This window comes from Mesocricetus auratus, unplaced genomic scaffold, assembly GCF_017639785.1.
Source record: "Mesocricetus auratus isolate SY011 unplaced genomic scaffold, BCM_Maur_2.0 Super-Scaffold_100011, whole genome shotgun sequence".
Taxonomy (NCBI): domain Eukaryota; kingdom Metazoa; phylum Chordata; class Mammalia; order Rodentia; family Cricetidae; genus Mesocricetus; species Mesocricetus auratus.
Window position 1 is genome coordinate 78,972,342 of NW_024429195.1, and position 265,624 is coordinate 79,237,965.

Genomic DNA, 265,624 nt, shown 5'->3' on the forward strand with positions numbered 1-265,624 from the left:
CCCCCCTCTGTTTACTAGGGAGTGTTAACAGTGTCGCCACCATTATAATAGACCTAGCGATCACTGAACTGTTTATTTCATTGTTATCCCACTGTGTTGGCAATGGACTAGTCATGTTATGCCTGGAGGAAAAAACTGCACTACCATAGTAATGAATACAAAAAATACTAATGACACGTTTTATTTATTTTATGTCATGCTTTTAAAATCTGGTTTAAAATATAGCAGGTGCCCAGGGTGACTGGCCACAGTTGAAGTGTTCAACGCCTGACAGGGAATGTTCTTCTGTGTGTATGTTTGTCTTATCAGTTGATGAACAAATCACTGTTGGCCAATAGGGAAGCAATATAGGTGGGACTAGGAAATTAGGAGGATTCTGGGAAACGTAGGCAGAGGAGTCACCATGTAGGATGCGAGAGGAGTAGCAGGTCCAGACCCTTTCTCCAATAAGAGAAGACCATGTGGAAATACTTAGATTATTAGAATTAGGTTAATAATTTAGACAGGTCTAGCTAATAAGAAGTTCTAGTCACCGGCCAACAGTATTCATAACTAATATAGTGTACGAGTGTTTATTTGGGGCTCTGAGGTGGCTGTGGAACTGGGTGGGAAATCCTGTAACAGAAGCCATCATGGGTTAGTGAGTGCCATGCTGGACAGTACAGGTGTGATCTCTGCAACCAGAAGCCCTACGGGAAATTATACCATTTCTCTGTGCTTCAGGCTTTGTGACTATAAACTAGATCAACCACATTTGCAGCAGTGATGGGATTAAGTGGGTCTGGAGAGCACTGACTGCTGCTGGGTTGGTGTTCATCATCAGCTCTTACTATCATCACCGAAAGGTTACTGCCATCTTTATAACGAGCAAAGCAGCCTTTCCGTTAGGTTCTAATCTGAGCTTTCTGCACAAGGACCACACATCTTAGGACATCATTTTCCACACCAGCTTTCCCAACTCCCTTCGAGCTTACCAGGGAGAGCCCGGGTTTGAGCCTCACTCTTGCAAAACTGGGTGACCTGTATGTAACCTGACAAACTTCTTTACACTATTATATCTGTGAATAGATTCTTTTTTTTTTTTCGAGACAGGGTTTCTCTGTATTGTTTTGGAGGCTGTCCTGGAATCGGCTCTGTAGACCAGGCTGGCCTTGAACTCACAAAGATCCACCTGCCTCTGCCTCCCAAGTGCTGGGATTAAAGGTGTGCGCCACCAACGCCCGGCCTTCTTTTTTTTTTAATATTTTATTTATTTATTGTGTATACAGCCTTCTGCCTGCAGGCCAGCAGAGGGTACCAGATCTTATTCAAGGTGGTTGTGAGCCACCATGTGGTTGCTGGGAATTGAACTCAGGACCTCTGGAAGAACAGTCAGTGCTCTTAACCGCTGAGCCATCTCTCCAGCCCATGCCCGGCCTTCTTATTCTTCTTAATTTTCCAAACAAATGGTATCATAGTTTTGTTATAATATAAAATTAGGTTCAACTATTAATTTTCTTAGATTCCTTTTGGTGATCTCCAAAGAGATTGAAACCATACTTCATTACGGTAAGAAAATAGTATTTGTCTTCAAACAGTGGTTTACAGCCACAAACCCATATTAGCATCACAGGGTCTATTTGATGGCCCAGGAGCTAGGCTATATAAATTGTTCCCCAGGGAACTTGTGCAACAGCTTTTGGACCAAGAATACTCTAACTCATTGTGAGAGTCCACTTAAAATATGTATCTTGGGGGCTGGAGAGATGGATCAGGGTTAAGAATGCTCACTGGCTGCACTTCCAGAGGACCCAGTTTAAGTCCAAGCATCCACATGGTGGCTCACAAAGTCTGTAACTCCAGCTTCAGGAGATTTGATACTCTCTTTGCTTCCACAGGCACCACGTATGCATATGGTACACAGATACACATACAGGCAAAATACTCATACATGTAAAATAAAACCTCAAAAATATTTTCAAATGTATCTTGGAAATTCCCAAATTTCTAATTATTTCATTTATGCATGTAATTACTAACTCATTAAATTATACTGTTTGGGCTGGACAGTTCTGTGGGTAAAGCGCTTGTGTAAGCATAAGAACTCAAGTTCCCATCACAAGCACCCTCATAAAAGGGGCATCTATACCCCAGTGCCAGGGAATGCAGCTAGGCGATCCCAGGAACTTGAGGCCAGTCAGCCTAGCTGAACTGGCAAATGACTCTCATGGAACTGCTCACCAATTTTCTTTCTTCCTCTCATCTTTTAGCCCTCTCTTTTTAAAGTCAGAGTTTCAAAGGGGACAGGAAGAATAAAGGTGTTCTCCCCGCCCCTACTTCCCTCCAGTTTTTTGTTTTTTTCCAGACAGGGTTTCTCTGGAACTTGCTTTACAGACCAGGCTGACCTCAAACTCACAGAGATTCCCCTGTCTCTGCCTCCTAAGTGCTGCATTAAAGGTGTGCACCACCACCGCCTGGCTCCCTCCAGTTTTTTAAAAAAACTGTATTTTCTAGAAGAGTCCTTGAAACGTCTCATTTCACGATAATTTTTAAGTTTTGATATGAAGGAAATAAATGTAAGCCTGTCTTCGTGGGGGGGGGGTGCTGAACATTGTCATAGACTTGAAAGTGACAGATGCTGTTGTCAACAAATTGGATTAGAACGGAACCTGCCCCTTGATGGCAGGGTCACCTCCAAAAAGGGACAGTAGAGATCAGTAATTCAGTAATCTTGTCAGCTGATGTAATGATGAATTGCTTTAAAACCAACTCATTGGGCTGGAGAGAGAGCTCAGCGGTTCAAATCAGTTCATAAAACACTGTGTATTTGACTGCGTGTGGTGGCTTTAAGTCCCAGAACTCCAGGCAGAGCTCTGTAACCTACTCAGCTAGTGCCAGGCTAGCCTGCTCTACAAAGCAAGAGTACCGAGCTAGCCAGAGCTACATAATGAGAACCTATCTAAAAAGACCCAAAATTAAATAAAACATTATACATTCATTTTTTAAACCACATAAAAATAAATAAAGAGCCTTTTAGAAGTGGGAAGGGAGCACTCAGGCTATGAATTAAAACACATTGGGTAGAAAACTGACAGAAATTTTACTCAAATTAGTGAGCAAAATAAATATTTTTGCTGATATAATTCAAAAGCCTATTTGTCCATTTTCTGTTGCTATGAAAGATTACCTGATGCCAGACATTTTAAAGAAGGATTCATTCAGCTCCTGGGTTTGAATGCTCAAACTCCAAAATCAGACAGCTCCACTGTCTAACCTCTGGCAAGAGCCTGCTTGAAAACAGAAAAGGAACTAGCCTGCTGTAGAGGTAATATGTGGTAAGACAGCCAGGTATTGGGGAGAGCCTGTCTTGCTCTCAAGAGAACTGAGGAGGAATTGCATTATCTCCCTCCAAGGGTGGGGCCTATTAGCTTCATGGTTCCATACTGGGGACCACACTTCCATACATTAACCTTTGGGGGAACAAACCACATCGCAGCTACAATAGCATATGCTTATTTATTCAACAATATTTATCACCAACACCTTTGTAATTATGCATGTAGACCTTATTCTAAACACTATCTGTGCATTAACGTATTTACTACCTTAGTTCTCCCCAGCATGTTTTTTCTTTTTCTTTTTAATTTTATTTAAATTAGAAACAAGCTTGGTTCACATGTCAATCCCAGCCCTCTCACCCTCCCCTCCCCCGCACCCTCCACCAGCCCCCCCAACCTCCACTCCCATCCCCCCCTCCACTCCCCAGGGAGGGTGAGGCCCTCCATGGGGAATCTTCAAAGTCTGTCACATCCTCCCGGGCAGGGCCTAGGCCCCCTCCCATGTGTCCAAGCTGAGATTGCATCCTTCCATGTGGAATGGGCTCCCAAAGTCATTTGTACGCCAGGGCTAAATACTGGTCTACTATCCAAGGGCCTGTAGATTGCCGAGGCCTCCTCACTGACACCCATGTCCAGGGGGTCTGGGTCAGTCCCATGCTGGCCTCTCAGTCACGGGCCTTCCATAGCTCAGTCAGTCGAGCGGAGGACTGTAGAGGATGAACAGTGGCAATCCTCCCCAGCGTGTCATTTGAGGACGCTTTATGGGCCCAGAACTCATCTACAGGATGCTGAAAGAACTACACTCCATTTTCTGTGTCTCACTTCAGTCTCTTGAGATGTACTGATGAGACTGGAGAGGCGATCAGCAGCTAAGAGCACTTGCTGCCCCCCTAGAGGACCCAGTTTTGTCCCCAGAGTCCACATGAGACACCCCACAGCCAACTGTAACTCCAGCTCCAAAGGCTCCACCAGCTGCTTCTGGCCTCCGTTTATGTCCCTACACATGTACCATATGCACACAAAATAAACCTTTTATAAAAGGATACACCAGTAAACAAACAGGCCAAACTCCCCACCCTCGTTGACGGGGAGTAAATGACAAATGATAGGTACGTTGAAAGGAAGACTGTTGAGCGTGTTGAAAGGCACCGTGTCATGGATAAGAAGAGGAGGACAGTGGGAAGTGGGGTTCAGAGTAGGGGGCGAATGGGCTGCGCGGTTGAGTATGGCCAGGAAAAGGTTCATTTAGTAAGGGACAGTTGAGAAACGACAAGAAGAAAGCACAGGCTGTGGCTTATGTACAGAAGGATGTAGTAGCTTCTCCCCTTGCCAGTGAATGTGTTAGTGGCTCTGGGCGTGGCTTCAGGTGTGGGCGTGACTGAAAGGTAGAGAAGCTCTGGGCGGGCTCTCTCTTAAAGGAGTCAGGAGCCTCTGCTTGTCTCTTGAGTTCACCCAAGAAAATGCTGTTACCAAGAAGCCATGCTTGGGGCCTGAGGATATGGCTCAGCGGTTAGGAGCACTGACTCTTCTTCCAGAGGCCCTGAGTTCAAGTCCCCACCTCGAATGAGATTTGGTGCCCTACGCTGGCCTCAGGCATAAGACTGTAAACAAAAAAAGTTAGAAAAAAAAATAAGAAGCTGTGCTTGACTTTGTTCTTTTGTTTTTAGAATCCCTTTTAAATTTTTTTCAGGTTTTACGTGGAAATTTGTGCAACCCACATCTGGGGGCCATTTTCTTGCTAAAGTTTTCTTGTCCCACCAGGTATCTTTCTGAGGTCTTCGATGGGGTTGAAGACACATACAGCTATAGTTTTCCTTAGTTATGATAAAAGATAAGTTACATAAAACACTTTAGACTCAGGAAGATAGGGCAGGTGGTAAAATGTTTTCTTTAAATTTTGCCAAATGTTAATGGACTAAATATTAACTATAGTTCTTACTTGGGAACTGTTTTGTTATATATAATTTTACTATGTTAAAGTTAAAACCTTCCTTTTTATTTAGACAGAAAAGAGGAGATGATAGGCGTTGTCCTTCTGTATATATGTTTCTCTTATTGGTTGATGAATAAAACACTGTTTGGCCAATAGAAGCAGGAAGATAGGCCAGACTAGGAGATGAGAATTTTGGGAAAAGTAGGAAGGGAGCCACGGCAAAGGGACACCATGTATCAGCTGAAGGAATAACAGGTCCCAGCATTCTCTGGTAAGCCAAGACCACGGGTAAATACATAGATTAATAGACATGGGTTAATAACTAGGACAAAGCTAGCCAATAAGAAGCCCTGGACATCGGCCAACAGTTTATAAATTAAATAGATGGATACCAGCTCTCAAGCACAATGTCATCACAACTTTCCCTGTTCCTGTCTTGCTTCTGCCATTCCTGTGACGGCTTCATTCTCAGGCAGAGTAGTGGGGTAAGGCGTGCTCAAGCGTTCCTCACTATTGTCCCCATGTAAATAACCAGCCTAGTGTGACTTGAAAGGATCTCAGTCATTCATGTGTTTTTTGACTCTGTATGCACTCACTGTAGGTGTCTCTGTGACCACCACCCTTTATCCCTGTAGTTTGAAATGAGAGTTTAAACATTTATTTTTAATTATGTACATATGATTTTTGTTTGTTTGGCTTTTCTTGTTTTTGTTTTGTTTTGTTTTTCAAGGCAGGGTTTCTCTGTGGCTTTGGAGGCTGTCCTGGAACTTGCTCTGTAGACCAGGATGGTCGAATTCACAGAGATCCGCCTGCCTCTACCTCCCGAGTGCTGGGATTAAAGGCATGCGCCACCACCACTCCACAATTGTGTGTGTGTGTGTGTGGTGTGTGTGTGTGTGTGTGTGTGTGTGTGTGTGTGTGTATGTAGGTGATTTGGGGGCCAAAAGAAGGGGTTGGATCCCTCAGTGCTAGAGTTTCAATTATGAACTGCCTGGTGAGGGTGCTGGGAACCAAACTTAGGTGCTCTGTAAGAGCAGTGTGTGCTCTTAACTAGTGAGCCATCTCTTCAGTTCAGAAGGTGGGAAATAAAATAATAATGGCAGGAGCAGCTTTCCTGTCCTGGCTTTTAAGATCAGAGGCTGTATAGCTTACAAGGGCTAATCTGCAAGCTAGAGAATGAGAAAAACACTAGTCACAACTGAATCCAGGGAAGGGGGACCAGCCCCACAGCTGTGGACTGAGGCTGGAGGCCCACAAGCCCCCTGGAGAGTTGCCCATGCGAGTTTGAGTTCAAAGGCTGAAGATGCAGGAGTCAAATGTCCACCAGGAATGGCAGCAGCGATCAACTGCACCTGCCAAGAAGAGTGGAGTTTCCAGTCCCGGCACGTCTCCTTCTTTGAAATGGGAACTTAAAGACCTAGCTGTTACTTCTAAACCCCTCTAGCTATTGCTACCCCCCTAAATTATCCTGACAGATTGATTTCTATCCCATTGAAGGTGTGAAGAGGACTTGTGTGTGATGTGCAAGCTTTTTGTTTTCTGAGATGGAATCTTACAATGTAGCCCAGGCTGGCCTAGAAGTTGTGATCCCCCTGCCTCAGCCTTCTGCTAGGATAATATATAAATGCCATTATGTTGGACTCATGACTTTGATGCCTTTAAAAGCAGCCTAGGTGGACCCAACTCAGCAAACTAGTTTAAAGAACGCAGATTTGTAGTTTAAAACTGGGTTACAGCTATTGCCTCAATGTGAGATGCCAAGAGGGTCAACACTAGACTGTCATCTACCCACTAGTTTTTGGAGGAGAGGATTGAATGACACTTAGCACACCCTTGGATTGACTGGCTCCAATGTGGAAAGGGGCCCTCGTCAATAACGCTAGACAGAAACTTCCATTGTCTTAGCCGGGCATGAGTTCCCCAGACTGGCTGTACACTTTAGTTTACTTTTCAAAACTGCATTTATGTCCTGGGCTGAGAGAGTAGTTCAGTAGATAGATGCTCACCTAGCATGTATGGGGACATGTGTTTGGTCCCTAGGATCGTAAGTGAGATCATAGAAGCAGCAGTAGCAATACCTTTTTCTCTACACCATGTTGCTTTCCCCTTTTATTTAAACCCTGTCCTTTAATCTCACAACCTTTTCAGTTTGTTTAACAATGCTTTTCAAGTCACTTCTGTTGGATCCTGTCAGACAGAATTCTGAAATATATCTCTATGGTAACTGTTGCAGTTCCTTCTCAAGGTAGAATAATCCTATGCTATTCTGTTCCTTTCCCTTATCTGTCAAAGGATGGGAACCATAGATCTTCCTCCAGAAAGTCATTGTAGGGAATAAGCCAATGTAAGTAAAATAGCCACAATAGTCTCTGTATATAGTAACCATCAAAATCTGTCAGCGACTATTACTGGGTTTAGTGGCACATATCTGTCATCCTAGCACATGGGAGGCAGGTGTAGGAGGATTGTAAACTCAAGATAATAGTAGGGTGAGGCAGTAATGGTTCATGCCCTTAATCCCAGCACTTGGGAGGCAGAGGCATGCTGATCTCTGAGACTTGTTTACAGAGTGAATTCCAGGATAGTCAGGGCTACACAGAGAAACCCTGTCTCAGGGGGAAAAAAGACTAGACTAGGATGTACAACAGGTTCTAGGTCAGCCTAAGCTACACAGTGAGACTTTGTCTCAAAGCAAACAAACAAAAAAATGTTATTGTCTTTATGGCTTCATCTACCAGAGACTCATGAAATCTTAAACTGCCTTCATGATTTCTCTAGACTACAGAGTTAACAAAGAGCCCTTAAGAATTTTGCCACTCATCAATCAAACCTTTCAAGGAGTCCATGAGCATGTAGCATTTGATATCCATTACCACAACACCAAAAGGACAAACTGAAAGGTAGGTTGAATAGTCATGATGGGTAAGGGATCTGGTTGAGATGGCAAATCACAATGACAGAAATGGTCCTACTCGGCATCTATCTATCTATCTATCTATCTATCTATCTATCTATCTATCTGGTTTTTCAAGACAGAGTTTCTCTATGACTGTCCCAGAACTCACTCTATAGATGAGGTTAGCTTCGAACTCAGAAGTCCTGCAGCCTCTGCCTCCCAACTGCCAGGATTAAAGGTATGCACCACCACTGCCCGGCTTGGTTTCTTAGTCAAAGAACATCTTGTCATGTTTTTCCCAGAGATAGCCCGACTTTGTGACACCTCTAGCTCCCTGTCTCTTACCTAGAATGTGACTGATACATGTGCCAAAGCACCCAAGCTAAGACTCTTCCAGCATGCCATTTGAAGGTGGTTCACGGGCACAGAGGTGGCTCATCTCTGCCATGCTTTAAGACCTAAATATTTGCCCAGCAGTGGGCAGAGCACCAAAGGCGGCTCTGAGTTTTTCACTTTGATGGTTGCTTCAAGGTAGGATTTTACAAATCCATTTGCTGCCAGCTTAATCATAGAGACAGACTCATGGGCTTCGGGAAGGCAAGTTAATTCGCAAATTCCTTTTGCCCCTTCCGAATCAATTCTATCTTCCTGCTCCAGGCCCTGACTCCAGGTCTAATCCTTTCTTGTTACTACTCTAAAGTCAGCAGTGACCAGAGGCGGCTCAGAGAAAACTGAAATTAATTTTGAAGTAAGAGATTATCCCAGCTGGATTTGAGGCGGCCCCGGCCCATTCCCTTCAGCAGTTGGTGCTGTTTTTTTCATTTTCACATAAAAGTATTCTGCAGAAATGTCAACCCTACAAATCCGGGGGCAGGACGTAAGGTAGAATTAACCAATCGGGAGATATTTTTCATGCCACCTCAAAGTAAGTGACAGATGCCCGACAGCTGCAGCTGTCCCAGTCCTCATGATGGGATTGCTTCTATGACTCAGAGGTCTGTTTATGCCAGAGAATGCTGCCAGTGCAACCCTACCCCAGAGATGTCCCAGGAGACAACAATTTGGAGGAAAGAGTAGGAAAGAAAGTCCTTGGGCAGATAGAGTCAGATTCAGACCCATAGCTGAGTACAATTGTCAAAAAGGAGGGAAGCACACGGGCTGTGGAGTCAGGCCCAGCCACCACATTGAGTAGTCAGTCACTTAACTCATTCAGTCACTACTTACTGTCAATCTAGTGCTGGCTATGCTAGTCTAGGTATCGTAGAAACACAGACTAATTATCAAGACTGTTGGTGGGACAAGTGGAAAAGGAAAATGCAGGGCCCCCTCTTCAAAATTATTGAGAACGTTAAGATGGTGAAGGCAGAGGACTAGAGGCATGTATCCCTGTGAGATGAACCCTGCCTTGTGCACTCTGTGTTAATGAAGATGGTTTTGCTGTTGACCTCAGATGAGAGGTCTTGTTCTCAGACAGCAGGGTTTCTGGGTAGAAATCACAGACTGTGCCCACTAATCTGGTGTCATGACTATGACAAAGGCCGTGTCAGAGAAGGCAAGCATGGCACTGTAAATGTCTGTGGATGACAAAGAGGAGAGGGATTAGTCAAGGAGACTGGAAATATTGCTCTGCACACACACACACACACACACACACACACACACGCGCGCGCGCGCACGCGAGATGGGTAGGAGAAGTGAGGAAAAAAAAGAAGGGGAGGAGATACTGAGATACTCACCATACACCATTCTGTCTGTTGTTTCAATTCCAAGATACAACAAATCTTTCATGGTCTTCACAGTGCTGTTCCCTCTGCCTGGAACAACGTATGCCAGTCTCTCCAACAAGTGAGGCCTTTTTTTCTTCTCTCTCTCTCTCTCTCTGCTACCTACCCCCATCATTTAGGGGAGGAATGCTTGAAGTGTAAGAGTGTTAATTTGTGGTGCCTACAAGAATATGGGGAACACATATAGCCATGTGCTGTCATTAGGAATGTCAGTTACTGTAAGTTTGGGGAAAACAAATGTCTGAATGCTGGGTGGTGGTGGTGGTGATGGCTGCTTTTAATCCCAGCACTCAGAAGGTAGAGGTAGACAAACCTCTGTGAGTTCAAGGCCAGCCTGGTCCACAGAGTGAGTTTCAGGACAACCAGGGCTGTTACCAGAGAAACCCTGTCTAAAAAAAAAGAAAGAAAGAAAGAAAGAAAGAAAGAAAGAAAGAAAAAAAAATGTTTGGGTATGTATTAAGATTAAAAACACAATGTCCTCTTGCCTACGAATTAGTATCTCTTTGCCCTGGTTTGCTTTCTTTTGCTGTGGTGAAACACTCATCAAAAGCAGATTGGGAAGATAGGGCTTGTTTGTCTTACAGGTTAGTCTGTCATTAAAGGAAGTCAACGCAGAAACTGAAGCCTAGAGCATGGAAGAATGCTTCTTACTGGCTTGCTCTTCATGGCTTACTCAGCCTGCTTTCTTACACAGCCCATGACCACCTGGTCAGGGGTGGATTCACTCACAGTAGTCTGAGCCCTCCCACATCAATCATCAAGCAAGAAAATCTACAAATGTGCCCACAAGGCACCTGAGGGAGGCAATTCCTCAAATGAGAGTACCTCTTTCCAGGTGACTAGTTCGTGCCAAATTGACAAAACAAACAAGCACTTTCCTGAGTTAGTAAAAACAGCAGAATAGAGGATACAGGACGACCATTCTTGGTTGTCAACTTGAATACATCTGGAATTACCTAAAACCCCCAAATAGAGAGCAATCTTATGAGAGATTTTTGCTTAATTTGAAGTGGGAAGATTCACTTCTAATCTGGGTCTTTGAGGTGGGAAGACACATCTTTGTTCCAGATCATTTGAGCTGGTAAAACCTACCTCCAATCTGGGCCACGCCTTCTACCGGAAGCCTCAATAAGGACACTGTAGAAGGAGGTGTTTGCCCTTTACCTGCTTGCTCTTCCTCTTTCAAGGCAAGTCCATTCCTTCACTGGCATTAGAGTCCACTTCTTCAGGATTTCAGTGTATACAGAAGATCAGCTGAGACACCCAGCCTTGTAGATTGAGCAACTACTGGATTCTTGGGCTTACTGTTCATAGGCAGCCATTGTTGGATTAGCTAGACAGCAGTCTTTAATCACACACACACACACACACACACACACACACACACACACAGAGAGAGAGAGAGAGACAGAGAGAGAGAGAGAGAGAGAGAGAGAGAGAGAGAGAGAGAGAGAGAGAGAAACTTCATTCTACAAGCTGGGTTACTCTAGAGAGAGCCCTAATACAAGATATTTATACAAATATGTTGTAGGATATTATTTTAAGATGTGCTACATTTGCTTAAGCTATGGAACATTTGTTTAATGATGCAAAGATGTGTTGCATTCTTTTATGTTGCATTTGTTTAACTCTGTGAAGCTGGGTTACTTGGCCTGTCTAAAATATCTGATTGGTTTAACGAAGAGCTGAACAGCCAATAGCAAGGCAGGAGAAAGGATAGGCAGGGCTGGCAGGTGGAGAGAATAAATAGGAAGAGAAAAAGAGAGAAAGAAGAGACATCAAGATCAAGAAAAGAAACCACACAGCTAGTCACACAGTAAGAGCAAAAGCAAAATTGAAGGAAACAAGAAGAAGAAGAAGAAGAAGAAGAAGAAGAAGAAGAAGAAGAAGAAGAAGAAGAAGAAGAAGAAGAAGAAGAAGAAGAAGCAGCCCAGAGGCAAAAAGTAGATGGGATAATTTAAGTTAAGAAAAGCTCGCTAGATATTTAGAAGTAATAATAAGTCTCCAGGTGTTATTTATTTGAGAGCTGGGTGGGAGACCCCAAAAAAGTAAAGAGTAAAAACAACCAACTACACATATATGTTCATTTTTAATTTTTTACCATTTAGATGACAAGTTTTGTTGGGTATCTTTGCCAGTAGAACAGCTTTAGAGTTAGGAAACTCCTCTCAAACACATGCCAGAGAGTGATAGGAAGATGTAATGGATCATGTTCCTTCAGTGTCCTTCATGGATTTCTCAAAGGCCAATGAAGCCTTTTCCACACATCCTAATTCTCCAGGGCTGGGGGATAATCTCATTATATATAGAAAGAGTTCCAATGGAACCCCCAACCAACCAAATAATCAGCAAGGGTACCGTGAGGAACTTCCAGAGCTAGAGACCGGTTCCTTCAATCAGGGGTTAGCTAACTCTCTAGACCTGCTGCAGTATCTCATGGACTTAGAGTCCCTGCCTCACTATAGTCAGATTCATCAACTATTGCCTGCCCATTTCCCAGTCAGCTCCATCAACTACTGCCTCCCCACACTACAGTCAGATTCCTGACTACTGTCTCCCACACTACAATCACATCCATGACTACTGTCTCTGACACTACAGTCAGATTCCTGACTACTGTCTCCCACACTACAGTCAGATTCCTGACTACTGTCTCCCACACTACAGTCAGATTCCTGACTACTGTCTCCCCACACTACAGTCACATCCATGACTACTGTCTCTGACACTACAGTCAGATTCCTGACTACTGTCTCCCCACACTACAGTCACATCCATGACTACTGTCTCTGACACTACAGTCAGATTCCTGACTACTGTCTCCCACACTACAGTCACATCCATGACAACTGTCTCCCACACTACAGTCACATCCATGACTACTGTCTCCCACACTACAGTCACATCCATGACTACTGTCTCCCACACTACAGTCACATCCATGACTACTGTCTCCCACACTATAGTCACACGCATCAGCTACTACCTTGCCTGGTGTTCTTGAGTCTGGTGAGCTGTCAGCATTTCTCTAGCTGAAGGAGGCTGTGGCTGTGTGAAAGTAAACCTCCCTGTAGCTGAATGCAAGCCAACCAGACTGACAGAAAAGCCCCTTAACTGAGCCCACAATTTCACTGCCACTTGCACCCCAAAATCAAGGCTACTGACAACAAATTGAAAGTCTTGAAAATAAATTGATCCACTTGTCTGGCTTGATTTGGAATTTTGTAACAAATATTTTATTTTAGACTGGAGAACTGAAATAATACGTACCTGTTCTTCATAGTTCTGGAGGCTGGGAAGCCTGAGATCAAGATGCAGGCGGGACTCGTGTCTGCTGAGGCGTTTACACATAGACATCTTCTGGAGCTGTGTCTTCACATGGCAGAGAGCAGGGAGAGAAGCCTCTCACTGTTGGTGAGCCCTAAGGCTCACACACATTCAACCCATTACAACGCTGCTTGGCACTGACCATGCTGACTCTCTCCTCTACTCTGAGCCTTATTTCGATGAAGGGAACATTGTTTCCCTTGAATACCCCCCAAAAGTTTTCCTGATCTTCACCTAAAGATAAAACACCAATATGCAGAGAAGGGCATGGGGTCCCTAAGTGCCTGTTTCTTCATGGAGTTGTATTTAAAGAAGCAAAAGTCAAGCCCCCACCCCAAATTCCCAACACTCGCAAAGGGTTTGCCAGAGAACCCCAAAATAACTGTCTCATCAGCAGTTATTAATACCCCCACTCCCCAACACTCACTTCCCCACCCCGTCCCCACCCTGTTTAACTCACATCCTCTGCAGTCTACACACAGCTGCAAGCTTTTCACAGTGTGTCCACAGGCCACCTCTGTCACCTAGCTTTCCTTCCTGAAGCAAGAAACCTCCCTCTTGAGGGCTTTGAGAGGAGGAAGAATTCCCTTTGGCAGACAAGAGAGGAAAATAAAATTGTAGGCACCCTCACATGCTCCCCCCCCCGCCCCGCCATTATTTTCCTCATCACAAGGGCGTTTGGTGACAGTAGGAAAAAAACGTGTCAGATCAAATGTAAGAGGAGACACCAAGTGAGGAGTGGAGAGACACGTGAAGGCAGGGACAGCAGCAGGTGGGTTTGTCAGAGTGGAGAGAAGGGAGAGAGATGCCACAGCAACCTCACTGGAACTTAAAAATATCATCTCTGCTTGTGTCACTGTTGGAAGCTACTGCCGTGTGAGAATTTGCTCAACTGCTCCGTGGTGTCTCCGGGAGCATAAGAAGATGTAACACTGGAAAAGGTTAAGTGTCATGTGTGACAGCGAATTATTGAAAACCAAACAAGGAATAATTTTATCATCAAATTTTGCCAAAATGAAGCTGTTATTATTGGGAGATTGAAGAGGAGGCCAGAGGCCCAGTCTGTAAATGAGTTTGCATTTTCTCCAGCATTCGGAATGGGTAGAGGCAGGCAATCTGAACTCAGATCGCCACAGCTCACTAGCAAACACCGTGAAGACACTGTTGTTCCTGAGTTTCTATGTGTAAAAGAAAAATTCTCATACACAAGGCTATTATATTTTACAAATTGTTGCAGCAGTAGGAAAAACAAAATACAACAAACAACAACAAAACACACTTGTTACTATAGCAGCCCTGAGACAGAGCCAGATGATTAAAGATTTCTTTCTCAAAGCATTGCTCCTCCTCCTCTTCTTTTTTAAATTACTCTGAAACAGGATCTCACCACATAGCTCTGATGGACCTGGGACTTGTTATCCAGACCAGACTGACCTTGAACTCACACAGCTCTGTTTTCCTCTGCCTCCTAGGGCTGGCATTAAGGGCATGCACCACCAAGCCCAGCTTTCTTCTTTTGCATTAAGTCTCTCAGTGATGAAACTGAAACAGGAATAGAGCAGAGGAAAAAGGAAAGTGGCTGGAGAGACTCCTTACTAGTTCGGATAATGCTACGGCAATAAATTACGTACGAATAGAGAGCTGCTGATTATTGGCCAGCCATTCACTGCTGCCGTTAGCATATCAGGTATCCAAAGCCAAAACTCAACTCTCAAGTGAGACAGTTTGGACCTGTATTTATAACTACTCTGGATGTCTGCAGCTGATGTGAAAGACACTTGGGAACATAGTCAAGCTCATGTAGGGGAAGTAAGGCGGAAGGAAAGACTCCTGTAACTGGTGATAATCTGACATAGGGTTCAGAATCAATGCCTCAATGCACAAGAGCGTATTTTCCACAGTGGCTACTGAGTGATGTTGGATTTGGATGAATCTTACTATTGACCAGCTAACTATGGAATTTGGTCAATCAGCAAACATTCACCCCCTTCTTCCCCTTTTCCTCCTCTTTCTTTGGCAGGATCACTTACACAAAGTAGATCAGGCTGGCCCCCAAGCTCATAGTTCTCCTAAGGTGTAGTCCACTATGCCATATATGTATATATATATGTATATATATATATGTATATATGTATATATAATGATTTGTTTGTTTGCTTTTGGAGACAGGATTTCTTTGTGTAGCTCTGGGCTGTCCTAGACCAGGTTGGTCTTGAACTCACAGATCCACCTGTCTGCCTCCCATGTACTGGAATTAAAGGTGTGCACCACTACTGCTCAGCTTTATTTATGATTTTAAATGCTTTCTTCTGTATTTGCCATTGCAAAGACTCAAAGGCTGCAATTGTCTCAAACTGCTTATGGCAAGGAAAACTGACTTTGGTAATGATATTCCCCTCCCAAATCCAGTTCCTACCAGAAGACCCCAGGACAGCACCATACAGACAGAGCTGGAAAAATTCAGTGTATCTGAGTTATGAGGTTTTTTTGTGTGTGTGCTGTACCTGTCACCAACTAAGTCAGACACCCACTCTGTGTGTGACATCATTCCTTCCGAATGCTCCCCAGGGCCAGGGGAAGTGAGGCTAAGGTGGGTCTAGCTTGGAGTGACTTTTGCGGAATAAGGCTGTGTGTAAGTGTGGACACAGACGGTGCTTGCTAGCCTTTTGGTTGAAGTTTTGCAGTTGCCTCTGAGTCTGGGCACTTGAGCCTCTTTATTCCTGTGTGCAAAAGGATAAGGCAAGAAGTTCCCTGTTCAGGGTTCAAGTGCTCTGGTGACTATCCTAAAATAACCCCAAGCGTGACACAGGAGAGCTTCACCGAGCTAAGTGCACAGGCTTTCAACTTGTCCTTGTCACCCAATCATCACTCTTCCCTTCTCAAACAGGCTGAGCTGATGAACAAAACTTTCCGTCGTCGCTCCGAGTGGCAGAACACTTCAGCTTCTGCACTTCCTGCTCCTCTAGTGTCTCCGTGAGTTACAGAGCAGAGCTCATCGGCCGGGCTTCCCACTGCCCTCTGCCCACTTACACTGCTCTTTACCCGGATTCTAACCCGGACAAGACAACCTTCCCATTTGGCTTCCTTTCACTGAAGAATCTACTTTCGTGATTTGTCGACTTCTTTGACAAGAATTATAATTATTTTCACATAGCCTTGTATTCATTCAGGCTCACCACTTCAGGATGTATGTATTCCGTCAGCCAAGTTCCTATGCCTAGTTGAGCATTAAAGAACCCTGATAGTTTCCTTGGTCTCTATTTTGGAAGATGTGGGAGCCTTTCCCTAGTGACAGCATGCAGCAAGATTGAAATAAGGCTAACAAAGAGGAAGAGCTCTCATTGGAAGGGAAAACTCCAAATGTCTTGTTTTAAATTACACCAAGATGCAGCACGGGCGATGAAAGATTTTCTTCAAAACTGAGTAGATTCTGCGGGAGGAGGGTGATTATGACCCAAATTCCCTGAATTCATGTATGAAATTCTTAAAGAATAAATGCATTTTTGTTTTGCTTTGCTGTTGTTGTTGTTTTGTTTTGTTTTTTGAGACAGGGTTTCTCTGTATTGTTTTGGAGGCTGTCCTGGAACTCACTCTGTAGACCAGGCTGGCCTCAAATTCACAGAGATCCACCTGGCTCTGCCTTCCGAGTGTTGGAATTAAAGGTGTACACCACCAACGCCCAGCTAGAATAAATGAAATTAGATGTGTGACGAGATAAGGCAAAGAGGTTCATTGTTTGGGAACCAAATGTTTTCTTTCTTTTATTTAAAAAAATCATAATTTTATGTGTATGGTTATTTTGCCTGCATGTACACCTGTGCATCACACGAATGCCTGGTTCCTGTGGAGGCCGGAAGCAGGTGTTGGATCCTCTAGAGCTGGAGTTACAGATGGTTTTGAGCCTCTGCGTGGGTGCTGGACATCAAATCCAGGTCCTCTGAAAGAGCAGCCAGCACTTTTAGCTGAGGAGCCATCTCTCCAGCCCTCGGGGCTTTTAAAATAATAAAAAGTGGGTAGTAGCTGGGGAAAAGCTGTACATAAACTATAAGTGTACAGGACACTGGAAATTCTAAAAAGAAAGGAGTACTGGAGTTTGGGATTGTTTGATTTTTTTCTATATTGAATGGAATTTTTAATTTTCTATAGCTTTTCAACATCTGATCTACTGCTACATGGTTTCATGGCCTCTTATCCATCTCTTTCAAGGATCTTTTGTGTAGAATGTTTCTAGAAAAGGAAACACCTGTATAAAGCAAAAGGACTTTGTTTTGTTCTTGTTTTGTTGTCTTTTTTTAGAGTAGAACTTATTTGTTTTTGTTTTGTTTTTTGGTTTTGAGGCTTGTTCTCACTATGTGGTCCACACTGGCTTGCATTTGTTTGTTTGTTTGCTTGCTTGTTTGTTTTGTTCTTGTTTTATTTATTTTGACTTTGTTGTCTTTTTTTAGAGTAGAACTTATTTGGTTTTGGTTTTGGTTTTGAGGCTTGTTCTCACTATGTGGTCCACACTGGCTTGCATTTGTTTGTTTGTTTGCTTGCTTGTTTGTTTTGTTCTTGTTTTGTTGTCTTTTTTTAGAGTAGAACTTATTTGGTTTTTGGTTTTGGTTTTGAGGCTTGTTCTCACTATGTGGTCCACACTGGCTTGCATTTGTTTGTTTGTTTGCTTGCTTGTTTGTTTTGAGACAGTCTCTCTGTATAGACCGGGCTGACCTCAGACCACAGAGTTCCACTTGTCTCTGCCTCCTGAGTGCTGGGATCCAAAGCGAGCCACCATGCTGGCTCCAAACAAGCTTTGAACTCATTATGTAGATCAGGCAGTCCTCAAACTTAAGGTCCAGTTGTTACACCTTCCCCCGATGGCATTACAGGTGTCTATCATCACGCCTGGCTTCATTACCACGTTGAATGTTTCACAGACCACCTGGAACTCCAGCTCCAGGGGCTCTGACACATTAATAAAAATCAATCTTATACAAATTGGTGTTTATTACTTTCTTTTTTAAAAATCCTGGCTGCAAATAATATATGGCATGGAAAATGAGAAGGTACTATAACATAGTTCAGCAGCAAATCTTTCTCTCAACATATGTCAAATACATTGCTCCATATTAATATGCATAACTCTACTTTTTAAAAATTATTTTAAGAGTATGGAGACAAGTCTCACTCTGTAGCCCTGGCTGGTCTGGAATGCCTGTGTGGACAAGGCTGGTCTTGAATTTGGGTAGTTAGTCCTGTTTCTGCTTCGGAGCGGTGGAACTATAGATGTCACTATAACTGACCTATACGTCATTTTTATGGCTTTTATCTTTTTTGCAAGTGACATTTAACTATGTAGGATTTATAAATAATACCTGTTAGCTAATATAAATAATCATTAAACATAAGGATTATTTTCCATTTGTTTTCTTAGTTTACTTATTTGCTTGTCTATTTATTTATTTTTCAGCCAGGGTCTCACTACGTAATCCAAACTGATTTTGACGTTAACTAAATGGGTTAAACTATTTTTCTTGCCTGTGTCTCTTCCTGCAACCTGCTGAGCGCTGACCATGCTTTGTGGTTCATCTCAGTCACCCAGAACAGTGCCCCATCGGTGATGGTCCTTTCCTGGAATCTTCACTGTCTTGCATGTGAAGTTTGGTAGGGCTGACTTTCAGACGTGAGAATCTGAATTCCCTAAGGTAGCGGAGGAATGGGTTAGTCCATCTTGACAAATTACCACGCCCAGGGGATGCTGATCTGAATCCCCCACCACACACTGCTGAAGTCAACACTGTCTGGCAGTCCTGTTGGGACTTCAGAGCTGTGTGACTGGTCCTTTCCTCACGTGGTACTACCGCCCCTTCCTTCACAGCTGACTAGAACCTCGCCCCCCCCCCATCCCACCTCTGTGCTCTGAGTCCGCACCAATAGGGATGAGCACATCACCTACCAATGCTCCCGTCTCCCAGCCTTACCCCATGTTTGTGTTGTTCTGGTTCCAGACTGCTGAGACTTTAAGCCAGAGGCTCTAACTTGAGCAGGGGAGTTTATTTTGGGATGAGGAATCTCCCCCCAGAGACAGGCCTCTCAGCCAGTTTCTCTCCCTCCCCCTTCCTCATCTCCCTCCCTCCACCCCCCTCCCCCTTCCTCATCTTCCTCCCTCCACCCCCTCCACCCTTCCTCATCTCCCTCCCTCCACCCCCTCTCCCTTCCTCATCTCCCTCCCTTCCCCCCTCTTCCTCCCCTCCAGCCTCCCTCCCCCTCAGCAGACTCGATCTGGAGGAGGCTTGGTTTCCCAGCCTGCAGAAGCCTGCTCCTTTCTCTCAGAAAGCGTCAGTGTTCACCTCATAAGAACAGTCAATCGGACAGTGAGGGGTCATGTTGACTGTGATTTTAGTCACTTGTGGAAAGCGCCTCTATAGAGGTGATGTGATAAATACATACACAATATACATTTCATCAGCCCTGTAAACACAGTTGTTCCAGTTGGCTAAGGCAGAAGGCAGGCACGGCAAACCCAACTTTTCAAAAAGTGATGACAGGAGTAGCTGGGGGGTGGGGGCGGGGTGAAAATATGATAGAACTACGACGTATGCATGTATGAAATTCTCACAGAACAAAAAAATTGTCATTTAAAGAAGCGATGACACATCAGTTTATGTTGAAACAATACCCCCTTCATGTGCTCATGTCATTTTACCTTAAAGAAAGAAAGAGTGAGCTCAGAACAAGAGCTTGCTTAATATTTTATTTTCTTCAAAAAATCAGTTTTGTCTGGGCATGACAACTCAAGCTTTGCAATCCCACCTCTCAAAAGGCTGATGCAGGAAAATTGCTGTGAGTACCAGGCCAGTAGCCTGAACTACCCAAAACACTACTCAAAACCTAGAAAAAAATCACTTTTGATCAATAAATGTAATTTTTCTAACAGAAACTGTTAGTATGAGCTTCAGGTGGTTCAGGAAGTAAATGAAGTTGTCCTCAAGCCAAAAAATCCAAGTTCGATGGCAGAAAGACACATAGAAGAGGAGAACTGCAAGGATTGTCCTTGGACCTCCAGGTGGACACAGTGGCACACGTATGTCCCCCTCATACACAATACAAATTAGGTAAATAGAGTAATAAAATCCTTGAGAAAAACTGTACATTTGTGATCAACCTTTTCAATAACACAGAAGTGGCCGGCAGTGCTTGGGGCCCTTCAATGTCTACCTGGGATTTCTCAGCAGAGATAAGACAGGTGAGTTTATTCAAGTTTGGTAGGAAGTCAGGAAAAATGACAATCTGTGACACTCACTGTGCAGTGTTGTGTGGTGAGGGCTGTGTTCTCTGGGATGGGTTTCATTCTGTGACATCTTGGGCTGCCTGTCCTTTTTGTAGCCCAAGAAAAAAGTTCTTAAAATATTGAGATTGTCTTTGTTACTCTCCTTGTCTTCTCAAACCCTGACAGTGAATTTAATATTACCATCTTGTAAGCAGAGTATTTCACAAACACTTAGGTGATATGGGACATAAAACACAAGTGTCTCCCTATGGAATGCCATAATATCAGTAGTAGTGGTAACTTTTTTAAGGTTTATCATGTATGTAGACACATTTCTTTATTTCTTTTCCCTTTATTTCATTTTTTTTTTTTGAGACAAGGTCTCTCCGTGTAGCCCTGACTGTCCTTGAGTTAGCTATGTAACCCAGACTGGCCTCAAACTCACAGAAATACACCGGCATCAGCCTCCAGAGTGCTGCAATGAAAGGCGTGTGCCAACATATCTGGCATGCATCAGAAATTTAAAGGAAAATATATGTAACAACTTTGGTAAGAAATGAGGAGAAGAGCCAGGCAGTGATGTCTGTCACTGTCAGAGCACTGTCCAAGAATGGAGTCCTGTGATGAGATTTCTGAGTATTTATGAGAAAACTCCAAACACAAAACAAACAAATAAACAACAACAACACAAACAAACGAGGCAAGAGCTTGTGAGCTCAGTTTCTCCTAGAACACAGAATTGTTCTTGCATGATGCCTTTGTGGCCCTCCCAGGTGCAGAAGACAGGAGTGAGATAATTCATTACAGCTGGGTATTGTTATTTGTTGACATGCCGCTGCAGGAAGGCATCTTCCGTTTCTGCCACAGGCAGCCTAAGGGCAGCTGGCCCACCATGTTCACCTTGCGCTTGTGATTGGACACTTTACGAGTGTGACTCTTCTTAGCCCTCAGAGTAAAGATTGTCTGCTGCTCTGAATGAAGTTGGCTATTGATTGAAACTTTTGTCTGCCTTATTGGCTTTGTTCTCCCCGGTCCCACCCTCTGGAGCAACAAGCCACCATAAAGAACAGTGTTCTGAAAGGACAACCTTAGGAAGATGACATTCTAATGGAGCCATCCAGAAATGCCTCCATGGTATGAAGTGACCTGTGCCGTCATGTCCGTCACCAGACCCCAAAATCTCTCATCACCTGAGAGACAGACAATGGAGTCCCACTTTGCCTCTTACCAATTCAATAAAAGTGCAGGTTTGGACAAGGTAGTGAAACCCCATAATAGGGAAATTTGTGTAACTCTTAAACTTTGTTTCATAGTCCCTGAGAAACTTCCAAGTAGCTAGATAAAATTTGAATTTTTGCTCCCCTGTTGGGGGAGGACATCTTCATTCACTAAGGTTATTACCATAGTTCCTATGTGGAAGTTTGTAACATGAAAATTAAAACCCAGAGATAGATATTGGGGTTCAAGCTAATGGTCAGATAAGCAGAGCAGCCAAGCCAGTAGCTCTTATCTCTACTCAGGCTGAAGCAATCCTGTCCTCAGTGTGGCTGGAGACTAACTGCTGGAACATGGCTGGAGACCAGAATGCCCCAGACTGAATATCTGCTCCTATTTTATATTCTTCAAGTTCTGGGTTTAAAGGCGTGTTATCCCAAGTGCTGAGATCACCTTTGTATGAGCTATTTTTCTTTTAGACTGCATCAATTTTGTGTAGCTCAATGTGGCCTTGAACTAACAGAGATCTGTCTGCTACGATTAAAGATTTGTGCCGCCATCACCACCTAGCTCTATGGCTAGCTAGTTTGGCAGCTGGAATTAAAGGTATCACCACTGCCTGGTTCTGTGGCTTGTGGTTAGCTTTGCTTTCTGTAACCTCAGGCAAACTTTAATAAATCATAAATAATATGTCACCCCAGAAGGTCACAGAGACAAGTTAATTATAGAATTTGAAGAAACCATTAGAGGAGTAGGTCATGTGCTATCCAAGAATATGAAGGGAATATGTCCTAGGAAAAGGTGATGGCATTAGCAAAAACACCCGGATGTAGCTACAGTCCGACTCTGTGTGTGCACAGTGCACAAGGTCAGGAGCATGAGGGATGGTGACATGATGAGTCAATCTCATCCTGGACAGCAGGCTGGAAGAGAAACGAGAGCAGCCAGTCTGTGTGAGTGATGCTGCCTCACCCGCTGCACAGCCTGTGTCCGAGAATGTGCAGAGGGTGTCAGGATTGACAACACAGAGACCCAGCAGTGGCTTCCAGAAGGCTCCTCAAGAAGGCTCTACTTTATTCCTACCCTGGCTGGTTATATATACCCTGATACCAGAGGCGGTGGAGGGTGGGTCAGAAAGAGGTGGTTAGTCTTTGGAAAGTTCAAGGTCAGGGCATTTCCATGGGCCAGCCCTTATCAGGAACTTATTGCTCTGGGCACTGTATTGTTTTTAGTAAGCATGTTTTTAGTAAACATTGTCTTACAGCTGCCTGCTCCCAGGCTGATGGGGAAATGGGCCTCCGGCCAAGGTCTGTTGTTCCCACAGATGCAATTGTGAATTTTTAAAAAATTGATTTAGCTGGGCATTGGTGGCACATGCCTTTAATCCCAGTACTCAGGAGGCAGAGGCAGGTGTATCTCTGTGAGTTCAAGGCCAGCCTAATCTACAAATCGAGTTCTAGGACAGGCTCCAAAACAATACAGAGAAACCCTGTCTCACAAAAACAAAAACAAAAACAAAAACAAAAAATTAATTTATCAAAGGGGCCACACAGTCTTCAGTTAGGGTGAGAGATCAGATGTGATGTGGTAATGTGTGACTCTATCCTGTATGGTGGACGGGGAGGGAGGATGGGGAGCTCAAAACCAAGTTCTAGGTCAACCAAGGTTAGGTTGTGAGATCTTATCAACAAAATGAGAGGGAGGGAGAGGAAGAGGAGGGAAGGAATAGAGGGGGAAGGAGGGAGGAGAAGAGAGAGGGAGGAGGAGAGGAGAGAGAGGGGAAGGGAAGAGAGGAGGGAGGGAGGAGGGGAGGGGAAGAGAGGAGAGAGGAGGGGAGATGAGAAGAGAAGAGAGGGGAGGCAGGGAAGAGGAGAGGAGAGGAGAAAGGAGGGGAGGGGAGGAGAGGGAAGGAAGAGGAGAGGAGGGAGGGGAGAGGAGGGGAGGGGAGGGGAGAGAGAGGGGAAGGGAGGAGAGGAGGGAGGGCAGAGGGGAGGGGAAGAGAGGAGGGGAGATGAGAAGAGAAGGGAGGGGAGGAAGGGAAGAGGAGAGGAGAGGAGGGGAGGGGAGGGGAGGAGAGGGGGGAGGGGAGAGGGGAGGGGAGATCTCATTTCTGGCTTCTGGATTACTTTCATGGTGTCATCAGTAAATCATGAAAGACCAGCACTGGTGGCTGGGGAGCTTGTCCTCCAGTTGGTCTTAGATGCTCAGCCAGGACTGTAATCATGTGGGTGGTAATGTGATGAGCTGCTGGTGACTTTCTTCCAAGAAAACTGTCCCTGCTTTCAGAGGAACAGTATGACTTTCTCGCTGGGAATACCAGTGAGAGAAATAACGCTAGGTCAGGCCCAGAGAAGGCAAGGTGTAAGTAGATGTTTGAGCAGAATTGAGGGAAGGTCCTGTACAGGACTAACCACGGAGTCTTGCTTAGGTTGGGAAGCTGTCACCGAACTGTGACAAATTAAATGTGCTACCTTTGTTCTCTTTTAAGGTATTTTGTTTTAAGAGTGCTTACATAGCTCTTGTGTGTAAAGCTCATGTGTGCAAGCGTGGCCCATGAAATCAGATGTCACCACAAAGCCACAAGGCTAAACCTCTCAACTGGGTAGTATATCTTAGTAACTTTTAAGACTATTTTACTCTGTGTGTATGAATGTTTTACCTGCACATATGAGGAGAAGAGGCCATCAGAGCTCCTGGAACTGGAATTACAGATGTTGTGAGTAACCCTGTAGGTTCTAAGAACTGAATTCACTGAGCAACCTCTCCAGTCCCAACTGGGTATTTTAAAGTAGAATTACAAAACTCTCCTAAGCAGAGAACTTCTTTTCTATTTTTAGTACTGAGGATTTGTAGCACCAGGGCTTTGCATACTGGACAAATGTTCCACCATTGAACTATACCACTAGCCCACCAAATACTAACGGCAAAAAAAAAAAAATGAATGTATTGACTTTGTTACTCTCAAAACTTTCTACTCTTAGTTCTAAAAAAATGCACACCCCTCTAGCTCAATGACAAAGCTCATGTATACTTAAATGGTATTGCTGCTTCTCAATAAAAATATACTGATGGGAGTGATTTAGGACTAGAGAACAGTTCTTCTCTTGGCCTCATGGAGTCCTGGGCTCCTTTTTAGAACCTCTGTGGTTTGGGCTCTGAAATTAGCAAGTTTGTTCAACTCACATTAACGCTGAAACAGGCTTAGTAGTGTTTGCTTGCCTTTTGAACTTCTTCATCTCATAAGATAGGTTTCTCTCTCATGGACATCAAAGACATAGACTTGACTCCATGTAATGTGCACAGTGGGTTTCCTTTGAAAGACCTTGAGAATGATGAAGTCCTAGGATAGAAAAATTTCTTTCATTTTGCTAGATAGATATCACAGACAATATGACTTTCATAATTTCTATAAGTAATTGTGTATGTGAGTGTGTGTGTGTGTGTGTGTGTGTGTGTGTGTGCTCGCACATGAATGAGTAAACATGTCCATGCCATGGAGAACAGAAAAATTTTGAGTGTAGGTTCTCTTCCACCATGTTGATTTCGATGACTGAACCCTGCTCATCAGGCTCAGCAGTAAGTGTTTTTACCTGCTGGGCCATCTCTTTGACCTTTGGAAACATTTTAAATGATATGTACGATTTTATTTTATGATCCTAAATGGAGAGTCATTCTGTTGATACATCCTTGAAAATTAGGATAGTAAGATTTTTTATTTGTGCAGCTTCCCCTTCAGAACTAATAAACACACAGTTTGAAAATCAACTGGAGAATTTGCTAACTGATCAGTACATTCTCCTCACTTAGCTCAAATATATCCCAGCATCCTTGTAGTTGTATGACAGACAGTCACTATGAAGATCATGTGGGTGAGCTTGGCACTCTGTGTCATCTTAAAGGGGCTTAGTTTAATAACTAAAACCATATATTCTAGAAAACATTTTCAAATACTGGCTCTACCTTTAACGGTGACCTTTGGAGATAGTTGAACTTTTTCGTGCCTCTATTTCCACGTCTCCTCTTTTTTGAGAGGAGTATAACAATGGTAGCCCTCTCATGGTGTTTTTAGGAGGGTGGAATGACATAACCTATGCAAACGCTTAGCAGGCTGCCTTGAACCCTGGAAGTGACTGATGAGGACAACGATTTTCTTTAGGAGACATCTGAGGAAGTCCACCTTCATTCAGTGAGGCAAAGTGCGTGCAGTGACAGCAGCCATGTTCTGGGCAGCTGAGCTGGACTAGGGTCTTTTCAAACAAAGACACATGGCAGAAAATAAATCAGAACCCCAGAATCTCGTCACACAGGCTACAAATAGAAGCTGCAGCTGCAGCCCGAGGCTGGCCTTTACATGTCCAGCGTGCACAGGGGCTCCTGGTGACAAGCTGATCTTTTCTGTCACACCCACACAGACTCAGCAATCATCCACAGAGTCAACTCTGAATATTAAGGAGCCATTTTTAGTGGAGTATAGCAAATTGCCTAGGAATACAGACTGTGTAGAAATAGAACATGGTGAATTTAGTGATTAGATGTCCCTGCATGTACCATAGATGATTGTGGATTATGGAGCTGCCAATAATAACCCTTTCTATCTGTAGAAAAATTAACCATGCCCAGGCAGTGAACCAAGGACATCCAATGTTAGCCTACTTAATCCTCCCACACCTCTGTGGGGCAGATAGGATTATTATCCCAATCTAGATTTCAGGGTGGGGGCGGGGAATGGCCAACAGAAGACAATCTAGAAACAAGGCTCAACCAGATTAAATATGTACCCAATTCACAGAATTCTAAATGTAAAACCAATGCTTATACCCAAGTCCATTTGACTCTAGAGTCTTGTGTCTTATCATTTTCTGGGTGATATCTAGCTCGCACACTATGCTTGTACTTCTTGCTACATGTGATATCCTCTGTGGAGAGGGGTACTGCTGTACTGGCTGGTTTTACAGCTCCAGGCTGAAGGCAGTAGTACAATGAGAAAGACTTGCCTCTTAATGCACACACAGGTTCAGATATCTGCTTGATTTAAAAATTTCATATAGACTTTATCCAGCTATAAGCTATTGTTCACTGCATGAACGATGAAGACAATTGAGGGCCTACCTTTCTCCAAGAGTGCTATTGTCTAGTCTAAATGTTTCAAATTCAAATGGTCTCCTGAGCTCAGCAGCCAATGCATAGGAATATAAACAACTCAAGGAGCAAAAAGCGATATGCCCTCCTGCAGATTGCTTCACGATGGACCTATTGTCACCAAGAGAAACCAAAAGGTCCACTGTCATCAAGAGATAGCAGCTATCATATTTTGTGTGGTTCTCATGTTTTGTACACAAATCAGTGTGCATGGGTCACCTGAAACATTTCTAGAAAGAATTTAGGTCATGGCTTTCCAGGCTGTGATCTCTGGTAAAAATAATAAGGCACACACATAACTAGAGAGTGGTGACTGTACAGTTTATGTAGTTTCTGGAGAAGTCAGTCTGTTTCTAGCAGGAGAATCTGAGATTTTGTGATGGTGTGTGCTTGAGGTGTTTGCTGTTGTTTGTGTTTCATTGTTGTTTTCTTCTTCTATGGTGGACCAGCTTTGGATCCATTCCAACCAGATTAAAAAAAAAAATCTCCTTTGGCTGCATGGAATGGTCGGAGCAGAGACTTGCAGGTGAAAAAATCACAGCCAGCCAAGGTCAGTGGCCTCAGAATTACACTGAGCTTTGAATCTAAGGCTTTGCTTTGTTATGTGTTTCAGCTTCTTATTGCAAATAAATCTGCTCCAAGGCTCGGGGAGCATCATGGCAGAGAATCAGAGTGAATGTCAGAATCAGAGGATGTGGGAGGAGGGTAGAAAACATGTCTTCAGCATGTGACAAAGCCGCCATATTCCTGAACCCACAGCAGCTGCACTTACGTATTTATGACCTGCACAAGACTGGACCCGTCAACATTCCACCCTGGATGGAGGAGGGGCACATGAGGCCACACCCCTCCCTGAAGCACTATTGGCAGTTAAGTTGTTGGGGGAGAGGGTGTCCTTATTTAAATTATCGATTTAAAATTTTCAATTTTTTTCTTTGGTAATGACACACACACACACACACACACACACACACACACTTTAAGAAGGGGACTCCTGATGGGCATTGGTGGCTCACACCTTTAATCCCAGCACTCAGGAGACAGAGGCAGGTGTATCTCTGTGAGTTCGAGACCAGCCTGGTCTACAGAGTGAGTTCCAGGACAGCCTCCAAAGCCACAGAGAAACCCTGTCCCAAAAAGCCAAAAAGAAAAAAAAAATAAAATAAAGGGGAGGATTCCTTAGGAAGAAGGGTTTCAACAAGAATTGAATGAAGGAGATGAAAATTACCAAAATTCAGGCTGGGCATAGTGGCACATGCGTTTAGTCCCAACACTTGGGAGGCAAAAACAGATCTCTGTGAGTTCAAGACCAGCCTGATCTACATAGCAAGTTCCAGACAAACAGAACTGCATAGAGAGACCTTGTCTCAAAAAACAAAGTAAAACAAAACACAAACAAACAAAAGAAAATGGCCAAAATTCATCACAGGAATATGAAACTGTCAAAATGAAAAAGGCAAGTAAATAAATTTATACATCAAACATTAAAAACTGCTGCAATGTATCTCAATTCATCAGATCGGAGACAATGTTTGCATTTTCCGATGAGTACTGTTAGCAAGAAGCTTAAGATGTGGAGGTGAAAACTTGTTAGGGGCTAAAAATTAAAGGAGACTTTAAGGCATGGGAACTGTCACTGCTCGTAGCTCATTTCGTGGCTTGTGGTAGGACACCAAGTTTAAAAGCAGTCTAACTCTTGGAAGGAACCCAGCAAAGATACCAGACTAATTTGGGAGATGAAGGGCATGTCTTCTGAGGAGAGGTTTAGAAGGGCTAACATGCTTCAGTTTTAAAATAAGGCTGGTGAGCAGAGTTCTATTGATAGCCAGCAAGCCATCAGTATGAACTTGGACTTGACACAAAAGAAAACTCGAAGTCACAGTCAGGATTGCAAGAAGGCAGTTCCTTTCTTTTTTATTTCAAACACAACAAGCCCAGAAACACGATAAGCAATAGAGAGGGCATTGGATTTTCTTAAATGAAATCTATTTGTGGAAAGATTTAAGGGAAAATTTCTTCAGTTTTAATATTGTTCACCAAAATGTTAGATTTAAAGAACAACTGCTCATGTTATCAGTTCAAAATGTAGTAGACAGAAATATCACTGTCCTGTAACAGTTCGTCTAGAGCAGTTTCCCACACATGAGTGCATGGAAAAACATAATTTTCTTAGTGATTGTTTTGTGCAACTCTGCTAACATCTGACAAGCTCTTCAAACCTTTGTCACTCATATGATGTGTTCTTTCCTGCTTCACACAGAGTGGGAGATTCCGTGGCAGGGAAAATGGAGAGACAGACTTTGGGTAACAATTTTGTGAAATTGTCCTTCATATTTTGACAGGCTACATCCCCCAGGCTAGCCTCAAAGTTTTGATTCCCCTGTCCCAGTCTCCCAATACAGATGTGCAGAACCATACTTGGCTTCATTTTTCAAGTTTTATCTATTTAAATGAGCTTCCTTTTGAGTATCAGGTAGCCCAGGCTAGCCCCAAGCTTGCTGCATAGATGAGGATGACCTTGAATTTTCCATCCCCCTGTCTCCACCTCCTCAGTGCTGGATTATAGCATGAGCCACCATCTCTATCTTTCTTCATTTTTTTTCTCATTTTCTTTCCTTTGAATTTCATCCTGAATGCTAAAGTTCTGCTTTGCATGACCTGGGTTAAAACTCAAACCCCTTCCAAGTATGCATAGGAAAAACTGGGGGGGGGGAGTGTAACACTTTAGCAGTTACATTATCTCTGATTAAAATTTGAATATTCCAGTTAAAGAAAGTTCCAGTTCCCAAGTAGAGGCTCGGGATTGAGGCTGGAGGTAGGTTGTGGGAGTCCTATACACTCACAGCTGGCAACACGAGAGGGGATTATTACAGGAGAGTCGGCACCCAGGGGCAGGCAGAGGCAGACGTGTTAGACCCCCTGTCTTCATCACGGCCCTCATCTAAACAGAGGTCTCCAATAAATTTGTTCACATTCTTTGCAGCGAAGGCTGAATTGTACCCCTCTGTTTCATGTAGTTGGTGCCTGTAACACCTAACTTGGTGATGGTATTACAGACTTGTGACAATCAAGGTTGGAGAGAGGTCCTGAGGGTGAAGCCCTCACCCAACATTGAAGCCTTTACAAGTAAAGATGCCAGAAAGATTCCTGTGCCTCTCTACCCTGAAAGAGCATAAGGAGAAGGCAGCCGCAAGTCCATCAGGAAAATGGCTTTCATCAGAGTTCAGTTGTGCTGGTGTCCCACCTGAGACGTCTAGATTGCAGAACTGTCAAAAATAAATCTTGGGTCTTTGTTTGGCATTTAGTTGTGGCACTCCAAGTTGACTAATAGCGCCTTTAAATTGCTTTTGCACGATTTGCATGTATTTAAAATTATCCATCATAAGATTAAATGGCTACAAAGACTGTATATAATTGCTATCGTCCTGTAACCATGGCAGAGATACTTTAACTCTGTCTAAGGGAGGAAAGTGCAACGATGATACAGCACCCACCATGGACTGTTACAGATGGTGAATAAGCTCCTTCATGCATCTCGGCTCACGGTTTCAGAGGATTCATTCTACTGCGGTGTGGCAGGCATGGCAGAGCATGGCAGATGACATCATGGCAGCCTAGGAAACAGAAAGAGGAGTGCTGGAGACCGGAAACACTTCAGTCATCAGAAACTGAATGTTGTTTCCATCTCTTCCTGAATAAACATTTTTATTCTACTAGATTGCAGGATTCTACTTTAATATAATATATTCTTAATTATTCAAAGAAGTCTTTTCACCCCAAAATTTTCATATCAAAATATATATAAACTGAAAAAAGAATTGTTGTGAGACAAGGTTTCACTATATAGTGCTGGTTTGCCTGGAACTCAATATATAGATCAGGCAGGTCTCAAACTCACAGAGATCTATCTACCTCTACTCTCAAGTTCTGGCATTACAAGCTTTCTCCACCATGCCTGGAATGATTAAAATTTAAAAAAATGTTCTTCTGTAACCACAAGGTTGATATATATTTTAAAAGTCCATTTGAAATTAAGTTACTATCACTGAATACTATTTATATACAATTGACAACATAAAAGATAATACTGCCGGGTGGTGGTAGCACACACCTTTAATCCAACACTCAGGAGGCAGAGGCAGGAGGATCTCTGCAACTTCGGGACCAGCCTGGTCTACAAGAACTAATTCCAGGACAGCCTCCAAAGCTACAGAGAAACTCTGTCTCGAAAAACCAAAAAAAAAAAAAAAAAGATAATACTAACCATTACCTTATTAAAATGTGAATTAGCATTTCTATTAGGTAGAAATCAGTATTTTTCCCATTAATTTATGGCTAAGTATTATTTATTGTCAGAAAGGAACATAATTCTGTGTCTATATCAGACAAAATAGATTTTATTTCAAGAACAGTTTCAAGACAGAGAACAGTAGATATTAACCAACATATAACAATTGTGAACACAGCGCTGAACACTATAACTCCAGTATATGCAAAGCAAACTCTGACACAATTGAAGGGAGACACAGATAGTTCTGGAATAACCATTAAGACTTTGACACTTTCGCCGGGCGTTGGTGGCTCACGCCTTTAATCCCAGCACTCGGGAGGCAGAGGCAGGCGGATCATTGTGAGTTCGAGACCAGTCTGGTCTACCGAGCGAGTTCCAGGACAGCCTCCAAAGCCACAGGGAAACTCTGTCTCGAAAAACCAAAAAAACAAAAAAACAAACAAACAAACAAAAAAAAAGACTTTGACACTTTCAAAAATCAAAATATCCAGACAGAAGATAAGTCTTTTAGTATTCTATTGCAGTGAAGAGACACCATGACCAAGGCGATTCTTATGAAAGAAAGCATTTAATTGGGGCTGACTTGTAGTTCAGAGGTTATTCCACTATCATCATGGTGGGGGACATGGCGGCATGCAGGCAGATATGATGCTGGAGGAGCTGAGGGTTCTGCATCCAGATCCACAGGCAGCAGGAAGAGAGAGAGAGAGGCACAGTCCTGGCTTGGGCTTTTGAACCCTCAAAGCCCACCCCCTAGTGACACACTTCCTCCAACAAGGCCACACCCCTAATCCTTCTCAAGTGGGACCAATCCCTGATGACTAAGCATTCAACGGTAAGTGGGGAAATAGAAGGCTGAACAACATTGTGTACCAACTGTGAATGCAGGATACTCTATCAACAGCAACGGACACACATTTTTCTCAGTGACACACAGAACTCTTTTCAGAGTGGACCATACTTAAGATGAGAAAACAAATCTATTTTTTGGTAGGGGAGGGATTTGGAAACGGGGTTTCTCTATGTAGCTTTGGAGGCTGTCCTGAAACTTGCTTTGTAGACCAGGCTGCCCTTCAACTCACAGAGATCTGCCTGCCTCTGCCTCCTGAGTTCTGAGACTGAAGGTGTGCACCACCACCAAACAGTGAGAAAACAATTCTTCAGAGTAGTTTTAAATTTTTAATTATGCATAGATTTCTGGCTACAACAAAAAGAAACTGGAAATGAATAAATAAGGAAAACTGCAACAATTATAAATAAGTCAAAAATTAAACAACAGTCTTTGTTTTTTAAACAAATACAAATGGGTTCTCTCCCTCACCCAGTGGGACCCAGGGATCAAATCCAGGCCGTTCGTTAGGTTTGGCAGCAGGTCTTTACACACCGAGCCAGACTGTCAGCTACTCCTTTTCTCTTTTAAAAAGGGTGTCTCTGCTCTGGGGCTTTTCCAATGTATTTTCTTAAGTATTTTAATTTTTTGTTATTACAATTTAAAATGATCCGTCTGGTGTTTATGTTTATATTTATCGTGTAAATGGGAGTCTAAATCTGATTGTTTTTCCTCTGGTTTAAGAGGGAGTCATAACAGTGTTGCTATCTTCCCACAGTGTTGATCGCAGTATTAATTGTGGACAGTACACACTGGCAATAACTGACTGTTCATCACAAGGGATCTGATGAAGGCAGTACGGCACATCCACACCAGGTAGCTTTAAGTGGGGAGAGTTACACAGTAGCAGAAGATCATTGCCAGCTATATTTCAGGCAGGGTTTAATGCCAAAGATACACTGAAATGATCCACTGAGACAGTTACTGACAACAACACTGATTAAGCCAATTACAAGTTTTGAGTCCTGTTTTATTGGCGGCCAGACCAAGCGCAGGCTCATGCCTCAAATAAATCTCTCGGTGCCCAAGTTCAGGGGTAGGGCAATTTTAAAGGCAAAACTCACAGAGACCATAATTTATATCAAAGTTAGGTGAGGGTCAGAGTAACCTTGAATGGCAGAATATTAATTATTTCAGACATGAAATGACAATTTTTATATTTTTTTTAAGACAGAGTTTTTCTGTGTAACTGTCCTGGCTGTCTTGGAACTTCCTTTGTAGACCCAGCTGGCCTTGAACTCACTGAGATGTGCCTACCTCTGCCTCCCAAGTGCTGGAATTAAAGATGTGTGCCAACACTGCCTGACAACAGTTATTTTTTTACTTATATCTTCTTTGGTTAATTTAGTTTACTTTAATTATTTGGATTAATACATATGGATCACAGTCAAGGTCTTGGGAATCTCAAATGTGTTGCCAGGGCAAACCTGATCATTGGGAGGGCTAAGAAATCACTAAGTAATGTAGCAAGCTGTTGTTCATGGTTTTATGGCACTATAACACTTCACACAATCTGGGCGAAGGTCTGAGGATGTAAATGAAGACAAAGACAGTGGCTCATTCTTGCAAGGAGAATGACATTTATTTTTAACAAGAGTGGAGCCTTATATACCAGTCAGGCAGGGTGGAAAGCCACCAAGGTCAGAAGCCTACATTCCCAGGGCCCTTCGGCAAAGGAATTAGTATTTACAGACAACAGGAACTTGCTTGCAGGTCTTACTGGGGGGGAGGGGATAAGAGGTATTTTGCTAGAAGCTCCTAGTCACAAGCTGGGGCAGCAGACTCCCATGGGGGAAAGGGTGCAACAAATCCCCCTTTTTATATAATTAAAAAATGAGCATCTAGCTTAGGCTGCCCAGGACGTTAACATCTATCTTACTCATCATCGAGAAGTCTGTCCAGGCCTCACAGACCCTCTGTCTTAGGTTAATAGATGTCCCCCAAGAATTACCTGTCATTGATTACTCATTTGTCTTGCTGGCTCAACCAGGCCTGCAAGGAATGTATGATCTGCTTTTTATGAAAATGGCACTGGACTTGTGGCCTTTCCATGTGGCAAAGGCAAACGAGGGCTAAAGACTTGTGGCCCAGGGCCATAATCCCAAGGGCTAGTGACCCACTGTTTCTTAAGTAATAGACCTGTCTGCTACAGTCCCGTTAAGAGGGGGTCTCCCAAAAGGGAGGCACCCTGGTCTCAGTTAGAATAGCCAATTAAGCCCATTTGTTAAATAAGATTTAAAGTGCCCAGCTATAATTAACATAATTTTTGGGAACTTAAGGTAGAGGCATCCTCCCCTGGAGGTTTATCCAGCTTGCCCGCCATAGCAACTGGCCAAGAGATATGGAAGCCACAAACTGCAGCCACTGTGATGTCGAAGTCTCTCCCGTGTTGTGTGAGAACAAGGAGGTTCTCTCCTGAGTGTTCCACTGGGATAGGCATGACACCTGGAACACGGACCACTAAGGCTGATTCTCAAGCGGCATTCCTGAAGGAAATAATTAAGCATTTCTCCCAAGGGAGTGTTATTGAATATAGCAAATGTCCAAGCACGTAAATCCATCCTGACGGCTGCCTTTCCTAGGCTATGGTTGAGGCTGGTTATAGCTGGACACACCTGACTCCGAAGACCTTCAGGCATCAGGACAGGCAGGTTCCTCATTAAAGCCTAATGAGTCTATTGGCGGCTGATGAGTATCAGCAGGAACAGAGCGCATACAATGCTCTGGAACCCAAATTGGGGACTCACCATCTTGTGGGAATACACAAACAGACCCTCGGGCCCATACCAAAACTTGATCTGGTCCTTTCCAAAGACCCGAGGTTAGGTCTTTCCATTTAACTTACTTGCTGGCCATCATTTGAATATAATTTTTCAGCAGTTTCCCCTCTTACCCGATCTCGGCGGGACCTCCATCAGTAGCGAGCAGTTATTCGTGGTTTTGCATTGCTACAACACTTCACAAGGGCTGAGGATGTAATGAAGACAAAGACAGTGGCTCATTTTTGCAAGGAGAATGACATTTATTTTTAACAAGAGTGGAGCCTTATATACTAGTCAGGCAGGGTGGAAAGCCACCAAGGTCCGAAGCCTACATTCCCAGGGCCCTCCAGCAAAGGAATTAGTATTTACAGAAAACAGGAACTTGCTTGCAGGTCTTACTGGGGGGAGGGGATAAGAGGTATTTTGCTAGAAGCTCCTAGTCACAAGCTGGGGCAGTAGAATCCCATGGGGGAAGGGTACAACAAGGTAAACCTAAAATGGAGTGGAACAAGACAGTGTTACCCTAATCATTTCAAAATAAAGAATAGAAATTTTCAACACCAGAAAACCCAAAACTTCCAGTCAATAAATGGATAATCAAATTAACAGGTAGTTGTCAAGAAAAGAAATATAAATGGCTAATACTTCTTTTTAAAAGTGTTCAGCATCTTTAGTGCCCATGGAAATGAAAATGAAAATTACTTTCATGTTTAATCTCACCCTATCTAGAAAACAAATGACAGAAAATGCTGGCAAGAGTAAGACTTATTTACTGCTGGTAAGAGGGTAAACTAGTACAGCCACTATGGAGCCGTGATGAAGATGTCTCAAAAACTTAAAACTGGAGCTAGGCAGGGCGATGCACACCTTTCCTCCCAGCACTGGGGAGGCAGAGGCAGGCAAATCTCTGAGTTGCAGGCCAGCCTGGTCTACAAAGTGATTCCAGGACAGCCAGGGCTACATAGAGAAACCCTATCTTGAAAAAATTCAAAATCAAAAAATAAAAAACAAGCAAACAAAAAAGGCAAACAACAAACTTAAAACTGTAATTACCTCATGACCCAGATACAATCACTCCTGGGGAAATACTTAAAGGACTCTGTGTCCTATCAGAGAGATAAGGTCATATATATGTTTATTATTGCTGCAGTATTCTCAATAGCTAGGAAATGGACTCAGCCTAGATGTCCACCAGGCGATGAGTAGATAATGAAACTGTGATACATATATACAACGGATCTTATTTGACTGTAAAGGAAAGTGAAATATTCAGTAAAATGGATCTAGGAAGTACCATATTAAACAGGGTAACCTGGACTCAAAAAGACATATACCACATTCTCTCTCAAATGTGGATCCTAGCCTTTAATGTGGATACATATATACACATGGGTGTTAGTGTGAGTATAGGCTTGTGCTTCTCAACTTTGGGGTGAGAGATCCCAACTCAGCATTTTTAGACCCCTAGCGACTAGCCCATCACAGAGTGACTTGCCCTTCTGCCCTCTCCTGAGAAACCAGAAACCTCAAGATAAACCTATAAGATAATCCTCCCTTATCCAGGAACTAACTCACCACATTCCTGCTCAATGTTTAACTGTACAATGCCTAAAGAATGCTTGCTTGAGATAACCTTCCTGTTAAGACATAAGCTATCATTTAACTTCCTCATCCGTTATGTTTATGATGTTTTCCTAACTCTCCAATTCAGTTTCTCCCCTTTAAACCTGCCCCCCCACTGCAGTTACTAGGGGTCGAAATCCTCTGCCCTTGTGAGGGTCATGAGCTCGGCCCCAGTGCACTGGTTCCCCGAATAAACCTCGTGTGCTTGCAGCAAGAACGGTCTCTCTTGAATTATTGGGGCATCAGTTTATCCCGAGACTTGAGTGAGGGTCTCTCCACTCTGGGGGTCTTTCAGGGGTACAACACTTTCACGGGAATCACATATCAGATATTCTACATATCAGATATTTACATTATGATTCATAACAGTAGCAAAACTACAGTTATAAACCACAATGAAAATAATTTTATGGTTGGAATCACTGCAATATGAAGAACCACTGGGTCACAGCTTTAGTATAGGCTATGAAACTTGAGAGAGGATCGTGTGAGAGGAGAAAGAGGGACTGCAGGAAGGACGAAAGAGCACAGACGACATTAGAGTAGAAGGGAGACTGGATCGGGAGGTCACGAGGGAGCAGAGAACAGAGAAGGAAGGGGAGGAGGGCCAAGAGAAAGACACTGTGTTTGAAGACGACATAATCACAGGCTGAGAAGACCACTCAGTATGGAAAACATCTGCTGTGCCAGTGTGATGACCTGAGTTCGGATTCCCAGAATCCATGTAAAGCTAGACTCAATAGAGGGCTGTGTTCTCAGTGCGTCTACAAGGTGGAAGGCAGAGACCAGAGGATCCCTGGAAAGTCATGGCCTGATACCTTTCTGTATGTTGACAAGGGCCCAAGGATGTCCTCTGAGCTCCATACGTGTGCACATGAGAGAGAGAGAAAAAGAGAGGGAGGGAAGGAGGGAGGGACGGGAGAGAGAGAGAGAGAGAGAGAGAGAGAGAGAGAGAGAGAGAGAGAGAGAGAGAGAGAGAGAGAGAGACTTTGAAATTTCATTTGTGTTTCATTGTGTCTGTGTCTCTGCATGTCTGCACCACAAGCATGCCTGCTGCCTGCAGGGTTCAGAAGAGGGCATCGGACCTTCTGGAAGTGAAGTGACAGGCAGTAGTTAGCTGCCCTGGGGGTTCTGGAAATTGAACCTGGATTCTCTGCAAGATTAGCCAATGCATTTAACTGCTGAGGCATCTCTCCAGCCCCAAACTCAGTGTTTTGCATACTAATTTAAAAAATAATTTTAAGTGGGGATTATGAATTCTTTTTCCTTTCCTCTCTTTCCTTGCCCTAGATGTAAACATGATAGCTGGTATACAGAGCCTTTTTATGTTTTAAATTAAATAATTTAAAATATCTTAACATTTTAGGCTTATTTATTTTATGTTATGTGTATTGAACTTTTTGCCTGGAGATGTTTATATGGACCATGTGTGCACCTGGTGACCATGGAGGTCAGAAGAGGGTGTCAGATCCCCTAGAACCAGAGTTATGGACCACCATGTGGGCACTAGGAATCGAATGTAAGTTTCCAAAAGAGCAACAAGAGCTTCTAACTGCCAAAACAACTCTTGAGACTCCTAAAAAGAGCTAGGAAATAGTTTTCACTATGTTGTCCAAACTGCTCTCAAAGTGATCCCCCTGTCTGTCTCCACATGACTACACGTGCACCAGGTCGTGATGCCTGGGTAAAAGGCATTATTGTTCTTTTGGCATGACATCGCCTGACTTCCTGATGATTCCGAACTATTTGATTTTGGCCATGGAATATGTGGGAAAAAAGTGTTTCTTTCTTGATTAAACTGTTGTGTGTGTGTGTGTTGGTTAGATAACTTCTCCTTCAATAACACACATACACACACACACACACATTCACAAAACATTTAACCAAAGGAGTGGGGAGAGCCCTGTTGACCACTTCCTTCCCTGAGAGTCTGCAAGTACCCATTTATCCTAATTTAAAATTTCACATTAGCCATCTGGTAAACTGTGTGGCTACTTATCTTGGAACTCACCTATCCTTTCAACTCCTCCAATAGCGTTTTATCTTTGTAGTGAAGTCCCTTGTTATCAAAAAGCTCTCCAGGTCATCAAATACTTTCTTCTAGAACTGCAGTATTTCCTGGCATGTGTTTGCTCCAGTAAAATGATCAGTGTATTAAAAGCCGACGGGGCCTCTGCTGGAGCCAGCAATGGCACTGCAGCTCCTTGGTGGCATGTGAGAAATCTGTCCTTCACATAAACATTCCTCTGCAATACAACACTCTGCCCCTCTGTCCATTACACACGAAATGCTCAGTGTGCTGGGAATGCTGGGAAAGGGATTCTGTTTTAGGGCCTTCCACCACACCAACCATCACAACGCTAGAGCCATAGTGGACTTCTGAAATTAGTTTTAAAATCCCTTATTTTACACAAGACAAAACTGAGGCACAGATTGGCCACCAGACTTCCTTATTGTAACTTGGTTGAATTATGCTGGGCCCATAAACAGAACCTCAGGATCTTACTTTAGATCCTGGATGTTTTAACTAGTTTGTTGTGTAACTGACATCCCCATAGTAGACTTGGAAAAGCTCTTTCTTCCTCTTTTTTCTTCAAGCTATGTCTAACTTGGCATTCAGAATAGGTCATTCTGCGGTTGACATTAACAGGTTGTCGTCTAAAAGCAAAGAGTATGTTGTAAAACAAATGGTGTGTCCAGTAGAACTAGAGAGGGCTTTCTTTCCAGACTATATTCACCGAGAGTGCTGTCTAGTCTGCCTCCTCCTCTTCCCACATAGCTAACTCATGATGCCATTGAGTGCTCAGTCGAGCTCCCATCCATATACGAAAATTCAACTTGGCACAGTGTTTGTTAGGACTAAGTCGGACCAGCTGTGTCTGGGCCACAAGGGAGATTAACAGAGACAATGTGGCTGCTTTGGGGCAAATTGTATCAAAAGCACACACCATTAAGGCATGCAGGTGGGTGGCTTTACATATAAGCAGATTTTAGCCCTTGGTCTGAGGTGTCCTGCATATGGACAGGGAAAGCAAGGGGTGCTGTTTAAGGTAGCCCTTTTGATAGGCCACGTCTCTCACTAGATCCTCTAGAGTTTCAGGGGAAAGTGACCAAGTCTGATGCCAACTGAGACCTTCTTGGGTTAGGTTTTCTGTACCCATTTGCCATATTTATTTACTTATTTGTTTTTGTTTTCGAGACAGAGTTTCTGTGTGTACCCTTGGTTATACTGGAACCTGCTCTGTAGACCAGGCTGCTTGAACTTACTGTGATCCACCTGCCTCTGCCTCCTCAGTGCTGGGATTAAGGGCGTGTGCCAACACCTTCCAGCCCATTTGCCATCTTAATAATCATCTTTTTGTTTATTCATGGTGTTCCTGATAATCTGACTTTCTTTACCCAAGACCCACATGTGTAATTCAATATATATATACATATACATATATATACACACACACACACACACACACACACACGCACGAGTGTGCACACACACACACACACATCCCCACAAAACTATGTAAACATTCCCACACTCCAGTTCTGGAACATTTTCATCATTGTCAGAAGGAGTCCTGAATTCATGAGCATTCAGTCCTGGTCTGTGGCAATCACTAAGCTATTTTCCAACACTATGCATTTGTCTATTCTGGATATGTCACAAAAGTGGGATCGAATAACATGATCTTATAGCTGATTTCTTTCATTAGTGTAAGTTCTACCCACGTTACAGCATATCTCCTTGCTTCATTCTTTTATATGCCTGCAATTTTTAAAAGAATATTTCTTGAAAAATGCAAATGCATTGTATCCTTTAATAGACATCTTTGATATTCTTGGTAGAAAAAAATGAAACAAGATAATTAACTTGGAATTCAGTTTGACTGATTAACACTGGTGTAGAAATGCGATACAAAACATGTAATCTCAGTAATTAAGAAAGAAGGAAATGAACAACGCAATATACCTTGTTTTTCTTTCAAGTTTCAGTGAAAATGAAGAGAGAAACCAGGCTTACACAGTATGGTTTTCATTTATTTAATCACCCAGAAAACTCCGTGCACCGCTGAGTCGGCACATGCATCTGTCCCTCGGACAGAAAAGAACAGGGGCGAGCACGAGGCTGCAGCCGAATTTAGAAAGTTAGAGGTCCTTGCATCTGCCACACGAGATGGACAGGAGATTCCTTCCAGCGAGGGAGCAGAGCACAGACAACAGATGTGAGAAAGGTCCCAGAGCTGTCAGGTTTCAGCATCCCTGTGCCGAAGAAGGGAGGCGCCAACATGATTGATGTCCAAGGGCTGTATAAAAGCGCTCGACATCTCGGCAGCTGCTCGTCACACTGACCCCCGCTGTCTCTTCGCTCTTCTTGGGGTTTCTGTCAACTGGTGCTGGAGGGAGAAAAAAACTCTTTGGAGAGTAACCTTTTATTGTGGTCATGCCAGAACCCACTAAGAAAGAGGGTAAGAACATCCATTTCTTGTTAAACTCCTTAATATTTATTTTGGTGCTTATTTTCAAACAGGTACCTAATTTAAAAAAACAGACTATAAAACAGTAGACTTAATGGCATGCGAAGATAAAATTCTTGACTGTGAAAAGACCAGAAGAAAAATGTAAGACTATATAATCAACTGAGAAATATCTGATATAGTTTATAAAGCAATATTGATTCCAATGATTAAATGACAATTCTATTCTTCGATTTTAAGAGGTCCTGAAAATGCTGAAATCAAAGATATTAACTGCTTGTGGGGAGGAGGCTGCATTTTCAAGCTCATTTTCCTACTTTGCTTCTCAAAATTCCCACCTTGTTTGCAGTGTGCAGGGTGGGGGTGGGGGTGGGATGCACTCTCAAACACTTGAAATTCCGTCAAGTCTTCAAATAAGAATGTGTGATATTGTTTGTGGTTTTACTATTTTTCCCCCCCCCAGGAAGGCATTTAAAATATACAGACGGATTTGATTGTCACTTTGGGAGCTCAGCTTTGAAATTCTTGCTTGAAAAGAAAATCTTTCTGATCATGAGTGGTAGATTAAAACCTCTGCTGAGTTTTGTTACATGCAATTTCAAAATACGTAGCCTTAAAAAAAGATTAAGAAGAAAAGAGGAAGCCAGCTAAGGAATAGTCTTCATTAGAAGACCCCTTTCCATTCAAAGATTGGTATTTTAAAATTGCTAGTTAATAATGTAAACAAATCGGTGTCCGTGATTGTGAAAGGTGCATTCATCACACAAATACACTGACTAATTCTTAGTAGAAACATCTTTTATAACTACCACCTCATACTCTGGTTGTTCTTCACATGATATAAATCTTTCACCCTTTACTAACGATTACAGGGGCGTGGAATACATTTGAGTTTCAAGCCAAGTTTTGACGAGCCAAGTTTTTGACAAGCCAAGTTTCTGACGCTTTGCTTCTTTGAGACTAATAGAAAATACAAATATTTAAAACAAATCAGTTTCATCAGGACTTTTTACCCTTTTTTTTCTCCTCTGCAGATATGAACATACTTGCATGCACACACAGATACACGCACACGAGATCAGCAGAGAACATAAAATTCTTTTAGGCCTTTCATTTCATTTTTAATTCTTAAAAGTGCTTGTTACCATTATTTTAAAGAACTTCGTAAAAGATACCAAACGTTGAACATGACGTTGGGATACTAACCAAATGATGAAGAGGCTTTTAAGTATTTTTCTTTATGTAATTAGGTAGTCAGTGCTGACAGGTTGGGTGATCAGTTACAGGTTGGCCCTACTTAGTGGCACAGAGCATTGATGGATGAAATCTTCCTCCCAAAATAACCACACCAAATGCATGCATTAATATGGGAACTTAATCCCAACTGTGGGGAAGTGTGTCTAGCTCCTGCTAAAGTGTCGCATTTGTGATGCAAATGATTTACATGTGCAGTAAATGTCCCTTTTATTCAGTGGTCACTTGACTTGCCTCTTGGAGGCTTACTCGGATGAAATGTCTTTTAGGATTCCTAATTGCAAACAGAAGATTATTTTAATTATTCTGAATTTCCTTTGTTGTTTGATATCCCAACGGCAAATGACAAGCAAGCTGGAAGATTAATACGTAAGGTTGTAGGCTGCAGGGCCGATAAAGAGAATTGAATGGTTCTGCTTGCTGGGTGCAGGGAAGTTTTGTGTTTGGGTTGGCAACTGGATCCAACCTAGTCTACACTTACAGAGAATGAAGTCATAGAGCTAGGGAGAAAACAGTAGGTTTTTCTTTTCATATATTTTATACTGTATATTTTATACATTTGAAAAATAAATCCACATGAATACTAAGGTCTCCATGAGTTTCTTTGGCTATCAAAATCCTTTTGATTTTCTGTGTAGGAGTTCCACCACCCAGGACAGTAATCTTATACCCATAGATGCTTTGCTTAGTTTAAATTTGGATGGTGGGAAGTGGCATCCCAAAAAGTATCAGTGATATATTTAAAACCCATCGAGGAAGTACAGAGATTTCCTCTTTTTAATTCCCTTACCAGCAGAACTGATCATTAAAGTGTCAAGTTTGCCTTTATGAAACTGTTGCTTTTAACAATCACCGTCATTTACAACCCTAGAATGTGGTAATTTCTGTGCTGTTCTTATCTGAGGCAGCTACACCCTGTACATGATTTCATATTAGCTACGATTGTCATTCTTCAATCGAAGCTGCCCTATGAACAGAGAATAAAGTGTGCCTTGCTTCAGAACTGCCTGTAGATACTCCGCCAGCCCTAGGGGATCTTTCTTCTCCTCCCCACCCTTCGAACACCATGCCCATAAGGGTTGGACTATTGCTGTGAGCCTTGACAGGATCTGGCAAAGAGACCGAGTTTTCAGCACCTAAATGCAAAAGACAACTCACTTAGATGCTTCCACCCTGCAGTGGCCTAATTCTGGAACTGTCACATTAGTTCTTCAGGGAGTGGGTCATTCTAAGGAAGAGAAAGACAGGGACAGCTTTGGACCCCAGGGCGGAAGTCTAGTGCAAAGAACTAGTCTGTATGAAGATATTTTGGCTATCTCAAGGACTCCGTTTGGAAACAGAAAGCGTCTGTTCCCTGGGTGGTGCTGAGGGTCAAATCCAGGGTCTCAAGCACGCTGGGTGTGTGGTCTGCTGTGGAGCTGCACCCTTGCCCAGCCAGGAGTAACTGCTTTTCACCGCCTTCCCTCCATCCCATCGGTTGCATTCAGACTACTGCATTACCTATTCCACGGGCCTACCTTATATTCCGTATTCATAGAGATTCTGAGACCACTATGTTTTTCTAATCAGATGGAGAGAAAAGATGCTGAAAGGAAGCTTCGGCCGTTGGGAATCTCCCAGAGTGCCTTGCTAACGGATTAATTTATGTATCAACTATTAACTAAGCACTGGTGTTCTCCATTTCAGAGGGGTATGTAAGGTGACTTCTTCAGGCCTTCAAGGAAAATTGCTGCTCTGGGTCCTAACATGTAAGGAAATAACCTGCTGCTGGTTATTTCCTGTCAAAAAGAAACTGTCAACATAAAATCAACAATTTCAATAATGTTACTTCTTGGGATCGAATCTTTACTAGCTTAGAAATACTATGGGTTGGCGAGGCGGCTCAGCAGGCAGAGGCACTTGCAACCAAGTCTGGCAGCCTTCGCTCCACCCATGAGACCTACACGGTGAGACGAGACAAGCAGCTCATCTCCACATGCTCACAGTGGCACACAGACACACACACGTGCATGCACACCCAGACACACACACACGTGCGTGCACACACCCAGACACACACACGTGCATGCACACACACATACACACACGTGCATGCACACACACAGACACATACACGTGCATGCACACACACACATACACACACGTGCATGCACACACAGACACACACACGTGCATGCACACACACAGACACACACACGTGCATGCACACACAGACACATACACACATGTGCATGCACACACACACAGACACACACACGTGCAAACACACACATGCATGCACACACAGACACACACACATGCATGCATACACAGACACACACACATGCATGCACACACAGACACACACACACACGTGCATGCACACACAGACACACACACTAAATCAAATGTAATAAAATCTATAATAATACAAATGACCCTTAAACACATAAAAAGCTGTTGAACCTCTGTGGCATGTCATGGCAGCCACAAGGCCTGGCTCTTTAGAATCTGCACATGATTGTTCACTGTTGTTAGATTCTCTGCAGTCTTGAAAAATTCTTTTCTCATACATTGAGTTGAGGTCTCAACTTGAATTTCACTTTGGTCATATTACAAATCGAGTGCTATTGTATTTTGCATATGAAACTCGTCCGAAGAAATCAATAGTTCTTTTTGGTCCTGCGTGTAGATCAAAATACCTGTAGGAGTCATTGTAGCTTTCTCCTTTCTCGAACGCTAAAGACACAGGACAAACACGGGATCACTTACAACAGCAACTGCAAAGGCGTATTCTCATAACTCCAGAGTCAAAGCCTGGCTTTTCGGCTGCATCGGCAGTCAATGTAAAGTACCGGCTATGTCTACTTGGGTCTTTTTCTGAGGGGACAGGCAGGAACATGGTCACAGAGACATGTTACAGTCCAGAAGCCCTCCCCGCTTCCTCTACTTTCCTGTGGTAATTAATGTTTTGCGGAATATAAAAACCAGTGTGAAACCGAAGAGCACCCTTCACCTCTTGCCCATTTCTAAGCATGACTCTGGGCTTAGTCATCATCAGAAGGGAAGCACAGGCATGGCGTGCCTCCCTCTCGCATGCACCCGCTGACCTTCAGTCTCCACAGCTACTGACTGGCTTGTCTGAAGTCCCCAAATACATCGGATTTGTGAAACCATATATATACACCTTTCGTTAGGGGGAAGCTAATGATTTATAGGAAACAAGATAGAAGAATAGAGAGAATGGAGGAGGCTTTTCTTTTAAACTGTTTTCCTGCATGACCATGTAGGTCAAATAAAAGACTCGGATGAGGAGTGTGCAAGCTATACTGTGAAGTGTGTTTTGGTGACACAAGCCTACACCCCAACATTCAGGAAGCTGGAATAGGAGAATGCTCTGGGGAAATACACCCTGGAGAGGCTCGATGCTTGGCAGAATTCTCTCTCAGCGTCTGCTTTTATGATCCACGTACTGCACCTGTCAGGAGATAAATAAAGGACAGGGCGATTCTTTCCTCTCAAGCCCTCTAAATAAAACGCTTTAAAAAACTATAGGAGAACAAATTGTGTCCTTGCTTCTCCTCTAGTCAGTCTGAAGAAGTCTCTCTCTTGCTTCCAAGGAATTTCAAATAGCTGAGAAGGCAAGAGTAAGAGATTGGTCAAATGGTCAAATGCTCGCTCTTGTCTGGGAAGCTTGAGGGACAGGAAACCTGTCAACCTGTTGAGGACTGAGATTTTTCTCCGCGGCTTGCTTTATTTCTGGCCCGAGACGTGTCTCTGGTCTTGAAGTGTCTTTGTTTTTGTTTAAGCAGTGTCTTACTATGTAGCTCACACTGGCCTTGAGTTCACCCTCCTCTCCCCCAGTCCCTCCAGTACATGTGCGTCGTCTTGCACAGGTTTCAAATACTTACTTTCAGGGTCCCTGGGAACACACAACTTACAGTGTGTCCTTACTGAGAGCAACTTTAAAGTCCATTCATGTTGGAAGAAGCCACCCAAACTGAAGCCACTTTCAAATCAATAGTGTCTGTGAAAACTCAAATGAAACAATCTTCTGCAATACTCTTGCAAGTACATCCTTTTAAATCTCAGGGATCCATGGGAAGAGGCAGCTGTGAAATTATTGCCATTGCTTTTACAGGCATAGAAAACATGCTCCTTTTCCTTAAATTTCTTATGATCCATTTTATTTATTTGTTTGTTTTTGCTTTTTCGAGACAGGGTTTCTCTTTGTAACAGCCCTGACTGTCCTGGAACTTGTTCTGTAAACCAGGCTGGCCTCGAACTCACTGAGACCCTCTTGCCTATGCCTCCCAAGTGTTGGTGCTAAAGGCGTGAGCCACCACCACCCGGTGGCTAGTTTATTTTAAATAGTCAATTTAGAGTCCTTATGGACCTGTAAAGAAGACTCTCTTATTATGAAACTTTTCTATTTTTACCTAAGCTCCTTCCAAAGTACCACTGTGAAGCCTCCAGTAAGTAACACTAAGTACTCTTGGCCATCAGTGACTTCTGAGTTGATTCTAAAGCTAGTTCACATCTCTCGATATACGTGTGTGTGTGTGTGTGTGTACGTGTGTGTGCGTGCGAGTGCGTGTGTAAGATAGTTACTGAATTGTGTGTTCTCAGTTAAGTAAATTGTGAATCTAGTTTTTATTCAAGAGTCATTTCCTCAAAATTGAGAGACAGTGATTAACAAAGATCAAATGATGAAAAACAACCAAGACTTTGTCATTTCATTTCCCAGAGTTATTCATAAGCAGAGAGAATATGACCCCTGCCCCCGTATGGTTTTTTATCAGACACCCCCCCCCACTTAATCAAAGTGGTGATATTATCTTGTGCCATCAAGGTCTGTTCTGGGAGGACAAAGTCAGCTTTAATTTACAGAGACTGCATTTTCACAGCCACGTAGATAGAAGCCGAATTTTAGGGTGTTGGAATTCATGGGACAGAGCTCTTAAAGTCTCTACATGTGCTTCCAGAGTCAGCTGGAGTGGGCTGACTAATTTGACAGAGAGAGGACAAGGCTGGTTCCCTCCCATGCTTATCTCTCTCTCTAAAATGAGTTCACCAGAAACTGACTGTGTCACTGTGCCTCTCAAGTTTAAGTCCACTTTGATAAGACTTTTGCCCTTTTATGCTCCCCAAGAATCTTTTTGTAGGCAGTTTGACATACAACTGTAATATCTAAAGCTACATTGCATGTCAGGTGTCAGGCCTTACAGTTTGTTTTATTCACTTTTTGACATGTGCTTTTCTATTTAGGCTAAACACCTTCAGTTTTCAAAGCCACCCAAGTCCTCTCCAGACTGTTTCTTGAAACTCCTGAGGAGCTCTCTGCTTACATCTTTGCCTTTTGTAAAATGCCACACAGTAGTCAATGTTCTATCTATATAAAAGGTTTACTTATTTACAGTTTAGTTTGTCATGCTTGTAGTTGGATGCCTTTAAAAGTGTCCTGTATATATCCATCCTTTATGTATGGATATTAGATACTACCCTTATTAAACATTACTGTGTGATACTCATGGAACATTCTAGCTAGCTTAAACTCCTGCTGAACCATGTTCCAAGTTCCATATACTTTCTACGCCTCAGTTCTCCCATGTCTGTAACGTGATAAAAATAACACCCGATTCACACGGTCTTTGTAAAAGTGGGAACAAATCAGGTAAGGTGCCCGGGACAAGGCCCCCCACATAGCAAGGCTGCAAGTGGTGAGCCCACATACTGTGTGAGATACCACCTAACATGTATGTGGTAGACACTTTGAATTTCCAGAGCATAGGCTATGACAATGGTTGCCTCCCTCTAACCTGTGTTAAGATTTACAGCACATGACCAGATAAAGACTGTCTTTTGTTTCTGGTTTAGGTGGAGGTTTTTTGAAACAGGGTCTTGCTATGTAGCTTTAGTTAACCTGGTTCTTTCTGTAAACCCCTGGATGGCCTTGAACTTGGCAGTCCTGTTGTCTTTGTCTCTTGTGATGCGGGTCTATAGGCAGGCGATGTCACATTGTTTGAGAGAAGGAATTATTGTGAATTCCATTGTTGTCACCAGGAGTATGCCCTTATTTTACTCAAAGTGAAACATCTTAGTTTTAACCCAATTCAGATAGGAAAGGCCTACACCCCAGGGTCTCTGTTGTAGTCTCACTGAAAAGTCTGGTGTGGAGGGGTCTCCAGCTGTCAGAAAGAAAAAGACACTGAGCTGTTTCTTTACTGCTCCATTGTGTGTGTTTGGGGGATGGGGGTATGACTTTCTCACTTAGCTGAAAATGCCACCTTGTATAGCTGAACCTATAATTGTATGTCTCCAACAGTTACAAATTGGGTTTGAGGGACATTAGATTTCTCTAAACAGAACTGCCTTCAAAGGTTGATCTTCCTGACTGAATTTCTCTCAGGTAATTGCATAAAGAGATAGACTTCACTGCAAGCGTTTGTGCTGGGTAACAAATTGAGTGCCACTGTGTTTATTGTTCTGGAATCTTGTTTTTATGATCCTATATGTCACCAGGACTCCCTCTCCTCTATTTTTAAAAAGACACCCAAAGTAAGCCTTCTAGGCACTTAGGAAAAGGCCTTACAGGGGTTTATTCCATAACATCTGATTCCATATGGGAGTCAATGAGCCCCAGGGGAAGACACAGTGGGGAGCTAGCTTAAAAAGAAAAATAATGACAATGCAAATTACTTGGGAAATAATCTCCTTCTGATGTGTCCTAGACTATTTCTGTTTCTCAAGTTGAGTCCAGCTCTCCCCAATCTTCAGCTACACAGTGGGTATAATGTCAGCCTGGGCTACACAAGATTCTATCGCAAAAAATAAAATGAGTAAATAGAACACAGTGGATGCAATTTAATTTTACCTTATATTACAGCTACTATAGAACATGCTATCCCAAGAATACAGACTGCTGGCTTTTTTAATCAACACCAAGTAATAATAGCTTTCCTGTTCTTCTGCCCATAACTGAATGGAGCCCCTCCCTCTGCTGTTACGCAGATGGATCTAGCTCCCGCCTTGAGAACAGTTCATCACCCCATGTGCAGGCGTGCAGTACCAGAAAAGAGTGTCAGATTCCCTGGAACTATAGTTACAGTTGTGAGCCACTATCTGTGGGTGCTGGGAATTGAACCTGGGTCCTCGGTAAGGTAGCTTCTGTAAGGGTAGCTTTCACAATTTTATCAATCAAAGCTCCAAATAAGTATATAACATGAATTTATTCACATTAAAAAGACCTTACCCCCAAACCTTTTTATTCTCACTCAGACCCACATTTTACATATATATTCAAATGTATATTTATTTATGTTTGTGGGACAGGACCTTGCTCTGTGACCATCCCTCCTCAACCTCAGAAGTGACAGGGCTGCAAGGGCACCATTCTAGTTATTGAGGGCCAGTTTGTTTGCTTGCTTGGTTGGTTTTTTTGTTTGTTTGTTTGTTTTGTGAGACGGGGTTTCTCTATGTAACAGCTCTGGCTGTCCTGGAACTCACTCTGTAGACTCTGTAGGACTCACAGAAATCCACCTGACTGACCTGTTTTCAATTGCTATTTTCAAATAAATTAAAAATCAAAACATGTTTCAAATGTAAAAATACGGAAGCACGCATTCGATAAGCTGTCGGAACACTGAAGTCATCACATGTCGTGTGAGCCCTTTGGAAAACTTCACTATTTACTTGTGAGAGGATGTGAATGAGAAATGCAAATAATATCTTAAGGCACAGAAATAACTTCGGTATTCTAGACTCTCTAGAGGAGTCTCGGGGACTCAGGAATCCTAGCCCATACTTTGAGAACTATTTACTATGAATCAAATGTCTGTTAATTTTTCAGTGACAGTGATTAATATAGTCAATACTTCCCTAAACAGCAAGGTGAATGTCTAAGTGCAACCCATGTTTTATACTGAGGCTGTTTCCTGTGTGCTGTTATCCAGGCAGATGAGGGTCCAAGTGGAACAGGTACACAGAGTCAGAGTCCACTGTCAACAAATGCTCACTGCCTTTTTAGTGGAAGAAGAAAGAGGATTTGCTATGTTACCATAAGTGGCATTATAGTGTGTTAGAGAAAGTCAACATCATTGATGTTTACAATATACTAAATAGTCACTTCATTTTGCACTCAGAATATCACCTTGAGAATAAGAGATACAGGCCAATAAGGTGGCCCAGCAGGTAAGGATACTTGCCCCAAGCCTGAGTACCTGAATTTAATACCTGGAGCCCACACGGTGGACGAGGGAGAGCCAGCTGCTGTCCGCTGATCTCCAAATGCACACTGTGGTACATAGGCACACACACACACACACACGCACACGCACATGCACACACACACACACACGCACACATTTAGACAGTGTAAATAATAGTTAAGTCTGAACATGGTGGGCCACTCTTGTAATCCCAGCACTCATGAGGTGGGTATGGAGGATTTCAAGTCTAACTTGGTCGACAGAGTGAGACTCTATCACAAAAGTAAACAAATAAGTCATACTGTCTTGTCCTAAAAGTCGTAGTGCCACAGGAGAGCTTTAGAAGACTCATTTTTCCAAAAGTTTGCCCAATAGGTTCAGAATGAAAGTCATAAATGACCTATTGCCACGGCAACGAATGATAACAATTTTTTATGTGTTCTCCCTGCCTTCTCTGCTCCCATGTAATATTCATGTGGTGTAATTAATTATGCCCTCCATAATGTAAAAATTTAAATGAAATTGTATCTAAGCCTCCAGGGAATACTTTTAATGATAATGCATTGTTTAAATATATAACATTATAAAATACAATAATGTAATAAGTTTTATTATGTAAAACTAGCATGATGGCTCAAGTGGAATTATACCTAAGAGTCCAGATAACATTTTTAATGATAATGTACTGTTTAAGTATATGACAATATAAAATACAGTACTATAATAATAGTTTTATTGTGTAAAACTAGTATGACAGTTTTGTTACAGGCAGTGAGCCTATGACAAAGAGAGAACTTGGCTGAGTTAAGTCGCTTTAGTGGACAGACATACATACAGACAGCTTGATAGCACCTAAGAGCTAAGATCCCCCACCTCCCAAGTTACGAAGCACAAACCCTTGGCACTAAAAGTGGAAATGGCTTCTACCAGAGAAAGTCACACCATTTATGGAGTCTCTGCTCCCTGTGTTTCTTTGGCAGCTGAAGGCCATGTATGAGGCTGTCTCATCGCTGGCATCAATTAGAACGCCTGGGCACAAGCTGTGCAAGCATGCCATTGGTGGCATACCTGTGCTTTTTACAGTAGGTGATCATAGGAAAAATCCACCATAAATAGATCAGTCTGTCATGAGTTAGAAAAGATCAAAGACCAGTGGCTCTTTGACGGAAGCTAGCTTCATTGCTGCTGCAGAATCCCACTTTTTTTTAAGGTGTCCACTAAAAATTTGGGCATCCCCAGCTATTTCTTCTTTTCCTCCTCTTCCCCACTCCTTCTTCTTTCTTCCTCCTCTTCTTTGGTGAAGTACATATTCCTGCTTTTGCACACCATCTTGTTGGCATGTTTTCTGGTAACAGATGAGCACCAAGAGAGGGGGCAAAAAGCTGCCTTTATCCAGCTGGTCCACAAAGCTCAGGCTTCGTCTTTGACTTTTAAGTAGACAGAAGTTTAGTGGAGTCTTGCTTAGTCAATATCTATTTGCTTGTTTAAGATTTAGAGTTTACCAAAGAACTTCACTTGGTCATTGCTACACAGGGAGCCAGGTATCAGCACAGCTACCATAGCTGACTAAGGGGTATTTGCCTAGAAATTGGCGGGGCAGGTTCCTTGGTTCTACTGGTCTTTCCAGACTAGATTTTAAAAAGAATAGATTCCTTAGAAAGGAAGGGGTGCGTTGTTCCTGAGAGCCAAAACCCCAGCCATGTTTGCCTCCTGCCCTTGTTAAGAAATGCAAGACATGTGATGACAGTAAGATGAAATCTAAAAGATGGGTTTGGACGGATGCCTGGGAGCCTTGGCCAGCGGGGACAGCAGTGGAAGACATAGTGTTCCCTGTGGGTAATGCAGCCGAAGAAAGCTGCCCACAGAGCACCAGGGGACAGTTCTTGATTTCTTGGCAGGGAGGAGAAGGGGCTTTTGTGCGGGTAGGAACTGCCTGCCAGTCAGCTATATTTATGGAGCACCTGCTGGGTGGGACTTGGAAAGGAAGAGAAGACAGGCCTTGTCCTCAAGAAGCTTGTGACCAAAGAGGGAAGAGAGGTCCCCAGTTACTGTAAATGTTTTAGCATTTCCCAGCGTCTATGAAATGGGAGAGGGGCAGGTGACCTTTAGGGTCTGAGACGCTGGGAGTGTTGACTGCGGACCTGCAGCACCAGCAGTGCCACAAGCCTGCTGGAAATGCAGAAGTTTGAGCGTGGCACTGACCTCTAGTCAGAATCCTGCTTTGACTGGGTCCTGTGCAGCCGGCAGTTTCTGAAGCTCTAGAGCCCATGGAAGCAGGGAGTCCTGAGTGTTGCGGAAGAGCAGAGGGATGAAGGGCGACAAAGCCAATGCTAACAGATAATCGCTTACCTGTGACTTCCTTAAATGTGGGGAGCTCAGCCATGTTTGTAAGCCTTTTGCTTTTATGATGGTTGGGTTCTCCCACCTACTCAGTGGGGTATGTGGGAATGTTGTTATTAATAAATGTTTGCTATAGAAGCAGTCAATGAATTTGGGCAAGATTAGGCATGACAGGGTCCATCTGAGACAAATTGAGAGAGAGACAGAGAGACAGAGAGAGACAGAGAGAGACAGACAGACAGAGAGCATTCTTCATTTTCTGAGTCACGTTCCTGGTTACCTATTACCTCCAAATTACACGAATTCTTTGTGTAAATGCCCCAGAAATGATGGGGAGGTTTTTTTCCCTCCCCCTTCTGTTTCAGCACAATGGATGACTGATCGATGATTGATCTACTTGTCTAACTTGTGCACTGCAATGCTAGCCCTGAATTGTACCCCCATTAGCAGTAGTTCCCACTGCACAGTTAGGGTGGAGGGGGGCTATCACATCTGTCCCATCCCTGGCTGCTTCCTCAGCCCAATTCCAAACACATTTTAGTACTGGGAAGTCCATAGTCCTGAAAACTAGGCAAATCCTTAACAGGTGCTGTATGTAGACATCTGTTTCTTGTTCAGGCGTGGCCAAGTGAAAACAACAGTAATTAAGAAAAACCGGGAAGTGGCGAGGCATAGACAGTGAGTGTGCTAACTCATTCCTTCCTGCCAACCTCCCTGAGGTAGAGGCTCTACTGTTGCTTCCATTTCCTCATGAGGAAACGGCGGCACGTTCCTGCAGGCAGGCCAGCATAAGAGGTCACGTGACCCTGACCGTGATCAGTATGAGGGGAAAGTGAAGTAATGATGTCGAAAAGTCCGTCAGCTCATTTCTTCTGCCTCCTTCAGAGCCTCTGAGAAAGGAAGCTCAGGCCCTGCTCTCGGTTCGCCCGATGGGAGAGGTATGGAGCCTCGCTTCTCTTCATGAACTGTGGGCCTGTAAGAGTTTCGGTTCCCATGTGGAAAGGGGTTACTACAGCTAAAAAGTCGATAGAAGTTAGTCCTAAATGCAACAGGCATCAGCAAGTGGTTGTGTTTCTTTGTTGGCTGCAAAGCAACTGGCTTTCTGTGTTCTTGGGAGGGCACATTTCCTTTCCAAGCAGGCATACAACTTTTGTTTCCACTTCACGCAAATGTCTTAGCGTCAATGTCCTAAGTGTCCCCACAGTTTGGACAATCTGCTACACCCAAGCCCCACTTGAACCCGAAAGAACTCTAGCTGTCCTTAGGAAATGTGCCTTGTGTAGTACGTGATAATCATGCTTGGAATCCCAGCACTTTGAAGGCTGGGGCAGAAGGATTGCAGTGTGGTCTGGACTGACCTGGGTTACAAAGAAAGTCTGAAGCTAGGCAGAGAAAGATCTTGTCTCAATAACAAAACTGAAGGCGCTATCAGCCTGATTCACCTTGTGGCTTGTACACAACTATCCATGAAGCCTTTCTTCATTCTTTTCTTACCAGTTTTTACAGATTTAATGCATTTTCAGCAATACATGGAGCAGCCATGGAGACAAGCATCATCCCTGTCAATATTTAATTGGGGAAGAGGTATACACATAACACTGGGACTGCTGGAAAATAGCTAAGCCATAGTTGATAAGAAGTGTATTATGATGTGGTCACAGACTGCCAGGGGAATGAGGAAGACCAGAGTGCCACATCCCAGAAGGCCTTGAAAGGAACCAGAAAGGTAGACAAAGCCTACGCATGTAAAACAGTAGAACAGGATAGGCCTAGTCAGGATCCCTCCTGGGTCTCGCCCTCCACATAGTCACAGAGGAAAGGCAGAGACCCCGCTGGGGAAAAGAACAAGGCAGTGACCTTCGGTAGCAGGAAAGTCTGAGGACGGACAGAGAATACAGGTCCAGGGTAGAGTGGCAGCTGCAGTAGGACAGAAGAGGAAGAGCAGGAAAATGCAACATTGGCGTTGAGTGCTAACCTGGACAGAGTAGCCCCAAGCCAGTGGGTAAGAGACGGAATAATGGAGGGAATGCTGGAGTACAATAAGCAGCTACTGGATTAACAGACAGGGAGCACTGTCTGTAGAAAGAGCCAGGAAGAGGTCCTGGGGCACGCAGCAGCCATGGTTCAGACCAAAAGATAATGTGTCAGAGAAACTGGCTCCCCACTCTGGTGCTCTGGTAGTCATCCATGTGGCTCAACAGCTCACGCAGAGCCGAGCTGTCAATACTGGGCTTCCATTTCTCCACTCTCATCTGTGAAAATAAAAAGGCGGAGCCTTTCATCTCCCAGTGGAAAGCAGCATTAATGACACTTTTTATGATGTGGTGGAGACACGAAAACATCCTTGTCAGTGGCATCTAAAGGGACATAAGTCTTTTCACTGTACTCGTGAATGACCTCACATCCCGCCACGTTAACTTCTGCTAGCATGTAAGGCTAAATACCTCTTCTCCATTGATATTTATGTAGCTATCCATCTGTCCATCCATCTACCTATGAATCTATCTATCACCTTCTCCTTCGTTAATAAATAGTAAAATACTTATTGCTCACCAGCATATTTGAAAATTTTTTCATACGAGTAAATTAACCAGTTTAAGTTTATGTCAGATAAAAACTATGATGTTTAGAAAAGATATTGTTGCACCCCACATCCCTGCATTTCTCATTTTCTGATTTCTATCATGGCATAATCTATTTGTTTTTTCCTAAGCCCACCCCAGCCTTCATATACTAAAGTCCTGTGCATTCCCACAGCCAAGTCACTGGGAGGCATCCTAGACATGGACATAAAGCTAAGATCCTATTGTCTGCCTAAAATACAACTTTCTCGTCTTTGGGTTTTATTTAATGATTTAGTGGGAAATGCTTTTAAAGGAGATCGTCTCCATCAGCAGCTTCCTCCTGTTCTAGAATGAAAGTATCTGCTAATTCTGGTGCCCATAGGAATCCCACAGGAATATCTTTATGCTCTTTCACCCTGGAATGTGCCTGTGGCTACCTGGAATCAGTGTGTTCTCTAACAGAAGGTCTTTAGCAGACTGCAGGGTCACACTGCTCCATTCTACTGCACATGCAAAGCCAGGTGTAAAACTTCAAACCCTGAGCTTCGGAACGCCTTGGTAAAGGCAGGTGGAAGCCCAGGGTATACAGGCAAAGAAACCGTCGTGGGGGGGGGGTTGATTCCGTTTCTCAGAGACCAGTACTTTGCTCTGTAATGAGATGGGAGCTGCAGAACCAGAGGACTTTGTTGTCACCACCTTGGTCCCTTTTCATTTGCAGCAAGGGAATCTCCTAAAGGGACTTCATCTCAAGCCCCACGGGATACGCTTGCCACCTGCTGGGTCTCGTTCCACCCTCGCAGCAGCCCTCCAATATCAAATCAGATACTGTGGCCATTTTTCCCAGAGTGGGGGAACCAAACTTAGCAGTTGTAATTAAATTCCAGATCTGTACATGGCTTGGATGAGATTTTGCTTGTTTTTACATTTTAAGACAGAATTTTGAATAGCCCTAGTTGTCCTGGAACTTGGTATATAGCCAAAAATGACACTGTACTCCCAATTATCCTGCCCCTGCCTGGAAAATGTGGGATTGGAGGTGGGTACCACCCATCCCAGCCTTGGATGAAGACCTACGTGTCAAGCATAGCCTGGATCCCCATCTCACCTGTGCTCTCTCCCACATCACATTTCGCCACCTGGGAAGGCCACTTAGGTCCTCGGTTTGCACCACACACCGAGAGGTTGTGTGTGCCTTGGGACTCTTGATGCCTCCTCTGATGCTTGGTCAACAGGCACAGGAAGATGCCGCCAGAATGGGACAGACCTTACCTTTGAGAGGTGAGCCTAACACTTCCATTTTCCTTTTCATTTCTAGAAAATGAAGTGTCAGCCCCAGCTCCTCCCCCAGAAGGTAAGTAAAACCATCCCCTCACGTGTTCGAGTGGCAAATTCTGAAGTACGTCCCAGCATGGTTTGGCCTCCATGGATGCTGTGAGCTTGAATCTATTTCTTACAAAGACATTGGATGGTGACACGTGTGATGAGTTGATAACAAAAATAATGTATAGTATATTAACCTAATTTGAACAGCACTTAATATGTATTGTAGAATTATTTCAGGTCCTTCATTTACATACAAGTTGTTGCCAGGCCCACGTTTTGTATTGGTAGAGGCAAAACATTTATGAAGCTTTCCCAGGTTCAGTAAAAGTTTGCATCTTTCTTGTGACAGTGGAAAATGGGTGCCATCTCACCCTGAAGCTCATTAGCTTCTCATCTTTGTCTATGTCACCATCAGTCACCTTCAGAAACTCTTTGGGAATGGTTTTCTGAATGGCTTGGGACCGCCGAGGCACGGCATCCGAGTCCATTTATTGAATCATTAGTGTTCTCTGGCTTTCCAGATTGAGAAAGAGAATAACTAAAACTACCCAGCTAAATTCGTGGTAAGTCTACCTACAGTCAGAAACACAGGAAATTTGGAGTTGGAAGGATTATAAGCAAGTCCAAATGATGGTTAAAAGCTCAATGTGGACCTCAGGAGTCATTTGTGTGTCTGCTCCTGCCAAGACAAAGAAACGGAAATCATGTGTATTGTCATAAAAGCCCTCAACCCAGCCAAAACCAGACCTCTTGTCACCCTCCTTAAAGAGACAACTGGTGAGTCACTGGGCATTTACCACATGCACACCTCTAGGTGGCACCCTAAACCTGGAGAAGGAGACAGGGCTCTCACAAACACTTGATTAGGAGACTGATGCGCTGCCTACTGCGCTAAGGAGGCAAGTTCTTCCAAACACTTGAAAGGTAAAGCTCACACTGTACCAGACACAGCATGTATTCTAAGTAGGAAACGGTTTCCCGTATTATTGGTTTGCAGTCAAACTGAAAATAAAACACAGCCCGCAGAACAATCAAATGAATGCTACTAGACTGACATGCTCACAACGCTGTAGGGAGGCCTTCCAGGGCGGTGTGCAATTATACGCCAGTTATCTGAGTTGGCAGTGCGGTGTGGGGCCAAGGGGTGGGAGGCCCCTGCTGACTCCTTCTGCCCAAGTTCAATCTATAGATAGCACTTCTTCCTTCTTTATGAGAGAATTCTGCAGCTTTTCCACCCTGGAGATAGTGCTTAAGAGGGTAGTTCAGGGACCTGAGTGGTTCACAGAGCCTCTTTGTCTCACTAGGAATATCAACCTCGCCGGAAACCTGAAATAGTAAGGAATACTGCTGATTTCCAAATGAATGAAACAGGCTTGGATCCAGTATTTTGTAGATGTCTATCTTGAAGCCACTGGAGACGTGTGACATTCTTCTTAGGGTCGTCTTCTTCCTCACTGTGGTTTCTTCTCGTATGTAAGGCTTATTTTGGCCATCACTGAGCACACCGAGAGCCTAGACAAGCCTTTCTCTTCTGCCTGCAGGTCAGATGCTGTGCTAGGCCACTACAAACTATGTTTTCCCGAGTCGACCATACCTCATATTTATTATACAATATTGAGCTACTTATGGTTAAAATGCCTACACTCAAAGTTTGCTGAAATAATCTTTAGTTAGCTGAGATCTGGTAGGAATTGTAGGAAGAAGCAGGTGGACAGATAGGAAGAAAGGAGATAGAAGACAGAACTCATGCTTGAAATGATGTTTAATTCTTTTGCTTGAATGAAATAGGGTCTCATGTGTCTCAGGCTGGTCTTGAACTCATGATCATCTTACTTCCATTGGATTACAATGTGTGCCACCACTCTCAGCTATGGGTGAAATACTTTAATGTCTTAAGGTGTATTTGTGTGGGCGTATCTGTGTGAATGTACATTCACATGTGTCAGGTACAGGCAGAGGCCAGAAAAAGGATGGAGTTACAGGCAATGTCAGCCACCTGACATGGATGCTGAGATCCAAACTTAGGTCTTCATGTTTGAACAGCAAGTTCTCTTAACTGCTGAGCCATCTCTCCTACCCCAACAGTTATTACCTTATACATACTCTTCTCATCTCTAAACTAATAAGATTATGAACAGAAAGAGATGCAGGGTAGATGACCTTGATAAAATCTGATCCTGCTGTCCTCATAACACAATTATTCCTACCCAAGCCAATCCAGAAGAGTCATGTGTCCACAAGAACATTTTCAATCTACATGCATCATACAATCATTTTATACCTCCTTGTAACAGCCAGAAACTAAGCTTTCCGTGGGCCAACATTCCTTAAAGTGTTCCTGGCTGAACTCTAAAACAAAGAGACTCACTTAGAATACTCAGTTCTACTAAAGTATGTAATACAACATGGTAGAGTTAAGTGTAGGGTTTTTTTTTCTTTCTTTCGTTCCCCCCCCCCTTTTTTTCTTTTTGGTGGGAGAGTTTGTTTTATTGAGACAGGGTCTCTTGTGTGTAGTCCTGGCTGTCCTGAAGTTAATATATAGAACAGGTCCTTGAACTCCCAGAGACCCTCTGCCTCTGCCTCTTGAGTGCTAGGTTTAAAACAGTATGCTACCATACCCTGCCCTGGGTTAAGTGTATTTTAACAAAATGTATATTGCATGCTTTGATATATTTTTTAAACTATCATACTTATTAACTGCTTAGATTAGAGGTTAAAGTGACTCTAAGCTAGAATTCCCAAATTCCTAATTGATATGCAGCATAATGAATCTGTATCGTCATTAACGTCGCCATTTATTTCCTTCTTCTCACTCTACTCATTGCTCATCACCCAATAAAGTGCCGTGAGACACTTTTAAAAATGTGCTTGTACTTTCCACACAGAACCAAGCAAAGAGAAAGAGGCAGGAACCGCGCCAGCAAAAGGTGAGTTAGAGGGAGGGAGAGGGAGACAGAATCCAACAAGGTCAGAACAGGAAAGGGGTGGGGAGGAGACATTGGTGGTCATGTCACCTGTGACATTTATCTGCATTAGCTTTCATCTGTGTGGTTTCCAGTTCCTCATTTGCATCTTATCTGCAAGAACCAATCAGCATAATCCCAAGTGGTGCCCGCAAGAGACTCTGTGTGTGTGTGTGTGTGTGTGTGTGTGTGTGTGTGTGACACTCATTTCCAAAAGGAGGGAAATCCTTACAAAAATATCAAGAGCACTCAGTAAGAAGCCAGTATCAGTTGGTGAGTTGGCAGTTTTTGAGTCCTACTGAATATGATGATCCTAATTTACTTCATTTGGGAAAATCAGCTGATTTATCCAGAGGTTTCAAAAGTTTTCCAGTTTGTGAGTCTTTGCATGAACTACTTCAGGTTCTGTTGCAATAAGACCAGTCCCTCATGGAACAACACTGAGTACACAGTCCTGTGGATACATGAAGACCAGTCCCTCACTGTACAACATGGAGTACACAGTCCTGTGGATACATGAAGACCAGTCCCTTATGTACAACACAGAGTGCACACTGGATACCTACACTGATTTGTAGACACTGGCATTACACATTAAGCAGACGTCATGCCGCTGCTTACTGAATTGAACACTCACTGATGTAATATTGACACATGTTTTGCCCTTTGGGGAAATACTAGCTTTGAAAAAGAAATAACCATTATTGTGTATTTCTGTGTGTCACCATGGTTCAAGTCATTGCTATCACTGACCATCTCTTTTTAGGCTAAAGAGTAAGATGTTTAGCCTAAAAGAGAAAACTTTTCTTGGAAGTTGACGGACAGTTTTGCTTTGTATGTTTGCATTATCATTTTTACGTTAATGAAGAATGTAGTTTCAATTTCAGAGTAATTATTTTCTAATTACAATAAGATTCTTATCTTTCCTGAGTACAACTCAAAGCATGCTAATTATCTATTTGTTCTTTGTATGTCATATGTCATATCCCAATTCCCTTCTATACATTCATGAAATCTATCTTTCTTCCTTCCTTCCTTCCTTCCTTCCTTCCTTTCCTTCACTATACTTGATTTTCTTCAGATAACTTGGACTTACTCTCTTGTAAATGAACACACAATGTTAGCACATTACACTTTGTCCTGACCTTCAGGAGTGCCCATGGACAGTACCACAGATGCTAATCCTGGCTATGTGGCCACAGTTCAAGGCTATTTTCTTACAGAATGCAGACAGTGCAAACTCCTAGAAATCTTTCCATGATACAGGTTCAAGGAGGTTTGCACATCCTGGCTGCAATTATTGTAACATTATTCTCAACAGGACCAGTGGAGTATACCTCTGCTTCCAAGTTTGGAAAGTGTTGCTTAAGCTGACCTGTGGGGCTGAACCAACGGGACAGGTGATGCAATCCTAGAAGGCAAGCTGTCATGCTTTAAACAAAGCCTGAGCTCGACCCTCAGTCTACAAAAGTCATCATACTCCATTTACATGCTTAAAGAAGTTTTCTATAAACTCAAAGCAACCAGTCACCAATACTTCCTTACAGAAAACACATGTGATGAAATAAGGCCAGATGATGGAATCTCCTAAAATTAGTAGCTGTTTCTTCTCTCTTTGCCCTCCTGCTGAAGATGGAGTTTCTGTCCCGCCTGGTCCCGCAGCCATTCAGTCCCAAATAAACACACAGAGGCTTATATTAATTATAAACTGTTTGACTGATGGCTCAGGCTTCTTATTGGCTAGCTCTCTCTTAATTATTAACCCATTTCTATTCATTTGTGTATCTCCATGTGGTTTTGACTTACCGGAGAATGGCCATTGGCCTATCTGCCCAGTAGCTGCCTTTTTTTTTTCTTTTTTTCTTTTTTTCTTTTTTTTTTTAACTATCTAACTCTGGTTTCAGTCCTTTGACAGCTGGCCTGACCATCTGGCTCACTTCCTCCTTTCCGTCTTCCTTCTAATTTTTCTTGGAACTATTGCCCCTGTCATTCATGGTTGTCTCCACTTAGCCACACATTAGTGGTTGACTCCTTGCTTTTCGATGGTTAGGCACTGTGTCTAAACACCTGTTTGGTCTCCTCATCTCGTTCCCTCCAGGATCTGGCATAGAACCTCACATGACAACCTCCCAGCAAACACTTGCAGGATGAATCAATCAACAATTGAATTTCTATGCTGTCTTGGCTACATAGATACAACAATGGTGATCTGGATAGTTTTATTCCTATATTTTTCTCATTTGCTGGGCCAGGTACAGACTTATAGTTGGTATGTAGAACAGCTTTCCCAAAGCCTCTAAGCATGATCACACCCGCACATGGAAATTAGTTCTAAACTTACCCCGGCATCTTTTATTACTATGCACTCTAGTCCTCTGTCTAGTTAAAGCATTTTCAATAAATAAGCTCTATGGCTGTCACTATTAACAATATTTTGCTCTACTGGAGAAATGGCTCAATGGTTAAGAGCACTGACTGCTCTTCCAAGAGGACCTAGGTTAGACTCCTAGCACTCAGGTGGTCCCTCATAACCATGTGTAATTTGCAGTCCTGGGTACTATGGTGACCTCTCCTGGCCTCTACAGGCACTGCCTGCATGTGCTTTAGGCACAACATCCATGCATATAAAATTAAAAACAACAATACGTTTTTGAAAAAGAATACTTTTAACTAAATTTACTCTGGTATGACCTAGAAATTTTCTGGAAAAAAAAACCTCATTTTTGTAGCCAAGGAGAGTTACTTGGTTCACATATTGCCCTTGTAATTAAGGTGTTGGTTATATCCGCCAACTTCTTCAAACACATTAGGAGCTTCTGAGTCATTCATAGTAACTCACACCTATAATCCTTGCATCTGAGGGTGGAGGCAGTAAGACTGAGTTTTGAAGCCAGCCAGGGTTACAAAGTAAGACCCTACTCCAAAAAATTTCTTTTTTCTTTTTCTTTCTTTCTTTTTTTTTTTTTTGAGACAGAGTTTCTCTGTGTTGCTTTGGAACCTGTCTTAGAACTCACTGCCTCTGCCTCTGCCTCTGCCTCTGCCTCTGCCTCTGCCTCTGCCTCTGCCTCTGCCTCTGCCTCTGCCTCCCAAGTGCTAGGATTAAAGGTGTGCACCACCACATCCAGCTAAAAAAATTCTTTTTTAGTATTGTATTAGTTCAGAGTCTTGTTTACATATGTGTATGTGTGTGTGTGTGTGCGCATGCATGTGCGCATATATGATAGGCTTAGTTAAAGAATTACTGTGGCTTTTGTTTTACTTCCAGGAAAATAATTGCTTTTTGTAGTTGCTGCAAGGAAAAATAAAAACTTGCTTACTTTCCCCAGTCTCCCCTGAAACCCTTCGAAACCCACACTTGTCAAGTCCCTCACATAACCTAAGCTGGAGCCTCTTCCTCCTGACCCAGTGTGGCTGGGAGAAGAGGAAGTAAACCAGAAGGCCTTTGAACCTGTGCCTTGCTGGAGGATGCAATTTCTCTAAGGAATCTTTCATTCATTTTCTCCTCTTAGGTTCCTTTATACCTGCAGCATCAGTGTCCTGGGGCTTTTTACTCATGTGCTGAACTGTGCTTGAGCAATTTACCTGTTGACGTCCATCAATTAATCCCTCTCTGAAAGACCTCATACAGGTTTCCTTTTCTTTTGCTGTGTAGTCTAGTATCATTGCTTTAGAGTAATGAATCTGTTAAAAATTCACATCGTTGTGTTTCTCGTTGCTGAGGCAGGCATTAGAAGATATAGCATCCATATCATAGGTCTGGAGGAGAGGAAAAAACTCATTAAATATACATATTTATAATAAGATGAACATTTGATTTTTATAAACATCAAAATGTGGAGGCATGTGTCATTTTAAAAAGTATAATTTAATAAGATGACTCAAAAATGATGAATTAATGCTAGCTATTGTTGCTGTCTTTCAATATTTTGTCCTTGCTGTTATGATTTTGGCAATGTATAGTATTATTTCTATATATGATTGCCCTGCTTGAGGTATTCATGAATTTGCCTAAATCAGACAAGATACCAGTATTCAACCTGTGTTTGTTATGAATCATGCATATTTCATATGCATTTACTCTTCATTTGTCTGAAGTTTACATTGCTTAAATTATTTTTTGCATTAACAGGCAATTTAAAATCAACTATGGGAAAGCCAATCACAGTGGCACTTGTCTTTAATCCCCGTACTTGGGAGGCAGAGGCAGGTGGATGATCACTTTGAGTTCAAAGCCAGCCAGGTAGAGATAATTGCAGAACCCAACAGAGCCTGGAAGACTGAAAACACACCCTTCAGGTTCTGGGGTGGCTGGGATTGCACAGCAGGGCCCACACACAACCCAGAGGACTCGTGGACCTCACTGAGATCCTAGGCTTTGAGTGTGGCTGTGTTCTCTCTCTCCTCTGACTTCTGCACTGGAAATGCCATTTTTCAGCCATCATTTTCATGGCCCCATGATTTCTATTTTCCCATGACCTGGAAATAAACAAGATCTGCTGTTGTTTTTATCTAAGTTGTTCTATTACCAAGAAAGACTTGGGAGTCAGATATTGGGGTGAAAACCTGATAGATCAAAGAAGCATCAGAGCAGGAACCAGCTGACCTTCCTTTTTTTTTTTTTTTTTTAACCAGAGCCCACAAGAGCATCTCTCCACATGTCCCAAGCCAAAACAGACAGCGAATCTCTAAGTCCCTCCCTACTCCTTCCTGTGAGGGTCTTTATCCATCCTCTCTATAGCTAAATTCCTGTCCACGAGTTGCTGACTCCACCCCCTGCCCCATGGTTGATTTTATTAACAGAGTCTCGGAGTTTCACAGCGTGATCAGGTGCAGCTAGGGCGCACAGCCTGCTGCCTGCAGACTCCGTCTTCAAATGTGTTGTATTCTAGTAAGCCCAAAAGGAAAAGTTAGAATTTTCGCCAGCGTTGTAGTCACTTTGAAGTAGAGAATGGGGTTGCGGGACTTCCATACTACACTATTTCTTTTTTTGTTTTTGTTTTTTGAGATTCTGGTGTTGAGTGCATGCCACAGCACCTAAAAGGTTCACATAGCCTGCCCCCATCCTCCGCAACAGAATCTGCCTTTAGTGGTTGATAAGAAATATTAAACTTTTCTTCTTCACCCAACTCAATTGAATTCAACCAGGCCAGCATTGGAGAGTTTAATTCAGATTTTCAACATCCAAGGTTCATCACAGAGATGAACACTGGTAATCCCAACTCTGAAGAGGCCAAGGCAGGGGGATTTCAAGGTTGAGGTTCATGAGTTCCAGGCTAGCTGTGTCCTTTTCTTTTTTTTTTCCAGAAGCAGATGTACAATGAGTTTAAGAAGGATATCACCTCAAGTCCACTAGCAGATGAGCTCACCAAGGGCGTTGACACGTGTGCCAGTGAATATGCATAAACACCACAATAAAATACAAATGTTCACTGGAGCTATCACTAAAAGTTTCCACTGAACAATCCCAATTTTCATAACCTGGTGAATCTCCTCCTGGGTTTTGAAATAATAACACTGGGGGACGTCTCCGTGTTGCAATATTTTGTTTGGAGAAGTGGTAAGATACATTCCTGGTTGAGAGTGATGGAAAGCCACTAAAATAGTATTTGTTGTAAATTTTCCAATAGATCCTACAAAAGCCTACCATCTCTGTAAATGTTAAACTACTTTTAGTAAATATTCTATGCACACAGATCTTCTGTATCGTATGCATGAGGTCATATAAGGCCCCATTATGGTAAGTGTAAAATGTGAATTATTTATTCGGACGCTAGCCCGCATGCTTTGGGAAGAAGGGTCAGTGTTTCCAGTACCACCGACTGCATCTTTACATATGCAAAGCATGCATGTTGTTCCACAGGTGTGTCAGCAAGGGGGTTCAGTGCCTCTGAGCATAAGTGCTGCACAATGTATTTCGGAATTCATAACTTTGCATGAGTAAATTTTAAATTATGCAGCACTAGAAGTACCAATACAATCTTGGGGAAATGGCTGCAAAGTTCTGAAGATGAATATCACTAAACTTAATAAAAAACAGATTAATTTATATTCATTAACTTGAGTTTTGGCTTCTTAAATACAGAAGGGAAATGCTAGGGTTTACTGGGTGGAAACAAGTTCTCAAACAGTCTCTAAAAGCTCATGTGTCAGTGTCTAAATGAGTGATATATGCATAACATCTGACATTGGTTTCAGCTATGAAAGAAAAACTTGGAAACCCCCTCCATCATTTCCCACTGACACAGAAGCTCTGGCATAGCTCCATTTTTTAAATCTAGGTTTTCATTTGAATTATCCAACACTCACACCCTTTTTTGTATTCTCCTTCTGTTCGGTTTAGGGTTTTGTCCGTGCTCTTAAAGTTTACCCGCAGGTTCAAGGTCTCCCAGGGCTCACTCAACGGCTGAAAATGCTGTGTAGCCTCTCTCTTTTTTTTTTTTTTCCAGACTCCTCTTCCCCAGGTTACCTGGATGAAGTTCTCTCTTCCTTGACTTTTTCCTCCTGTTTCTTGTTTCAGAGGAAGATGAGGTCTCTCCGCCGAGTGCCCTGCCTCCAGGTTAGGATGACTCCCGGGCCCAACTTTTAACTCATTAATTCCTTGTCCCGCTGTAGAAGCAAAGATTCAGGGAAGTAAGAGGGGGAAATCATTGGCTTTAATGATGATTTCCAAGAGAAACTTCTGAACAGGAAGATTCCCTAGCCAAGTGTGGTGATACACACCCATAATCTCAGTACCGGGAAGGTTTTCAAGGTCGGCCTGAGTTACATGGTGAGACATTGTCTTAAAAAAGAAAAGAAAAATCTTGGATATAGATGAGTTTAGGGATGAAAATGGTTATCATTCATTTTCATCTATATATCCTGCCACCTCCCATCCTTATTTGTATTTTCAAATTGTATTTTTTGTTCTTTTTTTTGTTTGTTTTTTTGTTTTTACGAGACAGGGTTTCTCTGTATTGTTTAGGAGGTTGTCGGTCCAGCCTGGCCTCTGCCTCCCGAGTGCTAGGCTTAAAGGTGTGCGCCACCACCGCCCGGCTTGTATTTTTGTTCTTAAAGAAGACAGACTTGTAACAGAGTCCTTCATGGTTGGGAATCAAGGCCACGTTCAGTTTTCTTCCTCTATAACAAAAAGAGATGGAGCCTAGGGGTACCCCAGGGATGCTGTAGTTAGCCCACTTCCTACTACCTAGCCCCTCTTGCATCCTCCAAATGATGCTTTCCTTTCAGGTTTGGGTAGTCGGGCCCTGGAGAGAAAAGACTCAGGTGAGCAAATGCATCGGGACACGGCATCCAGACAGGCTTACACAAGCACTAATGAGTGTTTCCTGAAGCTGTGCTCACTCTAATCCTTGGTTTATTCAGTCTGTAGCTCTTATAGCATCCTTCTGTGACATTTCCCAGTACATGGAAACTAATGGATTGAGAAACAATTAATTTTGCATGATACAAATACACACATTCAAGAATCCGGCCACATATGCCACCAACTTACTTACTATATAACAATATCACCTTTTTTTTTAACACTTAGAGAAACAGAGATCAGTCTCCACTCCTGGGATGTGCCAAAGTTATAATTCACATCTGTGTATAATTGCAAATATAATTGCTAGAAACATTTTCAAACATGTCCTATCAGCTGCAGCTACAATTCTGAAGTTACTTGGTCATTCATTCATTCATTCAGTCATTCAACAACTTTGTGCTGTGGGCCTAGCCTGGTCCCATCCCTGACCACTTCAGGGCCAGTCAGTGGCACAGGCACTGCAGGCGTAGAAGTGAACACAATAGTGAAAATTCGTGTCCCCATATCCTTTACACAAGTGACCAGCACTCGCTACGGCTGTTAGCAGGGACACAACACGTTCCTTTCACAGTAGCATGGGAATTGAGAATGTGTATTCCAGCAACTACTTGGCTTAACTTCATCGTGGGTAGAATTCTAAGCACTGAGCATGACTGACCCGTGAAAACTAAAATGATTAAATGTGCACTTTCCTTTTTTTCCTGAAACATTAACAAACATAGTTGTTGAACCACGCATTTCCACCCAGTTATCAAGTGCTGACAACCGCACTTGGCTCAGTGAGGGCTGGACTATAGCCCCCCTTTACCGCCCCCAACTCCCTCACTGGAGTTAATTGCTAATCACTGGTAACTCTGCACCTCCTTTCAGGCTAGGAAATACAAGATAAGCTTCCTTTTCAGCTTGTCTCTCTTTGTGGGAAAGCTGTGACCAGTCTTCGCTCTGTTTTTGTTTTTGCTTTTGTTTTTCTCTTCCTTGCAGGACAATCCAACTATTCTTTAAATTTGTCCCTGCAGGTCATGACCCTGTTACTTAACCTCTACGTAGAATTTTCCACTGAGCACAACAAGGAACCTAAAAGATCAAGGCCAGGCTTGGCTGTCTGACCCAAGCTGAGCAGTTTATTCTCCAAGTGACCACCCACCTTTTTAGTTTCTCCAGATCCTGTTGTATGGATTTGGACCAGAGAGACACGAAGACTGCTGTGAGGATCTCTCACTGCCGCTGTGTAGATAATGGGAAACAGGCGGAACACCAAAGATATCTAACAACTCACCCGACAAGCTTCACTATTCCAGGAATTAGGCAATGGCCCTTGGTCTGACCGGTGAAGAGCTAACACCGTAGGGATGGAAATCTGACCCTCCCTCCTGATGGTTGGTGGGGCAAGACAAGGCTGTCTTTTTGATCTAGGTTTTTAAGCTAGAGCAAGAATCTGGATGAGGAGAACAGAAGCACAGGTAAGCCATCCTGAGGAGAAGCTGGCCCTGAAATGATCCCTGTCCTCCTTTCCGCTTCCAGAATGGTCTCTCGGTGAGTCACCTGCTGGCGGAGAGGAGCAGGACAAACAGAACGCCAACTCTCAGCTGTCCACCCTCTTGATTGAAAAACCTCAAACAGGATCAGTGAAAGTTGGTGAGTATTAGCCCGAATCCTTCCCCTCTGCACATATCACAAAGTAAATCATTTTAAAATGAGATTTTTCAGTAGCCACGAGAACATTTGTCATGCCATTCCATCTTGTATCCCATTTTTCCACCTCCCTGCTTCCCTGTTCCCTAACCTTTGTTGACATTTATTTTAGTAGTTGTTAGCACATAGGAATTCAGTGTCAGGACCTAAGAGCCAGTTTGTTTGACGTGCATTGGTGTTTTGCCTTCATGTGTGTCCATGTGAGGGAGTCAGATCTTGGAGTTAGAGGCAGTTGTGAGCTGCCATGTGGGTCCTGAGACTTGAACCCAGGTCCTTTGGAAGAACAGTGTTCTTAACCACTGAGCTATCTCCCTAGCCCCAGTGAGAGCCAGTTTGATTGGACCTAAAACGTTGGTTCTTGCTAGTAGGACAGATGATTTTTCATCATTCCACCTCAGTTTCTTCCTGTGTAAAATGAGAATAAATAATGATGCCTGTCTATGAAGTACGCTCAACCAGCTGTCACTCTGGCAGGAATGGCCCCATCAGGTGCTTAGAATGCCCACAAGTCTGTACATGTGCTAGTGTACAGACACACACGCAGTGTGTCTCAAGGGCAGATGGTACAGATTTGGAAATATTTATTCAGAAATATTCATTACAGGCTCTCTGGTTGCCCTGGATATGGTGTGCCATATGAAATCTACATAAATTATAAAGACAGTAACAGACAAGAAAAGTTAGCCAAACTGATAACCACAAAAGTTACATGCCATGAAGGGAATAAACATAGAGCTGAGAGAGACAACTTAGGACCTCATGGGTTTTAATTTAGCAAATTCTTATGATCAGGATCAGACTTGGGTATTGACCAGATGTTATGCAAATGAGCAAATAATTAACTATATCCCAGACTTTCTTCTGTTAGGTCTAGCATACAAGTAGAAATGTTGGCTTCTGGTGTTCCCGGGGCCTAATCAGTGACTACATAGTCACTTCAAAGAGATTGGGTTAACTTACTCATAACCCTGTGATTACAGACATCCGTCATCTTGAATAATAAAGAGATGTATTTCTTTTGTGATTTTTAATTCCACATAAATGTAAATACACATATGAATATTTCTTTCCACCAATATCTTCATTGCTTCTTTTCTGATTCAAAATTTCCAAACGAGCCGGGGATGTGGCTCAGTGGCAGAACACTTTTTTAGCATGCACAGGATCCCAGGGCTCAATTCTCAGATGTATATATATACATACATACGTGTGTGTATGTGTGAGTATCTGAATATATATTATATGTGTGTATATATAACCTGAGTATATATATTACACTATTGTATATAATATATAAATATGATATGTATATATATATATTTGATATTTAATTTTTCAAGACAGGGTTTCTCTGTAGCTTTGGAGGCTGCCCTGGAACTAGCTCTTGTAGACCAGGCTGGTCTCAAACTCACAGAGATCTGCCTGCCTCTGCCTCCCGAGTGCTGGGATTAAAGGTGTGCACCACCACTGCCCGGTAAATATGATATATATTACTCAGTAAAAATATATAGAGATTCATACACACACACACACACACACACACACACACACACACACAAACTTCCAAAGCATATCACATGAACTTTCCTAAGGATACTTATCACAAAACAGGACTGACCCATTGTGCCGCTGTGAAAACAGAAGCCATGCTCCATACCGTGCAGACTTGCGTCAACTCCCTTCTGCTGAAAGCAAGACAAATGACAGTTCCTAAATCTCAGATTAAATCCTTTGTACTTTTTCTAGGTGAAAACATCACCTTTATAGCCAAAGTCAAGGCTGAAGATCTTCTTAGGAAACCTACTATCAAATGGTTCAAAGGGAAATGGATGGATCTGGCCAGCAAAGCCGGGAAACACCTACAACTAAAGGAGACCTTTGAGAGGCACACTCGGGTACGGTCCTGACCCGTCGGGTAGAAAGCTGTTTCGACTGCTGCATGGCTTTTCCCTGGGGGGTATATTTCTATTCACCCAGATAACTGTGACAGTGATCTCAAAGAAAAGCTCCCATCCGAGGCCAGCTTGGTGAACCAAGGGGTTATCTCTAGGAGCATGCGTAAGGTGTTACCTACAGCAGCGTGAGAAAACCAGGGGCTACATCATGAAAAGCCTCACCCCGGCAAGGGTGATCGTTTATGAGAGCTGCATCACCCATCTTTGGTACAACTTCACTGATAGCTAGGCACTGCAGGTTATCTCCTCTGTAGTTCTTTGCTGTCGATGGAACACAGGGAGGGGCGTGGCGAGGCTCCACCTTCTCTCCAGGAGGGAATGTTAAAAAGGCTTAAATCTTGTGATTGTCTCATTCTGGTGATTCAAAGCTACTCTGATTCAAAATGGTAATGATTAGCTCCAACCCAGAGGAAATAGCTACACGACGAAAGTTCAGTTTTGAGTGATTCTGGTCCCCCTGGGTTATCATCCCCGTGTCTGCACTCTGCTGCAATTGTCGCTGTTTCTAGAAACTGTAGGGCACATTCTCCTTCTAGACCGAGACATACTAGATGCAGGTGCTGTCTTATCTTTACACAAACACTGAGAAATTTGTTAAGTAATTGAAAGGAAAACACTTGGTATGTCTGGATGCTTTTCGTTGCAGATATACACATTCGAGATGCAGATCATCAAAGCCAAAGAGAACTATGCAGGAAATTACAGGTGTGAGGTCACCTACAAGGATAAATTTGACAGCTGTTCATTCGATCTTGAAGTGCATGGTAAGAGAACCTTCTCGCCTGGATAAATGTGACTTTTTACAGAATGGAAAAAAGATGGAGAAGATATTTATGCAATGCTATCAGATTTGGATGATTTAATTTGCATTTTGTTTTGCTTTCAAGACAGGGTTTTCTCTGTGTAGTTCTGACTATAGAACTCACTCTGTAGACTAGGCTGGCCTCAAACTCAGAGATACCCCTGCCTCTGCCTCCCTAGAGCTGGGACTAAAGGCCTGCAATACCACCATCTTAATTTTCATTTAAGATTGCATTTTTTCTGATTATGGAGGATTAAGTAAGTTTGATGAACCAGTATTATCTCCTGTTACCAGCAATCCACCAGTCTCCCAGAGAAGGATAATACTGTTTTTCTAATAATGTTATCTGTTGCATGAGACCACTTTTCCACGGAGTTTTGGGAATAAGACTGCAAGGATGCCAGGACAAAAGGAAGATGTTCTCCTATAGTGACTAATGTCACACAGTGGAAATTTCCACCTATGTGTTTGATGCACTGTCCAGAAAAAACTCAATATGGATAAATCTTAGGGTACATTGAGAATAGATGAAATTTCCACTTTTGTAAGTATGAAGGTAGAAAATCAGCTTACTAACAATAATCATGAACTTAAGATGAGTTAATCTAGGTGTGATGTAGCCAAAAATAAAAAATAAAAAAGCCAGTATTGTTTTAAATGGAATTCTTTACATGGACTGGAATTGAGTTTTAGGAAACAAAGCCTTTCTCTGCAACCTACTACTTGTTCCACATTTGGAGTAATGTCATTGGTCACGTGTACTGTACCTCAGCTTCCATCCCTCCAGAGCAGGGTAACTGAGATCACAAAGACTCCAGAAACTACACCCTTGTCCTACTTGAGTATATGTGGATGAAGGGAGTCAGCCATGTCTTAAAGTACAAACAAGGGCAGCCACACAGAAGGGAAATGCCCTTTCCTGTGCTCAAGCAGGGTTAGGCAGATTGGAGAGTCTGGGGAGGCGAACTTTGTCCTCACATTAGGATGAACTCTGCCAGGAAGCTATGTAGACAAGCTAGGTGTGGCACATGCCTCGACCACTCAGGAGACAGAGACAGCAAGACAACTGGACTTGAGGCCCGCCTGGTTTACAGAGTGAGTTTCAGACCAGATAGAGCTACATAATAAAACTGTCTCTAAAAAAAGTGAAAATAAAAGAAAGGAGAGAAACAGAAAGGAAGGAAGGAAGAAGGAAAGAAAGAGAAGGGAGGGAAGAAGGAAAGGGAAGGGGAAGAAGAGGAGGGGAGGGGGAGAAAAGGAGAGAGGGGAGAGGGGAGGGAAACTATGTTGACAACCTGGAAAGGACATGAAGTTCTTATTCTGAGAGATGTCAAGCTGACACAGAATGATCATGGGTCCCTTCACTGTAAGGACTTCTAGTACCCACAGAGCTGCATTGCTCTGGCCAGGCATGTCTAACAGTTTCCTGGGAAACCTTTACAGAATTGTGATTGTTGGATTTCCCTCCATGATCTCATAGATCAAAATCTCTATCAGAAAATATGAAGTTAGTGCATTTTAAAAGTTCTTTGTGAACCAGTGGACAGGCAGGTGGGGTGACTATTTGCCTCCCAAGTCTTTCTGTTGGTTCTTCATTTAGAGGCTGAGAGATGAGGATGCCTCAGGAGCCCAGTCACCCAGGAGAACAGCCATGTCCCTTCATCTAATGCTTTTCCATCTGGGGAAAGCTCCACAGTCCACGTGAGAACTGAATACAAAACCACCTTCTTAATTGTCATTCATGGTATTATTTTCTTTCTTTTCAAAGAATCTACTGGGACTACTCCAAACATTGACATCAGATCTGCCTTCAAGAGAAGGTAATTTCAAAGTGGGAATCCAGATAGCTTTCATATAACATGGAGGTAGAAGGATTTCCTTCCATACTCCATATTCCCAAAAGGCTCAGCCCATTTCACTGAAGCCAAACATATGTAAAAGTTGCCTTTCTAGAAAAGCCATGAGCTTTAATACCCAACCAACCTTATGCTGACAACTTCTTGGAGTATTCTTGTTAGAGAATGGAGCCTCCGTTTTTTGCAGGTCTCACGATGCCTTAGATTATCCAGATTGAGGAGTGGCTTCATCCTTAATTGCATTGTTTTCCTCCAAATGCCCACAAGAGAAAAAGAAAGAATATACCTCATACAGCACCAGCATAGTCATAGCTGAAAACTCTCATTTCTATTTCTTTTCATTGTGTATGGAGCTACTAAGCCACATGCCCTACCCAAAACACAATTATTAAAGTTAACACCACATACTGTGGGATTGTCCTAGATGAATAACCACGAATCTGCTGGCCTTGAGGGCACTGTAGAAAGTAACAACTTAGACTGACCCCACACACCACTCGGGAAAGCTGCCCTAGAGTATAAAATATGCGATCCCTTTATTATAAAGCAATGGTTTATCTGATTACAAAGATACAATTTCCTGTCTAATTTATCAAGAAATATAATGTTTAGTGACTTTTGAAAAATATTAGAAATTATTCAATGAGTTAGTGATAATTTTTACCTTGAAACCAACCCTCAAACTGTCAAATCCTGTTACTGTCACCCCGCCCCCATCTCATACTCAGCAATAAACTGACCTAAATGTACTCAAGGCACACACAGGTGTATCTTAAGACAGGGAGACACAAGCTACTGTTTTGTGCTTTGAAAGAATAGAAATGTATGTGTTTACTTTTAAAGGCCCTCAGCCACCTGCTAACAGAAAATGTGAGAACACATTACTTGGGTTTAATTTCTTATGACTTACATCTTAGACTTACATCTTAAACCCACATACTCTTTTCTTAGAAACTACAGCTAACATCTATAAAGAGCAGAAAACAAAACCTCCATTAAAATTAGACATGTAAGTAAATCCGTAGTGCTGTTTACACAGCAGCACCACAGCTCCTACTTAGAGTTAATGAAAAATCAAGGGAGCGGCTGCATGACTGCCTTAAGATGCATTTCTCTATAGGGAGACTCCTTAAAAGGTCACTAAGAAAGAGTTAATCGGCAACTCAAGAGAGAACATTTTGAGAACCACACTTTTAAAAGGTGCTAACAAGAAAACCAAATGACTATACCACAAAGAGAGTAGTTTCTTTAAAACAGAAAGAAATGCATCTTCTAGAAAGCTCTACAGTGAGTAGCTCCGTTTTTAATGCCCTGTTGGCGTCACTTATTGGATTCATCTACCCATGGGCATAGAGGTTAGCTTTGGATATAAGGCCATGTGTGCACTTACATGCCTGACAGGCTACGCTTTGTCCTTCAAGCCAATCTCTGTCTTCCATGAATAACAGAGATCAGCAAAAGTCCTTTGCTTTTTACACAGGTTTCTTTCCAGAGTCCCCAACTTGCAAAAACAAAGTACTTTGTGTTGCTTGGCTTAAGTGCATTTGTGTTATCTGGTTTTAACACAAATCCAAACAGTTTCATATATGCAATCTACACCGTGTCTTCTGCAGCCACCCAGTGACACAAGCTCCTTCTGTCTACTTTTCCACAAGTACATGCTCCAAAAACTTCCAATGTCACTTGTGTGAAAAGAAACCGTTTGTGTTGACTTAGTCCTTGTGTGCCAGTACAAAATTGCATATACATTCTGTGCAGAGTGTTTGTTCAGGGAAACTCATCTATGTGTCTGCATTAAACCCAGATTTGCTTTTCTTTTGTTAATGACAGTGGAGAAGGTCAAGAGGACGCAGGGGAACTTGACTTTAGTGGTCTCCTGAAACGTAGGTGAGAACCAAGTGATGCCGTGAGGCACCGTGGCCTGGATCTTTTAGACCCACCCAGAGAAGTCAAGTTTAAGCTGAATGTTTTTCAAAGAATTGTCGTTTTGTAATATGTGTTTTGCTCATAGAACATAACAATCAACTAAGTGAGAGAGAAAGCAGCGACTACACACTAATCTGTTGAAGGCAGTAGCTGATGCTTCCTAAGCTTTCTACTTACGTGTTTTATGAGTTTTCGTGTATTTCCTTAGTTGAAGGTGAGGAAATCTGATAACTGAGACATAAGACTTGCATGCCGGGAAACAGTCAAGACTACATAAGACTCTCTTCTGTGACTGGGAAAATACAGCTTTTGTTCTACCTTTGATTTGTGACACGTGACTGAAAATGTCAATTTCACATTTTTGGTAGTGGTCTTTGCAGTAGGCAGAGTCACTCTGATATTTTATTTATGACTCAAATTTAAGACTATTGATTTGAAGACATGCTAATATTTCATAAAACACTAATGATGAAAGATTTTTTCTAGATATTTTATTTAGTGCTGATTATACGATACATACTTATTCCAGAGATGTTTAAAATGCCATTCCCATGTTGAATATTTTAGAAATAATGAAACACAGTTGTAAACAGAAATAAATATTTATCGTTCACACTTCCTTGACAATGTTGTCTCATGTAATAGAACGTATAGGACAGCCTTATGGATATTCAGTCAGAATTGAACTATGATATAGAATTTCTGTCCATATATATAAAATTATAAAATAATATAATAGACTATATTATATAAGTGTTAGTTGCACCTACATACACATTTTCCATAGCAGAAAATCAACAAAAAGAGAGTGTTATTTTCTGGGACTATAGTTTATCTAACAAGTGTGTGAATAAACAGTAAACCTATTAGTCTTAATAATTTATAATTTTGGCATCAGTTTTCATTTAGCATCTCAGATTCATTTTAAAAACAATTTAAGTCCTATTTGTGATATTAAAGGAACATTTGTACAAATGCTCCTCAAAAACTGTAAGTTCTTGAAAGAAACCAGAATTGTGTTTGTAGTCTGTTTGGATGAGAATACAAACTAATGAGAATACAAAAAAAGATGTGCCGATGCTCCAAATGACGCTGTAACGATAAACAGCACACTTACTGAAAGTAAAACTAAGTATTTATTGTAGAAATTACTCACAAGATACCAAACAAGTAATCCAGATGAGCCCAGTAGTTTTCCACTGCCGAACTGGAAGCCGAAATCCAGAAAAAGAGACCAAGACTTCCTGTGTGCTGTCTTTTATGCCTTCCCCCGTAACGCCCCCAGCCATGCCCAAAAGTGGGCCTGGCTAGTAATAGTTCACCGCCTACGTACGTATACATCTTTACGTCCGTCCGTATATATGTCTTTAGTCATGTTTAAAGTGGGTGTGGTTAGTGGTGTGGTAAACCGCTCTTTTATTACCTCATCTGTATGTGCCTCTAGTAAGTCACATGGTTAATGGCGGCATACAGGCTTCCTCCTACAGATGGCTTTTTTCAAGTTAATGGAATGAAGATTTCAATCAGAGCCCTCAACATTAAGGCTAAAAACAGAAATATTAATAGGTGTGATTTATTAATTAGTGATAAATATTCATCATGAAGGTGGTAATACCAAACACATATTTTGATATATCAATCATTAGTTTAAATAGTATTAATTATTTCTCAAAGTTTATTTAATTGTATGAAGTGCCATTAAGTGAACCTCATTGTCTGGTGAGAATCCAAGGTCCTGAGACACTGAGTCACTTACACAGAGTCATACCAGAACAGGTAGGGCAGAAACCTGAATCCAAATTTCTCTGTTTTTCTCTCTGGGTCAAGGCTATCCCTTTGACTCCATGCTAGAAAAAGAACTCCAAGTCTGCCCTAGAAGCTGGCATTGCCATTTACAATGTACACGGCACACCGTAGACAACAAGGGTGTTTTCTTCCTTCTGCACATGTCACTCAACTGGAAAATACCAACCACTTTCTCTGTAGAAAATAAAGCTAGATAGTGTCTAGACAAATAAAGCAGGGTCTTCTCCATAGAAAAGGATGAAAAAATATTTGTATGATAGTGAGACAGACATCAATCTCAACACCAAGAAGTAATATAAGGTAGTAAAATGAAAATAAATGTTTAGTATTAATGATCACACTTTCTTGACAGCGTAGAATTTCATTGTGTGACTTTGGTCAAAATCCATGTCCTCTCTATAGTGTGTTTTCCACATATGTACATGCAAAAAATAAAAACTAATAAAATTATAAAAATTAAATTAAACATAAAAGATGGTAGGTAGAAGAAACCATCCCTTCCTCTAGAAAAATGGAATGTTTTCTTTCAATGTGTTTGTCTTCATACAAAGAACACACACACACGCACACGCACACGCGCATACACACACGCACGCACACGCACACACACACGCACGCGCATACACACACTCACATAATCAGGATGTGGTACAGTAAATTTAGTGCCATGCTCCAATTTAAAAATGAAAGGGAAAGGAAAGAAAAAAAAACAATCTGTTTTTACAAACAGTTTGCAGGGGAAGAAAGAGGAACCTACTTCTATAGCCCAAATGACAAGAGAAAACAAATCTTAGGAAAAGGGCAGTGACTATGTCTCCAGTTCTCGTTTCCTTCACATCCTTTAATTAAGGCTAAGATTCATGGATTGTTCACAAAAGACTGCGTTCATTTAATATATGGTACTAACCCATCATTATTACTGTGGAAGGCGTGTGTTTCTTACTAACCTGTGGGTTGCATGTGTTTTCATTGTGGTAATGACACATGGTTACCCCTTCTACTTCTCCAGAAGTGTGTGGCAAAATCTCAATTGGATAAATACTAGAGCCAGTGTCTCTGTACAGGAAATTCTCCCTTTGCATATTAAATCCAGCTTATTTCAATAAACACTAGATGAATCAAGGCTAATCTTTGGGGCAGTATTTCATTGTGGGATTAGACCTTTATAAATATTTACAAGTCTTATTTCTACATAAAATTTCTATAAATGATTTATGGCTCACTGGGACCATCAATTTATAGGAATTTTTGCTGTAGATAAAAGTGCATTGGGCACTGCACAGGTCTATGCCAATGATGCAACAAACCCTAAAAGTCTAGATTTTTCTCCTCACTGTACTTCAGCTGACCACACAGACAGTGACCTGAGTAGCCACCACGGGGTGTAAAGATGGGTTCTAGGGGAGCTGACTGCTACAGAACAGAGCTTTGACCTCACATCCCCATACAAAATAAAAGCTTCTGTTTAAACTCGAGGCTACACTAAAGTGGTGGGAAAAGAGGGGAAGACCGCGGTGATGTCCTCACACAATTTGATAAGGAACACGCTGGGAAGGCCTATAGCCTCGTACATCAGTGAAAGATTCTGGGGATGGTTGGCGGTGAGTCTAGGGAACGGTGAACACTTTCACTGGCCTCCTCTGTAAACCTCATGAACCAAGTATGCCTCTTTTTTTTCTTGTCTCTCTTGTAGCTATTTAAATTGTAGTAAATGGTGTGTGTGTAGCTCTGTTGGTAGAACATTTATTTACCTGGTGTGTACAAAGCCATGGGTTCGATTAGCAGCACTGCATTGGGCATGGAGGTACACATCTTTAATCTCAGCACTCAAGAGGTAGGTGCAAGAGGACCAGAAGTTTAAAGTCATCCTCGGCTATATGGTAAAGTCAGGGTCAGCCTGGGCTACATGAGCCATCGTAAAAGCAAACAGAAAGTCTATAAACATATAGACTTTCATATCTTTAAATATGTCCACCAAATATAATATGAAATATATAAATTGAAATATGTATAACATAACTTTTCTTAATTAAAATACCAAATTTAAAATATACACATGTGTACTTATATATACATTTTAACTAAAATTCTCCAAATTTAAAATATACACATGTGTACTTAAATATATTTTAAACTACAATTCTCCAAATTTAAAATAGTTAAAAATTTGGTTTTATTACCTTTAATTATGTGTATCTGTGTCTGTGTGAGGAGTGTCCAGTATGTGTGGGTGACCATGGAAGCCAGGGTATCAGGCCCTTCAATCTGGAGTTACAAGCTGCTATGGCTACTCAACATGGGTGCTGAGAGCTGAACTCAGATCCTCTGGAAGAGCAGCAAGCAGTCTAATGACTGCGCCATCTCTACAGGCCCCAATGTAAAATACTTTAGAAGATGGATTTAAGAGGAAGACCGCTTTCAATCTACAGGGTTAGTGAGCCTGAAATTATTAGCCTTGTTCCAATTTAAGGATAATTTCAATCTGTATGTGAATACAAAGCATGTTTTCACTTTTAGGAGATGAAAAGGATGTTTCTTGTTCTTGTTTGGTTTTTGAGACATGGTCTCAGTGTGTAGCCCTGGGTGACCTGAAGTTTGCTATGTAGACCAATCTGCTATCAAAATTCAGAGATCTACCTGCCTCCCCTTCCCGAAGTGCTGGGATTAAAGGTGTGTGTCATCATACCCAAATGGGTCGTGAGGTTTTTTTGTTTTTTGTTTTTTGTTTTTTCGAGACAGGGTTTCTCTGTGGCTTTGGAGCCTGTCCTGGAACTAGCTCTTGTGGTCTCGAACTCACAGAGATCTGCCTTCCTCTGCCTCCTGAGTGCTGGGATTAAAGGATGCGTCACCACCGACCAAGCGGGTCAAGAATTTTTTTAAAGATGCATTATTTTTTTCCTTTAAAATTTTTTTAAAGAAGTGTGTGTGTGTGTGTGTGTGTGTGTGTGTGTGTGTGTGTGTGTGTGTGTGTGTGTGTGTGAGTATGGCTGCTTGCAGAAGCCTTAAGAGGATATTGGACTCCTTGGAGATGGACAACAGGCAGTTGGTACTTTTTTTAGTGTGTGCCCTGGGAACCAGATTTAGCTCTTACGAAAGAGCGGTACATGCTCTTAACTGCAGAGCCATCTCGCCAGCCCCTACACATATTTCCTTAATGGGACTGGCTAGACATTGCCATTAAGATGGTGGACCAAAGACCTCTTGTGTCCTTCCACCCTCTAGCTTACACATGACAGTGTAAGCAGATCATTAGACATCATCCTCGCCTAGGCTCTCCTAAGCTCCGTGTTGCAATTGTATTTCCTTCTCGGGGAACATAAGAACTTAAAGAAGAAATTCCGAGATAGGTTTATGTCATGGTTCATTTAGACTAAACTCCCTCACTAAAAAAATTTATGTGTGTCGGCCTCATTTTGTGGGTTTGAAATAGGGGCAGGACGAGCATTGTGTTTTTAAGCAGGAAAGTAAAGTTCAAAGTGTACATATTTAATCTTCTACTCTCTGGAGGCTTCCCAAGAGATCAAGTGGACTCTAGGCAGAACCCTTAGTGTCACCGAATGGGATCACACCACACAGTGTGGTCTTTCCGGGGCAGGGCAGTTTCCAACCTAAGCGACCCCTCTTCCGGGCTAGGGAGGTGAAGCAGCAGGAGGAGGAGCCCGAGATAGACGTGTGGGAGCTGCTGAAGAATGCCAACCCCAACGAGTACGAGAAGATCGCTTTCCAGTATGGCATCACCGACCTGCGTGGCATGCTGAAGCGGCTCAAGCGCATGCGCAGGGTGGAGAAGAAGAGCGCAGGTGAGCATGCCCAGGGACGTGGCGGAGGCTGGTCTGTCGCCTAGAGCTATGTGTCCAGTCTCATCCTGTTTCTCATCCATGAAGCAAGGCTCGGGGACCTGCAGGGGTTCATGGTTCCCCAGTTCACTTTGGCTTCAGGGGGAGTAGTGCTCTGCTGGTAGGGGCGTGGCCCAGGGTCCACCTTTATAGAGCCACGCATGCCACACAAGGAAGCAGAGGGCATCCTGTGGCCTCTGGGAACCTCTCGGAGCTCTCCATTTATTAGGCTCATATCTCCCTCACTGTGTGTCTCTGGATTCTTCCTCAGAGTTTGCCCCTCACACCCAATAAGGTTTCCGGGTCGGTTCACTTGGTTTGAAACACAAAGGTGGGGGGGGGGTTAGAATGGTGTGAGTTTCAAGTTGGCCTCCTGCGCTCCCAGCGTTTCTGCCCTGGATCGTTGTCGCAGTTCAGTTGTCTAATATGTCAGGGTGACATCTAACCTATGGTTGTTTCCCTTTATGTTCAGATGGGATTTGAATACTCTTATTGTGGCTTTTTGTAAATCTGGTCCTCACTTCTAAATGTCACCCTGAATTGGTTGAGAACCAGCCCCTGGGGAGTCTAGCGGCCCTGCCTGACATTTTCTTTGCACGGCTGAGCCATTCCCACTCTCGCAACCCTGCATCACGATTCCAGAAGCGACCGCTGAGGTGGAGAGCCAGCCGAGCAGCCCTTAGAAAGGCCGGCTGGCCTTTCTGAACAGAGTTCTGAATCCATGTGCTAGGTAACTGGTTGGGAATCTAACGTTCAGGTTTGCCTCTTTAAAATGAGAGGAGGTGAGAACAGACTCCCCAAAGTGTATTCAGACACCAGCTCCCCACATGCATGCAGGCACATACAAGATAAAGAAATGTAATTGAAAATTAGTATAGTGCTATCATTTCTCTTAAGCTTCCTTTAAAAACGCACAGCTTCTTTCACTTTTAAATCATCTTACTGCAAGCATGTCAACATAACCCTGAAATATAAGAGGTAACCTTCCATCTTTTCTCTTCCCCAAGACTCTTTTTTTAAAACTTGTTCTTAGATTTTTTTCATGCACACATTAGCTGTTTAAATTGGTTGCCTGTGTGTATACACATGGTCATATTTTTGTTTCTATTTACAGCCTTTGCAAAAATTCTCGATCCTGCGTATCAGATTGATAAAGGGGGCAGAGTGAGATTTGTTGTGGAGTTGGCAGATCCAAAGCTGGAGGTGAAATGGTTTAAAAATGGTCAAGAAATTCGGCCCAGCACAAAGTAAGTGGGTTTCGAAGGGTCCAGATGAACAGTAGTTTGACTTCCCTTTTAGGGACTAAAAGAACTTTTTTCAATACCTCTTCATAATATAAAACTGTATGGAAGGAAAAGAAAGGCTGAAGTCACTTTTCGTGTAGTTTGGAATTCTGAAAGTCACTGAAGTGCTGTGTAAAACTCATGTTTTCTGAGGCTATTTCAAGTGAGACACAGTTATTTTGTGTCACTATACATTATGTCACCTAAACTTCTCTCTATTCAAAATAATAAGACTTAGAAGCACTTGAAACACACATTTCTATGCCTGATGAAAATTGCATCTCATAATTAGAAGGTCTGGGGTTTTGTATTTGTTTTGGGGTCGACACACACACACACACACACACACACACACACACACAATAACATGAGTATTTGGTAGTGTTTGGACATCTTCTACTTGACACGGTTGGGAGTACACAGAGTATTGCATCTAAACAGAACTGCTTGATGTTAAGATAATGAAATTCGGGCCTAAGCCTGCGTTTTATTATGTCTTGTCCCTCTTCCAAAGGAAGGAGTCTGTTGTGTTACATGTGTTTTACTCTCTTGGTTTTTTGAGGGGCCCACTACTCAGCTCCCAAATAGATACATGAAGGCTTAAGCTTAGTTTGAATGCCCAGCCATAGCTTGGCCTGTTTCTAGCCAGCTTTTCTTATTTTTAAATTAACCCATCTACCTTTTCCCTCTGGGCTTTTGTCTTTTGTTCTTCTGCGTTTCTTTCTTCCCTTCTAACTCCGTGTCTTACTGTGTAGCTGGGTGGCTGATTCCTGACATCCTCCTTTTCCTCTTGCTGCTGCTTCTCCCTCGTTTCTCCTGTTTCTCCTCTCTGCCTGCCAGCCACACCTATCCTAGCTCCTGCCTCGATGTTGGCCATTCAGCTCTTTATTAGACCATCAGGTGTTTTAGGCAGGCACAGTAACACAGCTTCACACAGTTAAACAAATATAACATAAACAAAAGCCACACCCCTTGAAATAATGTTCTACCACAGAAATCAAACCGATCTCTGATGTTCCGTGGTTTTGTTAGTCTGTTGTAAAACTACTTCATAGAGATCTCCCAAAGCCTGGGAGATCTCCAGCCCTAACGTCCTGTTTTAAGTTAATACGTGTCACCTGTACACTAACCCAGACTTTAATTCCAGAAACCCTTTACTTTTAGAGTACAGTGAAGTGTTTCCAGCTTTCCCATGGGCTCAACCCTAACAGGATGACTTTCAGACGTAAATATTTATATGTGGTGCAAAAGTCTCTCGAAAACAGCCTGAATTCACTCAAACATGGTTTTTCCTAGGGTGGCTCTACTAGAAAATGGTGATTTGTTTTGCTCTTGAGTCTTCAATTTGAGATATTTCCCAACTTTTTTTTTGTCAGCTATAAAATACTCCATGTGCTTCTCCATACTCCACACATATAATTAGAATATTTTCTCTTCCTAACTTCTAGCTTTCTGTTTCTAAACTATTTTTTAAATGGATTTGATTTGATGTGCATTGGCGTTTTGCCTCATATGTATACCTGTGTACTATTTGTAGTTATGGAGGCCAGAAGTTGAGTTACAGAATATTGTGAGCTGCCACATGAGTGCTGGGAATTGAACCCAGGTCCTCAGGAAGAGCAGCCAGTGCTCTTAACTGCTGAGTCATCTCTCCAGCCTGGCATGTGATTTCTTAATAGAGAGTAACTGTGATACAATAGGCCCAGTGCTTACACTCATTTGAGAAACATATTTGCTGCTGATCTTATCAATCAAGGACAGTTATTGCTTAAATTGCACAATCATTTCTTCATCCAATAAAAATATCCTGTGTCCATGAGCTAAATGATAAAGGGATATGTGTAAGCAAGTATGATAAAGTGCCTGCCACTTTTGTAACATATGTAATTAATACATAATCATTTGAAGAATGTACAGAGTTAAAAATCTAACCCACTCAACCAACTCTATCTTCCAAAAGCAGGTTAAAAATTAACTATATGAGAATTTTTATATATATTTGTAATAAAGACTTATGTAAAAGAAAAGATTAACAAATTAAATAGTATATATAAATGAACATACTTGCAATGTATCATAAAAATAAAAATGAGCTTTGGTATGACATTAATTGAGCATATCAAATGTGCCACACAAATGGAAGTTCATAGGTTTATCCTTGATTCTCAAGTATGAACAAATTATAAGCCAAATCTGCTAATAAAGTAAAGAAAATGGAGACCACAAACTCTGCCTCCCTCCTGTTTAAACAGATACATCTTTGAACACAAAGGAAACGAGAGGATCATGTTTATTAATAACTGTGCACTGACAGATGATTCGGAATATTATGTGACAGCTGGAGATGAGAAATGTTCTACCGAGCTCTTCGTGAGAGGTAAGAAGAAATCTCCTCTTGCGCTATCGAGGGGCAAGGGATCTCCTCCCAGGGACACTGATCCAAAGGAGAGGCAAGGTAGCCACATCAGCCCGGAGCAGAAGCTTGCGGGTTAGGATGTCTCCATATTGAGGCTCCACTGTGTCAGCAAGTATCCTGAATCCTAGTTAGTCTTCTGATTTGTTGAAGAATAGAGCAGCTGAGGGGAGAGAAAAGCTGCTGCATGAAACTGCCTAGCGCTTTTTTGCTTAAGCCAAGCGCTACTTATTCTTCAAGATGGACATTTCAGTTATAGCCTCTGAAACCCAACAGGTTTTAATGGGTAGCCTGCATTTTGGCCACTTAGCTGAATACATGAAAACAGTTTCATCAGGAGGAGGTGCATCGTTCGCTGGAGTCAAAAGAGCAGCATTTACTAACCAGATGAAAAGCTGGGGGAGTCAGAAAATGCCAGGCTGACCTTGCTTCTCTATGAAGCCCTCTGGTTACAGATAACTCTATCCCTGACTTTGGTCAAGAGGGAAAATAGAAACCTTCAAGCATCGCGCGTTCTCCTCCATCCGCAGTGTCTACCCCCTGCTACCTTGCTTGATGAAGGCAGGATACTTGGCACACATTTTATGTGCTCTCCAGAACAACATTTGGTTTGAATACTTTTGAAACAATTGGCGGGAACTGATCCAGCACTGACAGCTGTTTGTTTTGCAGTGGACAAGCAGAGATTCTCACCTCCAATTCCCACCCCAGATTGATTATTCTTTCCCATTGCTGGATTTTCCTCTGTGAACAAACGGGTTCAAGACACAGGCTTCGGATGTTTAATGATTTTGGTTTCCCCTTTGCCAACTAGAGCCTCCAATTATGGTGACGAAGCAACTGGAAGACATGAACGCTTACTGCGGGGAGCGAGTGGAGCTGGAAGTTGAGGTGTCAGAAGACGATGCCAATGTAAAATGGTAAAGTGTTTTGTTGATGCTGTGTCTAATAGACAAAGAAAGCTTCTTCATAACCAATAGAGTGCAACATGGTTGTGTCTTCTAAGCATGAAAATGATCTCAACCCCTTTTGTATTAGCAGAGCTGATAATCAAAACCATACCATGATCTGAAAAGCCAGGTCTTGGAGATCTGTCTGGGCAGAGATGTAGGGAGGCAGGTACTTACTAGTAAATGGATCACACAGGTCACCCAAGAATTTTGACTGGAAATACCATGGGTATTCTTAAACTTTGTAGCAGTCCTTACTAGTAATATACATGGAAAATATCATGTATCTATTTTCCATTTAAATCCTCACTGGGGCGGTAACCCAGTGGGACAGCACTGCCTAGGATGTGCGAGGCCCAGACACCAGCCCTACCGCCTAAGCTTTCAACTTTCACCACTGCATTTTTTCAGTTCCCTAGAAAAATATGATTAGCTAAAAATCACAAACTCTTTTCAATTAAACAGAGCCAGGAGATGTGGCTTAGTGGTGATGCATAGTTACCTTGTTCAACACACGCACACACACACACACACACACACACGCATGCACGCATGCAAGAACGCGTGCATGTGAACAAAAATCTGAGGTGATGGGAAGTAAAGAGTCTTTTATTGTTTGCTTCCCAAGAGTTAGCTCAAAGTTAAAAACTAGAAGATTTAAGATTGTGAAATGAATTGTGATATTGAGAGGAATATGGCCAAGTACACAACAGTAGTTATTAGTGTGGAAAAGATTGTTAGTACTAATCTAGAATATGGATAACTTTAAAATGTGTTATGAGTTTGGAAGTGAGGCCAAGTTTATAATATATATTATATAAATTCATATTTATGCATATATATGATTTAGTTTGTTCCTCCCTTATTCCCTTCTTCCCACTGAACATCTTCCTCCTTCCTTCCTATCAATGCTAACTCAGGTTTAAGAATGGTGAAGAGATTGTACCAGGTCCAAAGTCAAGATACAAAATTAAAGTTGAGGGCAAGAAGCACATTTTGATCATAGAAGGTGCGACAAAGGCTGACAGTGCCGAGTACTCAGTCATGACAACCGGGGGACAATCATCGGCTAAACTAAGCGTCGACTGTAAGTCAGACACCTTTGATGTCTTCTAAACTGACAAATGAGATTGTGCTCATGAACTCAGTTGTAGGAAAGTCTCAATCTGCTAGATCTTTTACCCATGGCATTTTAAAATATGCAGAATTGGACCACACTCTAGCCAAGTATCATATCAAAGTCTCTTAGAAAGAAATCAATGCCAGGTAGTGGTAGTGCAGGATGCAGAGGCAGACAGATCTCTGTGAGTTCGAGGCCAGCCTGGTCTACAGAGTGAGTTCCAGGACAGCCTCCAAAGTAATTCAGAGAAACACTGTCTCAAAAAAAATTAAAATTAAATACAGAGCAGACATCTTTCTTCTTTACTCCTTTGTTGGTCCAGAAGAAACAATTTCAACATTCTCCATATGTTGATATCAAAATGGGTGTGGACCACAGGCAGATTTTTATCATTCAAAGTAATTATAGTCAGTTTTGCCTTCATGTGTGTATCTATTTCTAAAAAATCATTGTTATGCAAATTCATGTGATAATAACTACAGGACTTATGGAATAGATAAGATTCGGGCCTTTACACTGAAGAACCTCTGCTAGGCACCATCAAAAAGGAAAGGGTGGAGAAATGGCTCTGTGGTCTAAAGCATGTGTGGCTCTTGCGGAGGGTCCAGTGTCTGTTCTCAGCACCCACATAGTGGCTCTCGGTCATCTGTAGCTCCAGTTCCAAGGGGTTCAACGCCTTCTCTGGCCTCAAGGCATACGCAAGGTGTATTTGCATAGATGCAAGTAAATACTCATAAAAATAAGTCTTTAAAAAAATTTTTAAAACCCAATGACTTCACTCAGAAGAACAAAACATTGTCACAGTTTCTCTCATGTTAAATTGTTGGTAAACACAGTACTTTCCCTTGGAAGGGGCCTGAGATTTGCTTGTGGGTGTGGCGCTGGGATGCATCATGAAGCAGCATGAGGAGTGTTTGATATCAGATGAGCAGTCGTAACCTTAGACGTGAGTGGATGTGGCTCGTGCCTTATGGGTGAACGAGACAGATATTCGAGGTGATGGAACTTGTGTTCCGCTTAGTTCTGCTCGGTTACATCATCTGCGCTGGGAAAAGCGCCACCTTCGAAGCATGTGTCACGGAAGAACTGACAGGACACTGAAGAGCCACCATGTTAGCTTGTCTGGAGTTGGTCTGCGGGTCCCTAACGCTCTCTATCTCTGTAGTGAGGCCTCTTAAGATCACAACACCTCTGACCGATCAGACTGTAAAACTTGGAAAAGAAGTGTGTTTGAAGTGTGAAATCTCTGAAAATGTGCCAGGAAAATGGACAAAAAATGGGCTCCCTGTTCAGGAGAGTGACCGTTTGAAGGTTGTTCACAAAGGAAGGTAAGCAAGCCGGGTGGGCCGTTCGTAAGGAATTAGCCGCATTCACTTTCCCTACTCCCTAAATTGCACATCCTACTTGAGATCCTCTTACACCTCCTGCTATGGTGCACCATCCAAGACCTGTCAACGGCACCATCTGAACATGTGGGTAGAGGAATTACTGAATTCTAGTTGAGGACCTGACCAATTATCAGCTAGCCCTAGTGTTCACCGATGTAGGAGACCATTGGTTTGGACTGAATTCCTGCACCGGGCCCAGCAAACCAAATAAACATGGAAGTACCCACGCTACAGTTTCACCCTGCCTTGCTCAAACCAAGGTGCTCATGTGAGTTTGCAGAAACTGAGATAGGGAGGACTAATACCAGACCTTGAACGGGACATGTTGAGCTGACGTGATGAGGGAGTTCCCTCTGCTTGGGAAGAACCTACATTGTGCTGTCTGGTGCTGCTTCCCCCACCCTGTGTCTTTAATACCAACCTCCTCTGTCCAGTTTCTAGGAGCACTCATTCTATTTTATGGCATTTGTTGCCTGGTTCCAGAATGCAAATACATGTCAGTTAAGATCCTTATACCCTGTGGCAGGAGAGGTTCAGTGGTTAAAAGCACTGGCTGCCCTTTTAGAGGTCCGGAGTTCAATTCTCAGCATCCACATGGTAGCTCACAACTGTCTTAATTCTAGTATCAAAGGCTCTGATGCCCTCTTCTGGCCTTCACAGGCACTGCATGGACACCGTACACAAACATACATGCAAACAAAACACCCGTACGCATACAATAAAATAAATTTTTTGAAACATGGTTTCTCTGTGTAGCACTGGTTGTCCTGGATCTCTCTCTGTAGATCAGACTGGCTTTAGACTCACATAGATTTACCTGCTTCTGCCTCCTGAGTGCTGGGATTAAAGGCATGTGCCACCACCACCAAGATAATAAATAAATCTTAAAATAAAAAACTTTGCACAATAGTTATTGTCAGCCTTTAATAATAATAACTATTACATAACTTTCCTTCTATTTTTGTTTTCTTGTGGGAGGCATAATTGCCTAGAATCTAGTAAAGATTTAAGGCAAAAAACATTGAACCTTGACTCAAGAACTCTCGCCAGATCACATGTAGATTTATGGAACTTAAAAAGTTCTCTAAAATTTTATATATATACAAAAATACACATATCCATAACATCGTAGAATGTCCTTCGTGTGTTACTAGATGTGTGTCTGTATTAGCACATCTGTGTGAGTGCTGAGGAATGAATCCAGGCCTTCACACATGCTAGGCTGATGCTCTACCACTAAGTTACACCCCTAGACCCCAAATGTACACTCTGCTCAGTGAGAAGATCCATAGACTCCATCCAGTCTTCACTGACTCACGACCTGCTAACCTAGGAACTATTCCTCTTTGATACATAAAGCCACAGTGAGTGTTTTCCTTTGTAATTTCTTGAATGTTTAAGTGTCACATATATTAAGCTGCTATGTTTTGTTATCTTTCAAGTTGAGACAAGAGAATAGTAGAGACTTGCATACATAATAAGCAGATACAATTGCAGAGATATTTTCATATACTCCAAAACAGATCTTATTTGGTCAATAAATAGAATAACCCTCATCTCTCCACGTCCCCTATTTCTCTCTCTCCTATATGAAGTGAGTGCCTTCAATAAAGGACAGGTCTCTTCAGTTTGGGTCATGTACACTCTACGCCCTTGCAAAGTGCTAGAAATCTGTTTTTCCTATTTCTTCAGAATCCACAAATTAGTCATAGCCAATGCTCTCACTGAAGATGAAGGTGAATACGTGTTTACACCAGATGCCTACAATGTTCCTATGTCTGCCAAAGTTCATGTCATTGGTGAGTAGATCAGAGAAATTATCATATAGCTGTTCACTTGCTTGCTTACCTTGAACTGTAATGTATCAAAAGCTATATGAGCTAAAAGATTCATTATAAGTAGCCAATTTAAGAATCTAACAAGAAGCAGTTTATAAGGTGCCAAACACCAACTGCTGGGATGACTCGCATATATACTTTTATCCAGGTTAAAAGTGATTGTTACCAATGTTATCAGTAACCAACCACTAGCCAAAACATCACATGGAAATGACTGTGTGATGACAAAAGCTATGCTGTATATTCCAGATCCTCCCAAGATCATCCTGGATGGCCTCGATGCTGACAACACCGTGACAGTGATTGCTGGAAGCAAGCTTCGTCTTGAGATCCCTGTCACAGGGGAACCGCCTCCCAAAGCCATCTGGAGCCGAGCAGACAAGGTCTCTCTCTCTCTCTCTCTCTCTCTCTCTCTCTCTCTCTCTCTCTCTCTCTCTCTCTCTCTCTCTCTCTCTCTCTCTCTCTCTCACACACACACACACACACACACACACACAAACAGCTCAACTCCTTGTCCCTTGGCCCCACGATTCAGGTGAAGGGAAAAGGTGTAAGTCAACATGTCTATCTGAACACTGGAGACAGAGGCAGGCAGATTTCTGTGAGTTTGAAGCTAGCCTGGTCTACATAATGAGTTCCAGGACAGCTACAAAGTGAGACCCTGTCTCACACCCCCACACACACACACAAAAACTCCCCTTCTTCACATAAAAGAGTACATTATGGGTATAATTCTTTCAAAAGGAAATGTGGCATGTGGCCTGGTTTTCAGGTAAATCTATTAATCACTTATTTTCGTATTTGGCCAGCATGACTTTGTGAATTATGGACATGGTCCCACCTCATATCCCATGGGTGTCCTGGGGCGAGAAGAAGAGAGTAGAGAAGTAGTAAATACGTAAATAAATTAAGGGACATAATCACTTTGTATGGTAAGAAGTGCTATGAAATAATAAGAGGATATGCTAAGCTGGGTATGTGTCATACACCATAGCAATTACACTGAGCAGGGCAGGAGCACTCAAGATCAGCCAAGGGTACCTAAAAAGACCCATCTCCAAAAATCCTAATAATAGCTGGGCGGTGGTGGCGCACGCTTTTAATCCCAGCACTTGGGAGGCAGAAGCAGGCGGATCTCTGTAAATTCGAGGCCAGCCTGGTCTACAGAGTGAATTCCAGGACAGCCTCCAAAACAATACAGAGAAACCCTGTCTCAAAAAACAAAAGAAAACCCTAATAATAATCAGTGTAATAATAATATATAACAAGGAAAAGACCAAACGCATTCTGTGATAGCAGGTGGCTGTATAGGCGCCGTGGCCGGAGTTGCTGACGCAAAGAACTCTGAAGGGAAGAGATTGCCTGGTGAAGGCCATGCCAAGGTCAAGGACAGAGAATGAATTCCATGTGTGGGAGGCCTAGAAAGCCAGGGCTGCTGGGACACATAGGCCAGGAGGAGAAAAACAGAAGAGGTGGGCAAGGAACCTCAGATTGAGCCACCCCTGGCTTCCTGCCACCAAAAAAATTACATTTAAAAACAGGAGAGGTGGGCAAGTAATCTCAGATTGAGCTACCCCTGGCTTCCTGCCACCAAAAAAAATTACATTTAAAAACAGGAGACTTCCTGCCAAAATGGAACAGGAACCTGATTTATATTCTCACGTAGGTAATCCCCAAACTGACAAAATTGTGGGAACACTTATTTTCCGGACATTGGAGTCAAGTTATGAAAGATAACGACTCCGAATCTGCCCTCTGAGTGAGGATGGTCTATATCTGCCTTGCTTAGAGAGTTCTCCTGGGATGGGGAATGTGCTTAGGGGTTGAGCAGCATGTGTTCCTAGCAGAGGAGAGAAGGAGGAGAGGAGATACTTCAGTTTCACATAACGTGCAAGGAGGAGACACCCAGACAGAACCCAAAGACTGTTTAGGAATTTTTATTCCAGGAGCCCAAGCTCGTCAGACATGTGCCAGAGTAGAAAGCTGCACCAATCAAGCCCTGGGGCTCTCTGGCCAGTGCGGTGGCCTCTAATCCCAGCACTCTGGAGGCAGAGGCAGGCAGATGTCTGTGAGTTCAAGGCCAGCCTGGTCTACAGGCCAGTCAGGGCTATAGAGTGAGACCCCGGCTCAATAGATCAGAGTTTGGGGTTGCAGCTGAGTGATTTAAGATTTTAAAATATAAGTAGAAGAGTACAATAGAAAGCTCAGCTTTTCTCTGCCAATTGGAAATTAGTCCTTCTTCCATGCCCTTATCTGAAGTGGAAACTTGGGGCTGGAGAGACGGTGCAGTGGTTAGGAGCACTGACTGCTCTTGCAGAGGACCCAGGTGTCAGTTCCCAGCACCCACGTAACAGCTCACAACCACCTATAATTCCAGATGCAGGAGATCTGGTGCCCTCTTCTGACTGTTAGGGGCACTGCATGTACATGGTGAAGAGACATCTGCAGGCAAAACAACCATGCTTATAAAATAAAAACGAATAACTCTGGAGGGAAAAGAAATAGGAACTTAATGTTAACTGGAGTGGAAGATTATTCCTGCACCATTCTTCAGCACCATCCACCCTCCTCCATGCTTTTTGTGGGTCTTTTCTTTGTTTATAAGACAAGACCTCATTATATATGTAGCTCTGGCTGGCCTCAAACTTGTTAAGTAGACCAGGCTGACCTTGAACTCACAGAGACCCACTTCCAGAGCTCTGAGACTAAAGATGGATGCCACCACTCTCAGCCTTCTCAATGTTTTCAAGCTCTCAAGACATCCATATAAATCAAACTCATGAGTCTCTGATACGAGTTAGTGGGATTTTATACATAAAGAGGCTTGCTCCCTAAAAGGACACCTTCCACACTTGTGTTTTTCTGCCTTCCAGCTTTCTCTGGGTAAAGTGTGTGGTTAATGGGCTTTCAAATGGAGATCCACCTCTCTCCCTCCCAACCATGAGGGCTTTGAGCATGTGAAATCTGGGTTTCCACATGTGTAAATGGGTTAACTGGAGTAGGTGAAGACTGACCCTATAATGCGTAGGTTAGGCTCTCCGTCCCGCCTGCCCAGGGTCCTCGGGTCTGCCTGCCTGGGGTCCTCCGGTGCTCTGCAGCGGCTCCTGTCAGTCCATCATGCCATGTTTGCCTCTTCCTTGTCAGGCTATTATGGAGGGCAGTGGCCGGATCAGGGCGGAATCCTACCCTGACAGCAGCACGCTGGTCATTGATGTGGCAGAGAGAGATGACTCTGGTGTGTACAACATAAATCTGAAAAACGAAGCTGGAGAAGCGCATGCAAGCATCAAGATTAAAGTTGTGGGTAAGCTCTCCAGGGAACCGGCCTCCAGCATTGGGCAGGCAGGAGGAAACCGGCATCTCTTTGTGCTACGTCTATTATTTGTCTCTTTGCGTTACCTTCCTCCCTCTTATTTTTCTTATATAGTGAGCTTCTAACTGGAGGAACTGAATAGTTAGGGGCATTTGGGACTATTGGTCATTAGTTCTTCAAAGTCATCATCTCTTTGGGAACCCTCTAAAATTAATGTTTTTACAATGAAGATATAATTACATTGTTTTACCCCTCTCTTTTCCTCCACCCAGCTCCCCCTTTTCCCCCCAACACCCTCTCAAATTCATGGTCTCTTTCAATTCTTACACACACACACACACACACACACACACACACACACGCACGCACGCATGCACAGACGCACGCACTCACGCACACACTCACCAAATACGTGTGTAGAAACACAGCCTGCTCAGTCCATTCAGTGTTATTTGCATGTGTATGGTCTCTGGACTTACCTCTTAGTATTGGATAACCAATTGGGGGCTCATCCATGGGAAGACTGTTTCTCACCATTCCTTAGTTGCCTTGGCAGCTCTTTGTATATGGGGAGAAGCCCCGTGAGCACTCGCCTTCCACATTAGCCTGTCTATTGGTGCTATGCTTAGAGTGGACCATGTCTTCTCATGTGACAGTTTTCAAGGATTTTAGACATTGTTATATTTATTTTCACTAAGCTCTTTTCCCTTTACCCTGTATTGACATATTGTCCAGGATAATTTTTAAATGCATTTCAGATAAGAAAAGACAAATAAACAAACAAAACCACATTTACTATCAACACTTTTCTGTTTTGTCTACAACAGACATCCCAGATCCTCCAGTAGCACCAAATGTGACAGAGGTGGGAGATGACTGGTGTATCATGAACTGGGAGCCTCCTGTCTACGATGGAGGGTCACCAATCCTGGGTAACTATAGACTGGGAGCCTCCTGTCTACGATGGAGGGGCACCAATCCTGGGTAACTATAGACTGGGAGCCTCCTGTCTACGATGGAGGGGCACCAATCCTGGGTAACCATAGACCGAGCAGCCCGTGTGCAGCTGCCATTCTCTCAATGCATATTAGAACAGAATGCGTTCTGGAAATTGAGTCTAGGAAAAAACCTGTTGAGTTGGTAGTGTCCTGGCCTAGCCTACAGGAGGCTCTGAATTCAGTTCTTAGTAAGAGGAGGAGACAGTGCTTGTTATAATACATACTGTGACTTCAAATACCTGTTGAAATTGAAGTATCTATTGTGAAGTTCCACGATTCCTTGGGATTTGAGCGGCTCTGATGCATGCCCTCTGACCTCCTGCTCTCTTGCTTGCTCTTTTCACTCAGCAACTACTTCTGAGGCAGCTCCCAGTCTAATTCCCATTGTTTTGCTAGTGAACACCATAACACTGTGTTTTAGTTACTGGCCTATTGCTCTGAAGAGACACCATGACCAAGGAAACTCTTATAAAAGAAAGCATTTCTCTGGGGGCCATCTTAAAGTTTTAGAAGGCTAGTCTCTGATCATCATGGTGGGAGGCAGACAGGCATGGTACCAGAACTTTATATCACTCAGAACTTTATATCCTGATCAGCAGCCAGCAGGCAGGGAGTTGGGTCTGATGTGAGCTTTGCGGGGGTTGGGGAGAGATATTGTCATTCAAACCACCACAGATTGTGTCATGGAATTTGCCTCCTCGATGGAGAAACAATTTTTCCTATGGTGGTAATAAAATTCACAAAACTGATCTGTTTTCCTTTATTTCCATGGCTGCAACCTTCTGGGTTCTTGACTGTAGATTGCACCACCACAGTGACTATGTTGCTGGGAACTACATGTCTCTGATTCATTTTTTTTCTTTTTCTAGTACAACTGTATTTTTTCTAGTCCCATTTTTTTTTTGGTTTTTGTTTTTGTTTTTGTTTTTTTGGTTTTACAAGACAGGGTTTCTCTGTATTGTTTTGAAGGCTGTCGGTCCAGCCTGGCCTCGAACTCACAGAGATCCTCCTGCCTCTGCCTCCCGAGTGCTGGGATTAAAGGCATGTGCCACCACCGCCCAGCTCCCATTATTTTTTTTAATCTGTATTTTACAAAGTTCACATTTGTGTTATCTGATCTCTAATAACTGATGGAATAAGGTGCAGTAAAATATAAATGCATTTGTCTACTTCACTCAGTCTGATTAGAACGTATAAAATGTTTAATAAAGTTTAATTTTGGAGACAAGATAAAAAACCCGAGTCTCTACTTTGTACACTGCAGGGTACTTTATTGAGAGGAAAAAGAAACAAAGCTCTAGGTGGATGCGTCTGAATTTTGATCTCTGCAAAGAAACAACTTTTGAGCCCAAGAAGATGATTGAAGGTGTGGCCTACGAGGTCCGCATCTTTGCGGTCAATGCCATTGGCATCTCCAAGCCCAGCATGCCATCCAAGCCCTTTGTTCCTTTGGGTGAGTCAAGGGAATTGTCTCTGTTGTGGAAACCACTGCCCCCAGATTATTATTACTGCTTCCCTTCTGACTTCCAAATGGGGATGGCCTGGAACTTCTTAGAGAGGCGGGTGGGGAATAGCCAGACATGGTTAAGGGTGATACTGTAAGAAATCCCAAACAGACGTTGGAGAAGTTCAACATCTTCAGAATGTAGGGCCTGGAATTCATTTGAAGAACTACAGTGAGAATGGTGGGTGGCCCACTGCCATTCTTGACTGCAAACATGAAGCTGAGTCTATGTGATCACTCTCCAATGTCCTTCCTAACGTGTCACAGGCCAAGCAAGCTACACTGGCCAGTGAGCCTCTGTCTTACCTTCACCTTCGTTTATGACTGCATCTTAAATTTACCTATGAAGCATCAACAAAAAGTCCAGCGAAGGCAAATGAGAGATAAGCTGTCTCCATGTTTCATTGTATTTAATTATTCCTTAGGAAATAGAAAATTCAGTACAAGAGTGTTTAAAATGGCAAGTCTTAGGGCTGCAGAGATGGTTCAGTGACTAAGAGTAGGCATTGCTCTTACAGAGGGCCTGAGCCCCACCCAGCATCCACATGGGCCAACCTCATAGCTATCTCTAATTCCAGCTCTGGAGAATCCGACAACTCTCTCTCCTGAGTGCTGAGCACCTGCATGTATGGGCAGATAGCCCCCTCCCACATATATACACATAATTAAATTAAAAATATTTAATGTTATAGGGCTATGGGAACTTTGGATTGTTAGATTGCTTTCTCTAACTCCCTTTAGCTGCTTAGCGTTTCACACAAACTTTCCAAGCTGGAGAAGGAGCGTGGCAGTCTTTCCGGGATTGTCTCATCAGTCTGGCTTGCACATGACCATGCTCAGGGAGTTCTCACTGGATGTTAGCACAGTTGCATTGCCGTCTGTCTTACTGCAGGCGCTCTGCCGTGGCTCCACACTCATGGTTTTCTTCTTTTTCTCGCTTTTGTGTTCTTAGCGGTGACCAGCCCTCCTACTCTCCTGGCTGTTGACTCTGTCACTGACTCATCCGTGACAATGAAGTGGAGGCCGCCAGACCAGATTGGCGCAGCAGGTTTAGATGGCTATGTGCTAGAGTATTGCTTTGAAGGAAGTAAGTACACCTAGAGGTTACAGTGAATACCGTCAGCGCTAGGTGAGATATGCCTTGCTTTCTTTTGTCTTTCTTGGGAAACCATCGCTTTCTTACTGAAAAATGATACCAAGCCAAAGGTCATCTTTCTGAGATGCAACGGATGTAGAATTCCTCTGGTATTTAATGCTGTATGTTTAGATGCTAAAAATGGCTGTAAGGTGGGTATCCCCACTGGGCTGGCGTAGGAGGATGGCCTTTTGACAAAGATATGGGGCATCCGTTTCCAGGCTCAGTGCAGCTGCTGTGTGCCGCTGCTGAGTACTGAATGGCCAAGCACAGGGGGATAGACTATGTGACCATCCAGTGAGCACGTCCTTCCTTCTTAAAGAGGGGAAGAATCAAAAGCAACTCTTGATTTTAAGGGGCTAGGACTAGATCCCAGAGAGCATGAACAATGCATTCAGAATATGGCAATGACTATCTTAAGACTTGAACAAATTAAAATTAAATTTTGGAGGGGAAAGGAAAGAATCCAAAGAGCCCCTCTGATTAAAGTAAAAAAGAGAGAGAAGTAAAATGTCACAGGAAACCAAAACTGAAAGGGTGTGATATTCACTCATGGCCTAGTGGTTTAATTTCCTGCTTGCCGTGGCCAGAAGAAAATGACATTTGAAAATGGATTGGAGGTGTAGCTCACTGGTAGAGTAATTGTCTAGAGTGTGGTAAGTCCAAATAGGAAAAAGAAAGGGAAAGGGAAGGAAGGAAGGAAGAAGAAAGGAAGAAAGGAAGGAAGAAAGAAGAAAGGAAGAAAGGAAAGGGGAAGGAAGGAAGGAAGAAAAGAAGGAAGAAGGAAGGAAGGAAGGAAGAAGAAAGGAAGGTAGGAAAGGAATAACAGGCAACGGGTGAACGAGACAGACAGAAAGAGCCCTGGCTGTAGACCCTGGCTCCTCTGTGGCTGACAGCAGGCAGATGGTCTCCCATGGAAGCTTACTGAGATCTCACTAAACAAAGACCAAGAATTAACCTCTAAGGTCACTCTTTGGACCCCAAACTTTAAGACTGAAGCTCCCCAAGAAGGAAAGAAGCATCAATGCCTTTGGGAATCAAGAGTGTAAACACTAATGGGTGTCCCAGGAGGAGACTCACTGGGGAGAAGAAACTTCATGAAGAGCAACTGTTGAAGTCCCAGCCTGCAGTGGGGCCCCGGCAGAAAGGACAGCTGCGACTCAGGAAGAAGTGGAGATGGGGATGCAGCACCCGCCTCTGAATTTCTTTTACCCGGCCTCATTCTACTTACCACAGTCTTCGAGCTTCAGAAGGATCCAAAACCAGTGGGGGGATCTTACAGGAACAAGGCCCAGGGTTAGCACGGTGAAGGATGTGGGTATTGTGACAAACTCAACAAGGAAAGCCTGCAGCATTTCCGAGTATGGTTTGTTTCCATTCTGTTGTCCCGAGCTTTCCATATCACCCACCCTGCAGAATTCCCTAAGGTTTATGTGCTGGGGCTTCTGAGCAAGCCCCTTCTGTATGTGTATGAAACAGAGCAAATTCTTTACTCTTTTCTTTCTGATAGGTTTAAAAAGTAAGAAGATACAGCAAAATGATAGATGCCTGTCATTTTGATGTTACCCACCTTAGATAAAATACAACGAAGTGTATTTTACATAATCTCGTGTGTGGTCTGTGTAGATACATATGTATATGAGGATATACATATGTATATGTACACGGTCATTGATGTATATATTCTGCCACATAACATGTCGGTATTAGCTTTCTATGGACTCTCTTTCATAACGTGTATCTCTCTCCTCGTAGTCTTTCCTGGTTTTCTTAATGTGGCTGCCTGGTTCTTCATTCTCTTTTAATGGCTGCTCTTCTTCGAACTAATTTCTCAAGTGTTTGATGCTTTTGGATGTCAGGTTTAGTCTGTGAAAGTCTTTCTTATGTAAGGTTGTGTGCATTTATTATTATTATTCTGCATTTTCTGTTTTATTTTTAATGCCTGAAGCATTTTATTCTTGTCGCCTTCATTCTAGTTCATTCTTTTCTTAAAATAGACCTCATGCGATAAACAATTTGCACAGTTCCTCCGCCACCCCACAGGCATCCTTTTCTTTCTCTTCCCCTCAGGTAGCTTGGACATGAAGAGATGGGCTATTTTTGTTCCCCTTCCATTTTTTCATCTTTTCTCTTTTATCTGTTCTTTGTTCCTTTGTGTTTTTTCTTGTCTCTTGTTTTCACTTTCCCATCCACTGAGTCTTGCCTACGAAACTGGCACAAAAACTATCAAGGAGAGCACTTGTTGAAAGATGTATCTTTTTTCAAAGTCATAAGCGGTTTTTATCATCCAATGCCCTCTCAGCTGTCAAGATAGCAAACTTCCCTGATAGTCCCGATAAGGCTGGGAAAAGAGGGAGGGAGACTAAGGTTCCTGGGGGTAGCCACTCTGGACTCCTTGCCCCAGCTAATCTCCTGGGTACCAAAAATAAGGTATACCATTCCAAACCACTGGGATAAGCCTCAGAGCATCCTGTGAGCCCTTCCCATGGAATATAGGGACACAGGAATATCCCGTTTTGTCTTCTTGATGCAGAGTTCGTTGTCATGGTAACCAGGGTTACTCCCTGAGCTGCTGGGCCTGACTCCATTTCTATGTGTTAAGGCCCTGCTGAGTCCTGGCAAGATGGTACTAATGTGTCCTCCTAGACCCTGGGGAGAGAACCCCACCGTGGAGGCATCATGTTTCCTGGGGGACTGGAGAAGAACAGGCTGCTCCCTCAGGACTCCGGAAGTGACTCTTCCTTTTTCTTCATGGTCTTGTTTTGCTCGATAGCTCTTCTTCCCACCTGTGAAGGTGTCCCAGCCTCTCTCCTCTTCTTTTCTTCTGTGGGCCAGGGGCCTGCAGACAAAACCCACAGGCTGTGCAGAGGAAGGCGTGCCTCCCCTTAACATGTCTGGTCTCTTGCGTCACTACTCTGGACAGGCCTCTTTGTCTACTTTGCACACTTTACTAACAGAGAATGCTGTCTGCTGATGCGATATTCTTCTGATGTGGAAGTGGGTGTCTTTAATTAATGTATTGACGGATTCTCAAAGGTACATCAGCCAAACAGCCTAATGAGAATGGGGAGGCTGCGTATGATCTACCAGGTAAAGTATCTGCGAAGCTCTCAGACTTCCCTACTCTTTGACCCCTATCTGGAATGTTCCATGACCTTACATGAAGGACCTTCCCACCACCTCCACACAGAAGTCCATAGAGTTGGGGGGAAATAGGGAACTTTCTCATTGGGGTCCAAGACTTCTCTTTTCCCAGTGGTCATTTCTGACTTAGAAACTGAAATACTTGTATGTCACGGATGCTAGGATTAAAGTCTTTTGATGTTACAGAATGTGGACGAAGCTACCTATTGCTGCAAAAGAAAATTCAATTTTTGATTGAAGGAAAGGGTTGTGCCAACTCATGAAATATCAGGTCATGAGCCTCCTTTCCTCTTTATAGTAGAATTGGCTTTTCTTCATGAATGCAAATGATCAGATTCTTTATGTTCACATTAATGCTTCATGATAATAAGTCAGCTGAGATAGAACAGAGACCACGTGGCAAGAATAGTACCTTTCCTTCATGAGATGGGCAAATTCCTGTCTTTCTGAATTTTAAAGTTTGTCAAGGCCTAAATATCAAGATTATGTCAAGCAGTGTGGAACCAAGTTGGAGTAAAGCTTCTACAAAATTATTGGGAACACATACTATATTATTCAAGGCACTTTATTGCTAAGTAAGATTTTTTTTAGAAATAACAGTCTAATTTAACTCTTCCTGTTGTTTATGCTAGCCATCTGGGGGCATTTTTTTCAGTCGAGCCCAAATCATATTCTTTCTGAAGGGTTTGAGTATGAATGAAATGCTAAGTTGGAGTTGGCTGTGGGTAGCCTGGGATGGCTTCTCTCACTAACCACTGCCCCTGCTTCTTTTCTTTTTCTTTTACTGGCCTTAGCTGAGAACTGGATAGTTGCAAATACAGACCTGATCGACAAGACAAAGTTCACCATCAATGGTCTGCCCACGGATGCAAAGATCTTCGTACGTGTGAAGGCCATTAACGCAGCTGGGGCAAGTGAGCCCAAATACTATTCCCAGCCCATTCTTGTGAAGGAGGTCATAGGTGGGTCATTTTTTTTAACTAACCTTAATTTTTTTTATTTATTACATTCCAATCCCAGTTTCCCCTCCCTCCTCTCCTCATGCTCTCCCCTTCTTCCCCCCATCCCACCTCCCATCCCTTCCTCAGAGAGGGTAAGGCCTACCCTAGGATATCAGCTAAGTCTGTCCCATCACCTCTTTGAGACAGAACCAAGGCACCCCTCCCCACGTCTAGGCTGAGCAAGGTGTCTCTTCATAGAGAATGGCTCCTGAAAGTCAGTTTATGCATTAGAGTTAGACGTTGGTCCCACTGCCATTGGCCTCATATACTGCCCAAGCCACCCCATGGCCACCTGTATTCATAGTTCAGTCCTATGCTGGCTCCCCAGTTGACAGTGCAGTTAGTGATCTCTCACTAGCTCAGGCCAGCTGCTTCTGTGGGTTTCCCCATCGTGGTCCTGACTCCTTTGTTCATATTATCACTCCTCCCTCACTCCCTCTTTGGGAAGTTTGGCCCAATGTAGTTATAGATCTGCACATGTGCTTCCATCTGTTTCTGGAAGAAGGTTCTAGTTTCTCTTGGGTTGTGGATTGTAGGCTGGTTATACTTTGCTTTATGTCTGGTATCCACTTATGAGTGAGTCCAAAGGAGGCATACTCACGCCACAAGCACATTTGCTCAACTATATTCATAGCAACATTATTCGTAATAGCTAGATCTTGGAAATATCCTCGATGCCCTTCAACCAAAGAATGATAAGGAAAATGTGGTACATTTACACAATGGAGTACTGCTCATCGATAAGAAACAATGACATCTTTACATTTTCAAGCAAATGGACAGAACTATAAAAAAAAAAAAACAACAGATCCAGAAAGAGAAATACAGCTCTACTTTTTCCATTTTTGCTTTTACCTTTTAAAATCTCTTTACTGTGTGGGGGAGATGGATCAGCCAGTAATACCCTCCTGCAAGCATGAGGACTTGAGTTGGATCACCAGAGCCCACATAAGAAAGCCAGTCATGACTGGGTGGTGGTGGTGGCGGCGGCGCACGCCTGTAATCCCAGCACTCGGGAGGCAGAGGCAGCCGGATCTCTGTGAGTTCGAGGCTGGGCTGGACCGACAGCCTCCAAAACAATCAGAGAAACCCTGTCTCATAAAAAAAAATGAACAAAACAGTGCTTTTTAGGCAGTTTAGGAGGTCAGCTCTGAGTTTTTATAATTTAGTACTCAGAAGACCAGTTAAATGACTTGACCAGATTCTCTGAACCAACTGCAGTGGGACTGTACCTACACTCTCGCTAGTGGGACTGCAAAGTCACAATCACTTTCATGATGACAGATGCATCCGGGCCCTTTTCAACATGCTTGCATCTGCCCTGACAGTGTAAATGAAGCCCCTGGCAGTGTAAATGAAGCCCCTGGCAGTGTAAATGAAGCCCCTGACAGTGTAAATGAAGCCCCTGACAGTGTAAATGAAGCCCCTGGCAGTGTAAATGAAGCCCCTGGTGTCTTTGCATGAGTCCAGCAGTGGCACAGAGCTGTGACAGCGCCCACCCCACCCCGCCAAGTACTCGCGTTAAAGAGAAGGCTAGGTTTTTGCCTTAGCGTGTTGTTGATCAAACATAAAAAAATGTTAATTATGTTCATCTTGGTCCGTGAATCCATAACTTTTTTTCTGGACTGGAAAGTAACTCAAAATTTGGTTTTCTCTTTGTACTGTGTGGGTTTCAGGGTTGAACTCAGATCATCAGGCTTGTACACTTGCATCGATAGCTTTTCAACACTTAAAACTATTGATTGATACAGTGGTCCTACAACAGATAAAAATTTTTAAATATTATACATTAAAACATCAGCATTCAGAAGATCTGCACGATTCTATATAGTAGCTATTGCCAAATGACCAATGCATATAAAAAAATCAAGTATGGAAGGTGGTCGTAGCGTTATATGCACTTAGTCTCAGCTGCTTGAAAGACTGAGGTGGGGGATTGCTTGCCCTCAAGTTATCTAAGTACTCAAATACTTTCTTTTTTATCATTTTACTTTCTCTTATGTTTATGAGTGTTTTGCCTGCTTGTACGCCAGGATGCCATGTTTGTGCCTGGTGTCTCCTATATTGGAGTTATAGTTGTGAGTTACTGCATGAGTCCTGGGAATCAAACAGGAGCCACCAGAAGAACAGCCAGTGCTCCTAAATGCTAAACCATCTCTCTAACCCCATAAAAACACATCTTAAAAATAAATAGCTACACAGAGAAATCCTGTCTCAAAAATGAAAAAAACGCAAATAAATAGATAAATAGATATCTGTACTTCAAGAAAACGGTTTGGACCAAATTCGCTAAGTGTACTGTTAGTGAAGCATCTAAAACTGCGTGAAGAGATGTGATCCCAAGGACGGGTCATGAGCAACCTGCCATCCCACCTATGCGAGGCCGTTTCCAGGATGCTGCACTGATGTACAACTGTGCTTTCCCACCCTTTCCCAGAGGCACCAAAGATTCGCATCCCAAGGCACCTGAAGCAGACTTACATCCGCAGAGTTGGAGAGGCTGTCAATCTGGTTATCCCCTTCCAGGTAAGAAGTGGGAAGCTCTCACGTGCCTTCCCAGGGCGGGAGTGTTTAAAAGGTACAGCGAGGTGGTCTAGCCTTTAAGTTCATCATGATTCAGAATTCCCTCAGAAAGACTGGGTCAATAATAGAAAATGCCACGAACCTGTCAGCTTTGAGTTCTTCAGGACACAGAGATCTTGTCCTGCCTGAAGACTGGGTGGGTGGGGCAGAGATATGTGAGAGGAGATGAAGAATCGCTCGAAGAAGCTCTGCGGCCCAGCCATCTGTGACACTGACTGTCCGCTCTCAGGTTCTCACAGCCAACAAAACAGTCTAAGCAAACAAACTTGTGCTTTGAGATCTTGATGTCACTTACTGAAATACAAGCCCATTGTGTAAAATAATCATTCCAGCAAACGAGAAAAGAGTCTGCTGTCTATAAGATTAGCCTGGCTTTTTAAAACAACAATAATCAGCTTAGGTCTTTCTCTCTTTCCCACACAAAAGCACACACACACATGATCGTCCACCTCTCTCTCTCTCTCTCTCTCTCTCTCTCTCTCTCTCTCTCTCTCTCTGTCTCTGTCTCTCTGTCTCTCTCTCTCTGTCTCTCTGTCTCTCTGTCTCTCTGTCTCTCTCTTTCTGCTCATGCCTATACTTCCAGCACTCAGAAGGCTGAGGCAGAGGGACTGCTGTAAGTTTAAGGCAAATAACAAGACAGCTGGCCCATATAACAAAAATGAACAGATGTGGTGGTGCATGCCTGTAATCTTAGTACTCAGGAGATAAAAGTGGGGGGGGGGAGTCCAGGAGTTCAAGGCTATCCCTAGGGTACTCAGGGAGCTTGAAGCTATCCTGAGCTACATGAGACCCTGTAGCCCCACCTCAAAAAAAAAAAAAAGAAAAAAGAAAAAGAAAAGAAACTGAAACTTGTGCCTATGGATAAGACTGTAATTGTATAATTTCTTAATTGTGTCAGCAGCTAGAGAAACTGTAGACAAGTCTGAGACAGGAACATAGTACAGTGGAAAATCATTAGCCTTTAGCCGATACTGCTAAACACTTATGGTGTCTGCAGAAGACTTCGGTCTTTATAACCACTCTGTGAAGGACACTATTCCCTGTCCTACAGATCTAGAAACTGAGGCACATCGAGTTTATTCTTTTCCCAGGATCACACCATTATTAAGTGGTCATTAGTCCACCATAGGCTCCAGGGACCCAGGGGGCAAGCCCTTAAGTACCATCCTGCTGGCGTCTGGCACATCTGCCTTTGAGAACGAGTTCTAGAAGTTCCTTTACTTCAGGCTTTGGGCAAATGGCTGAGCCTCTTTCCAAATCAGTGAGGGTAACGATGTTCATCCATCCATGCATAGATTGAGGCAAACAATAAGTGTCATGCACCTGACACTCAGAAGGCGATCAGCCAGAAGTGGCCTTGCTTCCCTAGTGTCACCCACCACCAGGTCAGGGAGTGGCATTTTCCATCCTTGCCTACAGCAGGTTAGGCCAATCTTGTGATGTTAAAGGAAAAAAATTCTCGAGACAATGTTATTTCTCCCCTTCAACTTTTCTGTCTTTCATTTTAGGGCAAACCAAGACCAGAACTGACCTGGAAGAAGGATGGTCAGGAAATCGATAAGAATCAAATAAACATTCGCAACTCAGAGACCGACACCATCATATTCATCAGGAAGGCAGAGAGGAGCCACTCTGGCAAGTATGACCTGCGGGTCAAAGTGGACAAGTACGAGGAAAGCGCCTCCATCGACATTCAGATCGTAGGTGGGTTCTGTCAGAGCATTCTGTCAGAGGAGGATGGAGACCAACGTCTTGTCATTTGGGGGAGATAGGAGTGTTGGGCTTGTTCTACACAAGCATAGTTTTAAGATTTAAAAAGAATTGTCAGGTGGTGGCGTCCTCTGTGGGTTCTAGGCCAGCCTGGTCTATAGGACAGGTTCCAGGACAGCGAGTGTTATGTACAGAGACCCTGTATCTAAAAAAAAAAAGGCAAAAACATACATATAGACAAAAAGAAGAAAGAAAAGAATGATTAAAAAAGGAATAAGCAGTAAGAACAGTAAGACTTATTAGCATTTCAGAATAACTTCCACTGACTAAGTGTACGAATCATGGGAGACACGGGGACATGTGTGCAAGAGGGTTAGTGGACACTGCTGGTGAGCCCACCTGCATTGCACGGGGATATGTGTGCAAGAGGGTTGGCAGACACTGCTGGTGAGCCCGCCTGCATTGTTTTTTATGCAACCTCTCTTGCCCTCAACTTCTGATTCCCTTATCATAAAGTATGCTTTATGCTGAAAAAAGCATGGTAGCTTCTAGACAGTTTAAAATGTTTCTTTCCACACCCAAGACTCACCAATTGTAAAGTTTGAGTAGAATGAAGATTTTTTTCCCAATGTAAAGAAATGACGACAAAGCCCAACAGTTAAACACAGGAGTTGTACTCAAAGAAAGTCAATAAACAGGTTAATTCTATTTTTGTTCAGAATTAGGGAAGCGGCACGGGGACCCTCATACACAGAACCTGTCCCCAACTGCTTAAACTAGTCTGTATTTTTGCAATGTCAGTAAGTAAATTTAGGAGGCTTCTGAGATTGCTTAGGCAAAGAGCCTTTGCTACACAAGCATAAGGACCTGGGATTGGACCCCAGCACCCAGATAGAAAGCCAAATGTGGTCCCACATGGCCCATAATCCCAACACTGAGGTGAAAGGGGGTCCCAGGATTCATTGCTACCTGCTTGCTATGGCTTGCTAGCTGCTTGTCTAGCTAAAAATCAATAGTTCTGGGTTCAGGAACTACTCAAAGAAGTAGGGTGGAGAGAGAGAGCACATGGCACCCTCCTGTGGATTCCATATGTGTTCCTCTCCACCCCTTACATGTGCACACACCCACACACGTGCCACTCACACACATACACAGAAGAGTGGTGCCTGCCTGTAACCTCACACATAGAAGGCTAAGGCAGAAGGATGCTGAGTTTTACATCTAAAAGACCAAATAAGAAAAATCACTTCTCAGGGCTGAGAAACCTTGTTTCCAATCTTTTTTTTTTTTTTCTAATTTGTGGAGATTTGAGTTCTCTAACTAAAGCAGTGGTTCTCAACCTTCCTAATGCTGTGACCCTTTGGTACAGTTCCTCGGGTTGTGGTGACCCCCCCTCCCAACCATAAATATGTTACGTTGCTACTTCATAACTGTAATTTTGCTGTTATGAACCATGATGCAAATATATGATTTGCAAGATTTCTGATATGTGACCCCTGTGAAAGGGTCGTTTGGTCCCCCAAGGGGTTGCAACCCATAAGCTAAGAACTGCTGAACTTCCCCTAGGAAGCTGAGGCTTGCACTTCAAACCAAGCAGTTTTTCTCTCACCAAACCTCAAGGGGTTTTCTAAGCTAAGAGGCGTATGAGACCCTTGGGCCTATCTGGGATGAAGGAAGCACAGACCCCGTGGCTGAGACTGGAAGAGTGTGGCCTCCTACAACAGGAAAAAGCACATATTAAGATAGCCCTGTGCATGTGAACTCACAATGGCGGCGTGATTCCATCCTGCAGACCGCCCGGGCCCGCCCCAAGCTGTGACTATTGAAGACGTGTGGGGAGAGAATGTTGCTCTGACATGGACACCACCCAAGGACGATGGCAATGCGGCCATCACCGGGTACACCATCCAGAAGGCCGACAAGAAGAGCATGGTAAGTCTGTCTGGCTTCCGACTCAGCATCAAGAGCAAAGCCACGTCCGTCAGAGGTGATAGGAATGTCGTGAGGAGCCTCTGGGGAGCGTGGAAGAGAGATGTGACTGAGCCAGCATGGTGGGCTCTGAATTCATCCCCAGTGCTGCCACTTAAGTCGCATGTGCAGGATGAGTCCCTCAACCTCCTTGACCCCGTTTCCTTGTCTATAAAATGAAGGAGCAGATGCTTGTCTTGCTTGGTGATTTGGAGCTAAGATAGTCTAAAGTAGGGTGAAATGCAAACAGGATTCATTCTTCATTCAATAAATACTCACCATGCAATGCTTTCTCCTTGTGTAATAAACGTTCAACGGTATGGGCTTAAAACCAAAAATTTAAAAATGGATAAACACTAGCAAGAAAAGGAAAAGGAATTGTGAAAGTTACATCATGTTCTAAGTTTCTGAGAAGGAAACCAGCCTAATGTGCTCAAGATTCAAGCCCGTGGGAATCATGGCTTGTTATCTTTTATAGATGGGGAATTGGGCTCTTAAAGAATCGATGACTAGATGAGGACCAGAATTTTGTGCTAAATGCTAAATAAGAATCCATATGCTATACTTTCCTACTGGGCTACCTGTAAGAGACTGACTGAATGAAAGAATGTTAGGACACACATTGGAGTAGAATATTTTTCATTCTCATAGTAAAACAACATGGTGAGTAGTATAAAGTCTTTATGAATTACACATTTGGAGCTCAGCAAGAACTTAGGTCATGAACTCCATAGAAGGGGCCGAAGTGGAAAAGACAATCAAATTTCAAACTACTTCTTTCATAAACTGTTTTAGCATGGCCTTTTTCCTAAGTGTTACATGACAAAATAAGATTTGGCTTTTCAAGTGACATTTTTCATCTAAATTGAACAGCCAGAGAGGTAGGTAGGCCGATGGGCAGATAACCTTGCAAGAAGGACCTGAATGGCTCAGACTTCCTTTGCAATGAGGAGTTTTCTTGAGCCTTGGTCCTGATACTGTCAGAGAACCCAGAAGCATCAGAGTACCTATGGAGGGCCCCCTCTACAGCCTGTATATTATCTCAGACCATCATACATGTACAGAATTTTATTCTTAAGAGATCCAGACAAGTTCAACTGGACTAGGACTTCCTGCCAGTCCATGTGACTGAGACTGCCTGGTGACCCCTTACCTACCCCTGTGTCTCTATTGAATTTCAGCAGCAACAGAAACAGGGACTAGAAGGTGTTTATTCTACCAGTTCTTCAAGGGGACAAGCTCACCTGTCTCCTCATGCCTGCAGACTCTAGTCTTCACCAAATCCCCATAGCCTCCCACCTTTGCTGTTTCTATCATGTGGGCCCAAACACTCACTTTTTGTCCTCTTACTGTCTGTTAAGCACTGTTGTATCAGCTAAATAAAAAGAAAGTAAGAAAGATAACTGCTATTTTGGGATACTCATCATCAAGGCAAGATGAAAGACATAAAACCGAATGATAAGCCAATATTAAAAAGTTAGGACAAAGGCTTGCATAAAGTTTTTGGATTAAATGAACACAACTATGTTTCTTCTGGTATTAAATTACCCAAATGTACAGAAATGATGGACTTGAAAATTCTAAGGAAAATGCTTTTCCTTTAGAAAGTATGATTTTATTAGCCAATGTATTTTTTTGTTAGTAGTACAAAATATGTGTTGAATAGTGGGGTCTTCTACTGGCAACAAGGCAAGCTTTGAAATTATATGGGGAGGACAGAAATTTTAAAGGTGTCTCAACTCATCCATACACTTATCCATTAAATATTTAATACCTACTATGTGTATTGAATCTACTAGGTGCCGGGTAGTGTCACAGGCTCTGTGAGGTGGGAAGAGAGAGCAGACTTTATGTTAATGGTGCATCCACTGCAGCTGAGAGAAAAAACAAGGAAAGCGTGTGTGTGTGCACGCACGTGTGTGTTAGTTTAACAAGGATTACGGTCATAAGGTTAAGATTAAGGTCATAAAGCATGTCCAAAATGGTACAAATAGTACAGCAGGAGAAACAAGCAGAGACAAGGTGATAGCTAGAATAACCTAAATTAATAATCTAGACAAATTATTGGATACTATTTTCTCTAGTTATCTAGCTTTATCTATTATTTTTAACAATAAATTATCACTTGCATTCTATAATTATATTTTGTCCCACAAAGGACTAATAGATCAACAGATGAATAGATGCCAGGCATGATGCAGTTATGAAAAATATCAAGATGGTAGTAGTAGATGATATGAATCTAACATGTAAATGAAGACTAAATTGCAGACAACTATGGATAAGTTACATAGTGTTAAATATGTATTGTTATTGCTCTCAACATAAAAATTAGTGCTATTTTTTTCATTAACAACACATGTTTTTTATTCCAATCAGTAGGCGATTTTCATAAAATAATAACTATTTTCCCCCTCAGGAATGGTTCACTGTCATCGAGCATTACCACCGAACCAATGCCACCATTACTGAGCTGGTCATAGGGAACGAGTATTACTTCCGGGTCTTTGCTGAAAACATGTGTGGCCTCAGCGAGGATGCGACGATGACTAAGGAGAGCGCTGTGATTGCTAAGGATGGTGAGTTGGAGAAGGACTAACATTTGGAAACCTTGGTTGATTCAGTGGAAAAGAATGAAAGAGGAGATATGGAGAAAGGGAGTAAGAGAGAGCATGTGCTGGGAAATTATGGTAACAACATTCAAGTAAAAGTTCAATTCTAAAGGTAACTTTTCTCTAGAAGAATTACACTATTATTATAGATTTTACACATTCAAGCCATTCCAGTTTCTGGTCACTGGGTCTATACATGATGGATGTCATGCAGATAGGAAAATTTTCTTGGTTTTCTGTTTATTACATGAGACTTGCTCTAAAGAAATGAGGAGCTAAATTCTATCTTTTCATCCAGCTACTTTCTCTCAAGTCCTTCATTGTAACAGTTATATCAGGACACACTTCTGATCAAGAAACTCAGACAGCTACATTCATTCAGTACTAGATTTAGTGTCTCATAACCACGTTGGCTTCCATTTCAGATGTGACTGGCTATACATATGTCCCCATTAGACTAAATGCCATGTGGTATTTGCTTCTGATTGTCTGAGTTGAAGGAAGTTTTACTCAGAGTAAAGGATGCCATGAATAATACATCTCAAGCCAACTTCTATTTTTTAAACATCTTTTAATACTCATTTTTAAGGTAAAATCTACAAAAATCCAGTATATGAAGACTTTGACTTCACAGAGGCCCCCATGTTTACTCAGCCTTTGGTTAACACCTACGCCATCGCTGGTTACAATGCCACCCTGAACTGCAGCGTCCGAGGAAATCCTAAGGTACTGTGTTTTACCATAGGATTACTTAAAATAAGAATAGACTCCAAAACCTCTCTTTCAATTTGCCATGCTACAATGGCAAGGGAAAGGATAAACCAGCCTTCCAACTTCTATTTGTGTCTTTCTGGGGTGAGAGGAGTGAAGGAAGGCAGGATTTGTAGATAAATACAGTATATAAACTAGTAGGAACAAACGTGGTATATGGCTTTATTGACTACTGGATAGCTGCTAAATAAACAAAACCATGGGAAAAGAAGCAAGAGGTGAGATGGGATAGTTTTACCTGGACAAATTAGGTGGTAATGCTGATTCATCAAGAGATCTCTAACACACTTAACAGTCACATGGCAATTCAGGTGTTGTTTTTAACAAAATCTCAGACGTTCAATTTCATCAAAAGACCAAGGAATCAGATGCTCGGATGAAAGCCTGCCAGCTCAGAGAGGCTGAGAAAATACCCAGCCAGCCTTCCTCTTCAACCAACATCCCAGAAAACTCCTTCCTCTGCTGTTGTCTCAAAACTACTCTCTTCAAACTCCATGTCCTCCTGACTCCCCCTACCCTGTTTTTTTTCTTACTCATCCTATATTCACTTCCTGTCAGCTGCTTCTTTGCTCACCCCTTGACTAAGGGGAGCGCTGTGATTGACTAATCCTCTTTACAATATTCAAGCAGAAAGCTCCTCGGTTAAAGGTGTGTGCTAGGGCTGAGGCACACCACAACTAGAAACAGGTTTTTCCAGTAAACAACACAATCTCGGGGTTCCCAGTGCGATCAAATATCTGAAACTTTCAGGGCAGAATATAAAATGTGCTCTGCTAAGGGTGCAGAATGCTAAAACTGGGTGATCACACTCAATAGAGGAAACTTGGAATGTTCTCAAGCTTCAAGTTGGTAGTGTCTAAAGGTAACAATTAACAAATGCTGCCCATATGGTCTCTATCATTGAGTGACAGCAAGGAAAGTACCGTCAAAGTTTGAAAACTCTGATGGAATGAAACACAGTAACAGTGGCATGTGTCTTGGGCAGAATGGGGGAAGTCAAGAGCATGGAGGAAGGTGCTGACTTAAGCAGATGTGATGTGGGTACCTCTACTTGGGATAAGGAAATGTGAGCCCTGAGTTTAGAAGGAAGGCTCAGGCTGCTGCTGTCATCTGGGGAGTGTCAGCATGGAGGTGCTACACCCCAGCCTTCAGAGCTCAAGTTCTGGAAAGGGACAGCATTGAGGAAGGAAGGCAGTAAAAAGCCAAGGACCCAGATGTGAGCCTTGGGGGAATGTTCTCATTTGAAGGGTGGAAGGAGGGAGAGGACTAGGTAAAAGGGATAGCAAATGCTCTGACTCTGGGATCTGAGGCAAACAAAGCAATAAATGCAGAGTAGGAGAGAGCATGCCAAGGGTGAGCATGTTTACTGAGGGAAGGAGGAAGTAGGAAGTGGGGGAGTAGACCAAGGGTCAAGGAGCACAGAGCCACCTTCCTGGGTGACTTTGCTGATCTTGTATTATGCAGTTAGAGCAGATCTCCTACCACTAGATGAGTACCGCTGTGATATGGTGTGACAGCATATGTTTGCAGCCTCCAAAGAACTAGAAACTCTGGGGGAACGAGGAGATCATGGCACCATTGGGAATTCTCAGAAAAGTACCCAGTGTATACACTCTCTGCTATGAATTTATATCACAAACCTGTAGATCAATTTTTAAGATCTGGAAATAACTGATGAAGAACATGTATAGTCAAGTCACACAATGTGATTTGATGTACATACTGTGTAATGATTCTCACAATCAAACTGGCACATCCACAACCACACAGGCAAGACGTCAGAGGCTTAGAACTCATTTGTCTTACAATTGAACATTTTGTGCCCAACTAGATTTATCTGGAATGGGACTTAACCCATCTGGGAAGATTGTCCTTGAGCTATCCTCTGCACAGATCCAGCTTCCTTCTTTAGAACTTCCCCATTTGCTTTCTCGATGATGGGATAGAATTTAATTTGAGACAGACAAAACCAAGTAGCTGCCTACATTTCTTAAATGCCCTTTCTTTCTAATCCATGCTTTAAAATCCCATTACTGGGTCAGAGGGACTCTCAATATGCTACACACAAACACACTTTGACTTGAGTTTCTTCAATCTGGACCAGCCCAAAATCACCTGGATGAAAAACAAAGTAGCTATTGTGGATGACCCAAGATACAGGATGTTGAGCAACCAAGGAGTCTGTACCCTGGAGATCCGCAAGCCCAGTCCCTATGATGGAGGCACTTACTGCTGCAAAGCAGTCAACGACCTGGGGACAGTGGAGATTGAATGCAAACTGGAGGTGAAAGGTACGTCACCCAAGAGCTCATCTGTAGGCTTACTTTAAGGATGTGGCTTAAAGAAGCTCTCAATGCAAAATCCCAATTACGTGGCAGGGTGTTGTGACTAGGCAGAATCAATGGGGAAGGGGCATTCATGATGTTTGTTAAGATACTTGAATGTTTAGGTTAGCTTGTTTTAGTACTTTTTAAAATTCTTGTTAATTAAAGGTATATTAATTTCAGAGAGATGTGGGTGGACAGCATGGTGAGAATGAAGGAAGTAGAAACAGTGTTGCTTCGGTGACATAGTCCATTTATAATGGAAGCCTTAGTGTAAGAGCTTATCTACTGAACCTGCAGTTAAGCACATCACTGTTTTTAGTAATCTGTGAAGCTCATACATGCGAATATGTGTGTATATTCATACGTATGCATGTAGTGTTATTTAGTGTTTGACACGTGTAGGATACAGCACATTATAACATTATGAAAGAACTTTTCTTTATAGGCTTATATTCCATTTAAGAAATGTCAAAACTAATATAAACCAAGAAAAACACATACGGATTCATATAGAAGAAAAATCTTAGCATAAATTGTCATCTTAAAGACATTCTTACTAATTGACAATGGTTTATTCTAAAGTTTTTCTTAGCAACCAAAACCTACTTTGAGATACCATACAACATGACCCTAACAAATTTCTCTCATTATTTTATTTCTATCCTCTGATAACCAAAATGTTTTATTTTCCCTACCTGTCTATGATGAAACAATTAGAACCAAAGAGTAAAACTGTTGGCTTTGTAAATATGCATTTTATAGTCATGATAAATGTCTAAGGTATTTTTTTAAAAACTTTTTCTCCTAAGTTTACTATAGAGTATAAGAAACTTCTTGCACAATAACATGTTCTTACAACTTTTCTTTCTCTTATGATTTTTGTCAGTCCTCAGGTATATGGTAATTTAGAATGGAGTGATAAGAGAAATATTTCTATGTCATAAACATATATTTATAATATTCACAAAAATTCTACAAGTTACTTGTAAACCTTACAGGTTTAATCACTATACTTAACTTTAAGTGATGATTTAGGCCACACTTAAAACTCATCAGGTTTCTAACCTTACTGTTCCAAGGTATTATTGATAAATTTATAACATCATCCAAAAAGCAAAATTAAAAATATGTCATATAGTCATGCCTTAAAAATAACGAAATGTTAAGGGCATAAAATGATAATTTCATATATGGTTCAATATTTGGAGCCTTCTACACAAACAAGTGATATTATGCATGTAAATATTATAGTTTTGGGTAATTTTATAGTAAATTGAATAAAAACTGAATTTAATAATGAGGAAATGCATTCTTTTGCAAATAAATCATGATAAGGTATGAACTGTGATTTCTCTCGATACAAGGTGTTGGTTCTAAAAAATAAAGCTGAGACTTGATCATCAGATTGTTATTGGATAAGGGTTACTTGAATGAGCTAAGCTATTTATTAAAAGGTAAGACTGTCAACTGAGAATAAATAAATACAGTACAAATATTCTAATTCTGCAGTGATATATCAAGGAGTAAATACCCCTGGACAGCCAGTCTCCCTGGAGGGGCAGCAACAGGTTCAAAAAGTTCATATCCCACTGGATATTTCGATTTTCCGTTCCATTCCTCTTACATGAAAACGCATTTTGCATGTAAAGCTTGAGTTTTTTTTGGTTTGCTTTTCATTGTATTTTTTAGAAGCTCATGGCATACAATGTTTATGCCATGAACGAGGAAGGCAAATTATCCAAGGACATTAATTAATTAATGTAGAACCAATACCTTTCACCAGGCCAGCTGTCCCCATAAACAAAGTCAGAAAGTGGCACCTTCATTTTACATATGGCTATCTAAAAACAGGGGCATTTACCTAATGTCTTCATCTTTCAAGTGTGTAAAGATAGGTTGGCCCTTGAAGACAGTTTCCAGCATAGGGAATTCATATTTGTGGTGGAATCCAGAAACTGATCACTTCCTACTTGCTAAATTGTAAAGAGGACAATGTTCCCTGCACTTTTAATGGAAGACAACAAAGGCAGGTGTAACATTCAGAAACTCTCATATATAACATTTTCTCATTGTAAGTCCACTGGCACAATATCTAACCTACTGGACAGTTTGGATATCTTTGTGGTATCCAAATTATTTCATATGCTTATGAACTTAAGAGGAAGGAAAAGTCTAGGATCTTATGAAAAACTGAATTATATATAAAAAGTCCTTTTGTATGGGTATGACCCGGTCTCACTTGGAAGAGCTAATTAAGAGTTCTTTGGGGCTAGATTAAACAACCTGAATTAAACTCTGATGTAGATCTATGCTGAGTTTTCAGTATCTGCTTTCTGAATTTAGAGGTAATGCCAGCACGAAAGAGAAAATAAAATACCAGAATTCTTCCTTTGAAGTGTTGTAGGTTATAGCACAGTCTCTGCAGCTTGAGTTTAAGATTTTAAGACCAGTTACATATAATCAATCCCAACAGAATATTATAAAATGTACTAGCTTAATATTTACACTTGATAATTTTGCCTTTTGGAATTTCAACATATATATATGAACACTAACATTTTTCAATATTGTCTATGTTTTTCTTTTGTTGAAAAACACGATATATATATGTTGTAGGGTATTTTTTTAAGCTAACAGTTTGGAAGCTCTTACCATATTCACTAGTCAGATTAGCTTTGCCACCTCCTCTAGCAAAGTGGTTATGCATATTATTAATTTTTATGTATTAATGATCCTCTTGAAGTGACACCCTTCACTCTATTTTTCCTTTGCCATTCACCCGACTAAGGATTAATGAAATCACCTCATCATAATCGTGACTATAATTTCACCTCCAACATATACGCAACTTTGATGTTACACTTTATTAATGCTTACCACTTCTTTTTCTTTCTCTCTCTCCTCCTTAGTTGTAGCACAGTAAGGATTTTTGAATGTATATTGTCACCTAAGGTAAGCTTTCATATGGCTTTAGCATATGAAGCTTATGAATGTCATAAGCCATACCAAGCCTGTGGAGTATGGCATGATTTTCATTACATAATCCAATGAAAATAGAACCCACTAACTCTGTAGTTCTAATGTGTATTTCTGGATCTTGAAATTAACGTCTAATACTGGTCCTTCACAACCATTTCTTCTTGACATGCAGCAAGTTGTTGGATGGGGTAGAAGCATGAATCAAGGATTTGATGTAGATGAAATGAATGGCAGCCATGCATTCTGAATTCTTTGCATCAAGGAATGGACATGTATATAAGTGGCATCATTTCTACCAATATGTGACGTGGTTGGTTGTTTTCTTTTTTGTTAAGAAGAATGAGTTTCTCAAATTTGCATTAAAGAAGTTTTAAGATTGCTCCAACAGCATGCTGGTTTTGTTTGGTCATGAATTTTTTAGCAAGAAGTGAAGCATTCACTGAAGGGTAGTACAGGCTTCTGGTTTTGTGGGTTTTCTCGTGAATGATATTTTGTTGTTTTTTTAATATAATGGAAATTCAGAAGGTAGGTATGAAATATTAGTTGGCATTTCTCTCAGTTGCAGAAGGTATTAGCTCTAGTTTTTGTACAGTTTATAAATGGTCAGTTTCAAAGCCAATATTTTTCTTCTCCAATGTGCTTGAATCAGACTATTCTGTGCTTAATTAAAAAAAAACATTAAGGAATTGGGAAGTGGCTCTCCTGATGACCCACAGCTGTTCAGTCAGAAGCGTTACATCATTTGGGGACCTCTCTAAGAGCAGTGCATTTTCAAACCACTAGGAATTCAAATCAAGACTGAGCAATGGTAGGGGGATAAATTACTATGGCTCTGCCAGGAACTTGATTTTTTTTCCAGTCAGGATGCGAACACTTTAATTACTAAACTATGAGAACCAGGAGAAGATTTCAAGTAGGGACTGAGTGAGTCTTTACAGCTAATAAGAACAAAATCGACCCCTTTGCAGGCAGCTAGCCCAGGAGTGTTCTCTCGTGGTTTCGTGTGTTTTTAACTGCCCCTTTCCATCTTGTCCTCTCTAGGTGGGCTGTCTTTCTGCAGGCTCCTCCTGCAAGGTGTGCCTCCAAACATAATTGATTCATATTTGCGAGACTTACAATCAAGCAATCCTGAGGAATACTGAGGGCTGGGCACTGCCTCTAGAAACAACACTGCTTTGAAATTTGATTGAAAAAAGAAAGCACTTTCTGGTTTTTCTCCCAGGCCCCCAAGCGTGGTCATTTTCTCTCTTCCTTACCTTGAAGAAAAAAATTGTTTGCACAGATTGCTTAATTAAAAATAGCGAACAAAATCTCTTTTGCAGTCATACTTTGTTCACTATATCCTTGCTTGGTTTGCTGTACTTTCCTAAAAAGTCAACTGTAGAAGAAGGGAAAGCCATTATCTCGGTTTATCTTACTATCTTGAAATGCTTTTCTTTCCCAGGGTAAAAATCACAACCTAACACACTATCGTAGAATCCTGAACCCCATCTTTCTTGCCTGACTTTTCATGGGGCTCAGACTGATGGCAAGCCTCCTGCCACCACCCCTGAGTACTGAGGTCACAGGTGTGAAACACCAAACTTGGCTTTAATAAATTTTTCTAAATCTAGTTTTCTAAATCAAACTTGTTTGGTTCACACAGGCCAACTTGACACAAGGATCTATGGCCTCATTTTTAATAAAAGGTATCTTAACTTTACCTTTCAGACATCTTTTCCTATAAAAAAGAAAGAAAATGTATCTAGTAAGTGGCACAATTGCATTACAATTACATTACGAAAATCAATTTGAAATGACACAGTATTTATACTGGGGAGTTGTATTCTCTGATAGAGTCAAAAGGCAAAAGACTTGGGGTCAGGATGCTACCAAACTTGGGTCTGATTCCCTTAATGCCCCAGGAGGACCTCCTAGGCCTGTCCCCCATATTTCCTCAAACAGCCCGTCCTAGTTAATCATTTTAAGGAACCTAGCTGTTGATAAATGCTTATATAGCAATTCCCGAATCTTGTTAGTCTTCTTCACTCTTCCTGAGTTTCAGTGAAAGGAGCAGAAGTGCACCGTCCCACACCTTCATTGTTTGGTCTCCCAACACCTCCCCACACACCTGTTTTTTGTCCCCACAAAGGCTGAGTAAATTGTTGCTTGCGGATGTCACCACAGCATCCTGTAATGACATTTTAAAGCGTTCCCTCCTGTCCCTTCCACATTGCAGTGGGAAGAGTGAGCGTTGTCACCTGCGCTCACCACGGCAAGGATGAATGGTCTAGGGGGCTGCAGTGCACCTGGACACTTCAAGAGAAAACTGTTTTATGGTCAGACTGTGATGGTTCCCTCTTTCTGTTCTGATTGCTTGGTGATGTTGCCTTCCTGGGTATTAATGTTTGTTACGAGTCTTGCTCCTATACCCCCAATCACTCCAAAATAATAATTGTCTCTCAGTCCCATAGGCTCCATAGGGTGTTTCTGGACTCCTTGTGGGTACCAAAATTTGCAGGTGTTCAAGTTTTCTATATTCAAAATGCCATAGTATTCACATTAATCCACATGCTTCTCCCTGTATACTTCAAATTACCTCTGGATTTCTACAACATGAAATAAGCAAAAATATTGTGCAAATGGCAAGTAAATAGTTGCTACACTATTGTGTAGGGAATTACGTCAAGGGGAAAAAAGCCCCCCGCCCCGCAATGTTCAACACAAACACAATTTTCCTCTAAACATTTTCACCATTCTGGCATTTGAATCAGGGACATGAAGAGATGACTATCATAATGTACAGTCCTTATGCGAGCATCTGTGTTAATTAGTGCCATGCGTCTGGGGTCATTCAGAGATGCACCAGTCTGACCATGAACACATTTTAAAGAAGCAGAGGCTTTTGTTTATGTACAGCTCTACATCCAGTGCCCAGCCCCCTCAGCCAGGCGCTTTTTAAGGCAAAGAACAAAGTTACATTCTTCTTGTGCAAAGCAAGCCTTCCTTCACAGAAGCAGAAACAGCAGTTTGTTAAAGTTGTACAAGACCGGTCAACGACAAAAATCAACCCTTAGCAGCCCTTAACATCTGGAAGTCCAATTTTGCTGTGTAGTTGTCTTAAGCACAGAAACCTTAAACCTATAATCATAAAGCTAGCCATCAACATAATGTTTGCCACCACATTCTGCTACCCTGGGCCAAATCCTTGACTCCGTGGTGGGCACCTGTTCATCTAGCTTAGCAATACGTTTTACTTTCCTGATAGAGGCAGATCTCGGGTTATTCAGAGTCCTGGGTTTCTGAAGTTAATGTCAGTCATTACTGTACCAGTGGTACCTAGAGTGGCCCCTGCTGTCCCTAACCCAAGCATTATATGAGGGTTATGAGGGGACAGATTGTGCAATTCCCCTTCACATGGAAGCTAGAAGGGCCTGGGTACATGCATACCTGTTTTTTCTCCCTACTGGACTGTTATAAACATGCATCCAGGAGAATAGGGTTAACAAGATACAGAATCCTGGAACTCACGCATCTTCCAAATAGGCAAGCAAGGGTGCAACCTGCCAGTACACGCAAATCAAACAGTTTCAACTGGGAAGTACAGGAAAGAGCGTCCACCCGATGAAGTGGGAGCTGGGAGACATTCATGGCAAGTTTGAGTTGATCTTCGGGGGAACTAGACATATATCCTATGAAAGTATGGGGCGGGGGATAGCCAGATAAAGCAACCCTATTAGTCTACAACCCATATTAGCCATGTCTTTAGTGGATCATCGCAAGCCTCGGTGATAGTTCATTTTTCTGCAGCCGGGTTGTTGCTCCAGGATGCGCCTGACCTGGGAGTGATGTGGACGCCATCTGCCTTGACAGCGGTGGGGGTGGTCAGGGTAATAAGGTGCAGTCCTTTCCAGTGCGGTCCCAGCTTCCTTGAGACGTAACATTCTCTTCCGTAACTGCTCCTCACCTGAGATTAGCGTCTGCTCCAGGCCTGTGGAGGCTGGAATGCTCGTCAATGGCAAGGAGGGAGCTAGGCAGTGGAAGCATCTGGTTAGCTAACCCAGCTGAAGAGACAAGGAGCAACCGCATCACCTAGGTTTACGTCAGCTGTCAGCAAGTTTACAAAAAGAGATAAGAGTTTTAGATATATTAGCATTACCACTGTTTGCTATCTGTACATAAATCCAAATTGCCAAAAAAAAAACAAAAAAAGCAGTAGACCCACACCTTTGAGTCATAGTGAAAGCGCTGGAACCCAAAAAATGACACTTTCCTCTGTCCAGAGGGCTGGATATATAGACTGGACAAAAACATTTTTAGCACAATGAGAAGCACCTTTTAGTCTATACCTAGAAAACAACCAAAGGAAGTTTTAAAATTTAGCTTGTGACTGTAGTAGTCCTTTACCAGAGCCAGATTAATAGATTATCAGAACGCTATCGATTAATATGTTAACACTCTGAACCTTTGAAGTCTTAACATCATGTATCGTCTCTAGGTTTTATTATTTTTTAATTGTTTTCTCATGCCCTTACGACTTGTATACATCTCAAGCCTTTTCCATTCAGTCATTTACTGTGAGACACGAGTGGCGGAATGCTGAGAACAGCCAGTGCCAAGCAAGTTCTTTTCACTAGAGGAGTGGTAAAAAGTTCCATTGAAACCTGTTTTGTAAGTTTGCCTTTCTCACCTGGAGACCTAGTAGCTCCAGCAAAAGCAAGTCAAATAGGAAATGCAGGCAGCTGTTGCTAAACTGACAAAGCTACAGTTAGCCATCAACACCATCAGAAATCTGAGAAGGAAAATTTGAGCAGGAAGTATAAGCCCAATGGTCTCTCTATCAATGAATGACAGAGACTTTCCAGCTACCTGGATGGTTACCCTATTACCCCAGTCTCCTTCTGGTCAATCTCAGTAATATCAATGAAGACAGAATGACTTCTGCCCCCCGTGGTCTTACAGGACAGCATTAACTCTTTGACTGCCACACAGTGCAGCATCAGCCTTTGGCTAGCAGACCCAAAAGATCCAAGACACTTCACTGTGGGTGAGGAGCCTGAGAGATTGGCCTGCTTGGTAAGGCAGAGACGGGCAGTCGATTCTTGGTGTCCCACTCGTCCACAGCCTCGGCAGGGTCCTGGAGGTGGGTGAGCATGGGGCAGTTTTTCCCTGGGGTTGCTGTTACCACAATCCAGGCAGAGTGGTCTTCTTTGGAGGACCTTAGGGCTGCCACTACAAACAGGCACTTTGTCTACCATGGGGAGCCTTTTTCATTAAACACCATATTCAGAAGATCTCTGGACAGTCTTTGAGGGTCATCTATTAAATTTGTCTGACTTTAAATAAACTTCACTTGTTTTAGGCATAACCTTGAAAACATAGATAGAAGGTTAAGTAAAGCTTTCTCCTGACTACAAACCACATTTGTTCTAGGCATGACTATAAGCATAGTTCTGAGCATATTAAAGGATTTGATCATTTGTAATGTGACTGTTAAAATGCATGTCCTGACTATAACCTTAAAAATTGCAAGTCTTGAATTGAAGCTCTTTTAGTACCAAAATAAAACTTTAAATCGTAAATGCAGCCCATAGAGAGACTGAGAATTTTATAAAACCACACATATAGTCCCAGAGAGATTGGGGTCTTAACTTTCATAGTGCACATTACAGAATATCACAGTTTCTTGTATGTCTGAGTTTATCTACATAGCTAAAGCTTAACAAAGTTAGATACATTTTCAAGCCAGTTTCTAGTAGCCTGAATAGAGCTTAGGTATGGACAGATATTCCCACAGGCTCTTTGCCAAACTGAGTAGGCCCCTGTCTTGCTACATCATAAAATAGGAAATATCAAATCTTGATGCTCTAACTCTTTAGCTTCTTATCTCCTTCCCCATATTTAAAATTTGTCTTCTATCCCTTTCCATTCAGCTTCACCTTGTTGCTCGAACTTCTGTCACTTTTTATCTAGAACAATACAGATCTCTGCCATCTCAGTCTGTCCAAACCATGACAGACCATGACACCAAACCCCTGTTGGTCTTAAAAGTTTTATTTTTAGTCAGAAGACCCACTAGGGATGGCAGACCCTGATAGTGCCTGTCAGGTTGGTATCAAAATGTGACCAGAGTCAAGCAGCCCTGCAGCAGGAGGTGGCCCGGGCTGTTTCCTGTTTTGTTTTGTTGAGGCAGCTTCCTTTCCAGAGCTCTCCTACTTGGTTCTGTTTCTGCAGCATTTTCTGTCTTAACCCTTTTAAACAGACTTCTCAGACCCACTCTCCTCAGGGTCCTGAGCTCGTGCATTTCTAGCTTTCCCATTAGTGCCACAAACTCGTACTACAGAAAAACTAGATCCTTACCTATACCTCAGGAGGCTTTCTGATGCCTCTTTTCCCACAATCTAAGCAATGGTAACCTGCTGGCAGCTCCTTCCAAACACTGGCCCTGTCCGATTTCTCCACTTCCAATACTCTAGGGAGTCAAGGCTGGGGAGAAAAAAGGTGGATTGGGTTGAATGCCTAAAACTCTCACAAACCCCCAAATGTATGTCTGTCAGAGATTCACCATTGCGACCATGATTTTTGTTGTTTTGGTTTTTCTAGAAAAGGTTTCTTGGCATAGCCCTTGCTGGCCTGGCACTCACACTTTGACCAGGCTGGCCTCAGACTCCGAGATCCACCTGCCTCTGCTTTCCAGGTGCTGGGATTAACAGGCCGGCACCAACGCCATGAATAAATTTAACAAAGAAGGTTTTTATACAGACACCCGGTCTGTATAACCTTGGGATTCCAGAATCCAGTGCCCAGCCTCCTCAGTCAGGGCCTTTTCAAGCAAAGAACACAAAGTTACATTCTGTCTACCACAAGCAGGTCATCTTGTGCAAAGCATGCTATTGCTCACAGAAGCAGAACAGCAGTTTAGTTAAAGTTGTACAAGACCGCCCGCCCGCGTGATTACAAAAATCAACCCTTAACAGCCCTTAGCATTTTGGAAATCCAATTTTGCTAAAGCACAGAAATTTTAAACTTTTAATCATACAGCTAACCATCAATATAACGTTAGCCCTCACTTTAGGAAAGCTGTCTCAACATCAATGACTAAAATAGTTTGCGCAAAGGAAGTCTAGCTCATTTATAAACACATGAAGACTAGAATGCACCAAATAGGTGACAGTGTAGCAAAGCCCAGCAGCGTCTCTGGTGCCGGCTCACCACAGTAGCTGAGCTGGCTGCTTCCTGCTAACACTGGCTGACAAATTTTGCTGAGTCACCCACGGTCAAGTCTGTGCACAGTTTAGAAGTGACTGCAAAACTTTCTGCCAGAGTTTCCTTCCCCGCTCATGACCTAGCCTTCTTAATTATGTCTTATACTCAATAATGTTATTCTCTATATATGATATTCCCTCACACAAACAGACTTACACACTGCAAAGTTTCACACAAGAAAAAGGCTACTTTGAAACTCTGAAGAGAAAAACAAAAAAACAACAAAAAACGTCAGAAACTGCCATCAGTTTTTCTATAACGTCATTGTAATTAAATGTCACTCCATTAGAGAAAATTGTGTGTCACAGGTGAAAGGTTCAGGCATCATGCTGGCCTGCCCCTGTTACCTGGCAGAATGCACTCAGGCAGTCCTCTGGCCAGCCCAGAGTTCCTGCTCGCAGGTAAAAGGACCCCTCTAAAATACAGACCCCTGCCCACTTCCGCTCTCTTACCTCACTCTTCTCTCTTGCTCGTCTCTCTTTTCTCTCTTCTCTCTCACTTCTCTTACCTCTCTCCCTTCATCTCTCTTCTCGCCCCTCGCACTCCCCGCCCTATAATAAACTCTATGGTTAATGTATTTCTTGGTCATCTTGCACCTTCTAACTTAAACAAAATAACAGGAATTTACCAAATTTGGGGGTGGGGTGGGGAAATTCATTTAAAAATTTGAAAGATCCATTAGTAAGTACGCCAGGGATAAATACTGATCTACCACCGGAGGCCCCAAAGATTGACGAGGCCTCCTCGCTGACACCCACATTCAGGGGGTCTGGATCAGTCCCATGCTGGCCTCTCGGCCATCAGTCTGGGGTCCAATGAACGTCCCCTTGCTCAGGTCAGCTGTTTCTGTGGGTTTCTCCAGCCCGGGCTTGACCCCTTTGCTCATCATTCCTCCTTCTATGCAACTGGGTTCCAGGAGTTCAGTTCAGACTTTGGGAGCCCATTCCACATGGAGGGATGCTCTCTCAGCCTGGACACATGGGGGAGGGCCTAGGTCCTGACCTGGATCACATGACAGACTTTGTAGATTCCTCATGGAGGGCCCCACCCTCCCTGGGGAGCAGAGGGGAATGGGATGGTGGGGTTGACAGGTGAAGCAAGCTTCTTTCTAACTTAAATAAATAAAATCGAAAGACCACACTTATTTATTTTAAAAGAAAGCCTAATAAATGTCGTCTAAATTAATATGGAAGTAGCAAAATGCCCATTAGATCTAAGGAATGTTGAGATAAGATACCATGTTCTTATTCATGTTGAACTCGGAAACAATGCTAGTTCAACAAATGACTTATTGAGTGCCTGTCTGCTCTGTGCGATGATAAAAATTCAGCTCGGAACTCAGGAACTTACGTTCATATAAGCAGGAAAGGTATGGAGTGAATGCATGGATTCAAAGTCAGATAATGCAATTTAATATTCATTAGAATCCCTGTACAGGACAGGATATATTACTTTATTTTTCTATATCAAATGTGATCCTGAGCTCCCTAGCAACTAGGGAGCCTGAAAAACCTTCTGCCCTGTGTGGAGATTGTAATAATAAAGCATTGGAAAAGGAACTTTTGGCCAAGGTGAGCTGCAAAGGGGTCACGCCAGGTGTGACAGGCCTAAGCAAGAGGGTGATTGGGAGAGGGAGGAGAGAGTGGAAGGGTGTCTCAGAGAAGGGACTCGCAAGTGGCAGACAGACAGACTGGGAGACAGAAAACGAAGAAAGGGATGGAACAAGACAGAGACACTGAGAGACAGAAAAGGAACAGTCAGAGAGGACAGGAGATAGAGCAAGACTGAGACAGAGATCCCTGTGGCCTGGACCTTAACCGGGGCCACATGTCGCTACCAACTCTATGCAAATGTGCAGCACCAGGGGTGGCTGGTGAAGCAGCTGTGGCTGCAGGTTGGGGGTGGAGAGCCAAATTTTCAACAGAGATAAAGCCAAGGGTTCCCTGGTCAACTGTGCTCTTTCCCGGTTGCTGGGAAAGAGTGAAGGAAAGGCCGCTGGCCTTCAGGGTACACTGGTGAGTGCATGCTTTATTCAAAAACAGATGATTCTAACACGTGTGGGACTCAGCTATTTGACTTCCAAGGCTAAAGTTTACCTGGTGTATTAGGATGCCCAGAGAAACAGAACCAATATGAGGCAGATGATTAGATCAATTAGATAGATTAGTGATTGAATTCTAGGAAAGAGTGAGTCTAAAGGTATTGGTCATGAAATATGGAGACTGGGCACCCATTGTATTCTGTTCAGAAGGTAAACATGGGGAAAAGTCGATAGTATAGTTGAAAGCCTAAGAATCAGAACTCTGATGTTATAAATTGCATCCTGGGTTGGAAAGCTTGAGAGCTAGGAGTGCCTAGAGCTCTAAGTTTACTGGATAATCGAGAAGGCTTACTGCTTTGTTCAGCTCATCCATTCAAATACTAAGACTTTTAAAAACATTATTTTTAGTTTTTTAAGAAAGGGTTTCTCTCTGTAGCCTTGGCTGTTTGTAGAGCAAGCTGGCCTTGAACTCACAGAAATCTGCATACCTCTGCCTTCTGAGTGCTGGGATTAAAGGTGTGCACCACCACTGCCTGACTCTAAGAGCTTTTAAAACCACTAGAAGTGTTGTCTAAGCATCTATGTGGCATTCTGCTGCCAATCCCATTACTACATAAAATTTAACTGCCACAGAATTTCACATGCTAAGTTTTTGTGTTCTTTGTGAAAGCTTTCCACAGTTCTACTGCTCAAATTTGGCAGAATTTGGCAGAAAGGACCTCAGTATTTCCTAGCATTTCACTCTGGGATTCTCAGATCATAGCTTCCTCCACAAGTCAAGGAGCCCTCGGATTCATGCAGACATTTCTGCTTGCTGCATTCCTCCTGCCCCTATCCCCACTTCCTACACACTGTCTCCAGGTCTATAAAAATCTATCTCTGGGGTCTTTTTTCTGGATCCAGATTCCCACAGAAGTACCTCATAGCCAATACATGCACATCAAGGCCAAAGGCCTGATCTACAGTCACCTGTGTGCCCGGAAGTCCGGGAAACAGATGTGACTAGAGTTTGGCCACGAGGCTAGGGTTCCTAGGACCCCAATGAGTGTGCCTACTTCTATTAGTTGTCTGAAAGAAACTACCCTTATTTTTGTGGACCCAATTAATCACTATTCTTGCATCAGAGATTTAGGTTACTGCTACATGGACTTATGAAGTCCTTTGTAATTAAATGTTGAAAAAGCTTAGACGGGAGAAACAAATCCATTAGTGAGACAACCTGTTATCCTGATTCTATAGCTTGGCATTGCTCTCTTAAAGTCACTTGGTGATCTCCCTGTGTTCCCAGGTGCGCTGGCCTCAGCAATGTCTGAAGGAGGTTACAAGGGGAAAACACCAGGACAGAAGTAGAATGAGGATTCAAAGGTGGCCTGGAGCATTGGATGACTCAAATATGTCACTAAGGGGACAGTCTCCCACTCCTATGGCACATTCGGCATATCTACTTTTTCTAAGTAATAGGGATCTTACCTCTGATAGGACCTGTTACCTCCCCAAGACAAAGTGTTCACTCCTATTTTTCTTGTTCCTTCAACTCATTCCAATTTTGGGGCCCAGGAAACATTAAAAGACATTACATACTAAATTATACATGCTGGCTTAAAATTTTAAAGTTTAAAATTTGTTTATTCAGTTTAATTTTTTTAAGAATCAGCAGAATTCATCCACAGGACTGTGAAAAGGGAAGGAGCCACCATTCCTAAATTGTAAGGCAATCTTCTTCAAGAATTATGACAAAGGGTCATTGGAACGGAGCCGTGTTTCAAAATAAAACATCATGTGGCCATCTGGAAGATTCCAGGGAGGAAGGAGCCAAGAAAGTGTCCCCTGCAGGCTACAGGATGAAGTGCCTTGTGCCTTTTCCAGCCTGTTACCTGGATGTCCACCGGGGCCACTCAGAATTCAGCTCCTATTCCTGCACTGGGAGGAGCCATTGGAAGAAGACAGTTGGGGTGACAGTGGGCTGCTATGAGGAGAACCTGATAGTGGGGGGCTGTTTTCAAGCTCTTCCTAGCAGCTGGTACCCAGAGTGCCACAAACGTCCCCTCATCAGACAGGGTCCATGGGTCACATGAGCTTTCCTGAGGCTTTCAGGTCCTCCTAGTGACAGACAGACACCAACTGTGGCCAAAGTCAGCCCTTAATAATCACTCCTTTAAGGATTTAAGCACCAAGAGGTAGACCAGGAGCATGTGACATGAGGGGACTCAATGCCAGCCAAGACCTAGGAGCCGTGTTCATTCAGCAGGAGGAGGAGGGGCGGACAGATTGACACTGTTGTTTGTACAGAGGGAAGGGCAGTCAAGAGCTGCCAGAGGAGTGTAGCCAGGAATAATGTTAGCAGGCTAGGAGTGAAAGGAGGAAGCCAGGGCTGCAAAGAAAGGGCCCCTTGTTGACTGGCCTGGTGAGCATTAGCCCAGCCTGGCTGCTTAACCCTTTCCTGCCGGGCCTCCTTTGCCGAAGAAAGAAAACCCAAAGCTGAGGGATGAAATGTCCCTGTGAAGCCCTGTCCTCACCCTTTCTGGCTTAGTCAGAACAAATTAATTAATATTAAGACATTTCCCTTCACAGACATTTAAACAGATGCTGGTTTCTTCAGGCACTGAGAGGCATAGCGTTATCTCAGGGAAGTCTCAGATACCACCATAACCTAGGTCTCAGCAGTAGGCAGCCATTGCTCTACAAGTAGATTTCATAATTGGTACAAAATATGTCTTTTAAATATACATAAAATAAAAACTATAGAATAAAATACACAATTTTAAATATCTATCTTCAATCTAGACCCTCTGTGTCTTAAAAACATCAGTGTTGCAGAAAAAGGAGTGTTAAGTTGTTCTTTTTTATCTTTTAATTACTCTAGTCTTTTCTCTTTTAATCCACTTCCAGATGGACCTAAAGGAGTCTCTCAGAGTGGGGTCTGTATTTCAGCCTTCTAAGGCTATGTGCTTAGACACCATATTACTCAAAGGGTGATTTGATGATCCACCTGGCCACCTGGGAGCTTCTAAGAAATGAGCATTCTCAGTTTCATCCCCAGACTTACAAATTTGCAAATCTGCATTTCCGTGAGATTCCCCAATGCTATCTGTGCACATTCATGGGGTGGGGTGGGGATGGGGCCTCCAACTCTCTAATTCCTTGTATGACCATTTATGTGGGACCACTCTCTCTCAGCTGCCCCAAAGGAAAAATACGCTATTTCTCTTGTGTCTAAAATTTTCAGTTAGTGTATAGTACAAAATAAAGGATTTCATTAGGACATTTTCATACATGAATGTCACATACTCTGGTTATACTCACATCATCAGAATTAACCCTTTGCCCCTTCTGATCTCCCTTTCTAAAGATTTCTCTCTGTCTCTCTCTCTCTCTGTCTCTCTCTGTCTCTGTCTCTGTCTCTGTCTCTCTCTCTCTCTCTCTCTCTCTCTCTCTCTGTGTGTGTGTGTGTGTGTGTGTGTGTAGGTGTCCACCAAGGCCAGAAGAGAGTGTCTCAGGTCCACTGGCTAGAATTCCAAGTGGCTATGAGCTGCCCTATGTGGGTGCTGGGAACTACATTCTGGATCTCTGGAAGAGCAGCAAGGCTTCTCAACAGTTGATCCATCTCTCCAGCATCCAGTCCCGTTCTTAAAGGAAAGATTCTGATAAAATGTACGCCCTTGTATTGTTGTTGTTAATTATGGAAACCAGGACTGGCGCGATGGACGGAGCACAAGCCATGGAGAGCATATTAACCATAGTTTATTATAGTGAGACCGAAAGGGGGAGACAGACATGACAGAGAGGGAGGAAGATGAGAGAGAAGAGATGATGAGAGAGGATGGAAGACGAGAGAGTAAGAGAGAGACGAGAAAGTAAGAGAGACGAGAGAGTGAGAGAGGATGAGATAGAGAGAGGATGAGAGAGAGCTGAAGACTGGAGAGCATAAGTGGGCAGGGGTCTGTCCTTTAAAGGGGTCCTTTGCACCTGCGTGTAGACTGGTTCTCGTGGGAATCCTGGGCTGGCCAGAGAACTGCCTGAGTGAATCCTGCCAGGTAACAGGGCAGGCCAGTGTAATGCCTGAACCTTTCAGTTCCTTTTCAAATCACTGTGACAAGATACACGATGGAATCAACCTAAGGGAAAGGGAGGGTTTCTTCAGGCTCCTGGTTCCATGGTGGGAAAGGCTTGCCCCCCTCATGATGGTGATCTCTGCTGATGGGGGCCCCTTAGATCTCTGCTGATGGGAAAACTGTGTATTCTAGCTGGCACAGAAAGTGCATATAGCTTTCAAAGCCCAACTCCAAGGACCGGTTCCTGTTAGGTAGGCCACACAGCTGCGCAAAGGTTATACAGCCTCCCAAGACAGTACCATCATCAAGTGCCCCATACTAAGTCTTTCGGCTCAGTGCAGATTCCAACCACAACACCCCTCCAGACAGTGGCCCAACTCAGCTCCCAATGTGGCTTAACCCTTTCTTCCTAAGACCCCAAGTCGCAGGCAGGGTTTTAGGCAAAGCTGTCTAAAGACTTCTTGAGGAAGATGCTTCCCTTTAGGGTCCCTCAAATCATACCATGGAAAAGATTTTAACAGCACAATGTGGACTCAGGAAAGGACCATTAAGAATGATTAAGGGTAGAAACAAGATTGAGGGCAGATAACTGGGTCCCAGGGAGAACAGTTTCTTTAACCCTCAATTGCTTTTGCAATTTAAGATAAAAAGCAGTTACCACATCTCAGGGATTCTGTTGTGAAACTCTGTTTTGTTTTCTCTGATCTTGAGTGGACACTAAACACGTCTAGAGACCAGAGCAAAGGTCTTAGCTGATTTATTATTAAACACTGAATAGCTACATATTTTGTTAGATACCATAGTTACATAAAATGTGAACTTTAGTATCTCAAAGTACAAAAGCATTAAGACCGATCAAAGTAAATCTAATAAAAACAAGTGTTTATGGAGCTAGGGAGATGTCTCAATGGTTAAGACTACTTACTGTTCTTTTAGAAGATCTGGGTTCATTTCCCAGCACTCACATGGCAGCTTACAGACATCTGTAATCCAATACCAGGAGATCCAACACCATCATCTGATCTCCTGGGGCATCAGGCATGTGCTTGGTACACATACATGTATGCAAGCAAATACTCAAATGAATAAAGGAAAAATAAAATCTTAAAAAAACAAGTGTTTTCAAAACAGGACCCTGCAATTATAATAATCAAATCGAACTGTAAACATGCATAATTTGCAAGTCTTGTCAAGTGACTCTTTTTAAAAAATCATTATTTTAATTGTATGTATTTACTGGATATGGTGTAAATTTTGATACACATACTGTACCATGATCAAATTGGGGTCCAAGTGATTTGTTGATTAGAACCTGGGTCTTTTGTTCAAACCAGTGAAAACTGAGGTTTGAAGTAGTTATTTCCTACCTACCATGGCTGCATGAAACTATAACATTTTGGGAAATTTGGCTTAAACTTGAAAGATGTTGAAGGAAATTTGAAATGCAAGTGTAAGTTATACAAAAGAACCAAGAGCAAAACCCTGCTTCCCTTTGGGAAAAGACACTATGAACTCCAGAGCTCATTGTTCTTCACCATATTCTGTTTCTCCTTACCTAGGAAAAGAATTCTTTGTGGAATCTTCAAAATTAATTATAACGGCACAAAGCTACATGATACATAGAAGCTGGACTCTTCAATACTGGCAAAAGTAAATCCCCACCTAAGGCCTTTTTTGTTTGTTTGTTTGTTTTACATGTTCACTATTTCATATCTAAGTGTTTCAAGTTTTGATATTTTTCAGATTTCAGATTATGTGTATATGCATAAAGTGAGAAATCTTGGGTCTAGGAACTGAGTGTTAACATTTGTTTCATACCTGCTTCATAAACTGTGTGAAGGCAGTCTCATACAATTCTCTTTTTGACTGACATGTCTTATGATATCAGCTGTGGAATATTCCACTTGCAGCAAGCATCATATCACTGCTCCAAAAGTTTTGGGCTCTGGAGCATTTCAGATTTCTAAATCACTAATGCTTAATTTGTTCTTAATCATGTCATGGATTAGGTAGCACTTTGCAGACTGGGATTAAAGGCTCTGGAATAAGAATGCATAAGCTCAGATCCAAGCTCAACACTGTACTGGTTGTATGTGTAATTGTGGATAAGAGCTTGAACCTCATCATGCCCATCTGTAAAATGGGGGTAAAGGGAGTCATCAACCATTTTATCAAGTTTTGAGCTACAATAATGACCAGCACTGTAATATATGCCCATCGGTGTAATAATGGCACAAATATTATGGAGGTAACCCATCACTTCCTGATTGAATTTAAGGCCTACTCCACAGGAGGAAACACATGCCTGGCACTATAAATTTGACTAAGAACCCATGGGGGTGGAGCTAATAGGCCCCTGAAGTAAGCCTACTACTATTATTTTGCTAAAGGGGCACAGCCCTTTAAACTCATAGACTAGTGCAGGTCTCAGGTCTCCAGAGTTTCTCCAATGGATGGTGGTTAGCACAGAAACTCACAACTGGTCAAACTGCAGAAAGTGAGTATCGGAGAAGTACTCAGCCACAAGCAGGACTCCTGTGTCAGACCTTTCTCCCAGACAGAAGAGAGGGCAGGAAGACGGTCAGAGCCAGAGGACAGGGAGGACTGGATGGAAGCAATGTTCTGTGAACATGACAGGATCACAGTAACTCATGACTCACAGAAGCTGTGATGGCCGTCATAGGACCTGCACAGAATTAAGTCAGTCAGCATTCTAGAGTGTGGAGGAAGGGGTTCTCTGCTCCCCACCCCTGAGGCACCACTGACAGCTGAGAGGAAGACTCAGCCCTCTTTGTAAGGACGAGGCCTCTGGTAGGCTGACGATGCTTCGTGGGATGCTTCCACACACAGGAGTGTATGGACAGCATTAATTCATGGGATGCTTCCACACACAGGAGTGAGTGTATGGACAGCATTAATTCATGGGATGATCTGTTCCACACACAGGAGTGAGTGTATGGACAGCATTAATTCATGGGATGCTTCCACACACAGGAGTGTATGGAGGCATTAATTGGACTTGATGGCTTACAAAAACCAGTACTAATAAAGAGGACATGAAGTTTTGAGGTTAGGGATTAGAGGTGGGTTTTGGAGGAGTTAGGAAGAGGAATAAGGGGTTACTATGATCAAAACATATTACATGGAATTCTTAAGAATTTATAAAATATTTCTTAAAAAGTGCATAAAAATAAAAAATCAAGCCTGTGGTTGAAGCAGACAGATTGCTTTCCAGCATGTTCTCTTACACTTTTCAATAGCAGTAGAAATTAGCTATACAAATAGCTGGCCAGCTAAAGACTACACTTGTAGTTCTTCTCCCAAATAGGAGCTACACTCACACGGAGGGCTCTGTCAGAAACGAGGAATAAAGCTTTGAATCATAGCCTTCAAAGCAAGAGAGTTCCCTTCCCCTCCTTCCAATTGGTTGGGAATTGTGGTCACCTGTTTTTGACCAGGACAAAGACAGTGAAATGGAATCAAACAGTGTCTCTCACACATTGAGCTCTAGCAGGAACCCTCGATTACATACCCAGACCTTATGTTTGGGACAAATGGCTTTCTGTCTCATTCGAGCCATAGTAGCTTACCTAGTGCCGTCTAAAGCGATCGACAATACCTTCTGAGCTTGTCTGTGCCCCTTTACAATCACGTTTCATTAGAAGAGGCCAGGTGTGGCACTTGCTTGTAATCCCAGCTACTCAGGAGGCTGAGGCAGGAGGATCACAAGTTCAAGACCAGTCTATGTTACATAGCAAGATCCCATCTCAAAATAAAAAGCAAACAAGGGACTGAAGATAAAACTCAGCAACAGAGAGCAAGGCCGGAAGCTCAAAGTCTGGGAGCAAAATAAACAAAATGCTGGGACTACATAATGCAAGTGTTGCCGTTTTCCCCCACACGTGCCTCTGCCTCCTGAGTGCTGGGATTAAAGGCGTGCTCCACTATTGCCTGCGTGCCAAATCTGTTTTGTAAAAGGCCAGGTAGTAAATATTCAAGACTTTGTAAGCCATCCTATTTCACAACTCCTCACCTCTGTTGGAACAAATGCGGCTATATTTGCAGAACTGAAATGTAAATTTCATAAATTCCAGCATCACATTGTTCTTCTTTTGTTTTTCTCCAATAATTTAAAAACGTAGAGTGCACACTTCTGTAGTGGGCTGTGGGAAATGAGAAGATTGGGTTGGCCTTCAGGCCCAACCCTTCGTCAAAATACAGAATGCATCTATCTGCTGTTCCATGTTGCTCAATCCAAGAATCTGGAACATGGTTTCCAGCTTGTCTTATGCCTTAGAAAAAATGCATACAGATCAGACCCAGGACGTGAAGAGCAATAGTGGCTGCCCTACGTCTGGTTAGGCAATAGAACATGTTTATGACCGGATGTTCCCAGTCCAAATGGGTGCATTGTGAGGTAAGGGATCGGTGACCTTCCATTATGTGGCAATCAGCCTTCTCAACTATTCTGTGAAACTTAGGTTTTTCTCTACTCCAATAAGGGCGTGTCTAAAAATAGCCACCCTATGAATGGCAAGTGGGCTGAAAAACAGGCTTTTGGGTTTCAAACATTAAGTTCCCCTTTGACAATATTCCTCAGGTCCTGGTTTTGTCTGTTTGCTTGTTTTTCTTTATTTTAAAACTTCACTGTCTGATCCCGCAGTGAGGGTTAACTAAATTAATTCGCGGAGGGGCGGAGGGACCACATCCCTCCAGGGTGCTTGAGTGTTTTCTGATCGGTACACGCACCTTCCTGATTAATGAAAGGCTGGAGCGAACAGAGTTGCACCTACCACTCAGTAGACAAGCCAGCTCTGCCACGGTCCAGGCTAGCGAGACGTCGCCACGGAAACGTGAGCAGAGGCTGAAGAGGAAGGCCAGCTCTGGACCCCTCCCCCCCAAAAAAGAAAGTCCCAGGGGCGGACTCAGGACCAGAACCTGAAAGCACAGCAGGCAGCGAGCGACCTCCGCTCCAGGGCGCCCCGAGCTTAGCTCGCTGAGGCCACGCCCCCAGCCCCGTCTCCGCCCGCGAGCTCGACCCCGCCCCTGCCCCGCCCCGCCGCAGCCCGCGAGCTCGCCGAGGCCCCGCCCCCGCCCCGCCCCGCCCCGCCCCGCCCCCGCGGCCCGCCGCTACGTGAGTCCCACCGGCGGAGCTGGCCCGGGCGCTGTGCCCTCGCTCGGCTCTCTCCGCCTCCCGCGCGGGCCGCGGGCTGCGCTGGGTCGCGGCGGGCCCCGCAGGCGGCCATGGCGGTGGGCGCCGGGGCCAGGCCGGCGCCGCGCTGGGTGAAGGCGCTGGGTGAGCCGCTCAGCGCCGCGCAGCTGCGGCGGCTGGAGGAGCACCGCTACACCGCCGTGGGAGAGTCGCTGTTCGAGCCGCCGCTGCAGCTTTACTGGACCTGGCTGCTCCAATGGATTCCGCTCTGGATGGCCCCCAACACCATCACCCTCATCGGCCTCGCCATCAACCTGGTCACCACTCTAGTGCTCATCTTCTACTGCCCCACGGTCACAGAGGAGGTAGGGCTGGCCGCCCACCGGTGGTGTTCCCTCGGAACCCACGGGCCTCCTTCCCAGCCGGCCCCGCGATAGGCGTCGGGGATGAGGGGAGACCCTTTTGTTGGCGAGCATCCTCCGGGTCTCGGAGGGAGGTGCCGACGCGAACGGACCGCTGTCCCAGGGCGGTGTTCATTTTCAGCCTCCGCGGGGCTCCTAGACACTGTCAGGCCACTACCCCGGTCCCGTGGCCATGCTGCGCTTCCCTCGAGGGGGCTGTCAAGGTCACTGCTCCAGCCCTGTGTCTGCCCACTTCGTCCATAGGCCATAGGCCGACTGGAAGGTTGACTGTAGGGACCGCCAGCCTGCACTTTGCACACTGGGGATTAAACACCCGCATCTCCATTCTGTCAGGACCTGGGTGGGTTGAGTAAGCCCAGGATGCCCTTTGGCACTTCATAATCTTGTTTCTCAAAGGTGGTGCCCGGTGATCCTGAAATTACTGGTAGCATAACTGATCAAAGATAAGTTACTTCTGGATGGTAACTTCCTCTTTGGTTCTTTGACTTTTTCATGAAAAACAAACAGGATATAGGTGACAGCCCTCTAGCTATCCAGACTTACAGATTATAAAAGCCAACACATTTTATTAGTTGTAATTATACCTAACCCATGTCTAAAGTATGAATAATAAGTAATGTGGGCTTTGGACAATGGTGATAAGAAGTGGTTCCTTGGGTTGAGTATAGAGGGAATAATAGCACAGCAGAAAAAAAAAAGCGCCTTGGTACACTATATAGGGTACATATTGCATGCAGATTCTGTGACATTACTTTCTTTAATCTCCCTCCATTCGTACCCAAAAGTGAGAGTTGAAGTTGAGTCCAATAACAGTAACAGGAGTTGAACAGAAATAGTTCATGCTCTGCATCCATGCAAACACTTTTTAAAATGGACTTAGTGGAGTTTAAAACGTCTCCCCCGTTAATGGCTATGGTCATCGTGCGTTCTTCAGACATTGTATTGTTATTTGCTTCCATGTAATTTGGAAACACTAAGCTGTTTGGGGTTTGGGATTTTGCTGTTTCCAGAACCCCTGGAAGCACTGTATCAAGACGAAAGGATGACAGGCCTGCAGTTGCAGGTCTTGGCTCCTCATCAGCCTCCGCCAAGGCAGACCGACCAGATCTGTTTTCCCATGTTGAAAATAGAAATGATGCCTGCTGGGCCAGTTTTACAAGGCAGCAGATAAATGTAGGGCACTGCACTTCACTCAACAAATCAAAACAATCCCTCAACACATTAAAAACACAGTTGAGAAAAACCCAGCACACTGTTGGTAAATACTGTTGTGAAGCGTGTGCTGTAAAGTTTAGCTTTCAATTGGGCTTAGACGTGGCTGATAGTCTTTGGATGTTTCTGGCATCAGTCAGCTAAGCCATGAACTTTGATGTTATTTGCTGAGCACTTAGAAGAATGGACAGACGAGTCCCAGCTACTACCCTGTGGACTTGTTTCTTGCTTCTGAGTCAAATCAGCTGCTTAGTCGTCTCAACTCTTGCAATGATGAGAGCGGTAGCAAGCGTGCCTGCCTGCTTACTGCACACCAGGCACCGTTCTAGATGCTTTTGTCCTGCTCTCTCCTATCAGCACTGTCGCATGAAGAAGATACAGTTGATACCCCCCACTTGATAGATTTGGAAAGCAAAGGGAAATTGTCTCCTAGGATTATAAAGCTGTGCGTGGGAACTAGGATTCCAAACTAGACAGCTGTGCTGCTACTGCTGCAGGGTCTCTGGCTCCATTGGAAAGTCTCCATCTCCTTGTGTTGTTAAATGGATCCTAGTACAGAGCCTGTCAGATTGCAGCTCCTAACAGTGTGTTGTCACAGAGTTTGGTAAATGAATGAAACGACAGTGTCGTCTTGAGGGGCGTTCTTCAACTCTCATCGTTTTAGCTCTTTCTGTTCTTCGCTCTGAGAGGAAGCAGATGTTAAGGGAAATGGGTAGAGCCCCTCCCCTCCCCTTGACGAAGCATTTACCACTCTTGAGTATATAGTCGGTGGGCCCCAGTCCTTGGCTTTCTCTTCCTAAAATAGAATCACCGTTTCTTAGAGCATAGAAAGGGCCCGGAGCCTACTTATTAATGCACTTCCTAAATGTGTATGTCTGATGCTTGGTGATTCAGAGCTCAGTCTAGCTCAGCCTTCTAGGCTCCCTGGAATCAAACATCCTCGCTGGCCGCTGACAGGCCAGAATTCAGGAGAACGAGCATTGGTAGACAGCTCTCCCTGAAGGAGCTGGTTCTTTGACCCTCTTGAAGCCCTATTTTCCTCTTTGGAGAATTTCCATGCTGGAGAAGGCAGCAGTGAGGCTGGGCTCGGCAGTCAAGGCTAGCCAGGGCGTGTTCTCCAGGGCTTTGCAGTGGACTTGCACCTTCTCTGTGAGTAGCTACTCAGTGCTGTAAAAGCCGTCTGGGTTCTGGAGATCTGAAGAGATATCAGTTAGCATACAGATGGGCCTTCCTTTTAGCCTGAGGTTCACAGAGGTGTGAAAGGGCAAAGTCAGCTGGGAGTCCCATCTACAGTAGCTTTCTCTACTACAAAATGCTTCCATGCTTTTGTTTGCTTTTGCTGATACAAGCTGTGGCATAATTCTCTTTTTGCTGCGATGTTTTCTCCCCACCTGTTAGTGTCTCCTTCAAGGGCACACTTACAGCAGACTGGGACCAGACTGAAGGCATCGACTAGTACATTTCTCTCACCTATGATGTGGAAGCGTGACTCAGCCTGAGAGAACCATAAGAAGTGGTTTCTACCTGGTTTTAAATAACCGGGATTATAGCTACCTTTGCTCAGTAGAGAATGATTGGTTGGGGGAATGATAGAAAGGAGAGGCTATACGCTTCATACGGATTTCCACTCAGATTTTTAAAGTAAGTGCAGTTCTTTGAGATCTGATTTCCTTTTAGTCACCTTTTTTAACCAGCTAAATACTTTGTCAAGTGTCATTATTGAAGCAGGAGTCTTATAATGGTGTGGCCTCTCTTACTAAAAGAAAATATTAACTCCCATTTGCCAGTAGGTGAAAGTTCGAGAAGCAGGGAAGAGACTGGGGGAAGGCATGCTATGGCCTCAGAATTTAGGGAGGCACTTTCTGGCCTCGTAAATCCTGCAGCTGAGGTACCTGCTTGCCTCCTCCTCCCCCCAGATGTACCTAGAAGAAGCTTTTCAGGACACACCTTCCCTTGTGCCTGTGGCTTGGGTAACTGCACTCTAGTTAATTTCTAAGAAATAAACTTCTTCGCCTGGAAAAGTCAAATATCCATAAAACATGAAATTATTGTGGGTGGTGTGGCAAATGCCTTTAATCCCAGCACTCAGGAGGCAGCGGCAGGAGGATCTCATAGAGTTGGAGGCCAGCCTGGTTTACAAAGTGAGTTCTAAGACAGCCAGGACTATTACACAGAGAAATCTTGTCTCAAAAAAACAAACCAAACATGGAATTGTGACATATGTGAAGAATTATAAATCCTCTCTTGTTTCGTTAGACTGGGGTATTAGTCTCCGACCCCTTTCATTGTAAGTTAAAGAAAGCAGGTTATTGGGGCATCTAATACATTTGATCCTAATGATGGATTCGGGATGGGAGTTGACTTCATATTCTCCTCTCTTCGGTTATCCTTAGCATCTCAACAAGAGCTCTACTAAGTGCCGAAGGGAAAGTAATCTAGAACTGTCCAAAACTAAGAGAAAAAGAAAGGTCACCTTTCTGAGGACTTCTCAGACCACATGAACACTCTTTGGTCCTGGAGTGCTGGGCTGAGTGCTTTGCCCTGCTTAAAGCTGCCATATTTCCTAGAAATGAGTGTGCTTTCCTCACTACCCGTATGTAAACTGAGCTGAAGCCAGGAGTCCAGGATGAAACCGGTGAGCCCCTATAGCCATCCTACTTGGCTTCACCAAGGATGTTCTCTTTCTCCTGACCATTCATCTGCCCTGGAGGAAACCTGCTTCTGAGAATAATGAAGTGTCCTGCTTGTCACAGGCTCCCAAAAAATGTGTGTGTGCGCGAGTGTGCGTGCATGCGTGTGTGTGTGTGTGTGTGTGTGTGTGTGTGTGTGTACATGCATACGTCTGGAGATGGAAGTCAACCCTCAGTGGTATTCCTTAGGAGCCCCCCATCCTCCTCACCCCCTACCTCTGCCATCTTGTCTCTCACTGGATCTTGGGGCTCACCAATTAGCCTAACAAGCCCCAGGGATTTGCCTGTCTCTGCTTCCCCACATGTTACAACTGGGATTATAAATGTGCCACCACACCCGTCTTTTTCCGTGGGTACAGAGGACTGAACAGGTCTAATTCAACCATCAGTTTACTGATGGAGCTATCTCCACAACACACAGCAAACTGGTTTTTTATTATGTTTTGTTTTGATTTGGTTTTTCAAGACAGGGTTTCTCTATGCAGCCCTAGATGTTCTAGAACTCACTCTAGACCAGGCTAGCCTTGAACTCATAGAGATCTGCATGCCTCTCCCTCCCAGGTGCTGGGAATAAAGGCATGCACCACCACTGCCCATCGCAAGGAGATATTTTTTAAGTATAAAATTTGAGTAAAAAATGGAAAAACATGTAGTTCTAGTATTTCCTAAACTTCTGTTTCAGAAGGCTTTTGGGGTTTTGGTAGCATGATTGTTAATCTAACTTGTGAACAGGATGTAGGATTGCCATTGGAACCACACCTGTGTTTGTCTGAGAATGTCTCCATTAGGGTTAGTGGAGGAGTGAAGACTTTTGAATGTGGGTGACCGACTAGAGAAGGCAAAGGGAGCACCGACGTGCCTGACTGTGCGACACAGTGGCTGCTGCGTCTTCCTGCCACAGTGGATCACAACACCACCTAACCCATGAGCCAAAGCAAATCCTTCTTCCCCAAATCTTGTCACGTGTCCCGCTACACCAAGAAAATTAACAAATGCGGAAAATCAGTACCAGGGGGTGGGCTGTTTGTGTGACTCACAGGCCTTTGGGACTGGCTTATGGGAAGGTTGTGGAAGAGTTTGGAATTGTGGGCTAGAGAAGAAGGCCCAGGTTGATGATGTGAACAGTGCAACAGGCCATTCTGGGCATGGGGGGTTTGTAAGAGCAAGAGAAATGGGGGCAGCGTGACTCTGGAGGTTTCTGAGGGACATCTGACTGCATCCTAAAACTTAGGAAGCTAAATTGAAAAGAAGTGGACTGAGTTGTTTGGTGTGACAAATTTAAAGGCAGCATGACATCCTGGCGGTGACAACTTTACTGTCCTGGGATGATAGCTCTGAGGTGAGAGAGCAGGAAGATGCTAGAAAATGTTTGGCTTGCCTGAAACAGGAATGGGAGTTTAAAGGCAGACAGGATGGGAGCAGAGAGTAGCTGCTGTTATGACAGGGACTACTGCCATTAAAGAGAGCTCACACGCTCCCCATGGACAATAGAAAGGTACAAGGGCAAACCTTATCAATAAAGCCCCCAGCTTGTGAAAATACATCCTCATTTAGAAAGGAGATCCTGAATTGAGAGTCAACTGCTTTTCACTACCTTATCTTTAGCCATCAGACTCAAAAGCAAAGAGACATTCTAAGCCTTAGCATGTGTAAGATCTTAGGTGTGCTGCACTAGCTACTTTTTTTTAATAGATGTTTTAGTTAGTTTGTTTATTTATTTATTTATTATGTATTCACACACCAGAAGAGGGCACAAGATCTCATGATAGATGATTGTGAGCCGCCATGTGGTTGCTGGGAATTGAACCCAGGACCTCTGGAAGAGCAGGCAGTGCTCTTAACCCCTGAGCCATCTCTCCAGCCCACTAGCTACTTTTTTTTTTAAAAAGACATGAAATAGTTCATAGCCATTTTGACACAAATATTGCCTATGAGTTACCTAACATTATATACAAGAGTAATAGGATAGCAGTAACACCAACGGAACTCCTTTCATAGTCTAGGTACTTTCATAAGCAATTCTCACGAAGCAGTGATTATTCCTTTTCTCTCCTTCCTTCCTTCCTTCTTTCCTTCCTTCCTTCCTTCCTTCCTTCCTTCCTTCCTTCCTTCCTTCCTTCCTTAATTCCTTCTTTTTTCTGTGTTTTGAGACTGAATCACCAAGAAGTAATTTTTCTAACTCTCTTCACCCATAAGTGGCACAGCAAAGATCTGGGTACAGATAGAATCCGGAAGAAAGCCTGGGGTACATTCTCTCCTTGGAAAGGATTGCTGCAAACTGTTCCTGGATGGGATGTGTTAAAGCATCGCTCCTTTTTCATCATCTGGGTGTTAGCTCCTGTGTTGTGTATAGCAGATTTCAGAAACTCAACGCATGATTCTGCTACGTAAATCTAGAGTGGAAACATGTCTTGGAGTTGACCTAATCCACCACTTTCATTTAGAGGATGGCAAAGACTGTTGTCCAGAAAGCCCAGGGTTGCAAATCTGAATCACAAATAAGGTTGTTAGAGCAGGTGTAGATGGTCTTCCCTCCTGTTCCTCACACACTTAAGATGTCCACCATTAGTTACTGATCTTTCTCTCTGCTCAGGGTTAATTTTTTAAAATTTTAAAAAGATTTATTTATTTACTTATTATGTATACAACATGTTGCCTCCAAGCCAGAAGAGGGCACCAGATCTCATTATAGATGGTTGCTGGGAATCAGACTCAGAACCTCTGGAAGAACAGAAAGTGCTCTTAACCTCTGAGCCATCTCTGCAGCCCAACTCAGGGTTAATTTTAACAAAGGCAGTTGACACATGCTGGCCCTCATATTTCTGGGTGTTTAACTTTCCTCCACAGGACTTGGACTGAGATAAATGTTGTTTTGTAATGTAGATTTAGGTTTATGATAAGGGTGTTTGTTTAGGCAAGAAGCTGCCTTCTTGGGATCCTGGAGTCTTCTATCTCCATATGTTAGTCTGTGGCATATCTTACATCCTGGAAGCTTCTGGAACCTCCTGTTTGGGCATTCACTGCTGGCATCTCTCAGCCCAGTTGGTACCATGCTTAACCATGGTAGCAATCATCCAGTTACTCAGCAACTAAGGTTTTCTGGCCCTGATTCTTAGGAAATCCCTTTGGCTTCCCGCAGTTCCTGTTTCTGTCTTGTTTCTCCAACTGAATGCTATTAAAGAGAAAGCTGTGCCTCAACCCAGAGAGAGGCTCTGTGTCCTTTTACAGCCTGTCAGCATTCCCCACCTGGCCAGCTGACCACCCCAGCAACTAAATAGGTGGACCACCTCCCTTCCCCACCCTCCCTCCCTCCCCCTGTGCTCCCTCCTTCCCTCTGTGTGTTTGTGTGTGCATGTGTGTGTGTGTGTGTGTGTCATAACCTTCACTGTGCACTGATGTGAGGTGGTATGCCCTTAAGTCAAATCACTTAAGCCGTTAGGAATTGATTTCCTCTGTGTGGAAGTGTCACAGAGGGGCCCATTCCTTCAGGAAGTGAGGGCAAGCCTGTGTCTTTTGCTCTGGCTCTTTAATGACTTCCTCTTTGTCAGCGCCATGAACAGGATTTCAGGTGCGTGCCTCAAACACAGAAGAGGTCAGAGTGCTTGTAGTAGTTCACCAATCTGGTCTTGATGTTTTCCCAGAACTTAAAAGGCACATGGTTATAGGATTGTTGGCATTTCAAGCACAAGCATTTGAGGAACTATGTTTGTGATTTTGTCACAATATACTCTCTTCATGGGACAGTTTTCTTGTGATTCACAGTTAGGAGCAGTAAGTTAAAACAACACATGTCTGGATTCCTCTAGTTAATGGAGATTGAATTGAATCAAGGGAAAGAATATATAAGTCATTCAGCTTATCATTTCTTCAAATAAAATAGTTGACATCTTAATTTTTTATTTCTAGTCATGTGTGAGTATGCTTTTCTGGGTGTATTCTGCATATGTCTACACGTCTGTGAATGCCAGAAGTGTCCACTCCCCTGGAGCTGGAGTTACTGGTGGTTGTGAGCCGCCTCATAGTCGGTGCTGGGAATCCTCTGGAAGAGAAATACAAACCAAGCCATCCTGTAGAAGGTATATTTTGAAGTGGAGTGGAGTGACAAGTGGCGGCTAATCATATGTGGTATGTCCCTGTTCTGGGGGTAAGGAATGTAGACGTGTGCCTCAAAGTCAGTCTGGCCGTCACTCAGTTTATTTACTATGGTAAATTCAGACCAGCAAGATTTGTGCGAGACAGAAAGGGCTGGGGAGACATTTGGAGCTCTGGTCTGCAGAGCTTTGATTAGAGAGGAAACCCAAGGAGCACGTGGAAGTGGGTAGGCAAGAAGAAGCTGCCTGCCTGCCTGCGTGTGTGCGTGCGTGCTTGCGTGCGTGCGCAGAAACAGCCTCCCCACTCCCTTGCCCTGAGCCCTGCCCCTCCCCCAGCTCCCTTTTTTCTGTAATACAGAAGTGAAGATTTTTTCGTGAATGGGACTGCTCACTCCGAGACATGTTTTGGGGAAAAAAAAATCGTGGATGATAATTACATTAAAGCCTATTAGACTTTTCCCAGTGAAGCTTTGTGCCCGGAGAATAAGGACTTGAGCGCATGTCTTCCAGGCTGGGCAGTGGCTTCATTGGTTTGTGTGTACATAAGCTCATTAGTGTCTTACTTCTGCAGAACTCAGGAGAGCACTGAGAAAGCTTGAAAAGCATAATCTAGTGGCTAAAAGTCGTGAAAATTCCCAAATGCCCACTTTTATCTAGGGCCTCTTCAATGCTGGACCCCTAAGATAGAATTTATTGCCAGAAGCCTGTCATTTTTGGGAAAGAGTAAATCACTGAGGAAAATAGAAAGCAATAAGAAAAATGTTGTTTTCATCTTAGAAGTTTTAATGTCAACTTCCAGTTTTGGTGCATTTGACATGCAACTTGAAGAGGTGCGGCTTCTTTCTTTTTAGTGGAGAGCTAACCGGAACTGATTAGCTCTTGTTCTTTGTGAAGCCTCCTCAGAGGTTTTTTGTTTTGTTTTGTTTTGTTTCATTCCAGCAGGGTTTTGTTTCTCATTTTTATGCCATTAGGATGATTTCTCAGTTGTTTTTTCCTCCTCTTGCCTGCCTCATGACTTGGCAGCACACTGATCAGAACCCTGTGTGACAGCTCAGTGTGCATATTTATCACTTACCAGGGTTGCTGTGCTTTTAAAATACTCACTTCCACTGCTTTTCTCTTAAGCAAAAGTGACTTAGAACCCTTTCACATAATTCTCAGTGTAGCACATTCAACATCAGCTTGTGCATACCCAGGCCAGTCAGGAATGTAGAGACACCCAATCTTGAAAACAAACAACCCCTGAGAACATAAAGACAAAACACGAGCAGTGTTCTCATTAGTGTTGGGAATCTAATATTAACAAATTATGAATGTTTAAATCAAGTTTATCCAAAGCGAAGTTCTGTTTCCTTAGGAAGATTGAGAAGTAGATTTTTGGGTTGATTGGGTATTTATAGAATCACCATAAATATGCTCAGGTTGATATTTTAAAAATATATTTGCCACAAGAAAATAGGCAAATAATTATTGGAGAGGGAGTTTCTGTCCCACCTGGTCCTGTGATCGTTCAGTCCCAAATAAACATACAGAGGCTTATATTAATTATATAATTAGCTCAGGCTTATTGGCTAGATCTCTTAATTATTAACCCATTTCTATTAAACCGTGTATTGCCACAAGGCTATGGCTTACCTGTAATGCTCTGGCATGTTACTCCTTCAGTGGCTACATGGCATCTTCCTGGCAGCTCCCTCTCTCTCTTCCTGTTCCCAGCATTCCTAGTCTGGTAGTCCTGCCTATACTTCCTGCCTGGCTACTGACCACTCAGCATATATTTACCAATCAATAAGAGAAACATATATTCCCAGCATACAGAAGGACATCCCCTATCAAATGATACTGCTAACTACTTTATTAATGCTCACAGTGTGCCTGGGTGTGCATAAAGAGCAATGTAACAGTTTTTTCATCAGATAAAATTTTATTATTTACCTGTTTTTGTAAAACAACATTATTTTAGGGGTACACACCTGCTGTCCTAGCACTTGGAGGTAGAGGTGGGATGATCACTAGTGAGTTCAAGGCTAGCCTGGGCTACACAGTGAGCCCTTATCTCAAAAAGAAAATCAGATGTTAAATGACTTGCCCAAGGTCACATGGTTATTATGTAGCAGAGCCAAAAAATGAAAAACACATCTAACTTTCAGATCACTGTTCTTTAACAATTTTGCTTTCTTGCTTCTTCTAGGCTGCCTAGATATGATATGAATCTAAAACTTCCCCTGAAGGCTGGAGAGGGCCTGGTGGTTGGTTTAGTGGGCTTTCCAGAAGTGATTGGATCCCGAGGTCTAATTTAATGATGCATTAATCCATTGGTGACTCCTGGCTCAGTGGAGTGCTGCAGAGTAAGCCTAATTGGAAGAAGTAGGCCAGTGGGTATGAAGGTGACATTCTGTCTCAGAACACTTCCTCTCTAGCTGCCTCCTGCTGGACAGAAGGTCAACTGGTTTGATCCACCTCGTGCTCCCTGCTTGTGGTGTTCTGTGCCTCCCCCACACAATTAAGCCCAGAAACAATGGAATCAAGTAACCATGGACTGACGCCTCCAAAACCACCAACCAATATAATCCCGCCTTCCATTCATCTGAAGGGATGAACTCACCATAGTCACGGTCTCTGAGAAAGGGTTACATTTATGAAGTGCAGAAGAGTGATTATTGTGAAATCTCATGTCTAATATTTGACCTGACATTTTCTATTGCTCCAGCTTCAAATTGATGATTCTTTCTCTGCCACGTGTTATGTGCCACTGTGTGCAATGTGTCTTTTTCTTGGGCTTTTAAAATGATTTTTGTCATTGTGCTTTAGGATGATGATAATGATTATATGCCTTGGTGGAGTGTGTGTGTGGGGGGGGAGTGAAATAGAATCTTGCTAGATAGCCTAGGCTAGCCTAGAGCTTGCTATGAACCTTGAACTCATGACCCTCCTGTCTCAGCATCTTGAGTGCTGAGATTTCAGGCATGCACCCCCAACCCAACCCTTGGTTGGTTTTAAAACTATTTATTACATTGGGCTTCTCAGATATGTAGGTTTATAAATTTCATAGAATCTGTAAGTATTTTAGTTATTGTTTCCTGTTGTTTTTATGACTCTCCTGTCTTTGTTCTTTCTGAAACATGCACTGTGCTTCTGTGTTGCCCTTGTGGATTTGTATTTGGGGTGCTAGGCTTTTCCCCCTGAGGGGGGAATGATGGTTGCAGAAAGTCTACCTGTCAGGTCTGTTAGGGATGTCTGGGAAATCCCTGGTCCAGGGCTAATTTTGATTGCTTCAGAGTAGTACACATCTAAGAACTGTTCTGTGTCCCATGTCACAAAGTCTGCCTGCTGCACCTGACGGGAACATGGCTTCTCCCCAACTCTGGGTTCTTTTCATGGCCTCGCTAATAACCCTCTCCCATTCAGGCACAGATCAGTTCTTAGCCAGCAATGCAGAAGTAGCCTTTCCCAGCCCCTGTCCTCCGCACAGCTGCCTCCTCTGTCACTCTGCTGAACACATACTTGCTGCCTGACCTTCCCCAACTCTGCGCTTGTCAACATGTGCTGGCTCCCTTCAGGTCCCCATTCTGTGCTGTGGCCTGCAGACTACGGTCAGCTGGAGCAGCCAGGGGTTTGCCTCTCTGTTTCCTTCTCAAGGATCTCTGTAACAGGCTTTCTTTGGGCCACCAACCAGCTTCCAAATGATGACATGGAGACTTAGTATTAGTTACGAATGCTCAGCCTTGGGTTATGTTTGTCCCACTACCTCTTATAACAAATTAATCTGTCCTCTTCATCCAGGTTTTGCCTTGGGGCTTTTTACCTTTCTTTCATTGTGTGTCCTATTCCGTGTCTTGCTGGCTAGCCCCAGGTGTGTGTGTGTGTGTGTGTGTCTGTCCATCTGTCTGTCCGTCTGTCTGTCTCTGTCTGTCTGTCTGTCTGTCTGTCTGTCTCTCTCTCTCTCTGTCTCTCTGTCTCTCTCTCCCAGATTCCTCCTCCTACTTATTCTCTCTGCCCACTAGCCCTGCCCATCCCTCTATTGCCCACCTATTGGCCGTTCAGCTTTTTATTAGACCAATTAGGTGCCTTAGGCAGGCAAGATGAACAGCAATACATCTTTACATAATTGAACAAACGCAGCATAAACAAATGTAACACACCATTACATAATTAAAATAATATTCCCCAGCATAAAGAAATGTAACACATCTTTGCCTAAAGTACTATTCCACAGCAGATCTCAGGTTGCTTGCCATGGATGGGAGAGTAAATCTAGTCTCTGATCTCAAAGGTCATACTTACAGCAAAGATTTCCTGAAAAATGTCAGACACGTGCAGCTTATGAGTCGGGGGATATGAGAAAAGCCATGGACTAGGGATGTAGGTCACAGTCTGAAGTGCTTAGCTACTTAACGTCATGGTTTCCTAAAGTATTCTTGTTTGTATTCCCTTGTAGGCACCATACTGGACATACTTTTTATGTGCCTTGGGACTTTTTGTCTACCAGTCACTGGATGCCGTCGATGGGAAGCAAGCCAGAAGGACAAACTCTTGTTCTCCTTTAGGAGAGCTGTTTGATCATGGCTGTGACTCTCTTTCCACAGGTACATTAGCAGAGTTTTCTTTTTCTTTCTGTGATTTGCTTTTCAATTACAACATGAAAACCTCAGTGATCTGAGCTATTTGAGATGTCGGCGCTTTCCTGGGGTTTCTGTTTGGGAACAGTTTTGCCCAGTGTGTTTTAAAAGGATGTTCAGAAGTTCATTTTGTGCTAAGATGATCTTGTGAGGTTTCCAGCTCACCTGGGTCAGATGGCTAAAATCCTTTCTCTCAGTATACAGGAGACAGCCCACTGTCAGCTGGGAGTGGTTACTGAGAATGGTTTTTGTCCCTTTTCAACCTCTTAAAGTTAAAAAGACAAATGAAGTGATCTGTATGGGCAAGGAGCGTAGAGGCAATTTATAGCATGAGTGATAAAACCCAGAAACAGACATTGGGGTTAAAGCTGAAGATCAGAGAAGCAAAGCAGCCAGCTTCTAGCTCTTATCTCTACCTCAGACCAAAATGAGAAACCCTGTCTCTACAAATCCTCAGACTGCCCTGAGACTGCACTGCTACTACCTTATATTCCTCTCTATTGCTGGAATTAAAGGCTTGCCATCCCAAATACTAGGATCAAAGGTGTAAGCTCTGTTTCTCTTTTAGACTGATTCACTCTCATGTAACCCAGGGTGGGCTTGAACTACCAGAGATCCATCTGCCTCTGTCTCCTGAGTGCTGGGATTAAAGGTGTGTGGTCACCACTGCCTGTCCTCTATGGCTAACTAGTGGTTTAGCTCTTAACTAGGTGTGGCTTAACTCTGCCTTCTCATCTTCATGTAAGCTTTGTTAGATTACAAACAAAATATAACTACAGCAATTGCATGGTATCTTCACAGTGACTGATACAACCCCAGAGCTCCTCCCTCCAACCCAACTAGGACTAAGATGACTCCTAAATGCCCTTGCTTCAGTGTAATTCTATCTCCATATAAGTAGTCTTGCAAAATTGCCTGTTTCTGTCATTAATCTGATGCTATGACACATCCTGAAAATGCCATAGAAAGACATGAAAGGTAAGGAACCCTTGACTGGGAAAATCCCAGCCCATTCCTGGATTTCCCTCTTTTTTGTCCTCCTTAGTCAGAAATAATTCTCTCCTTCATAAAAGTTTGCCTATAAAGTGAACTATCAAGATCCCAGAAATGCAACTTCCTCACATAAGCACCTACCCTTGGGTGTGTTTTACGTTGTTGACACTGAGGGTTGAAACTGGGGTCCCCTGCTTGCTAGAGAAGTGATCTACATCCTCCAGTCCTTTTTACTTTTTGTTTTGACACAGGATCTCTCACTAGTTTATGCTAGTCTTGAACTACTGTCCTTTGCTTAAGCAGTTCTCTGTCTCCCCTATGTAAATCTACAAAAACAAATAAACAAAGCTCAACTTTGCATCATAAAAATATAATTTGTTGTTTTAACTATATTTTAATGCCAGAATTATGTCCCTTAAAAATGTATTTCCAAACAGGGTAACTTGATACTTGGTGTCTTCGTTCTATTGTTGTGAAGAGACACTGTGACCATGGCAACTCCTTATAAAGGCCAGCTTACAATTTCAGAGGTTTAGTTCAGTGTCATGCAGGCTGGCAATGTACTGGAGAAGGAGCTACATCTTGATCCCAAAGGCTACAGGAAGTGGTCTGAAACACTGGGTGTGGCTTGAGCATATATGAGACCTGAAGCCTGTCTGAATAGTGACACTGTCTCCAATAAGGCCACACCTACTCCAACAAAGCCACACCCTCTAATAGTGCCACTCCTTTTGCAAGCCATTTTCTTTCAAACCACCACACTTGGTTTTCTTTATTTTGGTTTCTCAAGACACGGTTTCTCTGTGTGTAGCCCTGACTGTCCTGGACTCGTTCTGTAGACCAGGCAGCCTTGAACTCAGAAAGATTCGCCTGCCTCTGCCTGTCAAGTGCTGAGATTAAAGGTGTGTACCACCACTGCCTGACTTGGTTTTATTCCTAACTTTTCATAAACTGTGTTTTTCAGTATTTATGGCCATTGGCGCTGCAATTGCTGTTCGCCTAGGAACACATCCTGATCTCTTGTTCTTCTGCTCCTTTGTTGGGATGTTCATGTTTTACTGTGCTCACTGGCAGACCTACGTCTCAGGGGTATTGAGATTTGGAAGGTAAGCATTTTCTTAAATTCTACATTTTAAAATGAAACCAAATTCATTTTTATAATCTCTAATGGCACCTACCCATCTTAACAAAGACAAGCTCTGTTCAGTAATTAAGACTTTAATTTATTGGAATGTCCATCAGTGCTACCCCTAGAGCTGTTCTGGTACCTGCATGTTATAGTTATATTATTTGACATTTTTTCCTTCTTTCTCAGATTTACTAGTTCAAGGTCAGGATAGAATAAAATAAGTACCCAAATAATATATAGTACCTAAACACTGTTTGACTCATACAATAATGTTATGTTGAATTTAAGGAATTTAAAATAAAACAGAAAAATTATTTAGATAGGGTTTTATGTGTAACCCTGACTGGCCAGGAATTCACCATGTAGACCAGGCTGGCCTCACACTTATGGAGATCCGGTTGCCTCTACTAAGTGCTGGGATTAAAAGATGAGCAGGCATACCCAGATACAGATTTTTTTTGTCAAATTATCATGATCTGGATATAAAACTCACAGCTACCTGTCCAATACCATGTCTACCTGCATGCTGCCATGTCCTGCCACTGTGATAATGGACTAAACTTCTGAACCTGTTAGTCAGCCCGAATTAAATGTTTTACTTTGTAATGCTTGCCATGCTCATGGTATCTCTTCACAGTAGTAGAACATTAGCTAATTCAGAAGTTGATACCAGGAGTAAGGGATTGATGTAACAGGCTTGAACATACTGCTTGTTGATGGAATGTGAACTTTGGGACTTTGGATCATTAAGAAAGTAGTTGAGTGGGCTGGAGAGATGACTCAGCTGTTAAGAGCACTGACTATTCTTCCAAAGGACCTGGGTTCAGTTCCCAGCACTCGTATGTAACTTCAGTTCTAGGGGACCTGACATCCTCATACAGATATTCATGCAAGCAAAACACCAATGCACATGTAGCAAAATAAAATAATTTTTAAAAAAACAGTTAATGCTTTAAGTGGGGCATAGTGGGCTATACTAGTAGAAGGGAAAACCATGGTGCTAAGAGTAATGTAGATTATAATGGCCTGGCTAACAAGGTTTCGGAGAGGAATATTAGTAAGTGGCCTAGAGATCATTCTTGTCATGTTTTGGTGAAGAATATAGCTTCTTTTTGCCTGTGCCTGAAAAGTTTGCTTGAGACCAAATGAAAAGTTTTGGATTAATGGCATTGGCAGAGGAAATTTCAAAACAGCCTGGTATTGACTGTGTTGCTTGGTTATTAGTGACCAGTCTTATGAAAATCTATAGCAAAAAGGAGCAAGCTGAGCAAGGAAAAATATAAAATGCACAATTCGAGGAGAAAAGATTCACCAGGAAGTACAATAGAGCTAAATGCAGTGCTCAAGGAGATAAAAAGTATGAAGAAGAGTGATGCTAACTGAAATAAAGGGAGTGGTGACTCAAGAGCAAGACCTCACCCAGATAAGTTTCCAACTTGTGAAAAGAAATAAAAGAAATGCTTAAGGCCAGGCATGGTGGCACAAGCCTTAATCCCAGCACTGGGGAGACAGAGACAGGTGGATCTCTGAGTTCAAGGCCAGCTTGGTCCACAGATCCAGTTTCAGGACAGCTAAACTTAGGCAGTGAAGGAAACCATTGAAAGAGAAAGTTGATAAAGATGTGATTGAATGAGGGGCCATGTTCCAGCCCCAGCAAGCAGGAGGACATGGCAGCTTCAGCAACATGGTTCTGGCTTTAGAATTAAGGATTTCTAGAAAGAGGTTGTAGAATTTCCCTCCATGACTAAGAATAGCTGCTGAGAACCAGGTATGTGGCAAGGGTGTGTCTGCATAGAGACATTTTGTGAATCTGTGATGGTAAAGCCTGGATTGTATTGGAAACCCCAAGATGTTGAAGATGCCGGAGTTGTCTGGATACTTACCAAGGAGAGCTGCTAACAGGGTGTGGAACCACCCAAGAGAGAGAAATAGGTTTCAGTCAACAAAGCTTAAAGGAGTTAGAATCTGGAGAGCATTTTGACATCAGCCATGGTCTTGCTTTGGCTCAGCATTTCTGCATTATGTTCCCTTTGTGGAATGGTAATGTGCATTCTGTGCCTTTGTATGTTGGAAGTATGTGATCTGCTTTTTGATTTTAATTTTACAGAGGATTACAGTTAAGAGATTGTCATGAATCTGATGAGACTTTGGACTTTTAAACAGTGTTGAGACTGTTGTAGACTATGGGGACTTTTGAAGTTGAACTGAATGTATTTTTTGCATTGTGACAGCTACAAGCCTATGGCAGTCAGGGGGTAGACTATGGTGGTTTGTATAAGAATGGCCCCCATAGGCTTATAGATTTGAGTGCTTGGTCACCGGGGAGTGGCACTGTTTGAAGGGATTAGAAGGTGTGGCCTTGTCGGGGTAGAAGCGCCTTCGTTGGAGGAAGTGTGTGTCACTGGGGTGGGCTTTGAGGTTTCAAGCCAGGCCCAGTGTTTGTCTCTGCCAGTCTGGATATAGAACTCTCAACTGCCTCCCTCTCCAGTACTGGGTCTGCCAACACACCCACCATGCTTCTTGCTATGACAATAATGGACTAAACCTCTGAAACTGTAAGGCAGCCCCAATTACATGTTTTCCTTTATAAGATTTGCTATGACATGGTGCCTCTTTACAGCAATAGAAAATTGACTAAGACAACTGAAAATTCTTTCATAATCCTAAGCCAAGCTTCCTCTAAAGCCCTTTTGAGAAACTCAAGTCAGCAACTCAGACAGACATGTTTAAAGGCATACATTCCAACACAACACAGTCATTGATTTGATCCTTACATACCGAGGAATGATTAGAACAAACTATTGTCTGTTTTTCATAATTGAACTGTTTCTATAAAAGCAGAAAATGCGAGTTCCAGGACAGCCTCCAAAGCCACAGAGAAACCCTGTCTCGAAAAACCAAAAAAAAAAAAAAAAAAGCAGAAAATGTCCTACATGCAATAAAAAATACTACAACTTACAGTGTACAGGGGTCTTTAGTCTGAAACAGGGCATTCAGACAGTGTCTGTTAGCATCGTGTGGCATGTGCAGTGCCTTGTGGGCATGTTGGTGTTCAGAACTAAGGCTTTAGTGAAGTCATGTGAGACAGCCTGGGTGAGCACAGCAGAAATACTCCAGTCATCACTTGTTGACTTTGAATTATTTGTGCTGAACTTTGAGAAGTTATTGCTGATTTTTTTCAACAGCCTCATATTCAGTGACCCCATGGTTTGCAACCACCATTGAGAAGCTGAATTCTAGAAAGGAGCTTGAGAAGAGTCCTAGCAAAATGTCACAGTCAAACACAATCAGAATCTAGCAAAGTGGTGCAAAAAGGAGAGAATGATTCTCATCTTAAACATTGTAAACAGGTTATGCAAGATAATTGCTAACATTGAATTGCTGACTAATTTAAAGTCACTTGGGGATATAACTCGATGCTTAGCATGTGTAAGGACCTGGATTCAGTCCCCCACACTCTGAAAAAAAAGAAGCCATTTGTTTAAACAGTTTCAGGAGAATAATGGGGCCAAAGGCTAGACTACAGCAAGTTAAACTGCACATCTGAAGAGAGGGAGAGATTATACATGTGAACTGAGTTTTCAGGCCGTGAACAACTTCTTGAGAACAGTGAGTTTTACAGTTTGGAGGATACACTAGAGGGACTCTTGTTTGGTTAGTGCCTTTGCTTGAGAGAAATTTAAACATGTCTGTATATGAGGCAAAAATATGTGTGTAGAAACCAAAAAGCTATAGCATTGGTAACTTAATAGGAAAGCTGTTAGAATTCTCTCTATTTCTTAAATGAAATTAACTTAAATGCTTAAGAATTAAGCCTAGAGGAGACTGGAAAAATGGTTTAGCAGTTAAGAGCACTGGCTGCTCTTCTAGAGGACTCAGGTTTGGTTTCCAGCACCCACGTGGCAGTTCAGAATCATTTGTAACTCTAGTTCCAAGAGATCTGACACCCTCTTCTGGCCTTCATGGGCACCAGACAAACATATGGTGCATATTACATACATGAAGGTGAAACACCCATATACATAAAATAAAAAGTTAAAAAGATAGGATGGGCAAGATGGCTCAGTGTATAAAGGTACTTGCTGCCAACCCTGATGATCTGGGTTTGATTTCTGGGACATGCATGGTAGTCAGCCGTGGCGTGCACACAGGCATGAGGACGAGTTCAAATCCCCAGGTCCTACATAAAGCCAGGTGCGGCAGCAATCGTCTGTAATGGCAGTACTTCCATGGCTAGGGAAGTGAAGACAGGAGAACCCCAGAAACTTCCAGGCTGGCTAGCCCGGCATGTGCAGCAGCTAATGATAAAGAGACTGGTTTCAAACAAGATGCAAGGTGAGGCCCAATGGCTAAGGTTCTCTTATGACCTCCACATGCACCCGCATTCACGTATAATACCAATAGTAATAATAATAATTTTCCCTAAGTCACATGAATATTTAGGTATTATTATGAGTGTTTTGTGACTTTTAAGAATAACACTTCTTTTGAAAATTCAAACCACACAAATACATCAAATAGAAAATAAGTATCTTGTTCTGTAGTTTCAGTAACTTCTTGCAATCTGATACATGTTATACAGCAATTTTTCTGTATCTATACTGGTATTTACCTGTGTTCGAATAAATATTCTTTTCTACCTAGCAGTTAGCCAATACAGAATTCAATGATAGGCATAAAAGTTAAAAATCAACCAGGTCTATGTGATTTATTTGCATCTGTGCCATAGAGTATGTGATAACTCACCTTTATGTTCAAGAACTTTGTTTACAAACACTTACTGCTCTTTGTTCTTCTTCTGTAGAGTGGATGTAACTGAGATTCAGGTAGCTTTAATGATCGTCTTTATATTGTCTACATTTGGAGGCGCAACAATGTGGGACTATACGGTAAATCTACATAATTAAATTTATATTTCAGTGCTTTTTATGTACATAGGAAGATATTAGATTGTTGCCTGTCTTGAGAAATCCTTGGAGTTAAAGTTAATTCTCTTTTGTAAGCTTTTTCTTTCATTTAATAATATTAATATTCTGTATGCTCTATTTACATGGCATTTTCTTCCATAATGAATGTTTTATTCCATAGAAACTGTCCCTATTTTCCTAATACAAAAGAGGAAAAAAATCCATTGAAATTACCTTTTCCAGGGAAAAATTTATTACATAAAACAAATATTTTTTAGAAGAATTAGTGAAATATATTTGAAATTAGTCCCTAAAATATCCTCTGCCCCCATGCACATACATCATACACACACACACACACACACACACACACACACACACTTTAAAAAATCAAACCTTACTTAAAAACAATGACAAGTTTGCTTGTGGCACTTCTATTTCAAATCCTCAGTTATTTCATACCTGTAAGCTCAGACACAGACTGAGCGTACTCTCAAGTCATCATTCTTTCCCCAAAACATTCCAAATCCTGAATCAAAGATATGCTACTATTGACCTGAATTCATTGGATGCTGAATGTGGACCAAGAAGCAGTTGGGCAGTTCCAGTTATTAAATCAGGTGTCGTTGTCTTCAATTTGCAACTGAATCTTGTTTCATTCAGGGTTTTTGGTAATAGCATAGGGAGAAAAACATACTTTATTCTCACAAACTATGATACTTACAGTTTTCTACCTTTAGTTGTTAGTCTATAGTTTCCATAAATTTTGGTATCATCTCTCGAAGTCTATTTTCAAAATATACTAGCTATAGCACCCAGCAATTCATTGTTACTGTTTTTAAATCCTTTGCTGCCTTTGGAAGTTGTCTTGAGCAACAGTTGACACAGGTAAATATACTACTGGAGGTTTAACCCTGAATCTTAACGGCACAGGTTTTTGCATGCACACATGTGGTATTCATCACATGTAGAGTGCAGATTGCGGTGTCTGCCTTTTCTGTGATGCTGCCTTTTAGAAGCTGTGAATTCCAGTGAACTATCCTTTTTTATGTTTAAGTCAGATAAAGGCTTGTAAAATTCACTGTTCAATTATGATCCTATACACGAACTGAACTAATTTGATGGACTCATTTTACAGTTACTAAAGCAATCCTAGAAAAGTTCCTGTATTGCCAAAGCTGAGGGCTGATTTTGTGAAAAAGGATAGCCTATTGTACATAACCATGTCCTGTTTCCATTTAGGAGGGAGAGAAACTCAATTTTCTTATTGTTTGTTTCCTCTACCCCTAAAGATACCTATTCTAGAAATAAAACTGAAGATCTTTCCAGTTCTTGGAGTAGTAGGTGGAGCAATATTTTCCTGTTCAAATTATTTCCATGTGATCCTCCATGGTGGTGTTGGCAAGAATGGATCTACTATTGCAGTAAGACATTATTTTCATCATCTTTCAATATTACTATATAATAAATTGTCATTATAAAAAGATATCCAAATACCCCAAAACTTAAGAATGGAGAAAGAAGCCAGTTATCTTGAAGAATTTGTTTTAGACACATAAAACAAAAGCGTTTTAAAAAGTTTAGACTTAAAGCATTTTTATTTCTTTTAGTGTTTTATTATTGCACATAATAAACATAGGCATTGTCAGTGCTGTTCATTTGCTTTCACTTTGTGCCTGGATCAAATCAGCAGCAAGGGGAACGGGCCATGGGATCTTGATTGAATGATAACAAAGATGCCAAAGGTCAAAGGTTTCACAGATGGGAGAATATTATAAATTTTACTGAAATTTACTTAGAGGAACTACTCTGATGATTTAGAATTAAAATTTAACCTCATTTCTTGAATATGTATGCCTGTCCTTTTGTGTTTTATACTTTGCTTATGCTATTGTAATTTGTAGATTTATATTTGTTTTAAAAAGTCAGTACTTTTAAGGAAAAGGAAAACAGAATTTCTGACACTTTTAAATAAATGTGATATCTATATTTTTAAAAAGTCTAATAATATCTTCGAGATAGTTGACTATAAGAAGGTAGTACTTAATGTCATTTTATAGCAAAACTATTAGAATGGCTCTTAAGAATTACTTTAAACTAAATTTTATGACTCAAAATTTCTGTCTTTAAAGGGTATATTGATTTAGAAGAAGGTTTGATTTTTTGTTTTGTTTTGTTTTCTCAAGGCGGAGTCTCTCTATGTAACCCTGGAACCCTGAAACTTGTCATATAGACCTCACACTCAACTACACCCAGCTAGAACAAGATTTAATTACTAAGAATAATAAACAGGAGATAAAGTATTTTTAGTTACAAGAATTTTCATTTTCCCAAATCACTTGTAAATTGGCTCTCAAGGCAGTTTCAAAAGTCTCCTATAATTAATAGAGTCTCAAATTTTAAATGTTATCATTTATAATTCAAAAATTCATTTAGATGTACTTGTTCTGATCTGCTTGTAAAAACTGTTATTTTTCTGAGGTGTTTTCTTTCCTGACCTTAGTGTTATACTGTGCTTTAGGTACTTGGGAATAAGTGTTGCTTGACCATGGGTTCTAAAGTAGAACACTGTCAGGAACATAAATGCCAATAAAGAAAATTAGATTTAGTAAGACTCAATATCCACATAGAGAATATCTTACCAAGAAATAATTACTAAATGTTTGAAGGGTGAATTAAGTGAAACTCAAGGTTGGTAGTAATTTCTAACTGAAAAGGGTTTTCAATTAGAAAACAAACTAGGATCAAACAAACAAAAATTATATATACAAATAAAATAATATATACATATACACACATACATATATACAGCTCAAACGTGTCTCACTCATCCATGCCTGACCCTCCCAAACATTGGAATTGTTGCATATCTCAGCACTCCACAGGTTTTCTGGTTTAGCAGATTTTTAAAATTGAATTAAACATAAGAGCATAATATATAAAACATATAAAGTACTATTACCTAATAAATAACATTTAGAACAAGGTTTAATTTTTTTTTTTGAGGCAGGGACTCTCTGTGTGATCCTGGCTATAATGTATAGTCAGTTTTAGCTTAAAACATGCAAACTTAAAAAATTAGGCTATTTTAATGAAAACATTGGTGGTTATAGATTCAGTAAGCCTTAGTACTAAATGGATTTTAACATTTTGTTTAGGATAAGGGTGTTGGTTCACACTGAAGGAAATTTAATGACCTAGAATATATAATTTTATACAAAGAAATCAAGGTTAAATTAAGTCCTTCCTAATCAATGATTCTGGTATTTTGTAGCTAACAGGCTAAGTTTTAACATTTTTACAAAAATTCTTTGGCAGTCTTAAGTATTAATGAATTCCTTTGACTTAGTAAAGGTTGATATAGAAAATCTGATTGCCAATTTTGTTTGTTGTTAAAGCACACACACGCACACACATATAGAGAGATGTGGATATATTTGAATCAGTATCTGTTGTGCCTTATCATTGTATAACTCAAGGGTTTTGAGTAAGTTTGAATTAATCCATATGCTACACTCTACTCTTTAGTTCTTTGCGTGAAATAGATCTTGAAAGCCGGACCTGGTAGCACATGCTTATAATACAGCACTTGAGAGGTAGCAGCAGGAGAATCAAGGTCATCCTCAGCTACATATGAATTTGAGCCTAATCTGGGCTACATGAGACCCTGTCTCAAAAAAAAAAAAAACTGAAAAATGTTTGCAATATTCTTTCTCCTGCTGACTCTCTGAAAGAGGATGACATTGTTAAACTTTCTGTAAATCTATAAATCTTGCTATCAGTCATCTGAGGATAGCCTCTCCTCCCCAGGGCATAGGAAGTAAGGTCATTGGTCAGTGAATAACTGCAGAAATGACCCTTTTTGATTGAAGCCCTCTCCTTCTCCTCTTCAGGCATATCTTGTAGGCTGAAGGACCTTGCTTCCTGCAGCTACACAGTGTCCTTGCTGGGCTAGGTTCTGCATACCCAGAAATAGTCACAGATGCCTAGCCTATAATAATCCATCAGACCAGAAGTTACTATTACACAAAGAACACTTGAGAAAATAGTTATTTTGTGTGCAAAGTTAATATTCTGCCAGACATTGGTGGTACACACCTTTAATCCCAGCACTCAGGAGGCAGAGGCAGGTGGATCTCAGTGAGTTCGAGGCCAGCCTGATCTACAGAGCAAGTACCAAGACAGGCTCCAAAGTCACAGAGAAACCCTGTCTTGAAAAACCAAAGAAAAAAGAAAAGTTAATATTCTGTGTATCAGTAAGCTTTGTGTAAAAATGGCAGTTAAAATATTATAAAGTATCTAAATTGTTTTAAAGAGTCTTGTGGATCTTTGATACTGTATTACAGTAACTTTCAAGTAGTTGTTTGGCATATAGCAGTGGCAGCTCTTGTATCCAAGACTGAGTTTGACTATACCCCAAAAAGGTACATACAGTCTGGAGTTACTTTCAGCTGCTGGGGCTTGAACAATTTAATAGTTCTTAACCCTGATTTCAGCAAGGTGTACTTCCGATTGACTAGTCACAGCATTCAGTGTTGATGCTTTATGTCCCTCTTTTAATCCAGGTGAGCTGAATTTAGACTCCTGTACCAGGGCTGGAACAGATACATGGGCATTCATTTGCTAGAAAGAATTTTCAAAGTTGATAGGTTTCTTTAGTTATGAATCACTTGGGTCTTGCCCATCATTATCCTGGCTCTCTTCCAAGCTCTTATGACCCTTATCATGACCTTGTAGGGTCATTGTCTCTAGAATGGACTGCTTCCTCCACTTCACAAAGAACATATATATATATATATATATCTCATGCTTTGTCTTTACTAAAAATCACATTTAAATGCCTTAGTTGAAATGTAAAGAATGTGAAAGTACGTTCTGATAATTTAGTGGTGCTTTTCAAAATGTTTTTCATGAAACATGGTATACTGTTATATATCCTTTTTCTGTATTTACAGGTCTTATACATTTACTGTCAGTCATATTTTATACTTTAATCTTTTGATCACAAATTAATTTTCAGTTCTGAGAAAATTAAGAACAAAGTTTCAAAAAAATTCTTAGTTTAGAATCCTCATAATTAAAACAGAAAATAAAAACATTGCCATGTGATATATGCAGTGTTAAAGTGTGGTGATTAAGTATTTTGCTTTTATCCCGTAGGGTACCAGTGTTTTGTCACCTGGGCTCCACATAGGATTAATTATTATATTGGCAATAATGATCTATAAAAAGTCTGCAACAAATGTGTTTGAAAGACACCCTTGCCTTTATACCTTAATGTTCGGATGTGTCTTTGCTAAAGTTGCACAAAAATTGGTGGTAAGAAATTCTTTTATGATTCATGATATATAAATATTATAGTCTTCCACATTTTCTTATAAATCTTATAGATCCTATAAAATGTTGACTTTTCTTTACAACAAATAGCTGTTTGTGTTCCATGTAAAACTATGAGTTAATAGTACAGTCTATTCCCTTTTTTCTCAATAATAGTCATTTTTAACTTTCTGATATCAAGGAACTTAAATTTTAGGACTTCTAATAAGCTATCTGCTCATGAACTTGTGGTGTACATTCAGTATTTCTTTATCAAATATGAAGTGAAATGGACTTGTCTTAATAGTGAATTAATGTCATGTGTCCTGAAAACTACAGCAAAACATTTAAAACTTAATAGTGAAATTATTTTATTTGCTTCTTTTATAGATAGCTCACATGACAAAAAGTGAACTATATCTTCAAGATACTGTGTTTGTTGGTCCAGGTCTTTTGTTTTTAGACCAGTACTTTAATAATTTTATAGATGAATATGTTGTTCTATGGATAGCAATGGTAAGTACTTTCGAGCTTTTACTTTTTAACATGTCAGCTCACAATGTAAGAACCATTTCAGTGAGATCATAAATGTATAGTCTATATAAGTATTTCTGCACATTTAAATTTAATTTACTTTTGATCCATGAATCATTTTATGTTATGTATAGAATGATAGGCTTATCTGAGGGGGTCAGGCTTTCGACAACCTAGATCATAGACAGCTGTGTACCTAAAGATAACTCTTTTCCTTCCCCCAAATCAGAACAGATTTTTAAAAAATTCCACTTTGCACAAGACTTTCCAGCTTTACTTAAGTTTATTAAAGTTATCCCAGCTTGTATCAGGTAACAAGCCAAGTAGATGGGGCACTTATTCCACCCAAACTATCACTTAACAAACAGAACAGATAGTACTCCTTGTCTCAGGGTAAGATTTGAAAAGCAGATTATGTTTGAGCTAAGCAACCTTGAATACAACCCTTGGTAAAAATATATTTTATTAATGACTTGGTCATCAAGCAGAGGTTAAATTCTTATTGATTATATCCTGATTAAGAAAGGAATGTACAGGACTGGAGCAGTGATTCAGCAGTTAAGAGCACTGGTTACTATTCCAGAGGACCTGAATTCAATCCCTAACACCCACAGGGTAGATTAAAATCATCTGTGATTCCAGTCCTATTCTGGCCTCCACTTATGGCATTGCACCCCTGTGGTGCACAGATATACATGCAGGCAAAACCACCCATATGCACAAAATAACAAAATTTTGTTTAAAAGGAATATGTATATATTTCTTATAAGAGATACTAGATTTCTGAGGAAAAGTCATTACTGATAACACTTCAATCTTACCAAATTAAATAAATGGACCATTAAAATTTTGTAATATTGAGATCTACCTTTATGATTGACACTAAACTTTATGGTGGCTAAGACAGTTTTATTGTATTTTTCTCACCTATGGCCCTCACTGGCTTTTATCAAACTGCTAGTAATATATGGATGTTTTACTAATTCACATAATCATCACAACTGTTATCTGTTTTGTGCACAGGCACTAGGATACATTTAATGACCCTCCAATAGGTTACACAACATTAAACTTACTGGACTAAATTAATATCTTACTATTAATTGATATTCCATTCTGTCTTCCATTATTTGCAGTAGTAATATTCATTTTTAAAAACTTTCTGGTGAATAATGAATGTTTTTAAGCAATATTCTGAAAAGTCTTTCATAACTAATTTCCTTTTAATTTGCTCTGTTTTTATGCCTCAAAAACCCCAAATTATGAAACATCAAATTTGTGGTTGTAAAACAACCCAAATAGGAAATTATTATTCAAAATACCTTGAAAACTTGATGCAAGGATTTTTAAAAATACCTTTTGAGAATTTCATACATGCATATGAAGTATTTTGATTATATTCACCAATACCCTTTCCCCCAACTCTTCCCAGGTCTATCATCTCCCACTTCACACCCCTCTTAATTTCATGCCCCTTTTAAAAATAATCCAATAAGCTCAATTTGTACTGCTCATATACTCTTGGTTATGGGGGCTAAACTCTTAAGTGGGCTTTCCCTCTCCTACCTACCAACTGTCATTTGTCAGTAACTCCTCAGAGAGGGGTGGAGGTTTCTCCTCTTCATGCTGAAATGATTGACTGGCTTCATCATATATTGACAACCACATAACTGCTGTGAGCTCATGATCCTGTCACATCCAAAAGATACTGTTTTGCCCAAGTTCTCCTCAGCCTTTTGGTCTTTCAGTTTTTCTAGCCACCCCCACAGGGTCCTCAGGAAAGGGGTTATAATATAGATGTGGCTGAGTACTCCACAATGTTAGACTTTGAAACTCAGAAGCTTCTAGAGGAAAGAGTAGGAATATCAGATCAGGTAATATAAGCTTTGTGTATATGTGTGTGTGTGAGAGAGAGATCTTGAGATCAAGGGGGAGGGATCAAGCACCAATTTTTTGTTTTGTTTTGTTTTGTTTTTGGAGGCAATGTTTCTCTGTAGCACTGGCTGTTCTAGAACTCACTCTGTAGACCAGACTGGCCTCAAACTGCCTTTGCCTCCTGAGTGCTGGGATCAAAAGTGTGCACCACCACCATCTGGCTAAAGCACCTATTTTGTAATAGTAATTGGTCTGATTTACACCAATGATAGAACAGTCTGGAACTGAGAATGTTATTTTTTTCCTTTAAAAATACGATGTAAAAGACAATTCAGACACACAAAATATGGGTAAAGCTTTCAGAGATATAAAGAACGTGACAGAATTTTCCAAGTAAATAAAAAGGAGCTTTTCCTGTGGGTGAGAATTCTATTCCTAAAAGCTTTTTCTGGGCTTTATTTTCTAAAGGAAAGTATTTGACTCTAATCTCTTTTTCTTTAGTTTTGAATACAGTGCAACTTGATGTATGCTACTCTCAACTAGTCTCTTTTCTAGGCCTTTTGTGTTCTTAAATGTGTAAGGATTAAAAATACATGAACAGACTCTTCTACTAGGCAATCTGTGGCTTCCTTGAGGTTCTTCTGCTTTTGAGCATTTGTACGTTAGTTTTTTTTTTTTTTTACCTCTATGTTTCAATTTCTATAAAATACCCAGAATATCTGGACATCGTGGCACTTGGGAAGCTGAGGCAAGAGGGGTGACATGAGTTAAATGCCAGTCTGGGCTACATAATGACTAAAAGGCCAACCAGGATTACATGGCAAGACCCTGTTTAAAAAAAACAAACAAAAGAACACTAAGGCTATAAGATTTAAGTATGAAAAGTATTCTAAAATATAGTATTTTCAGTCATCAATTTTAAGGACATTTGAGGTGGGAGTTGGAGCTGATAGGAAAATAATTGTATTTTTAGAAAAGATGAACCATAACCCATTTTCTATTCTTGCTTTTTTTTTGCTTCCAAAGGTCATTTCTTCATTTGATATGATGATATACTTTAGTTCTTTGTGCCTGCAAATTTCAAGACACCTTCATCTAAGTATCTTCAAGACTTCATGTCAACAAGCACCTGAACAGGTTCACAAGCATATTGACTGACTAGTAGCCCCAAGAAAAGAGGAGAAGCAGTTAGGGGAACCTATGTGTGAAGGAAATCCCCTTATGCAGGAGGCTAGTATATTATCTATAAGGTTATGTTTAAATGTAAAACATAAATATAGTAGCTTCCATTATGTCTATGTCAGTAATTATCACATACATCAGTACAATGTAATGTATGGATTAGAAGCAAAAGCAAAAAATAAATTTGAATACTAAGAACAATAAGAAATTGAACCCCAATGATTCTAAATGGCACTGTGTCTACAAAATACCTATCAGACTCAGGGTATTGATTGCCAAAGGATTACACAAATATTCAGAACTTAAAAAGAATATCTAGCCTTCTTGGCAGTGATGCTTGGTTGATGAAACTTGAAAAGTGATCTCAAAATACTAAGTATATAATCATAATGCTATAATTGAGTCAAGTGATACACCAAGAAATATTTTTATATAATAGCCATTGTTCAAAAGATGTCTGCTAATTATAGAAAGATATACTTTAGTGTACTATCTAGAATTTAAAGCAATGGTTATGGAAATTTTGTTATAATTTATATTTAGTAAAAGGAATCTGTTGTACCAATTCAGCATAATGTGAATCTTTCTTAGTCCAACTAAAAATGTACTTCCATGAAGAAATATGGACCTTAAGTCTCCAAAGGAAGACAAAAAGTAGCGAAAGGAAATTAGTAACTTTGAAAAAATGGCCAAAAAAGGTGGAAAAAACAAGTGTCAGTTATTCAACACTAAGTATATTGGGTACTCATCGTCTTTTCTATTTTCAGTTGAAAATACTTAAGATTTCTCTTTGTAAGTACTAGAATTATCTTAACACTTAACACTCTTTAGTGTTATCTTATGCCCCGTGTGACCTTATTTCTAATTTCATGCAGAAGTCCCACAGGCTATATGAAATAATCAAAAAACATGTACTTTTAAGTATTCCAAGCAATAAAGGGCTTTTTTAAAAGTATATATTTCTCAAAAGGTAAAAATATGTGAATACAGAGAAAACACTCTGAAGTACTTACTTTGCCTCTCTTAACTCTGGGTAAACTCAAAGTCTTAAAAGTCTGAATGATACTTAAGGTTTATATCCCATGCTGCAGACATAGCTAAGTGGAAGAGTGAATTCTTAGTATGGTTAAGGCCCTGGCTTGATCTACCACCAACACCTCCCCCTAAAAGGAATTATAAAAGTATAGCATTGTCCCTTTAGTGCCAAAGCTAATGGTAGAAGGGTGATTGCTCCCTAAGATCTGGATGGGATATACAACAAAATTAGTTCCTTCAAATGAGTATGTTTTGTTGTTCTGAATGATTCATTGAAGGGTATTTCAGAAAAACTAGTAAATGTAACTGACTTCAAAGGAATGTTGAAGCAATTCAACATGTATGTAATTGAGTTTAAGTTTCTGTGTATAAATGCCTATTTTAAAAATTGAAAACAGTTCAAGTTTGGAAATGAATGAGCTGAATGTGAAATCAAGCTTTCAGTACTGAATGAGGATAGGAAATACTCAAACTATAAATAACTTTAGCTGTGTTTGTGATAATACTCTTAATCATTACTAAGGGCATGTGTCAATTAAGTACAGACTAGACCAATTAAATGGTATCTTGTTGACCTTGCATAAATCTGTGTATTAGAACCAATACTTATATTTCCAGGTATATTATTTATAATTTATTCCAAGGCACACTAAAGTTATATTATACAGTTTATTAACTGTATAAAGATTCTAATTTTAGAATTGGTGATCTATTGTTTTAGTAAGGTTTATTTTTTTTTCCTTAAAGGAGAACAGTGTAAGCCAGTAGTAGTGTCATGCACTTGTTCCTGCTACTTGGGAGGCTTAGGATCACTCCCAAAAGTTTGAGACTAATTTGGGCAAGAGGGTTACACCCTATCTTAAAAACAAAACAACCATTCATACTTGGAACTTTGTACCTTTGGGACTGTTAAGAGATACACTGAAAACTTAAATTTAAATCATTTTTATTGACACAATAGTAGCAAACAATTCACTATTATAAGAGTTGAAAGCTTGATACACTGAAATAGCTGCTACTTATACAGCTGTTAAGTTTTATTTAAAAGTTAACAGGAACAGAAGTCTTCCACTTAAACAAGCTATGGTTATGAATGTTATAGTTCAAAGTATACTTTCTATAGGCATGCCTCATAGATAATGTTTTAACTGTATCATATATTACATAGGTTCAAGTTCTTTCTTCAAAGACTCATCAGAATAACATGGATTGAAGAGACTTTCGAACATTTGCCATCTCTTGCTGCTGCTGTTTCATGAAAGGAGATATGAAACATGTTTAATTTTTAGTTAAATGTTATAAAATTTTCAGCAAATAAAACATTTCAGTGCCTCCATTAATCCTTATTTTTACAATTTAAAATAGAACTTACAGTTTCCATCATAACTTTTTTTTGCAACATTGCCATTTCTTTTTTAAGTTCACTTTGTGTGCCAGTAAATAGATTATCATTATTTTTCTCCACATCCTCCAAATTCTGAAATACAAAAAGGCAACTCTGGTTATAAACTGTAACTTTTAATTACAGGTTCTAAACTGTAAAATTTTCAAAAGTAAGAATCTTTTAATTAGGGGTTGGAGAGATGGCTCAGTGGTTAAGAGCACTGTTTGCTCTTCCAGAGGTCCTGAGTTCAACTCCCAGCAAGTACATGATGGCTCACAATAATTTGTAATACAATATGGAGCCCTCTTCTGGCATGCTGGTATACATGCAAACAGAACATTATATATAACTGCTTATTTACCCCTATCATTCTAAGCTACTCACAGAGAGCAAATTTCTCATTATAAGCAAGTAAATTATATCACACATTAATCAAATGCAAATAGCATCTTTGCCCAAAACAATAGTTTAATGTCAAGATGATAAAAGGAAAAACAGGGAAAGGAGCTACACCAAGACTGGAGAATTGAGAATTTGAGGCTAGTCTGGGCAACATAGGATCCTGTCTCAAAAGAAAATAAAATTCAGAAATAGAAACTGTAGAAGGTCCATCAGTAAATACAATTTTGAAAATTTCTAGTAAGCTTCTTGAGACATCTGGGTATAAGATAAGAGTCAATGTCACTTTAACTCACGAAAGAGAATAAAGTATCTGTAGTTATTTCTCAAGTTATAAAAATTGTTAGATTAATTAAAAGTATTAGATTAATATTCTCAAATTTGTTCATTACGCATTTCCATTCATTTAGTGTATGTGTGTGTGGCTCACATGTAGAGGACAATTGTGGGTATTGGGATCTCCGCTTCTGTCATGTGGGTTCTGGAAACTGAACTCTGCCTTAATGTTTTTCTAGACAGGATCTCATTATATAGTCAAGGCTCACCTCAAACTCACTAATCCTGTGCCTCAGGCTCACCTCTACTGGAATCAGAGAAATATGCCATAACACCTAGCTTAAAAGTTTTAAAATTTTTAATATTCATTCAACAAATAGTTATTCTATTGCCTATGTAAAAAGTACTGTTCTTCTGTGGAGAAACTAAAAAAATAGTAATACATGTTTGTTTCAATCAGAATTTTTTGTAAACAAAAATAACATAACTTTATAACAAGAATGGAAATGCAACTCCTGTAGCTATACAGTGAAATGCATGAATATTTCTGCTTAATCGACAAAATGTACATTTTCATTAATTAAAAGGGAACTTAAAATATTCTAGAGGAATAGTATAATAAGCATGGAAATACATAAGTCTGTTAATTCAGACAAAGTAATTATGTACAGTTTGGAGTAATGGACATGTATAGTTTGTGAAGCTTAAAAAGAATCATGTCAAGTGGAATCCTAACTAGAAATTCAGAATGGGACTCTATAGACACATTTTCAGGAAGGAGGTTTTAGAAAGATAATAACCCAGACTCAAAAGTGTTTGTGGAATGAAGGAAAAGAGAAATGAGTTAATAGTTTTAATAGGAGAAAGGGTGATGAGAAAGTGATAGTACAAGTAGAGAATGAACAAATGTAATAGCAGAAATTAAAGACATGATGCACCACTGCAAAGGTAAGAATTCTAAAACAATATAATAGTAACAATATAAAAAGGATATGGAGAGTAGAGCTTAGTGGTGCACTCCTTTAATCCCAGCACGTGGAGGAAAGGCAAGAGAACTCTCTGTGAGTTTGAAGACATCCTAGTCTACATACATAGCAAGTTCCAGGCCAACCAGGCTATATAGTAAGCCCCACCTCAAACAAACACAAAAACAAACACATACAACAAAGCAAAAACATATTACCATGTATAACTCTTACCTTTATGAACTGCTCATGTAGCTGTTTGATTGCTTTCAGTCTCTGGCTCTGAACAATTCTAGACTGCTGAAAAATCTTCTGTTGTTGTCGAAAAAGATTCTGTAAACATAAAAAAAAGCCTGTAATAATGATTTGGTCAAACTGTTTTTGCTGTTGTGGGTTTCATACATACTAGGCAGACAGACACCTAGCTCTGAGCTCTGTCCCAACCCTTATTTTTAAATTTAGCAAAAAATAATTACATATTAAACTTAAAGGCACAGTTTAAAGTTAATACCTTTAGTAATTTACCAACTATTAAGTCTAGGTTTAAGTATTTTTTTTACCACTAATCGTATCAGTCAATGAGTATAAATATTTCTAACAATATTTTGTGTGCCTGAGTATGAATGGATATTGAATCCCCAGACACTGGAACTGCTGTCTGAGTGCAGAGAATGAAACCTGGTTGTCTTCAAGAGCAGTAATAAGAACTCTTTACCCTCTGAGCCCTTGGCTCTAGACCCAAATATTTCTTTTTTGAGACCAGGTTTCACTATGTTGCACAGCCTGATCTAGAACTTGTGACTCCATTACCTCAGCTTCCTAAGTAGCTGGGATTATAGGCATATAGCACCATAAAAGATTGAATAGGAAATTGCAGTGTTCAAGGTTTTGAGACAGGATCTAAGCTGGCCTCAAATTTACTATATAGTCAGAAATGGTCTTGAACTGCTGGGTCCCTCTGCCTCTATCTCTCAAATGCTGGGATTATAAGCATGTTTTATTTAGTGAGTGAGGTTATCAGAGAGTAGAAAGTGAAAACCACACCTGGTTTATGAAGTGCTGGGGATCAAACCCAAGGCTTTGTGCATGCTAGAGTCTACTAACTGATACACATCCCTAGCCCCAAGACTATCTTATTTTTAGTAATTTCAATGCCTTATACAGATGGTATCTGAAAGTTGAACTTGTAGTTCCTTAATCTATTCTCCACCAATGACTCTGTCTTCTAGCCTCCTTAATCCATTCACTTACATTCTTATATTCTAGATTTTGCCATTATAAATGGAATAACCTCTCTATAGTATTGTAATGACAAAATATATTAACTGTTTATTAATATATTAACTATTTTGAGGCCCTTGAGTGTCTATATATATATGTACATATGTTACAATATACATATATAAACACATACATGAACTCAATCCTCCACAACTATTTGGCATAGGTGTCATCAGTTACATCCAAAGATGAGGAAACTGAAATGTAACAGTACATTGTTTGACAGCTAGCTATTGTTCAAGCAGAATTTGGTCCCAAATAGGTTTCTATAATCCAGGCTCTAATCATTGTACATATATATGGTTTCTCCAGGATATTGTATATTCAACCTGCCTACTGCTCTGGCTTAGAACTTCTTAGTTCTATAGTTCATTCTTTGTTCAGGACTAAAATTGCATTCTTCCTTCTACTGTAATTCCCAGATTAAATTGTATAATATTCCTTTGCACATATATCTTATCACCTTCTTAGATTTACTTGGCTAAATCCCTATCTTGTAAAATTCAACTCTAATTATTCTAACACGGTATTACTTTTCACTATCTAATGACCTTACTAAATAAAACAGAATCCAAAGAGAACAGATTTTCATCACCATGTATATCTATCATCACCCATCTATATCTACTTACATTTACATACTATGTCCTCTTGTTTCTAAGGATAACTAAATTCCATCCACCTTCATGTCTTTGCCATTCTTAGCAATTTATCTCTTCTGTAGCCAGCTCTAGTGATGCAAGCCTATATCCCTAGCTTCTTTCAAGGCCAAGGCAGGACATCACAAGTCAAAGTCCTACATAAGCTATAGTATACAAAAGTAGTCTGGGTACCTTGGTGAGACTTGTCTCAAAATGATAGGTAAAAAAGAGGGCTGAGAATATATAGTGTAGTGGTAGAACAGTTGAGGGCCTAGGCTCAATCTGCAGTGCCAGAAATAAATACATTTATTCCTCTGGAGTCAGTACATAAACATGCTGTCTCAATTTTAAAAAATGAAACAGATAGTCATGGTTGTACACACATTTTTAATCCCAGTATTTGAGAGGCAGAGGCAAGCAGAGCTCTCTGAGTTAAAGGCCAATCAGGACTACAAAGTGAGACCCTGTTTCAAAACACCAAACACAACAAAAAAGAATGAGTGAGGTTGACTTTCATCACCAGAGGAGATAGAGGAAATAATACAATTTGGATATTCATAAACCATATTCTTACATGGGGGATCATTGATAGCATGTTTTTGTAGTATCCAGATTCAGTCCCCAGCACTCATGGGATGGAGTGGTGGGAAGGGCGGACAAGTAACCAGTGACTGGTTAGGAATAAGCAAGTGATCCAAACTAAATTAATGATGTTCCACCACATGAATTTTCTGCCAAAGATATTCAGAAAGATTGTCTCAGTCTATGTAGTCACTAAATTTGTACATTAAAAGTTCATAGAAACCTAGCAGCAGAGCCCAGATGACACTATAATAAGCAACCCTTCAACTGTATTGTCTAAAGCTAACTTACCCCCCAAAACCCTGTAATTCTCCTTTTATCCATTGACAAGTTTCTTTTTTTTCTTTTGGTTTTTTGAGGCAGGGTTCCTCTGTGGCTTTGGAGCCTGTCCTAGAACTAGCTCTTGTAGACCTGGCTGGTCTCGAACTCAAGAGACCCACCTGCCTCTGTCCCAAGTGCTGGGATTAAAGGTGTGCACCACCACTGCCCAGCAACAAGTTTTTTTTATTTATGCAAGGATACCAATATTAAGAAGACAAGTGCTTTTAGGAATATTGTATGTGCCTATTCAGTGGTTTATGATCTAGCAATACTAAAACATGTAGCCAACAATGGGTAATAATACTTGTCTTAGTTCTGTGAACATAATATATGACTAGTAGGGTCCCTATTTCTACTTGATGTTTAGTTATAATAGATTATAAAATCAGTTATAATACTAACAGTTAGTTTTTCTCCTTGTTCCTCAAATTTCTGCATATCCAGTTCCCACTGCTGCAACACACTCATAAATTGCTGAGAATATTCACTGTTAAGCTTCTGTCTGTAAAAAACAATGAATCCCATCAAATTTTATACCAGTGTGAAAATACCATTCAAAGCAAATTCAATTCACATATTTTATGCTTTAGAAAGGAAACAATAGATTAGATATTTTGGTAGAAAAATTAAAAGTAAAATTTGTGCTGGTTTCAATATTTTTTTCTGAAAAGATGTCTTCTCACATGCTTTAGCTCTTGAAAACTAAGGAAGTTTTGTTTTCCAGAAAAAATGTACTTTTAATCTCCAAGGAATTTTTCCTACTGAATATAATTCTGATAAATAAATTATTTCACCTGGGTTGCTCCCCACCCTAATTTTGGCATGGCAAAGATTTAGTACAAAGGAATAGTCAAGTTGGTTAAAATGTGTAATTATTTACAATGTAAAACTGAATTTTTCACATATAGTTATCAAACAATAGTTTCTATGACACCTTCATATCCACAGTGGAGTTTAATAACCTCTCAGTTATTTAAAAAGAGAAATTAAAAAGTAATCCTGACTTCTAAGAAACTTCAAATACACTTCAATTCTATGAAGACATGAGGTTGTGGGACTACTTGATTAGAAAATAAAAGCCAAACACTTCACTAAATAAACAGATGATGGTATTTTCTGTATTTGCACCAGGACATACTAAGAAATGATAAAGATGTAGCTCTTTGAAAAAAACCTTACATTTCTTCTTGTTGTGTTTTCCAAATTTGCTCAATTTTCTGGTTACTGGCTTTGAAAGAAGCTTTGGTATACATTTCAATTCTTTTTCTCTTGGCAAGAAGAGCTTTGTTAATGTCAGCTATATTGAAAATAAACATTGAAAAAAAACATTGAAATTTAATGTTGAAGAAAATGATTTTTCCATATAATCAAGTAAATAACAGTGTGAGTTCATTCAACAATATCAAGGACATTTAAAATTAAATTTAGGAACCATGGAGAAGGTTCAGCAGAAAACAAAAACAAAAAACTGCCTGCCCTGGGCATGGTTGCACATGCCTTTAATCCCAACACTTGGAAGGCAGAGCTCTGCAGGTGGATCTCTGTGGACTGTAGGCCAACCTGGTCTACATGGTGAGTTCTAGAGGGCAGCAAGGAAACAGAGACCCCTACCTCAACCTAAGTTTGATTCCAGGAATCCACAGTAGGAAGGGCAAACCAACCCCTTAGAAATGTCATCTCCCACAGTGGAAGAGCAACTCCCAAAATTGCCCTCTGACCTGCACATGTGTACAATTGCACATTTATACCACACATACACAAACAATCATAAAATTTAAATTAAAACAATTTTAAAAACAGCACCAACATTCACTTTTGAAAAACATGTGAATACTTAGGATTGTGGATTTTCAGACTAGGGAAGCTCACCCAGTAAAGTCTGGGCAGTTATTATGAAACCCCAAAATGGCTGACTTCTCAAACCTTTTTGTCTTATATTTTGGAGTAAGAACTATATAAAGTATCCAACCTTTTCTCAATTCTGACTTTTATAACTGAAGATAAAATTTAAATTTAAGGATAATAAAAAATGAATAAGACAAAGGGACAAGACCATATTTTACTTATGAATAAATACTAATAAAGGCTAAATATTTCTAAATGTATAGTATATCCTCCATTTGATAGGCCATACTTGGTACAACTGTTAAACTCAATCAGAAATGCTAAATTAAAAAAGCAAAAATTTGTAAAATAAGCAATAGCATTAAACATTTTTTATAAAAGAAATCTTAGTGTGCTAGATTCGAAGGATCATGTCTGCGAGTCAGGATTCTCGATCCAGAGACAATGGCCCCGACGGAATGGAGCCTGAAGGCGTCATCGAGAATAATTGGAATGAGATTGTGGATAGCTTTGATGACATGAATCTCTCAGAGTCCCTCCTCCGTGGTATTTATGCCTATGGTTTTGAGAAGCCCTCTGCCATCCAGCAGCGAGCCATTCTTCCTTGTATCAAGGGTTATGATGTGATTGCTCAAGCCCAGTCTGGGACTGGGAAAACAGCTACATTCGTGATATCCATTTTGCAGCAGATTGAGTTAGATCTGAAGGCCACTCAGGCTTTGGTTCTGGCACCCACTCTCGAGTTGGCTCAGCAGATACAAAAGGTGGTCATGGAGATATGGACCAAAAGGAACCAGATGTGATCATGAGGGAGTTCCGGTCTGGTTCTAGCAGAGTATTAATTACCACTGACCTGTTGGCCAGAGGCATTGATGTACAGCAAGTCTCCTTAGTCATCAATTATGACCTTCCCACCAACAGGGAAAACTACATCCACAGAATTGGTCATGGTGGTCGCTTTGGCCGTAAAGGTGTGGCTATTAATATGGTGACAGAAGAAGACAAGAGGACTCTTCGAGACATTGAGACATTCTATAACACCTCCATTGAAGAAATGCCCCTCAATGTAGCTGACCTCATCTGAGGGGCTGTCCTGCTACCTGGCCCTAGCCAGGGTTCAGTCCTGGGGGGCTGAGGAACAGCTGGAGGGAGGAGGGAAGGGAGCCAAGGGATGGACATCTTGTTTTTGTTTTGTTTTTTTTTCTCTCTCTCTCTTTGAATAAATGTCACTTTTTGAGGCAAAAAAAAAGAAATCTTAGTGTAATATCTAGATAATGTATCTCTGACTACTTTATGATACTTCAATGGAAGATTTGTTTTTGTGCATTGATTTGTTTTGTTGAGATGGGGTTTTTCATGGCATAGCCCTGACTGTAGACCACTCAGGCATTGAATTCAGAGACCCGCCTGCCTCTGCTTTCCAAGAGCTGGGTGTGTGCCGCCAACCCCAGTTCACAGTGGTTTTTATAGAGCGTTTTTATAACTAATAAGTATGGCAGTTCACAAAACATTTAATACCTCAAATAATATTTGCTATGCATCTATCTTATTGCCATAAAAGTTACCTTTTGGTGACTATGGTGTAACTATAATGTATTTGTATTTCCAGCATTTATAGTATGCTAGGTGGTGGTGCACACCTTTAACCCTAGCACTCAGGAGGCAGAGGCAGGAGGATCTCACTGAGTTTGAGGTCAGCCTGGTCTACTCAGTGAGTCCCAAAATGGACAGGGCTACATAGAAAGACCTTGTCTCGAAAAACCAAATAAGCATTTGTTACTACCAAATAGAGCAATCCTTAAATATAAAAAATAGACTTAACAATAAGAATAATCCTTATAGGAAACAAATTATTTTTAAAAAGAGTATTTTGGGGCTGGTGAGATGGTTCAACAAAGTACTTGCAGCCAAGTTTGACAACTTGAGTATGATCCCAGGATCCATCCATATGGTAGGAGGTAAATGACTCCAGCAAGTTGTCATCTGCCTTCCATACATCCATCATGACATGCTGCCCACCTCTCCCCGAAATGTTAAAAAAATAGTGTATTCTCTTAAACTGGGCAAGGTAATTGATGCCTGTTATCCCAGCACCCACAAGGCTGAAGAGACTTAGTTTAAGGCCAACCTGAACTAACTAGCAAGCTCCAGCCAGCCTGACTCCTGTCTCAAAGAGAAGCAAAGAAGCAAATAAGCAGAGTGCTATCTCCTAATTAAACTCAAATAAAAACATATTTAAAACTTAAGGATTTTTGGCTTTGATTATAAATCTCTTACTGACTGGAAAAGTTACCACTTACTTTCAATTTATTACTATAAAAATGCTAACAGTTCTTTTGTGGTGCTTTAATTTATATCCTCCTCCACAAGAGTCCTAGAAAATAGGTGAATGAAAAACTGACATACCTTGTAAATATAAAGTAGAAAAAACTTTTCCCTTCTATTTTTCTAAAATTCTTAAAAGTACCATGTTAACTTTTAGTATCATGAAAAAGGGTTAAGAAAGAAAAATTTATGATGCTATATAACAAATATTTATGCAAAACCCTATATGAGAACACGGCATTAAACAATATTCACATAGTGAACTGATCCAACATTTCCTATTATACAATTACTATATAATTTTAAACAATGGTCTTTAAATTATCTCCCAAGTACATACCTCCAAATTTTTCCAGCATATTCTGTACTTCACCTCTGTGAAAAATATTTTAAAAATTAAGACCAGGAATGTAATTCAGCAAGAGAACATTTTCCCAATATGCAATAAGGACCTAGGTTTGATCTTTAGCACAATCAAAAATAAAACAATCTTTTAATTAGAAATTCACAATACCACATACCAAGTATTTTATATCACTACCTGCTAGATAAAGTAATTTATTGAACAAAGAAAGCATCTTTGGGGCTTGGGAAATAGATCAGTTAAATGCTTGCTCTGCAAGCATGAATACCTGACATACAGACAAGACAGACAAGACAGACAGACAGACACACACACACACACACACACACACACACACGTGCATGCACACCTTCAAATTATTTTAACATCTTACCCCACATCTTCAACTAGTCCCCCAGATCTTTTCTTTCCATGTTTATCAATTACTGGAGTCTTTTCTGTATTGACAAAATAAAAATCGAAATTAAGTATGCTATTTTGGTAAATTTTAATTAAGTCTATATTTAGTTCTTTCAGGATTTTGTAACAAAATTTAAAAGCAGATAAGCAAACAGTATTTTCTCTGAAAAATGAAATCACATTACAATTCATGACACATAGAAGCAAATTTTCAAGTCTGGTCAGAGCAAGTCATATACTATACTTAAAAAGTTAAAGATAAGGAATACTCTTTGAAGTGAGAGCTTATGAGAAGTATGTGAATATGCTTTATTCAGTTTTATGTGTATAGGGTTCAAAACAAATAAGCTTTAGAAATTGTTACTACCCAGCATTAGAGATATTTACCATCAGCAACATCCTCCTCTGAACCACTCAGTTCTTTATCTTCTTTCTCAAAGTCAAAGGCTGTTTTAGCCTGATCCACCAGTGGTGGCTTCCCAGATTTCCCAGAGTGCTTTCTTCCACCAGGCACCATCTTTAGAGTTTCCTTGTTTAAAAAGCAAAAAACAAACAAAAAACAGCAAAATCCCCACATCTCTTAAACTATTTGAATCCAAAGACATCATTTAAGTTAACATGTTTATTATTATCTATTTTGGGGGAGGAACACATGTGGAGGACAAAGGTCAACTAGAAGGAGTCAATTCTCTTTTACCAATTTTTCTCAGGATCAGACTCAAGTTAGGCTTGAGAGAAAACACCTCTACTAACTGAGCCATCTTGCCAGCCTGATTTCCTTTTTTATTGTACCAAAAGTTAACAGTTTATCATTTATCAATTTTAAAAGAAGAAAACACCAAAATGATAGCTTGAACACTTGACTCCAAAAACATTTCCTTGTAGACACTAGATCTCAATTTTGCCAGATACTTGATAAGTTTTAGTTAAGTTTGCATCTCAGAAAGTAAAATCATGGTTACCATCAGGTTAAGTTACAAGCATTCCAAAAATTTGTTGTAGCAATATAAATCTAGACTATATAGATCTACAGGACTGGGGATGTAACTCAGTTATACCATGCCTATACAGGAGGCCTTGAGTTCCATCCTCAGCACTGCATAATACATGCATAAGGTGCACAGGGGTTAGTTATATTAGGAGTTTCAGGGTGACTGGGCTACAGCACCAAGACCCTTGTCTAAACAAAAACCAAAGTACAAGTGGCCCACACCAGGCATTCCAGTACTTTAGAGGTTAATGTAGATGATTATATAGGATAAGCCTGCCCTTAAAAAAAAAATCTTCTAGCCAGGCGGTGGTGGCGCACGCGTTTAATCCCAGTACTCGGGAGGCAGAGGCAGGTGGATCTCTGTGAGTTCGAGGCCAGGCTGGACCGACAGCCTCCAAAACAATACAGAGAAACCCTGTCTCGTAAAACCAAAAAAAAAAAAATCTTCTAGACCTTGGGAAAGTAATATACCTATAAACTTCCATTAAGTATGCATATTAAAGGAAAAGGGTCTTCTTGTAGGGTGGGCAGAATAAGCACAATGAACACCCACAGGTCCCAGCCCCACTTCTCTGTTCCCCCTCAGTCATAAGTGCTTTAATTCCCTTAAATTCCCTCTGGTCCACCAACTCCCCAATAGTTATGTTTTCATGCTCCCAGTCTTATTCTTTCAGCCCCCATTCTCTATTCCTTTAAGTACTCCACACCCCGTCCATTACTTCCTAATCCTTCATTCCTTTCACGCCCTCATTCCAGAGATTTGCAGTCTCACTAGCCCCTCAGTCAGTCTACCATTACCTCTGTCTCATTCCTTAAGTCACTACCCAAACCTCTAGCCCCTCAGTTCCTAGTACCTGTCTCCTAACCCCCAAGGCCATCATTCCCTCAGGCCCTAAGACCTTCGTTTCATCAGCCTTATAGATTTCCCACAGCCCCTCAGCCCTCTATTCTCAACCCCACAAACACCCAAGCCTCAGTACTTCAGCTCCCATTACCCCAGCTCCAACCAAGTCTTTCTCTCATACTACATTCCCTCATCTACTTAACCCTGATTCCCTCTCAACCTTTTACTGAACTCCCCAGCTCCCATTCCCAAACCTCTCCGGTGTCTTTAGTCCCAAGTCCCTTAACCAGAACTCCATTTCCTCAAGCCTAATCCCTAGTACCCCGAAAGACACATTCTCTCAGCCACCAACTAACTCCTAATTCCCTCATCCCACACAACACCTAATTTTCTTGGCCCCCAACTCCCTAGTTGGCCTCACCCACAAGCCCTAACTCCCTCATCCCAAACACTAATTCTCTTATTTATAGCACCTAAATTTCACAACCCCTAAATCCCTCAGTCCCCAAACTCCACTTCCCTTAACTACTCCTAATTGCCACATTACCAACCTTTAATTCCCTCAATCCACTGCTTCAGTCAACTCAATTTTAATTCTCTCAAACTCAACAATCCTTAATCCTGTCACTAACAATTCCTAATTAAATTGGCTCCCACCCCTAATTCCCTCAGGGCCAACCACTAATTCTCTAACCCAGTCTAGCCCTGAACACCTTATTTGAGCTCTAACACCTATTCCCTTACCTCTACACCTAATCCTCTAGGCCCTAACTTCTACCCTAACCCTTCATTCCCTCATCCTCTCACCCAATTTCTCTCAGCTCCTCACTGATTCCCACACTATTCCTCTAAGGAATCCCCTATTCCCTCACCCCAATGCCAAATACCCTCAGTCCCAGCATACTTAACTCATCACCCAAATTCCCTCAGCACCCAAACCATCAGGCAAAATCCTCACTTTTAGTCCCAATTCCCTCACCTCATCTCAAAACTGCCTCAGCACCAACCCAAGATTTCCTTTGTACCCAACTTTTTAGGCCTTCAGTCCTGATCTAATTTCTTCGGTGCCCAATCCCTAGATCCTAGCCCATAATTCCATACACAAACCCCTAATTTTCTCAGTTCCTCACCCCTATGTACCTAAATTTCCTATTAGATTTCTCCACCCCAATCCCAAATCCCCTGTCTCCTAATTTACTTACCTCCTTACCCCAAAATCCCTAGGCCCCTCCTCCTAATCCAATAGGACTCAGGTCATAGTCCCCTAGGTCCTGCCCCTACTTCCCTAGAGAGCAGCACCCCTAATCCCCTAGGCCCTGTTCCTACCTCCCTAGACAGCACCCCTAATCACGGAGGCCCCGCCCCTGTTTCCCTAGCCAGCTGCACTCCTAATTCCCTAGGCTCTGCCCCTACTTCCCCAGTCAGCAGCACTCCCTAATTTCCTAGACCCTGCCCCTACCTCCCTAGACAGCAGCACCCCTTAATTCCCTAGGCCCCGCCCCTACTTCCCTAGACAGCAGCACCCCTTAATTCCCTAGACCCTGCCCCTACCTCCCTAGACAGCAGCACCCCTTAATTCCCTAGGCCCCGCCCCTACTTCCCTAGACAGCAGCACCCCTAGTCCCCTAGGTCCCCACTACTAATTCAACTCTGACATCCTTACCAGGACCCCTAACTCCCTAGGCCCCGCCCCCTGACCGCCTTAGTCATTGACTCCTAATTCCCTAGCCTGGGCCCTGAATTCCCTCAACTCCTCAATCCTTATTTCCTAGGCCCCGCCTCCTGAGTCCTGGGCTCCAATCCCTAATCCCATTCCCAAGGTTCCACCCTCAGATTTCCTTAACCCTTGTTTGTAATTCCCTGGAGCCCCCCTTTGCTTAGCTCTTCACTCCCTTCGGCCCTAGGCCCCACACACCTCCCTCGGCCCCGCCCACACCGCTCGGCCCCGCCCACATCCCCTCGGCCGACCTTTAATTCCAGGTCCCGGCCACTACTTTCCTAACTCCCGAGGTCGGGACCACTAATCCCCAGCCCTGACCCCAGCGCCCTTACCATGACCCCTGGCTCCCCAGGCCCCGCCTCCCGCCCACCTCGGGCCCCTGGCTCCTAATTCCCTAGGAATTCCCAACCCCATAGGCCCTGCAGACTAACTCCCGGCCTGACCCCGCCCCACCCGGCTCCCCAGTCCTCCCGACCCCCGCTCCTCAGTCCTGACCCCGGCTCCCCAGTCCTCCCGACCCCCGCTCCTCAGTCCTGACCCCGGCTCCCCAGTCCTCCCGACCCCCGCTCCTCAGTCCCCACCCCGGCTCCTCAGTCCTGACCCCGGCTCCCCAGTCCTCCCGACCCCGGCTCCTCAGTCCTCCCGACCCCGGCTCCTCAGTCCTGACCCCGGCTCCTCAGTCCTCCCGACCCCCGCTCCTCAGTCCTCCCGACCCCGGCTCCCCAGTCCTCCCGACCCCCGCTCCTCAGTCCTGACCCCGGCTCCCCAGTCCTCCCGACCCCGGCTCCTCAGTCCTCCCGACCCCGGCTCCCCAGTCCTCCCGACCCCGGCTCCTCAGTCCTCCCGACCCCGGCTCCTCAGTCCTCCCGACCCCGGCTCCTCAGTCCTCCCGACCCCGGCTCCTCAGTCCTCCCGACCCCGGCTCCTCAGTCCTCCCGACCCCGGCTCCTCAGTCCTCCCGACCCCGGCTCCTCAGTCCTCCCGACCCCGGCTCCTCAGTCCTCCCGACCCCGGCTCCTCAGTCCTCCCGACCCCGGCTCCTCAGTCCTCCCGACCCCGGCTCCTCAGTCCTCCCGACCCCGGCTCCTCAGTCCTCCCGACCCCGGCTCCTCAGTCCCCACCCCGGCTCCTCAGTCCTCCCGACCCCGGCTCCTCAGTCCTCCCGACCCCGGCTCCTCAGTCCTCCCGACCCCGGCTCCTCAGTCCTCCCGACCCCGGCTCCTCAGTCCTCCCGACCCCGGCTCCTCAGTCCTCCCGACCCCGGCTCCTCAGTCCTCCCGACCCCGGCTTCCTCAGTCCTCCCGACCCCGGCTCCTCAGTCCTCCCGACCCCGGCTCCTCAGTCCTCCCGACCCCGGCTCCTCAGTCCTCCCGACCCCGGCTCCTCAGTCCCGACCCCGGCTCCTCAGTCCTCCCGACCCCGGCTCCCTGGACCCCGCGGCCCCGCCCGTCCGAGCTGACCAGGCTCAGGCCTGCCCGCCCCACCGGCCGCGGCTGGCGAACCCTCCGCCCTCGGGGACGCTCGCCGCGCCCATCGTGCCCGCTTGGCTGTGGCGTCTGCCTGACGCGGCCCCGAGCCAGGCCAGGCCAGGCACCGCCGCGGGCTCGAAGGCCGGCGCCACCGCGCCATGGCCTTACTTCAGCGGCCCGGGACGGAGGTCGACGCCTCAGCTCCCTCGACGCTTCTGAGCCGGCTGCGCCTTTGCGCGGGAGAAAACCCGGCGTGGCCCCGACCAAGCTTTCCGCTGATTGGCTGGACGCCACACGGGCCCGCCCACCGACGTCCTAGCCCCGCCCGGCGGAGGTGAGCTCACGCTCCAGCCCTCCAGGGACATGCGCGTTCACACTCTGGAGCCAACCGCAGGGACCGGGGGCGGGGCACTTCCAGGACCCTCTACCCGGCGACGCTGCGCTTTCCCGCTGCTCCTTCACCGCGCTGCTGTTGAAGTCCGACACCCGGTCTCCATCATCCCGCCTGACCCGACCATCTTTGCCCGCGGTTCCTCGCTCGGAGGTTTATGGAAACTGTTCTGAGTTTGTGTAAATTATCTATCTCCCGATTTCTCATGTTTTTGTTCGATTTTTTGTTGTTTTGTGATACAGCATCCCACTCTAACCCAGGCTGGCTTCAAACGCATGGTAATCTTTCTGCCTAAATGCTGGGATTATAGGAGTAAACCAACGACCGATTTACATTTTCTGAGTTTTTATAACGCATAGACATGGTCTTTAACACTGCAATAACAAAAAAGTACAACACTATAAATAATATCTACAACTCAATTTTTTTTAAGTTTTTTGAGACAGGTTTCTTGTAGCTTCGGAGCCTACCTGTCTTGCCTCTGTCCTCACTCTGTAGATGAATGAGGCTGGCCTAGAACTCTCAGAGATCTGCCTTCTCTGCCTCCCAAGTCATGGGTCACCACCGCCCAGCTTACTACTCACTTTTTATTTATTGATGCGATTTAAAGCACTGTTAGTATAGATAGCCAGAACTATGAGGCAAACTCAGGACGTTCGCGGAGCAAGTTCTGCAGCTGAGTCTACAAGGTCTTTTATGCTAACTTTTCGTCTCTATAACTTTTTCTGGGTTCGTTTTCTTGTTTTAAATTTATCATTACTTTGAATTCTAAAAACCATTTCTTTACAAGTTCTACTATAAGTTTTTTTTTTAATTTTGGTTTTGTTTACCTGTAGTTTTGTACCTCATATCAAACACGTACCCTATTACTTCTTCTTAGGGAAACTGATGTCTCAGTATGATTTATCAAGAAGTGTGCGCTCTCCCTTTACAACTCTGTCATATATCATCTCCTTGTTAGCTTTATGTCAAAGATTTTGCTAGAACAGCTGTACATATCTATGGGGTGTAGTGTGATAATTTGACATGTATGCAGTATGTAATGATCAAATCATAGTAAAAGTTTCCCAAAATTCTTGAGTTTACTGTTCCTGATTGTTCCACTGGCAATTTCTCTTCCAACCCACAATTTTCACCACCCCAACCTTAGCAAACTTCAGTACCCAATAGAACAAGTTTCATGTCCTGTTTTCCCTCATAAATATACTGCTGGTTCTTGAACTTTCACTTTCCACATGATTTTAGGTGGGTTTTCCTAGATTCATTAAAAACAAACAAAACCAACCTTGTTTTCTTTTACATGGGAAGGGTGCCACTGATCTATAGACCACATTAGAGAGAATTCAGTCTTACTAGTCTCTGTGTGTGTGTGTGTGTGTGTGTGTGTTATGCATTCACGTGCTCACATTAGTGTGCATGGGTTTTCCAGTGTGTGTGTTCATGTAGTGTGAAAACCAGAAGTCAATCTTGGGTGTCATTTCCTAGGTTCCTTGTAGTTTTGACACAGCCTGTCATGGGTACCTGTAGCTCACCAAGTTGCAGGCTCGGTCCCACAGATCTTCCTGCCCCTGCTTCCTCCAGCTGTCCAGCACTGGAGGGAGTCACTCGGTGGGAAACACTAATGACACGTATCCACTGTGGTGTGTCCGTGTATGTAGTATGAGTCAGCTGCTCTCAGCTGGAGTCACTCGGTGGGAAACACTAATGGCACGTATCCACTGTGGTGTGTCCGTGTATGTAGTATGAGTCAGCTGCTCTCAGCTGGAGTCACTCGGTGGGAAACACTAATGGCACGTATCCACTGTGGTGTGTCCGTGTATGTAGTAAGAGACAGCTGCTCTCAACCTTTCCCTAACCAGTTCTCAACCTGTGGGTCACGGCCCCACAGGAGTCACACATCAGACAGCCCGTATGTCAGACATTTACATTATGACTCATAACAGTAGCAACGAAATAATTTTATGGTTGGGGTCACCATAACATGAGGAACTGTATTAAAGAGTTGGAGCATTAGGAAGGGTGAGAACCACTGCAACAAAAACATGGGCTAAATGTGAGCATCTAGCTGTGAGATTGCCCCACAGGGTAAAGTAGAGGTGGGAAATCACTCGGGTGTGTCCAGTCACTTTTTAAAAAGTCGGAGGCATGTCTTTCTGGAAGTGGCTTTGGGACAGAGTTGTTTAGGCTGCCTCTGGTACTCAGGAGTGACACTGCCCGTGTTCTGTATGTGAGAGGGCTGATCAGGAAGGCCTTCAGCCAGATGGGGCCTTAGGAGGAGACGTCTTTTTAACATCTCATCATTGTGTATGCATGTACTCTTCCTCCCTCTGTATGTGTATATGTGTGTATTTGACAATGCTGAGTAATTTTTGACAATATCTCTCAGATGCTCTGAGGTGTCTGACATATAGATAGTAGTAAAGTAATACATAATGGAAATACATTTTGTTCAAATTCACATGAAGTACTGTTTGGTGAGGGATAGCCAAACCCTTCCTGAGCTGGCCACATTGTGACAGCGTATGATATAGAATTCACAGAAAAGATCACTTTTGAACATAGGATTGTTTTGTCACCTCTGGACACTGAGAGTCAAGACGTGTCTATACAGTGGCAGAGGCGGGGGTGGGGGAGGCCTAGAGGCAGCAGTGTAGCCCTGGTGTCTTAGGATTGACGTTTGGCCGGGAGCCTCTGCTGCAGGTGCTGGCTGCTTCTCATTTTAATTGTAACTTCACCCGTGCTGCTAAGAGGACTGCTGCCAATTTTGTCTTCTGTCTTAGTTAGAGTCACCACTGCTGTGGGGAAACACCATGACCACACGTGAGCTGAGAAGGAAAGCGTTATTTGGTTTATACACCTTCACATCCGTAGTCCTTCACTGAAGGAAGTCAGGGCAGGAACTCAAACAGGGAGGGGACCTGGAGGCAGGAGCTGATGCAGGGGCCTTGGAGGATGCTGCTTACCAGCTCATTCCACATAGCTTGCTCAGCCTGCTTTCTTCTCCTCTTTTTTGCGGGAGGAGTGGTGGTGATTGTGTTTTGTCTTTTTTCTTTTCGAGATAGCTTCTCTGGGTAGCCTGGCTGTCCTGGAACTTGCTCTGTAGACCAACCACGTTGCAACCCTAGTGCTGGGATTAAAGGTGTGTGCCTGGTTTAACCTGCTTTCTTATAGAACCCAGGACCACTTGCCTGAGGTTGGCATCACCACAATGGGCTGGGCCCTCCCCCATCAATCACTAAAAATGCTCTACAGGCTTGCCCACAGCCTGATCTTATGGAGTCGTTTTCTCAATTGGGGTTCCCTCCTCTCAGATGACTCCAGCCTGTACCCAGTTGGTAAAAAGTATCCATCTGGAAAGACAGGATCACAGTTGTATTTGACAGACTGAGATGGTATGGTACAGTCTTGGTTATCAAAGTACTCAGGTGTTTTTAGTGCATGGTCACAGTGTGTGGGAAAACATGATGTTGTAATGTATATATTAAAAAAATAAAAATTTCTTTTAAAAAGCATCTTGTGCTGCTTTGAATTTAGGTTTCTTGTTTCCATGGATTTTTAGTGGTTTTATAGCTGGCAATCGGAGCTTTATTCTAACTCATAGTTGGTTTTGTTTGCTTTTTTAAGCTGTCTAGTTTATGGGCTATCAAAGTATATGAAGGTCTGCGAGGTCAACATCACCCTTCTGTGCTCTGGGACATTTGTCATACTCCTGGATTGATCTTTCCTTTGCTGAGCCTCATGTCAAAGCAAACATCTGTAGTCTTCATATACTTCACTGCAAACTCCAGCATGTCTAGAGGCCGTATTCTGTATGTACTGAGAAATGATGTCTTTTGGGTGCTCATTGGCTGATGGCAGGACATCTCTTCATTTCCACTTACATTGTGGAAGATGTAGGGCCATAGCTGGGCTTCAGCTTTTGGGATATTTCTTTTTCATGTTGCTTTCATAGCCTGTTATCATGCAAAATTCTTTTCATGTTTGTCTAAGTTTGTTAAAGAGTGCTCCAAGTTTATTTTCTCAAGATTGTGTGTGTGTGTGTGTGTGTGTGTGTGTGAGAGAGAGAGAGAGAGAGAGAGAGAGAGAGAGAGAGAGAGAGAGAGAGAGAGAGAGAGAGAGAGAGAGAGAGACCTACTATGGAGGTCAGAAGACAACTTTGCAGGAGTTGGTTCTCTCATTGCACCACGTGGGCTCCTGGTATCAAACTCAGACCCTCTGACTTGGCAGCAGGCATCTCTTACGTTATCTCCCTGTCCTTCAGGTGCATTCTGAGGTTATTAAAAGGCAATTTTATATTTTTCTAATTCTCTTGTCTCTTTTCCCTGTGCTAAATCTCATTGGCTAAATCATTCAACGCAATGCTAAGCAATAGTGGAGGGGATGGACTTTTGTTCTTTGAGTCCATGTCTCTCTCACTGACTTGCAGCAATCCCCCTGCTTCAGCCAACAAAATACAGGCATGTGCCACCACACCCAGCTTTTATAAAACTAACTACAGTTACAGACAGGTGTCAGCCTTTCTTGTGTGTGCTGGAAATTTGCTGGGAAACATTCCTCTACCAGAACATCACACATTCTTTTTTCTTTGTTTTCCAAGACAGGGTTTCTCTGTGTAGCTTTGGAGCCTGTCCTGGCACTCGCTCTGTGGCCCAGGCTGGCCTTGAACTCACAGAGATCTGCCTGCCCTGCCTCCTGAGTGCTGGAAATAAAGGTGTGTGCCACCTTTAAGAAGTACACATTCTTAACCACTGAATCATCTTTCCAGCCCTATGTGACCACTTAAGATGTAGAGTCCATGTATGAGAAAAACATGTACTGTCTTTATGTGTGTGTTTAGAAGAAAATGTCCCCCATAGGGAGGCACTATTAGGAGATACAGGTTTTTTTGGAGTAGACATGGCCTTGTTGGAGGAAGTGTGTCACTCTGGGGTGGGCTTTAAGGTCTCTTATGCTCAAGCTATGCCCAGTGTGGAACACAGTTGAATTCCTGTTGCTTGTGGACCAAGATGTAGAACTTTCATTCGTAATAGCCAGAACCTGGAAACAACCTAGATGCCCCTCAACCAAAGAAAGGATAAAGAAAATGTGGTATATTTACACAATGGAGTATTATTCAACTGTTAAGAAAAGTGACAACAGGAAGTTTGAATGCAAATGGATGGAACTATAAAACATCATCCTGAGTGAGATAACCCAGACCCAGAAAGACAAATGTGGTAGATACTTACTTATAACTGGATGTTAGCTGTAAAGGGTAACCATGCTACAATCCACAGCCCCAGAGAGACTAGATAACAAGGAGGGACCAAAGGGGGACACATGGATTTCCCTAGGAAGGAGAAAAAGAAGAGATCTCCTGGGTAGACAACATGGGGGGGAGCATGAGGAATTGGGTTGGTGGGGTTAGATGGAGGGACGAGTACTGAAAGATGTCTTGATAAGAGGGGTCAGGGAGACACCTGCTGCAAGGGAAACTCCCATGAATCTACAAGAATGACCCCAGCTAAGACTCCTAGCAACAATGGTCAGGTAGCTTGAATGGGTCATTTCCTGTAATCAGTCAGATTGGTGACCACCCTAATTGTCATCACAGAGCCTTCATCCAGTAACTGATGGAAACAGATGCAGAGACCCATAGCCAAGCACTGGACTAAGCTTGGGGAATCCTGTTGAAGAGAAGAAGGGAGGATTATACAAGCCAAGGGGTGGGGCAAGGTCACAACAAGGGAACCCACAGAAACAACTAACCTGGACTCACTCATAGGCGCTCACAGAGTCTGTACCAGCAGCTAGGGAGGCTGCATGGGACTGACATGTGTGACAGTTGCGTAGGTTGGTCTGCTTGTGAGATTCCTAGCAGTGGGAGCAGGGACTGTCCCTAACACTTTAGATGGCTTTTGGGAACCTACTCCTCATACTTAGTTGTCTTGCTCAGCCTTAATACAAGAGGAGGACCTGCAAGTACTGCAGCAACTTGATACGTCATATTTTGTTAACACTCATGGGGGCCTGCCCCTTTCTGAACAGAAACAGAGGAGGAGTGGATGCGGAGGCAGAGAGAGGGTGTGGGGGGATGGGAAGAAAGGAAGGAGGAGAAACTATGATTGGGATGTAAAATAAGTGAATAAATTAATAAAAAACAAAAAAGACATAGCACTCTCAGCGCCTTCTCCAGCACCATGTCTGCCTGCATGCCACCCGCCATGACCACAATGGACTAAACCTCTGAAACTGTAAGCCACCCAATTAAATGTTTTCCTATATAAGAGTTGCCGTGGTCATGGTGTCTCTTCACAGCAACAGAAACCCTAACTGAGACAATATGGCATATTTCACTCAACATAATCTCTAGCTCCTTCCATCTTAATGTAATATTATAACTTCATTCTCCATTGCAGTTAATAAGATTCCATGATATATATATATGTGTGTGTGTGTGTGTGTGTGTGTGTGTGTGTGTGTATATATATATATATATATATATGTATATATGGACCACAATTTTTTTATCCATTCAGCTGCTGATGAGCATCTAGGCCAGTTCACATAAGAACAAATTTCATTTAGGATTCAAATGAAATTATGTGAGCATTCTTTCCACTCTCCTTTTCAGTTTCTATGAGTGTCTATCACTATGTAGTAGGCCGCTCTAAAGCTTAGTGGCTTGAAGGAAATACCATTGCATTTGTTCACAGCTCTATGATTCATCATTTGTGACTGATCTCCCTCGTAACTTGTGGCACCATGCCTCTGGTGGAGTCACAGGGAATGGGTAATCTAATGTCTTCGTTTACCTGGCTGGAAGTATGCAATCTCTTGGCTGAGATGCTCCAACAGGGCTCTCCAGGAGGCTACCTCTGGCTTATTCACTTCAAGGTCTTAGGGGTCCAGCTGAAGCAATAAGAGGACAGACCCTGCCGGGTGGAGCATGCCCCTAATCCCAGCACTTGGGAGGTGGAGGCAGGTGAGTTTATGGCCACTATGGTCTACAAAACAATTCCTGTACAGTCAGGGCTGCTACACAGCAAAACAGTGTCTCAAAAAAAAGAGGACAAATTCATAAAGCCCTTTTCAAACCTGTGTATGTGTCTCATTTGCCAAAAACATCCAAACAGCCACAGCAAACTTCAAACGGTGGAGCAGTCGGTTCTTCTTAATGAGAGGAGTACCACAGTCTCATTGCAAGTCTTTGGGCACTGAAACCCCGGCACTGTCTTCACATAACCACAGACCTGCCTCCATACTCTGTTACCTCTTCGTCTTACTGAATCATAGAAATTTTCTTTATGTCTGCCAGATCATGGTTTGACCCTTCCGCTCATCCCCCAAGTCTGCTTTTAACTCACACATTTCTAGTCCTTGCTTGGCGTAGCTGCAACCAACACCGTCAACCACCCAGATTTTTCTCTTTCGTTTCTAACCCTGGCTTACACAGCCCCTGACATCCCCCTTAGACTGCCCACTGCCCTCCCCCGGTGCTTTCTCAGGGTTCTTGGAACAACTCCTCCGCGGGCCATGTTACAAATCCCGTCCCGTCCTCAGTTTACTTCCTCACAATACCAGACTTTCTACAACTGTGGTTCAAGGAACATCCTGAATCAGGGGGCATGGAGTGAAGATGAGGCAGGCTGGCAAAGACGTGTTAAACTGCTCTCTCGTTCAACCGAAAAGTCACGAGATGAGCAGTCTATTAAATGTCTCAGTAGGGCCAGTGAGATGACTCAGCAGATGGGCACTCGCTGCAGAAGGATGGTGACCCGAATTCCATCCCTGGAACCTGGAAAAAAAGTGGAAGGAGCGAATTGACTCCACAAAATTGTCTTCCAGCCTCCCACACATGTATTGTGGCACAGTCCTCTCTCCTCTACAATAACAATAATTTGAAAATGCCTTGGTATCTATGGGCTATTTTTCTTTTCTGTCAGTTTGGCAGAAGCCAAGGACTCATCTGAGAGGAAGGAATGACAGTTAGAAAATACCTCCAAAAGATCAGCCTGTAGGTGAGCCATGAGCGTGTGGGGACAGTTTCTTGCTGATGATTGATGTGGATGAGCCCAGCCCACGGCAAACAGTGCCACCTCCTGGACAGCTGGTCCTGAGTTGTCTAAGAAAGCAATCTGAACAAGCCATGGGGAGCAAACCATTAAGCAACATCTCTCCACGGCTTTTGATTCAATCCCTATCTCCAGGTTCCTGCCTTTGAATTCCTGTCCTGACTTTCCTAATGATTGGCTGTGATACGGAAGTGTAGGATGAAATAAATGCCACCCCCTCCCACTCTGTCCCTCCCCTGCCCTCGATTTCCTTTCAGTCATGGTGTTTTATCACAGCCATAGAAACCCTGAGACAGTAGGCAAATGGCTACAGATAGACCATGAGGCGTGAACCGGGTATTAACGGATAAGGAGAAGACAAACGAGGCAGTAAGAACCGGTTCTCTCCAGTCACAGGGCAACCTAGAAATGCACAGCAGGTTTGTGGAAATACAATGTTGCTGGCACAGGGAAAGGTCCAAGGTGAAGTTGACAGGAGAGGGGATGGAGAAGGAGGGACCGGTTATGAATTAGACAGCTACATTTAAAATTAATTTTCAGTGTTTTTTTCTGTGCCGGGTCTGTAAACCAAGACCGTGTGCATGTGGGAAGCCCTCTAGCACTGAGCTCCAGATTAGCCACATTTACAGAGTCCTTGCTGTCCTTACAAACACTTATCCTTTCAGTAAGGAAACATTTTTAAGTTGGTTGCATTTTAATCACCAGATTTGAATTTTGCAATGATTTCAAGGATAGCAGCTTGCCTTCAACTTGGGCAGTCTAGGGACTTGGTCTTACACACACACACACACACACACACACACACACACACACACACACAGAGCTTCACAGGAGGGCAGTGCTCTTGTGGGCTTCACAAGCCTCCTCTGGGCAAAAGGTTCCGTTTCTCAGCCCAGAAGTAGACAGAGCCTAGAATAAACTAATCACTGTATTCTCAATCAGGATTTTCCATGCTAGATGGAGTTTCTGGACTCTCAGAAGGGTGAGTTAGGAGACATGCCTTCTTTCTGGGGATAGAACTGGCATAGAAAGGGAGGCAGGGATGGACAGAGCTGAGCAACAGTCCTGGCAGGGGCCTCTGGAGGACTGTCACTGATGGAATGCATATATAATAAAGAGGGCCTTGTTAGACTGGTTCACACCACCTGCTCTGGGCAGTCCAACAACACTGTCTACACAGTGGCTGCTCAGTGCATGAGGCTGGGTGCCTCGGCGGTTCCAATGTGGCACTGCAGGCCCTGGGGATGCCCTGGAGAGCCAATGACCTGCAGTCTGTGTTGGAAGGCTGAAGAAGCTGTGCTCAGGTGTTAGCAAAGGATGGTGGCAGCAGCAGCAGCAGCAGCGTCACTGAAGGAGCAGCTGTAGGGTGAGCAAGCTGTCAACATGGTAGACATACTTACCAGCAGAGGCAACTGCAAACTGGCAAAACTAAGAGCTCCCCCTCAGACTTCCTCACATCTGGACTGCACAGAGGCGCTTCCCACATATAGGATGGGTCTCCCCACTACTCTTTACCTAACCTTGATGATACCTTACAGGTGTGCCCAGTAGCTTGCCTCTTGGAAGATTCTAGATCTTGTCAGACAGTACTGACCATCACATAGGCTGTCTCTGGTTTGCTTTTTAAAAGAGGTTTAAGGTACATCTGTCCCCTGCAACCCAAGCACATTTCAGTGCCTCCAATGAATTTTGTGGAGACTTGAGTAGAAAAACTGACTGCCATCTAGTAGAATTTCAAGATGGGTCTGGAGCTAGAATAAATGGGAAGAGCACTTAGATTAACAAGAAGTCCCCTTCATCACTAGATCTGGATGTTCTCACACTCTTCCTCCCTCCCCTCGGCTAAGTAGTTTGGGTAGACCTTGCTAACTTCCAGTCTTGTTCTTCGGGATTCTGGAATGATAGATGTGTGCCACCACCATGCCAGTCTGGAAAAAACACACTACCAGCAGCGGTGGTGACATTGCTCAGCATGTAAAAGTACATGCTGCCAAGTCTGATGGCCTGAGTGTGTTTCCCAGGACCCATGTTGCAGGAACAACCGATAAGTTGCTCTCTGACCCGTAAAGGTATGCTGTGGTGTGTATATGCCTCCTCCGCCCACACACAAAATAAACACATAAGGTGGTCATGGTGCCACACACTTTAATCCCAGCACTCAGGAGGTAGGGGGATTTCTGTGAAACTATCACCCCTGTATTGGTGCTAAGAGGGAGTGATTAACTCACAAGGGCAGAACCTTGGTGACCAAGATTAGCTGTGCTTATATAGGTTTGAGGAAAGAATCTGCCCCTGTTGACTTTTGGCCATCTGCCTTGTCGGCACAAGGCGTTATTCACTTGTGAGGGGCCCAGCATTCGAGGGAGCACCCTGAAAGCAGAGCAGTGCTCAGCAAACAACTGAGCCTGCCTGACTCTGGGCCTCTCAACCCTGAACTACTAGGAAATACACCCTTATTCTTCACGCTTGCCTATTACAACTTGTGGTGTTGGTTTTGTGACAAGGTCTCTTTATTGCATAGGCAACCTGGAACTATGTATCCGAAGGCCAGGCTTGAACTCACGCAAACTTCCTATCAATTTCCTGAATGCAGAGATTACAAGCATATTATGCTTCATTTTTGTACCACAAGTGGGCTTAAGACACATTCTAAAGTTTTTATAGAATTTCACTCGAATGAATGGATCTAAGGTTTATAATTTCTGGCCACTGACTGTTCATCGAATTCTGTCCCTCTGAATCATTTGGTAAATGATTCTATGAATGTTTGCATTTTATTATCCACTGTTACAAAACTTCTCATTAGGTGAAGTATATGCTCATCTAACTGCAGAAGTCTATATTACATCCAAAGTAAATTCTCAGCTTTTAAATAATACCCAGATACCCACAAGACAGGGTTTCGCTGTGTAGCCCTAGCTGTCCTGGAACTCGCTTTGTAGACCAGGCTGGACTCGAACTCACAGAGATCCTCCTACCTCTGCCTCCCAAGTGCTGGGATTAAAGGCATGCACCACCACCCCTTGATCTTTTTTTGGACAAATTCCATTTTTCCATTTAGAATCTCCCCCCACAAGTCCTACAAAGCAACATTCTCTAGTATGTCATAATATACCCTTTCCTTACTTACATCACACTTTATAGTGTTAACTGCAGAGCCTGAGAGCCAAACATACCACACAGACCACCATTCAAAACTGCTGAATCTGGACAGTAGTAATACCAATCTTCAAAGGCTCAAAGCTCAAAGCATAGGGCTGGAGAGACGGCTCAGTGGCTGAGACTATTAGCTGCTCTCATAGAGGATCTGGGTTCAATCCCCAGTGCCAACATGGCGGCTTACAACTGTAACTCCAGTTCCAGGGGATCTGAAGCCCTCTTCTGAGTTCTACATATGATGAACAGACAGGCGTGCAGACAAAACACTCAGGCACAATAAATAATAATAAAGACCCTCAAGTCAATAAATGTGATCTTTTTTTTATGAGACTTCAGTTTTTGAAATACACAAAATTTACAGCACAAACACAGTATTTACATTTCAAGTTATCTTTACAAAAATGTGTGCCATTTGGGAAGAATACTATTGAGATCATGATCAAAGATATCTGTCAGAATTCAAAACGGACTCATGGAATCAGGTCTCCACAAAACCACTGTATAATGATATAACAGAGCATGGCTGATGTCAGGGTTTGTTTATCCATACCTAAAAATGAGGCTGGTTCTCCGGTCTGCCAACAATAGTCTTGAGTCAAATCTGGCTGGGGCTAGTTTCATAGCTGCAACCTAAAACTGGTTGTCATCTTTTTATTGGGTTGTTGAAAAAAAACAAAAACCGCAAACAAAAATAGTAAGCAAAGAAGCCTGTCTGTCTAAGACAGATGTGTCTCATTATTTATTCTCTATTTCTTTACAGAAAAAGTTGGCTGAGAGTGTGCTAGTGAGCTGTTGGAAGATACAGTGGATTTTCACCTGGACACCACAGTCCTGTGCTGGTGCCCCAGAACTCCTCATTTCTGAAGTGAGGCACTTTTGTTTGCGTATGTACATTTCCAAGACATAATTACATCTGGTGATTAGCATTGGTACTTGATACTTAGCCCTTTGCAATTAGGCCTGCTGACAAAAATTACAGTACCCTAGGGACTAAGTCAAACAGAGTACTGTAGCAACAGTCCCCGAGCTCTTCAGTAGCTATTAGTAATTCAAGACCACTTGAATGTTAATAAAGTCAATAATTTAGATGTGCTAAAAGGAAGTGATACTTCTACATTATTTAAATAAGATCTACACAAACATGTTTGGACATCCTGATTCGTTATTTTCAGAAGAGAGAATAACTAGCTTAGTAGCTACTTATTTTAAAAAATGAGCAATGGATAAAAGGAAGAGGAAAATGAAAAGTTACACTGATAGACTTTGGCATGCAAAGCCTGGTGTCCCTCAGCACTTGCTCCCAGGCTGGCCTGGCTTCTTGGGCTGCAGCGAGTATGGGGGGAAACCTGCAGCCAATCAGCGAGGGTTCATCAAAGCTGACAGGTCCTTCCGCAAATCCTTTAAAAGTACAAGTTGTACAGCTGTCAGCACAGCTTCCCGGCGTGCTCACTAATTCCAGGGCAGGAGGCTCTTCATGCTGCAGAAGAACACGTCTGCACGCTGTCCCTTCTTCCGAGCAGGCTGTCTGTCACATCACGGGGACATCCTGTGTCTGTGTATTACATCATGGAGACACCCCCGTGTCTGTATGTCACATCATGGGGACACCCTGTGTCTGTGCGTCACATCATGGGGACATCCCGTGTCTGTGCGTCGGATCATGGGGACACCCTGTGTCTGTGCGTCACATCATGGGGACACCCCTGTGATGGCCAAGTGTGAGATGTTCAGAAGACGCTGAGGTAGGTGATTTTCAAATGAAGGTCTTCTACACCCTGATTCGATCTGGACTAGCTTCCTTGTGTATCCTCCTCCGGGGAAATATCTTCCGCTTAAGGGCAATTATCTACATGATGAGGACAGAAAGTATTAGTTGGCCACACTGAAGAAGGACCGTAGGTGAAGCCGGCATCTCTTCCGTGACCCACACCTTTCTGATTCAAGTTCCCTCACACTTCCCCCAAACAAAAGCAATCGCTAGCTAGCCTAGTGTCACAGTCAGTATGCTCACGCAGGTGCCCCAGAGATGCAAGCCTAAAATGATGTTGGCCATGGCTCATTTTTCGAAGATCTGTATGTAATGTGAGACTTATACAGCCATTGCTAAAGACATTTATTTTTCAAGACCTTTGGCCAGTTTCATTTGATTTTTTAATTGAAAGGAACTGCTGCTGTTTAATCATTAGAACACTAATTCTGGGTTTGAATAGACTTTTTCATAAGACAGTTTTTAAAAAAAAAGCTACATTAGGGGCTGGAGAGATGACTCTCAGTGGTTAAGAGCATTGGCTGCTCTTCCAGAGGACCTAGTTCAATTCCCAGCATCCACATGGCAGCTCACAACTGTCTGTAACTTCAGTTCCAGGGGATGATACCTGTATACCAATGCACATAAAGTTAAATTATTAAGAAAAAAACTACATTAAAATCCTGTCATTTTTTTCTATACTTATTAACAATAAAGACAATGGTTATGAATGGGTTACAATGCAGAGTTAATTTCTAGGTGCTAGAAAGACGGCTCAGCATTTAAGAGCCTGGTTATTCTTACAGAGGAAAGGGTCTGATTTCCAGCACCCATCTGGTGGTTCACCACTGTCTGCAACTCTAGTTCTGGGGAATCCAGCGCCCTCTTCTGGCCTTCGCTGGCACTTGCATGCACATGGGGCATAGCACCTTGAGCATGCAAAACACCCACACACATAAAAATAAGCAAAAAATTATTGTGAAGTTCATTTTTTTTTCAAGGCAGGGTTTCTCTGTAGCTTTGGGGGCTGTTCTGGAACTTGCTCAGTAGACCAGGCTGGCCTCAAACTCACAGAGCTCCATCTGCCTGTCTCTTGTCTGCTGAGGCTAAATGTGTGTGCCACCGCCACCTGGCCTTTTGAAGTTCATTTCTAAACATGTCACTTAGAATGTGACCTTAGTCACATATTTATTTTCTCTGCTGGGGGAGGGCAGTGTTTGCTGTTTGTCTTAGGGTGGGTGGTACGGGTGAGGACAGGCAGAAGGATTGTGACCGGAGTCGGCAGAGCAGGGTGCTGGAGAATCTTCCTTTGCCTTCTCTCCCCCTCCATCTTTCTAGCTCCTGTCCTTTCTAGTACAAGTGACAGGAGGAAGCTTGGTCTTCGTTTCCTACAACAATCCGTGTGGCTCACCTCTTCCCTCTCCTTCAACTTAAAACACCTGCGAGCACACTGCTGAGATCCTCGGGGGGGGACCACGTCTTTTAAGCAGGGACGTTGTGTTTCTCCCCCTACAAGAACATGGCAACACGGACCAAGAAAGGCCTAGCTACTTGGAAGGCGGGTGACAATGGCTGCCACACTGTCCTGCTCAGTCGCTCCTTTTGCGACTTCTCCTAAGGCTCTCGGTGCCCACACTCTTCCTGCTCAGTGTGCACTTCCTGTGAGTGACAAGCTTAGCAGCAGCTCCACTCCGCACTCCCTCCCTCGAGACTGAGGCCTCTGGGCTTGCACCAGGGAGAGGGGCCCACTTCCCACTTCTCCCCTTCAGGCGTTCTTTTCACAGTATTCCACACTACAGCTCAGTGAGGATTCTTTCACCGTTTTAGAATCAGCCCTTATATCCATCTTCCTGTTTCTGGACCCTCATCAAGGGTTGGATGTATGCCCAGGTGGGCAGAAGTGAGCCCAGATGCACAAGGGCGCGACAGAGGAGGAAGGGCGATCTGGCAATTCAGAGGTGTAAGCAAGAGGACTGCTGGTGTGTGTACAGGGACACGCAGGGCCATGACGTCTGAGAGGGGACTGCTGGTGTGTATACAGTGACACGCAGGGCCATGTCATCTGAGAGGGGACTGCTGGTGTGTGCAGGGACACTCAGGATCATGGGTAATGACTCTAGGCGAAGTTGGGACTAGAAATAGAACTTTTCAGTTATAGTGTGGGTTCCACAGTTAACCCACTGAGTTTGTAAGTAAAAAGGAAGACAAGAAATAAATGCAAGGTCTCTAGGCTGGCTGAAGAGGACATGACTTTACACGCTGGACACATGGACAGCGATGAGCTAAGGGAAAATGCTCTGTTTGTGAAACTGCTTTGCCTTCCCTTTCCTGCTTTTTTTTTGGGGGGCGGTGTTCAGATTTTCAACACAACTTCTAAGTAGCCCAGGCTATCCTCAAATTTGTGATTCAGCCTCCCAATTTCTAGCATTCTGCACCTGACTGTGGGTGTGAATTTATAATATTTTCTAAAAGGTACACTGATACAGTCCACTGAGAAATAGTACTTAAGATCTATGTAAAATATAGAAAACTTACCTGTTCAGCAAAGAATGAGAATATAGTAAATATAATCAATGTTGCTAGGACGCAATGGGTCCAAAACTTCAACTTGTCTCGATATGCCCTCCTGTTCAGAGACAAAAGAATCCTTCACTGACTTTTACAAAAACATACTGTACATATTGTAAGGCAAAGGATACTATCCATAGTCAACCCTAAAAATTAATAAAATATACATTTCTGGGTTTTTTGTTGCTGTTGTTGCTGCTGTTTTTTTTTTTTTTTTTTTTTTCCTTTGAGACAGGGTTTCTCTGTATTGTTTTGGAGGCTGTCCTGGAACTCGCTTTGTAGACCAGGCTGGCCTCGCACTCACACAGAGATCCGCCTGCCTCTGCCTCCCGAGTGCTGGGATTAAAGACATGCGCCACCACAGCCAGCTAAAATATACATTTCTAACACAAGCTCAGATCTTTTATTTTATAATAAATACTGTAAATGGTTCCTCGGCTTCCAAAGAACAGTATTTGTAGACCTTAAAATAACATTTTAAAATTTATTCATTCACATTCATTTACTTTGGAAAAAATTTCTGGGTACGGAAGAATAAACAAGATTAAGTTTCTTCTTGAAACTGTTTAGAAACTTGGAGAGTCACTGACATGGCTAGAAACATGTGTAATCAAAATTAAAGTTTTATAGACACCCCAGACAGATGGGGCCAGCTGCGCCAATAAGGCACCATTTTCCCTTAGCTTTGAGGGAGAAGGAACGTGTCTGGCTGAAAAGGGGAAAGTAACAGTGGCAGGGGGGCACAGTCACCCAGAGTCCCACAGAAGCCATGAGCACAGTCCGCGGAGCTCAGAGTCCCACAGAAGCCATGAGCAGAGTCCATAGGAACTCAGAGTCCGCGGAGCTCAGAGCCCCACAGAAGCTATGTTGCGGAGCTCTGGGACACGGAAAGCAGCTATCAGGGACTGAGGCGACTCTGGAAATGAAGTTCACCTGTAAACCTCAGGAAAGTGGGTGAAATGTGGGGGTACGGGCGTGTCATACAATCAGGGTAGAAATGGAGGCTGTGCAAAGGACAGACGGACAAAAAGCACACAGTCCAGATTTAGCCGAGACACGCAAGAGTGAGGGCTGTATTAGGGCGGTGAGAAGAACAAGGAACAGAGCAAAAGTGAGGGTAGAATGAAGGGGACATAGAAATGACAAGAGCTGGGGGCAGAGAGAGGGAGCGCAACAGTTTCTCATCTACACTTTGGAAACAATGAACGGTTAGGAACATTCAATACAAAATGCTTAAAACATAAGCCAGTACCTACTACACTGGGGCTTTTGCCTCAGTCTTTGAGAATAGAAGTCTCTCTAGTTTAAGTCCTATTCTTCCACACGTGCTTCTTTCTCTCCCATAACCAGACACAGCCAGTTCAGTGGACTCTGGTGAGTGTGGGCTCACCACCCCAGCTGTGCACCACTGGACACAGCCAGTTCAGTGGACTCTAGTGAGTGTGGGCTCACCACCCAGCTGTGCACCACTGGACTATTCACAGTTGCATCTTAGATGTCTGTCAACAGGTGAAGGAAAAAGAAAATATGATCCACATACACAGTGGGATTTATTGAGCCATAAAGAAAAAGGAAATCATACATTAGCAGGGAAATGGATGTAACTGGAAATTCTCAAGTTAAGAGAAAAAGCCAGACTCAAAAAGACAAATACTACATATTTTCTTTCATATGTGGATCCTAGATTTTAATCTGTATATTAAGATATTAAGTGAGAAGCTGTGTATGTAAGATGAATCCACAATCTCTCACAGCTTCTCCTTATACAAATGAAAATGAGCAGAGAGCATACAGTTTCATGTGTGTACCTAGCTTATGAAGCTAAAAAGCTTCATGGGGAGTGGAGAAAAACTCCTACCTGGCAGGGGGGAGGGGAGATAGGAGCTAAAAGAATAGATATATCATGAGGGATAGGGGCACTAATGAAGGAAAGAAGGGGACCCACAAGAGGACAGGGAGACAGGGATGGAGAGTGAGGGGACAGAACAAATAACGGACTGTACAATGTTAAAATACATAACAAAACACATTATTATGTACATGCTAACAAAAACATATAATATAAATTAGAAAAAAACTAACTTAAAAAATTAGCCGAAACTGTATTCTGCACTCAAGAGCCTGAGGCAGGCAGGCAGCTGCCTCGTTTTTCTTAGTGTGTTGTTTCTTCAGAGCAAAAACCAGCATTTACGTTGTAGGACTCATGCAGTAACAAGGCACCGACTCTTGGGTGCTCTGGTCTGGGCTTCTTCTTTGTTTAAGGGCTTTCTGACAACATATTGGCAGATATCATCATCTTCAGAGAAACCGAAAAGCTTTTGGATCCTATGAGGTCTTTTAGGGCCCGACCTAGAGGCACAGTAGTGTCCCTCAGTCTAGGAACATCCTTCTCTCCTTCTCCCTTTGTTTCTTTTTCTTTTTGCAATAACCAAGATAAGAACACCCAGACTGGCATCCATGGTGCCCCCTGAACAGATTGGCACTTCCTCTCTCTCTGGTTCTCCTTGGTCTATAACAAGAACTCAACAGCAAGCACACTCTGCCATGGGTCAAGACAGCTTGCTTTATGAGAAAACCTTGTTTGTCATTGTCATTTTCCCATCTCTGATTTGGACCACATATAACCTATCCACTGTTCACCTAGAACATCAGTATGTACATTTCACAGAAAGTACAAAACTTGTGTTCATTGTCCAGGCCAATGAGTTTCTGATAGCTGGTGTCTGGGAAGGAGATATTCAGCTTCATCTTGACATAGCCAACTACCTAGGAGGCACCACCAGAAAAAAAAAAAAAAAAAAAGCTTAACCTCCCTTTGAGTCCACCACTTGCTCAGCTGCTGCGCTGAGATAATCACTGGACTGGGGGAATTAACGCTCAAGCATGTCAAGAGCTCTCTTTGCAGCTCCCGAAAACTGAACACAGTGAGAAGCTGTGTATGTAAGAGGAATCCACAATCTCTCACAGCTTCTCCTCATACAAATGAAAATGAGCAGAGAGAAGCAGAGAGCACACAGTTTCATTTACGCACCTGCACCCACCAGGCTCTTTCCAGTGTCTGCCAAAGACCTGCCAATTTCCCAACAGTCCCTTGGACTCCATCCACTGCTCTTCATCCTACCCGCCCCCCTCCCCCCACGTCAACAGACAGCATCAAGGTCTACAGCAGACATTTCTCAGCTTGGTCTTAATCCACCAATCTAATATTTCCACCAGATATTTGGGAATTGCCTTTATTTATGACTTTCTTTGTTCTATTATTATAAAAACTTCATCTAACTATTACCACATTGGAACATGGAATTAGAGGTAACTTAATTCTGTGTTCCCAGGGCATGGCCACTCTTATTTGGCTCCAGAATAAACTTACCTACCTTGACATGAGAGTTGTATTTTTGCAGACAGCTGTTAACCTACCTAATGTTTCTAACCAGTATATCTCTAAAGTTCTTTTACTTATGACTTTCTTTTGTTTTATAACTACAGAAACTTCTCTCCCTTTGGGGTGAGAGCCATGTTTCATAAGGACAAAATAAAGTCCAAATGCTATCTTTCCCCAAAAGGATCAGTGTTCCGTTCCCAGGATACCAATATCATGACAAACCTTGATGCTACCGCCAATATATCCTATCTGGTGCCCATCACCCTGGGTAGGCATTACATATCCTTCATCTTTGGGTTCCAGCATCTGCCATAGTGAGGCAGTCAAAGGGTTAAAAGTCTTGATAAATTCGAAGATTAAGCTTCCTGACTTCATGGCAGTAAGTGAAACACGAAGGAAGCGCATGAAGCAGCTACAGAACATATGAGAATGTGTGAACTTGAGAATCAGGCTTGATCTCTTACTTGCCAGTTACTTGAGTGTGAGCAAATTACCCCAGCACTCATTAGCTGAGCCAAGGTTCAGATCGCAAGTTGCAGACCAGCTTGGGCTGCAAGGGGAATTCCAGACCAGCATGGGAGACCCTGTCTTAAAAAGCAAAGGCTCAGGGTGTATCTTGGCTGTAAAGCACTTGCCTAGCACACACAAGGTCTTGGGATTGACCCTTATCACTGAAGAAAACCATTCCCATAAGTAGTGTCAGACATACAAGGTCACACAGCACATGCCCTTACGTATCCAGCATGGTCAGTGACACACAGCACGCGTCCTTACATATTCAGTCCTTACATATCCAGCACAGTCAGTGACACATAGCACACATCCTTACGTATCCAGCACGGGCAGTGAGAAGAAGGCAAATGAACGGTCACCGGGGCTAAGGGTGAAGTGATCTGGAAACGACTGGCCTAGGGCTCTGGGATACTTCTTCAGCGATGAAAGGGTCTTTAAACTTGAGCAATGCTGCTCAAGTTTATGCACCATGAATATGCTCGAAAATAGTAAGGTGTATTCTATGACCTCCATTTCAATTTTTGTCATCTTCTCCTGTCTTCATCCTTCCCAGCTACAGCAGACAACTTCTAAACAGTGCTTTACCAGACGTCACTCAGACACTAGCTACGGAGTTTCCATTAGCTCCAAAAGCTTGCTTGACAGTCTGGTCAGCCCATGCTCATTTCATGCGCCTCTCAATATGCCCAACACAGTAAGGTCTTCCAAATCAGTGATGCTGTTCACTTAGGCATCCATCAATAACAACTGAATGAATAAGCTTTCATTCAGTAAAACTGTAAAAACCCAGCCACATATTTTTTCAAATCTCTAGAATGCCAGAAAATGTCTTTCAAATGTTTAATAAAACTGTAACTGTATTTTCCCAAATAAATTACACAGCAGGAAAAATATTAAGGAAATGTCAGCAACCTAAAATCCAGATATAAATGTATATGTAGCTACACGGGCACACATGCATATATGCAAAACCAGAATTTACCATTCCTGCAGCTCATGCATGTGAAGAAAGCGGTTCCGATACTCTCTCGGCAGCTCAAACTGGGAAGGTATGGGAAACATGGATTCATAGAAGTCTCTGAGCACGGCCTTGACTGTCTGGGCGTCTTTATGATTGTGGTCAATGTTGTCATTCAGACAGACAAACTTCCTGAAACAGAGAGCTAACATCACTGATCATCACACGCATGAGTCTGATCCAATAAAGTAAGAGATCTGGGGCGCTGGCACCCTAAGTTGGTGCATTTGCTGATAAAGTTCCCTATCAGGAAATATCAGGAGGAAGAGTGTTTTCTAAAGTTTCCTTGCAAATTCCTTACCAAGAGAGCTAGGGCAGATAATTCTGAAAGAGTCATGTAACTATGGGAACAAATAAATGACTTCCATTTAGTGCAGCCAGATGTATGTGTTCAGGAAATGTATTTGACTGGCTGCAGTATTTTGTTAGTGGCTAGGAGAAAATTAGAAAGCACCTGAAACAGGTCCTTTGAGCTGTCGGACCATGCTCCTGTGGTGTTTGGCAGAGAGTTGGTCCTACAGTGCAGACCCTTTGAGTTTTGAATTAATGTATCTCCAACTAAGCTGAGAGGCTAGAGCTCAGCAAAACCAGGTTAGGATGGTATGTCCCTTCTTGCTTCAAGTTTTCTTTTTTTGGGGGGGAGGTGGGCATGTCAAGGCAGGGTTTCTCTGTGGCTTTGGAGCCTGTCCTGGAACTTGCTCTTGTAGACCAGGCTGGTCTTGAACTCACAGAGATCCACCTGCCTCTGCCTCCTGAGTGCTAGGATTAAAGGTGTGTGCCACCAACGCCCATTGTTTCAAGTTTTCTCTAGGGCAAATAATCACAAAACCAAGGTGCCACTAAGGGTATGTTAAGATGTGACAACACTTTTGAAAACAACAAAAATTTTTTAAAAATCTAATTTTACAAAACCTTCAGACCCCTTGGAAAAACAGAGAGGATGTGGGAACATGTTAAGAATCTGCATAAGGAACGAAAAAGGGAAAGAGTTTTTTAAAGACAATTAGCTGAGCCTGGTGGCTGGTGCCTGTATCTCAGGACTCAGGAGGTTGATCTCTGTAAATTTCAGCCAGGTTGGCATGTGAGAACCTGTCTCAAAAGTAAGACAAACAAAACAACAAACAGCCAGGGAGTTGTCCCAGCAGTTAGAGAGTCCACTCCGCGACCCCTCCTGTGTGCTAGGACATTAGGGACTCAGTCTGACTGCCTGGACAATTGCTCAGGACAAACCTTATTAGAAAAACCGAGTGCCAGCTGCCTGCAAGCCCAGCCCTTCCCTTCCAGTCTGCTCTGGACCTCACTGAATGGCCGGTGCCCCCACCACTTAGCAAGCCCTCCATGGGAACTTAGTCTTCAGTCACGGCTCCTGCCTCTTTGGTGAAACCAGCTGAAATAACAGAGTCCTTTTACGTTGGAACTTCTCTGTCCACTCCAAACAAACAGCCACTCCCTTCTCTCTACTCCTGCTCGTTCCCTTCCTAGTCAAGTTTACTTTTAGAATTAAAAAGCAAAACAAAACATATTTTTATAATCAATCAGAAAAAAAAAAGGTACCTGGGGTTTTTTCTTATGTCATCCAGCTGGCCAACCACATGAGAAACATTGGTACGAATCATTTTGAAAGCGATTTCTTCTTCTCCCATTATTTCAAACCTAATTATCAAACATATTTAAAGAGTATTTGGAAATGAAAAACAAAATTTCAATAGGAAAAGCATTCTTAAAAACTTTAGGGAAGCCGGGCGTTGGTGGCGCACGCCTTTAATCCCAGCATTTGGGAGGCAGAGGCAGGTGAATCTCTGTGAGTTCGAGACCAGCCTGGACTACCAAGCGAGTTCCAGGACAGCCTCCAAAGCCACAGAGAAACCCTGTCTCGAAAAACCAAAAAAAAAAAAAAAAAAAAAAAAACTTTAGGGAAGCCGGGCGTTGGTGGCATATGCCTTCAATCCCAGTTCTTGGAAGGCAGAGGCAGGTGGATCTCTGTGAGTTTGAGGCCAGCCTGGTCTACAGAGTGAGTTCCAGAACAGTCAGGACTACACATAGATATACACAGAGAATCCCTGTCTCGGGGGGAAAAAAAACCCAAAACAACCCCCCCCCAAAAAAAGCCAAAAAACTTTGAGTGGACCCAACATGCACAGAAATGACCAAATCTTTTAAGACGACTACAAGGAGCCTCACATGGTCCTTGAATGAATGCACAATTACTACGACACTGTAAAGGTGCAAACATGCCAGATCTTCAGAACCGTCCGCACGCGGGACAGAGATGCATTTATACTCACCTATATTTGTTCTTGTCTTTATATGCTTTGTGGATCTTGTCAGTTACTGGGTTACAGTTGGTGACAAGACTTTTAGTGACTGGTGGCTGCAAGAGAATACAAGTGGGTCAGACAGTCTACCAAGGCATGACGGGAAGAGCAGGTGAGGCACTGGCCTTGGTGCTGAATGTGAGGGCCACCAAGAGTGTATGTGACTAAGGACGTCTAGAGGGGACAGGGCTCAGGAGCCCAGCACAAGCTACAGCCTGGCTGTGGGGTACACATAAAGATATCCGAGGAGACAAGTGACGAGCTGGCAACCGAGAGTGCCTGCTTTCTCTCTTGAGGAGAAAAGGGCGTGTTCAAGTCCTTGATAACTAATAGCAATTTCGTTACCTTGACACACACGGGAATGACAAACCCATCCTTGACCTGATTAAGTAGTTTCTCAGACAGTCTCTTCCTCTGAAACCCTGGCTGACCTGGGCTTACTGAGGAGACCCAGGCTGATTTTAAACTTGTGATTCTGACACTTCTGCCCTGCATGTGGTGGATTACAGGCCATGTGTTACTAAGCCTGGCTTACACAGAATTAAAAACAAACAAAACACAGCAGGTGACTAACCTGCAGATGCCTCTGACTATAATAGCTTTCACAGACTTGGTATAACTAAATGTAGGGAAACTTTCAAAAAAGAATTATTATTTTAAAACTCTGCTAAGAATTTCTTTAGCCTGCAAAAGTTAACTTCCATGTTTTAAAAATGGTGTTATCCTCTCCAGAGGCAGAAAATGACTACTGATTACACACATACCCTTTCACTGATTATGGACATCTGTGAATCAACTGTGTTACAGGAGCTACTGATGGCTGTAAACCACCATGTAGGTACTGAACCCTGGTCCTCCATAAGAACAAAAAGTGCTCCTAACCACCGAGCCACCTCTCTCCTCCAGAAAAATTTTAATAGAATTTTACTCTGATTATGAAAGCAAAAGATACTCATTGTACAAAATATGGAAACACAAGTAGACAATACTAAAGAAACTATTGGTGCTTTAATGTCTTTTGAGGTGTGTATATTCTGCTATCCGAGTAGGAGTGGATAATATTAGGGAATTTTTGATAATTCAAGCAGTGTATGCTTCCCACTCCCCCTCCTCATCCAATTGATTTTCTAAGCTTTTCCCATATATCATATGGACAACTTACAAAAACAAGTTAAACAGCGTATGGTGTAAGCCCTTTCATCAATTCTGAGGTGCACACATTTGCATATCCATCTCTTATAGGTAACAATTGGTTAAGAAGTGCCGTTGCCACAGATGTGTGGAGCTCATCCGCCATCCCCCACAAAGCCGGGGGTGGGGGGGGGGGGAGGGAAGGGACAGCAGCACCCTGTCTGACATATCTCTGTGGAGCGCTCTTTCCAAGAGAGTTCTCGGGTCACTAGAGTGCCTGTTTATGGAATCCAACCAATTGGAAGAGGAACTTAGGTATTCACAGAGTGGGGAGGGATTCTCAAGCAAAATGTAAGTGACTGTGTATTATTTGTGCTGCCATGTTGCCTCTGGTTTGGCTGTGCTACATAGAATGGTGGAATTGCACCTGATAAGGGTTACCATGAAACTTACCAGATTGGGATCGTAGTATGCTTCCTGAGTTGTTGGGATACTGCTCAGTTGAGTGACATTAGCAGGAAGTGTTTTAGAGCAGTTTATCAACATGTGTTCCAAACCTGTCAAATCCTAATGAAAGTAAAATATGTATCTGTCATACATAGTATACATAAAAAACTGGTTTAAAAATAAGAAGTATGTGCAAACAAGTAACATATAGACTGGGTAGGTTGTATTTATGTACATACATACATATATATGTATACATATATATATACATACATGTATCTAACAACAATTAGTAGGGAGGAAGGTACATGGAAGGACCTGGAAGGTAGAAAGGGAAGGGGGAAATGACGTAATTATATTATAATCTCAAAAAATAAAAGGGGAAAACAAAATAAAAAGTATGTCAAATGGGTCAGGCGGTGGTGGCACACGCCTTTAATCCCAGCACTAGGGAGGTAGAGGCAGGTGGATCTCTGTGAGTTCAAGGCCAACCCAGTCTACAAGAGCTAGTTCCAGGACAGGCTCCAAAGCCACAGAGAAACCCTGCATCGAAAACAAACAAACAAACAAACAAACAAAAAAAGTATGTTAAATGGCTCAAAAGCAATAGCATTCTGAAGTATAAAAAAGAAACATTTCAAAAGAGCAAAATAAGACAACACAACAACAATACTGCATCCTTATCTGAACCAGAACGTGAGTGAAGTTGGTGAGACACCCATTTTTACAAGGTGGTCCAGGCTCACAGGAAGGATGCAGTGCAACTCAACTCATTTTAGCATCTCCATACTTGAGTTTTGCATTTCTAGGGACCACAGGAGGACTTGGTTGAGTCTCAGGTCAGCCGTACCCTATGCCTGAATGAACTTGTCACGAGGGGCATGTGCAGTATCTACCGCCTGGCTCTCTCCTCAGATAACACATGATTACCCCAATGCAAGGCCACAAAACACAAGTTTCAAATATTTTAGTTGTGGCACTAATAAATGGATGAGTTGCTAGCCTATACGTTACAATATTCAGAATTATCTTTACTTGAAATACAGCAGAAAAAGAGGTGCTATCAGAATTATTTTCCACTTAGTATGTTACAAGCTTAAGGTTGGAACGATACATTACCTGCAAGCTTAAAGGCAGATCATGAATTCTGGTAGCCAGCGTTCGGATTTCTCTATCAGACAAGACACCGGATTGGTCTGTATCTACTTCATCAAATACTTGAGAAATATTCAGGGGCTGAACTGCACTCATGAGATAATAGAAATATGAGAAGGCAAACTGCATGTCCTCAGAGTGGCGCACCTTGTGAAATGACGTCTTGTCAAACTCTTCGGGGAACCTGTCCAAACATAACATGTAAAGAGCTTCGGATGTTCTGGGAACATACAGTATTGGGTGTTTATGAAACACAAGTCTGTCTTCACGTCTTATTGATACGGCATCTTTGACTCATCAGGTATGACGGGCATGGCCCATTAGGGAAATATGCAAATGTCAAGCACACAGAAAGGCACAACTGAGACTCACATGTCTTGTAGTTCTTGCATAACAATTCTGTTAATCATGTGGGGCATATGCGCGGGGACTTTCCTGGATGTGAATCCAAACTTGCTGTTTAGGATCTTATTGACGTATCGGAGTGAGTCTGCAAACGTATCTTTTAGTTGCCGCCCTGTATGCTTGCTGTCAGTAAAGTATGCCAGCTGTGTCTTCAATGACTCTTCCTCCTAAAACGGGAATACCATGTAACAAAATTGTGCCACGCACTGTGTTACAGAGTGTGGTAACTGCTCACTAACAGTCCTCACGGTGAATGGGTTCCATGCTGTAGGCTCACTTGAAGGATCTTAAGGGAAACACTGGCTTGAGAATAACAGTGACATAACAGGCCTATTGGGTGTGCCTTAAAAACTAGTTAGAGAACACTAGCCAATTCAATACAACATTTAGAAAAATCATTTACATACAGATTACATAGTGCTGGTAACAAAGGAGCGTGTATTTGAGTTCTGAATATGACTAAAAGAAACAAAGTCAGTTAGGCAGAACTGCAGGCAAAGAACACTGGCAACGAATGTGAACAAACTTTAACAGAAGTTTTTTGCATCACCAACTGAAGATAATGTAGAGGAATGACACTAGCTAGTGCTAGTTAGCATACGAAGGAGCAAGCATTCCTGGGTGCCGTGGGCGTATGAAGTAGTGCCACATTTTAGGACTGAAAGTTTACGAGGATGAAATGCAGCAATTCTACCGATGCAAATAGAAAGCTGCGCATAAGACAATGTGGAAAGAACTCGTTGAAGTGCTGCGGTTGTAAAACACTGGAAAGGTCCGGCTACTAGAGGAGCAAAGGCGCTGCCAAGGGCCGCTTTCTCACAGGCACTGGATTGGAGGTCACCACAGGGAACGTGTAGGTGGCGTGCACTCACCGTTGCAGGACAAAAACTGCAAGGTGGCATGTTCACACGCCTCGAGAAAAGACTGGAAGGGCAACCATTTATCAAATCTCAAGGAAGAAGATTCAACAACATCTTCCCTTTTTATGGCAGATCTCTGTAGTGCTTGAAAATCGCACTAGTCTACAGTCATGAAGACACACACACGGGCTTCTACAGTCATGAAGACACACACACGGGCTTCTACAGTCATGAAGACACACACGGGCTTCTACAGTCATGAAGACACACACGGGCTTCTACAGTCATGAAGACACACACACACACACACACACACACACACACACACACGGGCTTCTACAGTCATGAAGACACACACGGGCTTCTACAGTCATGAAGACACACACACACACACACACACACACACACACACACACACACACGGGCTTCTACAGTCATGAAGACACACACGGGCTTCTACAGTCATGAAGATACACACACGGGCTTCTACAGTCATGAAGACACACACACGGGCTTCTACAGTCATGAAGACACACACACGGGCTTCTACAGTCATGAAGACACACACGGGCTTCTACAGTCATGAAGACACACACACACACACACACACACACACACACACACACACGGGCTTCTACAGTCATGAAGACACACACACACACACACACATGGGCTTCTACAGTCATGAAGACACACACACGGGCTTCTACAGTCATGAAGACACACACACACACACACACACACACACGGGCTTCTACAGTCATGAAGACACACACGGGCTTCTACAGTCATGAAGACACACACACACACACACACACACACACACATGGGCTTCTACAGTCATGAAGACACACACGGGCTTCTACAGTCATGAAGATACACACACGGGCTTCTACAGTCATGAAGACACACACACACACACACACACACACATGGGCTTCTACAGTCATGAAGACACACACGGGCTTCTACAGTCATGAAGATACACACACGGGCTTCTACAGTCATGAAGACACACACACACACACACACACACACACATGGGCTTCTACAGTCATGAAGACACACACGGGCTTCTACAGTCATGAAGACACACACACACACACACACACACACACACACGGGCTTCTACAGTCATGAAGACACACACGGGCTTCTACAGTCATGAAGACACACACACACACACACACACACACACATGGGCTTCTACAGTCATGAAGACACACACGGGCTTCTACAGTCATGAAGATACACACACGGGCTTCTACAGTCATGAAGATACACACACGGGCTTCTACAGTCATGAAGACACACACGGGCTTCTACAGTCATGAAGACGCACAAGGGCTTCTACAATCATGAAGACACACAAGGGCTTCTACAGTCATGAAGACACATGGGCGAGGGCTGCCGCCTTCCACTCAATAGCAAGTGCCCAGTGTGCGAGGCAAAAGGACGCCTCCCAAGGGCTGAGAGGAAGAAGACACGCCCCACTTCACCTTCTTCACTGTCCGTCCCTGACAGTCTGCCAACTCCGGCCCACCTGGGGGCAGCTCACAGGGTGTGTTTCCCGAGGCTAGTTCCCCTGGGACTCAACAAAGACACCACATGGCCACAACTATCAGCTTTATTTCAACTTGTCCTCCTCAGTGGCCTCTAGTCTTCCTGAGAAGTGACTGTGTCTGTATTCTCCAGTGTTCACCACTGTGGCAGCAACTTCAGGCAAAATGACACCATGGCATAGTACAGGCCGGCCACGTGTGACACAAGGGACAAGAGCCCCGCTTCTGGGGTTTGGTTTACAGGGCTGGTTGTGCTGATGGTGGAAATGCCACTGGACTTATCTGAACCTCAGGTTTCTCAGCAGTAAAGCTGGAATAGAACCAAAGCTACAAGCTAAGGGGACAGGCTGTCACTGCTGTCCCCTTCATGTCCCCAGCCTCTGCCCCAGCTAAAACACTTACTCGAGGAAGGACCATTACCTAGACTGCAAAAGTATGTGGCATGTTTATAATTCGGGTTATTGAGGAAATGAAATGAAACCAGTCAAGAAAAGCACTTACTTCGGTTGTGGTCACAGGAAAGTGCTTGACAAATGGTAGTTATTATATTACACTTACAAAGTTAGTTGAGTTCCTGGGCATGAGAGAGAAGAAGGCTGAATCTGACTTACATCAAGAAGGTCTTGGAAATACTTCTTTTTCTCCCAAGGCAAGAAGCCCGGGTAGCTCTCTGTGTAGTGCCGCAGCCTCCTCCCAGGCACTACCTCGTTTACGGTCACGTGGCTGTCAGCGGTGCCCTCCACTCTGCCTCTCTCCTCTCCTTTCCCCGTGAGCTCTTCTTTGGGTGCACTCGCCCCTACTGCATGTTGAGTCTGAGTTTCCAACTTAAGTCTTGCATGGGCCTCCAAGACTGGAGGTGGATTTAAATCGTGGTCACCGCCATTCATGCTCACTGTCCCCACTGGGGACGTCCATGTCTCTGATCTCTGACGAGCAACAAAGCCACCTGGGCTTCCGTGAGAGGGCTTTTCCTGTGGGACCTCCAAATTGTCATTTGTATGGTCAGTCCTTCTGGCTGGAGGTTTTACTTTAGTATCTAGTGAGTTCCCCAGGAAAGACTTCAGCAGGGCTGACTTGGATAAATTATATCCTTTCAGAGTGATGTCTCCAAGTTCCAGCTGCAGATCCAACTTGGTCAGTCTCACCTGGGCCTCTTTCGGAAGGAGTGAAATATTGACCACGGGGATTTTTACCTCCTCTTGGAATCTCCCTGTTGTGTTTACATCATGTCTCCTGACCTTGGGGAAGCGTTTCCCTTTGGGAACATCTTCAAAAGGGATTTCAGCCTGGGGAAAAGGTGTCACTGGGCTAACCACATTTTCATAGGCCTTCTGGGTTGTAGTATTGAGCTTTGGTACCTCCCTCGTGTCCACCTCTACCGTTATCTGGAATTTGAATTCCTGATCATTTGCGTTTTGGAGTGTGAGATTAAACTGTATCACGGTGGCATTCATTCCGCTGTGCAGTATGAGGTGTATGGTTTTCCACTTGTTTGCAATGGATGCATGTCGGATTATTGGATTGTCACTGTAGGCGCCTTCGATTCCTCTTTTGGCTATTTTTGCAAAGCTGAAATAAGACAGGTGTTCACCTTTGGGGATAACATAGTGAGTCTGGTTTGGGAGAAGAGTTACTTTATACAATTCATGAAAATGATCTAGAGGAAAAAACACAAACATGGTTTCTTAGACATTTTTACTGTCTTTCCTTAATTCTCTGGGTTCAAGTTCTTATTCTCTAAGGGTGACTTTAAATTTATTTAAAAATGCTCACAGATTGTAATACAAGGTTTGGGGCTAAGGCTCATCTTATCATTTGAACTGATCACAGCAGTTTACATGGAACATTAACCCTGATTCACTATAGACATGTGGCATGATTTTTAATGATACATTTCAATGACTACTTTCCAACTTTTCACCCATTTGAGGATACTTTAGGTAGTGACAACCATTGAGTGTTTCTCTTTTTGTGGGGTTCACCCTTTGTTTCTCATGTTTTCATGGCAATCCACATACCTTGTCCACAGTCACCAGCATCAAATCCACAGGACAAGACGTTGCAGGCCTGGTCACAGAATTTGTCTGCGAGCCAGGAATTCGCACACCCTTGGTTACAGTAAGAGACACTATTTATTCCTCCACCAAATTGCCAGGGCTGTCCGACTCCAATATTCCCGGTACCCCCACCTCCTGCGGCATAGCGACTCCCTCCACTGTTACCTGCAGAGGGAGAAGGAAGGTAGAGTCCTTTACTGGACTTACAAATGTTTGCAGGACTGAGACATGGATTGCCACTACAGAGGCTCATCCCCTTCCTTAGCATGAAGACTCCCTGTATCTAAGAACGGGAGCTCACCTGGAAGGGTACAGGCAGTGGTGGTTAAGACAGGTACAGCAAAGCTGGGGGAGGGAAAAGAATTATTCCGAGGACCATGACTCAGAATTCCCAAAACCAAGTCCAGACACCGGTAGTAACATCGTCAATTGCTGATCCTTTGCTAGGTCTGCTTACACTGCTGTGTTCTCTCCCTGCTGATGCCTATATTTTACAACAAGGCACCTGACAGAGGGCTAAAACAGCCTTGACTTTGTTTCCTCTAATATTCCACACATTTCCAAGCCCATTTCCTCATCTAGACCACCAGGATGATAACATCTGTGCATACTCTTTCTCAGAGCCCCCCCAAAAAAAAAATCAAAAGGGTTATAATGTTCTAGGCCGGGCACTTGGGAGGCAGAAGCAGGCGGATCTCTGTGATAGCCTGGTTTATAGAGTGAGTTCTAGGACAGGCTCCACAGCTACAGAGAAATCCTGTCTCAAACAAATAAATAAAGTTCTAGAATCTAGTGCTTTATGAACGGGAAGGTAATAAGTAAACACATTTTCTAAAGTGCCAACATCAAGTCCAAAGGTGAACAGGGGAGGTGCTGAGTAGATAAGAGACATTTATTCTGCAACTCTGATTATTTCTCGGCCTACTGCAGTTTCCCCCCGAAAGTTACTGCCATGGATTCCTACAGAACCAGTTGGAATGGTCCTTGGGTTAACACAATTAAGAGTATTCTAGAAACTTTAAGCAATAACAAAAGATATTTCAAATGTAGAGCCTACATCAGAAAAATGCATTCAGCAATGGATGCTGTGAATCAAGTGAGTCACACGGCAACACTGATCTCTGCTATGATGATTTAGGAAGTCAGCAGCACGTATTCTTAGGATTAAGGATGCAAAAATGAACACGTCACATTCAAACATCCTTACCCGAGCAATCACCACCATCCCAGTCACAGGCTGAATTATTACAGGCCTTGTCACAATAGCCATCTTTAATCCAGGAGCCCGGGCAGCCCTCGGCACAATTGGGCACAGGCCATGTCAAATAAACCTGTGATAAAATCAAAGAGAAAATACAGCGATTTCTGACACTTTTTGCTCTTTAATTAAAATACCTTTAGATAAAAATTGAACTTCCAAACTTTCCCAAAGACTGGTACTGATATTCCCCATTGCTTTTGGCTGGCCAATGCCCACTGTAGAGTTAAACCTGCTGAGCATGGCTCTTCTTTCCCAGTTGCTTCAGAGAACAAGGATTGGCTCACGGGTTAGTTTTACTAACATGCTCTTATAATCTACTTCTAAATAAAATAGGCATGTGTCAGCCTGACATGTGAGTATGAAGGCATGGCAGGGTAGGAAGGGGCCATGACACTCACTAGTCACCTGAGCTGTTCTGCACAATCTCCTAAGGCTCAGGGAAGGAGAAGGGGAGTGCCAGGAGCCGCTGTCTCCAGACTAAGGCTGTGCTTAGGCAAATTAATTCCTACAACATTCTGAGCTCCCAAAGTGAGTTATGTGGCGCATGGTTACTCTATAAATTAAACCTACTAATGATAAACATGCCCCTCCCTTTAAAGTCATAGCTCCTTTGCACACTGCACTTATTCAGAATGTATTTTCTAAATCTAAACTGGAACTAGAGACTGTCAGTGGCTAGCGTTCGGCTCTATGGTACAGTAAGTAGTTTGTTTGGCTCTATTGTAGAGTAAGTGCTTTTCTAGCATACATGAGTTCCTGGGGCACAGCAAACACACACACAAATCCAGTTCAATTCAGAGAGGTTTCCCCATCCCAACTGATTTACACCTTTAGTGTTCCGCCCTTCCCCCTAGCACAGCCTGAGCCAGACAGCCCACCTTACTGAAACTCCGTCCACCCCCCCGCTTCTCTAAGCTAACTGTACGTTGCTCATTTTGCTGTCACTCACTCTAGTTGCAGTTTTGTTGCAAAGTGGGTTTGCTACAGTGGAAAACAAAGGTTCGCGGGAGGCTGCAGGAAAGCAGTGTCACACTGCGGTTTTCTCACTCTTAACCCAGACTCTCCTGAGCTAGGGGGTCACAAGTGCACACTGTTAATACTCGTGTACAGAAGTGGATACAGGGATTCATGAGGAAACGCATTTCCTCATCTACTACAGATTTCCCAGCCAGGCGCCCGCCCGTCTTGGCCTTACCTTTTGACCTTTGGAGTGACTGTAGAAGTCGTCTGGCCAAACGTCCTTGCCAAACATGACGTCATCATTCAGATAAATGAACCTCTGTGACAGCCCCTCGATGCGATGGATGTGGCTCTCAATAGCAGGTGAACTGAATGTGGGCAAGTGGCTCAGGTTTCGGAAAATGTCCTTTAACAGAGAGCACACGTGCATCAGGTAAGTGGAGCCGTTCTGACCCGGCTGGGCATTTAGGAGTGGGGAAGGGAGGAGACTGTGGTAATTCAAAGGAGTCTGAGGGTGATGCACCGCACTGAAGGCGCAGAAGGGAAGCCATAGCCAGGAAGCCACAGCCGGGAAGCCGCAGCCTTGGGCTGTTTGCCAAGTCACGCACCTGGTGAGTTACTATTGTCACTCGAGGGTTGTCAAGGTTCAGCCAGGAAGGAATCTGCCCGTTGGTGACAATGAAAACATTCCGAACCCATGGCGCATGTCTTTCGATCGATCGCAACGAGTATCTCAGCTCTTCGTTATCTTCAAAGCGGCTGGCAGACACGTCTTCATCCTGCTTGGACTGGGAGAGATGTTGGGCACACACAGACATGAAGGAGGGACCTGCATGAAACCCCAGCTCCTCCTTGTCTTTCCTCTCTGTCTGCCCTGTTCTAAGGGGAAATGTGCCCCTGTCAACCTGACACAGGCTGGAGTCACCAGAGAGGAGGGACCCTCAACTGAGACAATGCCTCAGGCTGCAGGCAAGTCTGTCAGGGTTTCTTAGTGAGTGATAGGTGAGGAAGGGCCCAGCCCATTGTGAGCGGTGCCGTCCCTGGGCTTGGTGGTCCTGACTCTGTGAGAAAGCAGGCTGAGCAAGCCACGGGAGGCAAGACAGTAAGCAGCATCCCTCTACAGCCTCTGTATCAGTCCCTGCCCTGCTTGAGTTTCAGCCCTGACTTCCTTCAATGAAAACGGTGCTGTGGAAGTTTAAGCCGAATAAACCCTCTCCTCCCCAAGTTGCTTTGGTCATGGTATTTCATCACAGCATAAGAAACCCTAACTAAGATAGGGGCTCTGGCTAGCCTTTAAAATTCAAGTGTGTGTGTGAGAGAGAGAGACAGAGAGAGACAGAGAGAGAGAGAGAGAGAGAGAGAGAGAGAGAGAGAGAGAGAGAGAGAGAGAGAGAGAGAGAGAGAGAGAGAGAATATGCCATCCTCTTTATCATACTTTACACAAAGGGTCTTAGATCCAATTAGTCTTGCAGGCCTGGAGCTCACTATCTAGACCAGCCTGGCCTCTCTGCCTTTGGAGTGCTGGAATTAAAGGCATGTGCCATCTAGCCTGACCAAAGTTTTATTTTATTAGACACTTATGAGTGAGTAAATGTGAATGCATATATACGTGGGAGCCCTTGGAGGTCAGAAGGTGTGACAGCCCTTGAAGCAGGAGTTATAGAAGGTTATAAGCAATGTGAATGCATATATACGTGGGAGCCCTTGGAGGTCAGAAGGTGTGACAGCCCTTGAAGCAGGAGTTATAGAAGGTTATAAGCAATGTGAATGCATATATACGTGGGAGCCCTTGGAGGTCAGAAGGTGTGACAGCCCTTGAAGCAGGAGTTATAGAAGGTTATAAGCCATCCAACGTGGGTGCTGAAACCAAACTTGGATCCTCTGGAAGAGCAGCAAGTGCTCTTAACAGCTGGGCCATTTCTCCAGGCTTGTTCTTTTCAGTAAGTATCAAAACAATGGTAGAAAATGGAAGTTTGGAAAAATCCTAATGCAGTCACTTCTCAGTAAACCCTCTTCGTTCTCCTACTAAATTGATGTATTGATATTTAACATTCTAATTCTTCAGTCCATTGCTCTTCCAGCTGAGCTATTCTGGCAGTGGCAAACACTCTGAATTTCTGACCTGAGTTGTACAGGTCTACACCCTTCCCTGAGCTGTAGAGGTCAGGTCTATACCCATTCCCTGAGCTGTAGAGGTCTACACCCATTCCCTAAGCTGCAGAGGTCTACACCCTTCCCTGAGCTGTAGAGGTCTACACCCCTTCCCTGAGCTGTAGAGGTCTACACCCCTTCCCTGAGCTGTAGAGGTCTACACCCCTTCCCTGAGCTGTAGAGGTCAGGTCTATACCCATTCCCTGAGCTGTAGAGGTCTACACCCCTTACCTGGCTGATGGCACTCAGGTCCCACAACAGATACGCAGGGCTGATGGTCAGCTCTTTCCCATTGATGGTCATGTTCTTCTTGGTTTGCTTGTTTAGCTCTTGGAAACCTTTGGGGTTATTCAGTTTAAGAAGAGCGACACTGGCCTCCGAATACAACTGCAACTGACAGATAACAAAGATACACATGGGCGCACTGGACCTCGGGGAATAAACACAGATCACATGGGCGTACTGGACCTCGGGGAATAAACACAGATCACAAGGGCGCACTGGACCTCGGGGAATAAACACAGATCACATGCACGAACTGGACCTCAGGGAATAAACACAGATCACATGGGCGTACTGGACCTCGGGGAATAAACACAGATCACATGGGCGCAATGGACCTCGGGGAATAAACACAGATCACATGGGCGTACTGGACCTCGGGGAATAAACACAGATCACATGGGCGCAATGGACCTCGGGGAATAAACACAGATCACATGCACGAACTGGACCTCGAGGAATAAACACAGATTTTCTTTTTTTTTTTTGAAGCAGTTTCAGAATCTAGGATGACATTAAACTCATGGCAATCCTTCTGCCTCAACTTTCCAAGTGCTGAGATTACAGGTGTGAGCTATCATGCCCAACTTTTTAACTTTTAGTCTTGAAATGTAAAGACAGTATTACGGGTCAAAAGTTTCAGTCAGATGAATGTGATCAGAACATCTGTTAACAGGAAGGAGTAGGGGAATGGAGTGACCAGGGCACCTTGGTTGTTTGACAGCTGTAGCCACTCCTCAAGAAGTCCTGAGACATCAGACTCTTATGAAATCCCCCCAACATTTAGAGTAAGCTTAAGTGTTTTGTTTATAGCTCTTCATTTAAATACACATATACATACATACATACATACATACATATTTGGTATGGTGGCACATGTCTTTAATTCCAGCACTCAAGAGGCAGAGACAGGCAGATCTCTGTGAGTTCGAGGCCAGCCTGGTCTACAGAGCGAGTTGCAGGACAGCCAGGGCTATGTGGAGAGATCCTGTCTCAAGAAAAAAGAAAAAGCCAATGGTTTCTGACTTTGTTCTAGACTATGACCAAGATGACCATTCTAGGGGAAGCCTGCAGTGTAGCGCTGCTGGATCAGGTGACTTTGTGCTGTAACCGGCACCTTAGCAGCTTCCTGCCTTACTCCTGGAGTGTCTTGGGCCTCGTCTCGAGGTGCCTCTAGAGGAATGTAACTTTTAAGGGCAAAGCTTTGGAGCAACCATAGATCTAAGAGCAAGCAACGTGAACAGCAGCAAGTTTTACACACTGGCTTCTCCGACCTCTCAGCGCCCACGGCACCTCCATCTGTGTTTGTTTTAGACTCTGGGTCAAGATTTCCTAGGAAAGGAGGTTTTCAACCAGAAGCTAAGGAGAAGGGCAGAAATCACCCCACTGGAGAGAGTAAATCCTTCTGCCATGATGGCCACTCTGACAAGACTGCCATTTTCTTCCTCAGTCTTTAAGACAGAAACAAACACAGATGCTTACAGTGTCATCTGGGTACTGTATTTGCTATTAGACTGTCTCAACTCCTTTTCTAAACAGCTTCCTGAGTTTCTAGAGGTCTCCCCAAGCCAGAAGAGAGTGGTGGAACTTATGTCTGTCTTGCCCCTTCTCACCAGTGCGTGCTATTAACTCTTGACCAACAACGTGCATACCGTCTTCTGTTGTGTTCCTGTCCTGGCATGCTTCAAGAGCTCCAGGACTCAGCTCCCATGCTGTCAACCCTGCCTGCGTGTGCAGTGGAAGGGAGACAGCACTCTAGGTACATCCCCACCTATTCCTACAACTCTCTGATCCTTTCTTCCCATTCACTGGTCCCCATTGTTCTAGAATAAAACCATTGTTCTAGAATAAACAAATAGTGATTTAGTATTATAATTTAATTTTAAACTTAATGAGAAAATGTCTGCATCCTAATCTCTTGTATAAAAATTGTTCTTACCTTGGAGATTATTTAAGCCTTATAGACATTTTTAAAGTTTACAGATTTTTAAGACACGTTAGGGTCGGGCGTTGGTGGTGCACACCTTTAATCCCAGCACTTGGGAGGCAGAGGCAGGCAGATCTCTGTGAGTTCGAGGCCAGCCTGGTCTACAAAGTGACTTCCAGGACAGCCTCCAAAGCCACAGAGAAACCCTGTCTCGAAAAACCAAAAAAAAAAAAAAAAAAAAAAAGACACGTTAGGATAAGTTTAAATTCCAGTTAAAGATCTGAGGCTAATGCATCCCTGGCATGTACCAGCATATCCAAATGCGATACTTAATTTCTAACTCACAGTGAGTATGTGCCATTAGTGATGTGTTTATGCTAGCATTGTTTTTCCTTTTGCCTAGGTACTATCTATCAGGGAAAGCTAAGTGCGCAGACTCTGTGACTAAGGAAGATGCTACAAATACCCCATGTTAAAAAACCAACAAAGCCCAACTGTCTTAGCATGTTTACACGTGCATGTTGTCTTCATGTTGGCACTGAGGAATGACCCCAGAGCCGCACGTGTGCTAGGGAAGTGCTCTGCCACTGTTACACGTCCGGCCCTGCTTTTTCAGACAGGATCTCACTGAGGTACCCGGACAGGCCTTTAATTTGCGATTCTCTTACCCAGCCTTCTGAGGTAGATTGCACGTCTATGTTATATTTTAGCTTGCTAATTATAGCATTTTCACTACAATTTCCACCAGTGACTGGGCACATACTGTGTACCAGACCCTGCCCTGGGCAATTATTATGCCAGGGTTAAAGTGTAAATTCTGATCTGCACTGCTCTAAGTCTGTGTCATTCATTTAGGCTTGCACTGCTATGCTGGCCTGTGAGACGCAGGGATAATGACGGCTGGCTCAGCAGACACCTGTACCTCAAGTGGAGGCTTGGACAGAGATGCCTGCTGAGCTGAGCTCCAAGTAGTCAGAACGGAAGTGACATTCTCTGCTCAGCTCTGCTCACTCCAGGAAGTAGCCCAGGGATCATCAGCCAGTGGTGAGGCAAGAAAACCACCCAGCCTGGCTGCGGAGCAAAGCAGGAGCCAGGCTGTCACCAGGTCCGGGTGATGGTCACTGCGCAGCTCCACAGAGTCCCAAGCCACCACAGTGAGAGGGTGTGGGCTTCCATTTGAGGCAAACAAAACCCCATCTTTCTTTTTCTCACCGTTAACCAGTAAGTACAATGGGCTGTTGCTGTGTCACTGACAAGAGAAGAAACTGGGGTGAGGGTGTGTATAGTCTTGGTAGAGTGCTTGACCCTCATCGTGAGGTTCTGGCTTCCAACCCAGCACCATGGATTTACAAGAAAAGATGTTTCAGAAGTTCTTAAGACAGCTTGGGGATTCTAATAAAGGAGCCAAAGATTCGCAGCATTATTTAAAATGTCTAATTTTATTTCATAATTTGTACGGCCCTTTATTTGGAAGAAGCGCACCAAGAAAATTATTAAGTTAGGCAATTTTCAAATTTTTATTTTATATATGCCTTTTGAGGGAGGGAGGGAGGGAGGGGGAAGAGGGAGGGAGAGAGGGAAAGAGAGAGGGAGGGGAGGGAGGGGAGGGAGGGAGAGAGAGAGAGGGGCATGTACACCACAGTGCAGGTGATGTCAGAGGACAACTGGCAGGGGTCTGTCCTGTCCCTCTAACTCGTGGGACAATAGGACTGAAGTTAGTGAGAAGATGTGGCAGCAGACACCTTTGCCACTAAGCCATCTCACCAGGCCATACTAGCAGTTGCCCAGGACTAGCTTCTAACTACATCATCAAAATCAGAAATAGGCTCTCTCACGATAACCACACAATACTTGAAAGAGATAGAATGCAAGGAACTTTAAAGGTCAGGTTTTTCTGCCTCTATAAGGAGCATGAAGTATCCTCTGTTGTCCACTAGGTGGCAACCCAACCCTGCAACTCTATTACTTGTATTTGGTGTCTTGTGGAAAAGGAATTTGGGGTGGGGGGGGGTTAGCAAATGTCATTTATTGCTGGAGGTTGATTTCTGGTAAGGTTCAGGAGCTGTGGCTTCTGCTGAAGGATGGAGTTCTTAGCTAGAACCCCTGCTCTTTTTGCCACCAGTTCTGCAGAGCTGGGACTCCAGGCCATTCTGGTACACTTTGCTGGCATCCAACCCACTGAGCTATATTTGAAGCTTCAAAAATTACTGAAACACCTCTAAATGTGTTTCTACCAGAAAATAGAATTCTTAGCACTGATGACAAAGAAAAAAAAATCAACTTATTCTCAAGTATCAACTATGGCCAGAATATAATTATTTACAACCACCTCAATAATATGAGGTTTGCTTTCATCTTTGATAAATGGTAAATTTACATGTATACCAAAGAATTATTTGAAAATAAATTCCCTTGGCTGGTAGGATGTCTCAAGTGATAATGGCACCTGCTCCAAGCACCCATGATATCACAAGTTTGACTCTCAGGACCACATGGTGAACAGAACTGACTCCTGAAAGTTGTCCTGTGACTTCCACACATGTACACTGTGGCATTTACACACACACACCACACTAAATGTAAGTAACAAAAATTTCCTTATAATTTATTATCAGTAAATGTATATCTATATCCTATACCTATATACCTAGAGTCACATAAAACTTTCACAAGTCACAGGGATTGTGGTGGGAAGGTTAAGGAGGCTCTGATTCAGAGAACAGAGGCCCGGGTACTGCTAAGTCTCGTACGAGCACATGTCCTGAGGTAAGACCGTCAGAACATGGGCAGACAAACCTGCTCTAGGAGAATGGCTAACCCCAAAGAACAGCAGGGCTCTCCTGTAAAACACCCACCCCCAACAACAGTTTAAAGGACTCAAAAACTAAGAGGACAGAAGTTGGTTTTAAGTTAGGGTTGATTTGATTTTTATGGTATTAAAAAGAGTCTGGGAAAAAAACAGCTAACCGGAAACAAACCAACATCTTTTAGGGATTTGGTAAGTCAGGGCTGCTAGGTTTAAAATGTCCTGGTGGTTGTTCCAGAACTAAAGTTAGTTCTATAATTGTTGCTTTATCTGCTGACTATTTTAGAAAAAGCAAAAAGGAAGCTCATGCATTAAAAGCCAAGTGAGTAAGATATTTTCACAGAAGCCATTAAAGGTGTGTTAGTAATAATATTGTATGGCCAAGTATCCTTTATCTAAATGCTTGGGAGCAGAAGGGTTTTGCTGTTAAGAGTTGTTTTTTATTGTTTATTCATTTGTTTTTTTTTTTTTTTTGAGACAGAGTCTTACTGTGTAGCGTTGGCTTGGCCTGGAACTTGCTATGGAGACCAGGCTGGCCTTGAACTCACAGCCCTCTGCCTGCCTCAGCCTCCTGAGTCCTGGGATGAAGGAAGTGCTCCATTGTGTCACTGTTCCTATTTTGCTTCAGGCCTGGCATGGTTGCACACACATTTAGTCCTAGCACTCAAGAAGCAGAGGCAGGTGAATCTTAAGTTTGTGGCTTAGCCTGGTCTAGATAGTGAGTTCTAGGTTAGCTAGGGCTACATAGTGAGACTATATCTTAAAAAAAAAAAAAAAAAAAAAAGCTCCAAATATTTACATATACATGTGATGAATTCTTTGTGGGATGAAACACAATTCTAAACATGAAATTCATGTTTCATATATACCTTATATACATAGCCTGAAGATAGCACATTTTAAGTAATTTTGTACATAAAACAAAGTTTCACAAGGATATATAGTTAATTTTACACTTGTGGTATCCTGTGAGGCTCAGAAACTTTTGGATTTTGGAGCATTTTAGAGTTTGCATTTTCAGATTAGAAATGTCTAACTGGCAGCATAAGTTTTGGTGACTTTAAACAGGCCCTGAATAGAACCCTGAGGGGACAGAATGCAGTCACTAAACTGTCACTCCCTAGCCTCTCCCACCCTTCCTAGCTAAGCAATGAAGTCATCTAGCCTTGCTTGAAATTAGTACGACAGTCTGCAAACTCCCTGGTGTTACAGAACAACACAGACCCTTCTATTTCCATGCGTGCATTGGGTATGTTTTTTGTCACTGTAAGTTACAGGAGGGAGGATTTACTTTGGCTGGCCATTTGAAGGAAGCGACCTATCCATCATGTAGGAAAGAATGATGGCAGAGGAGAGACTACCTGGTCATATCACAGCAGGAGGCAGGGCTGGCCTAACCCAAGGCCTGTTGCCAGTGACCCATTCCATCTAGCTAGGACCCATCCATCTCCTAAAAGTTCCACAAGCACTCAAAACTGCATCACCAGCAGGAACTTTCGAGTTCAAACACAGGAACCTTTGGGTACCCTTCTATCCAAATCCTAACAGAACAACTTTGTATCAGTCTACCCAATTACTCATGCACTCTCCAAATACTTTGTAACTCCTCTGCTTCAAAACACAATTTAAATACTTGACTGCACACCCACTCAGCAGCTGCCATCACTGAATTACACTCACTGCAGGCATTTCCTTGTGAACTCTGGGACGATTTTCCACCTGTTCCTCACATGTTATAGAACAGAACAGAATCAAAACCCAAACTCAATGGAAAAGCCCTACTATGAATGAAAGCACCTAAAAACATAAAGGTTTAGAGTGAACTGTAGATAGACAATGAGTAATTCATCCAGAGAGATTCTGTATGTGTCACATCTAGAAATTTTACTGATAAATTCCTAAGTACTTGATCAGATTATAAGATAACTTACCTCAAGGTTTCTCAAAACAGAAAACCTGAGACAGGGTTGTTTGCTGTACAGGACAAGCACGGACAGAAACGCTTGTGGGAATTTAAATCCATTCTTACAAATATGGCACTTTCTAGTCCCTCCTCCTCCCTTTAGACAAACAAAGCACACAAAGGTGTCTTCACAGCACTGGCAAGCTTTCTGCTCTTCCCAAGGCCTGCGTACAGTGAGTGCCCTTCCAGGGCAGTGCTCAAGCCTCCGTGTGGGGTACAGAGGTGAAGAGAACGATATCCTGAGATGCCCGGAGCCGGGGACACCTGCTGTCTGACTCCAGGACCACGGGCTCAGCGAGGACCTCCCGGAGGAGCGCAGGAGCATGACAAGGTCGAGCTGCTCAGGTCCCGAAAGTCAGTGTCCTCCCTCTCGTGTGCTGCCCATGCCTGGACTGCATCACTCAAACTGGACTCCACCAAGTTCAGTGTGACTGGCACCATCCCTTCCGCTGCACTGCACACACCCACCCCTTCTGCCTTCCTCCCCCCACAGCTTGCTGAGTGTCTCTAGGATGCTTCTGGAACTCTTCCCATCACTGGCATCCCATAGCCAGAGGCTCCTAAACAGCACTGAACTAGATTTCTCGTCTCAGTTTTCTTTCTATCTAACATCTACCACACTGTCCCTACTCTATGCCTTAGATATAGACCAGATTGTCTTCTTCCGGTCACAGTCTTCCCTGCCTCCAGGATAAGGTCCAGCTATCCCCTTACCTATCTCTCCAGCTTTCGTCCCTACCCAGATGGTGGCAATCTGGCTCTCGAACTCCCCACTGTCTACTCCCAATATTCCCAAGCCTCCAGCCCTCTGTTCAGGCTGTTCCGGCTGCACTCCCTGCCCTGCCCAGGAACAGCGACTCCCTGTAGGGCCCAGCAAGCCGCAAAGCCTGTCTTAGCTCCCGATGCCTGTAAAGCCTAGGCATTCTTGGACATGTTATACTACTATTTGGAAATGTTCATGTCCCAAGTACATGCTTTGATTACTTTGATTACTTTGGTTCCTCCTATCATACTCCCTGGAATACAGGAGGTATCTGATAAAAATAATCGATGGACTGGAGCTGAGAAAGGAAACTGCGTTCTCAGAAGATCCATATAGAAGCAGAGAGCAGGGCCTAAGGGAATAGCTGAAGCCCTGGGGGCTGGGAATGGCACCAACACAGCACAAAGATCTGAGGTCAGATCCCCAGAACTCATGTTCCAGAGTGGCCTTGCCTGTAATTCTAGCACTTAGTAGGGGGAGTTCCCTGGAGTTCATTGGTCAGGCAGCCTGGCCAACTGGTGAGGCTAAAGACTCAATGAAACTCTCGCTCAAAAAAATCAGCGAGAAGCCGGGCGTTGGTGGCGCACGCCTTTAATCCCAGCACTCAGAGGCAGGCGGATCTCTGTAAGTTCGAGACCAGCATGGACTACCAAGCGAGTTCCAGGACAGCCTCCAAAGCCACAAAGAAACCCTGTCTCGAAAAACCAAAAAAAAAAAAAAAAAAAATCAGGGAGAGTAAGCAAGGAGGACACCTGACCAACCTCTGGCCTCCATGTGCACACACACACACACACACACACACACACACACACACACACACACACACACACACACTCGTGCACACGTACACATTCACACACATGCACATACGCATATTCACATATATGTACACCCCTGTACACAAACATATATGCACACACCTCTACATAGACAGCCACATCTGTACACACACACACCTGTGTGCACACACACACACACCCTCCCCCTCCACACCCATGCGTATATATCCACACCCACTCACATACACACTCAACACACATATGTACACCCCGTACACAGATACACATGTACCCACCATTACACATACACACACTCACACACACCTGTGCAATCAATACACACTCATACACACAGTCATGAACACACACATTCACACATGCAAACCAAACCTGTACACACACACTCTCTGTCTCTCTCTCTCTGTGTCTCTGTGTCTGTCTCCCCCCCCCTCTCTCACACACACACACACACACACACACACACACACAGGAACACACATTATGCCCCTCAATACACACAGCTCTGAAGAACTGAACTGAAACGCTGCCACATCTTCTCTTCCTGGTTGTCAGTCTCTGGCCACTCAGGTCACCACCACCCTTTCCCTCCACCTCCAGTCACCGCACACCAGGCCACCCAAGAGCAGTCTGCAGAGAGAGGCCTGCCATGTCTGGGGTCGTCATCTTTGTCAATAGCCGCCTATCACCAGTAGGCACATCAAATGCAGTCAGCTGACGAGCAGCTGCAGCAGAGCAGGATGGGAAATAGTCGCACAAAAGCAGAAGCTGGAGAAGCAGAATGAATTGCATTTTTTTTCATTTTGATTAATGTGGACTTACAGAAATAGAATCAGAAAAGTCACTCTTCCCATATAAGGGAGATGAGCCCATAGTGGAAGGCACAAGCGTGCACGTGACTGTAATTCTGGGACTAGCGACTAAAAAGTCAAGAATAAACTGTGGCTGAAACAAAAGCTAATCTATGGTTTTAACTGCTCAGATCAGTACTGAAAGCACCTCAGGGGAAGGAGGCAACGTGGGGTCTACTTCAGAGCGACTTCAGGTCACCCGAGTCATCGTCTCATAAATATACCGCAAAGCACGAAGACCGTACGGCCGGGTGAAAGAGGAAAAAGGAACCTGGGGACGGGGTGACTAAACAGGAACACAGTAACAACTCGCTTACTCCCTTCCCAGGACCCCCACCTTCTCCACCCCCACAAACTATTAACTGGCAAAATAAGAGGAAGTGGGAGTCAAGCAAGCCAAACCTAGGGCAGAATTTCACAAATTCAAGAAACAGATCCCTGCAGTCCTGGAGGCAAGGACTCTACTCTAGCTGCCCAGAGAGAGACAGAGGGAGAGGGGGAGAGAGAGACAGAGAGAGAGACAGAGGGAGAGAGAGAGAGAGAGAGAGAGAGAGAGAGAGAGAGAGAGAGAGAGAGAGAGAGAGAGAGAGAGAGAGAGAGAGAGAGAGAGAGAGAGAGAGAGAGAGAGAGAGGGAGGGAGAGAGAGGGAGGGAGAGCGGGAGAGACACAGAGAGAGAGAGAGAGACAGAGAGACACAGAGAGGGAGAGGGGAGAGAGAGACACAGAGAGGGAGAGGGGAGAGAGAAACAGAGACAGAGAGACAGAGAGACACACCCGACTTTTCCATCTGGGATATTTGACAACAGCATGGCGTAAGGACGGTCAACTAGAAAACTACATTACAAAAGTAGCAGTTTCAGAGCTGGGTTTGGAGGTGCAAATCTGTCATACTAGCACTTCAGAGGCTGAGGCAGGAGGACTGCTACAATTTCAAAACCAATCTGGCCATAGACTAAGAGCTAGTCTCGAAAAAGAGTAAGGAATGAGGGTCTTCTGCGCAGATTTACCTTTCTGACAGTGGACTGTGACAAGGCAGAGTCCACCTTTGCCTGCAACTCTTGGCTATACTTTGGACAGAATGCAAACTGGGTCAGGAGAGAAGGGCCATACATGGAATGAGATGAGCCACGCCCGTGGCCCCTTTTCTGTTCTTACCAGTTTTATTTTAGAAGAAAGAGTCTCCGGCAGCTTTGTCTTCAGCTGACTCGTCTCCTTGAATGTCGGTGGGAATCCACTCAGGAAAACCAAGTCCTGCATCAGCACTAAGCCAGGGACTTCTTTGTCTGTTGTCTGAAATAAAAGGAAAAGACTCAGCTCGTTTTCCATGTCTCGAAGCTGGTGAAAACTTGAAGCGGGAAAGCTGGTGTCCTTCCACTGTGCTCTCTGGGTTTCACACTAAACACCGCCACAGCAGGACACTCACTAGTACCAGGAAGCTACTGTCAGACAAAAGGCTCTTAGGGAGTAAAGCGTGACGGCACAGAACTGCAATCCCAGCATTCCCGAGGGGCAGGCAGAAAGACCGCAAGTTCAAGGCCAGATGGGACTACACAGCAAGACCTAAGGAAAACACCTTTATTGCTCATCCTTTTATTCTAGTCTAATGGAAAAGCACAATTAGATTTAAAATGACATACCAGGTAGGCTCTCCAAACTGTCTGCTTGCTGCTTCCCTTAAATAGTCCAGTATGGGCCTCTTCAACTACAAGAAACAATGCAAGAAACAAACACGTTTAACAAATACTTATCGAACTCTCTGGCATAACACTATACAGAGCACAGGAGTTATTAAAATAGCATAATGCATGACTTCAGACAAAAGCAGAGATTCAACAAAGAAAGCATGCTGTAAAGCAGTGTATAACTGAACATTAAACTCTGCACTGCCAAGAGATTTATCAGGCAGCAGAAGCATGGAGTGCTTAGTGAGAACAAACCTAAGCTGGGATGAAGGAAAAGATAATGGGACACAGGAAACTCACAGACGTAACAGCAAACCTGGATGAAAACCAAAAACTCCACATTGTCTGACTATGTTACAACCTCTCGGAATGTCACCACTACAAATAAGAGAAGCCAGACGAGGGGAGGGAGGGATGAAAGCAAGCGGCTGCCTTACAGCCACGACTCCCTGAAGAGGCAACTTTCTCGGAGTTGGGGGTGTAGGGCACACACTGCAAGGGAAGTATGACGCAAAGGGGACAAGTGACATATCCAAGGACAAGCAGACATCCAGAATGGAAGACAACAGGAAACTCTCAGGCTGTGGGTGTTGTGCAGTATTATTTTTAAGCTATGTTACTTTTGTTTATGCTCTGGAGCATTTGTTTAATGATGCAAAGATGTGTTTGATCAGATAAAATTCACCTGCAATCAGGAGGTTGGGTCAGCAACTAGCTGACAGGAAGTGGTAGGGAGGAGCCAGGTGGCCAGGGTTTATAAGGAGACAAGCAGGGCTTCTGGGGGAGAGCATCTAGGAGAGCTGCTTGCTATTCAGCCTCTCTGAACTCAGATTGCCACCTCAACCTTGAATCTCGAGTTGTTTAGAGGGACAGAGATTGAGATAAGTTCCCTTTGTAGCTGTCAAAAGAGTCAGTGCTGGAAGGAATTCCCTCAGGCTGCGGCTCTTACAGCCTAACTGCTGCTGGGCTGGGGTTGCATTTGCTGATTCCGACAGTCCTGGAGGCAGAAACAATTTAAAAAGAGGACAACATAGGGCTCCGAGTCGGAACTTCCTCCAGAGGGACAAATGAGGCAGGCCCTACAAATTACAGTCTGGGAAGTTGGACAGCAACCCCAGGCAAGAGTCTCAAGCCCATACCAATAGGGTGGGGGCTGGAGTTGGGGCTGGGGCTGGGGGCGGGGGCTGAGTGGGGCAGTACCTGCTTAGGGTGCTTAGGGTGCACAAGGCCCTGGGAAGGCTGCAGAAAAGGAAGTCTTGAAACAATCTTAAAAAAGACAGGAATGGTAGTTCACTCTTACAATCTCAACGCTCACGAGGTTGATGCAAGAGGACAGCCATGATTCAAGCCTAGTCTGTGCAGAGTGAATGCCAGGCCAGTCTGGGATATACATAGCATCCTGTCTCAAAATACCACGACCACCAGCAATAACGAGTCCACCCCTAAAAGCAGCAGCATGGGCATTAGAAGTGACCGTGTCTTCCAAATGCATTGATTTATCAGGTAACCCTGTCTCCACAAATATAGAGGGCGATATGCTGGTAAACTGGATAATTCTAACAGGTCTGATATGTGATATAACATGCATGCAATCTCATCAAAGTCTTCATGACATTCTCACGCCACCTTCATGCTTATGAGACAGAGACCGAATACTCAATGGGGGAGATTATGACCTAACCCATTCTGACCGAAGGGTGGATTACACAGCCAGAGCCAACCCAAAGAACACTTGAGAGGTCTGCCACATGGCTCCACAATGAACCCCACACCACAGTTTTGAAAGAAACAGGAAGCATGTTTGTGAAACGCAGACAAAGCTGACAGCGATGTGCTATCCTAGTTAACAGGCTAAGGATTCCCCAAGCTTTGGGTCACTCAGAGCAGTACAGTAAATATAGCAAAATACCATCTTCTACAAACAGGCAAAATCTGTAACCGGGCACCACAAGCCAATTCTACAACCAACTATCACAAAAGGTATTCACCCAGAAACCAAGGCGGGCTGACCTCCCAACAGGCAGAGCCCACCCACTTCTGCTCTGAGCCACGCTCACTCTTGCCTGGATTGTGACAATGCTTGCACTCTCGCTACACACACAAACTGACTTGTGTGGAGTTCAAGTCAGACAGTCACTCCAACGATTTCCCCATCGCACTGTGGGTTAAAGATTCTGGGTTCGATGTGGCTGCCATGATCTCCTCCCTCCCAATTCGCCTTCTTTCTCTCGCTCTCTCTCTTCCACTCACTCTGGCCTCCGGCCCCGATGCAGGTCTCTGCACTAGCTGTTCTAACTCCTGATAGCTCTTTCTTCACTCACGCTACTGGCACCCTGGCCGCCTTCACATCCCATTAAGAAAATCCCCACCACGCAGTTGAGAAGGTTCACCCCCGCTCCTGACTGCCGTTTCCTTTTCCACACCCCCATTCAGTTTTCCTCTATAGCATTCTTCTCTACTTATTTGTTAATCATTTGCCAATTCGGGACAGAGTGTTTGGCCACCTGTCCCTCTATCACCGAGGGCAGTATGGCATGCTGTTAAGTGGTTAGGCCTGCTTTTCCCCAGGCTATGAGAAGTACACGGGTTGTGTCCAGCTGACACGTTTCAATTCCTTCTTAATGCTGAGGCTCATGTAACACAGGGTGCATGCTAGACAAGGACTCTACCCCCAGCCCGCACCCACAGCGTATGAACCCACTGCAAAAGTGCCCTGGGAACAACCTAGAACGAAGAGCTCCAGGGTGAAAGGAACAGGTGGGGAAGGGATTCCATGCCCTCTGTGTCCACTGGAAACACACCTGTGTACAAAAACTCAACAAAGCCATTTGCAGTCTTTTCTAAAGGCCACTTTAGTTGGGACGGATGTAACGTGAACCGCCCTACAAAGGTATCATTTCTTGTAAATCAAAGGGTGTAAGCACGACTAGAAAAGCCACTTTGCTTTGGAGTCCTGGGACCAGGCAGCAGGGCTGGGCTGGGTGACGGCTAACCACACCTCTCACCTGAAGGGAAGAGGCTTGTATTCAGAAAGCTCACAATTTCCTTCCACCTAAAAATAATGTCATGACTGGGAGCAGCATATGACATTTTTTCATAATATGAACTGGCATGTGGCAGTTTTGTCTCAGTAAGTTACACAGGACACCATAAATTCCTACGCAACTGAAAAGAAATTGTGAGTTGTATTACAAATACCATGGAGCTAGGAAAGCATAGGTAAAAGCATTCCGAATGCCCTAGTCCTCCCATGGAAGAGATGGGCGGGGAAGAAGAGGCGTGGCATTAGCCATGGCCCACCGCCTGAGCACTGGCCGCTGGCAGCTGAAGTATGATGAAGATGTACAGGGAAGAGAGCTAACGACACAGCCCAACAGAACTTGCAATACCAGAAGCAGGAAGGAGCTGACACCCGTATGAAAAGCAAATATGCATTGCTGAAGCACAGTCTTCTAAGAGGCAGTGAGCCAATGAGATCAGGATGTTCAGAGTTATTTGCCAGTCGGGCAAGGTAGAGAGCTTCAGACAGACAGAGCAGCTTGGAGTCTGTTACAGGAGTCTGTGAGGGGAATGGATGGGGGAAGAACCTAAGAACTGTTGGCAAAATAAAAGTGGCAGGATGGGGTTAGTTATTAGTTCCTGAGGAAAGAAATAAGAAGGAAAGATGTTGTCAAAAAGTGGGGCAGGCACCGGGCGTTGGTGGCACACGCCTTTAATCCCAGCACTCGGGAGGCAGAGGCAGGCGGATCTCTGTGAGTTCGAGACCAGCCTGGACTACAGAGCAAGTTCCAGGACAGCTTCCAAAACAATACAGAGAAACCCTGTCTCGAAAAACCAAAAAAAAAAAAAAAAAAACAACCAATCCTGGAGGCTGCAAGGGTAAGAGCAGGGTCCAGCACAGTTGGTTCTCGGGGTCTCTCTTCCCAAGTGCAGTCAGAGTCAAGTTCCCAGGGGAAGGCTGGAGTCTGGGGTATTATAAAAGGATGCTAACTCTACTCATGAAGGCCTAGCCTTCACACCCTGATCATCTCCTTGGGATTTTGCATTTCACTGTGTGAAGTAAAAGGAATACAAGCCATTTCTGAATGCTCTGGTATGTCCTGTCCAAACTGCAGAACACAATCTCATTGAGTTATATGGTAAAAATAAAACAATAACAGCAAACAGCCTGACTTTGAGCGGGAGAAGGAGGCACCTTTGTGTGCTAGACTGAAGGTCCTCTAGAGTATTCAGAACATGGCTATGATGTGTCTGTAGCCCTTTCCCGAGATGAGATGGCTTACAATGAAATACAATAATGACTCTTGGGCTTTTCTCAGGACATTTGTAGCTTATAGGGCAGTTCTTTAAAAAAAAAAAAAACACTTGTTGCATTCAGAATTCTGTTATTCTGAATATCAGTGACACCATGGTTTAAATACACACCCAGGCAGCTGGGTATGGTAGCACACTTTTGATTTCATCACTCAGGAGGCAGAGACAGGCGGTTCTCTGTGAGTTTGAGGCCAGCCTGGTCTGCAGAGTGAGTTCCAGGACAGTCAGGGCTACATAACAGAGACCCTGTTCCCACAATGAAACCTCCAATAAAAATAATAATAAAATACACACAGGGGCTGGAGAGATAACTCAGCAGTCAAGAACACTTGCTCTACCAGAGGGCCTGGGTTCAATTCCTAGGACCCACATGGCAGTTCACAACTCTCTAGAGCTCCAGTTCCCAGGGATCCAACATGTTCTTCTGGCCTCCAGACACAAACAAGGGATACAGACATACATGCAGACAAAACACTCATACACACAGAATAATAAAAAAACCATAGGGAAAAAATCTTACCATCCTTAGTGCTGCCAAAAACAACAACTGACACATTGGTAGAAGGATTTTTTGGCTTTGCAACGTTGAACATGTCGCTGGCAGCATGAAAAGACGGATAAAGAGACGGCAGGTCTTTCAGGGTGCTGTTGGCTGGCAAGGGTGGGTCCAGAACAAGCATGGGCACCTTGATGCAGTGCGTCAGCAGACACTCCAGCTGCTTCTCACTGCAGAGACAGACAACGTTACCAAGGACAGCTGCGGCCATTGCTAAAGGGGAGGGGTTAAAAGCCCTATAACCTAGATAGAATTGTCATGGCTTAGTAAGTTAATCTCTAGAATGCTAACATTTTTGTTAGTAACTATGGAATAAAAATAACAAGACACATTTTAAGGATACAGTTTTCAAACTTCTATTAACTATAAGAGTAGCAGTCATACTTAAAGGATGAGGTAAGAGGATCAATTATGAATTCTAGGTCCAGGAAAACATGTTTGGGGGGAGGGGATTAAGTAAGTGTGCTACCAAAATTTGCTAGTATAAAAATTCCTAAGAAATTAAGTACTTCAGTGCTACCATTTATATATATATATATGTATATGTGTATATGTGTGTGTGTGTGTGTGTGTGTGTGTGTGTGTGTGTGTGTGTGTGTGTAAGTCCACTGAAGCACCTTGTTAGCATATTTGGAAAGATTTTAGCTAACAGTATTGTGTTACTGAATACAATTTACCCACCCCCTATTAGAACAATATGAACTATATTGGACATCACACTGATACAAAAACTGCAAGCATAGCATGGTTCTAATGTGAACATGTACGAGATTTTGTATGTGAATAAAAGAAATCCCTTTGAAAGTTACCAGAATAAAAAAAATAAGACACATAACACAGCTAGAAAGCTCACAAGGGGCAGCCACAACTAGTACAATGATGTGTAAAACTGTTCAACCATCTTAGCTGATAATCAAAGAAATGCAAAAGAAAGCAATTGTTACCCTGTTTGATCAATTAGTGCCCCTCAAAAATGGTGACTTAGCATTAATCAAAGCACTGAAGTCTGTCCCTCTCAAACATATCTGGCCTCATAGTTCTTTAGGGACACAACATGGTGCTATACACACACTATATACTTATAACACATATACATACGCTTACAACATGCCTGTCCAATATACTGAGAGGTATGAAGCATGAAAATAATGCATTGATATAGTAATTAAAAAGCAGGACATCTTAGGCCATAAACTATGACAGTTGTGAGCTGAGTATAGTCATACACTCCTATGATCCCAGCACTTCTAGGAAAAGGCAGGAGATCAAGGTTATTCTCAGCTATGCAGTGAGTGTGAAGGCTAGCCTGGGCTATATGAAAGGTCTTTAAAAAAAATAAAACCAATCGAAAAGACTGTTGAGGAATGAGGGTCAGGGTCATCTCTACAAACAACCCCTTTACTCCAAGTGGGAAAGAAGCAGTTACGAAGCTTCTGTTTGTCAGTGGGAGCTGCTTTAAAGGCTCATCAGAGCCAAGCATGACTGAAACCACTATACCTAGCAAGACAGATGTATCTGGTTCTTGTCACTGGGCTAACCCTTCCTGGTCCTTGGTCCTTAAGTATATACAACCTGACAGCTTCCAAAGATAAGGAGAGATTATAAATGGACAAATAAATGATGGGCATAAATTTTATGGTCAAAACACAGGGTATAATTAGTTTGAAGAGGCCAAGAGAACAATGCATCAAGACAGATAAATGAGTACTCCAAGCTTGCCAAAAACAAGCAGGATCTGATTGGCTAGAACAGAAACACCTGAGCGCTCAGTCAGTCATGCTATTTAGCACTGCGAATTCTGTCTGGTGGATGCACTTAATTGAGGTGTGAAAAATAGCAGGGGTGGGGCTGAATACCAGCAGTAGCTTAGGCATGAAACCAACAGTATGTGCCCACAATGGTGACCTTGGTACTTCAGTTCAGTCCTTCAAGCTTCATTCCTGAGAAGAAACCAAACCGCTTACCTCTTCTTTGTTGGTTCTGTTGTGTTCTTCCCAAGGATTTCCCTAATAAAAGCAAACACAGCTTGTTACATATGCATCAGCCAGTGATAGCCCTAAATGGGAACAAGGGAGAGTTTACAATGTTGCCTTTCCTGGTAACTTTACCTGTACTAACTTGCCAATGGGAAGTATTGCGATGCTTATGGCATTAAAAGTGTAAACAAACCATGTTCTAATGAAATGCTATCAGTGATCCTGAACCTCAAACGCAACCAATAAAATTCGCTTAAAATACCGTCTTGTTATTTTCCTTACAAAACATGGAATGCGGTGGCTGCCAGTCGTTTTAAGCAGTCTTATACCCCACGACAGAGAAGCTGTGTGTGGTACAAATGACTGCAACTGGAGCCCACTGGTGACATTTATAAGGAAATGACTGGGGAACTCTTAGCAAATCTTCCAGATGAGAGAGCGGAAACAGAGAGGCAGCTCTGAGCGAGCGAGCACTTTGCCTGTTTCTGACTTATAACCACACCTGGGCTTCTTTTAAATGGATTTACCTCATAGCTTTCTGCTCATCCTCCATTTGCTCGCGGACCTGTTGTAGCTCCTTTAGCAGTTCAAGGTCTGTGCCATTCACCCAGGTGTAAACCACATCGATTGGCATGGGCAGACAAAGCCTAGGGCAAACCCAAGTTCTCCAGCTTAATTGTGGGTTTTCCAGGAAAAGATTATAGCAAAACTTATATTTAAGAATCTAGACTTAAGCCAAGTGGTGGTGGTGCATGCCTTTAATCCCAGCACTGAGGAGGCAGAGGCAGGCGGATCTCTGTGAGTTAGAGGCCAGCCTGGTCTACAAGAGCTAGTTCCAGGACAGGCTCCAAAAGCCACAGAGAAACCTTGTCTCGCAAACCAAAACAAACAAACAAACAAACAAAAAAAAGAATTTAGACTTAAACCAAGTGGTGGTGCCACACCCCTTTAATCCCAACACTTGGGAGGCAGAGGCTGGTGGATCTCTAAATTCAAGACCAGTATGGTTTACAAAACAAGATCCAGTATAGCCATGCCCACATAGAGAAACTCTGGCTAGAAAAAGCAAAACAAAATCAAAACAAACAATGATGAGTTTAAATTTAGACGTTACCAGAGAAAATAAAAGAAAATGCCATGGAACTGTGGCATACACATTTAACAGAACGGTGTATTTTCCTGGGGGCACTGTTGGGGGAGTGGTGTCTGTCAAATGCCATCTCTATGAATTGCATTATGTTAGAAACTTCATGAAATTTCTATCATTTGAACCTCACAACTACCCTGTAAAGAGGTTGATATCTTTCCTTTTTAAAGATTACTTGAGGGACTATCTAGGTGGCTCAGTGAATTCAAAGTGCTTGCTGCACAAACCCAAGACCCGAGTGTGATCCCTGGGAGGTAAAGAGAAACTAACTCCTGGAGTTATCCCCTGACTTCCACACATGCACCACGCATGCCACCCCCACCATCATATACACACACAACAGCAACAACAGCAAGTGAAAGGTTAATGGAGGAGAATCAAGAGACAAAAGTAGCTCCTTAGAGGCCTTAGAGTTCCAGTGGAGCAGGGAGAGCCTGATCATCGGACATGGGGTTTCTGTCTGTGTGATGAAAGCTCTGGAACTAGATGGGGATGACAGTCACCCGACATCATGAATGCATTTGGTGCTACTCTCAACCATACACTTTAAAAACAATTAATATGCTAATTTCTGTGCTATGGTCTGTTTTTGCTACAACCAGAAAATGTCAAGCAGAGTGAGAATAATGATTATCTGGGAGTAGAGGGCGTAGTCTTAGAACTCAGTTTAGATTAAGTAATCTATCACTCACATATTCCACAAATGCAGGATCAGAAGGATCAAGTGTGGCCCAGTCTAGAGCGGTAACCACAGGGAGTGATGTTGTCGGAGTCCAGAGGGAGATCTGGCCCAACACCACCTCCGACTTCTGTCTCAGAAGGATGCTGAAGTCCAGCCCTCTTCTTTTCTTTGGTCCAGAGCCCTTGACATCTTTCTAATACAGCAAATGACTAGCCTGCTGTCTCTCCTATGAGTTACAATGGCCTTCCTGTGAAGGCATCCACCAAGAAGGCAGGAGGCCTCCTCGATGTGCATCCTGAAGCTTCTGAGGTAGTGTAGCACCCAGCACAGAGGGGCCAGTCTAGGAAAAAGGCCAACAGTGTAGGTGGGGCACAAGGACGTGCTTTTCCCCAACATGGTCTTGTGTTTTAATCCTCCTCAAAAGTCCAGCCCTAGCTGGGTGGTGGCGCACACCTTTAATCTCAGCACTTGGGAGGCAGAGGCTAGCCTGGGCTACAAGGGCGAGTTCCAGGACAGCCTCCAAAGTCACAGAGAAACCTGTCTCCAAAAACAAAAAAAAAAAAAAAAAAAAAAGAAAAGAAAAGAAAGAAAAGTCCGGCTCAGCCTTAGTGTTTCTGTTCAGGTTTTGGCACACCAAAAGAATGTTCTTATTTAGCTCAATGACTTACCAAAAAGAAAAAAAAAAAACCCACAACTATGACCTGATACAGGCTTCATATCTATTTGGGTGTTGACATTCTAGATGGTTCTTTCCATTTTCCAAATTAACAGACAATTTTTCTTTGTTGTATGGTCTACTTCCAAAGCTTGCCCTTTGCAATAGTTAATTTTGATTATCAACTTGATTAGATTAAGAGGCATCCAGGGCATGAGGGAGCCCCAGGCTTGAGTGCGCCTATGAAGGCCTTCAGGGGAGGATTAACTGGGGGAGGGCACCCTGGCTGTGGCAGCTGCTCATCCCCAGTGGCTGGGGTGTCAGACAATAGAAGGGGAAGGGGAAACCAGCAGAGCACTGCTTCCTCCTCTGCTTCTTCTTCCACCTGCCTCTGGCAACTGCCATCCGTGAAGCCGTCCATGCAGCATGCCTCCCCCACGATGGATCAAGAGCCAAGGCAAGCCCCCCCCCCCTTCCTCAAGTTGCCTTTTGTAAGGTGTTTGGCCACAGCAACGAGGAAATACACTGTCCCTTTTCCTTCTTACAGCCTGGGTACAGGATTAGGCAAGTTCCAGGACAGCCAAGGTAACACAGAGATTTTTAACTAGGCAAAGATGTGTTACATTTGTTTATGCTGCAAAATATTACTTTAGCTGTGTAAGGGTGTGTTACTTTCGTGCTACATTTGTTAATTATATGAAGATGTGTTGTATTCGTTTCACCTTCCCTGCCTAAAGCACCTGATTGGTCTAATAAAGAGCTAAATGGCCAATAGCGAGGAAGGAGACAGGATAGACACAACTGGCATGAGAGAGAATAAAAAGGAACAGAAATCTAGGAAATCTAGGCTCAAGAGAAGGAGAGAACAGGGACACACCCCGGGGCAAGAAGCTAGCCAGACAGATGCAGTGAAAGTAAGATATATAGAAGGGAAGAAGAGTAAAAAAGCCCGAGGCAAAAGGTAGATAAAGAGAAGCAGGTTAATTTAGCTAAAAGAGCTAGCCAAAAAAAAAAAAAAAAATGAGCCTAGGGTAGACCAAGCATCCCTAGTTCATTAAGTCTCTGTGTGGGAGAGTCATACTGTGAGTCCTTTTCCAAGAGAAAGGACTGGAGAGGAAAAGAGGATGGGAGGAGGAAGTGGCTGAAGGCAGGACTAAAGAAGGTGACAGCATCCTGCAAGCTCTTAACTCTGTGGTGAGGGAAGCGAGCAGGATGCCCCAGGAACGAGGGACTGTGAGGCCTGGATGAACTGGGCAGGAGGTGACACTTCACCCCCAGCTGACGCATGCATCCTCGTTTTCCTGACAAGCCGTGGGACCCTTGTAACTCTCTCTGATCTCATTTCTAGTTAGGTTCTTCCGCTTGCTTGGTCTCCTAGTTTCTTGGGAAAGCCAGATGTGTGCCTCACACAGAGTGCCTTTCCTGGTGTGTTTCTTCCTCCATTTCCAAGCCGGCCCATCTCCACACTTTACTCTTTTTACTGCTGTGTCATATTCTCAGCCCCTTCCCCCAGCGCTGCATCTGGAACCATAGGCCTCATGCATAGTAAGAAAACACTCTACCACTGGGGTACATCCATCCCCAAAACGAACTTCTCAATAAGGCTGTTTCTGGTATCTACGTAAAAATAGTCCTACTAGACATACTGTCTAACCCCTTTGTCTGCTTATTTTCTCTGTGACATGCCTTTCAATGGTTCTCAAACTGTAGCTGGCAGCTACATGGAGGACTTTTAAACGGAGTTTCTAAATGTATGGGTCTGAAGTGGGACCTCAGAATGCTCTCTTCTAAGAAGTTCTCAGCTAATGCTGACACTGCCAATCTTGGAGGCTACACTTGGAGAACAGCTGGCTTCTGTAGCTTCCCCCATTGCAATTTTTAAAAAGTGGCTCAAGAGAGAAAGATGCCATGTGACAGAGTTCAAGTGGAGGGGAGGAGTTTTTATTAGACAAAGGGATAATAAAAAGGAGGAAGGGGAGGGGGGAGACCAGCCTCTAGGGACAAGGGCAGTGGGAGAGAGAAAAGAGAGGGAGAGAGGAAGAGGAAGAGAGAGAGGGGGAAGAGGGAGAAAGAGAAACTGGGGGTGGTATGGAGGTGGGCAGGGCCCTTTTAAAAGGGAACGTAGCGAATGTGCACAGATTGCTCTTAGTGGCTGCAGCTGAGGGCGTACCCTATCAGGACCCCAAGGGCAGGCCAGTACAGATGCCTGAATACTAACACTCCTACTACACTGCCAGTCCTACATGTAAGATTAATGAACATTAATTAATTGAGTAATGTTCACCATTATTTGCCTAGGTCCAGAATAGTGCCTTGTATGAGTGGGTTAGATAAATAATTTGATTAAAATTATTACTATTAATATTATTTTGTGTATGTGTGTTTTGCCTGTATGTTTGTCTATGCACCCTCTATGTGCCTGGTGCCTGCAGAGGTCAGAAAAGAGTGTTGGATCCTGTGAAACTGAAGTTATAGACAATTGTGTGTTGACATATGGGTGCTTCTGGAAGAGCAATCAGTGCTCTTAACCACTGAGCCACCTCTCCAGCCCCAATAACTACAGTGTCGTCAGCACATATTTGTGTTTCCCATGAAGATCTGACTCAGTATACCCACATGCAAATTATTCAAAGTCACTGTAACTCCCAACCTCCCAAATGGTCTTTATTCAGACTAAAATTATTTGTGTGTGTGTGTGTGTGTGTGTGTGTGTGTGTGTGTGTGTGTGTGTGTGTGTGTGTATTGCATGGATGCTTGTTTCTCTGTAGCAGTGAGGGTACATGACCATGTGTGGAGGACAGAGGAGTCAGTTTTCACTGACTCACTGAGTTTAAGACAAGATCTGACTCGCTGTGACTGTGTACCCCAGGTTAGCTGGGCCACAAGTCTGATTCTCCTGTCTCTGGCCTCCCATTTCCTCTTAGTGGTGTAATGGGATTCAGAATCATACTGTATATAACTCTTACATGGATTCTGAGCAGCTAAACTCAAGTCATCAGGCTTGTGTAACAAGCATTTGTACCCTAACAATGAAAATAAAAATAAGAAACCTGCTTGATTCTATATATTTTTCAAAGAAAAGATGGGAGGGGATGGAAGACTGGATGTATACTCTAAAATTTTCATTCTTAGGGGGTTTTAATATAACCAGGAGATCTAGGCAAATATTCAGCCGAGGAAAACAACTCAAGTTAGTAAGTGACTTACACATTGGCTCCTCAAATGAGCCTGTTATCATATGCCCAGCTCAACTCATGGATTAAATTAAAAGACCTGAAAGAGATCATATGACCAGCTCATGGTCATGAGTCAGTTGTCTTTCTATGAGGCATGGTAGTGATGAGTCTGAGCCCTTAGTTCTAACCACTCGACCACGATCTTGGTTTCCAGATAAAAAGGAAGCCTGGACTCAGAACAGAAGTGATGTTGACAAAAATGTAATACAAATTGTATTCAAACCACTATTTAAAGTAACTTTTAAAGTCATTGAGCGGAACCTTAGTTCTACAGTGAGAGGTGGGGAGACAAAACCACAGAACTAAAATAGGATTTACAAACAATGTGGCACCCATGTTTTACCCATGAATGGCTGCCTGGAACTCGGCAGCAGCAGATGGTCTGCATATCTGCTTCATACTAACATGGAACCTGGGATTACCTTTCCATTCAGAGCAAAGGACACTAGTAAAAACTGTACAGAAACTGTCAGAATGATGGAAGCTTTCAATAAACATTATATTACTTACTGCAACCTAAAAATAGTAGGAACATCAGTCACAAGGATTTTAGGCTGCAATCCCGTCACTTGGGAGGCTGAGGCGGGATTCTGAACACAAGACCAGACTGAGCTACATAGTGAGACCTGTTTTTTTTTTTTTGTTTGTTTGTTTGTTTGTTTTGTGAAACCTGTTTTAACAATTAAAAAAAAAACTCTTTAGAGAGCTGGGTGTAGTGGTGCACATCTTTAATCCAAGCACTCAGGAGGTAGAGGCAGGCAGATCTCTTTGTGTTTGAGGCTAGCCTGGTCTACATAGCAAGTTCCAGGCCAGCCAGAGCGACATGTGCTTATCCCTGCCTCCCCAGCACTGGGATTCACAGGTGTGAGCCTGATTACTTGACCCAAAGCTGCAGGATTTCCACAACACAGGGCAACAGCAGGATATTCAAGAGAAGTCCCAGTGAGGGCCCAGCATCCATAGCGTAGCAGAAACCAGAGGCCTCAAACCAGACCAAAGACCTCGCAATGACTTCTGCAAGTGAAGATGGCTGGATAAAGGGGCTTACTGTGTAACGCACTGTGTCACGCGACAGCTTCCATTGACGAGATTGATTTTTTTCCTCCCCCCCTTTTCTCTGAAACTTCATTTTATTTTAAGGGGGGGCGTTGCAAGGGCTGAGTGTGGATACGAAGGAACGGGGAAGTGAGTGGGATGGAAGATAGACTAAAGAGGAGGGAAAGCTGAACTTGTGACTCAATGCCCAACAGCTTTTACTTCATATAAGATTATCTAGGACGGTGGTTCCCAACCTTCCTGATGCTGTGACCCTTTAACACAGTCCCTCACATTGTCGTGACCCCAGCCATAAAATTACTTTCGTTGCTACTTCATAGCCTTGCTACTGTCATGAATTGCAATGTAATTATCTGATAGGCAGGCTGTCTGATATGTGACCCCCCCAAAGAGGTCATGACCCACAGGATGAGAAACACTGATCTGGGGTATTAAAAAAAAATATATATATATATTCAAGGATCAACATAATAAGTTAACAACTGTCACTGCTTCATCTGGAGCATTTGTAAACAGAACATCCTGTTTTGTTCCCTTTACACAATGCAGGGATAAAATATTAGTGTGTGAGCAATTCCACACACTATTTTTTAATACCATCCACTAATGTATAGCTTTTAAAAAGTAAATAAGAACCCTGTCTCAAAAAAACAAAAAAAAAAAGTAAATAAGATCAAGCATTTGTTGTTTCACTGAACCACTTAGGTCTTGGGGAGCCTGTGTCTGAAAACGACTGCTTTTAAGACCCCAAGGATGGCCGTCCCTCCCTTACTTTGATTACAAGCTGTCCCCCTACTCGCTGTTAACACAGATCTCATATCTCCATGTCTACAACAGGGTAAATTGGAAAGCCAATCTTTGTGAAATGTCACTAACAATTAGTGAGCACTGCAGACCAAAGCAAAAAGTGAAAGCTTGGCCTACAGCAGTGACAGCTCAGTCATGAGGAGCTGAGTTCAGAGTCCCAGCACCTATGTAAATGCCTAGCTGCAGCAACATACATGTGTGTTGCTGGGGGTAGAGACAGGAGAGTCACTGCCGGTGTGTAACCTTGGCAATCACCTGCCAGCCAGCCAGGCCAAATCTGCAAGTTCCAAAAAATAAAACACACACACAGACACACACAGACACACACAGACACACACAGACACACACAGACACACACAGACACACACACACACACACACACACACACACACACACACACACTGCTGGCCTGACTCTTTTCCAACACAGACATGCATTGTGGTTATATGATGTTTGGGCTGGAGAATTGGTTCAGCAGTAATCTGGCAGAAGAACTGGGTTTGGTTCCTAGCGCCCACCCACTTCAGGCAGCTCACAGCCTCCTGATACTCCAATTTGGGAGAATCTGACGCCTTCTTCTGGCCTCCATGGGCACTCACATACAATTGCACATAGCCACATACAAACGCATAATTAAAAATAAAATAAATACTTTAAATAATAGTTTTCAAGACAAAAAAAAGGACCTATGTGATTCATTTTGTCTGTAAGATATTGGGAGAGAGGAAATTACTTCTATTCTGAGGCCTGGCTTATGAAGGAGAAAATCTCTAAGAGTAAGAACAAAGACACCAGCTGGGCAGTGGTGGTGTTTGCCTTTAATCCCAGCTGATGGAAGAAGAGGCAGGAGGATCTCTGTGAGTTCGAGGCCAGCCTGGTCTACAGAGCGAGTTCCAGGACAGCCAGGACTGTTACACAGAGAAACTCTGTCTTGAAAAACCAAAAATAAACAAATAAACATATAAATAGACAAGCAGGTAAACAAACAAGCAAACAAATAAATGCGGCATTTTAGAAAGCTTCACCTACACAGAAGAAATCTACACAGAGGCCACAGGATAATGACCAAAAGTGCCCAGCCCAGCCCTGTGGCCCTGCCTTTGGTGGACAGAGTGCTGTTAGGCTGGCCAGCGCTCATACATGTAGTGGCCACCTGGTTTCCTGTGGTACATGAACGTTTCTGTACCTCACAGAACTAGAGAGAGAAAACAAATCCTTGCAGCTCAGTCTATTCAACCCTGTAAGGCAAGATTACTTCTTGGAGATCAAGAATTTTCACCTACAAAATAGGATGAACTAGATGCTTTCTTCGGGTGGGTGTATACATGCTGAAATATATGAAGCCATTTCTGTGTGAACTGAGGTTCCCAGAACAAGGTCACTCCTGCATTAAAGTATCTACAAGGATAATGGCTGCTTAGAACCATCTGAGAGAGTTAGAACGTTGCAGATTCTAAGTCTTTTTTTTTTTTTTCCTGGCTTTTCCAGACAGGGTTTCTCTGTGTAACAGTTCTAACTATCCTGGAACTACCTCTTGTAGACTAGGCTGGCCTTGAACTCACAGAGACCCACCTGCCTCTGCCTCCCGGGTGCTGGAATTAAAGGCATGTGCCACCCCCGCCCAGCCTCTTGGGCTATTTTTTTTTTTTTCGAGACAGGGTTTCTCTGTGGCTTTGGAGGCTGTCCTGGAACTCGCTTGGTAGTCCAGGCTGGTCTCAAACTCACAGAAATCCGCCTGCCTCTGCCTCCTGAGTGCTGGGATTAAAGGCGTGCACCACCACCGCCCGGCTTCTTGGGCTATTTTTAATATCCTCAATAGCCATTCAGTGCTCACCTCTGTGTCTGAGATAAGATCCTTGTCACCATCAAGTGAGAGACACTGAAAATGTATTAACAGGCAACTAGCTTCCACCAATCCAAAAGCTAGGAATGCCATCATCTGAACCTATAGCAGAAATCCCCCCAATTTGCTGTAACCCACTTTCCAGAAGTTGCCATCAATGTGTTTAGAAAACACATTTATGACTTTCTTTTGCTGCATAACTATAAAAACTTCATGAACCCATTTCCACATAGGAACATATTACTTGGCACAATTCAAATCCATGCTCCTGGCCACATATATTTGACTCAAAAGTAAATTATTTCTTATTCCCTTGGAGGTGAGAGACATGTTTTATGTTGACATAAGCAGCCTGAACAGATCTACCATATTTAAAACATGAAGGAATTCATGGCTTATTCTTTAAACTCAAATAACAGAGACATTACAAAATAACTCTCACCGATTCTGAAAGGATTTCCCAGCGATATTGTCCCTGTAGGAATCAAACAAAACATGGTATTGATCCCTGCTCCATTCCAGAACCACCTAGAAAAAGAAAAAGAAAAATACCAATACTTTCTGTACACCAAAGACTAGCAGTCCAATACGAAAGTCATTTCAGTTCGTAAGCAGCCGCTAAAGAAGCCGAGTTAGAAGACTTCCTCGGGGAAGTCTAACCCTCTCCGAGGGGCAGGTTGGGGGGAGCAGGAGGAGAGGAGGAAGGAGGAACTAGGATTATGATGTAAAAGATAAATTAGTAAAATAAACAAAAGCAGATTGTTGAGCGGTCCAAAGTGCCCACCCACCCCATACTGTCCCACACCATACGCCCCACTCAAGCCAGTAAATGAGCTACAACTGTGGCTTAGACACCTGAGAGGACTTAGGATCTCACTGGCCTTGGGAACAGAAAACATTTAAAGGGAAGGGATGTTTGAATGGGGCCTTGAGGGAAGATGAGAAACGGACAATGTCAGCTAACTGGAAGAGTGCATTTGGGGCAGGTTGTTTGAGGGCAACTGTGCAGTTGACTTTTTCAGGAGACCATGGATAGATGCCAGGAGAGAATAGAAGCTAGGCTCGGAAGCAGGGCCCTAACTATGACTTGCCTGCCATGGATGGGTAAAAACACCAACTGATTGGAGGATGGATGGATGGCCTTCCCCCGATGGCCCGGTGCAAACACACCACACACAGACCGTTCTTCCTCCATGTCCTCAACGCTGAGCAACCCTGTGCCTTTTCCTCTGCGTATCTGCTCTAGGCCTCATCAACTCTCCTCTCATGGCCTTCCTCCTCTTTTCCCTTCAGTAGGATTTTGCCTACTGGTGCACAAACACATCCTAGAGTCTCTGAAAAGCCTTCCCTTTACAATCTATATCAAATCCTCTCTATCTGTCCTCCCCATTCTTCTAGAACCCTCAGCCCTCTCCTATACCACTTCGGCCTCCCCTGTTTCAGGGGCCTATCAAGGCTCTGTGCCGTCAAGTCAAATGACGATTGCCGGCTCTCTACCTTGATAGCCGACCACTTCCTCTTTCTAGAAGCCTTCCTTCTCCCTCTGTCACTCTGGTGGCTTGTCATCTTCTATCCAGTTCCTAAATGTGCCTTCCCATTCTGTCCTTCATTCTAGAATGGTCTCCTTCCTGCCACACACCCTCTAGCTTCATGCTCCTTCTCTACCTACGTATGATGGCTAGTCATGGATTCGAGACTGTAGGATTCCCAGTCTTTCTATTCATTCCAGCCAGCAAGGAAAGAAGCAAACAACATGCTTCTTCAAAGAGACTTCTTTGAAAATGCACTCCCCCTTGGGGTTTTCCTTGGCTTCATTCCGTCACTACAGCTGGCTACCGAGAGGGTTGTGTGTGTCCCATGACCCATGGTCATTTATTTTCATGATCTTTGGGTACTTCAAGATCTGGTCTTTGCCTGCCTTTACAGCCTCCTTCATTCAGACCCCTTACAAGTACCACAAATAATGTTCTCATTTAATGCACTTATTTACAAACATTTACTGAGGGCATGGTACATAACTGGAGGTTTGCAAAAAATAAGCTAAGATCCCCAACTTCAAGGAACTATGTATGGTTGGTTGATTTCCATGGCTTCATAAATGTGTATGTAGTGTAAGGCATATACTATGCCTTAATATATGCATATATATGTATATATATTGTGAATAAATCAAACTAAGCGATATGTCTACCATTTCACATATTTTTGAGAAGAGAACATTCAGGATGTACTCTCTGAACATTTTATTAGTTTAAAATTTTGTGCATAGCAAGTTTGTGGATCAGAGGACAGACTGAGGGAATCAGTACTCTCCTACCATGTGGGTCCCCAAATCAAACTCAGGTCACCAGGCTTAGCAGCAAGGCCCTCTAGCTGCCGAGCCATCTCACCAGCCCACATCACGGCACCTGTTCCTCCTGTCACCAAATGGCCAGAAACCTAACAATCTCCAGGAACTGTCTTCTTCACTCCTCCATCCGATCTAGCATCAGAACCCTCTGACATGCCCTTTGCTCTCTGACTGTGCTTCAAAAAGACTCCACTCATTGACACTGCAAACTTGGCTTCCTCAGGGAAGCCTTTCTTGGTGTTTTTTTCCAAGGAGGGGTTGGCGTTCTGTCCTCGGTGCAGTTGGCATTTCAGTCAACTTCAATTGGTTGTAAAGAAATACTGCCTGAGCCGATTGTTGGTGCGCACGCCTTTAACCCCAGCACTCGGGAGGCAGAGGCAGGAGGATCTCTGTAAGCTTGAGGCCAGCCTGGACTACAGAGAGAGTTCCAGGACAGCCTCCAAAACAATACAGAGAAACCCTGTCTCAAAAAACAAAAAAACAAACAAACAAAAAAAGAAATGTTGCCTGAAGGGCACAGAGTTCTGCAAGGAGGGGTGAATTCTGAGACTTATGGTATAGGCTTGTGACTATGATTAAGAGTAATATATTTGATACTCAGAAATGAAGTTTAACACGCACAAAACTGCCCTCCATCTCTGATATCACACAGAACCCAATGCGTAGCTATAAAGTATCTGCATTGCAAAAATACAGGTGTGTTGATTTTCAACAGTATAGACTGTATGAATATCAATTTATTGAGTACAAACATAGCCATCATTCTCCATCAATATCTCTGTGTAGCCTGCCATGGAACAACACTAGTCATTTTTGAAAAATAAGTCACACACACACACAAATTAAGCTGGGAAGGTTGTTCTTGGCTAGGGGGTTGCCCAGAAGATGCAGCAGGCAGAAGGGAGGGTTTATAGCCTCACAAAGGAAGGCCAGGTTCAGCAAATACACTGTGTCCTCTCCACCTGCTGGCTCACACCAGAAAAACCAACGTCAGAGGGCTCTGACGGATCAGTAAAACAATTCCTTATTCCTCAGTTCAATCCAAATGCTCCCCTCTCTGCTCCAAGTAATTTGTATCCTGACTGATGACTTGGAAATTGGCACCCACTGTCTGTAGTAGTACTCCATGCCTGACTGTTAGCTTTGTCGTTTTTATCTTTAAAATCATTTATTCATTCTGCCTGCATGTATGTGTGAACACCACATGCAGGTAGCGCCTGTGAAGGCCAGAAAAAGGGCATCAGATCCCTTGGGCCTATTGTCACAGACACTTGTCAGCTGCCACATGGGTGCTGGACATCAGACGTAGGTCCTCTGGAAGAGCAGCCAGCGCTCTTAAATGCTGAGCCACATCTACAGCCCAGCTTTATTGTCCTTGTTTACCTGTCTCCTGCACTAGCAGGCATGTTAGATATCTCATTAAACAGAGCATAGCTTCCGGAACCTTCATTATCGTAATAGCAAGGTACTTACAGCGCTATATGCACCAATGCAAATCAAAAATTTATATGCAGGGGCTGGAGACATGACTTAGCGGCTAAAAGCACTGAATTTTCTTCCAGAGGGCCCAGGTTCAACTCCCAGCACCCACATGGCAGCTCACAGCTGTCTGTAATTCCAGTTCCAAGGGATCCAACACCCTCATGCAAACAAAACACCAATTCACATAACAGAAAACTAAATAAAATCTTAAAAAAAATCACTTGGATCTGTCCTAAACAAATTTATATGGAAATTAATGTCACTGTTTACAGATGAAATGCTAGATTTGTCACTTAAAGCTTTTCCTCCAGACACCACTGTCCAAACCAGCGGTTCTCAACCTGTGGGTTGCCACCCCTTTGGGGTCACATATCAGATATCCTACGTATCAGATATTTACATTACAATTTTATAACAATAGCAAAATTATAGCTATGAAGTAGCAACAAAAGAGTTTTATGGTTGGGAGTCACCACAGCATGAGGAACTGTATTAAAGGGTTGCAGCATTGGGAAGGTTGAGAACCACTGCTCTAAACCAGTTTCAGAATATTTATTTTTCTCTGCCATTGGGGTGATTTGTTGGTAAAATCTGAGATTAGATGAACTACCATACCATATATAAAAGTGATCTCTGACACACCATACAATGTTACTAGTTTTTAAAGTATATAGGAGACTGGTTATATCAGGTTAAAATGTGTGTGTGTGCGTGCACACCTGTGTGAGAGTGTGTGCACACCTGTGTGAGTGTATGTGCACACCTGTGTGAGTGTATGTGCACATCTGTGTGAGTGTGTGCGTGCACACCTGTGTGAGTGTGTGTGGAGGTATATCAACATGGGATATCTCCCTCAGTTGCTCTCTTTCTTAACTCTTTGAGGCAGAGTCTCTCATTAAGCTCACCGATTCTGCTAGATGGAGAACCATGCTTCTGCACTCATTTTTAATGTGGGTGCTAATGACAAGAACTCGGGTTCTCAGGCTTGCAGAGTGGGTACCTCACTGACTGAGCCATCTCCCTACCTCTCAAGTTTCCTGCTTCTAGGAGTCTATTTTAATAATCCTGGCATTCACAATCAGTTGCTGGCCAGTTTTTACAAAATGGCAGTCAAAGTCAGTCTGCACCTTACTGAATCCCTGTAGCAGGAAGGCAACTGTGAGGCAGATGCCACAGACCACCCACCCCCCTTCTTGGCCATAGGGCTGAGCTTGTGTCACCTGGCTCTGGCGTTGCCCAGGCTACTCCCTCACTTACCGGCAGTTGGCTTGTAAAATACACACTTATGAATGCAACCATTCACCAGTTCTGAAACTGGTGTTTACCTAACACACCGGGCATCCAGTGGCCCAGAACTATTTCCCTGAGATAGCCATAAATGGCCACAATTAAATAAAAAGTGTGTGTTTTTATCCTGTCCGTACAGTGGCTAAAAGATTCTCAGATGAAGTAGGGAACTGACTCCTGCAAGTTGTCCTCCGATCTCCACACATGTGCATGCACACATAAAACACACATACAACAAAAATGTAATTTAAAATTTAATGAGAAAGCCGGGCATTGGTGGTACACACCTTTAATCCCAGCAGAGGAAGGTGGATCTCTGTGAGTCCGAGGTCAGCCTAGTTTAGAGTTTCAGGACAACCTCCAAAGCAAAACAGAGAAACCCTGTCTCGAAAAAACAAAAAAACAAAAACAAAAATAAAAAAACCACACAAAAAATTAATGAGAAAATGAGGGTACAGTTCTTCATCAAAGGAAGTCAAGACAGGAACTCAAGCAGGGCAGGAACCTGGAGACAGGAGCTGATGCAGGGACCATGGAGGGGTGTTGTTTATTGGCTTACTCCTCATGGCTTCTCAACCCGATTTCTATCTTTTTTTTTTCTTTTTGGTTTTAAATCATATGGCTTTCCATCTGATCACAGCATGCAGAGACAGTCTGTAGGATGCCTCTAAGATCCTTTCTTCCTGTTTAATGTGCTGCATGCATGAATCACCCACAAGCTGACAAATCACCTGCTAAAGATACTGTCATCTGCACCACAAGATTGGAACAAACTGTCCCAAGACTGGAGAAACTTAAAAAGGCATTCTGTGAACACACATCCACCATTACAAACACTGGGTTGTTACACGCCAGAAGGAAACAGAGATGTCTACATAGCAATTATAAAAGTGCAGGACCCTGTGCCGTCCCATTAACAGAGCACAGCACACCGGGCAATCCTTGTGAGCTTTTCTGCTGTCAATGGGGACAGCTGACGAGCATCAGCTGAGAGGGCTGGTCTCTCACTTCTGCCTACATGAGCATCACAGCTAGACGAGCTCCCCAAAGGGGACACATGCACTTAATTAGTATTTATTGGATGCTTTCCACGGAGGAGTACTTTGTAAGGTGCCTCGTAAACATCTGACACCTCACTAAACCCACCTGTCCTCACAGGCGTGGTCACAATCAGTGTCTTGGTTAGGGTTTCTATTACTGTGATGGAAACCATGTCCAAAGTAAGTCAGAGAGCAAAGCGTTTATTTGGCTTACACTCCACACCACGGTTATTCATTGAAGGAAGGCAAGACAGGGACTGAGGCAGAGCTGATGCGGAGGCCATGGAGGGTGCTGCTTGCTGGCCTGCTCCCCATGGCTTGCTCCCCCTGCCTTCTTACAGAACCCAGGGCCAGCACCATATGGCCAGATCTTATGGAGGCATTTTCTAAATTGAGGTGCCCTCCTCTCAGATGACTCTAGCTTGTGTCGAGTTGACATAAAACCAGCCAGCACACGTAGTGAACGAAAATAAGTTTTGAGGCTCACAGTAGTCTTTCATCAGGATGCTCAGGGAGCACCTGCTATGAGGGACTGGGAGCACCCCGTGACTGTTTTACCTACTTTTGTTGATGAAGATGGTAGTGGAGTGGCTGGCAAACATGATGAACAGATGAATGATGAACAGATGACTGGAACAGATAAGTGTTCCCATTTACCCACTTCTCTGTGCTCTCCCACCACCTAATCCAAGATCCTGCAAAATACCCTACCCACACCACTCTCCTAACCCAAAATCCTGCAAAATACCCTACCCACACCGCTCTCCTAACCCAAAATCCTGCAAAATACCCTACCCACACCGCTCTCCTCACCCAAAATCCTGCAAAATACCCTACCCACACCGCTCTCCTCACCCAAAATCCTGCAAAATACCCTACCCACACCGCTCTCCTAACCCAAAATCCTGCAAAATACCCTACCCACACCACTCTCCTAACCCAAGATCCTGCAAAATACCCTACCCACACCGCTCTCACTCTCTTATTCAGGGTTTCTCGATTATCGTACCGCCGACAAGGCACCCTGGCAGTGTTTTGTTAGAAGGTTATCATCATTTAGCAGTGTTGCTGGGCCTCAATTGCTAAAAGCCAGTACATAACAGCCTTCAATGGTACCCGGTGCAGGAGGAAGGTCACCACAGCTACACCAATTGCCCCTATATCAGCTCGTCTCTGGCCCCAAGGGCCTTTATTTATTTAGTGTATGACAGGGGCATGTAGATCCCAGCGCGGATATAGAGGGCAGAGGACAACTTGCAGGAATCTAGGGATCTGTTCTCTCCTTTCACCACATGGGGTCTGGGACTCAAACTCAGGTCACCAGACTCGGTGACAGGCACCTTTATTCACGTTTGATTGTTCTCCTGATGCCAAGGCCTTTACTCTGCTTCTTTGGTTGAGAAATGGTAGTTTCTCAATACCAGCACCACTGTCATTGGACCTGGGTGATTCTTTGCTATTGGGGCTTGTCCTATACATTAACAGCATTCCTTGGCTTCTGCACATCAAAGCCCACAGCACTATTTCATTCCATGCCCAGCTCTGACAATCTAAATGTTCCCCGGGGGAAGTATCACCACCAGCTGAAAGTGGATGCAGGAAACAGCCCTGGCCTCCTCGCTCCTCCGCCTGAGTACTCCTGCTGAGCTTACACAGCATCAAGAAGCCACCTTGACCCAGGCCACTGGACAAATCTACCCTCACTGCTGACCTCTCCTACCACACCCTGACACCTCTGCAGCACTGCTCACAATTGTGATGAAGTAGCATGTAATGCCTCATTGCACAAGCTCCTTGTCAGCAGCAGCCATGTCTTCCTGACAGCTGTGCCCCTAGGGGCCTGGTTAAGTATTTGCTAACAGAATGGATGAGCCAGGCCTTCTGTGGGGACAGTTTTAAGGTTACAGAGATGCCATCTCTGACCTCAGGTTACTGAGTGCACAATGGGAGATTAAGTTTTATCCCCTGAGCAAGCCAGTTGCCCTGAGAAGCTGCTGTGCATATTTTCTTCTGAAGAGCCAAATATAAGAAACCACATCCCAGTGCCAAATGAGCAATGGACCCAAACACCATGCTCCCCACACAGTGGGTTTGGGCTGAAGCTGGTATCTTGGACATCTGTTGCTCTGGCCAGGCTTTGATAACAGCGTGGTGACTGGTAACTGTTCTCAGGGATGGCCTTCTCTGATCACAAGGTCCAGCTGTGGCTCCCAGGCCTGCCCAACCCCAAGGCTCTGAGGTGACTCAGGTGGCTGGCACAGGTATAACACCCCAGGGCAAAGCAGGCAGTGCTGAGTATGGCCGGCCCCACTAAGGAAGGCTCTGCAGGGACTAGCAGGAGCAGCAAAGAAGGTGGGGACCTTATCCACTTGGGGTAGGCTGCCTGAGAGAGCTGAAGAACAGGACAAGGAGGGATTCCTGACATCATTCGAGCACCCTGGCCCAACCTGCCAGAGGTTTAGCCTGGGAGCTAGTTCCAGGACAGGTTCCAAAGACACAGAGGAACCCTGTCTCAAAAAACCAAAAAACAAACAAACAGACAGACAAATAAATAAATAAAAACCAGGTCTGAGTTGGAATCTGTCACTTGCAACCCAGTACCACTGATGACAACCAGCAGCCATTTCCAGTGACCAGGGATTGAAAATGCAAAGGGATCACACTTTTCTTTTATTCTTTCTTTCTTTCTTTTTTTGTTTTTGTTTTTGTTTTCTTTTTTTGGTTTTTCGAGACAGGGTTTCTCTGTGGCTTTGGAGGCTGTCCTGGAACTAGCTCTTATAGACCAGGTTGGTCTCGAACTCACAGCCTCCAAAGCCACAGAGAAACCCTGTCTCGAAAAACAAAACAAACAAATAAAAAAATGAATTTCAGAACATGAAAACGGACAAGTTACAGTCACATTAATCATGTTTGAAAATATAAAGTAAGCACACACTGATCAGAGTAGACTACCTTCACTGAAAATGAGGTTAAAAGGATGCTAGTTAAAAATCACCCTTTGCCAGGCATTGGTGGCGCACGCCTTTAATCCCAGCACTCGGGAGGCAGAGACAGGTGGATCTCTGTAAGTTCTAGGCCAGCCTGGAGCCTGGTCTACAGAGTGAGTTCCAGGACAGCCTCCAAAACAATACAGAGGAACCCTGCCTCGAAAAACAAAACAAAACAACAAAAATCACCCTTCATCCATCCACCCATCCATCCATCCAACCATCCATGCTCCAGACTTTACTTGCCTCTGTCTCCCCAGTGCTGGTATGAAAGGCATACACCACCATTCCTAGTAAGACAATTACTTTTTAATAAAACCTCTGCTGCCAAAAATAAATCATAAAGCTATGAGGGGCAGCCCCCACCCACAGGATCAGCTGGGAGTTAATCGATTTGGACATGGCTAAGAATTAGTTTGTACAGGCCAGGGACTGCGCCCTCAGACAGGTCTCTTTCTGCTCATGCCCCCCCTTTTTTTTTTGTCTCTGACCAAGAACACACTAAAACCCTAACATTTTAAGCAGGAAACCAATCAAAATTAAACATGGTAACTCACTTCTTTCCAGAAATTAGACAAGTTAAGAAAACTAGTTGAAAAGGTTAACTTGAGCTGGACCTGGTTTTTAATCCTCTTTATGGTGGAAAAGGAATGCTTCATAAATCAAAAAGCCATGACCATAAACAGACAAGGGGGGAGCAGGGGGTAAAGGGGAAATTCTCAAACAGTAGGAGCAGGCTTTAACCGACCCTACCGACTTTCCTATGTGACTTGATTTTGTTTCCTCACTTAGTTTACTGAAGGAAGCGATATATTCCCAAGTAAGACAAGGCTCACATACAAACGCCCATGTACCCGTGATCTACAACTCTCCATTCACAATCCTAAAATCCAAGAAGCTGCCTCTGTGCCTAACCTGGCAGCATACTTGACCTGCCTTGAACTCATTTGGAGGTAAACCCTGACCCAACTGACATTAGACTATTTATAGTCAGCATTTTCCTCATGGCGTATAAATATTCATGAACTTCACCAGAGAGTGCAGGTATTTGATGATGAGATAATGCAGCAGTCTTGGAAGTTTCAGGAAAGGGTGTGTAGATTTGTTTATCAATGATGATGGGCCGGAAATACATTCTTATCAATAGTAGGGCTTACCACACATAACAGCAACTATAACAAGACAGAACAGACACTAATGCTAAAGCCAGAAGTTTCCTTTTTCCTTGGAGTCAAAGTCTCACTGTGCAGTCCAGGCTAACCTCTAATGCTCAGATCTCCTACCTGTCTCCTGGGTACTAATGTTATACTCATGTTGTACCCTACAAAGCAGAACCAAACATTTCTGAATTGAGGGCACAGTTGATCTAGATTGCTTAAATAAAGGACTCTTAAGGACACAGTCTAGTGCTCTGACTTATAAGGAACTCAGACTTACAACAAACAAGCTACTACCCTCACCTGCTGCTGTGACCTGTCATCCTAAGGAGACTGGGGACAAATGGCTAACTGTGGTGCTTATTAGCATACTAACGTGTGTGCTGACCCCAGGTTCTCTCAGCAGCACAAGCACCAGTTAGAGTCCATGCTGGCATCCTGGCTCCCCCAGTTCTTCTCTCCCCCCCTAAACTTCTCCAGCTCAGGGGCTTCCCCTCTGAGCTCCTCGGTCCTATAAAACCCTGCCTGCGTTCAGCACGCATTAGCTCCCCCTGCTCTCTACTCTCTTCTCCTCTCCCTTCCCCCTCCCCTCTGTCTCCTGCTCCTCTCTCAAACCTCCTCTCATGAGCAGTCCAATCTACTGGCCATGTTTGGTCTACTCCTTTCTCTCCCTGCTCTGGACTTCTGCCAGTGCCTCTGGAAGCGCTCTTCCTCACATCTACAATAAAAGCCTCCTCTCGCACCTTGGAGGCATCATGTCATTTCATTCAGGCCAGGGTGTCCACTATGAGGGCTCGGCTCATCCTCTAGATCATCATCTATGGGTCCAGCCATGTTTCTATTTACCCCAAGGGAATTCCCAAGAATTCCCAAGGGTTCTCCAGAGAGTACCTGGCCCCACTTCTAGGGAAAAACAAGTTACTTAGTAGATCTCTCCCTTGATTATATTTTTCCTCAAAATTTGGACCAATGTTCAAAAGACTTACTAAAATGCAACAACCCAGGGTTGGGGAGATAGTTTAATTAATACAGTGTTTGCCTATCATGCATAAGGCCCTGGAGGCCCTGGGTTAGATCCCGTACTGGGCACAGTGTTGCACAACTATAATCCCAGCACTAAGGAGGTCGAAGCAGGAGACTCGGAAAGGAGTTCAAGGTCATTCTTGGGTACCTATGGAGCTGGAGGCTAGCCTGGGGTACAAATGACCTTGTCTCAAACACACAGGATGGGGGCACTCTAGCAGAGTCTGGAGAGCTGGCTCAGCAGTCTTCCAGCAGACTGGAGTTTGAACCCAGCACCCATCCTGAGCTGCTCACATTATAACAATAACATTACCTGTCACTCAGGTCCAGGGGATCGTCACACACACACACACACACACACACACACACACACACACACACACACACACACACAAATACACAGATTACCTCTAACACTAAGAGGGGGAAATTAATGAACTTGAAATTTAACAATGATTTTTTTAACCCTTATATGCATTATAACTAGTTAACAAGTTGGTGCTACATACATAAAGTATGGTTTCAAGAAAGTATTTCAAAGTAAAGACGGAGACAAAATAACTGATGGTAACACTGAGTGGGGCATTAGCTAGGACGGTTCAACAGTGCTATCAACAGAATGAAGTGTTTCACACAGGCAATCCCCATATTGACTCTGGCAAGAAGATACCCTTGCCTTTATTTTCAAGAGGAGGCTGAGAGGGGTTAGATTTCTTTTCCCAGATCAGATAAGTGTGAGCTGCTTGAGAAACCATTGAGAGCTTGGGGGAGAAGTTCAAGGGTAAAGCTCTTGCCTTGGATGCAGAAGGTCATAGCTTCAGTCCCCAGCAGAGGAAGGAAGGGAGGCAGCGGTAATGAGTGAGCTTAGGGGATAAAAGCTGCCAAACCCCAGGCTGAGTTTGATCTCTAGGAACCACGAGGCAGAGAGAACCACACGCACAATGTACACATGTGTACCCACACACACAACATAAATAAATTAATGAGAATTTTTTTAAAACAGAGACTAAAAAGAAGTGTTATTATGATGATAGCATCAGAGTCAACTGTCTAAGTTGGATGCAAATGTCTGCCAAGAACTAGCTGTGTTAAATTATGCAAATACCTCAGTTGCATAACCTGTAAGGTGGGTAAAATAATCTTGTCTACATTAGATGATACTGTGAAGGCTAAATTAGTATGTAAGGCAGTCAAGAGAACGCCTAGAAAGGTATGTTTGCTATTATCACGGTTATTAACTGGAGCCAACAGACAAATCCAGATTCCATCTACCTGGGTCTGCAGCTCCTCTTCTCCACGGCTCTGTAAGCACTGCAGACCAGCTGCCACGCCTCTCATGCTGCCTTTCAACATTCTTTTCTCTCGTTTCTCTAATTGGCTTGTTGTTTGGTAGGACTTTCAGTGCTGGGGACTGAACGCAGGACCTTGTACATGCCAGGCAAGTGCTCTACCAATGAGCTACACAGCCCCTCATTTCTCTAACAATCTAAACTTTAAGATCTTTGCCCACAAGCCAGGCATTGTGACATACACCTTCAATCGCAGCATTTTGGATGCAGAGGCAGGTGGATCTCTGTGAGTACAAGGCCAGCCAGGTCAACATAGGGAGTTATAGGCCAGTCATGGGCTACATGACTGTCTCAAAGTGAAACAAAAATCTGTGGGCACTTCAAGGCTGTAATAAATGTATTTTACACTGTGGCTAATCAACTGCTCACTTAAAATTAACCAGGTCAAAAACATAACCCAGTGGCCTCAGCGTTTGGGAGGGCTGCCACAAGAAGACTGCAAACTTCTGGCTGGCTGGGGCAATTTAGTTGAGACATTTTAAAGACAAAGTCACCCAAAAGCAGTACTAACTATACACAATCGCATCAAGTTATAACCCATGAAACAAAGACAAGCTAGGAGGCACTGTAATATTAAGAAAATATCCCACTCTTACAAGCCTGGGGTGTTCTCATTCCAACTTGTGAGACTATTTTTTTCTAGTCCCTGGAACCACTAAAAACAAACCAAGACACATGTCATATAATTCAGCCAGTCACTAAACACACGCTTAGTCTCATACAGTGGTGGTTCCTGGCACTGAGCTTGGACTAGAGTTACTTCCTTTAAAAACCTCCTCTACAATGCATGTGTATTGTAGCATTTTATAATAAAATCATTCAGTTCATCTTAAAAACCTTTTAAACCTCTTGCTAAAATACAAACAAATAAAATTGGGAGACAAATTTCAAGCCATTTGAAAGCACAACGTTTCTTCCTGTTTCCAGAAGTAGTGTTTTGTTGACTCACACCCCCGTGCCCATCCATCGCCCTTTGCACTTAAGGTAGTGCTGTTTCAGACTGCCAAGAATCAAATAACTATGAAATTTAAAACAAAGAGTAATTTCGGTCCAAAAACGTCCAACGTTCGTCTCCAAAGGAACACAAAACCCATTTCACCTGGTGCTTCCCACCTCCCAAACCGGTTGCCTGTGTCCCTTGAAAAGTTTACAATGTAACCAAACTGCTTTATTGCACATGAATTAAGCGTAGGTCTCTGTCAAAGAAGGACCAGTGCCTTCTCTAAAAAGTACTAGCATACCCCATGACGCAAGGGTCTGTGCTGGCTCCCAAGACGTCCCGGGCTGGAGTCCAAGGTCGGCAGGCAGTCCTAGTCACCTGACGCGGACCCTACTCTCAGCTTATCTAGGACAAGCACTTGGTGCCTTCCAACCACAAGAGCATTCTCACCACCGAGGCCACCTACCCGCTCACATACAGCTGTTCAACACAGCACAGCAAGAGTGAAGGGGGGGGTTAAGGAAAAAAAAACCTTCCCTATGCAAATTCACGTGCAAAACTGCACGTGCCTCGTAGATAAAGTCTGAAACCGGATTAAGAAGATAAGGTGTTTGGTCAGAGGTGAAAGATTAGTAGGGTGGCACCGGAGACCAGGCTCTGAAGGAGGGCCAAGGAATGGAGGATCACTATAGAAAGGAAAAAATAAAAATAAAAAAACCAACTGCATGCCCGAGAAGGGAGTTTCACCGGCGCAAGGCCTGAGAGCAAAAGTCAAATGACTGGAGGGCTCTTGGGGACGGCCCGAGGGAGGAAGGGAACCCGCACACGGGAGCACGCGAGGCCGGGACGTCCGGTCCAGGTGCCGCAGCCGAGCCGCGGAGAAGGATGCGCGCTGTGGGCGCCCGGGACGGTGGGCGGCGAGCTGGGTCCCCAGGCTGCAGGGGAGGATGGGGAGGCGGGAGGGAGACGCGGGGCGCCGGCGGTGCGGGGCTCGGCCGGGGAGGGCTGCGCACGCGGCTGCAGGGCTCGGGCTCCGCCACTCACCTCTCCGAACTGGAAAGCCGAGACGATGGTGACAACGACGCCCACGAAGCAGACGTAGAGCCCATACCTGTGGGAGAGGCAGGTATAGGTCTGTCTCTGCAGGAGCTTGAGCAGCATCACCCCGGCCCCGCCACCCCACGCCGGGAGGAGCCCGCGCCGCGCCGCCGCCTCAGCGAGCCGCCATTCACGGCCGCGCTCAGCTCACAGCCCCGGGCCGCCGCGCATGGTCGCTCCGGCGACCGACAGCCCGCTGGGCTCCACGCCGCGGCCGCCGCTTCCGGGAGCCCGGAGCCCACGCCCTCGGCGCGGCGGAGGCGGACCCGCGGCCCGCAAGGCGCCCGGCGCCGCCCGCGTCGGCCTCCGAGAGGCGGCGGCGGGTCGCCAGCGCCACCTGGCGGGCGGAGGGGGCAAGGGCAGGCGCGCGCCCACCCATCTGCGCGTGCGCTGCGGGCTCTGTCCTCTGGGCCCCCCGAGGGACCAGGCCAGCGGGAGCCACCCAGTGCAACAAGTGACCAACTGGACTGTCCCCCTGAGTATCCTCACAAGCATCCTCACAATGCCGCTAAAAACACAGCTCCTGTCTAAAGTTTTTTTCTGGAGACAAATGTGAGGGACGGTGGTTAGGGAACACATATGCAGCTTGCCCCAAAATGACAATCTACTCTAGATGTTCTTACACGGGGTTTGATTAGTTCTAGAAAAATGAAAATCACTAATCAAGACATTTGTCAAATGCATTTTTAAGGCCACAGGTTAGGCTGGTTACGGCAAAGCAGGGAAACCTCTAAGGGGTTTAGGTGGTTTGCTAAGAACACTTTATTTTGGTGTTTTAAACTAAACTAATTTAGCTATCTGTGTGTGTGTGTTTGTGTATTCACGGGCACTCCTGTGTGTGCGTGACGTGATCGTCAGTCGTTTCTGTCCTCTTACCTTGTGAGTTCAGGGAACTGAACCCAGGCAGTCAGACTTTGAAGCAAGCACCTGAGCTACTGAGTCATTTCAGGGCCCCTTCACATACAATTGAAAAGTTGTACAGTCACAAGGTCATTAGATCATATATATGCATATATATATTTGTGTGTGTGCATATGTACTTAGTTAGCTGGTGCTTGATGCCTGTGTTATGGAATAATCTTTTTTGTACGCTGTGAAGACGTGTAGTTGCCAAGGCGCCTTCTGATTGGTTTAATAAAGAGCTGAATGGTCAATAGCTAGACAGGAAGAGGTTAGGTGAGACTTCTGGGCACAGAGAAAAGAAGAGCAGATGAATCTAGGCCCGGGAGACACAGAAGAAGCAGGACATGCAGTAGGGGAGGTAAAAGCCATGAGCCAGGTGGCATCATACAGATTAGTGGAAATGGGTTAATTTAAGCTAAAAGAGCTAGTTAGAAACAAGCCTAAGCTAAAGCTGAGCATTCATAATTAATAATAAGTCTCTGTGTGGTTTGGAAGCTGGCAGGTGGGGCAGAGAAAGGCTCATTGCATACCTGGTATCATGCAAAGCATCCTTCAGGAGAACAACTAGAGTTATATTATGATACAAGCAGGCCATGTACAGAGGGCAGCCAACAAAGGTATGGCTAATTTATACATGTATTAGCATCAGGAGATTTCCAGACCCAAAAGCAAGGGGGCAATAGGTAAAAGGCTGAAACCTCCAAAACTGTGGGTTGAAATAAACCTTGATGATTTTTAAATTGACTAGCACGTGATTGTAGTGGTCTTGCCTGTAACAGTGGCCACACCCCTTTGGGTGTGGCCTCAGGAGGACAGAAGCTGAAAGAGGGAAGCATAAGGCGTGGGTCTTTCTCTCGGGTCAGCTGACCCCTTAGGAAGGGCAGAGAAGTGCTCCTGCGGTTCTTTGCCTTCTTCGGTCTAAGTGCCCCAGTAAACACCCGTTTATCATTTCTCATGGGTCTAGTGAAATCATTACACCCTCGCCTTCACATGGTATGGGAGAAAAAGCCTAAGGATTAGAGAAGACGGGAAGGGAGGTACATCCAGGCAGGACTGGCCATGTTGAAACTTGAAGACAAGACAGTCAGAGGTGCAGCAAAGTGGAGAGTTTGGCAGGGCCTTGGAGATCATATCAGAAATAAAGGACTTTAACTGGGCGTGGTGTAAACCTTTAATCACAGCACTGAGAAAGTGGAGGCAGCCAGATCTCTGTGAATTTGAAGTCAGCTGGATCTACATAGCAAGTTCAAAGCCAGGGAGGGCTACAAAGTGAGACTCTGTCTCAAGATTAATTGTTCAGTTTAACAACTTTCTCTTAAAGGCATTGAGAATGTTACCAAATCCAAGATATCTTGGGGGAGTTCTGAGGCTAGAGCAATGACAGTAGAGTTGTCAGACAGAATACCAAGTTAATTCTGAATTTCAGAAAACTGGTGCAAAGACTGGGGGATGGTTCTGCTCTTAATATCACTGGCTGTCCTTCCAGAGGACCAGGGTTGAGGCCCAGCACCCACATGGTGGCTCACAAACATCTGTTAATTCCAGTTTCAGGGAAGCCAAAAGCCTCTTACATGGTACTAAACATACATGCAAGCAAAAACATCTGTACACATAAAAATTAAAAATCTTAGAAGAAAATCAGTGCATATAGCTAGTATGAGTATATCCCATGCAATTTTGGGGACATGTGTACCCTACTTGTATATTTACACATTTATCTGAATGCCCTATACTGATCTGCTATAAACATCTAAGCCACTTGATCAGGCATAAGAATACATGTCCTTGGGCCTAGGCTCATACCTAGAAAGACTCAGAGATGCAATAGGCTGCCTACCTGTCTGAAGATGTAAGACAATGTCCTCTAATTAAAGTCGTTAGAACTGAAACAGGTTGCTGGGCTTTGGTGTTGCACGCCTTTAATCCCAGCACTCAGGAGGCAGAGGCAGGCAGATCTCTGTGAGTTCGAGGCCAGGCTGGACTGACAGCCTCCAAAACAATACAGAGAAACCTTGTCTCGTAAAACCAAAAAAAAAAAAAAAAAAAAAAAAAGAAAAAAAGAAAAGAAAAAAGAAAAAGAAAGCCTCCACAGAGAACTGCCTGCCCTGGACTGCATATGTTCTGTGTGAAGAAATTAGATTTTTGCATGGGCCTTCTTCGTACTAAAAAGAAAAGTGAGAGGGTTGGCATAATTATGGTTTTGATGAATTGAATTAACAGTTTACTAAGAAAGGAATTGGACTGTTAGAGGAAATAAACTGTGTTTTCAGGTTTAATTCACTTGGAGAATTGTTTGACTCTCCCTGGGTTGTTTTTGTATGAGAAACTACACTCGTTCAAAGATCTCAGTTGCTATGAACATGAAGGTATACTGGTGAAGTACTTGGGACTTTGAAGCAAGAAAGTTATGAGTCCAAAGGTAAACAAAAGAAAATTAAAACAGAACCCCCTCTGTTTCCTATGTGGATTCTAACTCCCAATGTAGCCAATTTTTTCTTTTTTTTTTTTTTTTTTGGCTTTTGGTTTTTGGTTTTTCGAGACAGTGTTTCTCTGTGTAAGCCCTACCTGTCCTGGAACTTGCTCTGTAGACCAGGCTGGCTTCTAACAGAGATTCACCTGTTTCTTCCTCCCCAGTGCTGGGATTAAAGATGTGTGCCACCACTGCCCGGCTAAACCTTGAACTCTTGATCTTCCCATCTCTCCCTGGGATTACAGGCACATGCAACCAACCCCGCTTTTTCTTCTGGTTTTCTAGTTTAATGGTTTGTGCTTTAATTTTTGTAAGTCCCATTCTTCTTTTTCTCCGTTTGTTCTGATGTTTGTTAAACTCCATACTTGATTAGCTTTTTCCCCTAGCATTTGTTTTGTAGTTCTGAGAGGACTGAACCCAGGGTCTCCTGCATTGTTTCTTACAAACCCCCAAAGCGCTGATTTCCCTCTAAGCACTGATGTTATTGTATCTCACAGATGCTGGTATGGAGTATAGCTTCTCAATGAGAGTTGGGCGCCGCTTCAGTTGTCAGTCCTGGGGCACCCTGTGTCCCCACAAGGGGAAGGAAGGTCAGCAAACACATTCCAAGGTGGCAAGGTCCCAAGGAGGAGACTGCTTTCTAGGCATACGACCGGGACTTGGCACCGCTGCCGCTGTCACCTCCTGGCACACCGACTCACTTTGCAGCTGGAGAAATGAGCAAAAGCCACACACTGGAATCACAAGGAAGAGACAGCCATGCTCCTGCGGTATTCCTTTATTGCCCTCTACTGGCCAAGCTTAATACCACAGCCACGGCAAAGGCGATCGATTGTTAGCATACCAGAAGTACAAATTTGGAGTAGAAAGTCAACAATTGATTACTGGCAAAACACGGAAGACCACTTTGGCCTACACAATTAGAACTTGCCTAAACAAACAAACATCCCATTTTCCCTGTATTCTCACATTGCAATAAACATAGAAAACTTGGGACCACAAAACCTGTGAGGGGAGCTGGGCATTGGCGGCCTTCACCTTTAATCCTAGCACTCTGGAGGCAGAGGCAGGCAGATCTCTGTGAGCTTGAAGGCCGTCTGATTTACAAAGCGAGTTCCAGTTCAGGCTCTAAAGCAATACAGAGAAACCCTGTCTAGAAAAACCAACAAAACAAAACCTGGGGGGCCCCCCCCCGGCTGCAGAGATGGCTCAGTGGTTAAAAGCACTGCTTGTTCTTCCTGATGGACCTGGGTTCAATTCCCAGCACGCACATGGCAGCCAGCAACTGTCTATAACTCCAGTTCCAGGAAATCTGATGCCAATGCACATAAAATAAAAGTTAAATAAATTACCAAAAACAAATAAACAAATAACCCTGTGGGGATTTTGCCCTAACCACAAGCCTAAATTTTGCAATAGTGGACAACATCTGGGTGTCCTCCACTCCAGTTAAATTCTGATACCAACATAGTGGAAGATCCCGACGGTTGAGTGCCCAACACTGGGCCCTCTATTTAGATGCGGTCAAAATCCCAGGTTTTTCAGTGCTTATGGACAGGGCACACACAGCAGTTCACACAGTCCGAGCAACCCCCATCTCCCCAGGTTCAATTCGTTAGCTTGAGCACCTCACAGAATTCAAAGAGTAGCCTACACTGTTGCTTCATTCTAGGGAGCGCTACAGAGGCAACAAATTGCCCGAGTGTGCCTATTAGATTTTGTCTACTAGACATAGACTAGAGTCGCCTGGGAAGGTGACTTTCCCATCCCCCTCTGCTGTGTCTGCAGAGCTGTGTGCTCTCAACGCCGCCACCCTTCCGTGCAGTCATCCGGCTGCTCTGCTCTGCTGTCCTAGAATTCTGGTGAAGGTGGTAGCATTGCCAGTCTGCCCCAGCTCACCTTCCTCTTCCTCGGTATTCCAGAACCTTGTCGCCCCACAGTGACCTCACTATGTCCAACGATTCCTGGCCCCCTAGTGTGTATCCTCCTGCGGCTGCTTCAGACCTCTATGCCTTCTAAACGGAGCTCCTGGCCCTGCCACACGTGCCTTCTCTGGTTCCATTAATGGCTAAAATGTCTGAGCTTCTGATGCCAGAAGCAAGTCTGTATCCTCGATTCTTTTTCTTATTCCACTCAAAAGGTTGACCAAATCATTTTCTCCACCTGCCATGTAGTATCTTATGCGCTTAGTGTTTCTTTTCTGTTTTTAAACAGGATATCATATAGTCTGGGCTGGCCTCAGACTTGCCGTGTAACTAAGGTGGCCACCACACCTGGCCAGCATTCCTTTAAAGTAGTTGCCTTTAACCCTGAACACTAACTCTAGTGAGACAGTGCTCTAGCCTTTGTGAGCTGCTGTCGCTATTGCCACAAAATCAACCAATCAAATGATACCACCCTAGGACTTGACTTATTGTTTTCATGGTGAGAATCCAATCACGTCTCTCGGCTCACGTGCTCCTGCACATGGGACCACTTGGCTTCTCCTCGACAAATAAGGTTCATCTGAACACCACGACCTTGTTTTCAGGAGAGTGCTCTCTTTGTGTAGCTCTAGTCACAAAGAACAGTGTTTGGAAAATCACAAATCCTCAGTCACCGTGCTTTTAAATGAACCAATCTTAAATTCTGGGTTATTGCCTACTCAATAAAACCTTAATCATAGTAAAACAAAATACATCAGCAAAAAATTCCTCCCTCCAAAACTGCTTTAAACATTTTTGATTTTTATTTTATTATTATTATTATTATTATTTTGGTTTTTCAAGACAGGGTTTCTCTGTATTGTTTTGGAGGCTGTCCTCGAACTCACAGAGATCCACCTGCCTCTGCCTCCCTGGGATTAAACACATCCTTTTCTCCACCTGCAAGAAGACATACCTACAGACATACACGGTCTGTGTTTGTCTTCTTGCATGTATACACACATGTGTGCACAGGTAACCATGGAGGACAGAGAAGGGCGAGCATCAATCCCCTGGAGCTGGAGTTATAAGTGGTTATAAGCTTCCTGATGTGAGTGCTAAGGGCCCTTTTCAAAAACATTAAGTGCCTTTTTCCCTTGAGCCATGTCTGCAGCCCCTCCCCCACCCCAGAATTGCATTTTATTTTGAAGGTAGGAGGCAAGCAGTTATGTCCTGATGTTCCTGTTGATTCTCAGCCCTTTTCAAGTTTTTTTTTCAAGTGTGTGTCACATGTACACATGCATTTGTGCATGTGTACCTGTGAACACACATGGAAAATTTGTGGGGATCATTTTGTTCCATTTTCCACATGGGTCTCTGGGACTGAACTTGGGTCTCAGTGTTGGTGGAGAGTGCCTTCTCTACTGAGCCACTTCCCTGGCCTCGCCTCAAGTGTTGCTTAGTGCTCACAGAGTACCAAGGACAATACTAGCTGAGATCTTTCTCTCCTCTGTGTCGAGTCTATACCTCTTATGAGATAGACACAGAGCCTTTTATGGGACACAAATAAGTGGATAAGTCAGTGTGGCCTTTATATATGATAGCACCATACCTCAGGATTTCCATTGATAATGACAACTGAACATGAATTTTTACCTGATAGAAAAGCTCTATGCATGACTATTGAAGTCAGTAAAGATTTGAAGTTAGCCAAATTGAGAAACCCATGTTGTAGAGTTCCTGTATTTGTTACTTAATTTAGAAACTATGCATGAGGGGAAGGCGGGAAAAAACTGACCTCTTAAAACTTACAGTTCTTGTATTCATTGTCATAATGGAAATCCCCAGATTTCTCAGAAACAGTTTTCAAAAACTTTAATAGAGCCAAGTGCCAGAAATTGTTATGAAAGAGAGATGTCACTGTCCTAAATGACAATGACTTGGACAATTATCATTACAATGGTCACTAAGGACTTTGGTGTTCTGTCTCTCTGAGAAACTGGCATTTCTGAGCCTAGTCTGTTTCCTTTGAATTTATTTTTTGTTACTATTTACATATGTGGATGTTTTCCCTGCATGTTTGTCCATGCCTGGTGTCTGTGCAGGGCAGACAGGGGATCGGATCTCCTGGAACTGGAATTACAGATAGTTGTGAGCTGTCAAGTGGGTCCTTGGAATTGAACCCAGGACCTATGGAAGATCAGCCACTGAGCCTCCTCTGTAACCCTGCATTATTTTATCTGTGTGTTTTCCCTGCATGTATACCTAGGCAACACATGCACGCAGTGCCTCTGGCAGCCAGAGGAGGGCTCTGGATGCTCTGGGACTGGAGTGACAGATGGTTCTATGCTTAAAGCCATAGTACCTCTTAGGAAATACTAGTAGGCAGCTGATGTGTACAAATATGTAAAGTCAGATTGTCTTGGTAATAGGATTAAATTAGCATCAAGCATTCACTTTCATATATCATTTCAATAAACAATTTGGGGTTTTTTGCTTTTTTTTTGTTTGTCTGTTTTTTTGTTTGTTTGTTTTTGCTCTTTTGAGACAGGGTTTCTCTGTGTAACAGCCCTAGCTGTCCTAGAACTATCTCTGTAGACCAGGCTGGCCTTGAAGTCACAGAGATCCACCTGCCTCAGACTTCCAGGTGCTGGCATTAAAGGTGGGCGCTACTACAACCCGGCTCAACAAACATTTATTACTCAATTAATCTGTGTCAGTTATTGCTACTGGTTCCTACTCTCAAAGATGTTAGACGTGGGATAGCATGTCAACATTGTGGAATATGAAACAGAAATAGACCTGGGATACAAAGAAGTGGATCGAAGGTCCAACATCTGGGTTGGTAGGCAAATGGCTCAACATCTGGACAACCATGAATGAGTCTATATATAGGAGAAGAGCCTCACGAAAGAACAGAGCTAAGCAGAGGAACATTCTAATAAGAAACAAATCCACATCTTTAACTATATAAAAATCAGTGAATACAGATAGCTTAGATGCCAGAAAAATCAAACTCACCGTGCAATCTCTAGTTTACCCCAAGACATGTTGAGGACATGTTGAAATTTCCTGACTTTCTAAATGGAACAGTGACAACCTTGCATATCTGGG

General features: G+C 43.2%; 4 protein-coding genes and 1 long non-coding RNA gene across 20 annotated transcripts; 2 read left to right on the forward strand and 3 right to left on the reverse strand.

The window, feature by feature from the left end:
* Positions 1-40,737: 40,737 nt before the first annotated feature.
* On the forward strand, positions 40,738-117,050 carry Mybpc1 (myosin binding protein C1). 12 transcript variants are annotated; one of them, XM_040755109.1, is made up of 34 exons: positions 40,738-40,885; positions 56,554-56,589; positions 59,447-59,488; positions 66,042-66,080; positions 66,752-66,787; positions 68,352-68,465; positions 70,269-70,417; positions 71,124-71,241; positions 73,048-73,099; positions 74,966-75,022; positions 80,501-80,667; positions 81,818-81,950; positions 84,239-84,363; positions 85,214-85,319; positions 86,270-86,436; positions 87,635-87,797; positions 89,550-89,656; positions 89,945-90,078; positions 92,840-92,999; positions 93,836-93,940; positions 95,271-95,459; positions 96,463-96,597; positions 98,156-98,164; positions 99,682-99,735; positions 100,584-100,751; positions 103,228-103,316; positions 104,882-105,077; positions 106,876-107,015; positions 109,471-109,630; positions 110,253-110,389; positions 112,539-112,725; positions 114,271-114,338; positions 115,671-115,713; positions 116,782-116,961. In XM_040755109.1, the coding sequence occupies exons 1-33, from the start codon at positions 40,861-40,863 to the stop codon at positions 115,674-115,676; spliced, it is 3,573 nt and encodes a 1,190-aa protein (XP_040611043.1). In that variant the 5' UTR covers positions 40,738-40,860; the 3' UTR covers positions 115,677-115,713; positions 116,782-116,961. The 12 variants fall into 12 exon arrangements, with proteins under 12 accessions (XP_040611043.1, XP_040611044.1, XP_040611048.1 ...); XM_040755110.1 differs by having other exon boundaries at positions 114,271-114,329; XM_040755114.1 differs by lacking the exon at positions 114,271-114,338 and having other exon boundaries at positions 116,782-117,050.
* Positions 117,051-118,606: 1,556 nt separating this feature from the next.
* On the reverse strand, positions 118,607-134,155 carry LOC121143321. 2 transcript variants are annotated; one of them, XR_005880540.1, is made up of 4 exons: positions 133,112-134,155; positions 122,080-122,205; positions 119,947-120,068; positions 118,607-119,826 (listed from the first exon to the last, which is right to left on the reverse strand). It is a non-coding gene; the product is annotated as an uncharacterized LOC121143321 (long non-coding RNA). The 2 variants fall into 2 exon arrangements; XR_005880541.1 differs by lacking the exon at positions 122,080-122,205.
* Positions 134,156-134,202: 47 nt separating this feature from the next.
* Chpt1 (choline phosphotransferase 1) lies at positions 134,203-165,575 on the forward strand. Of its 4 annotated transcripts, none has more exons than XR_219679.4 (9): positions 134,206-134,595; positions 147,084-147,231; positions 149,222-149,363; positions 154,191-154,275; positions 155,586-155,717; positions 159,454-159,612; positions 160,000-160,125; positions 163,045-163,248; positions 165,404-165,575. XR_219679.4 is itself a non-coding variant. In XM_005067976.4 (9 exons), the coding sequence occupies exons 1-9, from the start codon at positions 134,323-134,325 to the stop codon at positions 165,446-165,448; spliced, it is 1,221 nt and encodes a 406-aa protein (XP_005068033.1). In that variant the 5' UTR covers positions 134,206-134,322; the 3' UTR covers positions 165,449-165,575. The 4 variants fall into 4 exon arrangements, 2 of the variants coding, with proteins under 2 accessions (XP_040611054.1, XP_005068033.1); XM_005067976.4 differs by having other exon boundaries at positions 163,045-163,155; XM_040755120.1 differs by lacking the exon at positions 160,000-160,125 and having other exon boundaries at positions 134,203-134,595; positions 163,045-163,155.
* Positions 165,166-180,278, reverse strand: Sycp3 (synaptonemal complex protein 3). Its single transcript, NM_001281597.1, has 9 exons — positions 180,210-180,278; positions 175,405-175,546; positions 174,992-175,055; positions 174,595-174,629; positions 171,264-171,381; positions 170,487-170,586; positions 167,494-167,592; positions 165,608-165,712; positions 165,166-165,483 (listed from the first exon to the last, which is right to left on the reverse strand). The coding sequence occupies exons 2-9, from the start codon at positions 175,532-175,534 to the stop codon at positions 165,430-165,432; spliced, it is 705 nt and encodes a 234-aa protein (NP_001268526.1). The 5' UTR covers positions 175,535-175,546; positions 180,210-180,278; the 3' UTR covers positions 165,166-165,429.
* An 11,676-nt stretch (positions 180,279-191,954) lies between these two features.
* On the reverse strand, positions 191,955-257,448 carry Gnptab (N-acetylglucosamine-1-phosphate transferase subunits alpha and beta). Its single transcript, XM_040755121.1, has 21 exons — positions 257,180-257,448; positions 242,963-243,048; positions 233,622-233,741; positions 233,083-233,124; positions 231,083-231,288; positions 226,204-226,268; positions 225,722-225,856; positions 215,409-215,570; positions 213,635-213,814; positions 213,262-213,432; positions 212,013-212,136; positions 210,767-210,970; positions 209,360-210,405; positions 206,294-206,493; positions 205,886-206,105; positions 204,773-204,886; positions 203,159-203,244; positions 202,428-202,526; positions 200,838-201,005; positions 195,928-196,018; positions 191,955-193,491 (listed from the first exon to the last, which is right to left on the reverse strand). Exons 1-21 carry the CDS (start codon positions 257,294-257,296, stop codon positions 193,414-193,416), a joined length of 3,714 nt encoding a protein of 1,237 aa, XP_040611055.1. The 5' UTR covers positions 257,297-257,448; the 3' UTR covers positions 191,955-193,413.
* Between the last annotated feature and the right edge of the window lie 8,176 nt (positions 257,449-265,624).

Coding starts and splice junctions, on each gene's coding strand:
- Gnptab (XM_040755121.1), bottom strand. CDS start 257,296: ATGCTGCTCAAGCTCCTGCAGAGACAGACCTATACCTGCCTCTCCCAC. Junction 213,815..215,408: donor ACCTGAGTGCCATCAGCCAG/GTAAGGGGTGTA, acceptor CATCTCTCCCAG/TCCAAGCAGGATGAAGACGT. Junction 196,019..200,837: donor ATGCATGAGCTGCAGGAATG/GTAAATTCTGGT, acceptor GTCTCTGAACAG/GAGGGCATATCGAGACAAGT.
- Chpt1 (XM_005067976.4), top strand. CDS start 134,323: ATGGCGGTGGGCGCCGGGGCCAGGCCGGCGCCGCGCTGGGTGAAGGCG. Junction 154,276..155,585: donor CAACAATGTGGGACTATACG/GTAAATCTACAT, acceptor CTACCCCTAAAG/ATACCTATTCTAGAAATAAA. Junction 163,156..165,403: donor GTCAACAAGCACCTGAACAG/GTTCACAAGCAT, acceptor TATATTACATAG/GTTCAAGTTCTTTCTTCAAA.
- Mybpc1 (XM_040755107.1), top strand. CDS start 40,861: ATGCCAGAACCCACTAAGAAAGAGG. Junction 93,000..93,835: donor CATCAAGATTAAAGTTGTGG/GTAAGCTCTCCA, acceptor TGTCTACAACAG/ACATCCCAGATCCTCCAGTA. Junction 99,736..100,583: donor GGCTGCGTATGATCTACCAG/GTAAAGTATCTG, acceptor TACTGGCCTTAG/CTGAGAACTGGATAGTTGCA.
- Sycp3 (NM_001281597.1), bottom strand. CDS start 175,534: ATGGTGCCTGGTGGAAGAAAGCACTCTGGGAAATCTGGGAAGCCACCA. Junction 171,382..174,594: donor TATGCTGGAAAAATTTGGAG/GTATGTACTTGG, acceptor TTTTCAATATAG/CTGACATTAACAAAGCTCTT. Junction 167,593..170,486: donor AACAAGGAGAAAAACTAACT/GTTAGTATTATA, acceptor TTATGTTTACAG/AATCTTTTTCGACAACAACA.